General features: G+C 41.7%; 1 protein-coding gene and 1 long non-coding RNA gene across 4 annotated transcripts; one reads left to right on the forward strand and one right to left on the reverse strand.

Annotated features, from left to right (window-relative positions):
* Positions 1–23,267: 23,267 nt before the first annotated feature.
* On the forward strand, positions 23,268–236,934 carry STARD13 (StAR related lipid transfer domain containing 13). Of its 3 annotated transcripts, none has more exons than XM_061628422.1 (14): positions 23,268–23,687; positions 156,288–156,359; positions 159,514–159,595; positions 164,181–164,244; positions 180,762–182,155; positions 182,758–182,931; positions 196,681–196,840; positions 202,779–202,977; positions 209,254–209,461; positions 217,464–217,578; positions 218,875–219,096; positions 220,773–220,990; positions 224,780–224,956; positions 227,538–236,934. In XM_061628422.1, exons 1-14 carry the CDS (start codon positions 23,564–23,566, stop codon positions 227,653–227,655), a joined length of 3,327 nt encoding a protein of 1,108 aa, XP_061484406.1. In that variant the 5' UTR covers positions 23,268–23,563; the 3' UTR covers positions 227,656–236,934. The 3 variants fall into 3 exon arrangements, with proteins under 3 accessions (XP_061484406.1, XP_061484407.1, XP_061484405.1); XM_061628421.1 differs by lacking the exon at positions 23,268–23,687 and adding an exon at positions 71,053–71,341; XM_061628423.1 differs by lacking the exons at positions 23,268–23,687; positions 209,254–209,461; positions 217,464–217,578; ... (2 more) ...; positions 224,780–224,956; positions 227,538–236,934 and adding exons at positions 71,052–71,341; positions 208,989–209,056.
* On the reverse strand, positions 61,980–71,326 carry LOC133385427 (uncharacterized). Its single transcript, XR_009762879.1, has 2 exons — positions 70,760–71,326; positions 61,980–62,345 (listed from the first exon to the last, which is right to left on the reverse strand). It is a non-coding gene; the product is annotated as an uncharacterized LOC133385427 (long non-coding RNA).
* Positions 236,935–254,654: the final 17,720 nt, after the last annotated feature.

A 254,654-nucleotide genomic window follows, 5' to 3' on the forward strand; every position in this document is an offset into this window, starting at 1 on the left:
AGTTCAGTGCTAGAGAAACCTGCTGGTTTAAGATCAGAGTTAAGGCTATCATGTTGGCTCAAGCTTTACAAAGCCTGGAAATGGCAAGCTAAGGCTAATACCTTAACAGACACATCCTGTATTCAGCAATGATGTCGTGCAGCATCACAGGTTGTGCTTGCTTACAACTTACTCTCCATGCAGCTACCCTTTTCCCACTCAAATCCAGATGGGGAGGATGGAGAGTCTGGGACCAGCAAAGATGCCCCATGTTGTCCTGGTCCTGTATTGCCTTATGGAGTATAAGAGCTTTACTGTATTGCTAGAGGAATCCTCCTGTGAGCCAAGATCCTCATGAGTGCCTTCTCCTGGATCTGAGGAACTGAGTGCCTCCCAACCTATTTGGCATATTTGTAGACCTCGTCAGGTAGTTCTTGTGTGCCAAGTTTCAAGTTATTATCTCTGCAGGTGTCATTTGTATAGAGTTTTAAGGCTGCTTTCAGCTCCTACTGGGAGGAAGGGCAGGATATAAATAAATAAACACAGGACCTTTTTTATTTTCGTTTTTAGCAACTTGCCTAACTGGGCTCCTTCTGGGAGGAAGGGCAGGATATAAATTTTATAATAAATAATAATAATAAAATAAATAAATAGAAGGGGGACTTTAATCTGAACTTAAAATGAAGCTAACTAAACAGAGGTATACTTACACTTTTCAGACACACACCTTTTATCCATTCCACTCCCAGTGACCTTAAATATGAGAGCTCAAAACTGCATTATAAGGTTTCAAAACATGTTTTGATATGATCCAATCAGAAACTTGGACTTTGTAAAAAAAGAATTGGCCAATTTTTGACAAAAACGGTGCCTTCACAATTTCTTGAAATTCTCATACTATAATATGTTTAAGATCATATAAGACTTTCTGTTGGCATTAAATGGCATGTGATTTGAACAATTTAGGGCTATATGTGGTACGTTCAATTATGGATATTAACAGATGCAATAATATCTCCCAATGAAATATTTTTCTCTTTTAGATGTATTGTTTCTATCTACAGAGAGAGAGAGAGAGAGATCCCACTAGAAAGTATTATCCTTGAGACTCTAAATACTATGTGCATCTCAGTTTTGCTATGTTTACTTGAAAGTGAGTCCCAATGATTTCAGTAAATTCAAACCTCAGTCACTTTTTGCCTCATGATACCTTCTATTATAAAAAGCCTTTATATCGATAGTGTAATCAGTTTAGTATGTCATTTCTTCCAAGTTGTTCCCTTAGAATTCTACCTGCAGTTTGCACATCAGAAAATGAGCATTTAGCTTTAAATACACAGATAGTGGGAGATGGAAGCTCCTGTCCAGACCCAGAATAAGCACATAGCATCTATAGGCAGCTGCTGAGACCCCAGCACCTGTGCTAATACCTGTCCTGGACCCTCTCTATGCCAAGCAGCTTAGAGCCACCATTTACAATTTCCCAGATGCCCCTGGAATTATATGTGAGTGCCATGGTGAGAAAGTTAAAAATAGCAGCCCCAAGCTGCCTAGCACTGATTATTGTGAGCCTCTGACTTCTGCTGCCAGGTAAGCCTGCCAGAGCCCTCTGGCATAAGAAGAGGCCCACTTGAGGGATGTTTCACAAAGCCCCCCAGATCTGGAGCTGGTTAGAGTTGCCATATTCTAGTGCCACAAATCCAGGCAGGCTAATTTGCATATTATGCACATTGTTTGCTTGTTATGCAGATTAAGCATATTAATGGTTGCATAGTACATTTCTTTTGTTTTGGTGTCTAGTAATTACCACCAAAAACTGGGGGAGGATGTGAGAAATATTTTTTTAAAAAATAACCCTTACATTTTCAGCCTTAAATGCCTAGACTCTAGTTTCCAACACTATGGGATATTTCTTTATTTAAGAGGATTTATATCCTGCTCTTCCAATGTTAAAAACAGAGCGTAAGGGTTGTCAGGTCTCCAGTTTTCACCTGGAGACTCTGAATTTTTGAGGTCCTCTCCAAGTGTCCAGGTGAGTCACCTTAATCTTTAGACTCTCAGCTTTAATTTTTTTAAACAGTAAGTTTCTAGGTGGTCTGGTTCACGAGACATACACCAAAACGAAAGCCACCCCCCCAACTTCTGTTAAATGAGCTCGTATCTGGCTGCTCTAACTCACCCTTGTAGCCAATAAGTGAAATCGGGGTTGTGATTAACAAGGGCTTTATTGACCTCCAGGGAGGCCAGCTAGACCTCATTGCAAGGCCAGAAAACTGTTGTTTTCCCCTGCTTATCTGAAAATCTCATAAATTCAGTAAGTGTATCGCTTTCAGCAGTAGCAAAAGTCTTTTTCTCTCTTGTGTGGAGGAGTCAAAGAAGTTTAAATTTTCCTGGGCTGTTGAAGAGGCCAGTGATTCCTGATATGAAGCTTTAATCCAATACCCACTTTTCTGGGAGTAAAGCTGCAATGCTAATCTCACATACCCAGAGTAAACCTCATTGAATTCAATAGGACTTACTTTTGAGTAGATATGGTTATGATTGTGCTGTAAATGAATTAATGAGACTTTTGAGTGAGCATAGCAAAGGATTGTGTTTGTGTTGTAAATCTTTCTCTCCACCTCCAATCCTATTTTTAAAGCAATTAGGCAGGGCTTACATAGGTATCACTGCTATTATTAGGTAGGAAACTAATACTGATTTTTTAAAAAATGTTCTGCAATGAACAACTGGTTTTGACTATTATATGGGGTATATCTATATTTACATCTCCAGTGTGTGTGTGTGTGTGTGTGTGTGTTGTGTGTGTGTGTGTGTATAGAGTCTTTCCAACAACCCTGTTAGGTAGGGTTGGTGAGTGGAAAGCAAGGAAGCTCACAACAAGAAATAAATCCCTTTAACAATCCAATAACCATAAAAACAAGTATAAACAGTTGCAAAACAGCTTAAAGTGTCATGATTCTGAATCTTGGGTTGGATGAGTGAAGTTTCTTATCACTTGAGGTTGCAGTTCTGTGCTTGCTTCCCAGTTGGAGTAAGCCCCATTGAATATACTGGAACTTGCTTCTGAGTAAACAAACAAAGGATTGCACTATAAATATGTTACAGATTGTGTAAATAATAAACATCTTTGACAGTCATGCTTATATAAATATTTCTTCATACTATGTCCTGATAAGTATCAGATATCACACAATGGTTGTACATTATTATTTCCTCCACATTTTAAGTGTGCCCTCTTCCTTGGGGTGGTCATGGTTCCCCTCTGTTGTTTTCATCCTGAGGGGTAGATTAGGCTGAGAGATGGTGAGTAGCCCATGGTCACTCAATGAATTTTATAGCTCATTTCCATTTTAAAAAAATAATTAAAATGATTTACATGCAGGCAAAGTTTATGAAGTAGATCTATACAATACATTTAAAGCACATCCAACTCACATTTAAAGTGCATGACTTCCCCTAAAGAATCCTGGGAAGTATCGTTTCCCCCTCACTGTTATGGTTCCCACCACCCTTAACAAAATACAATTCCCATGATTCTGTGGTGGAATTCATGTGATCCATATGTGTGTTGAATATGCTTTAAATGAATGGTGTGGATTTACAGTGCATTCATTAGTGAATTGCAAAGAACCATTTAAAAAGATACTTTTGTTAAAACAGGGGAAGGGCTGTAGCTCAGTAGTAGGGCACATGCTTTGCTTGTAAAGTTCCAAAATTCAATTTCTGGAAAAGACTATTGCCTGGAATCCTGGAGAGCCAATGCTAGTCCATGTCATCAGTACTGAGCTAGATGATACCAAATGACCTGAGTTGGTATAAGGCAGATTTCTTTGTTCCTAAAAGTGGAAAGAGACCCAAGGGCCACAGTGACTCCAAAATTTATTTATTTTATTTACAACATTTATATATCACTTTATTGTGTATAGCAGGAAATAAAACAATAGTATTATTGACAAAAACAGTTAAAGACAGGTATTTAAAAACATTCAAAATAATAAAACCAACAATGAGTTAAAAACAGATAAAAATGCAATAGCTTCTATGTGCCTGGGTAGGCTTGCCTAAACAATTTTTTTTTAGCAGATGTTGAAAAGAGTACAATGAAAGTGTCTGCCTAATGTCAATAGGCAGGGAGTTTCAAAGTGTAGGTGCTGCCACAGTAAAGGACTGATTTCTTACTAGAGCAGAACAAGTACAATGTGGCACATGTAACATGGAAAGCACACCTTGAACTTGGCTTGCTAGCAAATCCGCAACCAGTGCAGATTTCAGAGCAGAGGTGTTATGTGCTGACAGGGTCTCACGCATGTCAGCAATCGTGCCACAGCATTCTGCACTAACTGCAGTCCCTGGGTCAGGTTGTGCTGCATGGAGATTTGTGACCTTGGCTGACTGGCTGCAAGGATTTTTTTAGTTTTGGTTTTTGGTTAGGAACCCTGACTGGTTGTGAGATGCTGAGTTTTCTGCGTTACTCATAGGAATCTTGTTGTGGTTGGTATGGTATTGCAGTTAGGAAATCATCACTGTCTTTTTCTTTTTCTATTTGCATTTCATTTACCTCTGACTTCACTCTCTTACATCCATAGAAGCAGCAACAGTGGTTCCATGTGGTCAGCTCAATCCCCTTAAATCCATTGATGATGCATCATGTTGGTTGCATGACGGTTTGTTTCTTGCTCAATAGTGGTAAAAGAAAATTCACATACTAGGAAGTGTGGCTGCAATTGTTGTTCCCAAGCTGCTGCCTATGAAGGTAGACCAAACCATGTGTGTTTTCTCTTTGTCAAGTATTACTCATTAATTGAGTAATAATTAATTAATTGAGTGCTCTCATCTAACATCTCCACAACACTAGGCATTCTTCCTACAATGGCCTTCTAGTGACTGGCCTGGCCTGAGGCACTTAAACCCTTCTTGCCAGAAGCAAGTAGGCTACATTAAATGTTCCCTACCCAGACTCCATCTTTTAGCTATGATTTCTATCTTAATTTCCAATCAGACGAATGTTTTTGTTTGAATTGTATGCTCCAAGCAACTGTGGTTGATGCTGAATGTATAATGTTTAATGACATCACTCGGGGCCCATCCTGTGACATCACTAGGGCCCGCCCCTGAAATCTCAGTGTTTGGGATGCTTCTGACCTGGCAACCCTAAATGTGTGTATGTGTGTGTGTAGGAACACACACACACATCTATTCCTGGGGAGGAAATGAAGTAGGGTGATCTTTGGTGGGAAGGTGCCTGCCAGTCATTCTGAAGAAGGATATGTATCAAATACTTTTTAGCCTTTTCTGAATTGCTGAATAGAGGTTGTGCTAGGCAACAGGATGAGTGAGGCTGCATTCCCAATGCAACTTGACTTGGGGAGTAAGCATGATTTAACAGGGTGGGGGCAGGGCCAAAAAATGCAAATGCTAATACTGTAGCCTTGTCTACAGAGATGCTTGCTTTTATATTTTGTATTTCTTCAGGGGAAGAAGCATTTGGTGGATTCGTACCCCTTTATTCTATCCTCCATGATGGCAAGCAGACCCTCCCACTGCATCCACCACTTAAGACATATACCGTGAGACACAGAAGCAATTGAAATGAAGGCCACTTCTCCTTTCTGACTCAGCCAGAAAGTCTATAGATAAGGGGTGGAGCTGCATGTGTTGATCAAGCAAGCATGTGCACTGTTCTAAACAGCTAGATTCTGCATATACAGCAGGCAGGCAAACTAAAATTCTTGATTTTCCCAGGACAGCTGTGCTGTCCTTCATTGACTAAGAACAATGGAAGGTGGGAATAGGTTGATTTCTCACAAAATCGGCAGAAAACTGCCACCACATTTTGCCTTGTATCTCTGGCTAGCAGCTTAATTTTTTAAAATAATTAACACTGGGAATCCGGGCCACCTAATGGTCAAAGTGAGCGCTGGGTAGCATGGCTAGAATCTGGGTGAAACCCGGCTAACCGGGCAATATGACAACCTTATCCCTGGTCTTGTTGTCCACTTTGCTGGCCCTTTTCTTGTTTGTCTCACCTGATAGTAGTACTAGTGAGCACAACTCTGTTATTTCCTCATTAGGTTGGAGAGGAAGCATACTGTGGACTCATCTCCCCCTTTATCAGCGCCATAACTAGAATGGGGAAGGGGTCCACCCATCCAGGCTAGAACCACAGGTTGCAGTCACCTGGTGTAATTGGATGGATCAATGGTCCACCACTGTCTAGGCCAGCCTTTCCCAACCAGTGTGCCTCCAGATGTTGTTGGGCCACAGTTCCCATCTTTCCTGGCCATTGGCAATGCTGGCTGAGGCTGATGGGAGTTGTGGTCCAACAGCATCTGGAGGCACACTGGTTGGGAAAGGCTGGTCTAGGCTCTCTAGGCCTGTTCAAGAAACACATGGGAGATTGGCACAGTGGGTCTGTGATGTCCTTGCACTGTACTGTCTCTAGCTTTTGCAGACTAGATTGATTTGAGATTTGAGCCTGTTTTGTGATTTTTTGTGGTGTTATTTATTGATACTGCTGATGTTTTTTATGATGATGATGATATGAATTGTTTTTATTATATTGTTGTATTCTTGCTATGGAAGCTGTTTTGAGGTCACCTGGTGATGAAAAGTGGCATATAAATATAAATAAATAAATACATAAAATATATCTATTGCCAGAGACTTCTGGTGCACTGAGGGGTCAGCAGTGTTGCCACACCCATGGTACACTTGAAGCTTTGGAATACTGTATATGAGGTGAGCCCAGTGTGGCCCAGGCATAGGTCACAGGAAGGGAATCTGTGCGTCTTCCAGTTGTTGTTGGTCCACAACTCCCATCATCCCTGGCCATCGGCCATAGGGGCTGTATCCAACAACTTTTGAAGGGGCACATGTTCTCCTGGTGTAGGTATCCATTTTGACTTCCCCTCTGATTTACACCTCCAGCGGCACAGGAAATGTGATCAGCCTTCAGGTATTTACTTGAAAGGGATTAATTTTGATTTATATATCTAGCACATTTTAATCTTACATTGCAGAGAAGGAAAAATGTTTTCTTTTCCATCTCATACTTTTGTGTGGTGTTCCCCCCCCCCCGGTCTTTCTTACTCCCCCAGGAGGCAGCACTAAAACTCGCATTGAGTTGGAAGGTATAGAGAATCAGTCTATTCTTCTCCAGAGATTTACACTGCATGGGTGTTCTCTTTTATAACCAAGATCCCAAGACCCATCTTGAGGTTACTTGGTTTTTTTTTATAAAATGATTCATCTTTTTTGATGATGCTGAGAAATGGCTCCTGTTCGCTGGCAGAAAATAAACATCCACTTGAGATCCCCCCCCCCTCTTCTGAATGTAATACACATTAAAAAGCCAGTTGAGGAAATACATGTTTGGACTAGGAACTGAAGCAACTGATACTTTACAAGTTATTTTTGTTGATTCTTTGGAAGGGATGGAGGGGGAGGATTGGGAGAGAGGGGAGCAGATACTGTCAAGATTTTCGTATCTGTTTTTCCACTAAAGGCTAGTTGAATGCTAGTGTGAGTCCTTCTGCTCTGCTTTTCCCACAGTCGGTAAGACTTATCTGACAATGGAGTTAGTGTCAGCTGCCCAAAACTAACTAGGAGATGCGTTCCTTTCGCCACTGCTATTGCTTATCACTGACACCCTCTAACATGTTTTTCAACTGTTGTTAATTTACAAGCACACAAGACCAGGGTTGGTTTTTTTATTGCTGTTAGGTTTTATGGTTGTTGTTTTCTTGCCTGCTATAACTCCACTAAATTCAGTGGAGATTACACCATGGATGGATTTGGTCCGAGAAACCTGAGAGAAGCAATAATGTGCTCCTTAGAACAGTCAGGATTTGTGCAGGTGCTAAATGAGAAGAGAACTCTAGAGCTTTTGCTGGATTTGCTTTTCAGATATCTGGACAATACTACAGCATCAAAGCATGTATGTTATCCAACCTTTGCTGGGAACAAAACCACATTGCCGCCCTTTAAAAACACAAAAGTGTGAGCATCACAAAAGAGACCCAGGCCTCAAAGTGGCAATGAAAAATTAATACCAAATGAGATTCTTGGGTTGCAGCTTTGAAGGTGCTTTTACAATTTATTTACCATCAATCTATATGGCATGCCACAGGGAAATTAAGCAGAAAAAGGCAGGTCCCTTCCCCGAGACCTTACCATCTAAGGCCCCATCTGCTTCCCCCAAAGAATCCTGGGAACTATAGTTTGTTAAGGGTACTGAGAGGTGTTAGGAGACCCATATTTCTCTTACAGAGCTACAACTTCCAGGGATCCCTGGGAAGAGGGAAATGTAGAATTCAGATGGAGAATATGGACAGAACAGTTAAGTCAAACTGACTGCAAGAACACCTTTGACTTTCCTCTACATCACTAAAGAATATTGTTAATGCAATATGGAAAGTGGAAGAGAAATATTTTCAACCTGAATATACATTCAGTCAATGTCAGTCTTTCACTCAATTAACAGTTACCAACTACAGGGCTTATATTCATGAGCCTGCTAATTCCCCCTCCTCCACTATATATTTTCCTCTGCATAATCATCCAACACAGTCCTGAACAATGCTATAAGTGTAGTAGGAGCCTTTACTGATGCCGAAGAGACATATTTGCATGGCATCTTTGTCATGCTGCAGTGCATACCAGATATGCATTCTAGGGCTGGAGGGGGGAAACATACCTTGACTAGTTTATTTCCTACCCTAAGGGCAAGAAGCCTACAAATGGAATATACACAAAGCTTTCCGTATACCTGGTTGGGAAGGCTGGTGTAGGCAGTACTTAGCTATCAGATGCCAGCTCCACAGCAACGTGGAGCAGGGCTTTCAGTGCAGCTGCCCCTATTCTGTAGAATAGCATCCCTGTCAAGGTATGACAGGCTCCCACTATCTGCATTTTCTGGAAACAATTGAGGACCTTTTTGTTTGGACTGGCTTTCCCAGCTGGGTGAATGGTTCTCTGCTATGGGTGTCTACTTTGTTTTGTGTTATTAAATGAATCAGCAGTTTTCTATGGTGTTTTTATCTGGTGGTGGTTGTTTTTTTAGCTCTTTTTATTATATCTTGTACAGTGCCTGGAGACGCATGTGTGGAAAGTGATGAGTAATTAATTGATTAATTATTGCCGTATGGACCAATAGTCTGACTCAGTATGTTCTTATTGAGATAGGCAGGAATATGAGAAGTAACATCCGTTAACATGTTAGACATCATCCACCACCCAGGCACACATATTCAAGCCAAGAACAATAGGTATGAGATTGAGATGAAAGACCATGAGTTCTTCAGTCACAGATTGTCTTGGACTTGCCACCAGGAGCACCATTTAGGACAGCCCGCCACCCCATATGTCAGACCATGCATGGATATTATTCTGCAGCATGCCTACTTCTAAACCTTGCATTCCCCACTCAAAAATACCCTTGGCCTCATTCACCAGAACCTGGTGTCACTCTGGTATTATGGGTGCATATATGACTTGTGTTCCGATAATTCTGTTCTCTATGCCCCTCCAGAACTTGCTGTTTGTGATGTAAATTATATAGAACTCCATGGTCAGTTTCAATTGCACTTGGAAGTTAAGCAAGCAAGTGAGTCAGAATGAAGTGTTCTCTGCTAACCCTTAAAAACTGAGACTGCATTTGTTATTGCTGACTTGTTAACATAACACAGACATTGACATTTCCTGGTGACTGCAAACAGAGAAATGCTTTTAAAGTTAATGGAATACAGGTGCTGCTGCACTCTGTTAAAATGTTCTCAGAGAAAAGGACTTCTTTAAAAAAATAAAATAGAAAGAACTAGAAGAGCCCTCTATAGTGCATTTAGGTCAGCAGGGTTGGTTTTCTTTTCCTTTTTAACACCTACGCTGGGTCTTGTGATCTCTCACCCACTATTCCTCTTTAGTGTTCTACTTCCATGTGTGGGTGTGTGGGTGCATGCGTGCATGTGAACACAAAACCTTAGTACCCAGTTGTGCGTGTTTTCCAGAAATTTTGAACGGGAAATTTCCTGTATGCAAATTAGGGTAGTTTGCATCAGGAAAGTTTCTGATGCCCTAGAGAGTGACCTAATTTAGCATTTTTATCTTACTTATATTTAATAAGCAAAGCTAAAACTTTGGAACTGCCAAGCTTGGCTAATATCATAGTTGCTGTTGGCATCCATTCATTGTTATTAATGAACTTATGAAATGGAAAATTTTATGCAGAAAAATAAAGGAGTGCAAAATTTCTGCCCCATGTTTCTGTTTATACATCAGAACTGCATGATCCATTCCTTTCTGTCCTAACTGTGCAGGTAGATGTCACTTCAAGTACCTCCAGCCAGTGTAACATGGTGGTTAAGAGTTTTTGGCTTAGACTGGGAACACTGCCACCAGATCCTTCCTCTGCCACGAAAGTCACCCTGGGTCAGTTTTGCATCTGATGATCCACAAGAGCTAATGCCGTAATACATCTGTTAATTCTTTATGGTGCTACAGGATGCTTTCTTGGTCGTAGGCTGATCACTGTATCTTAGTCTAACCTACCTTACAGGCTAATGTGAGGATAAAGGGGGGAGGGCCATACATACCCACCTAAGAAGGGTGGAAGAAGGGTTGGATAAAAATCAGACTGACCGATCTTCTGCTTCTTTGTGAAGTGTATATATAGGCTGTTGACCTTCCCTGTGGCACATTCTCCACTACACTACGCTATTAAGAATTTAGGCACAATCCAAACCCCCTTTGTGTCAGGTAGGGTGGGGGATTTGGATTGGGTAGAGGCATCCTTCTACCCAGCCCTTCTGGCCTGCGCCTGCAGAGTGACAACACTTTCATCAGCATCATCTGAGGACACCTTATTTATAGCACCACACGCTATGGACTATCCATTGGCAATGACTTGGACACAAGGCTGTTCTGTTGCCACCCCTGCACTCAGGAATGCTCTTCTGCTTGCTATATGGGATGTTTCTTAGTATTTGTTTTCTCTTCTTCACCCCGCCCTCCTCACTGAGCTACATTCAGTTGCTTAGTTTTCAAAAAAACATTAAACACATTCACTTTTCAAAATGCCCTTTCAATATGTATGGTGGCAAATGCTTGCAATAATATAATGAAAGCTGCAGCTCAAAATTCTGTCCCAGCCTTGGGGATGTTATTGCAATATCTCCACCACAATGAATTCCAGACAATTGCCTAATCAATGAAGGACATTTTGTCCACACTTTGCTGTCCCCAGGCTTTTAAATACACAGTCTGCAGCATATAAAATAGAACAAAAAAAGCATTTTGTAAAAAAACAAGGGAAGTGAGATCTTTGTTTTCAAATCACAAGAGATTTTAAGTACGTGTTTACTTTATTGGTTTTTCGTCATCCAGTACCTGACTGAGAATGACAAATGTAACCAAATTTCATAGATGACTTTATACCAAGAGGATTTCAGTTTAACCTGTCATATTAGGTTTGTTTCCAATCTAGATCTGAACTCAACTGTGAGAGAGGGAAAAGCATAACTCCTTTGTGGTAAACAGGAAAAAAAATGCTATTGTTTTCTTCTGAAAAAGTATATTTTATTATTTAAAGATCCTGGAAACAAAGCAAGATGGCAGGTGTTTAGCCATTTCCGCCTACTACATCAAATTGAAGACTTCCACTTAAAACGCTACACGTTAGTGATCCAAATCTTGGGCTGCATACACACCATACATTTAAGGAATATGACTTCTCCCATGTGCTTTAAAAGTTGTTTAAATATATGGTGCATATGCAACCTTGCTTTAAGGTCCATAACAGTGCTATTTAATGATGCAGTATAAATTAATTTCATGCCAGTTTCACGTTAAAAAGGAAGACATTACAAGTAAAGCTTGGAGCTTGAAATCAGCAACTTTCTGGTAATCAAAAAGTGGGATGCATCTTTAAATACCCGGCCTGCTGTAACATTCTGTTCATTGGTATACCTCTGAATGGTTAGAAACTTCAGTTGATTCAAAATGCAGCTACTAGAACAGCTTGCTAAGTGGAAAGTATAATTCCAATCTTGTTTCAGTGGTCATTGGCTTCCAATTTGTTTCCAGGTCCGGTTTGAAGTGATGGCTTTGACCTTTAAAGGCCCAAAGGGTCTCTGCTTAGGATATCTGAAGGACTGCCTGTTCCCATGTGTATTCAGTCAATACCTGAGGCTCTGCTTTAGGTTCTCCTGCCATCTGTGGTGGGCATGGAAGACAGAGCCTTTTTGTTTGTGGTCACTGCTGTAGAACATCTTCCCATGCGAGGCCCAGTTGGCTTTGTCACTGCTTTGTCTTCTAGCAAGCAATGAAAACCTGCTTATTTCAGAGGACATTTAGGAAAAGTTCAAGCTGACTCATTTGTACTGCTGTTTCTGCTGTTACAACACAGAGAAGTCATATCAGCATATATATGTGCACGCGCTTTATTTTAGGCTATAAGCTTTGTTAAATCAATTTGTTTTTCTTGTCTATTTTAAATATTTTTTTGCAGTGCAATCATATGCATGTTTATTCAGATGTAGGTTTTACTGTATACTGTGAGGTTTACTATCCAGTAAGTATGTCTATGATTGTAACCTTTATTATTATTTTTAGCCACCATGCAGGATTTTTTTTAACAATGAAAATGCAGCACATATATTCTCAAGAATAGCACATCTTAAGAACTATACTTATGTAAAAGATCTGTTTGAAGGTAGGTTTATTTGAAGGGGGTGGTTCTTGCACTGTAGTCCCTTATGCTACAAGTAATTTTGTTTTAATTAGGCTACCAAAAAAAAAAAAGCCAAACATGACAATTCTGTTGATTAATAATAGCCATATATATGAATGCCCCTGTCCGGAGATCTTTCTCTTATGCAAGAACATTTACTGCTTTAATAATGGTACTTACTGGTGGGTGATTTACACTTCATGACCATTAGCATTAGGCTGAAAGCCACTATGTAGCCAGAGCAAACTATTTCTGTATATGTAAAGTTGTTCCAGTTTATAAGAATATAAGAAGACCCTTGCTGGATCAGACCAAAGGCATGTTTCTAGCAGCAGCAAGGCTTTTATGGTGGTTGAAAGAAAGAAAGAAACCCTTGTCTACTGCATAAGTTAAGTCTAAAAAAAAATCCTCTACTCCCCCCCCCAAGATTAACAGAATCGTCATGGGACATTTTTGCCTTGTTCCACTCCCCTAAACCTATGAAAATTGGGTAGTTTTTTTTACTATAACAGGAACTTTATTTTATCATGACAGAAATGTTATTCTTATAATTATCTATATGCTATTAGTGGATATCTAAATGTTAGTGGGGAGGAGAGCCTGGCTAGGAGTCCAGAGTCTGTGAGTTCAAACTCCTGCTCATGTCTCCTGGGTGTCAAGGGCCAGCTAAAGATCACCCACACAGTGAGTGGCTCAGGGGTTATGTGTCCTGCCACCTGTGCAGCCGTGGGCAAGCTGCATAGTCCCAAGGAGCCCAATTGCCCCCCAGCTGGCAGTTGCAGACAAGGAAGGGTCTGGCTTGTGCAGCTGTGGCAAGGTGAGCAGGTCCTAGCCAGCTGGGGAGGACTAGCCTCAGAGGGAGGCAATGGTAAACCCCCTCTGAATACATCTTACCATGAAAACGCTATTCATAGGGTAGCCATAAGTCGGGATCGACTTGAAGGCAGACCATTTCCATTTTTCCATATGCTAGATATCTATATGATATTAGTCGATATGTTTTCCTTCCATCATGTCCTTCCATCATGAGTATGAGGCCACCAAATTATCGATAACATTGTCATGGTAGAGAAAAACCCCACAGTCCCTTGTACCTTTGACACATGACGTTTCTAGTGAGATTGCTGGCTAGTTAGGTTGATGACTTATTATTTTTTAAGCATTGAGTCAAGGGCTAATCTATAGTAAGATGCTTTAAACACCATACTTACTACAAACTCCTTTTCCACAGTTGTATCGGAAAGCCCTAAAAATATCCTTAGATTTCTCTGCCTTTCTATGGTATGGTGACAGTTACGGCATACCATTGACATACCTCCTCCTGTTTTTATCCAATGAGAAAACTGCCCAATTTATAACTGAAAAGGGTCTTGTAACCAGATCATCTAAACAGCCACCAAGAGAAAATCCCTCAAATTGCTTGAGCATTGAGGAGTATGGGCTCATTCACACAGCAGTTTACTATGAGATTGGTGCTACTTGCATCCCGGTTAAATTTGCATGCTTCACATCATGTTGCAGGCAAGGAGAAGCTATAATGAAGTTTTCCCTTTTAAATCCGTATCAACTCAATTCGCTGATAATGTGAAAAATGAAGAAAAAACTGTCCCTGCTTCACTGCATTCCTTTATGTAGGTGCTCTGCTCCTATGTTTTTTGCTGGGAGTGGATCGTCACTTTCAGATACTCCCCTTTCTCTGCCCTCTAAACTCTCCATGAATTCCATTTTGTTTCTGTTGGCTTAACCAACCACTTCCAACTCCCCTGTTCTCCCACACCGGGAAGAAGTTATTCGTTACTCGTGCTTACTACTACTATCGCTGACCCTGTTCTTTCATTTTTAAAAAAAACTTCGGCATGGTTCGAACTCTTTCCACCCAAACGCCCTCAGGCTTTGCACAAGCGAAGCTGAACTACGCCTGCGACTTTCCCACACAGTGCCGCCGATCTGCAGGAAGAAAATGAATGTTGGGCTGCAAAGTGTGTGGCAGCAGCAATGCCCTGGCGCGATAGAAACGGGGCAGCCCAGAGTGCATAACGAGTTCTGCTGAAATCACTTTTATGACTCAGGCTAACAACTTCGGTAGCTCCACACAAACGTGCACACATGCATAACCCATGCTGATCTCTCTCTTTCTCGCCCCCCATCACCCGTTCTTTTCCCAGAAATCAGCAATAACTGAAAGAGAAGAGGGAAACTTCAGGGTGGGACCCACAGTTAAGACTTCACTTTCCATGGCAAGGCCGAAGGGAAAGAAGAGGGGAGAGAATGGGCAAAACAGGAGGAGGGGAAAAATTCATTGGCCTTACATGGCAAAAGAGAAAGGCAAGCTCTGGCTCCACGTGAAGTGATTGTCCCGAGATAATTAGAAATCTACTCTAAAGATAAAAGGGACCTCAGAGAAATGGGGGGCAGATGACCCCACTTCTTTTCAACTGCCAAACTTCCAGAAGCAGTTGGGGACAGGAGGTAGAGCAACCAGTGGGAGTAAACATGTAAATTGAGGATGGGACCACAAGGAAACAGCGATACTAAACCTTTCCAGAGGAACACCAACTAGTGTGAATGGAAAACAGTGGATTGAAGCGTAGGAAGTGTGAACCTTGCAAATCTATTGCAATGGCAAAAGCTGCATCTTTAATACAAAGTTTAGCTCCAGTGTGAATGAGCCCTATATCTGAATGCCCTGAAGTGATGTCTGGGAGCATCCTACAGCACATCCAGTCATAATTCAAGATCCCTTGCTCTATTAATATCAATAATTATTAGAATAAATTTGAGTAAAATATTACGGCTGCCAACCTTTTTTGGGCTTGTAGCAACATTTGAAAACCGAAGAAACTGCTGTAGGGCACTGCAGCACAACCACCCACAAATGTGAACACACATTGCAACCATAAATGCATGCATAGCAACTATGCACATGTGCACTACAACCACACAAATCCACACACACTCACTTCCCCCACTGCCATCATCAATTAGGCTTGAAAAAAGTGTTTTGTACTTGTGTGTGATCTTCCTAGACAGTGCAGCTCAGGAGGCAAAAGCCAACCTTCCCTCCCCCCCAAACTGCTTCTCCCCTGCTGAATCCTAATTCTTTGAATGGCAGCATGTGGGGAATTTTCAGTGGAGGAGGGTCACAGTTGGGGAAGGATGGATCAACCCTTCTGTCCCCTGCTCTGACCTCCCCTCTGAAAATTGCCTCAGTGCAGCAGCTGGGCTTCAAAGCCTTTTAATTCCTAGAACAGAATTTCAGTGAGGGGGACGGTTGGAACCAGAGCTTGGAAAAGTTACTTGTTTGAACTATAATTCCCATCAACCCCAGCCAGCATGGCCACTGGATTAGGCTGATGGGAGTTGTAGTTCAAAAAAGTAACTTTTCCAAGCTCTGGTTGGAACCCTGCAGAAGCTAGGGAAGACCTCTGCAAGTGCAGGTGCACCCATGGGTTTCACAATGGTGACTTGTGGGTTAAACTAAGCAAATAAAAGTAGCACCAAAATGAAAAAAGAAAGCCCCACCATACAGCTGCCTTCTAGTTAAAATGATATTGTTGCATGAAATTTGCCACACTTCCGGAGGTATTTCCCATTAGATTGAACGGCCATTTTCTTCTTCGAGTGGAAGTAAAACCTCAACTCCATACAAGAAATAACAATGTGAAAAACCAATACATTTTTAAATTGAGACAGGAATATCATCTGGTATCAACTAACCTTGTCATTAATTACTCTTGCGATGAAGGCACTAAAAACATATAATTAGAAGAACATGAAACCTTCAATGGCTCTATTGCGGCAGAACAGGAAGAGGAGTGGCACAAGGAACATTGTTTTCAGTCCCGAATGTATTTCATTAACAGTGAACAAAGCCAATTCACTGAATCACCCAGTCCCTTCCAGGAAAAGTTTGAGGCTTCTGTTCTGCCACATACAGTGTTTTCATGGCATATCCCACAAATGAGAGCTCATACCACTAAACCGTTCAAAGAGTGGTGGCAAAAAAAATGTGTTGTCTCTCACCAGGAGATCCTGTCTACTCAGGCCAAAGAATAATGGGGAAAGGATTTTGGTCATTAATAAAGCAGCATCTATCAGCTGGTACAGACAAGCCTTCACTTGAGCTGTGCGTCCTGTCTGTAATATTGGACAGATGCTTGAGAAAGTGTATTAATAGAATGGGATGGGACAACTGACAACTCCTAGGCATGTTTGCTGCAGCCTGTGTTGTTTTGTCCAGGCCCATAAATGGGTGGCAGCCTCTGTTGGGCCAGCTTTACTGTTTGGCATAGTGAAGTAACCACAGGAGGCAGCAGATGTGGGAAAAGGGAGCAGCAGCGACATATTGTAGGTACCACGTAAACTAGCCTCCTGCTCTCAAGTGTGGTATAAGATTCAGCTACCAGTCTGGTTAGCTTTTGTGCATGGAATTGCAATGAGTGCCATATTGTACTTTGTCTTGAGCCAGCCCTTAGCCTCTGTCGAGCTGCATGTGCACCTGAGGGCTCTTCACATTACCTTGATCATATAGGAGCCACTCCAGTGTATGCTCCTTCTGTGATGCTCCTGTAACATTGATAGCTTTGATGGTATGGAAGCCGCTGCAGTAATGCTCCTCCTATGATGTTCCTGTAACATGGGGAGATCTAGGTCAAGTAGGAAGAGCCAACCTTGAGGCCCCTGCCCTCTAGTTTCTGGGAGGGCGATTCAGGCATGGGAAGGAACTGCAACATTGACTCCTCTGGTGTGGGCCCGATCTTCCAGCATTACAGAGCAATGCAGAAGCAGCACATCCTGCAGAGATTCCCTGACCCTAAAGGTAACATAAGAAGGAAACCTGAGATAGCAACATTTCACACAACCAGGGGGAGAGTAAATCCATACTCAAACAAACGAGCCATTATAAAGGCCACCCGCACTGGATCTCACCGCTCATGTGGTTTCCTGAACCAATGCTAGGCAGGTGGATACAAAACACAAACTCACTTGGATGCTAAGGGCATAATTCACAAAATTAGCATTTGTGTGCATGGGTTTAAAAAAGTAAAGAGACATGGAGGGATTAAATTAATCCAGATGGGGGAGCAAGGGGCTTTAACTCTTCTTCTTTGCCCCCGCTGTGCTTCCAGTTCCAGATGAGGGACTTGCGATTAGCGTTGGGAGGAACACTCCCATTTGCGCCAATCAAAGTTTCTTTCAATGCAACTAGTGGGGGGAGGGGCTTATTCAGATTAGCCCATGACAAAGACAGCCCTAAAGCTTCCTTATGCCCACTACCAGGGTCCCAATCTGGACGTTCCACTAATACAGCGGTTTTGAATTGTAGAAAGGCCCTGCTTTACAGCGCTTGTTCTGCTTTTATGGTGGTTTTTTGCCACCGGGCGCCATTTTGGTCAATGTAAGTCAATGGGATCCGCTTTACAGTGGTTTTCACTTTATAGCGGGGGTCCGGAACGTAACCCGCTGTATGAGCGGGGCCCTACTGTACTCATTTGTCAAGTAAGCATGCTTCCTAGTTTCCTTGGTCTAAGTCAGGGATGGAGAACCAGCAGCCCTCCAGATGTTGTTGGACTCCAACTCCAATCAGCCCCAGCCAGCCTTGGCAATGGTCAGGGCTGATGGGAGCTGTGAGTTTAACAACATTGGAGGGCCACAGGTTCCCCCGCCCCCGATCCTTGGGTATAAGTGGATATGGGGGGTGCTGCAGTATGTAGAGATACAGAGGATGGGGATGTGCTAACAACTCCTGTGATGTTTGGCATTGTCTCTTCCAATATGTTGCTGACAAGCTCCTTTCTCACTTATTGATGGCACATCAATCATGTCTGCAGTTAAAGCCCCTTTGAAGTAAGACTCTTTGATGAAGTTCACCTTATCTCAAATTCACCCTTTCTCTGATCAACAAAAAAACTTCTGAATTGGCCCTCCAAATAGAAAACACAATGCCTTTAGGGTTAAACAGGAGAGAATTTTTGGGAGGGGGATTCTTTTTCTAGGTAAACTCTTTTTGAAGGATGGCTTAATAAATTTGATAATACTTAGTTGTTAGTACTATGTTCAAAGCAACACTGATGCTGTCTTGCACTATCTGTGATGCTCATATGAATGTGTTAAAAGGGAAACATTCTAGCAACACAGGTTTGCTGTTGTCATTACAGATGTTAGAAATGTCAAAAGAACCTTTTATGGTCTGGTGTGAAAACAGAAACCTAAGAAGAACCCTGTTGGATCAGACCAGAGTCTCATCTGGTCTACCATTCTGTTCCCATAATGGCCAAGACAGCCAGTGTGGTGTAGTGGTTAGAGTGTTGGAGTACGACCTGGGAGACCAGGGTTCAAATCCCCACACATTCATGAAACTCACTGGGTGACCCTGGGCCAGTCACTTCCTCTCAGCCTCAGAGGAAGGCAATGGTAAACCACCTCTGAATACCGCTTACCAGGAAAACCCTATTCATAGGGTCACCATAAGTTGGAATTGACTTGAAGGCAGTCCATACCATAGATGCTCATGGAAGCCTACATGTGCACAACATCCCTTTCCAGCTCTCCAGCCACTGGTATTCAGAGGCATAGTGCCTCTAACCCTGGAGATAGAATATAGTCATTATAACAAGTAGTAATTGATAGCCTTAACTCTCATGTTTGTTTAAGCCCCATTTAAAGCCTTCTAAGTTGGTGGTTGTCATCACAGCTTGGATAGTGAATTCCATGTCATGCGCTGTGTGAAGGTGTACTTCTCTTTGACTGCCCTGAATCTTCCATTGTTCAGTTTAAATGAATAGCCCTGGGTTCTAGGAGAAAGAGAAAAAAAAATCTTTATCCACTGCCTCTACACCATGTATAATTCTATAAATCTATATCACCTGTAAATGAAAAAGCCTTGTAATTTGTAACCTTTTCTCATAGGGGAGTTTCTCCAGCGCCCTGGTTATTTTGCTTGACCTTTTCTGCACCTTTTCCTGCTCTGCAATATCCTTTTCGAGGTGAAGTGTAACCAGAACTGTAAACAATATTCCACAGTGCGGTCTCATCAGATTTATATAAAGGGGTTATGGTATTGCTTGCTTTATTTTTTTATCTATTTCCTAACGACCCTTAGCATGAAATTCACCAGAACCAGAAGAACTATGGAATGAAGTCAGAGACGTTATCAGGGAAGAATGCAAAAAGACAATACCTCTAGTTAAAAAGAGAGAAAGACCTCAATGGATGACTGAAGAAACTCTTTAAATGGTTCAAGAGAGAAGGAAAGCAAAAGGAGATAGAAACACAGTCAGTACCCTAAATGCAACAATACAGCGACTAGTACGTAGGGACACAGAGAACTATTACAATAGTTACTGTATAGAAATAGAAGAGGACAACAAAAAGGGTAGAACAAGAGCTCTGCTCCAAAACATTAGAGAAATAAAAGGGAAATTTAAACCAAGAGTAGGGATGTTGAATAATCAACAGGGAACACACTGACAGACTGAGATGAAATAAAAAGAAAATGGAAGCAATACGCTGAAGAACTCTATAAAAGAGATGCCAGGAAGACAGATTCATTCATGGGGGAACTGTATGATGAAGAACCAGAAATTTTAGAATGCAAGGTGAAAGCTGCTCTTAAAATTCTTGGAAGAAACAAATCACCAGGAATAGATGGCATACCAATAGGGTTGCTACAAGCTACTGAGACTGAATCTGTCCAAATTTTGACAAAAATCTGTCAAGAAATATGGAAAACTAAACAATGGCCCACAGACTGGAAGCGTTCCATATACATCCCAATTTCAAAGAAAGGGGATCCCAGGGAATGCAGTAATTATCGAACTATTGCCTTAATATCCCATGCAAGTAAAGTAATGCTCAAGATTCTACAACAAAGGCTCTTTGGAGCGCGAAATGCCAGACGTCCAAGTTGGATTTAGAAAGGGAAGAAGCACCAGAGATCATATTCCAAACATATGTTGGATAATGGAATGGACCAAGGAATTTCAGAAGAAAATCATCCTGTGCTTTATAGATTACAGCAAAGCCTTTGACTGTGTAGATCATGAAAAACTATGGAATGCTTTAAAAGAAATGGGGGTGCCACAGCATCTGATTGTCCTGATGCGCAACCTATACTCTGCACAAGAGGCTACTGTAAGGACAGAATATGGAGAAATCAATTGGTTCCCCATCGGAAAGGGTGTGCGACAGGGGTGTATTTTATCACCCTATTTATTTAATCTATACGCAGAACATATCATACGGAAAGCGGGATTGGACCAAGATGAAGGATGTGTGAAAATTGGAGGAAGAAATATCAATAATTTAAGATATGCAGACAATACCATACTACTAGCAGAAACTGGTAATGATTTGAAATGAATGCTGATGAAAGTTACAGCGGAAAGCACAAAAGCAGGACTACAGCTGAACGTCAAAAAGACTAAAGTGATGACAACAGAAGATTTATGTAACTTTACAGTTGACAATGAGAACTTGTCAAGGATTATCAATACCTTGTCACAGTCATTAACCAAAATGGAGACAGTAGTCAAGAAATCAGAAGGCTAGGACTGGGGAAGGCAGCTGTGAGAGAACTAGAAAAGGTCCTCAAATGCAAAGATGTATCACTGAACACTAAAGTCAGGATCATTCAGACCACGGTATTTCCGATCTCTATGTATGGATGTGAAAGTTGGATAGTGAAAAAAGCAGATACCATGGACTGCGAAAAAGACAAGTAATTGGCTGTTAGAACAAATTAAACCAGAACTATCACTAGAAGCTAAAATGATGAAACTGAGGTTATCATACTTTGGACACATAATGAGAAGACATGTTTCATTAAAAAAGATAATAATGCTGGGAAAAACAGAAGGGAGCAGAAAAAGAGGAAGGCCAAACAAGAGATGGATTGATTCTATAAAGGAAGCCGCAGACCTGAACTGACAAGATCTGAACAGGGTGGTTCATGACAGATGCTCTTGGAGGTCGCTGATTCATAGGGTCGCCATAAGTCATAGTCAACCTGGAGGCACATAACAACAACAAACATCCACATGATCCGAAGATCCCTTTTCTGGTCAGTCATAGCCAGTTCAGATCCATCAGTTTATATACAAGTTAGGATGTGTTGCTCCAATGTGGATCACTTTACAGTTACTTATATTGAACTGCATTTGCCATTTTATTGCCTACTCATCCAGTTTGAGAGAACTCCTGTTGAAAGCCTTGGGTGATCTCACTGGTTTCTTAGGCATGACTTCAGTTTTCTGAATGAAGATTTGTTGCCTTTTAATAACTTCCTGGACTCTTCTTGATAACCACACTGGTGGACTTGGTGATACCTTTTATCACCTGTAGAATATAGTTCTGCATGACTGCTATTATTATGGCTTGAATAACTTCCAAGTGTTCTGGAGAGATTTGATTCTCTTGACTTTCCCTTTCAACTTCCTTTTTATCAGTCTTGGACTGGGCAAACCCAGGTTCAAATCCCCATTCAGCCGTAACTCACTGGGTGGCCTTGGGTCAATCACTATCTCCCAGCTTTGCATATCTGACAGGATTGTTGTGAGGATAAAATTAGGCAAGGGGACCATAGAGATTGCTTTAAGCTCCTTGGAGAAAAGGTGGGATATAAATCTAGTCAATAAATGATTTTTGAGAAATTTCTTTTTTTGGAGTCAAACACAACTGTGTTGGACTTTCCTGCCAATTGTTCACTTCCATATATATTGAACAGGGATGGAAGAATCTGTCAGCTTTGGTTCTCTCAGTTTCTAATTTTTCCAATCTTAAATTCGGTTTTCCATATTTCTGCAGCAATTTATGTTTTTTTTTAAAAAAAAATCCTCATGAAAATTCTCCAGCCTTTTAGTGAGAATTTCTCTTACTAAACACATTTTTGTATGCACCTTTGACTAATGTACAAATTTGCAAGCTGTTTCTCCTAATATACTGCATATAATATACTCATATAATGTACACTCCTGACCGAATCCTTTTTAATCAGTCCCTATCTCTTTCAGACAAGGTGCATCCTTAGATTTCAGTTGTGAGTGTCACAGAGGCATATATTCCACTGCAGTTTCTGTGCATGCCTCTTTCTCTGAATTCTGACCGGGTGCCCCTTGGCATCACTGGGGCTGCCAGGGCCAGCCTACCTGGCTTTCCTCCTGCCCTTGTGTTCAAGTCTATCAGAATCGGGCCTTGAAAAATGGGACAGGTTTGGCCAGCATCTTGAGCTGGCTTTGGCAATCCTACACATACTTCCCGGAGGAGCGGAAGCTCCATTGAACTGAATGGAGGGCTCTGTGTGTGAGTGTTTTTTCCCCCAGGAGACCTGCATAGGGTTGCGCCGTAAGTGCGCATTCATCTCCTGCAGGTGTTCCCCTTGATGCAGCCTTCGCGGGGCTTTTCCCAGGGCCGAGAGGCCGTTGGGGCGGGCGTGCCTCCGCGGGCGGCGAAGGGAGCTCGCGAATGGCCGGGGCCCCGGCGATGACCCTTCATCGGGGGGCGGTTTCCGCGAGGCAAGCTGGAGGGAGGCTACCGGAGAGTTCAGCTCACCCCTCCGGGGGCGGAGGGAGGAGAAGGGCAGCGGGGAAGCCGCCGAGGAGCCGAGCGCCCCGCACAACCGCTGGCTGGGCACGCCAGCGGGACTCCGACGCGCCGGCCAGACCCCGCCACCCCCGCCGGCGGGAAGAAGAGGCGATCCGTCCCCGTGGGAGCCCTCGAGGGGCGGCTGGGGCCAGGACGCGACGAGGCTTTGCTAGCCGCGCGTCGGCGGCTCCCCATGTGGCTGAGCGTCTCTGGGACGAGGTTGCGGCCAGGGTTGAACCCGAGGGGCTGGAGGAATGCGAAGCGGACGCCGCTAGGATGAGCTGCAAGCGCCCCGCCGCCAAGCCTCAGCTGCGGAGATCCTTCAGCGAGCAGCTCCGGGAGTCCACCGCCAAAGCCTGGGATTTACTCTGGAAGAACGTCCGGGAGAGGCGGCTGGCAGGTCAGTCAGCCCCGCATCCGCCGGTTTGTCCTGCTGGCGGTCCCCGGGACGGGGAGCCGAGGTGCCCCTCAAGCCCTCTGGGCAAGCTCCGGCGCTTTCGCCGCTTCCTGAAGGGGCAGGAAGGTGCAATGTGCCCCGACCCCCCCCCTCGCCAGCTCTGCGCTTGTTGCCCCAAGGCCGGGCGGCGATGCCACCTGCGCGTCTTCAGAGCACGCTCCGAGTCTGCTGTGGCCCCGTCTGCGAGTGACACATTGGCTTCTTTTTGCATTTCCCGCCTCTGTGATTCGAAGGATCAGCTCGCTTTGGCCAGATCCTTTCTGCTTTCTATCTGGAGGGGAACCCCCCCCCGAAAAAAAAACCCTGAATGTGATGCAGATAGAAAGCAGAAAGGATCTAGCCCTCACTCCCTCGCCCCAAAGGCAGGCTTTTCATTCCCCTCCCGCAGCCCGCTGATATCCGGAGACTTGTAAACCAAACTTCTGCACTTTATTGCTGGGAGTGTACAGTGATACTAGGATCACTATGTGTTAACGAGGCATTGCCAGGGCTGGGAGGAAGCAGCAGAATTTGGGTGGTGGTGGTACTGTGTTAGAGCAACAAATTGTCCGTGGTTTAGCGTATTCTTAGCTTCTTCCCACCCTGAGACAGGGGGGCATTTGTTATTTTCTGGCTGGGCACTAGGATGTCTTGGACTGATCTCTGTTTCTCTGGGCACTGTGCCGTGCAATGAAGGTCTGTGAGCACTGAACGGCTTCATAATGTGCTTTTAGGATCTTGTTCGTCAAGAGGGCTGCATCAGGACAGAGCTCTATGCAATAAAGTGGATTGATGCTCTGCCCCAGAAGCAGTGTGCTTTTCAAACAGGTCTCTTGGGCAGTACCAGACTGGATGGGCCAAGGCTCCACCTCTGGAGAAGGCAGCTCCTGGAAGGTGCCTGTCCAGTTTGGTGTAGCCATGGGCCATTCTTGCCTGCATTGTTATGGCTCTGAACCATGCGCTAGGATTTGTATGCACCACATGGAGCTCCTTCTGCATCCGGTGCAGCACAACCACTAAGCAGGTTTATTCAGATGTACTCCCCTGCTGAGTCCAATTGAAGCGAACTGCAGCTTAATGGTCCTTGCAATTGGTGTGTGCACTGAAATTAACGGCCATACTTCTTGATAAGTGAGACATAATCTATAATCTGTGGCTTTATGAACTTGTGTGTCTTTGTTGATGTTATGTGCCTTCAAGTGGATTGCGACTTATGGAGTCCCTATGAATCAATGACCTCCAATAGCATCTGTTATAAACCAGATCTTATAAGGTCAGGTCTGTGGCTTCCTTTATGGAATCAATCCATCTCTTGTTTGATCTTCCTCTTTTTCTGCTCCCTTCTGTTTTCCCCAGCATTATTATCTTTTCTAGTGAATCCTGTCTTTTCATTATGTGTCCAAAGTATAATAACCTCAGTTTCATCATTTTAGCTTCTAGGGATAGTTCTGGTTTAATTTGTTTTTGTTGTTGTTATGTGCCTCCAAGTCGACTACGACTTATGGCGACTCTATGAATCAGTGACCTCCAAGAGCATCTATCATGAACCACCCTGTTCAGATCTTGTAAGTTCAGGTCTGTGGCTTCCTTTATGGAATCAATCCATCTCTTGTTTGGCCTTCCTCTTTTTCTACTTCCTTCTGTTTTTCCAAGCATTATTATCTTTTCTAATGAATCATGTCTTCTCATTATGTGTCCAAAGTATGATAACCTCAGTTTCATCATTTTAGCTTCTAGTGATAGTTCTGGTTTAATTTGTTCTAACACCCAATTATTGGTCTTTTTTGCAGTCCATGGTATCCGCAAAGCTCTTCTCCAACACCACATTTCAAATGCGTTGATTTTTCTCTTATCCGCTTTTTTCATTGTCCAACTTTCACATCCATACATAGAGATAGGGAATACCATGGTCTGAATGATCCTGACTTTAGTGTTCAGTGATGTATATTTGCATTTGAGGACCTTTTCTAGTTCTCTCATAGCTACCCTCCCTAGTCCTAGCCTTCTTCTGATTTCTTGACTATAGTCTCCATTTTGGTTAATGACTGTGCCAAGGTATTGATAATCCTTGACAATGTCCTTGTTGTCAACGGTAAAGTTACATAACTCTTCTGTTGTCGTTAATTTAGTCTTCTTGACATTCAGCTGTAGTCCTGCTTTTGTGCTTTCCTCTTTAACTTTTATCATCATTCGTTTCAAATCTTTATTGGCTTCTGCTAGTAGTATGGTATCGTCTGCATATCTGAAATTATTAATATTTCTCCCTCCAATTTTCACACTTCCTCCATCTTGGTCCAGTCCCGCTTTCCTTATGATATGTTCTGCGTATAGCCAATTATAAAGCAGAATGTGTTTGTCTTTCTCACTAATGCAGTTCTGTAAGGGTGTACAACAGGAGTTTCCAACCTTTCTCCAAGTCTCCCTACCACCACCTCCCTTCAGGTTGAGGCTCTGTGTGGTTTTTTTCTCTCCCGCACTCCCATGAGGATATGCAACCACCACTCTCTTGGCATTGCACCCTGACTACACTGCACAGATCTCATTAAGTTTCTCCCCCAGCCCAGCATTCATCTCTATGCTTACACAGAGTTTAAAGCACAGGTTCCCAAACAACGGTTCATGGACCTCTGGTGGTCCACAAGCTTCATACAGGTGGTCCACAGCATGTCTGTATTAAATATTCCAATTGATTTTTAATCGTATTTTTATTGCTTCTTTGATTTCTCATATTCTATTTTATTTTATTACAATTTGCATTCCATGGCATGCAGATTGTAACACAATGAAATGCAATATAGAAAATAAAAGAAGCAATTAAAGCACAGTTCAAACATACAGCACCTAGCACGTCATATTACAATTGCTACAATAGGCAGAAAAATCATGAAGTGGCCCACCAAGACATTTAGCACATTTCAAGTGGTCCATGGGGAAACAAGGTTGGGAACCACTGGTTTCAAGGTGTCTTGACCCTCAGCATCCACTCTGGGAATCCAGCTATATACCCTAAACAGAAATGACGTACACTGAGTATAATATCTGTTGTAGTTACACATGCGTGCTCACACATGGTAGCTGTAGCCCACTGTGGAATGTGCTTGTTTAGGAGCAATCTCTGTGTGGTCACAGTAGCTAGGTGTAATAAGAGCTTCTTTATATATCTTTGAGACGTGCAGCTGGTCTTTTTCAATGTGTTTTCCTGCGCTATTTTTAAATACGTTGCTTCAGTTCACAATCACGCATCCCCAGGGCAGCTTTCTATCTCCCCACCGCACATCCCACCCCTGTCTCCAGCTGAAGTGCTTTTCCCTAGCTTCTTCAATGTTGCGAGTTTCTGTCTTTGCCATCTCCTCAATTATTGATCTCCATTTTATGGCACATTAGCAAACTGGGCAGGAGGAGAAGAAGCAGGTACTGGAAAGCACCTCCTGTCCACAGAGGAGTAAGGAATGTTCCTCCTTCCAAGTTGCAATGTTTGACTGGTTGTGGGGCATCACTGCCAAGATGTTCTCAGCTCACCGTGTTCCTATCTGGAACTTTTGGCAAGTTTACACAGCACTTTCGGCACTAAACCAAAAGGATGTGAACCACACAGGAAGAATACAAATGCCGTCTGTTTCTCAACCACCACCACTGTGGCCCTGCCTTAGGGATTCACCCCTTTGTGCTGCAGAATGCACAAGCAGTTCCAATAGATGACGGATCCCCTTCCGTCATGTGAAAACTCAGGAACAAGGGAGAACAGTGATGGGGTTGGGTAAGAGACCAAAGCTGTACCTGAGTCATAGGGCACGCATGCTGCTTTTGTAATCACTTTCCGGGGGGGGGAAGCCACCCAAACAAAATGTGCCCTTGCCATGATGACCAATTGCTCTAGATCAGGCGCCTGTCTCTTTCCAGACTCCAACTGCAGCAGGCATGGCCAATGGTCTGGGATGATGGCAGTTGTAGTCCCACAACCTCTGGAGGGCCACAGGTTCCCCTTCCCTGTTCTAGAGATGGTAGTAGACAACAGAAGGATTGCCACAGATGTGCAGTGCTGCTCTATTCATGTACCAAAATGAAAGGTTTTGTAAAGTAGATGTTCTTAATGAGGCATAGAAGGTACTTCTTGTCTCTTACTTCCAGGTTTTTTTTAATTGAATGGAATGACTGGGCCTGGGGGGGGGCGGCATTAATAAAACACATCATTCACTGACACCTGTACACAGTGAATGAAAGCAAAACAGGGATGGGGTGTATTCTCTGTATGTAGGCACTGGGGAGAATATGCCAGTAACAAATGAATGGTGAAGATTTTATGTCAGGTACTACAAAGCAGCTCCTGCTTTATATGTGATTGGGACAGACCCAAGTCTGTCCCAGGTCTGCCCCTGTCATGTGTAGTTTCAGCCTCTGAAGGTTTATCTAGGACTCACAGACAATTGCACAGCTGAGCCAGATGGAAGCCAGTCAGGACCTAGGAAACCCTTCAAAGAACAATGGAAGGTTTGTTTGCTTCCCCAAAACCTCCCAAGTTCATAAATGACTGTAGACACTGCCTGTAGCCCGAAAGGATGCTGAGGCAATGGTCTGTGGTGGCCACCAGTAAATACAGAAAACATTTTACAATCTTGATTTCTCTTTGGTTATGCTTAATCAGAACAAGCATCTATTTTTGGTGTACAGTGTAACAATTTTATGTTATTTTGTGTTATGTTATTTAATAAGTTTATATCCCAATTTTCTTCCCGAAGGAGCACAGGGTTGCAAAGATATCAGCAAAACAATTTAACAAATAAAAGAAAAGCATTCTAAAACAGTTAAAAACATTTGAAAACACAGTTACAGTTAAAAACATTCTTTCATCAGTGATCTTTGGGTTGCCAGGAACAGTATACTTCAGCCCTCAAATGCCAGGGTAAAAAGGAATTTATTTATTTATTACATTTATATTCCGCCTTTTTTTCACTCTGCAACCCAAGGCTGCATGCATGTGGTTCCCAAGCGGTCTCCTATCCAGGCACTGACCAGACCCAGACCTGCTTAGCTTCAGCAAGATGGTGGTCTCATGTGCCTTCAGATCATAGCTTGACCATGGTTTTCAAATTCCTCCTGAAAGTCAGTAGTGACAGAGACAGATGCACCTCACTGGGAAGGACATTCCACAAATGGGGAGCCACCTGAATGGGGACCCTGTCATGGGTCAGCACCAACTGGGCAGCTCTTGGTGGCAGCACCACCATAATAGTACGCGCTAGCAGGACTTTGCAGCTGCCATTTTCTGTGAAGCAAATTGCAATTCCTTGACTAAACAAAAAACTGCACTATCTGCTATTAGGCTGCAGGCAAGTCCTTGAAGAAATGTTATATTAATCACAAATAACAGCTTGAAATACGTGTTGACGATTGTTGAAATAGTACTGAAGCCCTAGCCCTTATAAATCCCTGTTTTGTTTTGTTTTGTTTGCTGTCCAGGCCTCCTTTGGGAGGAAGAGTGAGATAAAAATCTAAATTACGATGACAATCAGTACAAAACAAGTAATTTAAACTTTTTTCTATTTTATTGTAATAGGCCGGTGATCTTGTAGGGCCATTATCTGATTAACAGTGTGAAATAAAATTAATCATTTCAGACTGCAATCCTGTACACATTTATCTGGGAATAAGTCTCATTGAATTCAGTGGGACTTATTTCCAGATAAATGTGTACAGGATTGCAGCCTGAAATGATTAATTTGACAAGATAGCGAAATGGTGTACTGAAGCTGGTGAAAGAAAAACTGAAGTGCAAAATATATTTTGTTGTACTGAAATAACTTTACAACTTTTTGCCAAATATTCAATATGTGTGTATTTTAGTCATGGCTTCTACAGACATAGTCAAAAGTCTTGTATCCTCTACGCAACTCTACTTTTCTTAATAAAAAGTATGGTTTAAACATATTATTGTGTACTGGAATGCTTTCAGCTGCTCATTCTTTATACTTGTAAGTTTAACAGTTGCCCAACCTTTTTTAAAAATGTAACTTTTATTCCCACTGGATCCTTCATTGCAGACTTGTGTTTGTAATCCTATACCTACCTACCTACTCTTGGAATGACTGAAAGTATTTGTAATTTTGCATCATTCTTGTCACAGGCTAGTTTGGGCCTCTAGACAGCTTTTACTGCTCTTGCTCGGTATATCCATACTATTGCATCTAGGTATTTGCTCTGAAAAAAAATGTATAGCTGCAAATGTAAGATGAAAATGAAGAGCTTTAAATGAAGAGCTTTAAAATGGCCCCAGTTATGTTTCCTGATAGGAAGATGACATCCAGACAGGATAAATTGCAGACTTATATACCTATACATTAGTATTTGTGTAGTGTTTTGTATGTGCTCAAGCACTTCCAATACATTATCTCAATGATAATCCAGTAAGATAGGTTATCACTGTTATTGTCGTGTTCCAGGTTGGACTGGGGGAGGCTAGAAGGGGCTGAATCAAAGAAAGAGGGCCTGACATGAGCTCTGGAGTTTGACCTCTCCCATTTATAGCAGGCAGAGCAATCCAAACCGTCATTCTGCTGTGCTGGATTGTAAGGTGTCCATCTGACCAGTCCTGCCTAGATCTGACGGAGAACTACACCACCAGCAAGGGAGCCCCGATGGCAAGGAGCACCCCAGTGTGCCTGCTGAAATGCTGGGCAGGTAGAAGTTATAGCTGGTGGTATCTCTGCCACAGATAGCCACTGGAAACACCTGAAATGGGGCATTTCGGGATTGGGAGGGGCAGAGCTGAGCCTGCACAGAATATGCTAGATTCTGAGCCAGCCCTGTTGGTGCCACATTATGGCAATGAACCCAGTCCAGGTTGTTTGCTGCACATTTTTAGTTGTCTCCCACCTCCCACCCTAGCCGGCACAAATGGTGGAGCTGTGGATATGGCAATGGGTATGTTGCTCTCTTAAGCCCTGTTGTTGCTGCCCAGTGGTTTGGATTGCCCCCTTATTGTCTTAGTCCTAGTATTCAGGCTCCTTGGGTTGGATGGATTCCTCCAGGTTCACTAGTTGGGCTATGTTTATCTTGGATTTGGCCCCACTCCTGCCAAAATATTGTTGGGTTGTGTTTCCTAAATGCTCAGGATTAGAATGATAAGAACATAAGAACGTAAGAAGAGCCTGCTGGATCAGGCCAGTGGCCCATCCAGTCCAGCATCCTGTTCTCACAGTGGCCAACCAGGTGCCTGGGAGAAGCCCACAAGCAGGACCCGAGTGCAAGAACACTCTCCCCTCCTGAGGCTTCCGGCAACTGGTTTTCAGAAGCATGCTGCCTCTGGCTAGGGTGGCAGAGCATGATTAATAGGATTAGTGCATTTCAATGCTGGCATCTTATCTATGGAAATATCCAGAGAGCTGGTACTCAGTACTTAAACTTTAACTACAATTTCTCCCTCCTGGATCATTAACTGACAAGTTCTTCATTGGTCTCCACTTCTAACTACTTGTTTCTGCCAACAGAACACTCTCCCTCGCTTGTCTTGCCTTTCACAGAATCATAGAATCACAGAATAGTAGAGTTGGAAGGGGTCTGTAAGGCAGTTGAGTCCTCTTCTCCCAGGCATTTTAGCATATGTTTTAAATTGTTTTTATATTGTTTTAAATTTTAAAATTGTGTTTTAAATTGTTTTTAAAATATGTGTTTTAAATTGTATATTTGTTTTAATGTTTTTGATTGCTGTAAACTGCCTGGAGAGCTTCGGCTATGGGGCGGTATACAATTGCAATAAACAAACAAACAAACAAACAAACAAACAAACAAATAAATAAATAAATCCGCACTCAATGCAGGAATCTAAATTACAGCATACCCAACAGGTGGCTGTCTAGCTACCGAATGCCTCCAGTGTTGGAGAACCCACCACTTCCCTAGGTAATTGGTTCTATTGTTGTACCGCTCTAACAGTTACAAAGTTTTTCCTGATGTTCAGCTGAAATCTGGCTTCCTGCAACTTGAGCCCATTATTCCGCATCCCACATTCTGGGACAATAGAGAAGAGATCCTAGCCCTCCTCTATGTGACAATCTTTCAAGTATTTGAAGAGTGCTATCATATCTCCCATCAGTCTTCCCTTCTAAAGGCTAAGCCTTACACGGCTTGGGACCACAATACCTGATGGAACGCCTCTCCCAATACGAACCCACCCGTACACTACGTTCAAGGTCAAAGGCCCTCCTCCGGGTGCCTACTCCGAGGGAAGAATGGCAACAAGGGAGAGGGCCTTCTCAGTGGTGGCCCCCAAATTATGGAATGATGCTTATGACGAGGTGCGCCTGACGCCAACACTGTTATCTTTTCAGCACCAGGTCAAGACTTTCCTCTTCTCCCAGGCATTTTAGCATGTGTTCTATATTGTTTTAAATTTTTAAATTATGTTTTAAGTTGTTTTTTAAAAGATGTATTTTAAATTGTATTTGTTTTTAGTTATTGTAAACCGCCCAGAGAGCTTCGGCTATAGGGCGGTATACAAGTTTAATAAATAAATAAATAAATAAACAAACAGGCCCAGTGCTTTCAGACTCTCCACATAGGGCTTTGTGTCCTTATTAAAGTGTGGTGTCCACAACTGGACACAGTACTTAAGACGAGGCCTAATCAGTGCCAAATAGAGGGGAACTAGTACTTCCCAGGATTTGAAAACTAAAGTTCTGTTAATGCAGCCTAAAATAGCATTTGCCATTTTTGCAGCCACATCGCACTGTTGGCTCATATTCAGCTTGTGATCAACAATTCCAAGATCCTTCTTGTATGTAGTGCAGAGCTCTCCTGCTTTCCCAGCTCTCTGTCTTCTCTAATGTTCTAGTTTGTTACTCCATCACTTTTTTTTACAAACCCTGTATTCTTTCCAATTCTTTAGTGCCCATTTGCCTCTGCTTCCCTCTTGAAAATGCTTTGTGACTTCAGTTTTAGTTTGCTTCCTGGCATTACACTTTTGTTCTCCTTCCCAAATCCCCATCCAATATCATGTCTTTCTTGAGCTTTGAAATTTGGACTTGAACTCTCTCTGACATTGCCTTTGATTTTTAGTTGTTATAGTTTTGCATCGATCCTGCTTCCAAGGCCTCACTTCTTTCTGCCTACCTGTCTTTTCTCTCTCATTTTCTTTTGAATGTTTTTCTATATATTTTTACTATAAAAGCAATATGGGAAAACCTTTCAGACAAATATACCAATACAGAAACATTAAGGGGAAATCCTGAAGCTGGAGAGATAAGGTGTAACAATCAATATCTATCATTTTAGAGTGATTACTCCTGCTGCCATTTGTGTGCATGGCACTTTAAAGACTATGAAGAGGACAGGTCTAAAATTAAACACAGGAAAAACAACAAAGGAAGGCGAGAGTGGAGTAAATATATGATCGTTTCACTTGCACATGCTTAGGCTTAGTCACAGGCTCACTTACTGTGGGGAAGCATTCCCCAACCTGGTGCCCTCCAGATGTTTTTGACTCCCAGCATCCATCAACCCCAGCCAGCATGGCTGATGGTCAGGGATGGGGGGAGTTGTAATCCAACTAGGGATGGGATCCATTGGCCGGTGTCAGTTCAAAAGCATTCCGTTGACATAACAGACTGGTATTGATTCAAGTTTGTTCTTTCTCTGCTATACTCTGCTTTTACCAATCCGTTTTCCCCTCCCCGCAAATACTGATGTTAATACTGATATTTTGAAAGGAAAAATATCAATATCAATATTTTGAAAGGAAAAATTTCAATATCAATATTTTAGAGGTGTAAAACCCGTTGTCAAAAATAGCCACAAAAAATCACTACATAAAAATCTGATCCACAACCATAGAGAATAAGTGAATTAATGGAAAATTTGGAACCAAATCTGAAATGGGCAAAATTCTAGCACATTCCCAAATCCAGCATCACATGGAGGGCACCAGTTTGGGAAAGGCTGCAGTCGGGCATGGGTACTAAAGGATTGTGCCAAAAGTCTCACAGAAAAGGTGTGTTGCATGGAGGGATTTAAAGGAAGTATGAGATGTAGCATCACACAGGTGTCCTGAGAGGCAGTCTCAAGTTTATAGGACAGCAAGGGAAAAAAGAGGGAGTCTTCTGAGGAACTGAAGACTTTCAGATGGCTGAGGGTGGTGAAGCTGGTGGAACAAAAGTCCCAGGCAGGGATGTATCAGGATATAAGAGTGGAAAAATAAGTGGGGCAAAACCACAGAGGGCTTTGAAGGAAAGATCGAGGAATTTGGGAGGATCTGGGAAGTCAGTGTAGGAAACTAAGAACATAGGAAGAATCCTGCTGGATCAGGACCATGTTCCATCTAGTCCAGAATCCTGTTTTCACAGTGGCCCACTAGATACATATGGGAAGTCTGCAAGAAGGTGCTCAGTGCAACAGCACTCTCCACACTTGTGATTCCCAGGTACTGGTGTTCAGAGTTGCACTGACTGTGACAGTCAAGGTAGAAAATAGTTTTCATAGCTAGTAGCCATTGACAGCCTTATTCTCCAAGAACTTGTCTAATACTTTTCAAAACCTGCCAAGTTTATGGCCATCACTACATCTTTTGGGAGTGAATTGCATAGTTTAACTCAGTGCTGTTGTTTTTTTACAAAAAAAAGTACTTGTTTTTGTTCATCTTGAATCTTCCACCATACAGCTTCATAAGATGGCTCAGAGTTATAGTATTAACATCAAGGTTGTCTCTTCACACTTTCTCCAGGCTCCAGACCATGCATAATCTTAAATGCCTCTGTCATGCTCCCTGGTAGTCACCTTTTTTCCTAAACTAACCCCCTGATGTTTTAACCTTTCCTCAGAGAGGAATTGTTTCAGACCCTTGATCATTTTCTGAAACTTTTCCAGCTCTACATTATCCTTTTTGAGGTGAATTGACCAGAACTGTACGCAGTATTCCAAGTGTGGTCGCACCATAGATTTGTATAATGGTATTAAGATATTGGTAGTTTTATTTTCAGTTCCTTTCTTTGTCATCACTATTTCCCTCAGTTCCTCAATTTCCCCAGTTCAGGCACAGGGATCTGCCCAACACCATCTGCTGTGAAGACAGATGCAAAGAATTCATTCGGCTTCTGTGTAGTTTCCTTTTCTTCCTTTAGCACACCTTTGACTCACTTGTCTTCCAAAGGTCCCATTGCCTCCCTAAGTGATAATATATTTAAAAGTTTTGGTTTTGTATTTATTTTTTTTTAATGCTTCTAAAAAAGTTTTTGTATCCCTTGTTGTCTGCTTGCATTTCTTTTGTTAAAATTTGTGTTCCTTTTTCTTCTCCTCATTTGGACAAGAATTCTATTTTCTGAAAGAGACCTTCTTGCCTCTAATAGCTTAATTGACTGTGCTCATTAACTATGATGGTATCCTATTGTCCCTGGTGGTATCTTTCATGATCTGCGGTATGCATTCTAGCTGAGCTTCTGCTATTATGGTTTTGAACAACTCTGAAGTATTCTGGAGAGATCTGATCGTCTGCACTTTCCCTTTCAACTTTGTTTTTTACCAATCTCTTCATTTTTGGGAAGTTTCCTCTTTTGCAGTCAAATGTGACTGTGTTGGATTTTCTTGGCAATTGTCCACTTACATGTGCACTGAATTTGCTAGCACTTTGGTTACTGATTTCAATTGGTTCAACAACACTTAGTTCTGACACCAGGTCCTGGGCACCACTTAAGATTAAGTTGAGGGTATTTTTTTCATGACCAACTTTTCTAGGGCACAGACAATTATTGTGTCTAGAAAAGTTATCTCTTTGTCATAACTGGAATTTGCCTGTACCCAGTATATGTAAGGGTAATCCCTAAAGGATTTCCTCCTCTGGATGCATCCTTGATTTCATTCATCTCAAGATCACCTTGGACTTTTTGGTCAGGTGGACGATTGTACATTCCCAAGTACTAAATTACTCTTGGGTCCTGGTATCACCACCCATAGTGATTCTGTGAAGAGTCTGCCATTTTGGGGATTTCAAGTATGATGGACTTAATGTCCTCTTTGATGTACAGAGTAATACTACCTCCAGTGCATCCTTTCCTATAGAGTTTGTATCCAAAGATAACCATGCCCCACTGATTTTTACATTCTGTCAGGTTTCCATTATGTCCACTATAGCTGTGCTGTCCTCTAAGAGCAAGCACTGTAGCTCACCCATATTGGCTCGGACACGTCTATACGTAGCATCTCTTTCCAAATGTCATGTGTGTTTCACCTTATGGTGCTTTGGAGGGATGCTGCATGTTCAAAGAAGCAAGAGAGGTTAATGGTTTTGGCAACAGAGTACTGCATAGGTGTGAGGGAACATATTAAGTAAATAAAATGACATAAAAAGCATCAATAAATAAGAAATGAAGAAAGTCTAGCTGGTCTTTGATAACCCTCTTTGGGCATCAGCTACAGTTAAGAATGCAAGCTATTTTTCCAACAAATCACCATACTTTGGATTGGATGTCACTTTTAATTGGAATGTGACATCTATAATTGGGGCCTCCAAAATTTTATTGGGCTGGTTTCTATTAAAGACAAAAACTGGCATTGATAGCAATAGAGCACTGGAACAAAACATGTATTATGAATTGCTGTGACATCAGTGCTCCAGGAAGTCAGTCGGGCTCTATTTGGTATGAGTAGGATTTGGTTCCAAGAGATCTTCTGAATTCCACCCAAACCAGGTTTTTAAACCACCTAATTAGGAATGTGAATATTCTTGTGGAGCACACTTTTTCTATATATTCCAACTTCCAAGATACAAAGAAACCTGTGGATATCTTGATCACATTAGTGAAATGGTATTACACAGTTGATATTTGCACATTTCTTGGTTTCCCCAAGAGTAAATAGCTAGGATATTTAAAAGACAGTGACGAAAAACAATTTCTGATTGGTACAATGGTATATACAATTCATTTCTACTGATTTGACAAGACTGTCACTAAATTGTGAGATAACATTCTTCAAAATAGAGTATTTCTTCAAAATATAATTTAACGAATTATAATAATAATATTCTTAAAGGAGTTATAAAAACCAATAGATTTCTATTGGCATTGCTAGTGAGATGTTGTTCCAATAGGAATGAAAGATTGCTAACTTTAACAGCAAAATCTTACTCAATACATAAAATTAATGTACAAGAAATCATTAATTTGCAAGAAATATAATCAGTAGTTTTGATGTATGCCGTTAGTGCAGTACATTCGTGACAAACTGACTGTGATACATGTATTTGATTTTATTTCCATCTCAGCTTATTGGAATATTATTAGTATGATATCTGTTGTTTTTCTGTTAATTCAGATGAAACAATTTCAGTTAAATAATTGACATATAAGTTGAAAGAACATTTAACAGTAGAGCCCATTTTCAAAAACAGCAAGGAAGCAGTGCACCCAAAACATGCTATTTATCATCATGAACATTGTGTACATATCCTCCTACATACCATACTCAGTTATAGCCACATGTCTCCAGGAAGCAAACCAAGGATATTATGATCTGTTTTCCTCTTGATAGGCTGGGAAGTCAGAAGGCTACTAGTTCTGATTAACTTCAATGGGCTTTTAATGTGCGTATTCCCCGTCACAGCAATGGAAAAAAGAGACTCTGTATGTCAAAGAGAAGTCTTCTGAAAGAGTCTCATTATATAATTGTGGGCGCTTCTGGGAATAAAAAGATTACTTATCATTAGTCCTTTCATGCGGACAGCCAGAGAATTTCTGTGGGAAGTTCAATCCTATCAAAATTGTCCTGATCACCAAAAGGTCAGTGATTAACAACATGCCATAGATACTTCTGTGTATGATGTGAGGAGCTCTTGCTAAAAAAATAAAGAGTATCCACTTCTTGTATCCACATTCTGGTAAAGATGCTGAGAACAGAGGAAGGTTCCCAAGATGTCAAGAAAGATCTTAATGTATTAAAATGAGGGGGTGTATGCCTGTGCATGTGAGTGAAATGGGCAATGTGTATGGTGGTGGTAAGTCACCCTTGTGCAGTTCTACACATCTTCTGACCCACTGTCAAATGCAGGCCTCCACCTATATATGATGGTCCACCAGGTTCCAAGTAACCCAGTTTATACTGCTAGTCTAGACTACCACAACAGCAGGGGTTGCCAAGCACCTGGTAGGCTACAACACACATCAGTTCAGCTGGGTAGAAAACAAATTGAGGAAGCCTTTGTTGGTGGGTTGGAACCAATTGGGTCAGCGAGACAGACTGGGAATATTGTTGGTGTACCGTCCACCCTGCTGCCCAACAGCTTCCCTAACTGAGCTGACAGAGGTGGTCTCGGATTTACTGTTGCGATCCCCTAAACTCTTAGTATTGGGGGATCTCAACATTCATGCCGAGGCCGCTTTGTCTGGAGCGGCTCAGGACTTCATGACCGCCATGACAGCCATGGGGCTGTCTCAATTTGTTACTGGCCCTACGCATATGTCGGGGCACACTCTAGACTTGATTTTTGCCACTGGATTAGGGGATGGTGATCTGGGAGTAAGGAATTTTACATCTATTCCTTTGTCATGGACAGATCACCGCCTATTGAGGTTCAGGCTCACAATGTGTCCTCCCCTCTGCAAGGGTGGAGGACCAATTAAGATGGTCCGTCCCCGGAGACTGATGGATCCTGAGGGTTTTCAAAAGGCTCTGGGGAATTTTCCGGCTGATAAAACTGACGCTCCTGTCGAAACCCTGGTCACTCTGTGGAATACAGAAATGACCCGGGCAGTTGACGCGATCGCCCCGGTGCACCCTCTCCGCTGCAGAACTCAATTGGCTCCTTGGTATACCTCGGAGTTAAGAGTGATGAAGCAAGATAGGAGACGGCTTGAGTGCAAATGGAGACGAACTCCCGACGCCTGTAATCTTGCACTTGTGAAGGCCTCCACCAAACTCTATGTGAAGGCAGTGAGAGCAGCAAAGAAGCAGTACTTTGCTGCCTCCATTCAGTCATCTTCTAAGCGCCCAGCTGAACTTTATAAAGTCGTCCGGGGACTTTTACACTCTGGTCCTCGGGACGCAATGATACCATCAATAGCCCGCTGTAATGAGTTTGCGAGACACTTCCAAGACAAGATTATTAACATCCGTCGGGAACTTGACTCCAATATTGCTGCAGTTGAATCCAATGAGGTGTCCGGAGCACAGTCTTGTCCTGTTTTATTGGATGAGTTTCAGTTGGTACAGCTCGAGGATGTGGACAAAGTGCTTGGACAGGTGCGGGCGACCACTTCTGCTCTGGATCCTTGCCCCTCGTGGCTAATAAAAGCTAGCAGAAATGGAACAGCTGGCTGGGCCAAGGAGGTGATTAATGCCTCTTTACGAAAGGGAGTGGTCCCACTCTGCCTAAAGCAGGCGGTGGTGAGACTGCTCCTAAAAAAACCCTCCTTGGACCCTGATAATCTTGACAACTATAGACCGGTAGCTAATGTTCCTTTTCTGGGCAAGGTCCTAGAGCGCGTGGTCGCTCGCCAGCTCCAGGTTCTTTTGGATGAAACTGATTATCTGGATCCATTTCAATCGGGCTTTCGGCCAGGGTTTGGTACAGAAACGGCCTTGGTCGCCCTGTATGATGACCTCTGTCGGGAGAGGGACAGAGGGAGTGTAACTCTGTTGGTTCTCCTTGATCTCTCAGCGGCTTTTGATACCATCGACCATGGTATCCTTCTGAGGCGACTTGCGGATTTGGGAGTTGGAGGCACTGCTTGGCAGTGGCTGTACTCCTACGTCGAGAACTGTCTTCAGAAGGTGGTGCTTGGGGAGCATTACTCGAGGCCCCGGGTACTCCAATATGGGGTCCCGCAGGGCTCAGTTCTGTCCCCCATGCTCTTTAATATCTATATGAAGCCGCTGGGTGAGGTCATTAGGAGTTTTGGAGTGCGTTTTCAGCAATATGCTGATGATACACAACTCTATTTCTCCTTTTCATCTTCTTCAGGTGAGGCTGTTGATGTACTAGACCGCTGCCTGGTCGCGATAATGGTCTGGATGAGAGCTAATAAACTGAGACTCAATCCTGACAAGACTGAGATGCTGTTGGTGGGGGGGTCCTCTGACCAGATGGTTGATGTCCGACCTACTCTAGATGGGGTTACACTCCCCCTAAAGGAGCAGGTCCGTAGTTTGGGGATCTTATTAGATCCGCTCCTGTCTCTGGAGGCTCAGGTAGCCTCGGTGGCACGGAATGCGTTCTACCAGCTTCGGCTGGTAGCCCAACTACGACCCTATCTGGACAGGGAGAACCTTGCCTCAGTTATCCATGCTCTGGTAACCTCTAGACTGGATTACTGTAATGCACTCTACGTAGGGTTACCTTTGAAGACGGTTCGGAAACTTCAGCTGGTGCAGAATGTCCAGAGTCCTCACTCGGACTAAAAGATCTGATAATATAACACCTGTCCTGGCCCAACTGCACTGGCTACCAATACGTTTCCGGGCCAGATTCAAAGTGTTGGTTCTTACCTATAAAGCCCTTAACAGCACCGGACCGCAATACCTGATGGAGCGCCTCTCCCACTACGAACCTACCCGTTCGCTGCGCTCGACGTCGAAGGCCCTTCTCTGGGTTCCAACTCACAAGGAGGCCCGGTGAGCAACAACGAGATCTAGGGCCTTCTTGGTGGTGGCCCCCGAATTTTGGAATGCCCTCCCTGATGAGATACTCCTGGTGCCTTCTTTGATATCTTTTCGGCGCCAGGTAAAGACCTACCTCTTTGCCCAGGCATTTTAGTTTTAGTTTTAGTTTTAGTTTTGTTTTTTAATTTTAATGTTATAGTTAATTAGTGTAATGTTCTATTTTTGTCTTAATCTGTTTTTAATGTGTTTTTATATTTACATGTTTTATCCACATTTGCTGGTTCTAAATGTGGTTTTATCATATTGTACACTGCCCTGAGAGCCTGTTGCTATAGGGCGGTTTAAAAGTGTAATAAAATAATCATAATAATTGGCAAGGGAGGTTGTGAAACACCAATCTTTTTATTGCTGAACTACAAGGTTAACCCTACTCAATTTTGAATACATGTTACGGATGTGGCTTGAGGTCAGAGTGGCATTAGTAGAACTCTGCAAGGGTAAAACAGCTTTCTTGTCCCATCCTCCCTCTACACCCCATGCCCCCTGAAAAGCTACTCCTAAGTGTTGGATTGCCCTTTGGAATGGCATGGGATGTGGCACAGAGGGCTCTATAGCTTGAAGGAGCATGCTTCTCAATACCAGTTGCTGGAAACTGCAGGGAAGGGAGAGTGCTCTTGTGCTCACATCCTGCTTGTGGGTTTCCTACAGGCATCTGGTTGGCCACTGTGAGAACAGGATGCTGGTCCACTGGCCTGATCCAGCAGGCTCTTCGCATGTTCTTATTTTCTCCAGTGGGAATTGATAGAAAACAGGTGGGAGCACTCTTAGCAAATCATATTTTTTCCTTCCTTTTTTGTTCTTTATCGATAAAAAAATCCATCTCCCTCACCATCTGTACTGTGTCTGGGTTCGAGGGACTGTTTGTGGAGTTGGGCCAGAGAGATAGAGCGGGGATGTTGTTAGTGTACCGTCCACCCCGCTGTAATATAACCTCCCTATTCAGGTTGGCAGAAGTAATATCGGATGTGGTGCTGGAGAACATTTTCATATTCAGTATTTAATATTGCTTCAGTATTCATGCTTGCGCCTGCCTGAAATGGGCCAGCTCTGGACTTCATGGCCTCCATGACAACCATGGGGCTGTCTTAATGTATCAATGGCCCAACACATGTCGCTGGGCATACCCTCAACCAAGTCTTTGCCCTAGAGCAGACTGGTAATTCACCATTGACTGGAGGACTTGCTGTGAGTTTGTTGTCATGGATGGATCATTCCCTGGTAAGGTTTGGGCTGAATGCTGCTACTCCACTCTGCAAGGGTCGGGGACTCATTGAGATGGTCCACCTTCAGAAGCTTATGGAATCTGATGGATTCCCGAATCCTCCTGGGAATTTTCTGGCTGGCATGGATGGTGCTCCTGTTGAGGCTCTTGTCTCACTGTGGAATGGTAAGATCCATAGAGCCACTGACATGATCGCTCTTGAGTGCCCTCGTCATCCCTGTGAAGCATGTAGGTCACCTTGGTACTGCGGTGATCTGTGTGCGATAAAACAGGAGGCTTGGCGACTGGTGGTATAAATCTTGGTCTGAACCTGTCCGAACATGGGTAAGGTTGCACCATCATGCCTACGACATAGCAGTGGTGGTGGTGAAGAAAGCCATCCATCATCTGCAAGGAGCTGTCCAGCAGAGATTTTCCAAATGGTGAATGGGCTTTTGTTATCTGGCCAAAAGAGCATTACTTTTTCAGCCTGGTGAGCCAGATCCTTAGCACCCCCATCCCTGGTGGGCCACTTTAACAGGTGAGTGGGGCTACCCACTTGTCAATCATCTGAAGTTACCATCACACCACATAACCCATTTTTCTTGTGCAGCGTGGCTTGAGTTCAAGCTGTGCTAGAAGGGAAGATCCCAGTGTGGCTTGAAGCCACCACCAATCAGCTGAATGGCAGTAGCTTCAAGCCCTGCTTTCAGGAGGGATCAGCTACACTCCTGACTTCTTGACTAAAAATTGTGCAATGTAGCCAATCCCCATGGGGCTTGAAGTCACCGCCAGTCAGCTGCTTAACGCTGATTCAAGGCCTGGTTTCGCTGTGGATCAGCTCTGGAGCTCCTGAGAACCAATCCCAGCAGAACTTGCATCTGGTGCCAAATTTAAAAGATGCTGAATATAAGCCCAGCTTGATCAGAAGAAAAACAGAAGCCAATGTTAAGGCTCCTGATTGTCCCTCTGAAGCAGCAGCAGGAACTTTACCTCCCTCACACCTCCCTCCCTCATATATGATGTCAGACATGAGGCGGATGGGCATAGCTTGGAGAAAATGACCTGGCAGGCCCCATTAGGACCCCTGATGGGCCTGATTAGACCCGCAGGGCAGAGGTTCTCCACTGCTGACATAATACTATAATGTAGTTCAGCAGCCAATGTGTTGCCTTTTGGGGGATAGAGCACCAATTGACTTCTTTTCTGCTCTCATTCATATGACCACAAAAACTATAAGTACCTGACTCCCTAAGTTCCATCTTGATCACTGAGATCTTCTGATGGGGCACTTTTGGTGGTTCCCCACAACCCTGAGGTTTGATTGGCCTCCACCAAGGATCAAACCTTTAGTGTGGCAAGCCCTGTCCTGTCGAACTCCCTGCCAATAGAGGTTTGACAGGAACCATCCCGTCTTTCTTTCAAATGTCTCCTAAAAGCTGGATTTTTTTAATATGAATTTTCTTTTCCAACCAATGCAGTATTTAAGGATGTTTTTATTATTGTTTTTTAATTTTATCATGTTTTTTTAAATTTTGTAATGCCGTCTTGATATACTTTTATGAAAAGTGCAGCTTATAAATATTTAAATAAACAAATAATGTTAAGAACATCTCCTTCTTACTTTAATGTTTTGAAGTGCATTGCCCCTAGTTCCCATTGAGGCAATCAAGGGACTCAAACATAGAACTCTCATATCCCACTAGGAATTGATGGTTTACTTATACTGCATACCTGAATACATTTACAGGGAAGCCTTATTGATTGTAATGGAAATGACTTCCAAGCAAGTGTACTCAGGATCTCAGATGATTATTTTTAAGGAGGAAAAGAAGAGCATATATAGATTTATTATTTCAGATGTGTTTTCCTTGACATCTGGCAGCTAAATATAAGTTGGTGGGAATGTGTAGTGCAAAGCGAGTTGTGGTTGTCTGGTACTGAACAATTCTCATGATGTTTTTCATACCAAAATGTCTTACTAATATTGAATGTAGCATGTGTTATGATATTTTCGGGAGTCCGGGATACATATACACATGTTCACATTTGTTCTACTATCTCAAATAGACTTTCCTTCTTCAGAATAGTTTTATTTGCTTGCATTTGACTCCTAAACTACAAAACCATTGCTTCTTGCTACATGTTCAGGAGATGTTTATGTACTCAAAAAAAGAAGGTTGTACCTTTAGGTCTAATATTGATGCATAGGAAACTACCTTATACCAGGTCAGATTTGTCTGTTTAGTCCAGTACTGTATACACTGAACAGGCAGCATCTTTCGGGGCTTCATACAGAGATCATTACCATCATTAAAAAGAAACAAAGAACAAAAAAATCTGGAGATCACCGGGATTGAACGTGGAGTCTGTTGCATTCAAATTATTTGCTCTATCACCCAGCTATGACCCATCCCCAATGTCTTTGAGCCTCTTGTCCTAAAGTTTTAGTCTAAATACAATGAAGTTGTGTTTGTGTTTAGGTTAAGTACTCACCCCCTACTCTCACATATTTTAAGTTTCCATTGTTAATTAATTATTGCCCTTTTAGATTATTAAATCCATCCCAATGCATGGTAGGCCACTGAGCAAAGTGAATGGTAGGAGCTTCTTCCAATTGCAGTTTCTGTGAACATGCTTGGATGCAATCCTAAACCATAAACCATGGTTAAGCACAGTAGACTGTGCACGACCTACATGCTGTTGGTGCACACAGTTTGAGTTCTCTTGGTTTGCTCTTTTCTTCTTCCAGCAAGGAATCAAACAATGAAGCAACTGGCTTAATTAGAATTGTGTCCAAATAAATAAGTACTCATGGTTTGTTTTGCTCCAAATGCACCACAGTATGAAGCCACCATTTGTTCATGGTTTCACAATAATGGAAGAAACAAACTACAAGCACTGGGCCAGATGCAACACTAAGTCGACCACTCTTTCCCTACTGGAGTAAGGGAGGAGCACTCAAATTTTGTGCACTAGCAATGCACGCTTGTGCACAAATAGACCAAATTGCTTACCCATAGTTTACAGTTTATCTAAAACTATGTAATACTATCCACCCAAGTGAATGTGGACCCAATAAGAATGAAGACATTTTGGTTGCTCATTTTGTTGTTGTAGAATCACAAGGAGCTAAGAGACCGTCTACAACTTTTCTTCTGATGTCAGCTGAGTAGCTGGGATTATTCAAAACTTCGGGATTATTCAATCTTGGTCCTTGCATTTCTTACATTTTATAGCATGTCTAAATTGCCAGGAGCCATGTGCAAGCAGTAGAAATGGCATAGGCATTTCTCTTATATTACTCTTAAAACATGGTGTCGTGGAATTACGACTGAGTTCTTTTTGAGGAGACTTAATAATGAAGCCAAAGCCTGTTTTAAGGTTGTTTAATTAGCTAAGCGCTTAGCCAGAGTAGAGTACAGGACTCAACTCTCTTCCTCAAAATGGTGGTTAGTTACAGACAGTTATATACCTTTACCTCCGTCACAATCATGGCAACAGTTACATTGCTTTATTCTATGTTACAATGCTACAATGATGCTCTGCCCCCTGTACCATCCATCCTCCCTTCATTCCTGCAATATCAGTGTCCTTGGCACATTTTCACTATAACAGCACTATTCTCTATTGTCTACGTGACCCCCTGTCTAGGGAAAATGGCAGTCAGACTTGTTCAGTATTGATCGAAATCCACCTCAATGATCTGTTTGCCTTTGATGTGGTTAAGCCTTGTCGCCATGCCTTCTCTTTCCTGTTCAAGTCTTCCCATGCTCACAGCGCTGTAGCCAAAACGCCACCACCTATGCACACAAGAGATGTATCAGCAGACACAAGCTAACTGTTAGGCCCCAAACATCTTGGAAGGGACCCCAAAACAGCCCCTTCAGGACTCAGTAGCATGGAATGTTGAGTGATGGCATGGGAAAAAACTGATAACCAGGTGGGAGGAGGAGGAATGGAATGGAATAGCTGGAAAGGGAGGAGGGACAGAAACTAACGCATAGATATAAAAATGGCAGAATTAATTGTCTCATTGTTTGGACATGTCATTTCTTGGGAGTTATTTTGAAATATCCCCAGGGATGGAAACGAGAGCTGTTTGTAGTCAAGTTATTTGTAGTCAACATTTTATTGTAGCTAGGATTGCCCAACCTATTCCCCCCAACCCAAAATGGACTGAAAGCCTAATGAGGACTGTGCATGCTCAGTGGGCATGGAATACTGATTAACTGTTGGAAGCGGGGAAGAAAAACAGGGTGGGGGGGAATGGACGAGAAGTGCTCCACATGGCCACGTTTCATTGCAGCTTAAGTCTGAACTTCACCTAACGTGGTTAAGGACTCGCCACCAACAAGGACATGAAAACATGTTTCTAACAGTGGTTCCAATCCTATCTCAGGTCGCTCTCAGAGAATAGCATTGGGTGACTGTCTTTTGGCCCCCGGGCAGTTGTGCTGTGGGGTGCCGCAGGGTACCATCTTGTCCCCCATGCTGTTTAACATCTATATGAAGCCCATGGCAGCAGTCATCAGGAGATTTGGGGTGAGGTGTCAGCAGTATGCTGACGATAGCCAGCTCTATTTCTCCGTAACATCTGAATCGGGAGAGGCCGTGCAAGCCCTGGACCACTGCCTGGACTTGGTGGTGGGCTGGATGAGGGCCAATAAACTGAGTCTGAATCCTAGCAAGACGGAGGGTTGGTGGTTCCCGAGTTCGGATAATTGGTCAGTTGCCTGCTTTGGATGGGGTTGTACTCCCTCTGAAAGAGCAGGTCAGTAGTCTGGGGGTGCTCCTGGATCCCTCTTTGTCACTAGAGGCCCAGGTGGCCTCTGTGGCTAGGAGTGCCTTTTACCAGCTTTGGCTGGTAAGACAACTGTGGCTGTTTCTGGACTGGGATAGCCTGACCACTGTTGTCCATGCACTGGTAACCTCTAGGCTGGATTACTGTAATGCGCTCTATGTGGGGCTGCCCTTGAGGTTGGTCTGGAAGCTGCAGCTAGTGCATAATGCAGCGGTAAGACTGCTCACTAGGGCAGGGTATCGCCAACATGTCACCCCACTGCTGAAAGAACTGCACTGGCTGCCCATTTGCTACCGGGCCAAGTTCAAGGTTCTAGTTTTGGTGTACAAAGCCTATACAGCTCAGGACCAGGATACCTGAAAGACTGCCTTATCCCTTATATACCCAGCCGATCACTGCACTCTGCAGGTGAGGGCCTCCTGCAGACACCATCTTATCAGGAAGTTCGTTCTGTACAATATAGGAAAGAGACCTTTAGTGTGGCGGCACCTACCCTGTGGAATTCCCTCCCCTTAAATATTAGGCAGGCGCCATCTCTGCTATCTTTTCGGTGCCTTTTGAAGACTTTCCTAGTCTGTGTCTGTGTTAGAATTGCCTTTAATATGTCTTTTAATATGTCTTTAACGCTTTTTAAAAATATATGTTTTTAAAGTTTTTTTAATGTTTTTAACGTTGTTTTGTTTTAATGCATTTTAAGGTCTTTTTATGATGTTTTAAAGTGTTTTTAGTGTTTTGTTTGCCACCCTGGGCTCCTGCTGGATGGAAGTGCGGGGTATAAATAAAATAATAAATAAATAAATAAATAGGCTGTCCATGATTTGTCTTCATCAGGGTTTACTGAGCAAACAATGGCTAAGCCAATGCCTCCCACTTCTCCAGCCACTCTGTTTATATGATGACAAGCAGATCTTGTGTGTGTGTGTGCATGTGCGTGTCTGTGTCTATGTCTATGTTCATACTCTGAGGCAAGCTTAGCTCAGCAAGCTGAACCATGGTTTCATGTCTGGGATTGGAACAAGGCTCAAGGCAACTCATCATTGTCGGTGTTAATCATGGTTAAGTTACTATGTAACTTACCATGTAAGTTAAATCCCTTTGCTAGAGATTTTAGTGGGTATATGAATGGCGGGTTCTATATGTTTTGCCAGCATGTTATCTATTCTTGTTATCATGTTGCAACGTTGCATTTCCAATATCTGGTTTCCTATAGAGTCTTCTTACAATCTTGATTGCTCTGAAGAACTCAGCGTATGAGGTTGTGCTTCATTTAGGGAAGGTGAGTAAACTTTTCTGAGCTATTCTAAAAACAGATTTCTGCCATGCCACATAAATAAACCAATTCTAGAGTTATATGCTTGATAGCAAAGCAAAAGCATCCCCTATTTTGGACATTGGGAGGGTCACAGCTGGGAATGTGCCAGTTAATAGATACAGACAGATGGATTCTGACACATCTGTGAGCTGTTCACAACCTTCTTTAACAAACATCTTGTAGCCCTCATTTCCGAATTGAGTATGCTTTCTTAGTTCACGTTTGGAACTGCCTAAAATCAAAGTGCAAGATGTGAGAATGCAGCCTTAGAAGAACATGCTTTGAATGATGCAAGGTGTGGCTCAAAACACAGGCGGGAATGCCCAGAATGGCCCAGTAATCAGTCCAGCTTTGTACAATCAACATTTTCTTGATATCAAAATAGACTGCAGTAGAGATAAGTCTTTCAGATGTAGTGAAATGAGTCTTTGCAGCAGCTGTTCTCTTTCTTTCCCCTTCTAGCATTTCAAATAATCTCCATCTGTAAAAATCCCTGCCCAAGTGACAGAGAGACAACATGTCCCCAGAATAGCTTCCTTTGTCTGTGCATGGGTGCAGAAACAGAACAAGAAAGTACAAGAAACCGGAGGTGTTAAGGGAGTCTTGGAGAATAGCATAAACAACCAACGACAAGGAAATAGTTTTTTTATAGCAGAATTCATGTCTTGATCCATCCTGCTGGCCATGCAAAAGAAAAAACAAAACCAACAATGCACAAAAAAAACCCTTTCATTCTCTTGAGGTAGGTTTAGCAGCTTCTTTTGGCTATTTATGTTAGTCTATACCAGGAGCAGCCAATGTGGTGCCCTCTATATGTTGTGGACCACATGCGCTTCCCAATGACATGTTTATTGAACATTCATCCTGAATTGTTTGCAGGGAGATTATATGGTGCTGGCTATTTAATGAGCATTTGTTCTGACTTGTATGTGAAGAGGTTAGATGACATTGTGTCAAACCAAGTGTGCCCCCACACTTTCCAGTGCATTTCCCTCTCACTTTCCTTATCACAAAAAGTCCAATCTTTTAAGGAAGCGGGTTTGTTGTGCAAGACCTCCCAATCAACTATAATTGTGCAACCTGAATTTGCCAGTAGATGATTGACCACATTCACACCTTACATTTATTCTGCCGTTATTTCACTTTAACCAGCCATGGCTTCCCCCATAGAATCCTGGGAAGGATAGTTTGTGAAGGGTGCTATTCCCCTATAGAGCTACAATAGTCAGAGTTCTCTGGGAAGAGGAAACTGACTGTTAAACCACTCTCAGAAGTTCTTTTTATCATGGAAGCGTGGGAATAGCTGTATCCCCCCCCCCGTACAATGCCCTTGTTAATGACACAATGTTATCACAGGGCACCTCCCAAAGGAAGTTTGTTACCCCAATTTCAAAGCGTGCATCTGCTTGGCTCTCAGCTGAGTTGCACACTTTGATGTTTAAAGTCTTGTCTTGAAGAAAGAACTTTTTTTTTAATAAAAGAAGTCAGCCCTTGGACCATCTCATAAAAGGAATTAGTAGGTAGGTGCTGATATCCCCACTCAAACATCTACACTCTCCCCCTGAACTTTGGGAAGGTTTTCGCCCCCCGGAAAACCTTCAGATGTTATGCAAAAACATTCACATACAGATATTTTGTACAGTCCTAACTTGCTCATTGCATACAGAGTGCCTTGGCCATGTAGGGTCTAACTAGCAAGTTTCCCCACCTTTTCCTGCTCCAGAGTAGGGATGGGGGGCAGAATTCAATTCAGTTCACATTTAAAGCCTAATTTATCAAAGTCACACTTTCCAAAACAGTATGAGAACCAAAACACAGGCATCCTTCAGAATTTGCACTTATCCGAATTTTGAGATGCAGTTCTCCAACCAAGCAATGTTTACAAAAATGATTATATTGAGGAAAGTGTCCACAAAATGAATATATTCATGAAAATAACATACAAAAATGCACTACATTAGGAGAAATTGCTTGTAAAAATGTGTACATTAGTCAACACTGCATAAAAAATGGGATTATTAGGAGAAATTCACACTAAAATGCTGAAGAATTTTCATGAGGATTTTTTTTTTTAAATTGCTGCTGAAATGTGGAGAATCAAATTTTAGATTAGAAATATTAGAAGCTGAGAGAACCAAAATGGTCAGATCCTTCTGTCCCTACTCCAGGGTGGGGTGGGGTCTTCCTCGGCTGCTGCTTGTTGGTAGCCTTGGCTGAAGCAAGCCAGCTCCCTGCCTATCTTACCTTCTGGAAAGTTTGGGGTAGTTCCTTGGCTGCTGTTGGGCAGAGGTGCATGCCTCCAACCAGAGAGAAGGGGAGAAAAAGTGTGGAAGAGGAAGCCAACCCCAACTTGTAGATCCTTGCATATGCCACAATAAATGTGGTAGTGTGCTTAGTTCTACAAGAGTGCTGCATGATTTTGTTGTCTTTTGTTTCATGTGAGAAGCAACATGCACGTTCGCGCGCACATGCACGCACACGGGTATTAGGAAGCAGTATTGATCTGTTATGTTTTTGAGTGTGTGTGCTTGTTACTTATTAGCCCCCTTATTTCTTTTATCTAGACAATTTATATACCACCTAATTACAAGCGTATCTCTTCAATCACTTACACTTAGAACATATGGAGCCTACAAGTAGAGCATTTTGGAAGTTTGACCAACCTATGTCTAGTAGCTGTTGACTGACAGTGCTGAAGGCCAGTGGACAAGTCCTCTGGATCCTGTCCTGGCTCCCACCAACAGAATCAGATACAGGACTCTTGGATTCCTAAGAGCTTTAATCCACAGGTTAGCACATTACTTGAACAGAGGTCCGGATACAGCTTACAAAATCTAGCATCGCTACAAGGCATGGATTTGCATGGCTACTCATGCAAAGATGTTGTCACAACATTTGACATGCCCCCTGAATCCTCTTAATAAAGGATAAGGTGTGCATAGCTACTTTCACTGGGTTTTTCTCTCGGCTCAGGATTGGGCAAGCAAGTGGACACTCCTACAGGTAGTCTGTCTAACGGGCTCAGTTTGTTCACACCTGTGCCACTGACAGTGCATCCATAGTGATGGGGGTGGGGACAGTTCTGCTAGATCGAACTCTTCCTCTGGCATCCCCTATTGAGCTGTGGGTGGAGCCACTGCAGGAGGTGAGCTCAGCTGTGGATCAGCCACCATGGGTGGTATGTTTCGAGAGGCTGGTGGTTCAACCCCATCACCTACATTGGCATCAGCCTCAGTGGTGTGTCTATCAACGGACAGACTACTTGGCTCCTCCCCAACAGCCTCATCCACCATACCTAAACCACTGGGCCTCTCCCCTGGATCCCAAGCCACCACCGCCTCAGATCAATCCTGCCAAGAGTTCTCCACAGGTTTATGACAGATCCCTCCCTATATAACATTAAAGCACTTTGGCCATGTTACACAGCTTTGACTTTCCCTTTCAATTGGCCTTTTCAGGGACAAAAAAGCAATAGTGTGGAACCTGTGGCCCTCCAGATGTTGTTGGCCTTCCAATTCCAGCATAGCCAGTGGTCAGGGATGATGGGAATTATTATCCAGCTACATCTGCAGGTTCCCTATCCTTGGATTAGAGGATATGCTGTCAGATGAGCTAAGTGAATTTATTTTCTTCGGTTGTGAATTATGGAAACTCAGCATAGTACAGTTTAGAAGTTGGAAAAGTGGTTTTAATAGAAAGCAAATGAAATATTGGATCTGTGATTGGCAAAAGGCTTAAGCAAAGCTCACTCTGGAACAGCAACTTTGTTTTATGCACGTACATAAAGTAAATATCTTCAAACTGCAGAGTGCTGCCGTAGGAGCAGAGCAAATGTTATCAAGCTAAGATGGATACAATAAACCTTATGTTGCAGTGTTTCCTGAAAGTTAACAAATTCAAAGGGATTATTAAATGACTGGAACAAATTCCCCATTAGAATAGACTTGAATGCCTACATTTGGATTCTAGGTCACTACAGTGACTATAATGAAGGGACCCCACTTTTAACAGCTTCTTCTAAAGGCTTAGACCCTAAGAGTAACGTTTTCCTTTGGTAGAAGCCTTAGAGCAGTACTTTCTTTTTGTGAAAAAATAGTTTACAGCAGTTATATGCTGCGATGTTATGGCCTTGGGATAGATCAGCCAGAAAGTGGAGAACAACAAGAGAGTCATCTGACACAGAATAAACCTTTGTCAATGCATTTTATTCTGTCTTTGGAAAATGAAAATATTTAGTTTCTGTAAATGATACAAAGATGTTGCCTGTCAGATGTTCATATATATTCAGTTTTTACAATTTATACTGTACACTTGATGCAACACCATCTTTATTTTATCATGTAGATTATTTATTTGATCTATTTTTGTCATTAGCCATATGTGCATAGCATGTTAAAAAAACAGCCATAGCTGATTATGGCAAACTGTTTTTGGATCTTGAATCATCTTATGTCCTGAAAGCTTGCATGCTATTTGTAAATTCTTACAGAAGGTAGCAAGGTCATAACTTTGCCTGTGGCAAGTAGCTGTTGTCTTCTGATGATCAGATGAATGACAAACTGCCATTGTATTGGCATCCTGACCTGCCCTTCACCTCTGTGCCATCCATTACCCACTCATCTAGTGCTGAAGCATCACGGAGACCCAGATGCCTGTTCAGAGCTTTTGAAGCCAGCACTGGCAGTGTGGATTGTACTGGTCTTAATTTTCCAGCTGACTTTAGAAACTGATAACGTACAGCTCTAAACAGTAGCCTGTGCAAACATAGAATGCCTTGGCTTCCCAATTTGGGCTAAAGTAATGCTAGTTCAACAACTCATCAGTGACTTTGGACTGTCATTTGTAGTTGTACATCCTTCTTCAGGGGCAAACAGATTCCACTTACTGTGTTGATTCAGACAAAATTTGTTTTTGAGACAGTATATTTTGACTAAATCACTGCAATAAGTGGAATGTATATACTCCTGGAGTAGGCTCACACAGAAGTGTTGGCTATTTTGGATCTTCTAAAAATGTTTCCATTTTTGAGCATAACTTTGAGAGTTCATCTCTTGTTTCTTTTTCTTTTTACTTTCCAGTGTTTTTTTGTTGGTGCTGCTCCATTCCCCCCCCCATCTGTACATCCACTTACTCTGCCCTTAATATTTTAAGAACCTAAAGCAAAACATCTGTTTAGCTAGAAATGGTGGGTTGGACAGCAAACCCTCCCACCATGGTTGTGTGACTTCAAAAATGCAGATGCATTTTCCCCAGTCAGTGCAAAGAGGTGTTCACTTTCATTTGCTCCTCAATTCCTGCTATTGCTCTATTATGGAAAAATCAATCACTGTGTCATTACAGAATGTCCAGAAATGCCTTGTGTGCTTCCTCAGAAGAACATGTAAGGATGAGAAAGATTCTGAACAAAATCATGACAGTTAACAACATTAGGGAGAGAGGAACACATTATAGTTTGAAGCTCCACAAGTGAAGCAAGAATGGTAAAAGCCTGTTTTCCAGGTATCCACACTGGACTAAATTTTTGTATAGAAAATCTTGATGCAGCCAAATGCTGCTACTCTTAGGAATGGTCTATGACTAAACACTGGCTGGGCAACTCTGTTGATTCCCAAGTTGCCTTATGGAATGGAAAGCTTGCCCAAGTGCTTGAATCAGTTGCATCTAGATACACTCTGCCTATGGTTTGAACCTAGATATGATGAAGGCCTTCAGACAATGAAGCAGCAGGGGATCATCTGCTGGAGTGACAATGGCAGCATCCAACAAACTTGGGAAGCATCCAACAGATCACAGTTTAGAGCTCACATTAGAGACTTCATTATAGTGATTATAGCAGCAATACATCCATCACTGTTGTATCAGCACAGGATTGTCCAGCAGAGTTACTCCCAATAGCCTGAGGGTTCATTAAATTTGAGCCCCCTGGTAGAAATAATGACTGTTAAGTCTCCAACTGTAACATGTTTGTAAGACATTTTTTCTGAGAAGATCTGAATCTAGTTGGACTAAGATGCTACATATTCATTCATTCCTCCCAGCCCAGCACAGCAAACAAAGGCACTAAAAACATCATAAAAACAGACTTTAAAATACATTAAAACAAAACATCTTTAAAAACATTTGTATAAAAACATAGAGAATATTCTATACCCACCTCGGAATAAATCCCATTGAACTTAATGGAGCTTGTAGATATAGGATTTCACTGCCTGGCTGCGATGCGATGTAAACTTTCCAAATAGTAAAGTCTGTTAAACGCAGTGGGACTTCTGAGTAAACATGCACATGATTGCTGTGTAATTTAATTATATTGCCTTATTATAAGGTCAGTGTTTTCAAAAGCATTGTATTACATATGTACTAGGTAGAGAGAGAAAACTATTACTTGCTCAGATATAATGTTGATCTTTAGGCTGTGTGATAGGGAGCCATTGTGACTGCTGTCATTCCTTCCTGCTGATCCTATGAACAACACTCCTTCATGCCGAATGGATATGTCAGCGTACATCCTCTTTTTACAAAAACTCCTATTCCATGTGTCTTAGTCAGGTCCATTAATGCTTTTAATATCAAAAGAAATATTTTATAGCATCGTTATCCTCTAAATCTGCACTTCTTAAAATGCAGGTAGATAATTCCAGTGTTCAAATTGGAGGGGAACACAGATGCATAATTCTGAAGGCTGCTCTGCTGAGCTGAGGATTTTGTGTGGGTGTTTTTCAGTGTTACTTTTACTTGTAGAAATCCCCTTGCACAGCAGTATCTTTTTTACAAGAAACTGTCAGACAGTTTACACATAGCTGCTGTCTTGCTTCTAAAACACATCAGTATCTCTCTAGCTTTCGAAGTTTGGTTGTTTTTTAAGAGCTTTATTATGCCATTTCTTTCCACCTCTCTCTGTTGGATAGAAATCATTTATGAAGTCTCTCACCCACCATAAAAGTTAGAGTCCGGGAAAATCAAGGAAGAACAATCTTTATTTACAAAAACATCCTTGTGAAAAATAGAAAGCTATATTCCGTTTGCAGCTTTCCCTGATGATTTCCCAAGAGATGTATAGAATCATAAGTTAGATTTGGACAGGATCTTGGAGGTCATCTAGTCCAACTCAGTGCAGGAAGCCTAAAGAACTTCAGCAGCCCCAACAGATGGTTATTCAGACTAACACCTCCATTGAGGAAGATAGCTCGCCACCTCTTGAGGCAGTATACTGTGATAATACTAATAATCTGCACAGAGCTTACACTGCAATGGTTCTTATTTACCAAGGAGAGTGCCTATTTTCTGCAACCTCTTTCTTGTAAATCACTGCCCTTATTTCTGTCACTTGAAAATGCCTTGTTAATATTTTGTTTGTGTTGGTAAATGTGCCTACTCCCAAGGGTCTCCATGAGTGCAAATATCTGAATGGAGGGGAGATGCATCCTGTCTTTAATGCATATGCGTGTCAATGCACATACATGACACACACAGAGTCATTGCAGCTACTGTGTAGTACACATTGGAAAAACATCTCACTCATTCACAGTTTGAGACAGATTAGAGATGCTGCTGGCGTGCTGCCCACGTAGCTGTGCAGCAGCCTGCCTCCACAATTTAGTGGAGGCAGTCTCTGATGTGGTGTGGAAGAACCCAGCTCAGTAATTCTGGGTGACTTCAACATTCATGTGAAGGCCACATCTGGACAACCTTCGGAGTTCATGGCCTCCATGACAACTGTGGGGCTGCCAGAAGTTGTTATCAGCTTGAAGCACAGAGTAGGACATACCCTCAATGTGGTCTTTGCTCCATGTGGCTGTGGTGCAGTAGTGGGGGAGGGGTTTCAGAGTGACCTCAGTGTCATGATTAGACCACTTTTCTTGATGTTTGGCCTTGTAGGTGGCACATTTCCCCTGCAGCAATGGGGAATCCATTTAGACTATGGAACCTGATGTATTTCTGAATGTAGTGATTGATTTTCCAGTGGAGAGACCTGGCAAACCTGCTGAGGTTCTTGTCTCATTGTGGAATGGCAAGATGTAAAGGGCTGTAGACACAGCCACTCCCAAGTGCCCTTTCCAGTGCTGCAGAGCTCATGGAGTTCCCTAGTACTCTGTGGACTTGCAGGCAATGAAGCAGCCCAGATGATGACTAGACTGCAGGTGGTAGAAATCTGAGACTGACTGAACCCTGGTTATTGCATATAATCCCACCTACCACATGGCAGTGAGGACAGCAAAGAAGGCATGCTTTGCTGCCTCCATTGTATCAAGTAGCTGTCCAGCAGATCTCTTCAGGATAGTCTAGAGGTTGTCCTTGGAGGGCACACCACTGGAACCCTTGAAGCCTTGGCTTTTTGGCACCTATTAAGAACCATTTTTCAACAAACCTTTTAAGTGGAGATCTTTATCTCAGTCTGTGTCTGTATTTGATTTGAAATTGTTTTGACGTATGAAATTGTTTTTAATTGTTTTTACATACAGAAGTCTTTTTAATTGCTTTGTAATTGTTATAACTATTTTTATATATTAAACTATGTAATTGTTTTTATTGGGAATTTCTTTCGAGATATTTTATGGGAAATGATTCATAAATAGAACTAAATAAATAAAACTTGGCACAGCACTTTAAAGATAAAGTCACTCACCTTTGGAATGATCTTGATGCCATGGTTATGGCAGTTCCTTTTTATGAGCAGTGGGGACTATCCCTTTGCGTAAAGGTGCATTAAGCACCCCCTGGACCCAACTGGCCATATCTTGCTGACCAGAGAGATGCTCTAAGTAGTGCTGTATGCTCCTGAGGTTTGTCTTTTGTCCACTGAGACCAGGGTCCTTAATGTGGCAGCACCTGCCCTTTGGAATGTGCTTCCAATGATAATCTGGTGGGCACCTACAGTATTGATTGATTGATTGATATCCCACCCTTCCTCCAAGCAGAAGCCCAGTATTGGCATGCATGCATGCATTCATTCGATTTATATCCCGCCCTTTCTCCCAGTAGGAGCCCAGGCTTTCCCTGAGAAGCGATTCAGCTATGCTGATGTATTAAATTGAACTGCTGATTTGTAATGTATTTTGTAACTGTTTTGTGAATGCTTTGGAAGACTTCTAACATGCACCACTCATGGAAATCTCACTTGAACATTCCTCTTGGCCGATGCTAGAACCTGCAAAGGGAATGCTGCTCAGCCAAAAACACTCAGAAACCTCTTGAAAGGCCCTCACCAACATGATATCTGTGGGTCTTTGCGCTACCCACAGGATGTTGTAGTTATAAATATAATTTTAATTTCCTCTAATAGGAAACTCGTGATTAGTGCCTATTCGTTTGGAAACAAAATGGGCTTAGTCAAAATAAGATTGTACACACTCGGGGGAGTCCCTAGGCATGAAAAGCTATGAAATGCCATAAAATCTGAATTCATTTAATAATATGGGGGTGGCAAACCTCAGGTCTGGGAGCTGAATGTAGGTCTCTCTATTTGGCCCTTGGGACTCCTCCTGGGCTACAATCCCCATTGGCCCCCTTCGCACCCTTCTTGGGTGTGCCTTTAAACTGAACATGCTTCTTGCTTGCCTGGATGGAGACTAGAGAGGGGTGTGAGGGTGTGTATAGAAACTAGCCTACTGTACAAAAGTCAAAATTACATTCTCTGCCCACTTTTGCTTCTGGCCCTTACTACCACTGACAAGTGCGCACCCCTCACCGACCCCAGAAGGCTTCCCAGGCTGAAGGCTGAAAACATTTTCCCACCCCTGTTATAAGAGGTACAGGAAGCATAACAGAGAAGTAGTATTAAGAGAGTTACAGTGTGAGTTCCATAAATTAAGTTCTAAAATGGTCCCATATAAAACACACACACACACATACAACTTCAGGATTATCTGTTGCATTGCTTTGAATATGAGACTTTTCCTTTTAGCGCCAGCCTAAATATAGACTATAAGAATTCCTTTAGAGGTTTTGTCATGACCCCCGAATCTAGCAGTGATTCAGAAACAGAATTGGAGGTTGTAAGAGCTCCAGATAGGGAGCCAGGTCAGGTTCAGGGCTCAGAAATGCATTCTGAAGACAGGAAGACCATTGTGGCTGAGGCTGTTGGACAGAAGGCCCCAGAGGAACGTCCTAGACCACCAAGACCCATAGGGCCACAGCCTAGACCCTCATGGGCACCTTTACATGAGCCTGAAGAACCAGATGCCTTCCACCACATGTTGCCAGTTAGGCAGAGCCAGGAGCACAGCAGGAGGGGGCTATGGAATGGAGGAGTTCCTGTCTTCAGGCCAGAGGATTAGCTCTTCAAGTTTTATACAGGGGTGTGTAGCCTGGAAAAGGTAGTCTGGAGACAGACTTAACAGGTCTCAGTCTATTCCCAACTTTAGTTGTAGGAAGTTGCTCCTCTGGAGCTATCCATGGTCCGTCAGCCTTGTTGCTTTCTCCGTGGGATCTGGCATCCGTCCAGAACACAACAGTTTTAATGCTACAACATACTGTTATGAGCATGGGGGTTGGAATGGATGATCCCTGGGGGTCCAACCTCTGATTTGGAATCCTGTGCCTTGGAATTAGGAACTCGCTCTGCTGGTCAGATGAGTCTTTTGTTAAGCTAATAGAGTGGCTAGGTAGGATAATGGGTCTATCAGTTGCCCAGCAACTGGTGAATGGGCCAGGAAGACCCTTTTGTCATTGAAACTCTTCAGGAGAGCCTCCCCTGCCGCCGCCCGGCTGCTAGGAGAGGTTTGTGCTTTGAGTGTTTTTAGAATTGTCTATAGAATTGCTGGGAACTGAAAGCAGGCAGAGAGGCTGGCTCTCTGCACCATGGCATTTGGGGTGCCTGCTGTAACACTGATGGGAAAGCTGGATATTGGACTGCTGATGCCTTGAACCTCTCCATCCTAAACTCAGGTTGGAATGTGTGTAAATAAACAAACCATATTTCATAAAAACACCGCAGTCTCCACTGACCTTCTTCCCAAAGGAAACCAAACCCTGGAGGAGCGCAGGGACCCTGGAAATCTCACCGCTCAGAGATTGGGGAGGCACACAACAATACTTTAATGTTGCTGGTTGTAATTTACTATGTTGGTGAGACTGAAACGAGACTTATAGTTGAATTCCCACTTTCCCTCAAAGAAGTTTGTTGTGGCTTCTTTAGAAGAGCTATTTCATTTCACACCCTATGAATGAACATTATAAGGAGAAATTTTGATGCAATAAATTCTGAAATGATTCCATCTGTGGTACAATCATACGGTTAAAAAATGAACAGAGGTATGTCAGCTTTCATTGGACTCAGGAGCCTTCTTAAATTTGTACATTAAATAGATGAAAAGTAATTTTAGCAGTTCATTGAAGACTTTGATCATATCAGTGTTTTTAGAAAAATTAAGCGAAAGCAGAAATTTAACTACATAAAACTTTGAATATGCTCTGGGACATTAATAAACTAATATAATATAATATTCTTCCATGTAATAGATCAGTGGCCCAAGGGGCTTTGTAGAAACAGGTAGATTCCAGTAAATTTAAAAAAAACTGTAATGAGGTGGTAGTCACAAGGAATTATGCACATCAAACAATTACTGTCTCCTCTATCTATTCATATTGTTTGGTGTTATGTTTTACAGTGATTGCTTGATCAAGCTGCTAGTTTTATAACAAGGGTACAATCCAATCCAATGTGTGGACTGTATTGATGTAATGTAGTCAATTACATTTTGACCTGAACACTAATTTAAGTTACAATCTTATATCCATTTATCTGGGTTTTTAAAAAATTATTATTGCATTTATATACCCTGCCTTTCCACCAAGAAACTCAAGATGATGTATGTGGTTCTCCCTGTCCCCATTTTATTCTTACAACAACATTGTGAGGTAGGTTAGGCTGAGAGATGGTGACTGGTCCAAGGGCACCCACTGAGCTTCAGAGCTCTGTAGGCCTCCCAGGTTCTAGTCCAATACTAACCTTATAGCAATTGGTCTGCTGCTTAATGGGACTTGCACCTGAGTGAACATGTATACTATGGTGCTGTTAAACACTTACTTGAGCAATGACGGTCTTTGTGTGGTGTAGGAGTCATTGCATGCCTCTCTCCTCCACCACACACATAACATAACCTATGATGCAGGCACTCTACATTTCCATACACAAAACTTTCTAAATCTCATAATTCCTCCCTCTCAGAAATGGTAGTGGTTATGGATAGATCATGTGAATCAGGCTTTTGCACATACTGTCTTCTGCCCAGAGTGCTCATGCTGCACTGTTCTTTATTGTGCAGGGGAGGGGAGGGGAATAGATCTATTAATCCATCCATCACAGAAAGACATCCACTTTTCAAATGTTTGAAACTGGCTATAGTCCCACAGCTCAGAAAGGAATCAGGTAACTCCATAGTAATTGTTGCCTATCATTTTGGTTGATTTCCATAAAAGATTGTTTTTCTTTATATCTCTGTTTCAGAGTGTATTTGAACTCTCAGTTGTGGGTTGTGAACATAGGCACATATAGGGAACCAATTGGTTCCAGCTGGATTTTCATAAAACCATAGGGCTAAAGTCACCTGAAGATCACCCACTCTAATCTTCTGAACAGAAGTAGGATCATCCCTACACAAACACTTCTGATAATACAAGATGTTAGTCCACATAACAAAGAACATCGCCTTATCTTTAAGAAAGTGGGAAGATGCTTAATAATTTTAATAAAAAGCAACACACAGTAGCTATCTCCTTTCAAGCAAACTAGCGTGCTTGTTGGCAGGCTTACCTCCCAGTCCTAAACACATGGGATCCATCAAAAACAAACTTCTGAGAGAGTACCTTGCCAGCTTTCACTGCTTAAGCTGCTCTGTGTGTGACAAGTTTGTGGGTTGGTACTCACACCATAATGGCTGAGAGACTGAACCAGAAGTCCCCGGTTCAAATCTCGACTTACCTTTGCTGTAGCCTGTGAGATTTAAACAAGGAATGGTTATTGCTAATTGGAATCTTTTCCTTTCCCAGTCTTGCCTCTCCCATGAGCTTACCAGATGGCCTTAGGCAAGCCATGCCATTGCCTCTCATCCCCAGTCCTTCATATGCAATACAGGGGAAATAATACACATCTTTTGGAGTGGTTGTAAGGATTATATCAAGACAAATAATGCATGTGAAGTGTTTTGAGTGCTTGAAAGAGCTATATGAATGCTAAGGATTATTATAATAATTTGCTTTTAAGGATGAACTAAAAGCTCTCTTAAGAAAACTTTTGGCTCAAAATCTGGGGGCTGCAGGGATGAGGTTAAAGGCTTCCTGGCTCTTCCGCTCATCTTCTTTCACTGCCCCTCCCACCAGTTTCATGGTCCTGATGGCGGTGGTGCAACTGGCAGCTGGTCTCTTCTTTTTTTCTTGTAGGAACTTCCAGACTGAGGAGCTCCTAGAACTACATATCAGAATTCTGAAACCAATTAAGAATGAGAGCAATGTTTCCTGCACCTTTCTTTAAATAGGGAACACATAGAAGTGTCTACTCTCACACACATATACCAGGAAGGTGTAACTCTGACTTGGAAAATAAGGATAATATTCGTCTGTCTCATATGAGTCATGGCCATGTGTAAGTACCAGCCATGGTACAAAAGAATATAAGCATTGTAGACTCTACAAGGCAGAGGCTTGGGCAGGTGTTTTCTTGATTACAAAGTAGGGGTGGGGAACCTAAGGCCCTCCACATACTGTTGGACTCCAACTTTCCTCTTTCAACAAGCCTTTTAAGTTGAGACCTATCCCAGTCCGCATCTGTGTCAGAATTGTTTAATATGTTTTTAATAATGTTTTAACCCTTTTTTAAAGTTGTTTTTTTTTAAAAAAATGTTTTTAATGTATTTTAAGGCCTGTTTTTATGATGTTTTAAATTGTTTTAGTGCTTTGTGTGCCGCCCTGGGCTCCTGCTGGGGGGAAGGGTGGGATACAAAATAAATAAATAAATAAATAAACTTGCAACAGCCTAATGGATAATGGTCAGGAACGATGGGTGAAACAGACCAGCAATTTCTGGAGGGCATACATTTCCGACTCCTGTTCCAGGGACTCCCAGGGTGAAAAAAATGGCAGCTGCTACCTACCAGGAGGACTCATATAAGAACATAAGCTCACAAACAGCTTCATCTCCATTCTCATTCACCTGAAAATTCCTGAAATGACCTCCCAACTTTGGACCTTATAAATGGGGTGGAGAGATGAATGAACTGTGAACAACCAAAGCAATGAGTCAGCCAGTTATCTTGCATTTTGAGAAGCTGGAGCAAGGAAGTTTGAGTTAGGATGTGCAGTACATGTGTTTGCACTTACTATTTTTATTAGTAGTAGTATACTGCTTACATGCCAAAATGGCTTCTCAACGCTTTGCAAATGTAAAATCAATTATAAAAATATATCCATCATTAAAATACACAATAAAACAATTTCATCAAAACATTAAAAACATCCTCAGTTAAAATGTACAATAAAATAAGCCTATTAAAACAGCAATTAAAACTATTAGATCAGGAGGTTCAGGTCAGGAGCGCAGGGGAATGCTTGTCTAAGCAGGTGCATCTCAAGAGCCAGTGGAGCACCGATGGGGCTTTTCAGATGAAATATGCACGTCGTTGTTGCTTTTATGGTAAACTGCCTTGGAAACTGTTATGTCTGAAAAGTGACCTATAAACATAGTGAATAAAATAAATAAATAAATAAATAATGACTTTGCCCTGACCTTGTGCCCCACATCTACTGCAAGGTTGCAAGTAAAGAGCTGCACCATAACAACATCCTTTCCCAAAGAAAGTGTTTTGCCTCAGTGGCTACATGAACATCACAGGCTTAAAAAGCAGCAAGGCTGTTTTTCTCGCTGTGTTCCAATTCAGTTTTGCAACTACCATTGTCTCCAGCCACCCAGTGTCTGTACCCAGTTTGCTCACTCCTCCGCCCACCCCAACTCCTATTGGTGGAGCTTTCATCCATCCAATATCATCCTCACCCCTGGAAATCATCTTCTAGTTGTTTATTCTGGTGTTGTCACTTTAAATAATCAAAGTGAGTGAGATAATACAGATCCCGCCTTCTTATTTACATAGACTGATGGGCAGAGAACATGGATCTCCCTCCTCCCCTTCTCCTGTGTTAAAATGTACAAGACTTGCAATCCTAACTCACTTTTCAGGTAGTAAGCCCTGTTTAATTCAATGCCAATGCGGCTTACTTCTGAGTAGACATGGATGGGAAGGTGGGTGGGAAATGGGATGCTCCTTCACGATACAAGCACACCCCATTGGTGTCAGGCATGTGGGACCACCCCCAAGAAATATTTCTATTGTATACACCTGGAATTCACCGCTCAAACAGTTTTAAAGTTGGACTGAAGCTGGTTTGGGGATACTGCATCAAAACACAATGTTTCAGAAGAAACTAGTGGACTGTGGATAATTGTGGGTAATGCCATGCATTCCTGGTTTCAAAGAACAGGGGTGGCTGCAGAGCTTGGAAGATTACTTTTAAAAAAGAATAAATTACAGTTAGAATTACACGGCCCCAAAAGTAGTAATTACCGTTACGATTACAATTGCTCTGAAAGTAACTGATTACTTTACTTTTACTCAAAAGTAATCACTACAATTACATTTCAGTTACTTTTTTAAGAAACCGCCTACAAGGTGCTGGCCTTGGCTGCTGCACATCTAAGTAGCCTAAAACAACATTAAAAATGAACACACACTTACAGAGGTAGTAGAATAATTCTTTTTATCCATAAGATAGCAATGGTGGTCTCTCCGCTGGTAAGGGAGGTGGGGAGGGAGGCAGAGGCCACTACTCAGATCTTTGCACATCAAACCAAGTGCAACCCCCCCCCTCAGCCAGCAAGCATAATCTCTCTCACTTAACCACCTCCCGGACCCTGCCCTCCCATGCCACCAACTAAGGGACACTCACCCAAGCAAACATTTTCCCCTGAGATGCAAAAAAGTTAAAATACTGCAAATGCAGCACAGTAGCCAGAGAGGGTGGTGGAGGCCACTTTGTGTGCCAAGTGCAAACACAGTATTCCCCCTCTCCCTCCCCCTCTCCCTCCCCCCCCCCCCTCTCTCTCTCTCTCACACACACACACACATGTTGTCATCTTTCACCTCCACTGTTCTTTATCTCCATTCTACTGCTGCCTCCTCCTCCATTCATGTTCTTGCTCTCTGGCTCCTTTTTCCCTCCACACCATTCTTCACCACCACTATCCTTTTTTTAAACAATTGTTTTCTCCACTCCACCCCATCTCACTCTCCAGCTCCTCCCTCGTCACCTCCTACCCACCCAGAACATGAGGGAAGAGCGACCCTGCACAGAAGCCCAGTTTCAGGCACATGATTTTCATCCACAAATCAGAGAAGACTTCCCCTGCTCCCCCCCCCCAAGTAATGCCCAAAAGTAATGCTGGAAACATTACAATTACTCCACAAAAGTAATAAAATTACTCCTAGTTCTATTACAATCAAAATATAAAGGTATTACCCACTCGTTCCTCAAAAAAGTATGAATTACAAGTAATTTGTTACTTGTAATGAATTACTTCCAAGCTCTGGGTGACTGCATCATAAGCCAGTAATGTGTCCCTGCCCAGTGCCTATCAAAATCTCTTAACATCCTCCATCCCAGAATTCCAATGTTGCCACAAACTTGAACCACCACTAGAGGGACAGAACTTTCCTAGTACCTGATAAAGGAGAAGGGGCTGTTCTTCACATTGGGTGCAGACACACATGCAGTTATACTGGCTTCATTTCTTCTCCGCCTCTGTTTTTTGCATCCAGATGCACACAACATTTGTCATGCTCTGGTCCTTTTTATTCCAAATCTAGGATTTTTGAGATTGGATGCATTTTCCTTCAAGCCAGCTTTACACCAACTTGAAAACTGTTTGGTCTATCAACCTATTGCAGTTCCGAGGCGTGTCCAATGAAAATGGTGGTCAGTCCTAAAAGCTCTGACATCAGCAGTGTATTCCATCAAACAATAAAGATGTGTACATCTGGGTGCAGCTTCGTTTCAAATTGCACCCAGATGAAACGATCTCATTGCTTTTTAAGCAACTACTGCACGTAGCTTGTCTCCTCTCCAGACAATGCAGGAATTTTCACTAAAGTTGCAGCATTTAGGGCTTTTTCATTTAGAGAAAAGGCGAGTAAGAGATGACATGATAGAACTGTATAAATTATGCATGGCATGGAGAACACAGATAGAGAAATGTTTTTCTTCCTCACTCAGAACTGGAACTCGTGGACATCCAGTGAAGCTGAATGCTGGAAGATTTAGGATCGACAAAAGAAAATACTTCTTCACACTGTGCATAGTTACTATGGAATTCGCTCCCACAGGAGGCAGTGATGGCCACCAACTTGGATGGCTTTAAAAAGACAATTAGACAAATACATGCAGGATAAGGCTATCAATGGCTGCTAAACATGATGGCTATGCTCCGACCCCATGGTTGGAGGCAGCATGAATACCAGTTGCTGGAAACTGCAGGAGGGGAGAGTGCAACTGCACTCAGGTCCTGCTAGTGGGCTTCCCATAGGCATCTGGATGGCCACTGTGAGAACAGGATACTGGAGTAGATGGACCACTGGCAGTGGAGAAATGTAGCATGGGATTACAATGCTATTTGGAAGAAACAGTACTGAAATCAGTGGAAATTAACATGTTCAGAATTGGGTGGCACCAGTGGGAGGAAGATGTTGGTATGGAGATTGATTCTGTAAAATGGGAACATTTATAGGATAAATTCCCATGTCATTCAATATCAGCAAAACTGCGAGAAAACTCACATAAGTTTATTCATAAGTGATATTTAACTCCATTAGTTTTGTATAGAATCAATAATACTGCCAGACGGAGGTGTTGGAGGGGGTGTGGAGAGCTTGGATGTTATTTTCATAATTAATTAAGGTGGACATGTGCTGCTGTTCAGGCATTTTGGAAAAAAGTGTTTCATGAAATTGGGATGATTACAGGGCAGAACATCAAGTCTGATCCTGTTATGGCTCTCTTGTCGATTTTCCAAGGAGATAATGTATCACTGCACTCTAAGGATCCAATAGTAACCTTACTAGTGGCAGCATGAATTATAATTGCTCATCATTGGAAAAAGATTGATTACAATTTAATAGAATTTTGGTACTCTTCAGGTATGGAACATAGCTTTAATGGAAAAATTAACGCAACAAAGATTGGCGAGGTGGGATCCAAATAAAAAAGACAACTTTCATATTAAATGGTTTATGTTTATAAGCTATGTAGTAGTGGGGAAATAATATCTATCAGCCATCAATTCATGCCTCATTATGGAGTGATGACTTCGGGTAGTCTATGGAGTGTATTGCACTAACTCTGTCTAACAGTGAATTTCTAGATCGCTGTGGCGTTCTGTGTATTAAATAGTATGCTTTTTAAAGCTTACATTAATCTCAGTAACTCTCTTCTCCACCTCTTTTTTTATTGATTGATTTTCTATTTTTATTATTATAATTTTGAAACATTTTTTATTTTACTTTTTTCTTCTCCCTTTTTAAATGTATCTATGTATATATGTTTTCATTGTCTCTAAGCTATATGTCAGTACCTTGTAACAGGCATTTAAATTGCTATGAAGATTTTGATTGGTACACTTAAGAAGCTGATTAAAAAAGAAAAAAGAAAGAATTCAAGAAATGCAGTAGACTAATTTTGAGCATCTTGGTTAAGTTTTATTGCATATAGGGTTGTGTGAGTGTGTGTGCGTGCGTGTGTACGTATATGGACCACTTTAAAAAGACTGTATAGGAAAACTCAGAGTGGAAAAGAGAACTAGTAAAAAAGGGCAATTAACACAAAATTGACTTCTTTATATGCAACAATATCATTAATGCTCCTTCCCCCCTTTCTTTTGTTGTGTGTTATGTATTGTTTTATACTGTTCCGATATTTGCATGGCAAAGAAGAAATAAAATGTAAAACAAAAAAGAACTGGGTGGCACCCCTACTTTAGGGCAAGTAATTGTTTTTTTAAAATATTGCCTCTCTGAGGTTTACAAATACCTTTTCCATTGCTAAAAAAAAGACTGGCAGAGGTTCTCCTCTCCACCTCTCTATTCTGAAAACTGGGGCACACAACACTACTCAAATCCCACCCCTTTTTACTTTAGAAGCTGGTGGGAGCAGCTTGAATGTGTTTTTTTTAAAAAATTCAGCTTCAATGAGATTTCGCAAATGATTGGCAGATCAACCCATTCCCCCCTCTGGGTGTGGAGTGGAACGCTAATGGAAACATTTTGATCTGGCGACTAGTGTGGTTACAGCCTGAGTGCAGCCCTAATCCACTGAGTTCTAGACAGGGAACAGAGATTTTATTCCCAAACCTTAAAATCTCATGTTAAGAATTTCTGTGGATATAGGAAGAAGATCCTGGTCATGGCAATGAACTAGTATCACTCAGTATCTAAATCAGAACACATAAAAACTTGAAATACTTTGCAGCTTCATTAAACCAAGAACTCTATCATGAAGAAGCCAAAAATATGGTGTAAATATTGGAGTGTGGACTCTATATTAATTTCATTTAATGATATAATAATAATGTCAATAAATTAATGAATTTATTAGTCCAGAGGCAGCCAACATGGTGCCCTCCAGATAATGTTGGACTCCAACTCCTATCTGCCCCAGCTACCATAACCAATGGTCAGAGATGATGGGACTTGTAGTTTAACCACATCTGGAGGGCACCATGTTAGCTATTCCTGATTGATTAAAATGTTCTAATTGGTTAAAAAGAAGCCCCTATTAATCAGGCAATATATTACAAATTCCTTATAAAAACTGCAGATGGTGAGCACCATCTGAAAAGAGCCTAGAGGCATTCCCTATTTTCTCTTCCCAGGAGGATGGAATGTCTTTTCTAAGATAATGCGAGTGACAATGACACACACATGCATCATTGAAAAACAAAGTATACTTCTTGGTTCACAGGTATTCATTTTTCATCCTGTCTAAATTTATGTAAACTTAATTGGTTAATTAATTGTCTAGGATTTCTTCAACTGGGAGCCAACCCTAGCAAAAACAGATTCAGAATTCTGCAACATGCTTTATTGATATGACATTCACTATCCAAATAGTTTTCCAGGACTGCCAACCCACAGAAGTCCTTTGAAGGTATCCCCCTGATGCTGTTGTAATTGCATGGAGAAGAGTGGAGCTGTGCCTCCTGGCCTCACTTCCGCATTCCTTGCTGGTCCTGTCCCACTCAGCCATCCTCATATTATTAGTAATGTTGGTAAATGCAAATGTTCTGCATTTGCATAGGCTATCCCTGCGATTGCAAACCTTGACTGCACACAGCAAACTTGTCTTTTCCAGTGGGTGGATGATGATGTGGGCGTGTCTATGTGTAGCTCAGGATATAGCAGCAGGGATGTGGCTAGTCAGCATGTCCCTGCTGTTTCTGCCCACATGATAATAATTTTGGGAGATGTCTGCAAAGGGCTATAGCCTGTCTAAATACCAACATTATATTTACCTTTCATACATAGGAATGGGAGGAAGGGTGGGATATAAATCTAATAAATAAACAAATAGTATTACTATTCATTTTAAAGTTGTCTGCAGCACTACAGCTCTACTGCTCTGTGATAAATAAGTAGGTTCAGTGTAAGCAGCAATAATCTTTATGTGTATTTTGTTTTTTTAAGAATAGTTCTAAGAAATAGCTTCCTAGGAATTAAGTAAGCCACACACTGAAAACTCTGATAATTCTCCAAATCCTGCACAATTATTTTGACTTTCAGAGGCAAGATAGAATGCAAATAAATAAATAGGGCAGGCAATAGATCAAATCATAATTATTATATTAACCAGAGTATAGGCTAATGGTCTGATGTTATGAACTGCTGTGTGAGCATAGCAGCTCACATGAGTTAAGCATAAGGGTACTTATGCTCCATCATTTCCTTAATTAGGGCACCATGATAGAAATAGTCATGTCTCAGGTCACCACACTCCTGTCATGCAGTTATATACAGCACTGTATTTAGAATAAATTTTCTGTAATATATTTAACTGATGTTCTTATTAATGTGCTATTTAATAAATTCACTTTTTGTTTTTTATAGCCTGTTAAGTCCAGCAGAAATGAGTTTACCTCAGTGAAATTTTTTTCCTGTGTCAGATTTTTCACAGATTACAAAGCATGAGTCCTTTTGCAAACTATTTAGACTTATCATATAAATGACATCACATCAGTCCTCTGCAGCATAAAGTAAATATTGTATATTGCAAAACTGAATGGATGATTGCTTCAACTGATGGGTCATCAGTTGAAGCCTGATCTAAGATGGGTCATGACAGCAACTCTATGACTATACAAATATATGGTAAAAAATTAAGAAATGAGTCCCCAAATGTAACTTTATGTTAAAAGGGTGTCTCCAGACTGTCAGTATTTTGCAGGAGGAATTCAAGCACATACTGGAAAATGTAGATTTGTGAAATTAAAGTGTATTAAAATCCACTGTTGCCCTACTGCATTGGTTCCCAAATCTTTCTTATCAAGGACCACTTGAAAATTGCTGAAGGTCTTAATGATTTTTAATAGTCTTTTTACAGACATGCCGTGAACCACAGTTTGGGAATCCCTGCCCTAGTGCCACAAATCAACTTTAAAACAGAAACAGACTTTTTGAGGTTAGGAAAATGACAGCAAAATAGCATTGAAAATATGAAATGAACAAATTATTTAAAAAATACCATCTCCTTCCATATAGACCCTCTCTGACATTAAGATCAGCAGAGGGGGCCTTCTTGTTAGTTCCATTACCATCAGAAGCTCGGGGTGGTGGTGACCTGGGAGAAGGTATTATCTGCTGGCAGCCCCTAAATTGTGAAACTTCCTCCCCACAGAAGTGCATCTGGCAACTTTACCATACAGTTTTCAGTGAATGCTGAAGACGCATCTCTTTACCTTGGCCTCTGATACCTGAAATGTATGTTTTTGGGATCCACCCTATTTTGTGATGTTTGTGATCGTTAAGTTGTTTTAAATTGTTTTTGAGGTTGTATTTTAAATTCTTGTTACCTGCCCTGCTACTTCAGGATGAAGGCTGGGTAATAAATTAAATTAACAATAACAATAATAATAATAAAAAAACAGGAAAACATATAAACACCCCACAAGCCAATCAGGCTGAATGTAGGATAAATACTCACTGTCGTAAAACTTCCTTGCCAACAAATCAGAACAATTAAAAGCAGATATAATCTAACCTCTATGTAAGCTGTGTGCAAGCAGGACAAATGCTCAATAAACGTGTCATCTGGAGGAGCCCAGGGACTCCTAGCTTAGATAGTATGAAACGACAGTAGACAAAACCAAAAACAGGAATACACATTTTTGGGATGGTAAGAAATTACAGGTTCTTGATAACTCTCTAGGATTAATTCATGCATCCATTTAAATATTGTGGTTTGATTTTAGGGGAGGAGGTTATCACCCAGAACTGAAAATTATTTTCTTTTCTTTTAAAAAAAGACGCCAATGTGTGATTGGTTCCTGGGCTACTTATACTAAATTGGATGACAAGACCAAATTGTTGATGGCTTTTTCCCCCATTGTAGCTGGAGCTAACCATACATTTAAAGAGCATTCTGCCCCCCTCCCCGTCCCAAGAATCCTGGGTCCTCACAGAGCTACAGTTCCCAGCACCCTTAAACTACAGTTCCCAGGGTTCTTTGTATGGTGTATACACAGCCTAAATGCTTGTAAAGCTTCCTGGCAAGAAGACTGTGCCCCACATGGGTCATTATAGGAACAATGGGGGGAATCACGAGAGAGCACTCATATAATATATCCTTTGTTAGCATGGGTTAAGGGGCTACTTCAGTTTTTCTTCCTTTGCAATTCGTGCTGCTAAAAAGTGTCGTTTGCTCTGCTTCTAGAGAGTTTAAAAACAGCAACAACCAGGTTTGAAACTCCGTATTCAGCAGTTTAAAACAAGGAGGAAGAGATTCTCGTAATACGTATCCTCAGTCTAAAGACCGAAGAGAGCATCCTATACCTGAGCCTCCGGGGCAGAGAAAAATGCCAGGCTTCTGCTCGCTTAAGATTGTTGCAGCATGAAATATGTACGTCTCTCGCTCTCTTTTCTTCCTTCAGACTTTCGTACCAGGCTCACCACCACTGCTTAATCAGCTCCGAGGCATGACATTTGTATTTGCTCTCAGAGTTCATGAGAGGCTGCTGTAAATGCTTGAACAGCATTCACTTTCCTCGGCAGCGAGGCACGCTGTGTACTTTCACATTCTTTGCTTTAACTGATTGGCCCTTTCCGATCACGTGAGGGGAGTTGGAATCCTGAATTGTAGGCTTTTAGCACTCCTCTTCCTTGCTTGCTTTCAAAACGCTCGCGCTTTTCTGTTTCTTGCGTCTCTTCTTTCTGATTAAGAGTTGATTTTTTTTTAAAGGGCAAAGATGTTAAGGCAGGTGCCCGGCACTTCAGGCTCAGGGTGCTACTGTGTGAATACTGTGTCAACAGAAGGCCAAGAGATGTACTTGCGATTTGATCAGACTGCAAGACGCTCTCCTTACAGGATAAGTAGGATTCTAGCACGCCATCAGCTTCTGACTAAAATTCAACAAGGTGAGTCACTTGGGCTGCCTTAGGCTGTTAACTATAGCTCCTCGCTGAAAGAACGGCTTCAGGTTAGTTTTCTGCACCTTTAAATCATTTGCTGAGTAGCACAGATTGCGGTGTTTACCCAATATTACTCCTAGGGGTGGGGGACCCTGAATGACAGCAGTTAGCTGCAGTATATTTACCCATTTGCAGTCACCCAGCCGTGCAGGTGGTGTGAAAAAGTACTTAGCTGCACAGTCAATCATAAACCTCACCATTCCATAAGGCTATACCCATCTTCTTAGCTGCTAAGAGAGGTAAAGCATGTGTGATCAAATGTCTCCTACAAGGCCATGAAATACTGCTGATATTTGTCTTTTATATTTATTCTCATTCCCTTCCCCATTTCAATACTTTAGGGTAAGTAACAAAAATAGATGGACCCTTGTCCCCAAAGGGCTCACAAGTAGATCACATAGGATATTCATTATCAGAAAGTTTATAGGCCTATGGAAGCAGTCTCCATGGGCATCTGCATTTCTTCCTCTTCCATGTCTAAAGTATGAGGGGCTAAATGGATACAGGACCACTCTCCAAATGTATTGTTTGGTTCATGTGTGTGCACTTTTATTTGAAGCGATGTTTAGAACCTCCACACAGAAAGCTCATACACCTAAAAGAACAACAGCTTGCACAATACTGTCAAAAGCTACGGGGAAGGTCAACAGAGAGAATACTACCGAGTGCCATATATTTCCAGCTTGTATTTAGGAAACTGAGGAACAATGTTTCTTAATGGCATTCTGTCCCATTTCAGTTCATTCATATTACCTGCACTGCACTGAGAAAACTAACCAAATAGCAATGACTTCCACTCATGAGAATAGATGTAGTGCCAAAGTGAATTTCTGCTTTCCTAGATAGGTCCTATCCCCAACTTACTTCCATCTGTTGTATGTACTGCTCAATCCCTTTGCTTCATGTATACTCAGAAGTTAGTACCACTGAGTTCACTGGTGTTTTCACCCATATGCAGATCATAGGATTGCAGGTTTCAATTATTATCTCTTCTGGTTACTGTTGAGCTTTGAGTAAAGGATATGGTGATGGAAATCTTACCACATTTATAAAGGAACAATGCATATTTCCACAACAGGCATTTGATGAATGAGATTATTTCCTTGGTAATTAGGCAAACTCTGTTGTTTGCAATATGGTTTCAGGAACCGGTGATGTTTAGAGGATACTGGTCCTAGCTGTGGCTCTGATTTCAGGAAGGATATTATGTCATGCCATATTACCTTGTGTACAATCTTGATTGAAAGCAAAAGAGTAACATTTTCCTTTGGGTTTATTTAAAACAAAATATAAGAAGTATTTAATTAAATACGCATTTCCAGGTGATGATGTGTGCAGGAAAAAAAGACTTTAAACACGTTACTATCTGAGGCCTATGAGTTAGATTTTTTTTTAAGTATCTGCCTATAATTTTAGGAGCTGTGTGTATGAATGCTCAGGTTAAAGTGCTGAAAAATGAGGGCTTCATTCTTATCCTTCAAAAATCTGTTGGGCAGTATCCAGTAAAACAGTTCCATTAGCGCAAGGGTTTCTGACTGTGCAACAGAACTTCCCTCCCTCTTCTCTCTCCGCATCTGTTCTGGGGCTTTCCCCAACTCTCCAGTTTGGGGAGGGTGCAGGGTGCATGAGGAGAGGGATGGGAAGTTCCACCCATTACTTTCTGAAACAATTCAGCAATCAAATATGTAATGTCATGCCTATGGTGTTAGAGAAGATCAAAAAGTTGTGAGTTTGATGAAGATCTTTGCTCAGTTTCTGAGGCCCTCCTTATTGTTCGTCTACCAGCTGGTACAACTGGTGAGAAACTTGGTGGGGGCTGGTCCATTAGGGTGAATGGGGCACTGCCCCATCAATCTTTGTCTGTCCTCAACCAGCTGCTACCTGTCTGCCTTCTTAATTACAACCAGTCCAGGAGGTGGCACAGCATGTCAGCTGCCTCCTCCTTAGTGTTGCCCTTGCCGAGCTCAGCAGGGAAGAGGATGGGAACAAAACTAGAATTAGTTGCCTCTGCCTGTCATTGGCTCTGGCTTCACCTGCTGTTGGTCTCCCTGCCTTCCACCTTTTCAGCACCAATTGGCACTAGCCAACACTCAAAAAGAGAGAGGGCCTTCTTGGTGGTTGTGCTTAAATTGCAGAACTGTCCCACAGGTGAAGTTCATTTGGCCCCCTCTTTGTCTGCTTTGTCTGTTTTTGGACTCCATAAACTACTTTACTTCATTTGGCATTTTAGTTAATTGGTGTGTTTTTATTCACCATTTTCAGTGTGCTGTGGTTGTTTACTGCTGCTGTGGGCTTCCTGCTGTTGGGTAATTTAGATTGTTTTATTATATATATGTACCCAAAAAAAGATTCATAGGGTCGCCATAAGTTGTAATCGACTTGAAGGCATATAACTACAACAGCAATGTCCTTCCTGTATGTTGCCTTGGGAAATCAAAGTGGGATATAAACAAATAAATAATTTGTTCTGTCCAAATTGCCTACAAGTCTGCCCGATAATATATTGTGCAAATCAATTAGAAATAAGTAAATTTGCTTATTTTGCATAAAATTGCTCAATCTGGAAAACATTGCTATGAATTTGGTATATTTTGAAGATGGATATTTTGTTTTACTGTGAAACATATTTCAGCTAAGTGTCCTAGGGCTGTGATTCTACACATACATGTGGAAATGAATGTTGTTTATGTTACTGCACTGGGGGATGAGGGCCAGTGTAGATGAAGCAACCACCTGGTAGCCCACTTTAAATTGTCTCCCATGACAGTTGCCTCTGACATGACAAGCAATGTGTGTTAATGGCTTACTGCCCAAATCAGGGAATTTTCTCTATGGTCTACAAACCTTATGTGAGTGAGGTACATATGGTGGTATAGAGACAATCCCCTGGTCCACATGGTGAGCCATTGCATACAACTTGCTTTGTAGAAACAGGTCTCAACTAGGGATGGAATCATCTCTTCGTTTCTCATTTTTCTAATCTTAAACACAGTTCTCCCCATTTCTGCAGCAATTTGTGGATTTTTTAAATCCTCATGAACATTCTTAAGCATTTTAGTGAAAATTTCTCCTAATAAGTACATTTTTGTATATATTTTTGCAAGCAATTTCTCATCATATAATGGATTTGTGTGTGTTAGTTTTACAAATATATTCCTTTTGTGCACATTTCCCCCTAATACATGCATTTTTGTAAACATTGCTTGGTTGGAGAACTGCATCGCAAAATTCGGATAAGTGCAAATTTCAAAGGATGGCTGTGTTTCGGTTCTCATATTGTTTTGGAAAGTGCAAATGTGATAGATCCAGCTTTAAATGTGAACCACACTGAATTTCTCCCTCATCGGTAGTGTCAACAGGACCAATTGAAATGGGTGTCCTTGTGGCAGTTGTTCCTCGTATACCAGCAAAGCTTTTGAGTCTGAAAAACTGTAATGTGTTGTGAAAAAGTGATATAGGATTAGAATGTGCCACCATAACTCTCATTATGAGACCTAAAATGCTATATGCTGCTATGTCAGTGTGCATACATAAAAGAGTTTGTTTGTTCATATTTTATCTTGTGTAGGTTATAAAGTTGCCTATAGCTTCACCTCACCAGAAGTTCTATTGTATAGATGGAGAGAAGGTTTTGTGTTTCCTCTGCCAGGCAAACTGTGAGGGCGATAGTAGAGCAGTGCTTTTGTATCAGTAAGAACTGTAGGAAGCATAGGAGTGGACACATCTTGAAACACCAGTTCTTAAAAGCTTTTGGCTCAAGTGCCTTGTTTCTGTTTTAGTACCTCTAAACCTGTGACAGATTCAGCTTTTAAGGGGGGGGGGGCTTGGACAAGATGCCCGTGGTGGGTAAAGTGTCACATCCTTGAGTGGGCTTACCACGTTCTAATTGCTGTTGCTATGATTCTATACCTGACAGATTGTTGTCTAACTGCCTCTTTAATGGCTCCAGCTCTGGGGAGCCCACCATCTCCCTAGGTAATTGGTTCCATTGTCATACCGCTCTAACCGTTAGGAAGTTTTTCCTGATGTTCAGCCAAATGCTAATGCTAGTCGGGCGGTATATAAATCTAATAAAATAAATAAATAAAATAAAATAAATAAAAATCTGGCTTCCTGTAACTTGAGCCCATTATTCCATGTCCTGCAATCTGGGATGATTGAAAAGAGATCCTGGGCCTCTATGTGACAAACTTTCAAGGACTTGAAGAGTGCTATCATATCTCCTCTCAGTCTTCTCTTATGAAGACTAAACATGCCCAGTTCTTTCAATCTCTCCTCACAGGGCTTTGTTTCCAGACCCCTCATCCTCCTTGTTGTCCTACTCAGAACCAGTTTGTCCGCACCCTTCCTAAAGTGTGATGTTCAGAACTGGACTGCTCAAGATGAGGCCTAACCAGTGCCAAATAGGAACTAGTTCTTTGTGCCATTTAGAAACTATACTTCTGTTAATGCAGCCTAAAATAGCATATGCCTTTTTTGCAGCCATATCGCACTGTTGGCTCATATTCAGCTTGTGATCAACAATTCCAATATCCTTCTCGCATGAAGTATTGCTGAGCCAAACATCCCCACCTTATAACTGTGCACTTGGTTTTTTCCCCTAAGTGTAGAACTTTGCACTTATTTGCCTGTTAAATTTCATTCTGTTGTTTTCAGCCCAATTGCCATCTTCCTTCCTCTTGATCCAATCTGCACAATCGCCTAGAAGAAGAGGAAGCTGCTGCTCCTCCTTGTCACTCATCTCACTGTTTGCTCACTTGGAGAGGGAAATATCTGCAAAGTGAACAGGCAATATCTGCAAAGAAGAGGAGCAGCAGGGTCTGAGGGCTCCAGGGATTGCCTGTGGACCTTAGCATGTGCCCCAAAATGCCAGCCTCTGAGGCCCTGGCCTAAACATTTGCTTTGAAATGGGTAGAGGGACTCAGTTGTTGTTTTCAGCCTACATAATTGTACTAAAGCATTTATAGCATGTATCCCTCAAACTCAATTTTTCTCTGGACTTACTTTGCTCTTATCTGTCTCTGTGTAAATTATATAGTGAAGATGTGAGATGGGTTATTTCACAATGAACGTGCAAGAATCAGTGTCTGTCAGCTTTTACTTCTATATATCTAAGTTTCTGAACATTCCCCAAATTAATTTGGGGTTGTCCACATTCACCATGTTGACATTTGCCAAATTTTAGACATTGACAGATACACAAGATACTTTGTCCAACCCAGTAATGAGGTATTTACCCTGACTAGTGACTGCTCTCTAGAGCTTCACGACAAGCATTTCCCAACCTTATTACCAGGGATGTAGTTGTCCAGAGTCCCACGGGGTCTTAGACCAGAGTGGTTTTTCAGTGGGGTGCAAGAAGCTGTGGGGAGGTGGAGGTGATGGGAAACTTTCTTTCATAAACTTCCATCATTTTAACTCAGGAATGGGGAAACTTTGGCTCTCCACATGTTGCTGAACTACAACTCCCATCAGCCCCAGCAAGCATGGCCAATGGCCAGAGATGATGGTAGTTGTAGTTCAGCGACGTCTGGAGCCCAAAGATTCCTATCTTAGGATAGTGCTGAACTTCAGCCACTTTGTCAGGTTAAGGCCCATATGCCACTTGTATGTTGCTGAAGCATACCATTTGAAATGTTAAATTGGCTCTTTCAATTATTTGTTTAGTTATGACATTTGTGTAATACTTTTCTTAAGCCCAAAGCAGTTAAAAATAAGGTTTTATGTACACCGCCCAGAGAGCCCTCGGGCTTAGGGCGGTATATAAATAAAATAAAATAAATAAATAAATAAATAAATTTTAAAATTGCATATAAACTGAAAACACTGTGACTTGGATCCAAAGACATACTGCATGAGCAGAAAGACATTTTTGCCTGCCTAAGGCAGCCCCACCAATTTTTTGCAAATTTTCTTGTCCCTCTGTTCCTGTCTTGCACAATCTCAAGCTGTTCTGCAGAAACAGCTACTGAGAAAGTGCAGAGGGTTGTACGGGGGTGGGGAGCCAGGAAAGTCCCACTGCATGTCTGGAGTTCTGCTCTTTCTTCTCTAGATCCAACCACCCAATCAATAGCACAAAACATTCCACAGCCTACCAAGAAAAACTATAGCTCATGACCAACATACTAATCTTGACTTCCAAAGTTCTTTGGAGAAGAGCTGAGTTTTGTACCCTCTGGAATGTCATTGGCGAGAGACACACTTTTTGGCTACATTCAAGAAGGTCATTCCAGAGCCTCAGGGCAATTGCGTTAAAAGTGAATTTTATCCACCAGTTCTAAGAAACTTAACATACCACAGCAATCATTTTTTAAAAAATTAGTATTTTATCATGAAGCTCTTGACGTAAAAAAGGAAGGCACAGTGTATTTGCTGTGGCTTTAATTCAGCAAAGCACTAAGCATGTTCTTTAATTCAAGGGTTCTCATATTTTGCAATAGCAAACCTGCCCAAGTTAAGTCAATAGTTTTTCAAGCCTCTCATAATATATCTTAGTTAAAAGAAAGACAGCTGTTTGGCTGGTTTAGGCCTTGGGAGCCAGTAGATCAATGGAAAAAGTGAGGGTGTGAGCTATGCAAGCCTATGATGATATTTTTTTCACATCTCTATGAGAGGTGCTCCAGAAAAGCAAACATCTCTGGAGTTTTCCCCATGGACCCTTAGGGGTTTTTTCTAAGTTCTATCTGAGTTTGGGAGACTGATTATTTTTGTGCCATCTGCAATAAACAGTCTGCCATAATCTGCCATGTTTGTCCTGGAGAGTAGAATATATGTAAGGTGGAACCTCCAGTTATATATCACTCCTTACCTACAGACCCTCTTGCTAGTTCCACTGTCCTCAGAAGCTTGGAGTGGGATGGCCCAGGAGGTGGAGACGGCATTGTCCCTTAGTTATTGAACTCCATCCCTACAGAGGTGCTTCTGGTAATGTCACTGTACACTTTTTGTCAAATGCTGAAGATGCAGCTCTTTATCCTGGCCTTGAGGTGCATAGTTTTAGGACCTACCCTATTCTTGTAATTGTAATTTGTTTTAAACCGTTTTTAATGTTGTATTTTAAACTGTTTTGACCCACTCTGGGATCTTAGGGTGAAATGAATACTAACACCAAAAATTGTACCTCTATGTCAAGTTCCTTCCCCCTCTCCATATAATACTACTTAACCTGTGTCATAACATCATTATGTTTACCCTTTACCATTCCGTGCTCCTACCAGCAGTAGCCAATTTTATGAAGGGAGGCAACTGTGGGGGAGGGAATGAAATCACAGGTTGTTGTATAATGTATAGTTTCACCTTTACTTGAGACACAACCACTGGTGCTCAAGAAAATAGCCGTTTCTAGTTAATATGAATTTACTTAGACGTTTATTGGAAGGTGAAAAAGAAAAGTAGTCTGTGGAACTCTGATGTCGCAAAGCATTTTGAATTTGGGAGGATTTGTCTGATTATTCATAGCTTTTATTTCTGTAACGTTTGGAGACCCAACAGTCACAAAGTTAGTAAATCCACAATTTATATGAGGAAACAATTCTTCACTTCTCCTGGTCTGAAAGAAAAGAGGAAGAATCAAATACTGATAGATTTTCCTGCCTTCTGTCTGTTGGTCACACGCTGTCCCAGTGTGGTGTGTCCTCTTGACCTGATGGGGTTATTCACCCACAAGTGGCCAAAAATGGGGGATGTGGGGATTATAAATCATGATGGTGTTTTGAATAACTCTTTGAATGCCTCTCAAACATTCAAAGGGGTCAGCTGTGGCTGGAGCAGCTCAGATGATCCCATAGCCAGCAAGAGCTTATTTCGTGAGCCTTCTTCCAAAGCTAAAGCATCTCTTTCTCAACATCATGTGCTAGCTTGGAATCTGGTCTGTGACTATGAGGAGAAAAAGTTGCTGCCATAGAATGAGTCCCATCTAGGAGGAAGCAACACTGCTCCTAGACATAGTTTTATCAGTTGCTACAACTGCTTTAGGCAAAGGTACAGCAGGGGCTTCCTTGGCAAAGCTGATAGGGAGCTATAAAGGGATAGAGGGTATTGCCTCTGCCCTTGTGAACTCATTGTCAGATGTGATGCTGTGGTGCACTCGCCCTTTGCCCTTTCTAGGTATGTATAATTTACTTTACGTTTTGCATTTATTTTCAATCAAACGTTTAGTATTAAATAGCAAACATGAAGATGAAGAAAAATAAAATCCTAGGCTAAGGTTTTCATAGAACCATACTCATTGTAAATAATTTGGTTTGCTTTAAAATCTGTTTCTTTACTATGAATACTAAGGGATTTATCTAATAGTAAATGTTATCTTTTTCCATTTAAAATGAATATTGCATTTATTATAGCCCTCCTTTCCTCCTAAGTCATTCCATTTTTATATATATATTCTGATGGGGTTTGCACATCCTGAACAAATTGCAATTTGTGTGATCTGGGCTATTTGTTCAAATGGTGTGTGTGTGTGCGCGTGCGAGAACTGTGGGGATTCATTAATGATTGCTCATATTCTCTCAAAAGTAAATAAGGTGGTGGCTGTCAAGAATTCATATTGGGTGAGTCAGAAAATTATGATGCCTTTCAGAGTTCGTAGAAATAGACTGTGACTCACTGTGTCATTCAGATCTGTGTAGTGCCATTGGCTCAAAGTAATGAATAGCTCAATTCACACACTGCAGACCCAAACTCCATTGCTGCTGAACAATTCTGGTTATTATGCAGACAAATTATAATTAGCACCCCTTCTTACATTTTTGGAATTTAGCCCTTCTCTGAGCTTTAAAGCATTGGCACAAAATTGCTCCAACATGGGACCAATCTTGTGGTGTCTGCATTTCTGGAACTCCTGGTGGGGAAGAAGTGACAGTAGGCAACCTGTTCTTGATATTTCGTATGGTATTTATGGAGAAGGCTCATCCATTGCTCTTCCAATGTTGCCACCTATGTGTAGCTTATGTACTTGGTGCAAAACGGCTCCTAATTTTTATAACGTAGATTTAGCCACCCTGTTGTGCTTTGCTTTCTCGTTTTATAAGCCATGGTATTTCCCCTGAGAGGCTGTTTATTTAATAGCTTGGCCACAGTGATTTACACTTTGGTAACTTCCAGGCTGGACTATTGTGATGCATTCTGTGTGGGGCTGCCCTTGAAAACACTTAGCTGCAGCTAGTGCAGAATGCAGCAGCAAAGCTGCTGGTGGGTGTTTCTTGCTAGACATTATGCCAGTCTTGAAAGATCTGCGCTGGTTGCCAATTCAGTAATAAGCCCAATTTAAGATGTTAACACTGACATAAAAAGCCCCCCCAAAAAACCTTGAGGCCTCAAATATTTGAAGGAGCACCCCCTTTCACACTGACTTTCCCGGGTGTTAAGATCAATAGGGGAGGACCTGTAGACATTGCCACCATCTTTGTGGTTCGAAGGGTGGTGGCATATGAGAAGCCTTCACTGTGGTGGCCCCCAAGTTGTTGGAATGACCTCTCTTCTGGGGTGCATCTTCCATCATTGTGTGCTTTTTGATGATTGCTCAGGATGCACCTCTTTACCCAGATCTTTGGTTGTGTGGATGACTTCCTCCTGCATTGCTGTTCTGTGCTGCTGTTTTGCTATCTTTGTTATTGGCTAGTTTTGTGGTTTTATCATAGGCTGTTAATATAATTTGTATCGGTTTTAACTGACATATTTTGTAACCTACCCTGGGACCATGTGGTGAAGGGTGGAGTACAAATAATAAATGTACACTTACAGAAAAATAATGGCCAGTTCCTCTATGCTTGAAGGCCATCCTACTCTCAGTAGTCTGAGATCTAGAAGCTTATCTGATGCCATTAGCAGTTAGGACTTTATAGAATATATACTGAGCCAAAGTTAAGGCAAATAGAGGTGTTATGGTAATATGTGGGCTATCTCTACTTCCTACAGTCTGAAAATATTTCCTTTCTGTTACCAATCTATACTGCAGTTTCTTTGTCTACCATGAACCTGCATGAAAGGCTAGATCTAGCCTATGGGCTGCTCTGCTTATAAAATATTATTCCTGAATTTCACAGTTTCTATCAAGCCACACCTATGCAGAATAATCACTCATTCCACAAGTAATCCCAATAATTCCACTGATTTAGAGTCAAAGTAGATGTGATGATAGCAGATTGACGTATTTAAATATGGGTTTGCCCCACACAGGAGAAAGCAGTGATGGAGGTTGGATTTTAAAAACAAATGGGGCATGCAATTGAAGGGCACTAGACACATTTCCCAACAGTGGCATATGTCTCCTCAAGCTCCAATACCAGAAATGTGTGTGAGAGAAAAATGCACCAGAAGGGAGACTACACTGGCCACAGGAAAGTTCAGTTCCCCTCACAGAGAGGGCTCAGTCACATATAGTAGGAGAAGATCTTGCATAAAGTAGTTACAAGAATTCTGCCTAAGATTTAGCTTGGGGGTATCAATATAGTTCTTTTTGAGCTGTGATTGTCATTTGAATAATTAAAACAAGACCCAATACTCCCAAAACGTTTTGTGCAATTTGTTTAGATGTTCATCAAACAATTCTCTTGTCATCAAACATGCAAATGTCCTAAAATGAATGGGGAGTCTACACATGTAGAGCAGTCTCTCTGCTTCAGAAGTTATGCCCCAACACAGTGGGGGTGGGAGGATCCATGTGACTTTGGGGGCAAGGTCAAACACATAACCCCTTAGCCTCTGTCACCATGCTTGCCATCACCACGAAAGTAACAACTGAAGAAGGCTTATGTGTTCTAATAGTCATGCTATTTTAGTTAGCTGGTTGTTCCTGTTTAGAATTTCTACTTTGAATTGTATATTCCTTCTGAGCTTATTTTTACTGGAGATGTAATTCAACAGATTCTGTGCTATTTTCTTTATTCTCTCTTTATTCTTTTTAAAAGGAAGACCTTTATGTAACTCATTGCTTTTTTTTAATGCTGCCCTTTAGCCATGCATTCAGTTTGACATATGTTCTGCTTGAAGCTCTACTATTCGTGTTTTTGAAGAATTTCCATGCTTCTCAAGTGGTTTGATCTTCAACCTTGTAATTTTTAAACATCCAGATGCTATACACATTTACTGAGTTCAGTGGGGTTTTCCTCTTGAGTATGTGTATAGGATTGCAGGGTCCTCCAGATACTGCTGGGCTATAGCTCCCATCGTTCCTGTCTGTTAGCCATATTGACTAGGGCTGATGGGAGTTGGAGTCCAACATCTGGAGGGCCAGATGTTAAACACTCTTGCTTGGAAATAGGTTCCACTGGAATTAACAAGTCTTGTTGCGGTAAATTGGATTTTTAGAGGGCAGTTCAGCTTCCATGTATGTTGAATCTAATAGTGATATGATCATGGCTACTCTGTGGCAGAACTTACCCATTGCAGCAGATAGATAGGATTATATCAAAAGTTGCCTCCCCCTTTATTGGTGTTGGAAGTTGCTTCTCAAAAGACACAATCATTAATCATAGTTAGACATATTTACAACAGAATACAATTAGTCAGGATAACGGTCAGATGGCCTAATTCAGACTTACAATATTCATACTGTTATTTTTTTCCCCTTCAGAATAACTTTTCCACCAACAATGTTTTGAAATTACTAAAGAGAAAAAGAATATGACTTCAGAGATAAGCATTATCACACACTTGAAAAGAATGTGCATGACGTCCAACTGTATGTGATAGTTTTTCAGTTGGGATTGGTTTACAGAATTGGTCTATTTCAATTCAGGATTCTGGAGAAAGTACAAAATGACCTTTTAGAACTATATAAATAGTTCAGACAAGTGAATCTTTATCCTAATGGAGAGTATCACCTTGGGTTCCATGATGAAAGAAAGGTGGTGTAAATAGCCTCCATATTTTGGAGGGGCAGGACCAGGAAGAAAAACTACTTCAGGAGAAAGGGCAGGATAGAAATCCAATAAATTAATAAATAAATATAGGATGGAGGTGAGAGAATGTCACCCAAAAGAAATGTAGTAATATGAAGGAAGAAACCATTTGGGGTGGGGTGGGGGCACTGCAAATTCATCTTCCAATCTCATTTCAAGTTAGAACAACTTAACACAATTATAGTTGAATTACCAGTGAATATTCACACTTCCAAGCAGAGTTGCTTGCTACTGCAAACAAATGCAAGCAGGGCCAGCCCTAGAATAAATAGCGCTCTGGGCGAGGAGTGCTTTGCAGGGCCACCTAGAGGGTTTATGGGGCCTGGTGCAGGTGTGATGTTCGGGGTCCTGCTGCTCCCTCTATAAGGATCCATGCATATGCATACAAAGCTGGAAGCCACATGCCAGAATTACTGCATGCACGAATTACATGTGAGAATTTTTGCCTGCCGCTCCTCCTTGCCCTTCTTATATGGGGATCAGGGAATAAGGATCAGGTTGTGCTTCTCCTGAGTACCTTCGCCAAATTCCAAACCCTTTGTGGCAGAGTTTCTTTCTTCTTCCTGGGGCTGAGTCTCACAAGTCTTCTGGTTATGGCCTGCTGCTGGCCTTCTCTGCTCAAAAGCAAGGAAGGAAAAAATCTTGTCATCATGTGATTCCCTCTGCAACCAGCTCCCCCTTCCTCCCCAAGAAGGGACATCAATGGGAAAAACAAAATTAATTGGTTAGCGTAATATAACCTTGCCAACCTGGTGCCCCCCAGATGTTGTTGGACTACAACGTCCATCAGCCCCAGCCAGCATGGTCAGTAGACAGAGACAATTGGGGTTGTAGTCCAAAACATCTGGAGGGCACCAGGCTGGGAAATGTGAGCATAGCGTGGGTCACAGTGCACTGTCATTGCATTTTTATTTGTCATCAGGGTAGGTCAACCCATTCAGAACAGCGCAGTTCTCCCTGCTTCTTTCTACAGAAAATAATTCTGGAGGATGTTGTGTGTTAGAAATTCATCCCTAAGAATAAAAACAAGTGGTTAGGCCTCAGTGTGTGGGAGCCCCATCCTGAGCTCAAAAGGAACAATTTTTTAGAAGCGGGCCTGCTTTTTATGAAGTTGTTTTGGAAGAGGGAGAGGTTGTTAAAGGGAAGATTAACTAGTAGCCATTCAGCAACTACTCATTTGCAACTTCAAAGACTTTTGTTTTTCACTTCCTGCAAACATGTCTAGAAGGTAATTGAAGAAAATTGAAAAGTCAGAGCTTAGCAACAGGTGAGAAACACTGTCTCCTTTTGAGCTTTTACTTATGAACCCTGCCCTGAGGTCATGACTGGCTTTAGAAAACATCTGAGGATGTGACTCTCTTAGGCTTGTTCATACCAAAAGCATTCATAGTGCTATAGAAGTGACCAATATTTCCTACAAACATTAGTGGACTACATATATAGCATCTAAGGATACGCTTCAATAATAGACCAGATAGACCATGTCAAAGAAAACTAGATTTAAGGGTATGCCTAAATTTCAAAGCCATTATGGTGGAGTGGTGAAATTGTTGGATTTCGCTGTGAGAAATGGTTGAGTTTTGCTGTGTGTGTGTGTAGGACTACAACTTCAAGTGCACTTCTCTCTGTGTTAGATTTTAACCATTGAAGTGAAGACAGCATCACAATTTTGTGGGATCTGTTGAGGTGGGGAGAGGTTCCTCAGATTTCTTTTTAGGACTGGAACTTGGAGATACTTTGAACCATGTAGTGCCATGCCAAAATGTATCCTCTGATTGCTCAAAGTTTTTTTTTCCTCTGCAAAAGATACTTCTGTACTTCTGCCTCATTCTTGGGGTATGTTGATAATTTCTTTACAGTTTTGGTAGGGGAGGGGTTTTGAGCTTATGTTGGTCTTGTAAGGAAGGCAAAGCTGGTATGAATTTTCTTTCCATTAAATATTTCTCTAGTAATCTGCAGTCTCCCTGGCTGCCCATGCTTCCTAATCTGAAAAACACCCCTTGGGAGGAGTTACCTTATGATGCCCTCCCTGAAGTGCAGGCACCTAGGAAGGCTGCAGAGTGCAGACCATTGGTGAGATGATTTGTAGAATGAAAGAAATGATATTCAAATATTCCTCAATCACCTCGAACATAAAGTAAGCACAACAAAAACCCTGCACCCACTCATGAGAATTTCACAGAAATTTGATAATCTTTTGAATTCAATTTCTTTTTTCATGAATTGATGGAGAATAGGTTTCTTTGTTTGTAAAGGAGACACTTTTGGCACAGCATTACAACTAGAATAGTATATCTAGGGAATAAGTATATCCACATGTTTGTTTCTTGAGTCTTGAAAGCAGCATAGTTATCCAAACTGTCCCTGTGAGCTTTCTACCAATGTAACAGTTTCAAGTTATTCCTAAAATAGCAGCAGCTCAAACGTTCCTCGATATCCCTTCCTTTCTTTTTCTTTTTCTATCATATGGATTATTGTAGTACAAGTGGGATTGTGGGTGTTATCTTAACACGCTTTCTGTTTGTGTTGCATCTGAATACTTTTTTTAAAACCTCAAAAGTTATTATTGAAATGGATGTGCGAATTGCCACTACGTCTGCACCAGTGGGAAAATGTCATGGGCTCACAAACAGTGGCTCACAAATGTCTTTCACTTGGGTCTCCCTTCTATGCTTTGGGCCTTCTCCAAATTTAAGAATTTCAGTTTTTTACCAACTAATAATTAAGCACAAGTTACTTACGGTGGTGTAATAAAGGAATGCACATCTGAGCAAGCGTAGAATGCCTTTCCCTAACTAACCTATCCACATGGGAACAGAGAAGGGAGGAGAAATACAGGGGAGAAGGCATGGTTGCCTTAAGGCAGAATCAATTATTTTTAAGCATGTCGCCTAAGCCTTTGCCTGCATTCTATACAAAGTCACATAACCCATTCCCTGTTCCACAAAAATCTACTCCAGTTTTTCTACCTCATCTCTCTTCCAGCATTTTTTCAATGCATGAGGATAGTTTTCCCACAACTTCTATCTACCTGCCATCACCAGTACCACAGACAAACTTCCTAAAGAACATGAATGAATGAGAAACTTCCTCAGCAGATATGGCAGAATCCCAGAGACTTTAGTAGAGACAGAGCTAAATTGCTTTAGTATTGGGCAACTGTGTCCAGAAATATGTTCATTGTTCCAGCAGGCTACCTATGTGTTTGAAGTGGGCAGATCTGTCTCCTTCCATTCATGTGCATGTATGTCTACCTTTGCAAAGCCAATCAGGCTACTGACTAAATGGGTGAAGGTGGAGAAAATGTTGGCTTATTACAGCTGGGTCCTATGCAGAGTTAGACGCTCCTAAATTCAACAGTTTTTACCTTGATCTATGTAGTAAGTTACACCCCAAGCCAAAATCAGAAGTGGTGTCTCAGAAGCTTAAAATATGAATTGGTAATAAAGAAGAGAGTCTTTCTGAAAGTGTGCAGGAGCACCTTTTCACCCCCGTTGAGTAATGGCAACCAGCCACCCTATGACTATGATTAGGAGGAGAAATTTCCAAGTCAGAAGATATGACTTCCTTCTTCTAGAAATTCTTGCTGCAGAAATCAATCACTGATGAGGGGGTAAAACCATACAAATTACAATTTACCATATGTTCTGTCACACATTTCCACTTGAGATGTGAGAAGATCTTCCTTGCCACTAGAAAAGTTTATACAGGCAGCCAAGCTGCACTGGGATGAGAGACCTCATCCTTGGATATTTTGGATATCTTGGATATTTATCTCTTCATTGGCTGCTGCCATTTTCCAAGTCAGATGCCTGATAAATCCAACTCAGTATCATCTATACCAGGGGTAACCTTTTTTTCTATTGAGAGCCCATTCTGTCAGAGGTAATCTGTTGGGGGGGCACATGTCAGTGATAAGTGGAACCAAAGTTAAATGTGGACAGAGACATAGCCAAGTATTAGTGCTAGTCTATTCTCTGTCTCTTTCTGCTACTCCCTTTCCTTCTGTTTTTCTCCCTGTTGGCCATGAACCTCATGAAGCAAGGCCAATATCTGTGTGACATTGCGTCAAGGGCTACATGCAACCCTTGGACTACAGATTCCTCCTCCCCCCCCCCGCAATATTGACGAAAGGGTTTCAGGCAGGAATCTTTCCCAGTTTTGCCTGGAGATGCCAGGAATTGAGCCAGGAACCTTCTGCTTGCAAAGGAGATGATCTACCACTGAGCTGCAGCCTTTCCATACTGTTGTCAAATAAAGGCTTCATCGTCCAAGTGATGAACTTGGCCCGACTTCGCTCGGTAACAAAATTCCAAGTGCCAAGCACATGGAGAAGGAGGGAGAGAATCAAGCCCCCTTTGCACTTGTACCTCATGCAACAGTGTTCCATCTGTTAAAGAAATAATGAAGTATTCATAAGAGTTCCTATTCTGAAGCAAAGAAATTTCCTGTGACATTTTAAACCCCTTTTGTATGCAACCATTTTTAGATATTTGTGCTTCCAGTCATCTTGCGTGCCATGTGGTGTTTGTTTTTTAGTTTTTTGGCTGAATTGAGTATTATGAGCTCAGCTCACAGTCCAATAATGGCAGAGTTATTTGCTGAAAGTCTTTTTTATTTCAGATTGTTTAATAGCTTGATGCTCAGGTCATCAGTGTAATCCTCTGAGGGGAAGAGAGAAATTATTTCAGACACTGAAATCCTATATAAAATTGTGCTGCTTTTAAAATGAAAATTATAGCCAGTGGTATTTATTTTGTTTGCGAAATGATCTTCCTTTTCCAGGAACAATAACAAGGCAGTATTCTCCTTTCTGAGATAAGCAGCTGAATTGTTTATCATAGTGAAGGAACAGGAGTATTGCTGAATAAAACTGCGAGCCAGTTCTTTTAGGGTAGGGATGGACTTGTGACCCTCCAAGTTGTAGTCCAAGTTGTTGGACTACAACTCCTATCATCCCTGACTATTGGACGTGCTAGCTGAGTCTTATGAGAGTTGGAGTCCAACATCCGTGTTTTAGTAGTAGATCATGACATTTCCTGTTTGTTCAGTGAGGCCTGTCAGCTGCTTAAGATTTTCACATATATTGAGTCAAACCTTTGGTTCACAGCTCAGTATCTCTACATAGACAAGCAGTGGTTCTTCAGGGCCTCTGACAGGACTGAACATGGAGCCTTTGCATTCAAAGATGTGCTCTACCACTGACCTACACAGCTTTTCCCCTGAAAGTCTTGTCGTACAGAGATAACGCCTGTTTAATATAAATAAAATATAGAGGAATGGTGACAGTGACCATATCATGTAAGGTGGGGTAAGCAGGCATCACAAATCAGAGAGGATACTTGCTTGAATCAGAGCTGTCACTGTCCCATTAGCCTGCACCAGTTATGTAATGAGTGGTGGATGTCAGATCCCTACTCAGGGTCTGGTCTTGTAATGGATTCCTCACACTGGCCCCTCACGATCCCACTACTAGGCACCACCGCCTGGCACTCTGTAATGCAATACTGCCCTGAGACTGTGCCTTAGTCTCCTCCTCAGATTGCTACGTAGTCTCTGGGTGCACTTACAGGCCACAACCCCCCTGTATCTTTCTGTCTTTAAAGAATAAAGCCCTGGGGTGCTTTTGGATACCTGCTGCTGTTGCACTATCCCTTCACTGCTGTGACCATTGATACTGTTCCCAGCTTTGGTATTTGTTCTGCCCACCCTTCTGGTCTGTAATATCCCAGCCAAAGAGCAGGCGTGTTGTTAAACCCAAACTATTTATTTATTAACACAAGGAATGCACAAGATTACTTTAAGTTCAGTCAACATGCGTGTGGTTACATATAATAATTTTCTCTTTATAACTTAGTCCTAAAACCTGCCTCACTACCCACTTAAACACAAATCCACCCCTCCAAAACCCAGAACCAACAACAACCAACCGTCATTCTCTCATTTATACCTTCAATCACCCAGACGCTCAGCCAATCACAACTCAGCATTCCTCAACATTCCAACCCATGTACTCTCCCCCTCTCACCCACTCTACCACATTTACCCTACAAAATCAACACTTACCATAAATACTGTACAACATTTACAGGGGCATCACACGGGTACACCAGGTGAATGAAGGGGGGTGAAGCCAGTCACTAAGGTCACATCCACACCATAAATTTATTTATTATTTATTAATTTATTAAATTTATATGCCACCCTTCCTGCCAGTAGGAGCACAGACTTTAAAAAAAATTTAAGATATTAAAATATATTAAAATGAAACATCTTTAAAAACATGTTAAAACAAAACATTTAAAACACATGGTTTCCCCAAAAGAATCCTGAGATGTGTAGTTTAAGGTGCTAGGAACTGTAACTGTTTGTGGGATAAACTACAGTTCTCAGGATTCAGCCATGACAGTTAAATATGCTTTAAATGTATGGTGTGGATGTGACCTAAATGGTGACTTGGAGCAGATCCAGTTAACAAAGAATCTAAGAGACGTGATGGATCAGACCAAAAGTCTATATAGTCTAGCATCCTATTACCCACAGTGTACAACCAGATGCCTATGGGAAACACACACACAGAATGTGAAGGCAACACTACTCTCTTGCTGTTGGTCCCCAGTAATGGGAGACATGCTTCCTCTGATCCTGAAGATAACATATAAACATATAACTAGTAGCCATTCATAGTCTTGTCCTCCACAAATTTGTCTAATATCTTTTCAAAAGTCATCTAAGTTTGTGACCATTGCCACATCGGTTTGCTCCTAAAGTGTCCTGCTTATGTATTTGTTATTAGATTTCATAAATCTCCTTGACTGTTTCATCCAATTGAACCTTTTGGACCTCCCCTGGGCTTCTCAATGGGAAGGTGGTACAGGGAAGTGCCTAACTATGCTAATTTTCTTAAACATGTATTAGAATGTTAGTGGCAAAATAGGTTCATTTGGTTATGAATGCAAATTGCATGTTCCTTGTATCTGTATTATGTTCTGTGTATCTATTTGCCGCCCTGGGCTCCTACTGGGAGGAAGGGCGAGATAAAAGTCAAATAAATAAATATTTATTAACCAATTGAGTAAAATGTTCCTAACATAAATGTTGTCACTGGGACTGTAGTCCATTGAAACCTATCATTCAGCAGCCTTCTCAAACACAGTTTTGTTTTTATTTTAAAAAGAACTATGTTAAACAAGTGAACATAAGCCTTTTAAATTAAGTCAACAAACACTGCATGCTGAAAAAGTATTTCTTAGTGTCTAAGGAGCAGCTGGAAATTTTCAATACGTTTGAATTATCTTCAGAAAACAAAGTCCTTTGCCACTATATATGCACTGGTTAATATCAAACAGCTGTTGTGTGCTGACATCTACTTTGAGTTCATATGTAGCTGAGCTGTTTTAAACATTTACTGGAAAATATATCATATATTTAAAATATTATTTTCTTGTTAGATGCTGAAGTGGTGATGTAATGTGTGCTAAACTTTGACTTTTTTTTTGCATTTGTGGAACGTGCAAAAACTGAAAAAGCACCTGTAATGAATTCCCAAAAAGTTGTGAGTAATATTCCCACAAGGCTACATAACAGTCTTATAGTGCAGTGGCTGCTTTTGGAGAATTTTCCTAAAAGTTTCAGTAGCTGGTCTTCAAAATATCAAAACTGCCTTTGGCCATATTTTAACATTTGTCTATATCAGTGGTTGTCAGACTGTCATCTTAGCAGGATTTTCTCATTCAGAAGATTAGTAATGAAAGACAAGGTTTTCAAAACCTATGCATCATTGGTGATCTTCCCTGCAAAGAATGCTGATTAAGGTTGCCAAGTCTCCGTTTTTTGCCCAGAGACACTAGATTTTTTGGGTCCTCTCCAGGTGAGTCATCCCAATCTCCACACTCTCAGCTTTCATTAAAAAATATTAAGTTGCTAGGTGGTCTGGTTCAAGAAATATACACCAAAATGTCAGCCGGCCCCTGCAGCTTTTGTTAAATTGAGCTAGTAGCTGGCTGCTCTAACCCCGCCCTTTCAGGTTTGTAGCCAATAAGTGAAGTCAGGCTTGTGATTGACAAGGAGTTTGTTGACCTGCAGGCAATAGCTAGAACACATTGCAAGGCCAGAAAACTATTATCTTTTCCTGGTTTATAGCTTTCGTTCTGTGTGCAGGTCAGGTGATGTAGAACAAAAAAAATCACAGCAGGGGCTTGGTAGGTAATTGTTTACTGAAAACAATATAAGTTATAATAAAAGTGCACATGCAGCATTTTTTAAATTACTTGCAAAAATAGCATATTATAAATTTTATCTTTCAAATAATTTTTGAACAGAAATTTAAAGGAAGTGTACATGCAACTTGTTTAAATTTTCCTGGACTGTTGAAGTTTGTTTGTCTGGTTCATAGAGTGTTTTGAAAACCTTCCCAATATGAAGCTTTAATCTTGTTTTATACTTGTTTTTCTGGGAGTAAATCTGCAATGCAAATCCCACATACTGGGAGTAAACCCCACTGAATTCAATGGGACTTACTTCTGAGTAGACATGGTTAGGATTGTGCTGTAAATCAAAGGGACTTGAGTGACCATAGCAAATTGTGTTTGTGTTGTAAATCTTTCTCTTTTCCTCCAATCTTATTTTTCAAAGCAGTTAGGCAGGGCTTACCTAGGATTGGGTGAGTGAAGTTCCTTACCAGTTGAGGTTGCAGGTCTGTGCAGACTTCCCTGTTTGAGTAAGCCCCATTGAATACATTGGGACTTGCTTCTGAGTAAACATGCATAGGATTGCACTATAAATATCTTTACAGGTTGTGTAAATAATAACTTCTTTGACAGTCATACTTATATAAATATTTCTTCATACTATGTCCGGAAAAGTATCTGATTTCACACTAGGGTTGTACATTATTACTTTCTCTACATTTTAAGTGCGCCCTTCTTGCTTGGGGTGGTCATGGTCCCCCTCTGTTGTTTTCACCCTGAGGGGCAGATTAGGCTGAGAGATTATGAGTAGCCCATGGTTACACAGTAAACTTTGTAGCTGATTTCCATTTTTAAAAAATAATTAAAATGATTTACGTGCAGGCAAAGTTTATTAAATAGATCCACACAATAAATTTAAAAGCACGTTCAACTTGTATTTAAAGTGCATGACGTCCCCCAAAGAGTCCTGGGAAGTGTAGTTTCCCCTTCACAGTTATAGTTCCCACCACCCCTAACAAACCACAGTTCCCATGGTGGGGTCCATGTACTTCAAATGTGTGTTGAATGTGCTTTAAATGAATGGTGTGGATTTACTGTGCATTCATTAGTGAATTGAAAAGAAAAACTATACTTTTTTAAAACAGGGGAAGGGCCACATGCTTTGTATGCAAATGTCGAAAATCCAATCACTGGAAAAGACTATTGCCTGGAATCCTGGAGAGCCAATGCTAGTCCATGTCACCAGTACTGAGCTAGATGATACCAAATGGCCTGAGTCGGTATAAGGCAGATTCCTTTGTTCCTAAAGGAGGAAAGAGACCCAAGGCCCACAGTGACTCCAAAATTTATTTATGTATTATAAATGTAAGCCACTTTGAGATTTTTCAAAATATAAAGTGGTATACAAGTAAAATAAATAATACATAAATACTTTATTGGCAACATTTATATACCACTTTATTGTCAAAAACCTCAAAGTGTTTACAGAAATTTATTTGCAAAAACAGTTAAAGACCGGTATTTAAAAATATTCAAAATAATAAAACCAACAATGAGTGAAAAACAGATAAAAAACACAATAACTTCTACCTGTCTGGGTACGCTTGCCTAAACAAAAATGTTTTTAGCAGGTACTGAAAAGAGTACAATGAAAGCATCTGCCTAATGTCAATAGGCAGTGAATTCCAAAGGATAGGTGCCGCCACACTAAAGGATCAATTTCTTACAAGAGCAGAACAAGTACTATGTGGAACCCGTAACATGGAAAGCACACCTTGGACTTGGCCTGATAGCAAATTGGCAACCAGTGCAGATTTCAGGGCAGACGTATTACGTGCTGATAAGGTCTCATTCATGTCAGCCATTGTGCCACAGCATTCTGCACTAACTGAAGCTCCCGGTTGTGCTCCATGGGGATTTCTGTGACCTTGGCTGACTGGCTGGTAGGATTTTTTTAGTTTTGGTTATAAATTTTGACTGGTTGTGGGATGCTGAGTTTTCTGCCTTACTCATAGGAATCTTGTTGTGGTTGGTATGGTATTGCATTTAGGCAACCATCACTGTGTTTACTTTTTCTTTTTCTGTTTGCATATCATTTACCTCTGACTTCACTCCCTTATAGAAGCAACAACAGTGGTTATATGCACTCAGCTCAACCCCCTTAACCCCACTGATGAAGCACCTTGTTGGTTGCATGATAGTTTGTTTCTTGCCCTATAGTAATAAAGGAGAATTCACATACTGGAAAGTGTGGTTTCAATTGCTGTTGTTCCCAAAGTACTGCCCATGAAGGTAGACCAAATCATGTGTCTTTTCTCTGTGTCAATTATTACTCAGTGGAATTGGGTTGGCTGTCAAAGTGAGTTTATAGATCCACAGGGTAGGCAGAAAAGAGCAGAGAATCTTCTTAACTCTTCCTCATTTATCAAACTTCTCTCTGCAGTGAAGGGCCAAGTCTTAAAGGAACTTTGGAGCAGCCACGTTAAAAGGAAGGCAGGGCATTCCAGACTAGGGGTTGAAAACCCTGCTTTGATATGGAAATATTTGCAGAGATCCCTAATCAAGTCTTACCAACAGCACAAACATAACAATATCTACTCAGACATGTCCTATTGAATTCTATGGGGCTTAGACCCTTAATAAGTGTGCTTAGAATTGCAGCCTTCAAGAGCATCCATCTTTACTCCTGAGTGCTCCCATCTAACATTTGCAGAACACTAAGCTCCCTTTTTTCTACAGTGTAGAAGTGCCATGAAGCTCACTGGTTGTCCTTGGGCCAGTCACTGCCTCTCAGCCAAAGGGGAAGGCAATGGTAACCCCCCTCTGAATACTGCTTTCCATGAAAACCCTATTCATAGGGTCGCCATAAGTCAGAATCAACTTGAAGGCAGTCCATTTCCGTTTTTCACCCAGGCTGCCTAAGCAGGTGAGAAGGAATTATCTCTGTCATGGCCCCATCAGAGGACTCCTCAGATGAGGACGACTCGGAAGTAACAGCAGCAGACCCAGGAGCAGCAGGAGACACGGAGGAGCCTCCTGAGAATCCAGCTCCTTCTGCCCCTCAGCTGCAGAGCACCCCAGGGACAGCAGAGGCCCTGCAGCCAGACACAGACAGTGAACAGGATACTCCCCCCTCACGTGCAGAACGTAGACAGCAGAAGGTCAGGCAGAAGAGAGGCAGGCCTGTCTCCTTAAGGCCCAAACGCTGAGGGCTCACACCTGCTGTCAACCTTGCTCTTTATAAGGCACACCTTGGCTGCAGCTTGTTGCTGACTGCAATGTCAGGCGTGGCTTTGTGTAGACCTAGTTTCCCTGCAGCATCTCTTTGACTGACCTCCTTGGCAATTGATCCCGGACCTCCACTGACCTCGCTTCTGGACTTCTGACTCGGCAAGTACGCTTCGGATAGGCCTGGCAGATTTACAACCCGACTGCTGGCTAAGGACTTTCCTTCCCTGCCAAAGACCCAGGAATTTCCAGGCCCCCCTGGCACTGCTGATGCAGTGTAGAGCTGACAATCTCATCACTTCAACTAGACCTGGGAACATCATATTCTAGCTAAGATTTCTATCTTAATTTCCAATCAAAGTTTTTTTGTTTGTTTCAGTAGTATGCTCCAAGCAACTGTGGTTGATGCTTAATGTATCATGCTTAATGACATCACTAGGTCCCACCCCTGAACTCTCAGGATTTGGACCGCTTCTGAGCTGACAACCCTAATGCTCATGGGTGAATGTTATGTGCTGTCTCCGTCATTCAGACAGTGCAATGGAGAGGAACAAGATGCCTGGTCATAATCCTGTTGGGGAAAAACAGAAGAGTCAAACCTCAAAATTATAATAATTTTGAGAAAGAGCTCCTGATTATGCCAGAGCTTTAAAGGTCACCTTTCTGTGGCGCAGAGTGGTAAGCGGCGGTAACGCAGCCTAACCTCTGCTCACGGCCGGAGTTCGATTCCAGCGGAAGGAGGAAGTTGAATCTCCGGTAAAAGGGGTTGAGGTCGACTCAGCCTTCCATCCATCCGTGGTCGGTAAAATGAGTACCCGGCATATGCTAGAGGGTAAAGAAAGGCCGGGGAAGGAACTGGCAATCCCACCCCATATATACGGTCTGCCTAGTAAACGTCGCAAGACGTCACCCTAAGAGTTGGAAACGTCTTGCACTATAAGTGCGGGGACACCTTTACATATGAATTAAAAAGGTAAAGGTAAACACATCCAAGATTGAAATAAGTTCAGGAGTTGCATCTCGAGATAGTTGATCAAGAAAATGAATCCTGGTTGGTCATCTAACCAGCAACTGCTTTCTTAAGCTTTGCTTTAACTTTTCACCACAATCAGCCATTTTTCTACTGCAGCAGACTGAATGTCATAAACATCCCCAGAGCAACACATCTGTGCTGCTGTATCCAGTTTACTTTCCCCCAAATTAGGCGTATAGATTGTCCAGTGATGTTTCTCTTTAAGGTGATGTTTTGTAAAGGGAAGGGCTTCACCAGAAAAAGGTGTGCCATAAAGACAATTCTGCAGCATCTCTTGGTATGTCAGTCATGGATTGCACCTGTGCTGGCATGATGATACTTACTCCTTGGACTGTGAGGAGCATAAGCACAGAAATGGATATGGACAGGGCATAAGCTACAGTGTGTGTGTCTCTGCATAAACCAGATGTTGCTGGATTACAGCTCTCTTCATCCTGGACCATAGGCATTGGGAGTTAGAGCGCAACAGTATCTGGAAGGCTATAAGTTAAGTTCTCATCCCTGGTATAACCAGTTACACTATTCCTGTTTTATACTCTGATGTTTTCATGTGTCCCAAGCTCAACCAGTTCCCCTTGGCCTGTGAGAACCACACTTGCTTTTTCTCTTGACATGAGAAACTTGAACCCCAGGCTTCCGAAACTAGTCTTCTTATAGTGACCTGTTTAGGCAGGATAGCAGGAATGAATACAGAGTCCTGGATCTTCAGGGGTCCATGAGATAAATTAGTTGTGAAACATTATTCTGCCCCAAGGTTAGGTTGGTGTCAGCACTGGCTAACTTTCCACGCCAGGTGTAAACATTTCATATAGATAAATAGATCAGTTTTATGTAGCTTTTGGATTTTGTGACCTGTTCTGAGATTTTACAATGAAGAGCAGGATATAAACGTTATAATAATAAAAAAGTTAATTAGAACACCACCAACCATCAACCAAAAAAGAAGCCTAGCAGTAGTAAAACAAGCAAGGATGTTTGTGGAAGTTGGTATAAGTTATTGGCAGAACCAAGCAAAAAGAGTTGTAACTTAAAACAAACATAAAAGGTTGTTTTTAGTTCAAAGACAACCTTTCCCTATATATTTTTCTCTCTCCAAAAAATCTGAAAAGCGCCAAAACAAGATCCCTTGTCTATTACTGCACCTCCCTCACTTTTGAACCCTGAACCCTGCTGATTCTTCTCCGAGTAATGCCCTTGCCTTTGCCTGGACATTATTATACACTTTCCACAGAAAATCTCCAATCTGAGATCTTTCTCAGACTCTTTCTCTTGACATGAGAGAAAGACCTCATAACCCATTCTAATCAGCCATAAGTTAGCACCTTCCATACTAAGCAGGGTTTTGATAAGGAGGGGTGGGGATCTCTGTTCCAGGGTTCTGTCCCAGATTTGTCTTTGAGCCTCAATTGACAGTGCAACGGGAGAGTGGGCATCTGATTTGCTATGCTCTTCCAGAAGGATGAGAAACCTCACCAGATATTAGTACAGCTCATTCTTTATAACAAAGGGTTTAACACAAGTGCAATGCATATCATGCATGGCTCACAGGTCAGGAACTTCATAAAATTCTTTAGCAGTGATGAGGAATCTGTTTTGTTTTCAATTTTCTAACCAGCTGGAGAATCTGAGCATATCATGATGCCACAACAATGCTTATAAAAAAAAACAGGAACTAGTAAAATCATATGCAGCATACTTACTTAGCTTGATCTGAAGCATAGCTTGATAGAAGAACACACAATAAAATGTGTTGTAGAAGCATTCTGTGTCCACTGTGTATGTGGCGAGTATGGCAGAGGAGACACATGCCAAACAATCAAGACAATAATAGGGCTTGAACTAGATCAAGAAAATTTTGAGCAGATGGCTAGCAATCTGATGAAGCATACCGATGAAAATCCCTTTATGTCTAATCTGCATTGCTTTCCACTGACAGCATGCTGCTGAAGTGAATTTCAGCTTGCCTGTCACTATTCTTTCTGTGCAATATTTTTCTTTGAGCTAGGAGCAGAGGAAGCTGCCTTAAACTGAGTCAGACCCTTGGTCCATCTAGCTCAGTATTGTCCACACTGACTGGCAGCAGCTCTCCAGGATTGCAGACAGGGAGTCGTATCCCAGCCCTACCTAGAGATACCAAGGGTTGAATCTGGGACCTTCTGCATGCAAGGCAGATGCTCTGCTGCTGAGCTACAGCCCTTTCCAGTAGGATATTGGGAAACCTGGCAGTGTAAGGTACATGGCTAATTTCTAAATCATCAGTATCAGCTGGGTTTGATCCAGGGTAATCTTTACCCAGAACAAAGATGGACATTAATTTGTTCTGAAGTGTGTGTGTTTATTTTGTTTTGTTTTGTTTTGGTATATTTAGTATACTGTCCTGGGATCTGAAAGGATGAAGGGCAGTTTTAAAATGTATAAAACGATAAATAAAACAATGCAGTGGCCTGTAAATTTCTCCTGATTTTTTAAAAAGGCTTTGAAGGTTTAGGGCCACACATGTTATGTTAAGCACACAGTTTTAAAAATTGGCCATTCTCTTCTAGAAAAAGTAGTCACCGAGGCCCCCAATCCAGAGGAAGGCTGTAATGCAAGAGAACAAAGGCGTAACTGTTTTCCCCTGTGCTATTTCTCACCAAAAAATTGCCTCCCAAAGCTGCTTTTTTGCTTCATATAACAGCTTCAGGAGAAGTTAACCCCTTCATGCCGCAGCTCCAACTTGAATTGGGGCACCACATGATGACTTTTTCAGAATAAAGAAGACATCCTGTTCTAAGCACACTTTCAAAAATGCAAGTTTAACATAACATGTGATTTGACTCTAAGGGTAGAAACACGCTCACTGTTCTGCCAGTTCCAGTGCATCTTCACCTCTCTTTTCTGAAAACGGGTCCATAACGCTAGTCAAAGCCTGCCCTTTTTTTACTGTAAAACCTAGTGGTGCATTTTTTAAAATTCAGCTTCAAAGAGATTTTGCAACTGATTGGCAGATCAACCCATTCCGCCTCCAGGTATGGCTAATGGAAACGCTTCGCTCTGGCGACTAGTGTGTTTATAGCCTAAATCTTAGAGTGTAAGTGGAGCAATGACAGAAAAGTTACTTAACCATTTTCCCTCTCTTGATGCTTTTCTGTTCCATGTACACTTTTCCTCTCCCTGCACTACTTTTTGTCCCATACTTGAGCACAAATTTGAGTTGAAAAACAGTTGGGGGGAAAGGGTTAAGGGTCTCTTTTTCTGACATTTGTTCATTGAAACACCTGTGGCTGCCTTTGGGTTAAAAAAAATTGGCAGGAGAAAGTGTGTGCGTGTGCTTGCGTGTGCTATCCTAGCAAAAAGGGGGGTGCTCAGAAGCCCTATGGCAGGGATGGGAAACCTTTTTGTGCTGCAACCCCTTTTGGGCAATCTTCCAAGGGCCACATCCAAGTGGGCAGAGGCAAAAGTGGGAGGAACAATTAAAGTAAATGTTATCTTTGTACAGTAGGCTTATCACACATCTGTCTCTTTCTTCTATACAGACATGGAACTTCTGTCCAGAATGTGTGCAACCCACCATGTTCCCCTTGGATTATACCTACCATGTGTGGGTGTTGATTTAAGGATGATAAAATGTCATGGTGACCCTTTAAGGGCAAATAATTGGCAATGATACTTGTTATGGTTAGCAATGATGCTTTTTATGGTTATACAAGAGAAATCCTGATAGTGTTTGGATTTTATTTTGAAGAAGGGACTATATGAATTAGGAAGATCAGATGATGCAGTGGGCCAACAGGTCCATTCAGTTTAAAGAAAATAAAGGCATGAGATGTGGTCAAACCTAGACAGAGATAGGACAAAAAATTGTAGGGGAAGTAATTTAATTTAATTTATTGGATTTCTTAGTCGCCCATCTGGCTGGCCATCCACCACTCTGGGCGACGTACAAAATGAACAAAATAACACAAAACGACACACCAATACAATAACATTAAAATCTAAAAGCGATCATGATAAAATCTAACCCACCCCAAAGGCCTGCCTGAAGAGCCAGGTCTTCATGGCCCAGCGGAAACTCATTGTAGAGGGGGCCTGGCGGAGATCATTTGGAAGGGAGTTCCATAGGGTGGGGGCCACAATCTTTGGGTTGTGTGTGTTACCCAACATAGAGACTGAAATCAGATGCTGACTATGCAGCAAAGCACACTACAGAAAAACCTGGGGTGAACTAGGTTTAGCCAAGTGCACTGTTCACACACTGCAGTTGGATATAGGAAATTGACCCAGTGCTGCCCCATATCAAATAGACTGAAACTGCTTCTAGCTATGTCAAAATGCAATTTCATCAAGCTTTTCCTAAAGCCCAATTCCCTCCACCTCTGTTAGAGCCCTTATCTTTCTCTCCCAGCAGAGAAAAACAACACTGATTTTGTGATTGGAATTTCCATTTGTCTAGGAAGATAAACTTGCTATAAATGCCACTTTGATGGGATGAGATGTTTAAGCCTTTTCTTATCATGTTACGCTCATGCTAGCATAAATAAATAAATAAATCACAAAGCCATAAACCTGATAAAAATGATCATACAATTTGAACTTTCAATGTTATGAAATACATTTGGATAGTACTGTCCCAATAACCGAGGAGTGTGTGTGTATGTATATGTATATGTATATTCACTAATATGCAAACAAACCCTTGCAGTTTAAGAACATACCTATAGCCAACAGATATTTCTATCAAACTTTAAAAAGCAGGGAAATTGGGTAGCTATAGTGAATGTACCAGGGGAGCAGGAGACCTGACATTCCCTCTGAGATATTGTACTGCCCTACAAATTTGTAAAAATGCAAACACAGTTTGGGTTTGTCTTTCACAGTCCAATCCACTTCCTGTGTAGCTTGGAAGAACTTGGTAACATGTGCACATACAGAGAGAGAGAGAGAGATTTATCAGGGTAAGCAAGCTATTTTGGTGGTGGTATTTTGCTGTAAAATATGTGGAATGTTGTAGTAAAGCAATGGGGGTCTGCCCTAGTGCATGTTTTTCCCCTCACTGCATGGTTTGTGAATATGACATGATATTGTTGCGTCTCCCCCAATCTCCGAACGGTGAGATTTCTGGGGTCCCTGCGCTCATCCAGGGTTTGGTTTCCTTTGGGAAGAAGGTCAGCGGAGACTGCTGTGTCTTTATGAAATATGGTTTATTTATTTACACACATTCCAACCTGAGCTCAAGAATGGAGGGGTTGAAGGCATCAGCAATCTAATATCCAGCTTTCCCATTGAGGTTACAGGAGGCACCCAAAATGCCATGGTGCAGAGAGCTAGTCTCTCTGCCCCCCTGCTGCCCCAGCCATTCTCTAGTCTAGACACACTCAAAAACTACAAGCACAAAAACTCTCCTGGGCTCCAGGAGGAGGGGAAGGCTCTCCTGAAGAGTTTCAATGACAAAAGGGATCTCCCTGGCCCATTCACCGTTGCTAGGCAACTGATCGGCCCATTATCTTACTTGGCCAATCTATTTGGTTAACGAAAGACTTATTTGACCAGCAGAGAGGTCCTCATTCCAAGGCACAGGATTCCAAACTAGAGGCTGGAAAGGTGACTCACAGAAATCATCCATCCCAACCCCCCATGCTCATAACAATATATTTGCACCTCAATTTTCTTCCTGGGTCCTCTCCCCCCCCTTTTATCTTTGCAACAGCCTTGTGAGGTAGGTTATGCTGTGGAATTGGTTCAGTCAAGCTACACACTTTTTTTAATTGTTACTTTAATGTTTAAATGTTATTTAATAATTGTATGATTATGGTTTTTGAACTGTATATAACTGTTGTAGAGTGCGTTGTGAGGGCAGGAACTCTGAAAGGCAGGTTAAAAAAAAGCTTTTAATAAATACATCTTAAAGCAAGACTGTGGATTCAAAATAACCGTTCATAATATACGTACATAAGTAGTAGTTCTTGCCCATAGATTGCCAAGAGGTAGGGACTGGGTAGAAATACAATGTACCAGGCCCAAGAAATCCCATCCCCCCCCAAGTTAAGTTTAATGTTGTAACCACAGGTCATAACCAAGGATAGGACCTGTTGGCTGCTGCTGGTACAAAAGCATTCCGTTAACCTAGCAGGCAGGTTTTAATCTGAGTTCATTCTTTGTCCACTAGCCACTGCTTTTACCCATCATGAAAAATATTGGTATCTTGAAAGGAAACACTGTTACTTTGAAAGAAAATGTCAAGAAAAGTATTGTCGTTAATATCAATATTTTAGAGGCAGATTTTTTTAAAAATCCATTTTCACAAATAGCCATGGAAAATTACTACATAAAAATCTGATCCGCAACTGCAGAGAATAAGCAAATTTATGGAAAATTCAGTACAAGATCCGAATTGGGTGGAATTCTAGCACATTGCTAGTCCTGACCCAGTTTAAGACCAATGGTACACTGGCAGCCCAACCTAAGTTAGTCATGTCTATTAACTTTAATAGGTCTACTCTGAATAGAACTAACATTGAATACCACCCACAGAGTGCTTTCCCCGCTCTGTTTTAGAGATTAATGTAAGCCCTACTACCACCCATTTCCTTTTTGTTTCATGAAACTCAGGTAGGGGGGACTCCAGTAGCAAGTTGCTTTTGGGTTTATACTGATATTGCCAGTAAGAGAATTTACTCTGGGGAATCAATTCTAGACAGATTAATGTACTGACTTGACTTGGGTATAATAAGCAAATTGGATCAGCGCATAATTTTCTGGTAAAATCTAAATTCTGTTATGTTGGCTGGACTTCAGAATCAATCATTTGTGCATCAGTGCTGCCCCCTTTCATAGGCAGAAAGCACAAACTATTTGTGTGCTACAATTAAATTATCCTAGAAAATCTATAGCTTGAAGGCACTGGTTTATTACTGGTATCCAGCTCTATTTTCATTTACTAAATGACGTTCTGAGAGCTTCTGTTCTGAACATAATCACCTAAGGGTATCTGCTGAGTACAGCCCTGCATGATTCAATTATTGCAGAATGTCATTCCCTTCCCAGAACACAGCGCTGAGAACATTAGCAAGGACTTTTAATGTATCCCAGTGGTTTTCTCTTCACACATCAGTTTTCCCATGAATGGTAAAAGAAAAGAACAACCCACAAAACAAATAAGAGTTTCAGCTACATAGTTCAGTTACTCTGCCTATTGCCCTTTTTGCTAGTAGCCCATCATTCCCTGTATGTGATCTCAAACTTATTACTATTTATTTTTATATATGTATGTTATCCCACTGGCTGGCCCAAGGGGATCTCACAGTGACTAATACTGCATTAAAAAGATGAAGTACCTCAATATACAGAACATAAAAGCTAAACATAAAAATGTTTTTTAAAAAGCTGTTTGCTGAAACCTTGCTAACTCCTAGAGTGGTTTATGAGAACTTTTGAAGGTTGACTTGTTCAAATTTCCCAAAAAATTAACAGACCAAGGGTTGCCTCCTAGTGGTATCCTTTTGCTAATGGAAAAATGGAAATGGACTGCCTTCAAGTCGATCCCGACTTATGGCAACCATGTATGAATAGGGTTTTCATGGTAAGCGGTATTCAGAGGAGGTTTACCATTGCCTTCCTCTGAGGCTGAGGCAGTGACTGGCCCAAGATCACCCAGTGAGCTTCATGACTGTGTGGGGAAACTCTTTAGAACAATGTGGGAGTGGGCACTGCTTTTAATCCCTTTTATGATTTTGAAATGTGATTATAAGGGCATTGATAAGCCCTTAAATGTCATGGGACATAGCATATGCACATATGTGTCATTCGCCTAATTTAGATATATATAAATTTTAGGCCAACTGTCAGAGGGAAAGCCACAGTGTATGCAACATTTTTTAAAGTATTTTTTTAAAAGGAGTTACGTAACAGGGACCCAGTGAAAAAGACCAACAGCACCCCTGTTATTTTCATCATTAAGTAGTCACAAGTCTTGAAATTGTGCATTGCAGTATTGCAAATACTTATAAGTTGTTTTATATCAAAAGATTTGTAAGTGGTGTACCAAAAACACACACATCTGTTTAATGACAGGAGAGTAGAATTCAAATGACTGTGTGAACTGATGTTGGACAGAAAATGGTGGGGTTCAGATGAGTAATTTTGTGTTCTGGAGCTCAGAGGCTCTTGTATTCAATTTCATGGACAATTATCACCTTGATTCCAAGTACCGCGTTTGCAATTTAACAGCTGAGGGTTACTGATGAAGGTGGAAGCTGAAACCTTAAATAAAATAATTGTAATCTTATCTCTGTTTTGTCAGGCATTTTTCAATCTGTAATTTCTGTGACTGACTGTATCCTGCTAAGGATCCAGAGCTCAACTGAATGCAGCAGTGCTTAAGTGTTTTTCACAGTCATTTAGTACAGCAACATCATCAGCATTTCACAAAGATCTACATGGTTTAAAACAAAAAAAAATCAATTTTTGGTAAATAAATTACCAATCAATTATATTATTTAAATTTTATCCTTTTATGAGACTAATTAACGTCAGTGCCACTGCCAGTTAGAACAAATGAAGAAATGCCTTTATTGGACTACGTTTCATTTTCCATGGGAACAAAATTGGTACTTTACACTTACATAACCAGGCACTTAAGTATGATGCAACTTGGAATCTACTTCAACAATTCTTCCAGGCAGGCTCTATTTGGTTATATTTAACAAAAACGAGAACCTTTTTATTGTAGAACAAGAATACAGGGCAGCTCAACAACTGTAGTTAGTTAAGAAAATACTTCATCTGGCCCACTTTCAGTTATATTCTTTGCCTCCCTTCACCCCTTAGTCACTTCTTGGGTTTTGATCATAAAGCTACCTCTCACTTTTGACAGTCCTGAGAGATGCATACAGCACTATTGAAAATTCCTGTTATAGGAAGCTACATTCTTTTAAACAGATTCCATTTAATTTTTGCAATGGTTTAAAAAAGCCAACATCCATCATTAAATGAACACGAGGAAGAGGAAGAGATAGGAAAAGAAAACGGGTATCACCTTATCTTACCTCCCACCTTTTTATCCAGCACACACACTACTTACAATAATAACAGAGATTAAGGCCAGTCTACCTGTGGCAAAAACACCTTAAAAATTAAAGAATACAGTTGCACGAGCTTTCCTGGGCCAGAGCCCAAGTGAAAGGGCATCTAGATTTTAGGTGCATGAAATCCACATTCCTGCCAAATTAGAGGTTGGATTGCAGCTGTTCTAGGGAGCACTAGTCTGAGGCAGAGGGTGTTCAGAAAGCATTGCTTCTAAAGGAAGAGGACTACAGGTGTTTACAGTCCCCAGAGGGTTTCCTAAAGCCTGTTGGGACCATAGATAGCAGGACATTTCTCAAACCAATATTCCTAATTACTAGGGTACTCCCCCAACAGTTAGAGCTTTGGCGTGTGTGTGTACGCGCACACACACACACATATATCCCAAGACACCTTGATTACTAAAAAAGACTGGACATGTTTTCTCTTATGATCAAAACACACAACGTGAAGTGTTTTTCATAACAGTAGACAACACTCAATAGAACTGCAGCCAAGACATACTTCAGTAACACAATTTCTGCCTTTACTTACTTCAGTGGAATGCTAGCTGTGTTTGCGGAGCCTCATGGGGAGAATGTCAAAATTGTTATGCTTCTTTAACAGATACAGAGCTGAAATCTAAGAACATAAGAAGAGCCCTGCTGGATCAGACCTGCCTAGTCCAGCATTCTGTTCCTGCAGTGGCCAACCAGATACCTATGGGAAGCCCACAAGCAGAACTTGAGTGTAACAGCATTCTCTCTCTTATGATACCCAGCAACTAATATTCAGAGACATACTGCCTCTTATACTGGAGGTAGTACATGGCCATCATGACTAGCAGCCGTAAATAGCTTTGCCTTCTATGGATTTGTCTGATTCCCTTTTAAGAATCATTTGAAGTAGTGAATTCCATAGTTTTATTATGCACTGTGTACTTTAATGCACTGGGCACTTATGCACTTCTCTGTGTCCTGAATCTTCCAACATGCAGCTTCATTGGATGGCTCCAAGCACTGGTATTCTTTCTGTACACCATGCATAGTTTGATGTGTCCCTTACTGCCTTTCCCCCCTAAGCTAACCTTTCCCTATAAGCGAGTTGCTCCATCCATTTCCTAATGAACCCCAACACTCAATTCACCTTTTCATAGCAGCCACACACTGGGTTGATGTTTTAATCAAGCTATTCATCACAACTCCAGGATACCTTACCTGGTCAGTCACTGCCAACTCAGCCCCCATCAGTGTATATGTGAAGCTGGGGTTTTTGTGCATCAGTTGCATTGTACTGCATTTGCCATTTTAATGCCCATTCCCCAATATATACATATGTATATACTGGAGTTCTTATACATATGTAGTTGAAAACACCCTAATTACTAGAAAAATCTGAAAATGGAAAGTTTTTATGTCTTTCATGGTACAATTTGTACCTCATACTTCATAGCAGCAGCCAATAGTATAGGATATGTGAGCCATATTGCATGCTTTGTGGAACAGAGAGCTTTGCAGCTCATCCTTGAGAGCCAGTATGGTATAATGATAAGAGCAGTGAACTAAGACCTGGGAGATCAGGGTTCAAATCCCCACTCAGCCATGAAGCTCACTTGGGTGACCTTGGGCCAGTCACTGTCTCTTAGCCTAACCTACCTCACGTGGTTGTTGTGAGGGAGAGAACCATGTTTATACACCACCTTGAACTCCTTGGGGGAAAGAAGGGGTATATATCTAAGAAATAAATGAATCCTTCCTGAAGGATTGGTGGTGAATGGGTTTGCAGTGCCATTCATAAATTTAAGATTATATATGGGTTAAGCCTCCTGTGATTCCCAGAGAATGGAGGAGAATGAGAGTTCTCCCTTCAGAAAGATTGGTGATCCTCAGACTGGGAGATGGAGGTTTCTAGTGCCAGTTTGAAACATGATACAAGCTGTGTTCAGTTGTTCTACCTTAGGGCGCTGAACCTTCAACAGTTTTGGTGATGAAAGCTGTTAATCCACTGCAGCATTGTGACATTGCAAGATCCTAGTGCTCTCATAGAGATAAGGATGAGGAACTTGTGACTCTCCAGATGTTGTTGGATTGGGATTTATGGTAGTTTAAGTCCTACAACATCTGGAGGGCAACAGGTTCCCCATCCATGCTCTACTACAAGTAATGAATCCATTTCATGTCTAGAAAGGATCTGAGTAGGTTCCTATGATTTACTGCATGTACAGTATATCAGTCCTTCCATCCAAGAGATTGGGATAGGGTATATGTTATCATGCAATTCAGCCACACAACAGTTCTGACCAGGTTTGAGAACTTTTGGGCTTGCAAGCGTTGCTGAACTACAACTCCCATCATCCCTGGCCATTTGCCGTACTTGCTGGGACTGATGGGAGTTGTAGTTCAGCAACATCTGAACGGTCAAATATTCCCCACACCTGGTTTAGACAGAGATAGTAACAGTGACTTGGGAGGGTCAACAAAATGAAGCTTAATCCAGACAAGATAGGTGGTGTGCAGCCAACCTTTTCAGGATGGGTCTGCCTAAAGGATCAGGTTCACAGGTTGAAAGTATTTCTACACCTAGCCTTGCTGCTGGAGTTCCAGGTAGCTTCTATGGCATGAAGACCCTTTCACCACTTAAGCTGTAGCCCCTCTTAAACAATGGATAATCTGGCCACAGTTATGCATGCACTGGTAACATGTTGTCTAGCTTCTAGTAACAACTGTAATGTGTCGTGGGGATGCCTTTGAAGAGAGGCATTGCTAAGACTATGGAAGATGGAGATACTGATCAACTGAAGAGCTGAATTAAAAAACAGCAAACTGAAACTCAGTAGTATGCATGAAGAACTCAGTAGCAATTCTTGTAGTTTTAAGGTGAGTTTTCTGCCTCACAAGCAGCAATGTAAATAACCATTTTGATCACGGGACTGATTTAAATAAGCAATGAAATGGTAAAACCTCAGATGGGTAAGAAGTACCAAAAACATATTTACAAAATTCGACTTAATGGCATTGGCTATGTACCAGAAGAGCTCCATAAAAAAATCTGATTGCCTTGAAAGAGCCCCAGCCAGTATCATATTCAAAACCCTGTATATACAATGCTGAATTGTGTTGCAATGGCATAAGACTCAGGGATACAGTAATAAAATTGTTGTGTGATCACAAGAATTCTGGTGAAACTCAGTTCCAGGAAAGGATAAGGAAAGCTGGTTTGATGTAGTAAGAAATGTCGGCAGCTGTAACAGTACAATGTTTCAACATGCTAAGTGAATGCATGTGGAAAATCGCACCACTGTGAAGAATCTTGGATCAAGTGAGGCCACCCTAATATTGTTTAGAAACTCTAAAAGGGCTAGTTCTGAGTTGTTCAGCCAAAATACCATTTCCTTAATAACACTGTGGTTGGTTTTTTGCAGAACTCAGGAAGTATTATGTTATTTCCAGCCCTTAGTGTTAAAAGGGAGAGAATTAGTGAGTAATGGTTTCTAACTTGCATAAACTTCTTTACTTTCTTCTCCTTCTTGGATGGTGATATGGAATTTTATTGAAGTTACTTAGCAGAGTTAGCACATTACTTGGAAGGTGGATGTATGTTGAATGCTGTATGAGCAGACTTACCTTTGGTTCCAGTCACACAGAGACTTTGGGTATGGAAAATAAGAAAGCTGAGTTTATTATAGGACATGCATACCTGGATAGAAAAGAGTTTCTAGTTTTAGCTAAGTTGGAGATGCAAGGGAGCCATGCTTGCTCCTTTCATCTGAGCAGACAGAGAGACCAAGGAAAGATGTCTCCTCTCTCTGAAGGTGGGAAGAAGAGAAGAGTCAGGAAGTGAAGTCAGCAACCCTAAAAGCATCAGTATAGCACTGACCCAGCACAAGTTAGGTCAGAATAGAGTGTAGGGAGTACAGAGGTTCCCCTCTCTATCTACCCTTTCCCGTACAAACCCATCAGCAAATTGAATTGTTTCCCAACACTTTGAACAGATAAAAGCCTTTTTACCCATTTCTTGTATTCTGTAGTGTGGTCAACATTTTTTGGCATTACTAGCTAGGCAATTGCAAAATACTATTTTGATTGGGCTGCAATCCTCGAACCACTTACTCTTGGGACAGAATCAGTGATTTGAACATTGTGGCCCTGGGAATTGAAATGACCTCTGGAGTGTGAGTTTAAAGGAACACATTATTGTGTAAAGTAATATTATTTAATACATTTATGTTCCACCCTTCCTCCAAGTTGCCCAGAGCAGCTTACATGGTGTTTTATCCTCCCAATAACCCTCTGAAGTAAAGGCTAAGAAAAAATAATTGCCCAAAATGACACAGTGAGCTTTGTGGCAATTAACCTGGGACACCCTAGTCCAAGCCCTGTTCTTTATCTAACACACTGAACTCTAAACTGCAAAAAAAGGACCTTGAGGGATTCCATAATTCAGATCTCTTGCATAATCAACCATTATCACTGATTGATTCCACTCAGCGTAGACATCAATGAAACCACTGGCAACTGGCCATCTTGGGAGGATCTGTGCTCAACTGATGTTTCCATTGAACTGTGGGCATGGATGATACCTGTGTCATAACAATCTTTCTATTCCCAAAAAAGCCAGGTCTATAAGTTGTAGCATCCATCCAGAATGATGGAATTACTTAGAAATATATCTGAGAAACATGATTAACCTACACCAATGAGAATAAATTCTGATTTATTTTTATAATGCCTGCTATGGATTCAGTGAATATAAATTCCTTCTTTGTATATACAGTAGGGCCCCGTTTCCCAGCGCTTCGCTTCTCGGCGTTCCGCTAATGCGGTGGCTTTCGTTTTCTATTTTAAAGCCAATTTTTGCTCTTTTGCGATGTTTTACGACGTTTTCGCGTCATTTTTGTGTGACGGCCCCATTATAGTCTATGGGTTCTGCTTTACGGAGATTTCCGCTATACGGCGGGGGTCCGGAACGGAACCCGCCGTATAAATGTGGCCCTACTGTATCATGTAAACACAATACACTCCAAAGTATACAAAGCAAACAATTGTGCCCATGTCTCCATTTGGACAGAGAATCACACAAGCAAATGTCTGATTTCCCTGCTTGATCCAGTAGTGGGGATTCCACATTTGTAGCCCCTGTTAGATATTGTCAATACTGATAATCAGCTATAAAGAACAGGGCATGGAGACGGGATTTATCCTTCCCCCTTCCTTTGTATCTCCCCATCAAACAGCTGATTGGTGGTATTCGGAGTATCTAATTGAGGTTGTGCATGTATACATTTTAATCTAACCACAGAATGTTAGTGTGTCTTTCGTTGTGTTATCATTGTCCATAGTCTTCAGTGAATGGTTAAGACTCATTTACCATGTGGATTAACCATCTGCTTTCAATAACTGAAAATTCATGCCCAGTACTAACGAACACTTTCTGTGTGTTTGCATGCCTCTGAAATGCCCGAGGCAACTGCTTTTCCTCTCAAATGGAAAGAGTCACAACAGCTGCAGGACACAGAAGGACAGCAGTGCTTGTCTCTCGTTATATTTCTGGCAGCAAACTTCTAAGTGCAAAGCAACTTTCCAAGCTGTCTAATTACTATAAGCCTGTTAAGTGTAACTTCTGTGGCAACAGATAAAGAACTTATTTTAAACATTTTTAATTGGATTACATAGTACCTGAACACCTGTGTTCATTCTCAGGCCCCCAAATCATATGGTTGAGATATGTTACAAAGTAATAAAAGATAATGCATTAGATCTAGGGAAAAAACAAGTTTAACTACTTTGCAACTCATTCCCACACATGTTGACTCTAAAGCAAGCCCCACTGAGTTCAGCCAAACTTACTCCTAAGTAAGGATTCATAGGATTGCAGCTTTAGTCCATATACTATATATTTGGTGGTTCATATCAGCTGAGAAAGAACTTCAGTCTTCAAATATGCCTTTCGTATATAAGACTATCAAAGACGTTTTAGCCACGAGTAGAAATCGGACTTCTATACAAAATATATGCAGTATTTCAGAGTTAAAAGTATCATAGTTCATTGTTCATTTCCTCAAACCTGGTATTTTTCAAGAGCTCTTAAAGCATCTTGCCTCATGCTGAATGCCATCTTGGAAATGTACCATGGTTATCTGGGTGGCATACAATTTGTGTGAACAAAGGAGAGGTGATGCCATAGCTGGTAAATAAGTTGCACCCCTTCTGTGATGCCTTTTGAGAAACATATCCTTTTGCGTTGCATGGTATTTTATTTTTGGCACAGTGGGAGGATGTGATAAGTCTTCTCACACCAGTGAAGCATTCCATCTGGCATGAGAAAAATCTCTGGAGTCATTAACATACATTCAGATTGATAGGATGAGCTCAAAAGCATGAGATGAATTAAGAAACAATGAGTTTTATAAGCTTGATTAGTTTGTCTATTGATTTTGAGTGCCATTTAGATATTTATATATACCAGATTTACTTTGAAACCATGAAAGCAAGAATGCTTCTTTAAAGTTTTGCCACAATTGCATCCTTCCCTTCCTTCTAAGATGGAAATTGAGTAGCAGTAAAATTATATTTTATTGGTATACGTATTGAGAAAATAAGCTCCCGTTTTAAGAATTTTGTTAGATATCAACTGCTTATCCTTGTGTATTTTGCTGCATTTCATTTACCTTTTGTATTAAATTTTTAGGTTAAGATGAGTTAGTTAGATGATGTTAAGAGCGTATGAAGAGAGTAAGAACAGCCTGCTGAATCAGGCCAATTGCCATCTAGTCCAGCATCCTGTTCTCACAGTGGCCAGTAATAAAGTCCACAAGAAGGACATGAGTGCAAGAGCGCTTTCCCCTTCATGCATTTTCCAGCAGATGGCATTCAGAAATACACTGCCTGTGACAGTGGAGGTAGAACATAGCCATCCTAGTTAGTAGCCATTAATAGCCATATCCCAGTCTGTGTCTGTGTTAGAATTGCTTTTAATATGTTTTCTTTAATAATATGTTTTTAACCCTTTTTTTAAAAGATGTTTTTAAAGCTTTTTTTAAAAAAATGTTTTTAACATTGTTTTGTTTTAATGTATTTTAAGGTCTGTTTATGATGCGTTTTTAGCATTTCTGTTTGCCGCCCTGGGCTCCTGCTGGGAGGAAGGGCGGGATATAAATCAAATAATAAATAAAATAAATAAATATCACTACAGCCAGCAGCAGCCCCAGACCAGCCAGGACTCTTGGGCACAAACCTGCCCTGGGCCCCAGAGCTCCCCTTCTGTGATTCGTGGCAGGATCGCTGCCTTGGATTGCATGGCAAGAGCTTAGAGCCCCCGCCATTCCCTTGCTTAACCTACCTGTCTTAGCTGTTGTGCAGTTGCGCGCACAGCGCTGCCCTTAACCAAGATGGCAACCGAGGTTTCCCTAAGGGTCTGAAGCCTCTGCCACCATCTTGGATCATGGCAAGGATGTGCGCACATAGCACGCATGTATGCCATCTGCCAAGATGGCGACAGAGGCTTCAGCCCCTTAGAGAAACCTCGGCCACCATGTTGGTTAAGGGCAGTGCTGCACGCAACCGCACAACAGCCAAGAAAGGTAGGTTAAACAAGGGAATGGCAGGGGCTCCGAAGCTCTCAGTGTGCAATCCGCAGCAGTAATCCTGCCACGAATCATGGAGGCAGGACCGGCATAACATGGTAAGCAAGGTAAGCATGGCAGGAGGGTGCAACTCTTGAGGGGTGCCAAAGGTGCCTAAGCCCGGAAAACAAATTTTAAACGCCTGGGGAAACGCCCTCCCCCATTAAAACTAACCAGAGAGAAGAGGGGGGGAATGGAGGGAAGAGCGAATAGCCTTTTAAAGAGATATCTCAGGCTCCATAATTCAGACTCCTAAGTCCAGCCATGGCCTGTAGAATGCGCGTCTCGAATTTCTGTTCCATTCACTATGAAGGGGTTGTGTGTGTTTGTTTGTCTTGCCATCTTCTTCCTGAACACGAGACTGCATAAAAGAGGAAGCAGGAAAAGGACGAGGTGGGATCGGACGTAGGTACTCTTGCTGCTTGCTGGATGGAAGGCTGCAGTTAGGGCAAGCAAAATAAGCTGTCTCTCGTTGACGCCCCATGCAACTCAGCTGTAGAATTCGTGTGTGTATGTGCGTGAAGTTTTTTGGATGGTGCTGGGTCATGGGCCAGTCACCTTTTCTCAGCCTATTCTTTCTTTTTTTATTATTTAAAAGCATTTATATACAGCTTACTATTTTTTTAAAAAAAAATCAGTGGAGTACCGTCTAAAAAAGCATATTTCATTTAAAAAAAACACAACCAAAAACCAGTAAAACAGCAATATAAAAACATAAATGTGAATAAAACAAATTCAGAAGATTCAAACATGCAGCAATGACACCAGAAAAAAAAATTGGGGGGGGGACAGATGGGGCAAAGTATATTTCTAGGTGAGTGAAAAATACTAGGTGGGGGGTGAACTCATTGTTTGAGGAGGTTGCTTGCCCCCCTGCAAACATTTCTCTTATGGGTCAGAGAAAGTCTGGGTAAAAACAGAAGTCTTTGCAAGATATTTGAAGCAACTGATGGTTACATATCAATTCTGATGACAACCAATTATTCTGATTGTAAGATATTTTAATGGATTTTAGTCTTTTATTTTTATATTGTTGCAGTCTGACTTAGGACATTATGGTGAAGGGTGGATAAGAAATCCAAGAAATAATAATAACTATTACTTACTTACTCAGATTTATTCCCTCCACCCTAAGGTCCCAAGGCGGATTCCCAAGCAATACAATTTAAAACCAAATAAAAACAGCAAAAATCAGCCTACCTCACAAGGTCATTCTGAGGATAAATCTGGTGGGAGAATCATGTACATTGTTCCTTGGGCTCATTGGAGGAAAAGCAAGATTACAAATGTAGTAAATAAAATTATTAATAAATAGAGGGTGTTATTCAACACTTGCCCTACTCAAAGAAGACTCATTGAAGTTAATGATCATGATTAACTTAGGTTCATTTCATTTCAATGGGTCTACTCTGAGTAGGACTTAGTTGACTGCAACCCAGAATCTCCAAAGGCAGGAGCAGTATACTTCTCTGAATACCATCTGGTAGGAGATAAACCTGGGGGAGGGTTATTGCCTTCATGCCCTCCTTGTGGTCTTTTCAGAAGCATACAACTGACCACTGTTGGAAGCAATGGGACGGGACTGGATGGATCTTTGGTCTGATCCGCAAAGGCACTTCTTAGATTCATGGCTCTATAGTGGTGCCTTTATTTCAAAGTAACCTCTATTGAACTCAGTGCGCCTTACTTCTGAGTAAGGATGCATTGGCTCAGTCGGTAAAGTTAGTTACTCAGCACGGGAGTAAGATATTGACCTCAGTAAGGATAGAAGTAATCCTTACTTATTGATCTTTTTGCTAAATAAAGGCAAAACAAAAAGGTTGTTTTCTTTTTACTTTATTTATTTTACTATTCACACAAACATTTTCCTACTCCATAATGATTTTCTTATTTGTCCTTATTTGCCTTGTTACATTTTTTATAACATTTGAATTGAGAAATGAACAAAAAAAATTATAAAAGGTAAGGGCGCCAATTTATAATTTGCAGGGGGTGCTGAACACACCAGTGCTGGCCCTGCACGGAGGGGCCCCTCGGCCAGGGCCCCACCTGGCCACCCTTTGGAGCCAGCCCTAACTATGGCCATACTACCCTGATCTTGTCTGATCTCAGAAGCTAAGCAGGATCAGGCCTGGTTAGTACTTGGATGGGAGACCGCCTGGGAATACCAGGTGCAGAAGGCTTAGAGGAAGGCAGTGGTAAACCACCTCTGAATACCTCTTATCATGAAAACCCTATGAATAGATATATATAAAAAAGATTCATAGGGTCGCCATAAATCGTAATTGACTTGAAGGTATATAACAACAACAAAAATAGCCATACCCTCCATGAATTTGTCTAAACCTCTTTTAAAATCATCCACGTTGGTAGCCGTCATTGCTTCTTATGAGAATGAATCCATAGTTTAACCTGTGCGAAGAAGTACTTTCTTTTGTCTGTTCTGCTTCTTTTGCTCCTTTCTCTTGAGAAAGGACTCTGGATGCACTCGGTCAAACCCCCTCGGCAAGCTTTAATAAGCCAAGAAGGGCAAGGGTCAAGAGGACAAGTTGCTGGCCGCATCAGTTGCTGGCCACATCATCGCAAGCACCTTGTCTACATCTTCAGGCTGCATCAACTGAAACCATTCCCAAGAAGTTGCAGCAGTAATAGTTCTGTGAAGGGAATAAGGGTCTTCTAACAACTCTCAGCACCCTTAAGCACCTATTATTATTATTATTTCATTTATTTATGTCGCTATTATTTTATTTATTATTATTTTATTTATTATTTTATTTATTTCATTATTGCATATTTTATTTATTTCATTTCATTCAATCAACTATTATTATTTTATTTATTTCATTTTATTTATTTCCTGAGTTGCCTCATACCCAGTGGTCTCTAGGTGACTTACAGCAGATACAAAAACATACAGTATAAAACAGATTTAAAAACATGCAATATAACACAAATTTAAAAACATATACATTTAAATTATAAATTTAATTCTAATTATCATTTACTCACACCTAGACATATAATATACATACAGCCTTTTCTGTCTGGTCTGTTTGTGAGATGGCCTTGTGAGAACATTCTGTGACAACAGAGCATCTCAGCCAATGTCTGTAAAGGAGGGTCTCTGCTTCTCATGTCAGGGACTCCAGAGCTTGACCCAGGAGCCTTGTAGTCTAGGGCTGGGCTGTTGCCTAGTGAGCTACCAGAGATTTCAGAGCCACATTCAGACATAGAAAAAAATAGGGCTATGCATCACTCCCTGAGATTGGCTGACATTATAGATTGGCTATAATATATAATGACATTAGAGATTGGCTGACATTATAGAAGTAATCCTTACTTATTGATCTTTTTGCTAAATAATACCTGCTGATTGGTGTGCAAATTGTGTTCTTCTGTCTTTGCCTAGGCAATGGAACTGTGAGGAATGGCTCCTGTAATTCCAGTTTCTTGTTCCTTCATGTTCCTGTTTAAAATATGAGTTACATAATATATGAAAAAGGAATATAATACATGGTATTTGGAGGTTCCGTTGTGTAAGTTCAGAATGACAACACTTTCTTCCTTTGTCCTTCCTTATTTAAAAGAAGAGAGTTTGCTACAGTATAGATGCCCATTAACCAATAGATGGGGTATTTCTGTCTCTTTGTATTAGAAGTCTGTTTTAATTTGGAAGACAATTGTTTTGTTATGCTTTTGGTTCTGAAAATGCTGGTTGAGAAAGAACACAAGCTCTATGTGGCCTCTAGTGGACGACCTGTGGAACTGTAGGCATTTTTGTTTCACCAGCAGTCATTTTTCAAACTGCTGTTCAGGTGTGGATGCACAGATACTTAGCGTAGGTTTCAGCTAATATAATATTTCTTGAGTCAAACTTTGCTAATTTTTATTGCTGAATGATAGAGAGTCTTAGGCATTAACCTTTATTTCTCATGGATTGCTAAGGAAGATGGAAGTCTGTAGCCTAGTTTAGCTAAATACCACAAAACAGCTCTTCCTCCTTTACAACAGCACAGAAGGGAAGGCAACCATCACTGCCAGCAACTGCCATCTGGAACAGGCGTGCCCCCCTTTCTAGGACTGAGAAGGAGGTTGCTTATAGACACGATTTTAAAAGTAATGTGATGATCTTCCTAAGAAACCATTAGCTTAACGGTTTAAGTCAGGAGTGGGAAAACTATGGCTGAGCTATAACTCCTATAATTCCTAATTGTTGACCATGCTGGCTGGGACTGCTGGGAATTGACTCCAACAACATTAGGAGGACCACAGGTTCCCCACTACTGGGTTATGTTGTTTCCAAGGGGTAGGTGCAAGGTAGGTTAGAATCTATGGGCAGATCTCTGGATGATTTCAAATAAATAGGCAAGACTTTCCGGCTCCGAGTTCATTAATAATGGCAACAACAAAATGACTCTTCTGAAGAAAAGTATATGTCTTTTGCACCAGGCTCCAGTTGGTTCTATTAAAAAAAAATCTTGGGGTTCTAGTAAAAAAGATTTCCCGCAAACCTGAAGTCTGCCGGCACTCCAACTGTCAGCAGTTTACTTTCTGCCCTGCTTCTCAATTATCAGGCAGGATATGGAGAGGAATCAGTTAGGAATAGAAATTGAAAAAATTGTCCATTTTGGTTGTCTCTGCTTCTCATTTTTCCAATCTTAAATTCAGTTCCCCATATTTTTGCAGCAATTAATGATTTTTTTAAAAAAAATCCTCATGAAAATTCTCCATTATTTTAGTGCAAATTTCTCCTAATAAACACATTTTTATAGGCAGTTTCTCTTATTTAATGCGTTTTTATATTTTCACTCATATATTCATTTTTATGCACACTTTCCCCTAACATATGCATTCGTGTAAACATTGGTTGGCTAGCAAACTGGATTGCAAAATTTGGATAAGTGCTAAATGTGAAGGATGGCTGTGTTTCGGTTCTCATATTGTTTTGGAAAGTGTGAATTTGATAATTTGGCTTGAAATGCCAGCTGAATCAAATTTCTAACCCATCCCTAGTTATGAACATATACCAAGTCAGACCATTGGTCCATCTAGCTCAGTGTTGTCTACACTGACTGGCAGGAACTGTCCAAGGTTTCAGACGGGTCTCTCCCAGTCTTAGCAGAAGATGCTGGGGACTGAACTTGAGACCTTTAAAATGCAAAGCAGTTGCTCCAGTGCTGAGCTATGGCCCTATCTCCTTGGTGTCCAGACAAAATGGAAGGGAATGGGGCCTGGGTTTGTTTACACACACAGTGCAGTGCCCCCTTGCTTACTACTTCAGATTATTAATACTGACAACAACAATAATAATTTTGTGGCACCTGCATGGTGGACTCTACCACATGAAGAATAGTTCTGTTCAATCTCAAGTTTACACAATATCTTTATACTACTGATTGGCCTACTCATGCTTCTGTTTGAGGTGAGAGAGAGTGTGTGTGTGTATTGGAGACTGACACTGTTTTCAAAATATTTGGTTGATTTGCACATAGAGCGTATGTGGAAGCAGGCAGCATATGCAATCCTACCAGGTAGCATATCTGCTATCTCACTTCAGATTCCCAAAGAGAAAGATCTGTGGGTCAGTGGTGCCATCAGAGCAGGGATTTAGGGCAGAAGCCTAGCATCCTGGCTCCTGCTCCAAAGTGACAACAGGTACACTTTCTCTTAAGTAAAGAAGTGAACATTTATTATTGCAAACTAACAGTACCAGCATGAGAGCCAGTGTGGCGTAGTGGTTAAGGTGCTGGACTATGACCTTGGAGACCAGGGTTCAAATCCCCACACAGCCATGAAGCTCACTGGGTGACCTTGGGCCAGTCGCTGCCTCTCAGCCTCAGAGGAAGGCAATGGTAAACCACCTCTGAATACCGTTTACCATGAAAACCCTATTTGTAGGGTCGCCATAAGTCGGAATCAACTTGAAGGCAGTCCATTTCCATTTTTCAACTTTACCAGCTCAGTGTCATGGAAAGAAGGGAATATAATCCAGATGCTCTTATGAATCAAAGAGGTGGTGACAATAAGGCTGTAAACACACCAGTCATCAGAACAAAGCATTTCCGTTAGCCACACCTGGAGGTGGAACATTTGATCTGCTGATCAGTTGTGAAATCTCTGTGAAACTGATTTTTTAAAAGAAAAAAACCATCCACACGATTCACACCAGGTTTTATGGTAAAAAGAGGCAGGGTTTGATTAGCATTGTGTGCCCCTGTTTTCAGAAGAGAGAGGTGGAGATGCACTGGAACTGTCAGAACAGTGATTGCGTTTCTACCTTAAGTTTCAAGACTTCATGGGAAGTTGTTCCAACGAGTTTCCCTGCCTCCTTGTTAAGCTTTTTAGCAGAGGTGGGGAAAGCCAGCTACTCAAGAGAATCTCTTTCCCTGTGGGAATTCCAGCCCTGAAGGCAGGCACAGCACCTAGAGAGACAAGTCTCCTCTTTTATCTTGACGCGTTGCCTCTCCCTGGGAGACATTGACAGTCCCACCTCCTCATCCCTCAGCAGGGAAGCAGCCTCCACAATCTCTTAACAGCCCACTCTCCTCCGTAGGTGTGAGAGAGGCAATCTCTGGGACTGCTGCCTCATTAGTAGATCTGGACGCATCTGGAGGTGGAGGAGTTGTCAGTGGCATTCTGCTCCATTGCCTGATTCCCCTACCCCTCATGGTCTGAATCAGAGTGTTCATCCAGGTTTGAATAGGGCTCCATCTGCACTATGCATTTAAAGCAGTATCATACCACTTTAAACAGTCATGACTTCCCACAAAGAAGAGTGTGTAAAGAATGCTGAGAGTTGTTCTTAGAAGTCCCCTATTCCCCTTATAGAACTGCAATTCCCAGAGTAGTTTAACAATCAATCCCTCTTCCCAGGGAACTCTGAAAACTGTAGCTCTGTGAGGGGAAGAGGGGACTTCTAACAACTCTCAACACCCTTCGCAAACTATCCTCCCAGGATTCTTTGCAGGAAGCCATGACTCTTTAAAGTGTATGATACTGCTTCAAATGTATAGTGCATATGGGGCCTCTACCTACTCAGAGGGGATCATGACACCTAGAAATCCACTCAGCAGACTGAGCAAGAGGACCACCAAATGCAGCAGGGCTGGCTTACCACATTCTTCTACACAAGAATATGCCTTTCTCTGGTAGTCCCTCAGAAACATGCCTGAAACTCTACCAGCCACGTGCACAAAAATAAAATGAGAAGGATATAGAACAAGGGTGGCATTCACCCTTAGCCAGTGCTCTAGGGGTCATGTGCCAGCAGTGGGTGTGATCACCCTACACTTTCACACACTCACTCAGAGACATGCACACAACCTCACTACCACCCTTCAGGAGATCTGGGTGGATCAGCTCAGGATGAAGGTTATCACTCCCTCTCCACTCTTCAGATGATCTATCTGGGCTCCACCCGTCCCGTCCCGTCCCATCCTCTCTCTCTCTCTCTCTCTCTCTCCCCCCCCCAACTTTTTGGGGTCTTGAGGGAGTCATAGAACAAAGAAAAAGCCACTGAGCATGTGCATCTAATGTAAGGGTGTTTCTTCCTCTTCTCTAAACTTGAAGGGCCATACTGTAGGCTTACCTATTACATGTGCAGCAGTGTGCTAATGTAAGCTGTGGTAGTGATGGCTCACACATTGCTTTTGGGAATGCTTGATGGAAGCAGATGGCATAGGCAGAGCAGATGATATGCAGTCTTTTCCTATGCCAGCATGGCCCCAACCTTGATCTGGCAACACTGGTATGGGAAGTAATCACTTTCCTGACTTTCACCCCCTTTCCATGAAATACTTCATCGAGGGAAAAATGGAAAGTCACTGAAGAAGGAATACAAATCAGCAGATCATTGTGTGTAGCATGTGTACCTTTATTTGATGAAGTAGTGCTTCTCAGGTAATAACATGAACCGTGAAAGAAAAGCAAATATTAATTCCCTGGGCCGGTAAAAGATCAAAGAGAGACCTAATTCCGCAAAAGCACAGTGACCTTCGTTTTTCTATAATAAAGCACACTGTGGCCTTATGCACAATGAAACACATTCTGAAGTTGTAAAATAAATATTCTCCAAATTTATTTTCCTATGTTTGTATGGGCTTTGAAATCACATTTAAAGCACATGACTTCCACCAAAAAAATCCTGGAAACCGTAGTTTACTTCTCAAAGAGCTTCAGTTTCCAGCACCCTGGATTCTTTGGAGGGAAGCCATGTGATTTAAATGTGTTTTAAATGTATGATATGGGTGTGACAGTTATCATTAGCCTTTCCATGGTTGTTTTAAGGAAAATTGATCATGTAATCATTTACAAACAGTCACTTTACACATAAACATACTGCAAGCATTTTTATGTATTGTTTCTACAGATGTATTTCAGAACTGAGGTCTTTGCCTTATTCCAACACCTCCAAGTATAAGTGCACGTAGAGCTTGCTTACAGAATCTACATGCCCTTGGAAATCATGGCTGGCGCAATAGCGTAGAGAGTTCTAAATCATATGGGGAATCTGCACAGATTGAGGAGGCTCCCTGCTTCACCCTTTAGACCAGAGGGGATGAGGTTTGGCAATGTGCCCTTGCTCCCACTTGTGAGTTTACACACATGTAAACTGAACATCGAAAATAGGCCTTGTCATACCCTAAAATTAGCTCCTTTTTTTAAAAAAAATGAGGTGCCTACAAGTTTATTTGGAACTTCAATAAAGTCTTTCTGTATTCAGCATCTTAGCACAAACAGAGCTGGGAAAGTATATAAAATATATTTACTATGGTTCTAAAACTGGGAATAGGCCTGGAATTGTTCCGCCCTTTATAGGTATTGTGCAGTTATTTCTCTATCATGAAGCTACTGCTGTGGATTAGTCATTGCATCCCCTTGGAGAACTATTATAGCTGTTGCACTTAAAACCTGAAGCGTGGACTGCATGGATGTGGGCCTCAGCAGGAGAGCTATGACTTGCAATGGATGGAGCATTAATTTCACAGAATCACACTGCTCTCTCTACATAAAACTGCAGGCTGTATAATACACATTATTATACAGGCCTCCTGGAAGCCTTTTGGTTGCTTTACTTGCTTGTTGGCTCATAGAAAGACAACTAGTCCTGTGGTGCTGGCTTTTCTCTGTTTTCAGCTGCTAAATCATATTAAGAGAAGCAAAAAATGGAATGGGATCCTTAACGACTCCATTAAAGTGCAGTTACTTCTGCCTTGAGAAGAAGTTGAAATTTTTCTACTGCAGCAGAGGCTTGAAACATAAGAAGGAGGCTAAATTAAAGACACAGCCCTAACAAAGTCTATCATTTATTCTTGAATGTGAATATTTAAAGCATGTTGCCATTGGCCTCAGTTCTCTTTTGGACTACTGTACAGTGTGAATAGTTAGCTATGTATGAATATTGTGAAGACAAGCGAGACAAGCATTGGCTGTCTTTCTGAGGCCCAGTTCACGGAAATCCAGTTCCACATGTCCATAAAAGTCTGCACATGGAAAAATGACTGCCTCATATTCACAGCGAGAAGTGTTTCTCTTAAATAGCATCTGTAACGAAACCTCCTCTCCCCTTATAACAAAGAGTAGAGACACACTTGTGGTTATGCTGTGTGAGTCTCCAGCTGAAGTTGGAGACATGCACCACTAGTCAAACTCTGCCCCTTTTTACTCCAATACCTTTTTTAAAAAAAAAATGATCTCCAATGCATTTCTCCGTGAAATCAGCTACATACAGAAATCAAAACTGGTAGATCAACTTGTTGCCACTCTGGTATGTCCAATAAAAGCGCTTTGCCATAGGTTAGCAGAGACAGTGGTCCAACGCTTTGCTGTGGGCGGTCCTAAAAGGTCTGAAATCAGCAGCGGGGAAGGATTATGCGTCCAGCCACGGGCAAACATTTTAAAATGAAGCCAGAGAAAATGTCCTGGTTGGGTTTGAAGCAACTAGTGCGTCTGCAGCCAAAGTTATTATATCCTATGGATTGTCAACCAAGAATCTTCCACATTCAGGTCCTGTCCAGGTTCTGGAATTTTAGATTTCATGAGCTGGCAACCACTAACAATTTTAGAGAAAGCAGTTTGAAAATAGCTGAGTTTACCACCACAAAAAGAAGGTGGTTTGCAAGCTGAAGAATATGTGACTGGAGGCTAGCAAGCTGTTCGTACAGCTCCATGCTGTAGTAATTACCACTTGGCTATCTTCTGATTGGTCACACCAGCTGCAGACCATCTTTAGACAAGAAATCTACAGTTTGAAAGAAACAGCATCACACTCTCGTGCTTATAAAGCACTAAAAGCAATTCATAAATGATTTAATCCTTCAAGCCGTATCAAAACTAGGCAAAGCTCTCTCTGGAACCCCCCAGTTCATTCTTAACAGTGATGAATCAAACTATTTTAATTTCATACTCTTAGCTTTAAAAGTTTAATTCCATTTGCCCATACAGGTTACCTTGGTTACCCTGGACCTGGTGCCCTCCCGTTCTTTTGCACTGCAGTTTCTGTTAGGATTTGGAGGCTACCAAATTGTCCCGTGACTGCAGTTCAGACTTGTTTTAGTATTTGGCTTGTTGCCTCTTATTTATTAAATTTATATCCCACTCTTCCTTCCAAAGGACCCCAAGGCAGCAATCTTAGCAATTGTCAAAATGGTGGCCACAGGTTCACTTGTGCATCAGAATAATGTTGTTATGCAACAAGCCTTACTGAATAAAATGCTGGCCTGGATACTACCTCCTTGCTTAGGGCTGTTTTCCATGTTACTTTTCCGTATGCATATACTTAAAAGGCATGTAAAAAGACTTCCAGAAAATGGGCATGCTTGCTTTTAAAGAGAGAATAATCCAAGTCTGGAAATATGTGTTTGGCCTATGAAACTGCCTTATACAAATATCATCTGCTCTGAGAGGCAGCACACTTTCATCTTCCCAAACCTGCTACTGAGATATTTTTACTGGAGACAGAACTCAGGATTGAACTCTTAGATGCAAAGCTTTGCTGTGACACTTCTCCAATATGTTATACACTTGTGTCTGATTCTGCACAAGATAGGTTTCTTCACAGAAGAGGCCATAGCTCAGTGCTATCAAATTGCCTTGCATGTATAGGCCCCTCCAAGCGGGCTCACGTACCCTGCTTTGCAGAAGACAGTCTCGGCCTTGGGTCTCCAGATGTCGTCGGACTACAACTCCCATCAACCCAAGCTAGCTTTGCCAATGGCCAAGAATGATGGGAGTTGTAGTACAACAACATCTGGAGAACCAGGATACATCTTGAAGAACAGTGTACTACAAGATAGTTCTCTATTTGAAGAGCTGTGTGGTTCAATTCCAGTTTAAAGATAAATACACATAAGAAACAGGGGCCTCGAGATTGTCCATCAGTAGTGTCAGTATGCTGTAATGGTTAGAGTGTTGGACTATGACCAGGGAGATCAGGTTTGAATCCCGACTCAGCCATGAAGTCCACTGGGTGACCTTGGGCGAGTCACTGTTTGTCAGCCTAACCTACCTCACAGGACTGTTGTGAGGATAAAATGAAGAGGGAATAGCCACGTGCACCATGTTTAGCTCTTTGGAAGAAAGGTGGAATATAAATGTAAGAAATAGATAAATCGATAAATAATTAAATAGTTAGCACCAGACTGAGCAAAGATCATCTGGTCACAGTTTTCCCCATATTGTTCTGTTTTTCTATTTTAGTAATTATTTATAAATTTGCATTTATACATGTAAACAAGCATATGCAATTGTTATGCCAATCTGTTCTCTTTTACCCTTTTTTGTGATGTGTAAGTGACCACATCCCTCTCCATTTAATCTCTAACATCCTCCATGATCAGGTTCTTGAGCAGCAAGTCTAGGACGGACCAAGGCTTGATCTGTCACCAGTCATGGTAGAAAGTACTGAGCTAGATGGACCAATGCTGTCACAAGCTTCTACATATTTCATGGATATACTACTCATCAGGATGATTTGCAGAGCAGTTTGGAAAATAAACACTGTAAAACAGCTTATTCTGCTATTTCCTGTAGCTCCTACAGATGTTGTACAAATGCAAGTAAAGGGAAGTACAAAGGAAGTGATCCTCAAACTCAGATAAAGTAGATGCCAGTAATTACTCTTACTATTATTATTTTCAAATATGCTGCCTTTTTAACAAACATTCAAAGTGGTTTACAATCACAAGAGTTAAAATACAAACTATTCCAACTCTAGTATTCTGTGATTCTAATAAAAAGAACAAAAATGTCAGTAAAATTACTGTACAGAGCGATCTAAAAAGGAGTTTAAAAACACTAAAAAGCAGTAGCAGTGTAAATGGCAGATTATATCTTGGCAGTAGTTTACTGGAATAAACTTCCTTCGCTGCACCTCTAAAATCAAGTAGCAATGGAATGCCTCTCTTGAATGGCTGTTCCAGTTCTTTGGCACCACATCTGAAAAGGCTGTGTCTTGAATAATCATCCATCATATTTTAAACAGCAGGAGAAACCGAAAAAGGGCCTCAGAAAATGAACAAAGTTGCCAGGTATTTCTTCAGATATTCTGGTTCCAGGCCATTTTGGGTTTTAAAGGTCAAAACCAGCACCTTGAATTGAATCCAAAAACAATTAGCAACTGGGGAAGCTATACAAGATCGCTGTACTATGATTTATTTTATGATTTATTTATTAGATTTATATCCCACCCTTTCTCCCAGTAGAAGCCAAGGGCGGCAATTGGCTCCATTCAGAACTCTGGCAGCCATGTTTTGAACAGATTAATGTTTCCAGACTGTCTTCAAGGGTAGTCCCACATATTACATTTGTCAAATCTAGTTGCGACTGAATGGCTGAGGCCAAGTCTGATTTCTCACACACAAAAAAGGTTTTGTTGGCAAATAATATGAAAATGGTGAAAAGCACTTATAGCAACCACTACAACTAGGCCATCCAGATGCAAGCCTCGATCCAGTATTCCCAAACTGAGAAACAGCTGCTCAGAGGAATGCAACGCTGCCCCAAAGAGGTTGTGCACCTATTTCTGACTTACCAGAACTCCTGACTAAGGCCATATTCAAACTACATTTTTGTTGTTATGTGCCTCGAAGTCGTCTACGACTTATGGTGACCCTATGAATCAGTGACCTCCAAGAGCATCTGTCATGAACCACCCTGTTCAGATCTTGTAAGTTCAGGTCTGTGGCTTCATTTATGGAATCAATCCATCTCTTGTTTGGCCTTCCTCTTTTTCTACTCCTGTTTTTCCCAGCATTATTATCTTTTCTAATGAATCCTGTCTTCTCATGATGTGTCCAAAGTATGATAACCTCAGTTTCATCATTTTAGCTTCTAGTGATAGTTCTGGTTTAATTTGTTCTAACACCCAATTATTGGTCTTTTTTGCAGTCCATGGTATCCGCAAAGCTCTTCTCCAACACCACATTTCAAATGAGTTGATTTTTCTCTTATCTGCTTTTTTCACTGTCCAACTTTCACATCCATACATAGAGATCGGAAATACCATGGTCTGAATGATCCTGACTTTAGTGTTCGGTGATACATCTTTACATTTGAGGACCTTTTCTAGTTCTCTCACAGCTGCCCTCCCCAGTCCTAGCCTTCTATTCCACTATTATTCCATTTTAAACAGTCATGGTTTCCCCCAAAGAATTCTAGGAAGTGTAGTTTGTGAGGGATACTGAGAGTTGTTAGGAAAGCCATAGTCCCCTTACAGGCTGGCAATTCCCAGAGTTCCCTGGGAAAAAGGACTGACTGTTAAACTGCTCGGGGAATTGTAGCTGTGTGAGGAGAATAATGGTCTCCTAGCAACTCTCAGCACCCTTCACAAACTACACTTCCCAGGATTCTTTGGGGGAAACCATGACTGTTTAAAGTGGAATAATAGAATAAATGTACAGTGTGAATGTGGCCTAACAGTACTTCCATCTTGTCTGGACTAAGTTTCAGTTTGTTCACCTTCATGACCTCTAATAAAAAAATGCAACCAGACTTCCATAGCTTCCCGAGGATTAGAAGATGGAAATGAGATATAGAGCTGAGTGTCATTTTCATATTGACACTTACCAGTGACAGTATGCATTTATCTTAGGACAGCTTGATACAAACTGTATACCGTGTTGTGCTGCATAACGCGCATTAGGATAGGGAAGTGCTATATTACACTGGCACAGTTCTTCAGGCTTGAAGGTCATGGCTCTCTTGTCATTACTTCTCAGCATTATTGATTTGACTACATGACTTTCATGTGCACCTCATTAAGATGAGTAATAGTTTTCTGAGTTTCAAGTGGAGTAGCAGGTTTTTTCATGGTATAATTGCATGATTTACCCTCTACAGCTAGTGGTAAGAGAAATGGTTTACAGAAGATCCAGCTGTGAGTTTTCATTTCTTCAAGAACAGGAGGCGGGACTAGAAACCAACCTAAAGCCAGGCAGGGCATTGATCAGACCAGAAATGATGTAGAGAGCACAGCCCTGCAGACAGCATTGTGGAAATATTAGCTGGCAGAGATAACCAAGAGGAAATGCTCAGTGGCAGAGTGAAACCATCTGTCAAATTCTGAACAGTTCTCAATAAGCAGAAAATGAAGTCAAGAAGAGATTTTGTTTCAGAGAACAGCGGAGCCTTAGGATATTTGTACACAAAGTAAGTTTTCATCCTCCAGTAATTATCTGTTTCATTAGTACGATAACTAATGCCATATGGAGTGTTTCTCAGTTTGGAGAGAAAGAAAGTCTGAGCTTATCTTCTTTGTATCTTTTTCCTTTCAAGGTTTTTAATAAATGTTAGATATGCGACTAAGCTTATCATGGAGTTCTCATTCAAACAATTTGGAAGCAACCTTTTGAATTGCTCATTCTCTGTTTTGCAGAGTTGTTTTGATTAGCTTATTTGAGACCCACCTTCTCAGTGGTAAATACTTATTTTATAATTGATCATACTGGCATTACTGATTAGAAACACGTAAAGGGAGAAGAGAACATAATTTGTGTTTGTGTCGTTGAGGGAAATTGTATTATCCTGTATTTATCCTGGGATAAAAAAGAAAAAAAACCCTATTCTTTCTGAGACTACTCATAACATGATCATTAAGAACAATGTTTTGGAAAGAATAAATATATTTGGTCCTAAAGTATTTTCAAAGTTTATGTGCCTCCAGACTTCTAAAGACCTGATGTTATATTTTGATTTGTTTGAAATGGTTTATTCTGTATTTTAACAAGGTTTTCAAAGTGATGGACTGTATGGAAACTATGACATGTGAATTGCATGAACTATGTGCCAATTTATTCAGTAGGACTTGGTGGCTTCAAGCTACTTAATTTCTAATGGCTAGGGATGGAGGTGATAATGAGAAGGAGAAGGTGCTTGCTGTTGCTCTACATAAGACCCGAGGAACTGGGTTTATTTGGCATCAGATAATTCTACTACAATTTTGTACAGCAATGACATTTTTGTTGCAGTAGGTTTAATGTGGCTGTCTGTTCTCGGCCAGAAGTGGAAGCTTTAGCTGTAAACTCTTTTTTAAAAACAACACACACACACTCAACTTTATGGCCCAATATGGATGACAAAACATTGTAGCATGTGTGGGAAAATGGCTGCAGTCCAATGTCTGGAATCATTTATCTTCTGGTAGAGTTTGGAAGATGACTGTTTTATGCATTTTACAGAACTCCCCGCTGATTGATGTCATTTACTTAGGGGGATGGTGCTCTGTTGTTGAGAAGAGGGATAAAAGGGGAAGGGGGAAGCATCACGCCATTGGTACTATTTAACTATCAAATAGTAATAGTAGAAACTGACGGGGTTAGATCCTGCCCAGCGTCCCTGATGCAGTTCTTCTCAAGCTTTTGGCACATTTATGTGTTATTCTTGACAGTTCACATAGATCTATATGATTTTCTTTACCATAAAACTCTTCTCTTTTTCAGCTTTGGGAACTGGTGAGCCAAAGGTCCTGGGTAGCCCCCTCCCCCACACTTGCTAGCTGTTTCACCTAAAGTGTTTCCCTAGAATTACTGATAATTTTATTACCAAGATGGGTGGGAAAAGGAAATAATTGTGTGTTAGTGCACTGTGTAGAATGTCCAACTGTGTCTTGGCATGAAGCAACTTGGGACATGTCCTTTTCCCTAAGATATTGACATTCATTTTGCCAGGATTTAGGAAAGAGGTTGCATCATAATACAGTTGCCACACATTTAAATCCTGTGACCGTTGTGTGCTACATGTCGTCCTTCAAATTGCTAGAGTTTGTGTAATTGGCTACTTTTTTAATGGTTTGGTAGGGGCTTTAAGACTGGTTTTAATCTAGAGGAGTCAAAAGAAGGAGTCTAATGCCATTTTCTTCATCTTCTTGTCAGCATGTGTTTGATAGTATGCATGCTTTGAAACCATTTGTTCTATTAGGCCGCTCACATCACAGCTTCCCTGTCATATGTTGAAACTGATGTATACTACCTATTTCTTCAGTCTTGACTTTGACGTCATTGGAATCAGATTGCAGCATTCTTCAGTGGTGAATGAATAGGCACATATGTTTGCTAATTATATGGGTTGTTTCTATATTCAGAGCCCCCTTCCCCCCAAGACAAACGGTTGAATGTATTTATTTTTCATTTTTAACTGAAAGTCTCTTCACGGGAAAGCTACTAAAACAAGAGAGGCTACAGGGCACTTTGCACAGACAAGTTAGCAAGACAGAAATGTAGGGGAAAAGTAGAAGAATTCATTGCTTCTTCCTTGATAGTCGTTAATGGGTCTTTCAAATGAAAAAGAATCTCTTTCTTTCTTTCTTTCTTTTCTCTCACTCTCTCACTCTCTCACTCTCTCACTCTCTCACTCTCTCACTCTCTCTCACTCTCTCTCTCTCTCTCTCTCTCTCTCTCTCTCACTCTCTCACTCTCTCACTCTCTCTCTCTCTCTCTCTCTCTCTCTCTCTCTCTCTCTCTCTCTCTCTCTCTCTCTCTCACTCTCTCTCTCTCTCTCTCTCTCTCTCTCTCACTCTCTCACTCTCTCACTCTCTCACTCTCTCACTCTCTCACTCTCTCTCTCACACACACACACACACACACACACACACACACCCCTGTTTGTTCCTTCATGAAAATTCCCCTAACTACAATGTTTTGTTCCCCATTGCCATATTAGTGCTGCTTTGGAAAGAGAAGCTGTAACTATGGCTCTGTACACACTGTGCGTTTAAAGTGCATTCAAAGCACATCCTTCCAAAGCATCCTGGGAATTGTAGTTTGTTAAGGGTGTTGGGAATTGTGGCTCTGTGAGGGGTAAATTAAAGTTCCAGCGATTCTTTGACTGTGCTTTGAAGGTATGCTGTGTATGCAGCCTTCTACAGGTAGAAGTAGCTCATAATTCGCTAGAACTAGCCTGCAAATGTGTTAGTGGTTTTTTTTACTCCTAGGTTGCTACCTGGAGGAGGACTGACTTCATGTTCTCCTAGTCATTGTGTTTAATATTCTAATTTTCAAGTAAAGGTTGGAGAGCGGAGGAAGAATACTTGTTCAAATATGCAATTCATTATATTTTGTAATACTTTATGCCAAGCTGCACACAAGCAGCATAATCATACACTGCTGTTTGTAGACTGTACCATATCACTCACACTACAGATGGGGGAAAGCATGTCAAGGAAAAGGTTAACTTAGAACCCTTCTCCCTTTTGTATATGCAGAAAAGTTTTAAGTGAAGGAGCACATTCAAGAAATGGGGTTGTAGTCAGCTAAATCCTACTCAGAGTAGATACATTGAAATTAATGAACCTAATGTCTCTTAACTTCAATGGGTCTACTCAGAGTAGAGACAAGAGAAAAATTCAGTTCACATTTAAAGGCAAAACTACTTAATTCTCACTTTCCAAAACAATATGAGAATCAAAACACAGCCATCCTTTGAAATTTGCACTTCTCCGAATTTTGCAATGCAATTTGCCAACCAAACATTGTTTACAAAAACTGTGCATAAAAATGAATTTATTCATGAAAATATCATGCAAAAATGCATTACAATATTCCTTGCAACGTTGTTTGTAAAAATATGTACATTAGTCAAAATTTCCTACAAAAATATGTGTATTAGGAAAACTTTGCACTAAAATACTGATGAACTTTCATGAGTATTTCATGAGAACTGAATTTAAGACTGGAAAAATGAGAAATTGAGAGAACCGAAATTGACAGATCCACCCATCCCTCACTCTGAGTAGGACTAGCATTGAATGGAAAATGGAAATGGACTGCCTTCAAGTCGATCCCGACTTATGGCGACCCTATGGATAGGGTTTTCATGGTAAGCTGTATTCAGAGGGGCTTTACCATTGCCTTCCTCTGAGGCTGAGAGGCAGTGACTGCCCCAAGGTCACCCAGTGAGCTTCATGGCTGTGTGGGAATTCAAACCCTGGTCTCCCAAGTCGTAGTCCAGCACCTTAACCACTACACCACACTGGCTCTCTAGCGTTGAATACCACCCATGATCTCTTCCCCTCTCCCCAACTCCTCCAATAGTGTAAATGGTTCAGGGGAAACTATACATATGATCCTCCCACAACAATAGCTATAAGTAGAAGTATCATGCAGGGAACTGGGTATTTATTCATTATTTAATAAATGAAGAAAGATGTCAGAGCCTAACTGCTAAGATTCCCACTCAAAATGACTTATTTCAAAGCAGCTTTCTTTAAGCAGAATCTATTTTGGCTACATTTACGCACCTGAAGATTGTAGTGATTATTTCATCTTACTTGGCTATCTTTTTGTGCTTTTCATTATTATGTATATTTTAGAATTTAATACATTTCTAAGCCACCCTATTCCATGGGCATATTTAAGACAAAATTATAAGATATAATTTAAGTGCTTGCAGAACAAAAACAAAACCCAACTGAAAGAGCCATGGGGATATACTACATCAGCCTTCCCCAACGTGTTGCCCTCCAGAAGTGTTGGACTACAACTCTCATCAGCCCCAGTCAGTACAGTCATGCTGGCTGGAGCTGTAGTCCAAAACATCTGAAGGGCACCAGGTTGGGGAAGGTTGCACTACACAATAAGAACAGCAACCTCCTCTGTCTTTCTTATCAGGCAGACAATGGTAAAGCAAAAAGCTTGAATAGGTCTTTTAAAATAATGTAAGTTAGAACTTCATGTAAACTTTTTAGTCATATGTAATCTTCCTTCTAATCACTTCCGGTATGAAATACAGAGCTCTAGCAAAGACATCTCATAAAGTTTGCTTCTACATGTGTTAGGGCTATACATTTTTTGATTGTACTTTTATGATTCACTTTAAATTGTAAATTTAAAAAGAGATGATCCCTTTTGACCCTATGAAATATCAGGTAAAGTTGCCACAGCTCCCTGTGTTTGTTGTATAATAACTAACCTTTTGTAGTTTGTTATAAGCCTACCAATAGTGAAAAATATGCAGTGGATCATATTGTTACACCAACCCCAACCAGTGAAAAGTTCCAGCGTCAGTGTTTACCTGGGTCTGCCTTCTTTTTTTAAAGGAAAGACTCACGGTGCTTTGCAATATTAGAATGCATTTTCTAAAGTAAAAGCTAAACATGGATGGAGATACACAACTTAAGCTCTCTTCAAGCAGAAGATCCCCCAGAAAAGCAGCTCAGCACACCCAAAGGGGTTTTCCCTCTTCCCCTTCAGCCCTCTCTGGCTCTGGGTGTGTCTGCCTTAGGGATGGAATCTGCAGATTCACTGACACTCCCCTACCAGCACAGAGAGGTAGGAGGCAGGAGAGGAGGGCCCCTCAGGCCCAATAATACAGTAGAGGCCTCGGCAACAGCCTCTCCAGCAGGGCTAGACTTCAGAGGAAGAGGAGGCATCACACCAGGGGGAAAGCTACAGGCTGCAGGCTGCAATGGGAGAATATCCGCTTAATCTCCCCCCCCCCATGTTTGGAATTAAGCAGATATTTGCCCATCCCAGCCTGCAGCCTGTTGCTTTCCCCACGGTGTGACACCTCATCTTCCTGTTCTTCTGCTGCAGCCAGTCCCTGCTCAGGGAGGCTGTTGCCAAGGCCTCTGCTGTATCATTCAGCCTGGGGGTGCTCCTCTCTGGCCTTCCCCTTCTCCTTGTTGGTAGGGGGCTGGTGGAGAATTCCCAGTGGGCGTATCCCAAACCTAGTCTGCTTGTCTTATTCTAACTCCCTTCTAACAATATCCAGTTTGGGTCTAGTCAGGCACCTCAAAGTAATGACAGTGAAGTGCGTGCAGAAGCTGGTTTTCACCCAGATTTCTCCTACCAGGACCCAAGAGGGTGCTGTGCTTAGGTTAATGGAATCTTGAGTATCTGGGATAGCTATCTGGAAGTATCAGTGCCCTCTGGATAACACTAAAGCCCGGTTGGGGTCATGGACAGACAAACCTGAAGTTGGGTCTGATTTATTTCCTACTCTCCAGCATTTCACAGATGAGGATGGGCACCCCTGTGTAATAGCAATGCATATTTTCACACCAAGGATCACTACCTGATCACACTATCAGATCAACCATCACACATTGCTAAAATCTCTTCTCCACCTGCAGCAGGCTGTGCAATAACCTGCCTTGCACCAGGTTCTGAAGCTTCTAATGAACTGGAATTAACCATTTCCTAAGATTGCTTAACAAAGAATATTTAATTTCACAATGGAGCCGATTGTTCCTAACAGGGCTGGTTCTAAAGGGCGGTCAGGTGGGGCACTGGCCCGAGGGCCCCTGGAGCTACAGGAGGCCCTCTGCTCTCCTTCCGTGATTCGCGGAAGCATCCGCGGACTGCCAACCCCCTGCTATCCCCCTGCTTTACCTACCTTTCTGTTGTTTTTTGCGGTGCGCAGATTTGCCATCAATTAAGATGGCGGTTGAGGTTTCCTTAAGGGGCTGAAGCCTCTGCCTCCATCTTTGCTGATAGCACACATGCGTGCTACATGCGCATGTTGCTGCCATCAACAAAGATGGCGGCAGAGGCTTCAGCCCCTTAGGGAAACCTTGGCCGCCATCTTGATTGATGGCAAACCTGCGTGCGCTGCAAAAAACAACAGAAAGGTAGGTGAAGCATGGGGCTGGGGATGGCGGGCGGCACAGAAGCTCCTCCTGTCTTGCGATCTGCAGATGCTTAAGTTCCGTGGATCATGGAGGGGGAGCAGAAGGGCCCAGGGCAGGCTGGTACCCAAGGGCCCTGGCATGCCTGGGGCCGGCCCATGGAATAGCTTCATCTCATTCACACTATACCACTATCCTTGGACCTGCAGTTTGTTAAGGTCATAGGAATTGTAATTTGGTGAGTTCCCAGGATTCTTTGAGGGAAGCCATGTGCTTTAAATGTGATTTAAAGGTATGGTGTGGATGTGACCTCAAATATAACTAACAGTGCTTAGTTTCAAGGGGATGTTGGTGGAAGGTCAGCTATAAACAAGCATTTTATGTTCATTCGCATGCAGTTATATGCATTTGCACTTGATTATGGATGCATCTGCTCCTCCCCAAAAGTGGAAATAAAGGTAACATCATAACAAGTTTTCCTAGGAACAAGTACCAGTGAAAGGGACTATTGGAGCACACAGTGTGTGTTTTCCAGCCAAGAATACCTGTGCTCAGTTCCTAGACTGGGGCTTTGGGCACAAGTCAGGAATGCAGGAGGCTGAAGGTACTTGACTATTGACCAGGCAAGAGCAGAGGTGCAGATGCTTACAAAGCTTGGTCAATATGCCAGTCACAGAGGCCAGTAGAAGCTTTCCACCCAGGGCAAATAGCTTTGGCGGTGAGGAAGGGTTTTTTATTGGAATCAGGGCATGGAGGAAAGGGGTAGGGAACTCTGCATTCCCAATCCTGGTTGTTGGTGGGGCACACCTGCATGCTTTCTATTTAAACACTGGACACCTTAATTGCAATCACTTAATGTCATTTCTAGTTTGGCCCTGAAGTGGTCGGCCCCTTCATCTAGCCTGATATGGTTTACTCTGAATGGTGACACCTGTCAAATGTCCTTAAGCAGAGAAATTTTCCCAGCTCTGTGACTTGAGAGCTTTTCACTAAAGATGCCAGAGATTGAAGCTGGGGCCTTCTACATGCATTTGCTCTCCTCCAGAGTTGTGGCCTGCGCCCTTCCCTGAGTGATGCTCAAAGATGTATACATATGATAATGTATGGTCCAGATGGGTGACAAATACAGTAGATTATTTATTTAGCTGACTGTGGATCCCTGAATATATGCAGTTCTATCAGCAAATTGCATGAATTATTCATTTTGACAAACAGATGTTTTAATGAGTAGGGTGTCTTGGGAATCACACCTCTTTATATGAAATATTATAACTAGCCCTTGTGGGAAAAGGAAAAGGGCATGAGCTTGGAGGCCAAAGAAACTTTCCAATGCTGGAAGCAATTTTTTCATGCCTGGTGTAGAGAACACTTGTTTGGAACATAGTCTTCTATAGCCTTCATCCCATTTGCTTCTTGGAACAAGAATAGTGAAGCCAGGCCACTACCTTTTTATATGATTTAAAAATTTCTATAAAAGACTGGTTGGCAGCCCCACCAACCTTTTAGTGGATTCAGCCAACAGGTGTTCATTGTGCTTCTTTAAGCTTGCTGGCCACATTGTTCTGCAGAACCTTAGGTTTTGTCGGTTCATAATTGATATGGATAAGATCAGTGAGTCTGTCTCTATAAAATTCTGAGCAAGCCTCCTCCTCACAATAGCTGTAATCTATGAGCCACTTATACTAGAGTAATTTCATTGGAATATTTGATATTGCTCATCCTTCAAAGATCACAGCCTTATGATTGCAATTTTACTTATTCCTTGCGCATATTACTTGCACATAAGTTTTTTTGTGTGACGATTTCAGCTGCCCTCATAGCAAAATTCTAAGCACATTCACTTAGAAGCAATTCCTGCTATGTTCAGTGGGTGTACTTACTATTAAGTGTGTTTAGGACTGCAGCCTCTCTGCTTAAGCCCATGTATTCACAAGCTGCTTCTTTGTGTATCAGACAGAGTGGAATAGGGAGATCACCGGGGCGATAGACCGGGTGGCTCCGAAACGTCCTCTCCCCCTGAATAGAACTCAAACCGCACCTTGGTATACACCACGTCTGCGGGGTCTGAGGCAGGAGGTGAGACGACTAGAACGCCGGTGGCGGAAATCTCGCTCCGAAGACGATCGGACACTGGTTAGAGCAGCAATAGTGGCCTACCAAGTGGCAACAAAGACAGCAAAGAGAGGTTTCTTTGCTGCCTCTATTGCATCCGCAGAATGTTGTCCCAGGAGGTTGTTCCAAGTGGTCCGTAGCCTGGTCGGTCCAGTTGCGCAGGAACCCATGGAGCACTCTAAAGCCTCCTGTGATGCATTTGCAAAACATTTTGCTGATAAAATCAATTGCCTGAAGAGCTCGATTCCGTACGCCGTGGATACAGGAAGCAGGCCAGAGACGGCCAGTTGCTATCCGGTCTGGTGGGATCGGTTTCAGCCTCTTCCCTCTGAGGAAGTGGACAAGGTGCTCTCTACTGTGAGACCGACCACTTGTTTGTTTGACCCTTGCCCCACGTGGCTCATTGTGGGCTGCAAAGAGAGACTGAGTGAAGGGATCAAGGCGGTGGTAAATGCTTCCTTGGAAGAGGTTGCATTGCCATCTGCCCTCAAGGAGGTGGTAATAAAGCCCATTTTGAAAAAGCCCTCCTTGGATCCCCAAGATCTGAACAACTTTTGCCCAGTCTCTAATCTACCATTCTTGGGCAAGGTGATCGAACGCGTGGTGGCCAAACAGCTACAGACACACTTGGAGGAAGCAGATTATTTAGATCTATTCCAATCGGGCTTCAGGACTGGTCATGGAACTGAAACAGCCTTGGTCGCTCTGGTGGATGATTTGAGGAGGGCGTTGGATAGGGGAGAACACTCATTCCTCGTCCTCCTGGATCTCTTAGCGGCTTTTGATACCGTTGACCATGGTATCCTCTTGGATCGCCTGGAGGGAATGGGAATTGGAGGCACTGTTCTACGGTGGTTCCATTCCTATCTCTCTGACAGGCACCAACGGGTAGCATTGGGAGAGGAGGTTTCAGACCCTTGGCCTCTTAATTGTGGTGTGCCACAGGGTTCTATCCTCTCTCCCACGCTATTTAACATCTATGTAAAGCTGCTGGGGGCCATCATCAGGAGATTTGGGTTGCAGTGCCACCAATATGCGGATGACACTCAGCTCTATCTCTCATTTAAGTCCTCACCGGAGTTGGCTGTGGATACTATTTCCAAGTGCCTGGAGTCCGTAAGTGAATGGATGGGAAGAAACAGGCTGAAACTGAACCCCGACAAGACCGAGGTACTGCTTGTGGGAGACAAGAGAAGATTAGGAGACATTGACCTGGTGTTGAATGGGGTAAGATTGCCCCTAAAGGACCAGGTTCGCAGCCTCGGGGTCATTCTTGACTCCCAGCTGTCCATGGAGGCTCAGGTTTTGGCAGTGAGCCGGGCAGCTTGGTATCAATTACATCTGATACAGAGGCTACGACCCTACCTTCCGGTCCATCTGCTCCCGCGGGTGGTGCATGCCCTGGTCTCCTCTCGCTTAGACTAGTGTAATGCGCTCTATGCTGGGCTACCCTTGAAGACGGTTCGGAAATTACAACTGGTACAGAATGCGGCGGCACGGTTGATCAAGAACGGCCGCCGCCGGGATCATATCACTCCAGTGCTAGAAGATCTACACTGGCTACCAGTTGTCTACCGAGCCCAATTCAAGGTGTTGGTGTTAACCTTTAAAGCCCTATACGGTTTCGGTCCAGTTTATCTAAAGGAGCGCCTCCAGCATCACCAAATATGCCGCCTGACGAGATCAGCCTCACAAGACCTTCTCTCGGTCCCACCAGTGAAAACAGCTAGGCTGGTGCGGACCAGAGAGAGGGCATTCTCAATTGTGGCCCCCACCCTCTGGAACTCTCTCCCATATGACTTTCGCCATGCCCCCTCCCTGGTAGGTTTTCGCCAAGGATTAAAAACGTGGCTGTTTCAGCGGGCATACAGGATTCCTAGGTAATTTTAGTTTTATAACGTACAGATGTGGGTGGGCTGATTAACTGAAGACTGATGTTATAATTGTATTTATATGTTGTATCTTATTTTAATCTATGTACGCTGCCTAGAGTGGCCGTTCATTCGGCCAGATAGGCGGCCTAAAAATAAAATTTTATTATTATTATTATTATTATTATTATTATCAGATTTCAAGTTATTTCTCAAATTCACAGTACAAGAAAACTTGACTGTTTCATTGTGTAACCATTTCCAGTTGTTGATCTTGATTAGCGATGTACAAACATGCCTCAGTCCATTCAGATATTAATTCACACTTTCACCTGGTATTTTCTGTTCCACTGCAGTTGGTTACATGATGGCTAGGTTCTGCGTCCACTGTTGGAGGCAGTATGTCTCTGAATTCCACTTGCTAGGAACAAGCTCAGGTCTTGCTATGGGGCTTTCTATAGGCATCTGATTGGCCACTGTGAGAACAGCCCCCTGCTGTCTGACTGGCTGTCAGTTGTCTGCTCCTGTTGTAGCATTCCAGCGTGGCTTTCCAGGGCAGATGCCATGATAGCACCATGCTGGTGATGCCAAGGTTGATTACAGACCAAGGTTGACTCTCCCATTTCAGATGAGAAAGACTGCAGATTTTAGGACTGATACGCCCTTCCTCTTGCTTCGAATTCCAATATCCATTTGTCTTTGTTCTTCTCAGTCCCACCTTCATTTTGTTTCTTAAACAATGTTGTTTACAATTCATGTGATCCAGAGCTGGTTAGGGTAGCAAAATGATTTGCTTTGATCTACCAACACGAAAGCTGTATTCGCAAGATCAAAGTCAACTACTTAGCTACACCACTCAAGTTCTCTGAAGCCCAAAACAGCTAAATATATCATAATAAAGTCTTTTAACATGTACAGAGTCCCTTACTCCTTCACCACATCTGAGATTCAGGTTAAAGAAACAACATCCATGTAGGCTTGAATTCTGGCCACTCTCTTTGTGCATTCCAAACAATGTCAAAATCATTCTTAGGAATTTGAAACATTTATACACTATTGTAGTGATTAACAAATCCTTCAGGAGTTCCTGTCATGAGACACCAGCTGTGCACCTTGAACCTTCCCCTGCTCACCTGGGTAGCAATAGCCCCCTAGCAAACAGCCAAGGAGTAACAACCTGCCCTTCCCCTCTCCCAATACCATCTGGGCGAGAGAGGAACAGGAAATGTTTAAAGCAATCTGGAATATCTTTCCTGGCTTTCCAGGGCAGGTACCAAGATAGCACCATGCTGGTGATGCCAAGGTAGAGAAATTTATAATAAGTAGAGAATGTTAAGTTATAATATATGGAATAAAAAGCAAAACAAAAAGGTAAGAACACAGGCAGGAAGAGTGGATTGTGTGGGAAAGTAGCCACTAGAGACCACAAGACCTAGAATCCCTAGACCTATATATTTTCCTGGAAATTAAGTGTAATAGTGTTTTTAAGATCATTTAACTGAATTACAAGAACTTCTGTTGGAACAAAACCCACATTTGTTCTGTTATATGCCTTGGAATTGTGTGTCCCTTATGAGAAATGTTTGGTATTTGGCATTTTGTTTTTGTGGATGGCATCAGGGGAAAAGATCCTCTAAAAAACTATTGAGGGGATGGCAAGTAGGGACAAAGACACCATTATGGAGACTGTGGTTTTGGCAAATTGTTTATCATGCCAATTTAGAGATCATAGACTGAAATCATGCTGCACATAATTTGGATGAAAACAAGTCAACAACTGCTTTTCCTAGCAAGAAAGTTTTGTGCAACATTATTTATTTCTAAAACTATTTTTATTCCACCATATCATTTTTTAAAAATTCAAAGTGGTTTACAACAGCCTATATACAGTGTGGTGTAGTGGTTAGAGTGTTGGACTACAACCTGGGAGACCAGGGTTCAAATCCCCACACAGCCATGATGCTCACTGGGTGACATTGAGCCAGTCACTGCCTCTCAGCCTCATAGGAAGGCAATGGTAAACCACCTCTGAATACGGCTTACCATGAAAACCCTTTTCATAGGGTCGCCATAAGTCGGAATCAGCTTGAAGGCAGTCCATTTCCATTTCATATACAGCCCACACACACACACACATGATAAGAACCATGCAAACATTTAAAATCAGAGATCATCAACTATTGCAGAAAGATATTTTAATTGCCCACATAAACCTGTCAGCATAGAAATGTTTTCAGCAGATGTTTAAAGGTTAAAACGGAACATTCCTGCCTTTACCCTTTACTTCCATGCAAGGCAAATCCTTCTGGATTTTATTTAGACAAACATAGTGTCAGACACCATCCTGGCCTTTAAAACATGCTTCATTTCTACATCCTCCTGAAAAGTCACTCATGGGGTCTAATAAATAGTAGATGACTGGGTAGCATCATAACTTTCAACAGGGGCCCTGGGGATGTGTGGATGCAATGGTGTCCTTTCAGCAGTGACACCAGGGTGCTCATAGGGGTTACCACCTCTTTGATCCAGCCTATCCTAGGGACGGGTGAGAATTTTGATTCAGTTCACATTGCAAGCCAAATTTGTCAAATTCCCGCTTTCCAAAACCATATGAGAACCAAAACACAGCCATTCTTGGAAATGCACACTTGTTTGAATTTTGCAATGCAGTTTGCCAACAAAACAATGTTTTCAAAAATACATGTTATGAAAGGGTGCATAAAAATGAATATATGAGTGAAAATAACACTCAAAAATGAATCATGATGAGAAATTGCTTGCAAAAATGTGTTCCTTAGTCAAAACTGCCTACAAAAATAGGTTTATTAGGAGAAATTTGCACTAAAATGCTGGAGAATGTTTGTGGTTTTTTAAAAACATAATTCACAAATTGCTGCAGAAATATGGAGAACTGAATTTAAGATTGGAAAAATGAGAAACTGAGAGAACAGAAACTGACAGATCCACCCATCCCTAAATCTTGAGTAGGGCTAGCGTTGAATACCACTCATGATCTCTTCCCCTCTCCCCGACTCCTCCAGCAGTGTAAGTGGTTCAGGGAAAACTACACATACGATCCTCCCACAACAATAGCTATAAGTAGAAGTATAATGCAGGGGAACAGGGTATTTATTCATTATATAATACATGAAGAAAGGTGTCAGAGCCTAACTATTAAGATTCTCACTCAAAATGATCTATTTCAAAGCAGCTTTCTTTGAATAGAATCTATTTTGGCTATATTTGCGCACCTACAAATCATACAGATCTGTCCAACCCTACCCTGTCCCAGCAAGTACAGCACCACTACCACCACCACTAGGACGATGCCACTGCCTCTACCCCTACATGAACCACTGGTGATTACTGCTCTTCAAGCTTCTGTGTTCCTTACTCCCAGCTGCCACTACTGCTTCCACTTGTTCTTTTAGGCTGATCTGTATCGCTCCCTTCTCTGTCCAGTCGTGTGTGTTTAAGTACTCAGATTGTGCAGATAAAGGCCCTTAATGTAATCTACAAGTCTCTCCCCACCCCCAGCATGCCCCACTTGTAGGTGTTATATTGTGTCATGTCATGTTATGGTCTGGTCTGGTGCCAAAATCAGGGGACAAGTTAGGTCATGAGTTGTAGGACCATACATAGTTCAGAGTGAACAATTCTTGCCGATAAAGATTGAGACCAGACTGAGCCTTTTTAAACTTCTGCCCCCAGACTACATCTCTCAGGCTCTGCCCCCTTATGGATAACTTTAGGATTCTAGGGACAAACCTTCTGGCTTGAAGATGGGCACTCCTCCTCCATTCCATAGCCTCTTGACTGATATGCTCCCTGAACCTCTGGACTAGTGAGGTACTGTGGGAGGTCTTTGGTTTCTCACATTCAGTCAGGGGAAAGTGCCTGTGAGCGTCCTGGCTCTGACCCTATAGGCCCTAATGTTATGGGAAGGTGTTCTGGGGGCTGCTATCTGTCTGCTTCAGTGGATCTCCAGCAGGAGGTTCTGAGTCCTGAACCTGCTGGCTGCTTAGCTCAAGATAATGCAGCCTCTAATTGATTGCTGCTGGAATCTGGCATCATGACAGTAGCCTTCTAAAAACAGTAGCTACAGGGCTGTCAAAAAGGTAACAGGGTCAGACCCCCTCTAGACACTCACCCTTAATTCACTATAGGCAACTTTGAGTCATTTGAGCAGGACAGATATTTTAAACAGTCCTGACTGCCTGATGTTTGATATTCTTATGTAAGTGTAATATTGTATTATTAGTCTAGAACTACTCTGCCAAGTATATATTGTTGTTCACAGTGGGGTGCATTTTTCTGTCAGTTGCATACAATGAGGCTTAGCAAATCCTGATTCTGCAGAAAATGTTACCCTCCATCAGGTAAGCAGTGCCAAAGGAAATGCCAATCATCGAACATGCAGCAATTTCCATAAGGGTAAATATAGTGGTTTGTTAAGTATACCTTTATAAAATTAATGGAAGATTCATGGAAGAGGGGAGAAAATAATTTTATCAAACTCAAAGAAAAAGAAATCAGACAGTTATAAATATCCACACCTTGGAAAAGTACACAGCTTCATTCCAGCATGTGATATAAGCAAAAGTATTTAAAAACAAATTTGGTGCCAAACACTAATGCCAGTTGATTTGCTGCCTCGCTTGTTTTAAGATTAAATACCAATTCACAGCTCTGGCCAAGTAGCAAATTCAGCATGCAACAAAGTTGTCATTTGCTCATTCACACAAGTCAGATCCATTTTTAGCCTGTGATAAATCTGACTTCTGTCAGCCTCCTTGATAGTACTAGCTTTCATTTTCATTTCATTTTGGCAACCAGAAAAACAAGGCAGTTTTTGCAGTTCATGTATTTGGAACCATCTCAGACACTTTGAAATCATCTGAATGAGGACTTCTGAAAACTGCAAACTAAGACTGCAATCCTTAGCCTCTGTACCTGGGAGGAAGCCCCAGAGAACTCAGTGGAACTTACTCCTGAATAGACAAAATGTTATGTATCTTGCAGGTGAAGGTACAAATATAGAATGTTGGTTAAAAGTTCAAGGTGCTGGTTTTGATGTATAAAGCCATGTACAGCCTGGGACCAGGATACCCAAAAGATCATCTTACCCCTTGTATACCCAGTCAATCACCGCACTCTACAGGTGAGGGCCTCCTGCAGATAGCATCTCATCAGGAGATCCGTTCTGCACAACATAGGAAGTGGACCTTTAGTGTTGTGGCACCGACTCTCTGAAATTCCCTTCCCTTAAATATTAGACAGGTGCCATCTCTGTTGTCATTTCAGCGCATGCAGAAGACCTGCCTCTTTCATCACACCTGTTAAGTAGAGACCTTTATCCCAGTCTGCATCAGTACTGGAATTGTTTTAAAGATGTTTTAAAGATGTTTTGTTTTTGAAGATGTTTCAATGATGTTATAGTTTTATTATTTGTTGTTTGCTGCCCTTGGCTCCTTTGGAGAGTTAGGGTTGGATACAAATTTAATAAATAAATAAAACCTTTGCTTAGCTTCAGATCTCTCAGAAATCCACAATGAAGTGTGCAACTGTGTGGGTGTGGGTGTGATATAATCAACAAGGTACCTTTTAGATGTGGAGGGGAGAGGTTTCCTTTTGTGTGAATGGAAAGGCAAGTCAGTCCTGGAAGCACAGCATTCCCTTAGATCAGCGTTTCCCAACTAGTAGGCCACCAGATGTTGTTGGACCACAATTCCCATCTTTCCTGACCATTGGCAATGCTGGCTGAGGCTGATGGGAGTTGTGGTCCAACAACATCTGGTGGCCCACTAGTTGGGAAAGGCTGCCTTAGATCAAGAGCAGTCACTGTGGTGTCCTCCAGCTGTTGTTGAACATCAAGGCTAGCATAACCACAGGAAAAGATGAGAGAGTGGTAATCCAGCAACAAATGGAAAGCACCTGTTGACCAGTCTTAGCTATTCTAGCTGCTCCTCCTTCAGTGGTCTCTTGGGAGACAGAGGAAATCAAGCTAAATTATGGCTTTGGGGATGCAATGGGCTCCTTTAAGTATGTATAAGGATGCTCCATTAGATGACCTCCACAGTGTATAATCACCCCTGGGTTACCAATATCCTTGTTCTTTTTAGCTGCTAGTGCTCTTTGTATCTCTCTCCCTCTCTCTCTGTTATATATATATATACATGCACACATTGGAGACATGTTACTTCTCTTATTAAAGACAGTAAGAGAAGTAACATGTCCCCAATGTGTTTCAATGCCTGCCCTGTCAGAACTTGCCAGGATAATACAAAACTCAACATCTGTCTGTAATGAGAAATTACCCTTTCTCTATAGCCTTTGTGCACATTTTTTGTTTTTACTCTGAAATATATCAAATGTCATTTTGCCCCTAATGTTTTCTCTCAATACTTCTATTGGATGTACTAAAGTTTGCAGTTTTAAACTGCCTGATAGAAGAAGCAGAGTCCCGCCATTGCCATTGGTGGTAGGTTTAATTCATTTTAACTGATGTTACACAGCTGTCCATTATAACAATGCACTGAGGAAGATGAATGTACTGTTCTTGGGCGAATGCCAAGCCCTTAATTTAGATACCCTTTATGAGAAATTTCAACGTCTTGTTTTGGAAAATTATTCCAGGAACCCTGCTGAATAGTATGGACAGGATTTTACTCTGAAATATACCAAATGTCATTTTGCCCCTAGTGTTTTCTCTCTGTACTTCTACTGGATGTACCCTGCTGAATAGTATGGACAGGAGTTTTGTAGAAAGAGGTTCCATATACTTACTTGAAGAAAATGTCATACACATTGCTTGTATATCCTCCCATGACCACTTCCTCTACACCTCTTATAATAAATGCAGTATCCTTGCCACAGATCATTTCCTGGTGATCAACAGCCATTTGTAGCTGCTTAATGGCCCAAGGCTGTACCTCAGGCTGTCATGCTCCCGAGTTGCTAATTAATTCTTTGATACACTCTCTGCTACAGACAGAATTCTTTTCATCTTCAGAATGTTCTGCTAGCCATATTCCATTTCATGGCATCATAGCTCTGGACAGATTCATTGGAGTCAGTACACTCCTTTCCCCCATACTATTTCTTGTACTTGGACCCAAGCTGTTTAGGGCTTTAAAGGTAAGCACCAGCACTTTTAATTAGGCCCAGAAGTGGATAGGCAGCCATTGAATCCAAAAAGTCAATTTGTGTTTGCTCTGTCTATTTTGTAGGTCATGGGTGGATACCTCAGGTCTGAGGACCAAATGTGATCTTCCAGGCCTCAGAATTCACCTCAGGCCATTATGCCCTCTCCTCCAACCGCACATCTGTCTCCTCAGGCTTAACCCCTTTCCAGTCCTGTTCCATGTCCCTCTTAAATGCTTTTGAACAAAGAAAATATTCTTGAATTGTGATATTTCTTGCTACCTGGTTGGAGATGGAGAGAAGTGTGTTATAGAAAGTTCTGACTTTTGTTTGCTTGGAATGTAGCTTGGAGTGTATTGTTCAAAGGTAAGAGTCACACCTGTTGCTCTGCCCACTTTTTGCCTTTGGCTCCAGAAATTGCCAATGAGGGTTTTTTGCTGCTGTTGTAGAACTAGCCATGTAAGAACACATTGAATATTCACTAATCGGCAAAAAACCTTGCGGTTTAAGAACATACCTATAGCACACAGCTATTCTATCAAACTTTAAAAAGCAGGGAAATTGGGCAGCTATAGTGAATGCACCAGGGGAGCAGGAGACCTGAACTCCTCTCTGAGATATTGTACTGCCCTACACATTGGTCAAAATGCAAACACCATTTGGGTTGGTCTTTCACAGTCCAATCCACTTCCTGTGTAGCTTGGAAGAATTTGGTAACATGTGCCTCTGAGCATATGGTGAGTGGTGGCAACACTTGCCATCTCCAAAGAAAGAGAATTATATTTTTGTATGTTTGCTGGTGTTCTTACTTTGCTTCTTTCCTGTGTTATTAATGTTTCTACCTGTACAGAGAATCTACACTAGAAAATTTTATTTCCCTCATTATTCATCCCAGAAATCTGTGTCAAATTTGTTTTTATTAATTTCAAAGCCTTTTTATTGGTCAGTGTCATATGATGGTGAAGACAGCCTTTTGTGTTTCATGTTGGAGGTTATGTTCTATTTCTATTTTGGGTGCATTAACAGTGGAATTTGGACCTGCAGTTTGATGAAAAATCAGACTGATTCCAATATGTTGCTACTTCAGCAATGACTCTAGCTGTTGGAAAAAAGAGGATGGATATTTTCAGCCTGCTATTTTTAAACCACTTCATTTAAGGCAAGGTGGGCACAGTCAATTAAAAACATAGAGCACACCTAGAATTTTGCTAGAATATATTTCACCTCCCACTGTTTCATCTTGTGCAAATTGAGACACTTCTGAGGTCCACTGGAGACTATTCTGCAGAAGTCAGTGCCATTATTCCACAATTATGTTTGGAGTTTTTTTAGTATAAATTTTGCAAAGAGTTGCTGTACTTCACATATTCACAGAAATAGAAACAAAAGAAAATGATTTCCTATAGGAAACGTCACTAAAGTTGCAAAGGAAATCAAACATATTCAAAGTGACCATCTGAACTATATCAACTGTCTTAATAATGTTGCTTCCTCCCTGCTAAAACAAGATCAGCATAGCACATGTCTTCATTCGATTATTTGGGCTGATTGCAGGTGTTGCCACCACTCACCATATGCTCAGAGGCACATGTTACCAAATTCTTCCAAGCTACACAGGAAGTGGATTGGACTGTGAAAGACCAACCCAAATGGTGTTTGCATTTTGACCAATTTGTAGAGCAGTACAATATCTCAGAGAGGAGTTCAGGTCTCCTGCTCCCCTGGTGCATTCACTATAGCTGCCCAATTTCCCTGCTTTTTAAAGTTTGATAGAATAGCTGTGGGCTATAGGTATGTTCTTAAACTGTAAGGTTTTTTGCCTATTAGTGATTTCCCTGCTTTTTAATCCGGGAGGTAAGAAATGGGATCCTGTCCAAGTTTGCTGAGAATGGATGGATCATTTGCATGCTTATTGAGTTCAGTGGGATTTACTCCCCTGCAATCATGCTTAGGATAGGTGAAACTGACCACAGAGGATGGGGAGGGGAGGGGGAGGAGGAGGGAGGAGAGGAAATGCAGAGGGGAGGACTGGGAGGGGAGGAGGCAGGATGGAGAGGGGAGGAGAAGGACAGGTTTGATCATTTGCATGTTTATTAAATTCAGTGCGATTTACTCCCTTGCAATCATGCTTAGGATAGGTAAAACTGACCCAGGGAGGGAGGGAGGGAGGGCTGGAGTGGGCAGGGGAGGAGGAAGGGAGAGGAGAGGAGAGGGGAAAAGCAGGTCTGATCATTTGCATACTTATTTTCAATGGGATTTACTCCTATGCAGTCTTGGTTAGGATAGGAAACACTGACCATGGGGGAGGAGGAGGGGGAGTGGGAAGGAGTGTATTGGAGGGGGGCAAAGGAAGGTGGAGGGGAGGACAGGTTTGATCATTTGCATGCTTATAGAGTTCAATGGTATTTACTTCTGTGCAATCATGTTTAAGATAGGTAAAACTGACCATGGGGAGGAGGAAGGGGAGGAAGGGGAAGGGGAAAGAGGGGATTGGAAAGGGATGGGGAGTGAGGGGCAAAGGAAGGGGGAGGGGAGGGTCAAGAGGAGGGGATAGGAGGAAAGAGAAGGGAGGGTGGGTTTGATCATTTGCATATTTTTTGAGTTCAGTGGGATTTATTTCTATGCAATCATGTTTGAAAATGAAAATGGACTGCCTTCAAGTCAATCCCCACCTATTGCGACCCTTTGAATAGGGTTTTCATGGTAAACGGTATTCAGAGGTGATTTCATCATTGCCTTCCTCTGAGGCTAAGAGGCAGTGACTGGCCCAAGGTCACCCAGTCAGCTTCATGGCTGTGTGGGGATTCAAACCCTGGTCTCCCAGGTTGTAGTCCAACACTGACCCAGGGAAGGGCCAGGGAGGGGGAGGGGAGGAGATTGGGTGGGTGGGCACTGGGCAGAAGGGAAGCCCCTTTCCTTTCCAAAAGGAAAACATTGTAAACAGAATCATTCTTTTTCAGGTTTCCCCCCACCTTTTTATTCTACAGCAGACACATGTAGCCTCCCACCCAAATTTAAACCAAAGCTTTTCCTGGCCACATCCACACCAGGCCTTTATTTCACTTTGGACAGTCATGGCTTCTCTCAAAGAATCCTGGGAAGTGTAGTTAGTGAAGGGTGCTGAGAGTTGCTAGGAGACGCCCTGTTCCCCTCACAGACCTTCAATCAGAGTGGCTGACTGTTAAACCATTCTCTCAGAGGAATAGGAGTCTCTTAGCACCCTTCACAAACTACACTTCCCAGGATTCTTTGAGGGAAGCCATGACTGTCTCACATGAAATCAAAGTCTGGTGTGGGTGTGGCCCTCTGATTAGGCAAGCCCAGCAGCTGTGAGGCTTTTAGAACTCTGACAGTTGGTTCTTACTGAGCATGCTCCGCGCTATCATTGGGTCGCAGCCAAAATTTATTAAATTAATTAAAAATCAGCCAGGCATTTTTTAAACTTTTAAACTGCAGCAGATGAAGGTCAGAGTATGGGGCAACGTCAGTATTAGGATTACAGGTACTCTGTGAACAGGGCTGATTTTTAATGAATTTCAACAGATTATGAGAACAGAGAAAAAAGTCCAAAAGGGCTCTGAGGTTTTTCTCTCTCTTTTTACACTTTGAACTGTCTATTCTCTCTGACTGTTTTGTGTATCACCATGAAAATTGACAGGGTTGTTAAGCAAGCGTTTCTGAGTTCAGGACTATAAGTTATGTAAGGTTTTGTTTTGAAATGAGCTTATGGGAAGCATCAGAATGGCATGGGGGTATTTTCAATTTAACATTGCGGAATGTGAAAAATCCCCGCTGGCTATAGTATACAGCCACTCTCGTGGCTGTATAATGTAATTCTTCAGCACACAATATAGATGGAAGAATTATTTCATATCTACTTAAACTGACTCTGGTGATTTATTTTGCTGATTTAATGGCCACAAGGGGTGGGAATGATTTAATAATGTATAATGCTGAGCCTCTGTACAAAGTCAGCACTGTGTCATCAAGATCCCTCGTTTCCAATAAACTTGATCACATAATTTAGGAAATATTCTGAGCTCCTATGGGATTGAAAAATTGTGGTCTGAAATAGGAAATGTGAAGACAAAGAAAGCCAAAATTAATAGCAATGTATCGCTAAGTACATTTCTTTGATCTGAAGAGCAACATCTTGCATACATTTTGGTACCCAAAGTTCATCCAATACAATAGGAAAGTGTCTTCAACTATTAGGTACTGTGCAAACCTTAAAAAACCAACAATGTTGCCTTTCCGTAGGCCAAGAGAGGCTGGTCCATTAGGGGAAATGGGACACTGCTCCATGTACTTAGACTGCCCTTAGCCTGTTCCCACCTGCCTGTCTTCTTCCTTCCAAATAGTCGGGTTGACTCTGCCTGTCATTGACTCTGGCTTCACCTACTGTTGGCCTCCCTGTCTTCTGCCCTACCAGTCCCACTGGATACCAGCCACCACTGCTATAGCTTACCTTATGAAGATTGCTGGAACTAGGATTTTCTGGAACAGCTGTTGTAACTAACGTCTACATAAAACAAATGTAGGAAAAGGACCCTTTAACTATCTTGCTGCTTTTGCAAATACAGTATTTTATTGCATTTTATTTTTTAAAACATTACTGTTTAATAGAACCCCAGACAGGAATATGTATATTTGCTTTTAATGATGAAGCTCGTAAATTTGTAGTCTCAGAACCGTGGTCTTAGCCAGGAAATCTGCATAATCAGGATGTATCCAAGGGAACCAATTTAAGCTTAAGGATGCTCTTAGGAGAAATGGTTGCGGCTTGATTAGAATGGTAGCTCTTCTCAGTTGGGAAGCCTTCATTTGATTTACTGTTGCTTGAAGTGTTTGAGTCTCAGTCCCATTCAGATTTTTCTCTTTATTATTGCATTAACAATTTTTGCATTATCGGTCTAGAGTTTATTCAGATATTGGGTTAGCATACAGTATATGCTTGAAAGAGTATTGAGGTAGAAGGGGTACAGAGTGGATTGTATACCACAGCCTTCTTCAACCTGGTGCCCTCCAGAAGTGCACTCCACCTCCCATCAACCCCAGGCAATAGGGCCAATGGTTCGAGATTATGGGCTTGGAGTCCAGCAGCATTTGGAAGGCACCAGATTGGTGAGGGCTGGCATGTATTTTTTTTCATTATGTTTATATTCTAAGGACCAGAAGGTAAAAGGGAATTACTACACTTTTCCTCTTTCCCCATGCACACACGCTCACTTGTTTTTCCATTCATAAATCACCTCTATTGAGACAAAGGATTGTGTGAATAACTTCCAAATTCCTCTATAAATGACTAGTGCATAGTCATCCAGTGACAGCTATAATGGAGGACTGGGCTACCCATGAGTCACAAATAAAGAAGCGTTCCCTCTTGCTTTTATGAAACCAAATTGCTACATTTATTGGACTCATACTGGTACCATTACAGTCTGCAAAGGGTCCAAGAACAAATAAAAATGTTGATTTGAAAGTTTAATTTCTTTTAATCATTGTTTTACTAATTGCATAGCAGGATGTGAAATCATCTTAATGCTTTTTGTATTTGAAAATCTCATTACCAGGCTTCAATAGAGTGTACACGATACAACATGCATATTCATTTAAATTTAAACTTTGAGATGTTTATGTGTGATTTTTTTTAAAATAGTGATACAAATTATCTTCTTAGAAATAATTGTTCTTATACTTACGCATTGTTTCTGGGACACTCAGGGAAAAGTTCCAATGAAATGGAATCTCATCCCTTACTTACCCTATCTCTCCACTGTATCTGCATTGGAGCAAGCAAACATTTATTTATAAGCAAAAACATAACCCTATAGCAAGGTAAATGGTGCAGAGACATTTGGCTCAATCACATTTCCTTGTTAAAAGCTTTTCCTGCCTCCTTTTGCAAGAGCAGTATTGCACTGGTGCAAAGGAGGCAAGGCTGACTCCATGCATCTTAAGTGTGTGGTATACCAATAGAGCTCTCTCTCCACTCCTTGCATGAAAATTTGCTTACACAGCAGAGTGGAAGCACTCGAGGATCTTTTACCCAGTGTAGATTCTTCATCAGTCCAGGGAAAAGGCTTACTAACACAATTTATTGATCCACTGATTCCTAGCTGTGTACCTTAAAATAGGCCCATGCTCACGCACCCCCCTATGTGTTCACCTACTAGCATAGTCACGTGGGTTGCACTGGTTGGGAGGAGTTATGAGAGTACCTTGGTAGTAAGAACTTTAGTCTGGATGAAGTTTGACAAGCATTTTTACCTCCCCTAGCAACTCATCATCATCATCATTTATTACTTATATCTAAATTGCCTTTCTCTATACTGAGTGTCATACAAAAGTTATAAGAGACATGACTTTACCTGCATGCCTACAGTCTAACAGTTTTAACTATGCAGCAAGTGTTCATCTGGGAGAGTATCCAGCTCTACTTGTGAGCTGTACACGAGTTAAACAGTTTGGAGATTTCTCTTCCCATATCAGAAGAGTGCTTTGCAGGTGCATTTATGTGACAAAAATTGGAACTTGAAATATAATCCATTCTGGATGCAGCTGTTAGAATTGGTAAAGTTCATTTGTTGTGTAAGCCTGGATTGAATGAGAGATGTAGCACATTTTATATTTACCAAATATATAATGAAAACATTGGCCCATGGTGGAGCCATTATCCTTTTACCACTTAGGTGTGTGGCAGTTAAGAGCAAGATGTTTGTTAAGACTATCATATAGGCTGCTTTCAAATGCCATGATAAACTGAGAACAAGCGGCAGCAAGCTCCTCACAAGCTCCTCCCTCACCTCTCAGTGCCTATTGTTTCATATGAATTTGACAAACTGTGGTTTATTTTAACTAGGGTTGCCAGGTGAGAAGCATCCCAAACCCTGAGATTTCAGGGGCAGGCCCTAGTGATGTCATGAGGTGGGTCCTAGTAATGTCATAGGGGCATGCCCTAGTGATGTCATTAAGCATGATACATTAAGCATCAGCCACAGTTGCTTGGAACATACTACTTAAACAAAAAAGAATCTCTGGTTGGAAATTAAGATAGCAATCTTAGATAAATGAGGGTGTTTCCAGATCCAGCTGAAGTGACAGGATCCATCCTTCTCACCTCCTTAGAGAGCCTGGGTAAGGAACACTTAATCTAGCCTACTTGTTTCTGGCAAGAAGGGTTTAAGTTTATGGCTAGGCTAGTCACCAGAAGGCTGTTGTATGAAGAAAGCCTAGTGTTGTGGAGATGTTAGATGGGAGCACTCAGGAGTAAAGATGGATGTCCCTGAAGGCTGCAATTCTAAACACATTTGCTAAGAGACTAAGCCCCATAGACCTCAACAGGACTTACTTCTGAGTAGATATTGTTAGGATTGTGCTGTTGGTAAGGCTTGACTAGGGGTCCTCTGCAGTGATATCCATATCAAAACAAGGTTGGCAACCCCCTGCCTGGAATGCTCTGCCTGCCTTTTAATGTGGCTGCTCCAAACGTCTTTACAGACTTGACCCTCCACTGCAAAGAGAGGTTTGAGAAGTGAGAAGAGTTAAGAAGATTCTCTACTCTTTCCTGCCTCCTCTGTGGGCTGCTATCACTTTGACAGACAACCCAATTCCAGTGAGTAATTGTTGACAGAGAGAAAACACACATGGTTGGGTCTGCCTTCACAGGCAGTAAACTGGGAACAACAGCAATTGAAGCCACACTTCCCAGTATGTGAATTCTCTTTTACCACTATTGGGCAACATACCAACCATCATGCAAATAACAAGGTGCATCGTCAGTGGGTTTAATGGGGTTGAGCTGAGATGGAACTACTATTATTGCTTCTATGGATAAGGTATGGTAAGGGAGTAAGTTCAGAGGTAAATGAAGTGCAAATAGAAAAAGAAAAACAAGACAGTGATGATTTCCTAAATGCAATACCATACCAACCACAACAAGATTCCTATGAGTAAGACAGAAAACTCAGCATCCCACAACCAGTCAGGGTTCCTAGTCAAAACTAAAAAAATCCTTGCAGCCAGTCAACCAACGTCACAGAAATCCCCATGCACCACAACCTGACCTGGGGGCTGCAGTTAATGCAGAATGCTGCAGTGCAATTGCAGACATGAGTGCGACTCTATCAGCACATAATACCTCTACTGTGAAATCTGCACTAGTTGCTGATTTGCTACCAGCCCAGGTTCAAGGTGTGCCTTCCATGTTAATGGTTCCACATAGTACTTGTTCTGGCCTTGTAGGAAATCAGTCTTTTAGTATGGCAGTACATACGCTTTAGAACTCCCTGCCTATTTACATTAGGCAGGCATTTCATTGTACTCATTTTGGCACCTGCTAAAAACATTTTTGTTTAGGCAAGCCTACCCAGGCAGGGAGAAGCTATTATGTTTTTTATCTGTTTTTAACTCATTGTTGGTTTTATTATTTTGAATGATTTTGAATACCTGTCTTTAACTGGTTTTGCCAATAATTTTATTGTTTTAATTCCCTCTATAAATCACTTTGAGGTTTTTTTACAACAAAGCAATAAATAAAACACATAAATAGCATTCGGAGTCACTGTGGCCCTTGGGTCTCTTTCCTCTTTTCGGCACAAAGATAACAAATCAGGCCATTTGATACCATCTAGCTCAGCACTGATTACATGGGCTAGCATTGGCTCTCTGGGATTCCAGGCAATAGTCTCTTCCAGAGATTGAATTTTGGACCTTTGCATGCAAAGTATGTGCCCTACCACTGTTTTAAAAAAGTATCTTTTAAAATTGTGCTTTTCAATTCACTAATGAATGCAGAGCATACTAGGGCAGATCCACACCATGCATTTAAAGCACATTCAACATACATTTGAAGCACATGAATCCCAGCACAGAATCCTGGGAACTGTAGTTTGTTAAGGGTGGGTGGGAACTATAACTGTGAGGGGGAAACTACACTTCCCAGGATTCTTTAGGGGAAGTCATGCACTTTAAATGTGAATTGGATGTGCTTTAAATGTATTAAAAGTATCTGCATTACTTCAGAAAATTTGCCTGAATATAAATCATTTTAATTAAATTTTAAAATGGAAATAAGCTACAAAGTTTACTGGGTGACCATGGGCTACGCACCATCTCTTAGCCTAATCTTCCCAACAGGATGAAAACAACAGAGGGGGACCATAACCACCCCAAGGAAAAAGGGCACACTTAAAATGTAGAGGAAATCATAATTTGTAAATAATAATTTACAATCATACTGTGAAATCAGATACATATGAAGACATAATATGAAGAAATATTTATATAAGTATGAATGGCAAAGATGTTTATTATTTACACAACCTGTAATGTTATTTATAGTGCAATCCTATGCATGCTTACTCAGAAGCAAGTCCCAATGTATTCAATGGGACATACTCAGACAGGGAAACATGCACAGGACTGCAATTCAGTGATAAGGAACTTCACTCACCCAATCCAAAATACAGATTAATTCCACTTTAAGCTGTTTTGCAACTGTTTATACTCGTTTTTATGGCTATTGGATTTTAAATGGCTTCATTTCTTCTTGTGAGCTGCCTTGGTTTCCAATCCTACCTCACAGGGTTGTTGGAAATACTCCATATACACACACACTGGAGATGTAAAAATACATACACCCCATATAATAGTTTATTGTCAAAACCAGTTGGCCATTGCAGAACATTTTTTAAAGTATTAGTTTCCTGCCAAATAAAAGCAGTGACACCTAAGTAAGCCCTGCCTAACTGCTTTAAAAAAAAAAGGATCAGAGGGGGAGAGAAAGGTTTACAACACAATCCTTTTCTATGTTCATGCAAAAGTCCCATTGATTTTCAGCACAATCCTAACCATGTCTACTCAAAAGTAAGTCCTACTGAATTCAGTGGGGTTAACTCCCATGTAGGTGGAATTAGCATTGCAGCTTTACTCCCAGAAAACCTTCATATTGGGAAGGTTTTCAAAACAGGTTATGAATAACACAGTTAAACTGCCCTCTTCGACAGTCCAGTAAAATTTAATCTTGTTTGACTCCTTAATTTAAAAAAGTGTAACTCTGCAGCATGTATACTTTTTTAAACTTCTGTTCAAAAATTATTTGAAAGATAAAATGTATATGCCATTTTTGCAAGTAATTAAAAAACTGCATGTACACTTTTATTATAACTAAAATTGTTTACTGTGTATGCCCACCAAGATCCTGCTGTGATCTTCTGTTGTAGTGTAATTGCAGTCGAGGGGCGAAATAAAACACAGACACATCAGCTTGGGTTGAACAAGGGCCACTTTATTAAAATTATAGCAAACAACCCCATTTTAAAGTGGCCTGCAGAGGGGAAACCTAGGTGCAGGAACTGTCTATAAGCAAGCAGCTTGCCATACAGCTCTCGTGCGACCAGCCCCTGCTGGGGCAAGGGCAAGCCCATTTGCTTACCCCGGCCACACCCTGTAGGTGAGATGGGGGGCCTTCCCACATCACCCTCCCGGGGCCATACAACCCTCGGGTGGATGAGGTAAGTTGGCCCCAGAAGCAGCCCATATCCTGCCCTCGAGCCGTAAAGCCCTGACAGACAGGCCTCCGGAACCGCCAATCACCTCCAAAGGTGCCTAAGGGGGCCACCTAGCTGTCCTTACCTATTTCCCTTCCCACACCTTCCTGCACCAGTGCCATAATAAACTGCCCTTTCGGGCTTTAACATTTTGAATATGTCAAATTAGCCAAAACCACCTATTAGTCACAATGCCCCCTAACCCGATTCCCTCCCACTCTCATAGTGTGGAGCAGGCAAAAAACCTGCCTGCCAACCAGGGTGGGCGGGATAAAAATTCCTACTCAGTCCCGAAGCGACCCATAGACACACCATAAAAGAGGGAGGGCGAGGTGGGCGTCGCACTGGCAAAGAGGGAATAAGAGGGGAGGCTTGGACTTAAATAAGGCAAGAGGCTCCGCCCCTCCATGCTGCATGTCGCCCTCGCCTAATGGCTGCGACGTGAGACGTTGCCCCATCTAAAGGTGGAGGTGGCAGCTTCGCCCTCATCTGCAATTATGCCCCACATGTCCAGGCTGCGTGGGCGAGCAGGGCGTTATTTCTATGTGTGTTTACTTAGAAGCAAGTCCCAATCCTGTACAGAGAAAGTACTCTTTATGCTGCTGAAAGCTATATATTTACTGAATTCCTGATGTGAAACAAGCAGGAAAAGGAAACTGTTCTCAGAACTTGAAATGGGGTTTAGGTATCGCCTGAGGGTCAACAAATCATGTCAATCACAACCCTGACTTCACTTATTGGCTAAAAACCTGAAAGGGCAGGGATTAGAGCAGCTGGTATTAACAGAAGTTGCAGGGGAGTGGCTGACATTTTGGTTTATGGCTTTTATACCAGACCACCTAGAAACTTTTTTTTTAATAAAAGCTAAGAGTCCGGAGATTAAGGTGACTCACACGGAGAGGGCCCCCCAAATCCGGAGTCTCTGGGAGAAAACCAGAGACCTGACAACCTTAATTTTAACTATGGCTTATTTGAAAAAGCCAACTTCAAACCATGGAGTATGAAGCTGGTTTGTTTCAACCAACCATTGTTCAGATTAACCATAGTTCAGGGTTCAGAGTCTGTGAGCTATATTTTTCTTACCTTTTGTATTTTTAGTCAGCTGCTGTCAGATTCAATATTGACGCATTCCACCTTTTCTTCCCCAGAAATTGAAGCAAAGGAGGCCTGTGACTGGTTACGAGCTGCTGGGTTCCCACAGTATGCACAACTGTATGAAGGTATGTTTGGGGGAATAGTTCAATAGCTGCCACACTTTCCATGAGTTGTGGGAGTAGTCTTGTTGGTGGGGAGGGCAACGTGTTCAGTGCCTCAGCAATCTTCCAAAGACTTAACCCAGGCCATATTCTCACCATACATTTCAAGCACTATGATAAAGCTTTAAAGTGTTGTGATAGAAGATTTCCCTGGGAAGAGGTATTCATTGTTAAACCATTCTGGAAATTGTAGCTCTGTGAGGGAAATAGGGGTCTCTTAAAAACTCTCAACACCCTTAACAAACCACATTCCCCATGATTCTTTGGGAGCAGCCATGACTCTTTAAGTGGTATCATAGTGCTTTAAATGTGTGCTGCAGATGTGTCCCCAGATAAAGCAGAGGTACTGTTAGTCAATAGGACAGCCAATTCAGGGTTAGGTGTAAAACCTATTGTACCTTCTTAACGGGCCATGTTCTCAGTTTGGGATGCTTGTGGACCCAGCTTTGCTCCTATACAACAGGACAGGAGATAGCTGCCATGGCTTTGGGGTGCCTTTGCACAACTTCAGCAAGTGTGCCAGCTGCAGCCTTTCAATTACCATTGCCGCATATGCCTTGGTCACATTCAGATTAGATTATTCCAATATGCTCTGTGTGGGGCTCCCTCTTTGGAGTGTTCACAAACTTCAGCTGGTGAAAAATGTGGCAGCCAGAGTTGTCCGAGGCCTGCTTTTTTGGAGCGTTTAACAACCATATTGTTTAATCGCAGGCTGCCAGTTAATTTCCAAGCACAATTCAAAGGGGTGGGTATTACTTACAAATCCCTAAATGCTTTGGAGCCATGATATTTGAAGGATCTCTTTATCCCACATGATTCATCAGGAGCCACGCTTTGCATCCCATTACCACTGGAAGTCTGGTTGGCTGGGATGCAGTACCGGGTGTTTTCAGCTGTGGCACCAAGGTTGTGGATCTTCTGAAACTGGGAAGCCCAATTGGCCCCTTCTCCATTGCCATCTTAGCAAGCTGCCCAGCCCTTTTTGTCATTTTGGTTTAGTTCCTCACCCACCCCTTCTGTAGTTGTAATACTAGGATTCTGGCTTTTAGCTGTTTATTTTATAAATTGTATACTGTTATTTTATTTAATTTTCTGAGTCACCAGCAAGGGCTAAAAGATGGGATATAGTTCAGAAATGAATGAATGAATGACTGAGGGGAGCAAAAAGTTCATGATATTGTGTGTTCACTGTTTTTTCTTGGTTTTCAGAGCTACTTGGTAAAGCAAGGAATGCATTCTGCTTTTAAAGACTTTTTAAAAAATATGACATTAAACTTTTTAAAAACACGCACGCAATATGGCACAGCCGAGAGGAGGTGGAGCATTGTGTCACTCATTACTAATAATGTCACACATTCTGACACTTGTGCAATCATATTCCAGGTCATTCATTTTTGCAATTCGCATACTGGGGTGGGAAGGGAAGAGGAAGACATCTGGAAGACATCTGGATCTTCAACAAATGAGGACCAAACTAAATGATATGCCATTCACATGATTAGCAATTGCATGAATGTGTCTTTTAAAGTAAAGAGCAGGTGCTGGGGACGGAGGATCTGGATGGGAACCTTAGTATGGTTGATAGAAGGACTTAAATCCTTTACAGAGAGAGAGAGCGCTGCAGTCCTGGTCTGGATCAGAGGCCCCACCTTACACAAATGGATTTTTTATTCAAATGCAAATAGAAGATGGGTTGATCAGGATTGGACCTCATTGGGGGATAAAAGGTTAAAGGTCCCTCCCTACTGAGGATGTCTAGCAACCTCACTGTACAACTTTAGGCAAATGTTGAAGATGCCCCTCTTTACCCTGGCCTTTGACACTTGAGAGGTATATTTTTAGGACCCACACTATTTTGGGGGTTCTAGTTGTTTTTAATTGTTTTTAACACTGTATTTTAAGGTCGTGGTAACCTGCCCTAGGACCTCTGGGTGAAGGGCGGGCACTATATGCTGCTTCAAATAATAATAATGTTGTCCCAAACCTGGGTCCCAATCCAGAATGCCCCCAACACACACACACAAACACAAAACAGTTTAAACCAAATTATAATCACAATAACAGTGTGGGTCCTAAAATATACATATGTCTAAAGAGGGGTGTCTTCAGCATATGACGGAAAGTGTATAATGAAGGTGCCAGATGAAATTCTACAACTTAGGGGCTGCCACAGAGATTGCCCTCTCTTGGGCCACCATCACCTTCAGCTTCTGAGGGTGGTGGCACTACCAATATTTTGGCACTTCCTACAAGAGCAACACAAAACTACCAACCGCCTCTGCTAATCTTAACATCCAAGGGGGTCTTGAGGGAAGGAGATGGTCTTTCAGATATTCGGGTCCTATGTCATTTAGGACTTTCAACTATAGCTTGGGCACCTTGAATTGAGCTCAGAAAGGAACTGGCAACTATTGAAGCTGTTTTATAATGGGTAATATTCATTCTAAATGGAACCCCAGGCAGCAATCTTACCACTACATTTTGGGCCTGAGTCACAAGTTGCAATTCTGCATTCATAATGCTATTAAGTAATTTGTCTACAGAACCACTTAGGATCCTACAGTTCTGTGGAAAAGTTAACACATGTTATATTTCTGTTTTTAAAAATTATTGTATTTATTTATTTATTAAATCTATATCCTGTCCTTCCTCCCAGAAGGAGCCCAACATTCAGATTGTTTGTACTGTTAGCTGCTTTGGATTCCTTAATGAAGAGCAAAAAGCAGGGTATCAGTGCAACAAATAAAAAATGATAAATCAATAACCTATGTATTCCTGTAATGCTTTGCCCCTCTTTTACAAACGAATGGTTGGTGTAGCATAATTGTGCAACTTGCTTGTGTCTGATATTGAAATATGAACCATCTGATGTCATACTATATTCAGAATATGGCATGTTAGTTTATTAATTTTTTTATTTATACAGAATTTGTGTACTTTAGTTGTCAACAGCTCCATCTGATTTAAAGAAAGAAGTAATGTTATCAGAAATCAGGTTTTTTTGGGGGGGGGTCTAATTTCCCCTTGTGTTTACAGTTTAGTCTGAAATTGTATTCAGTGTCCCTTGGAAGCAAAATAGTGTTTCCCACTCTAGTAACAAGTACTTCTTCTCTTATAGATTCCCAGTTTCCAATTGACATTGCTGCCGTAAAGAAAGATCATGATTTTCTTGACAAGGATCTTGTAGAACCTCTTTGTAGGTAAAGTGTATTTTATTACTTGTTATGATGGTGTTGGGGTTTTTAGCACTGCAGAGCATACAGACAACTTTGTTTCATTTAGTATCTCTTTCTCCCTACAACATTTGAGGAAGGGTCTTAGCTGTGTGGTAGAGCATCTACTTGCATGCAGAAGGTCACAGGTTCAATCACCTCCAGGTAGGGCTGGGAATGTCCCCTGTCTGAGAGCCATTGCCAGTCATCGTAGACAATACTGAGCTAGATGAACCAATCAATCTGACTCGGTATAAAGCAGCTTCCCACGTTCCGAACATCTCTTTCAAGTAGATGATACAGCTAAAGCCACATCGTGGTAATCCTGATTCGTGAACCAGGGTATACACCAAATAACTGCAAAGCAGGAGGGAAGGTTTGGTGTGGAGAAGTGGTGAGCAGGAAGAGGATACTTAATTCTTCCTCCACCCACCAGTTTTTATATGCAGTCCTTCCAACTTCCCTTCTCTTTCTCCATCCAAGATTCCAGATGTTGTTGTTGTTGTTATTACATTTGTATACCGCCCCATAGCCGAAGCTCTCCAGGCGGTTTACAACAATTAAAAACATAAAAAACAAATATACAAATTTAAAAACACTTTTTAAAAAAAACAATTTAAAATACGTTTCCTGCATTGTGGATTTAAAACATCTCTCTTTCTCTCTCTCTTTCTCTGTGTGTGTGTGCGTGTGTGTGCCTGCGTGTAATTGCTGAGACAAAGTAGTAGCTAGAAGTAGAATTAAGCACCCCTCCTGACTATCAGTTCTCTGCTGAAAAATATTCTCTTCCACCATTAGAGTAGTTCAGCCCAGTGCTTGGAAAAAACTAATTCAGATTAACCAATTCATTGAATGAATTACACCTGAAAGTGGTTCCTATAATTTCCAGGTAAACTGTACAAGAATTAAGTTCCTTTTGCAGTTGAAATTTGGGCAATGTTTAATTTAATTTAATTTTCATTTGGGTTCCATCACATTTAACTCTGTGTTTGATTGTGGCATTGCATTTACCATTTTTACCAACCTGAAAAGTGATCCGGCTGTTTCAGTTTGAAGATCATACTTGTTGGGAAAAATAAATTTTAAAATGTTCACATTATACTCTGTGTGTGTGTGTGTACTGCATGTTTTGATGTTTCCTTAGTGTCCTTAAGTATATCTTATTCTTTAGCAATGCAGCTTGTAAAGTTCTGAATAAAATGAAGGCTGAAGAAAAAAATGCTGGGGACGACATGAATGAATTGTGAATTGAACTGGAATTGATTTAGTTCCTTTTTTCTCAGTTTGGGGATGAACTGAAACTGGAACTAATTCCTTTTTCAAGGAGATGAACTGAAACGAATTCATTTTTAAAATGAATTTTCCAAGCACTGGTTCAGCCAGAACCCAAGTTCCCAGTCCTCAGCTAATGTGTAGTTTTGGCCTAGTATAAGCTTCATGGATAGACAGGAATTTGAACATGTGTCACCTACATCCAAATACAAAGCACTATCTATTGTATGGGATCTCTCTTCTTATGTGAAGGTGATATTATCTACACTGAACCTTTAAAGATCAAGGAGGCCGAACATCCTTTTAAAAAGAGTTTAAAATCTGCAGCACCTGAAGAATCCTTATCCTTGCTTGCCCTCTTTGGCTGGAGCCACACAACTGTAGGCAAGAAAATACTTTCTTTTAATGGGATCAGTCATCATTCTGTGGTAGGAGGGGTATAGGTGATCAAGTGGACATGAATGCTTGAGATTCTAGTCTTCTTATCTGTTCCTCTGCCCCTCTGTCTTTCTTATTTTTCTTTTTCACTTTTTAGTTGAGGCTAAAGTAAGGTGTTGTAACAGAGGCATGGGCTGGTACATAGGTCACATCCATACCATACATTTAAAGCACATGGCTTCCTCCAAAGAATCTTGGGAGCTGTAGTTTCTTAAGGGTGCTGGGAATTGCAGCTCTGGGAGGGGTAAACTACAAATCCCAGGATTTGTTTAGAGGAAGCCATGACTGTTAACGTGCTATAAATGTACTTTAAATGTATAGTATGGATGTGACCTTCAACTCTTCCCCCATTTAAACAAACTCTTATTGAGTGTGGAATGGGGACTTTTCTCTCAGGATCCTCCAATAGAGAGTTAACGCTTAGGTTAATTCTGACATGCTTCTTTAGCACATGACAAGTTGTGGATTCAGAAGGCAACTAAGTGCATAATAGACCTGTCAGCTTATAGTTTCATCCCATGGGTGAAGATCAATACAGACCAGAGTCCTGCTGGGTTGCATGAATCAGTCCCATCAAAGGGCTGCATTTTTGTACACTTGATGGTAAACTGAACCATTGCAATTTAAATGGCCAAGAGAACTCCCCAAAAGCCATATTGTCTTAAAGGAAACTTAATTGTAGTGTTGAACTGATGCAGAAGACCTCCAGTATTGCTGCAGCTTACTCTGGACATGTTGCTACATTTACTGCCACTAACCCTGGTATGCCCTTGACTGGATTCCTTTACAGCTGTTCTATAACAGCTGCAGACTAGAGTCACAGGAAGTTAGGATTCTGACCAATTTTAAAGTTGTTAGAAAATAACAGCAATCTGGGCAAAAGGCCACCCACAAGGCAGCCCAGTTTTAGAAGGTTTTACTCTACAGTGTTGTTATATTTAGTATGTGTCCTGTAGCTTTACATAGTCGACAAACTGTTCCAGACGCTGTGCTCTCAAATCTGACACTTGGCCATTTCCAAGGCTTTTCTACAGCTAGCACTGAACTCCACATAGAACACAGTCTAGGTCTTTATGCTGTTACATGGTCCCACACAAAAATTAATGCAAGTCAAAAGCATTATTTACGAGTTGTATGTGGCAAAACTGTGGCAAAATAGGAGAAAACAACAACCTGTCTCAGGCCTCCTACTTGTTGCACTTTGCACAATGGTAGGCTTTAAATATATAATGAATGCCGCTATTTGTGCATATTTTTGTACTTAGGGGAAACGGCTTCCGGAGTTCAAAATACACATAAAAGCAACTCTTCCTCATTGAACATAATGCCATTGACTATTGTGTCTGGTCTCAGAATTATTCTTGCTGAGAGTTTGACTCTTATTCCAATGACAGATGTAAGCAGATGGAGAAGTCTGCTTTTGCTATTGGCACGTCAAGAGGGTGCGAGAAATCCAGGCAGGCTGTATTTAATTGCATGCTCTGGAGACATAAAGACAACCATTAATCCTTTCATTTCATTGGCACAGTCTGTTTCAAAATGTTGGAAGGACCCCGGAAGATATGTCATCATCTTTCTTGTTTAAAATGTGGGTAGCTAAATCAGTAAGCTGGAGTTTGATCACAGACTTCATGAAAATGTTACCCTGAGTCTTGAGGAAAGGATTATCTTCCAATGAAGATATCGGAGCAAAATGTAAATGGGAAACTATTGTTTTAAGTTTCTGAACTTTACAAGATTAGTTCACTGGTAACAGGGACACTGTTGATTGGGTCTATAGAAAACAGATTATTTGATTAAAAACTCTGCAGACCCTAGATATAGACATGGTACTCTTGCAAGAGCAATTGGTTCTTCTGCTTGAGGTTTGCAGAATGGAAGTCAGAGGTAGATGTATGTGAGTGCTTAAAGTGGCTTGAGAGAGACCTAATTACCTGTGGGATGCATGCTTATCCTATTATCACCTCTAATAATTGGGGGTTCTTCTCCCCGCAAGGTTTGTAGTATTTCCAAAGCCTGTAAAACATTTTGACTAGGAACACAAAAGAAACGTGTATGCACTAAAGGCAACTGTGGTTCTATTAGACCACTTTCACTTTCTCCCAAAATAAATGCCTGCCTCCAAACTTTAGTTTAAGGTTTCTACAGACATTATGGGTGGTTTTTAAGAAGTTCTTATTCTTAAAAATAAGTCCAACTGAAATGTATGTACCTTCATTCACATTTATTGCTTTTTATAGTGAGAAATTAGAGGTACAGGCATTTATTTAATTATTAAGATCAACCAATGCTTTTTTTTTTTTTGTAAAAAAAAATGAGGTCCCAGAACTCAAGGTAAAAGTGCAGTGGGTGCCAGGACAAAATGATTGCCATGGGCAGCAAAAAAGAGGTGGTGGAACTCTATCGATTAGTACCTTCCCCAAAAAACCACTGAGATAGACATAGATGAATAATATTTGTTGCTGTTATTTTTTATTACCTATTGTAGCTCAGTGTTTATTTCATTTTCTTTCTAGTATCTAATAAGCTCTTCAGGTTATTGTAATCTGTAAAGTTCAGTGTGTAGAGTAACAAAGGAAAAAGGATTTGCCTCAAAATTCTATTTCTGGTTATGATAATAGCCATCTGTCTCTCAAGCCACCAAACTAATTGCTGGATTATCTAGGTTGCAGAAAGAAATGGATTCTTCCACTCAGTCTTTGCATAGGAATTAGCACTGTGTATTTCACTACCAATCTCACTTTACAGGAGGTTGTTTGAAGTTCTGTCCATACAAATGAAAGCAGGGAAATGTCCAAGATCATAAAGAGCCAATTCAGTTAATTTATGAGATGTTGATCTTTGGATCTTGCTTTGCTTTTAGACGTTTGAATACACTGAACAAGTGCGCCTCAATGAAACTCGATGTGAACTTCCAAAGGAAAAAGGCAAGTAATTATGGATTTGGAAATGTCTGAATAGTCCAGGGCTTTTAAAATGTCCTAAAATTACAGCTAGTATGGATCTCATGCTTAACCATTTAAGTTCTAATATTGTGATTCATTGCATATTTGGCACTAGCTGATAGTGTTCTGTTGTACTGTAATGATGCTGGATTGTGAGAAGAAATGATAGTAACTTGTGCTTGATGCTGGATTGTGTTTGATGCTGGATGATGAGAGGAAATGATAGTAACTAACCATCATCTTGAATCAATTTGCAAATGAAAGTTTACCCGATGCAGCACAGATTTTGCACACATAACACAATAGCACTGTGGCAAAAGGAAATACTTGCCTTGAGATGAAGGTCCAATATGAAGATTGTGAACCACCATCATTGTGCGGCTGATGTACATCTAAAATCCACTGGGAAGCATCCATCAAACAAACCACCAAAAAGAGGGACCGCATCACAAGATGCTGAAGAATAGTTATTAGTAGTCTAATGTGTTTCAGCCAAAAGCTTTTTTTTTTAGGGGGGACAGTAAGAGACAGTCAACCAACACATGCATAATACTTATGTAATAATAGGAGAATATCCCAAAACAATGGTACTAATATCAATATACAGTATACTAATATCCTTAAAACACCCCAAAACTTTAAAAACGTTAAACATGCCATAACATGTTATAAAAATGATTATTATTATAAACTTTATATACATGCATATCTGCATATATGTAAAATAGTAACTCAAAAATAATACTTAGCTTATTCATAAAATACTTAAAATACCTTATTATAAACTTCAATTTCTGCAGCTGTTTAAAAACATATTACTCACATATGCTTTAACAACTCAAATGCAGTAACGTAAGTATTTCACAATCCCCACCCCAGCAAATATATGGTCTGCTTGTAAAGAACATGTTGGTTACAAATGTTTTTGAGAGGCAGGGATCATTACCAAATGTCCACCTTAAGAGGCATCCTCAGGGAGTGTCAAGAAAAAGCAAACATATATTTCTGATAGAGAACATAGCTGTTGCCAATGTCTTTTAAAGCTGGAGATTATTACCAATGTTACTGCATTTGAGTGATTGAAGAAGATATTGTCCAGATATTCATGCATGTATATGTGAGTAATATGTTTTTAAATAGCTGCTGATATGCATATATCTAAAGTGTTTTAGAATAATTATTATTAAACACATTTGTGTAGCTTATATTTTAGCATGCAGTGTTTTTAAGGATATTAGTATGTATTAATATCAACACAATTGCTTTGAGTTGTTCCTTTGATTTTTTTATCAGTAGCAAATAGCATGGTGGGTTGCTGCTGCTCACCTGACTAGTTGGTCGTGTCACCTCTGCTTACCAGGAGCAGAGCTTGGAAAAGTTACTTTTTTGAACTACAACTCCCATCAGCCTAATCCAGTGGCCATGCTGGCTGGGGCTGATGGGAATTGTAGTTTTAAAAAGTAACTTTTCCAAGCTCTGACCAGGAGGTAGAGGGGAGGGGTGGCAAGATCAATATTGTGCAAACACACTAGCAGAGCCAATCAGGTGCTTCTGCAAGGTGCATCTGCACCACACCAACCCCCCTGCCGCCTCCCCCTCTACCACCAGGTAAGCAGCAGCGATGCAACAAATCAGAGGTAAGGTGAGCTGTGGCCCTCCACCATGCCATCCACTACTGAGTATTGCAGATATGGTTGTTTTTTGTCTTTTAGAGAGAGCCCGTGAATAAGGCCTTTTGGATGAAATACATTGGGCTACTAATAAGTATTTATAAGCATCTTGAGATGTGGTCTCTCTTCTTGCTGTCTTTCCAGCCACTTGTTCCTGCCTTCTATTGTCTTCTGCTCAGAAACATTCTGGAGTCTTGAATGCACTCACATAGCAGAAACTATGAGAGAGGGAGTCTTTGATAAAAGAACAAATCCCAACAGACTTCTCAAAATACAAGGGCAAAATACATGTTTCCTAGTTAACATGGTACTTGCTTCACAGTATTGTCCGATGCCATGGACAATAGGACATGATCAGCTGCCAGATTAAAAAGCCAATAACATTTTTTTCATTTTTGTTTGTGTGCTGACTTATTAAAATAAAGCTTGCCATGTTTACAACCTCCTTGTGTAACACAGGCATTATTCAAGGCTTAAGGGGTTTCAGCAAGGAATGCAGAAAATGCCGTTTGATATGGAGAATTTTGTAACAGAGCCAACAGCATTTTATTTACAAGGCACTCCTCTCCCAGGGGCACTTTCTAATCAGGCGTTTGCATAGTGCAGTTCATTGCCTTAAGAAACATGTGCACATCTGATTGTCAAAATGCTTGATTCATTCTTCCAGTGGTGTTACAGACTTCTAAGTGCTTGAAGTGGGTTAGGAAAACATGGGGTGGGAAGGAATGGAATGGGGAGCCACCCCACTTCTCAGGTGGACCTAAAATGGACATGGTTAAGTCTGGCCTAAATTGAGATGAAATGCTTTCTTTCTCTCCTCACTCTCTGTTTCAAGATTGTTAGTTTAGGACCACAATCCTAAACACACTTTTTTTGTATTTAATCTGCCTTCAGACAGTGTGTTCACAATGCTGCAAACCCATCTTCATAACTGAACTGTCAGATGAGCATGTCAGTAGATCAGATGTTGCCATCTGCCTTAGCCCTCTCTGCCTGCTCACTCCTCCATTTGCCTACAGCTGTCTCCTCCTTCTCCACCTCCTCTTCCAGTTGGGGAAAATTAACAAAGTGCCCTCCACCTAGGTGCCTAAGAGTGGATGAGACTGTGCTGCTTCCATTTCAGATACCCCAACCGGGAGTGGTTTGTTAACTTTCTCCATCTGGAGGAACAGCAAGAGTGAGCAGGCAGGGAGAGGAAATACTGATGAACTCAAGCAGACTTTGATTCTCTTGAATAACAGTTTAGTTGTGGTTACAGAAAGTACTGTGAACCTCTTTTTGTTTCTCATCTATCTTTATCCTAAGAAGTAAATAATAAATGGACTTGATGGGACTTACTTCTCAGTAAACACATCTTAGCTTTCCTCCCTTCCCTGTGTTGCCTCCCCATGACAAATTTTAGATTTAGATTTTTAAAACTCCAGGGCAGCCTTCTGTGTTTAGTTTTTAATGTGCAAATGGCTTCTTTCTCCTTTTGGGATTAGTGATATGGGTAATCATAGCTAATCAAGGATCACTTACTAGATAGGGTGATGCCTTAATGAAGTAATCCTACTGTAGAGCCTGTTCCAAGGTAAGTGTTCATAGAATTTCAGCCTTAGCCAATCAGTGTTGACATAACTGAGAACAAGCGAAGGCAACTTAAAGTGAGAACAAGTAAAGGCAATGTAAATGAAAACGTGGACATTTAGTAAGGAGCACTAAAACATCATAATGGAAGGGATGCATTTTTCAACACTATCAAAATAATCATTAAAAAAAACCTTTGAGTAGCTTTGGCTCGCTTTTATGTGAATGGATTTTTCTTCTATGTTCTATTGTATACAAAACTATTTAGAAAACAATGTTTCCAAATTTCTTTGCCTTCTGCTGATCTCTAATTTTTACATGGATCATAACAAAACAATATGCATCTTCTGATGCAGATATTCAAAACACATTAAGAAATTTTAAAAACCTGTCCTCCAATAAATCATTTTCTTGTATCAGTTGGCTTTGCCCCTTTTTGTTCTTTTTCTTCTAATGTTTAACCAAAACCTGCACTGCTGTTTCACCTGGCTCAGGATGAGCAGGCTTGTATTTTGTGCCACAACTGCTGAAGTAGCATCCTGCACAAGGCCTTCATGTATACCTAAAGCCTCTCTACCCGTGTTAGCATTTTGCCAACATAAAAATGCACTGTAACTAGGAGAATGTTTATGGGGGTCTGATGACGTTTAGGAATTGGCACAAGGAACACTAGGGCTGCAATCCAATACACTCACCTGGGAGTAACTCCCATTGAACCCAATGAAGCTTACTTCTGAATAGACATGAATTGGATTGCAGCCTAAGAGACTCTGTCTCTACTCCCATCCACAAGCAGTCCTTTATGGGGATTTATGGTTCCAGAGCGAGGGGGCACTTTGGCCCCTCTCTTATCCTTGGGACCTCAATTTAGTTGTTGTAAACCTCCCAGAGAGCTTCGGCTATGGGGCAGTATATAAATACAATAAATAAATAAATAAATTGTTATGCTCCAACATATAGCAGAATTTAAAATATGGTTATCATATGATGCATCATATGATTCCCCTTTAGTTTTTGATCTGTCAAGTTTCTTAGAAAGATTTATTAATTTTATTTATTTATTTATTTATTTAAATGTATATCCCACCCTTCCTCCCAGTAGGAACCCAGGGTGGCAATTTCTTTGCAAATTGATTTGCCTTCAAATACAAAAAAAGATAAAATCAAAGCCCAGAAAAGTCCAGTTTTGCTTCAAGCTTACAGTGCAGACAAGGAGGCAAATCTGAATTGAAAAGACGGCTAGAATATAAATGTATGTTGGTGACATAGGGCACTTCCAGATGGAAAGGTTTGCAAGTGGTGTGTACCCCAAATAAGCACTCCTAAAAATTGCAATCCACAATGTGAGATGCAGGTGATATAATGTGAATCCACTATGTGTAGTAGTGTTACCCACCACATGCTATTTTGTGCCTCTTCCTCAAGATACCATTCTCCCCAATTCCTGTTTAGTCCTACCGTGAAGCTGCCAACTGGTGCCTAAGATGTCTATCTGCAGACAAAAATTATGGTAGGCAAGTGACTCACAATTATTGTGTAGTTCTACAGTAGAACTACATTGTGTAATTCTACACTGCATAACTGTAGGACTGGACTGGAAAATGTCACTTCATGTAATGGCTGCTGCTATTTGCCATTTATTAGGTCTGGAACCTAAAACCAAGCAAATACTGATGGTCAGAAATCTTGGCACAGCTGTATTCCACATTGTCTTGAATTCCTCAGGAGCTGGCCACTGTGAGGCAATCTGGGAGAGAATATAAGGAAAAAATGTAATCCAGTTGAAATCAAGGGCAAAAGTAACACTTCTGCATCTACATAAGAAACTCTTAGCCCTTGCCATTAAACTTCAGGTAAAATGTACAGCTGCATTTTGAAATTCCCTTGAAGAAAATTTGCCCTTAAATTATTTGCATAGACACAAAGATGCTGTTGGAAAAACTGCCTTCCCCAGCTGTAGGATCATTGCCCTTGTGAAGAAAAAAAATGTGGGGAAGATCCACTCAGTGAACTACACTTGTATACTTTATTGGCATCTACATCCACCTGAGGAACCAATGTTTTAAAATCAAGTTTTCTTTTATCTATAACTAGCTCTAAAGATGTGAAATATAGAATGTTCTTTCCAAGTCTTTCAGTTTAGCAGACATCAGCCTTTCTGAGTTAAGGCGTCTGCTCATTCATAACAGAGGTCTGTAGATACATTTTTGTTACTCATCTTCACGTGTTTCATCCTAAAAGAGACAAAAATGGGAAAATGGATATAGAAGCTGAGTGAGGAGACAAAGCTGAACTGTCCTTATTACTGCTTACATTTTTATCCCACCCTATCTCCAAAGATCTCAAGGTGGGATGTTCTGCTGTTTTCCCTTCCCCTTTGTCCTCACAACAATCCTGTAAGGTAGGTTAGCTCACCCATTAAGTTTTTGGCTGAGCAGGGATTGGAGACTGGTTTTCTTAGTCTAAATCCAACATTCTAACCACTATGCCTCACTAGTTATTAGAAGCAGTACACAGAGGACTGATGGATTTTTTTAATGTTCACCGCCCAGAGAGCTGTTGCTAGTCGGGCGGTATATAAGCTTAATTAAATAAATAAAATAAATAAATAAAATTTAAGGCGGCAGTGTACAAATCCAACCATTCTGAAGCAGTAGCGGACACAGGGCCAGATTAAGCTGAGGAGGGCCCCTAGGGTGATTGGTGTTTGGGCCTCCCTTCTCCTCTTAGGCAATATCAGGAGGGATCGCAGCACAGCAGCTTCTGAGCAGCCTGCCGTCCCATCCCGTCCCATCCCATCCCATCCCCCCGCTTCACCTATCTTGCTGCTTTTTTTGCAACTGCGTGCACAAGTTTGCCATCAATCAAGATGGCGGCCGAGGTCCCTAAGGGGCTGAAGCCTTTGCTGCCATCTTGGTTGATGGCAGCAATGCGCACGTGTAGCACGCATGCATGCCATCAACCATGATGGCGGCAGAGGCTTCGGCCCCTTAGGGAAACCTTGGCCGCCATCTTGATTGATGGCAAACCGCAAAAAACAGGAGAGAAAAAGGTAAGTGAAGCGATGGCGGGCGGTATTATAATTTTTTTTAGCTTATGCACGGGCCCCCAAGAGCTCCGGTCCCCTAGGCTTCAGCCTACTAAGCCTAATGGATAATCTGGCCCTGAGCAGACAGTGTGGTAGGGCACTGCTACTCACCTGACCTCCAGTCACCTGCATTGCTGCTGCTTACCAGGAGGTAAAGGGGAAGGGATGAGGCAGTAGGGAGGAAGCACATTACAGACACACCTGTGGAACCAATCTGATGTTTCTGCCGATGCGTTTATGCCGTGCTGCCTCTTCGCCTGCCTTGTCTCTCCCCCTTAACTTCTGGTAAGCAGCAACGACACGACTGACTTGAGTTCAAGTGAGCAATGGCGCCCTACCATACCGCCAGTTACTGTTCTGAAGGCAGTATAACAGAGAGGCCTGGGTTCCACTTGGCTTCAACACTGCTACTTTACCTGGCTACTATATAGTATTCAGACATAATGGGAGTGTGAGCAATCAATCAGACAAATTCAATCAGATATGAACGCACTTTGCCTGTGGCCAATATGATGTGTGGGCCTGATTCAAATGGTTCAAATTCATCACAGAAAAATTACCCTGAAAATATTTCACAGATGGTATGTAACCCCAGTTCAACGTTTGCATATATCCTCCATGGCACCTACACTTTGCTGATGGGCTTATGCTTGCAAAGACACGTATTTCCACCTGTGGTGGACATGCCAAAGGTCACTCCTTTTTGTGGACTAATACATACAGAGCTCAACAATATTACTAAAGAAAACATACAAATTAGACCTGAATTGTTTTTACTTTATTTAAAGATGGGTTGAAATCCAAGAGTTTGATCTCCAAATTATTACCAGCAGCACAAATAACAGTACTGCAGCAATGAAAATCTTTAGATGAACTAGATCAGTCTGCTTGGTACAGGAACATCTGGAAAATCACAATTCTGGCTAAACTTACTTTACATCTTCATTTCTTACAAGGTAGAGCAAAGCCAGAGGTGTGGTGGCCATTTATTGATTATATTTCCCATCATTATTTATATGGACATCTCCCAAACTCAGCCAGGACTATTTGGTTCTCATAAATATTCTTTTGGATTCCCTGCATTTTACATACTGATTAATATCTCATCTCCAACATTTGTTGTAACCTTCCATATTGCCATACATTTTTTCTCAAACAACTATCCTTAGCTCCGGGATGGAGGGAGGGGTTTGTTCTTTCTGTTTTCTTTTTCTGTAAAATTAATCAATAAAAGTTAATTAAAAATCGCTCAAAGGGATCAGGTACACTATTTCAGCACTTTTGAGAGCTACACTGCAAATATGCAGAGTGCTTTAATCTGTGCTGGCATTCCCTGATTATGGGGACCAATAGGGGCTATGCAGTCCATAGAGCCAAGTTTCCCTGCATTGAGCATTGGCTGTCAAATATTTCTCTTTCCCAGGATAATCCCCACAAGTGCTGTACTGGGGAGCATGGGATGGCATCATTTGGATGAGCCCTTTATCACACATTAAGATCAAACTGGAAGGCTCCAGTTCATATATACTAATAGCGATCAGAATTCTCTGAGTGCCAATCCTTATGTAGCCAAAACAGTACCATTCATGCACAAGAGGGAGATATCAGCAGATCTGGGAGATACCCAAAGTTTTCAGGAATACCAAAAAACTTTATTTTAAAAAAATATAAGTAGTGTGTGGAGAGGGACAAAAACATCCCAGTGATGACTGAGCATGTTCAGTAGCCACGGAATGCTCTTGAGAGGGGGGCAAACTGAAAACTGCAAGAGAAGGGGAAGGAATGAAGTGGCTAGAAACCTGAACAGGAGCACTCCACGCTGCAGCATTTTGCATTTGTATATAAACTAATACTGATCAAAACCTATAATTGCATCCCATGAGGCATCCCGAAGCAATTTACAATATCATAACATTTACTTATTTATTTAATAATTTATATCCCGCCCTTCCTCCAAAAAGGAGCAAAGGGCAACATGTACATAAAACCATTACATATCTAAAAACTGTTGAAATAATTGCATATATTAAAACATTTTTTTTAAAACAATTATAAATATAAAACAGTTCAACTCATCAACAACACATACATAAAATCAATTCCAAACCAAGATAGATACCAACTGGGATAACAATTTTAGAGAGAAGGAGCCTGTCTTCTGTGCAATGGGAGGAAGTTCCAAAGGGTAGCACCATGTAGTGTCATGTGTCCAAGCATCATGCAATTTGGCATCTGTGATGAATGTTCTAGAAATCCGAGCGCTTGGGGGGGGGTTGGTTTTTTTTTAAGGTAGATGTGTTTTGTTTTCAGCTTGGATAACTTATTCTGAAACAGAAATTTATTACCTTGGTGTAGAAGATGGATCTTTTATCTTAGAGAACACTTTGTTCCACCACTGTATGTCCACTGCATGGCTGGTCCACTGGAAGACCAAGTGGCAGTGCCATGTCACAGGGACAGGTGATTATACATGTTGTTCTTTCAGCAAAAAAAGAAGAAAAAGATTGTAATTTCAGATCAGCTTTCAAAGGGTGAGCCTTCATATTGTCTCCATACTAAATAATATTGGGTTGTCTCCAGTGTTAGTCATACTCAGAGACCCATTGAAATTGATGGACATAGCTACCTTAGGTCCATTAATTTCAGTGACTCTACTCTTAGAATCATAGAATTATAAAATAGTAGAGTTGGAAGGGGCATATAAGGCCATCGAGTCCAACCCCCTGCTCAATGCAGGAATCCAAATCAAAGTATTCCTGACAGATGGATGTCCAGCTGCCTCTTGAATGCCTCTAGAGTCGGAGGGCCCACTACCTCTCTAGGTAATTGGTTCCATTGTCGTATGGCTCTAACAGTTAGGAAGTTTTTCCTGATCTTCAGTAGAAATCTGGCTTCCTGTAACTTGAGCCTATTATTCCATGTCCTGCAGGAACGACTGAGAAGAGATCCTGGCCCTCCTCTGTGTGACAACCTTTCAAGTACTTGAAGAGTGCTATCATATCTCTTCTCAGTCTTCTCTTCTCAAGGCTAAACATGCCTAGTTCTTTCAGTCTCTCCTCATAGGGCTTTGTTTCCAGTCCCCTGATCATGTTTGTTGCCCTCCTCTGAACCCGTTCCAATTTGTCTGCATCCTTCTTGAAGTGCAGAGACCAGAACTAGATGCAGTATTCAAGATGAGGCCTAACCTGTGCTGAATAGAGGGGAACTAGTACTTCACTCGATTTGGAAACTATACTTCTGTTAATGCAGCCTAATGTAGCATTTGCCTTTTTTGCAACCACATCGCACTGTTGGCTCATATTCAGCTTGTGATCAACAACAATTCCAAGATCCTTCTCACATGTCGTACTGCTGACCCAAGTATCCCACATCTTTTAACTGTGCATTTGGTTTCTTTTTCCAAAGTGCATTTATCCCTGTTGAATTTCATTCTGTTGTTTTCAGCCCAATGCTCCAGCCTATCAAGGTCCCTTTGAATTTTGTTTCTGTCTTCCACGGTATTAGCTATGCCCCCCAACTTTGTATCATCTGCAAATTTGATAAGCATTCTTTGTACCTCCTCATCCAAGTCATTAATAAAAATGTTAAAGAGCACTGGGCCCAGGGCCAAGTCCTGTGGTACCCCACTCGTTACTTCCACCCAGTTTGAGAAGGAACCATTGATAAGCACTCTTTGGGTACGTTTTCTGGAGCCAACTGTGGATCCATCTGATAGTTGTTTCATCTAGCCCACATTTAGCTAGCTTGCTAATCAGAATGTCATGGGGCACTTTGTCAAAAGCTTTGCTGAAGTCGAGATATATTATGTCCACAGCATTCCCACAGTCTACAAGGGAGGTTACCCGATCAAAAAATGAGATGAGATTAGTTTGGCAGGATTTGTTCTTCATAAATCCGTGTTGGCTCCTAGTAATCACTGCATTGCTTTCAAGGTGCCTACAGATTGACTGCTTTGTAATCTGCTCCAGAATTTTTCCAGGGATTGATGTTAGGCTGACTGGTCCATAGTTCCCCGGTTCCTCCTTCTTTCCCTTTTTGAAGATAGGGACAACATTAGCTCTCCTGCAATCATCCGGCACCTCACCAGTCCTTCATGATTTTGCAAAGATAATAGACAGCGGTTCTGAGAGTTCTTCAGCCAGTTCCTTCAATACTCTGGGATGCAGTTTATCGGGTCCTGGAGATTTGAACTCGTTCAAAGTGATTAGGTATCCCTTGACCATTTGTCTATCAATCTCAAGCTCCAATCCTGCCCCTTCTACTTCATGTTTCCCGGGAGGGTCATAGACCCTTTTTTGGGAGAAGACTGAACCAAAGTAGGAATTCAGCACTTCTGCCTTTTCTTTGTCATCTGTTATCATTTTGCCATCCTCATTGAGTAGCTGTGCCACCATTTCTTGTCTCTGTCTTTTACTATGGACATACCTGAAGAAAGCTTTTTTGTTGCTTTTAGCATCCCTCGCTAGCCTCAGCTCATTCTCAGCTTTAGCCTTCCTGACACCATCCCGGAAATTCCGTGACACCTGCCTGTACTCTTCCTTTGTGGCCTGGCCTTCTTTCCACTTCCTGTATGTGTCCTTTTTTGTTTTCAGGTCATCTCTAAGCTTTTTGTGAAGCCACATTGGCTTCTTCTGCTGTTTTCTCCCTTTTTTCCTTGTTGGAATTGCTTGCCATTGCGCTTTTAGAATGTCCTTTTTTAGAAACTTCCACCCATCTTCGACTCCTTTTCTCATTAGGGTGGCTTGCCATGGAACTGTACTTACAATTGTTCTGAGTTTATTAAAATCAGCTTTCCTGAAGTCCAGGGTGCGCGTATGGCTATTCTCAGCTTTCACTTCTGTTAAAATGAAGAATTCAAGTATGGTGTGGTCACTTTCTCCCAGAGTTCCTGTAACTGCCACTTCATCCACCAAATCATCTCTATTGGTTAGAATCAAGTCCTGGATAGCTGATCCTCTGGTTGCTTCCTCCACTTTCTGTAGGAGGAAGTTATCTCCAACACAAGTCAGGAATTTCTTGGAGGGGCCGTGTTTGGCAGAATTTGTCTCCCAACAGATATCGAGATAATTGAAATCCCCCATTACTACTACATCATGCCTCCTCGAAACTTTGGCAATTTGCTTTTCAAAAGTTACATTCTCATCTTCTCCTTGATTGGGTGGTTGGTAGTAGACTCCAAGCACCACATTCCTTTTGTTACTTGCCCCATTAATTTTAATCCAGATACTCTCGGTGGAGCTACCCAGCTCATCTTCCTGTATTTCTGTGCAGGGATATATATTTTTAGCATATAGTGCAACTCCACCTCCCTTTTTATTCCTTCTTCTTGAACAAGTTGTATCCTTCAATTGCTGTATTCCAGTCATGGGAGTCATCCCACCAAGTTTCAGGTATACCTATCAAGTCGTAATTGCCCTCCTGTATTAATAGTTCAAGTTCGTCCTGCTTGTTTCCCATGCTCTGCGCATTAGTATACAGACATCAAAGACCATGTGATTTATGGCTTGGCTTCGTTACCACATTTTTCTGAGGACTGTCATTGGTCCCTATTACAGCCGATCTCTCTGTTCCCATTACTGTGCACAAGCCTTCATCAGTCATTACCATCAAGTTTACATCTTCCTCCCCCTTAAGATTCAGTTTAAAGCCCTCCTGATGAACTTCTCCATGCTGTGGCCAAACACATTCTTCCCAGTCCTTGTGAGATGCAACCCATCACTTGCCAGCAATCCATCTTCCAGGAAGCATAGCCCATGGTCCCAGAATCCAAATCTCTCACGTCTGCACCACCTTCGTAGCCACACGGAGTATTTTTCTAAGTACTGGAAGGTTGGATGAAAAAACTATTTGGGCCCCAAAGTCCTTGAGTTTCCTTCCCAGAGCTTCAAAGTCTGATGTGATTTCTTCATAGCTCCATTTGGCAGTATCATTTCTTCCTACATGGATGAGGAGAAAGGGATACCTGTCGGTGGGCTTGATGAGTGATGGCAACCTTTCCGTCACATCTCTAATCCGTCCTCCTGGTAGACAGCATACCTGGCGAGTCCATGGATCTTCTCGGCATACTTGGGTTTCTATCCCACACAGTAGGGAGTCTCCCACTACTAGTACTCTTCTCATTTTGTTGTGGGGCATGGTTTCATTGTCCCTGCTTGATTGAGCTTCAGCCTCTTGCTTGTTGTCTTGAGTACAGCTTACTTGGATGCAGCCTATTATTTTCTCAGAACTTTATATGTTGAGTTTTTCCCTAAGAATGTCATGAGTAAGTCTGTGCCAGCAGTGTGAAATCCCATTTGGTTTAACACAGGGACGCTTCATGACTAGATGAAGCCCAGTTGTAAAATTATCACTGTAAGATACAAACCATTGCCTAGCATGAAAAGAAATGGTTATCTCAGTAGTGTTGTTAGTATTTGAATAAAGTCAAATATATCATCATGCTTGGTGGCAATTAGTATCATTTTTGGCAGTGTTTTCAACTAAAAGAGACAACTGATTACACATAGAAACTGGCTTATGCTCTTTGTTGTTAGATGTGATTTTCCAAATAGAGACAAATTACATTGCCAGCAAGCTTATTTAACTGAAGATTATGTTTAATTCTGCCAGGACAATCTATTGTCAGCCACAGTGGCTGCATTCGGATGATCACATCTTTGCTTAATAAGCCGAGATATGAATGAACCATTTCCCCATGCATGCAACCCATTTGCTTTTCCCTTCATGCAAGCCATGATTAAGCAAGGAACCATAGTTTCCTGTTTTGTCTCAACTGGGACCCTACTGTTACCCACTTTGGAACAAGCCAGGATATTAAACCAACTTCAATAATATTCTGGATTGTTCTGAAACTGGCAACCATAGTTTTTCAGTTTAGACAAAACAGGAAAACTGTGATTAATTGAACACATCCAGGTTTGTTTGCTTGTGTCATGAAAGAAGGGCCTGCAGATGCAAGAAAAAGCATTGCTTATTAAACTGAGGGGTGATTGAGCATGGCTTGACTTTCTGAGAATCCCTTAATCCCTTTAGGAATATTCAAAACAGCATTGTTTCCGTATCCCAAAAGTACTTTTGGGGGGAACTGTGAGACAGAGCTTCCTAAAGGTGCATATCATCTAATGGAATGTTTATATTTTTGTGCGACATGAAGTGTCTGGTTTGTAGATAGTCAGCTGTTGGTCCAAAGACCTGATCCAGCTCGTAGAGAAATTTTATCTGATCCCTGGTGTCCTCATCAAATTTGAATAAAGATAAGATAATAATGTGGATGCTTAATACTTCATCAATCACATTTAACAGGGACACCATAAGACTGTGGACCATTTATAATTTAAACACTTCTAAATTGTTGTGTTGAACAAAAAAGCTGCAGATTTTCTGCATATTGGGTGGAGTTCCTCAGCTGTTCAAAGTTGTTGGTTGAAACATTTAAGTATATTTTTGAAATTACTAGGTTTCATTTGCCTTTGGATGGTAATTTTCTTGGGAATTTGAGTAAATACTTTAATAATCCTAGTCTGATATTAGTCGATAAGTTATTATTTGCAATCAGGACATTAATTGCTGCCTAATGGAAGATCAATAAACAAACTTAGAAATGAGAATGACTAAATATATATGGATGTCAACCCAGCACGCAGCAGCTGTGAAAAAGGCAAATTCCATGCCAGAGATCATTAAGAAAGGAACCGAAAATAAAACTGCCAGTATCATAAAGCCATTATACCAATCTATGGTGCTGTCGCATTTGGAATACTGTGTACAGTTCTGGCCGCCTCATCTCAAAAAGGATATTGTAGAGCTGGAAAAGGTTCAGAAAAGGACAACCAGAATTATTAAGGGGATGGAGCAATTCCTACGAGGAAAGGTTGCAACATTTGGGCTTTTTAGTTGAGAGAACAGGCGAGCAAGAGATGACACGATAGAAGTGTATAAAAGTATGCATAGCATGGAGAAAGTGGATAGGAAAAAGTTCTCCCTCTCTTATAAACACATTTGACTAATGTACACGTTTTTGCAAGCAATTTCCCCAAATATAATGCCTTTTGTATGTTATTTTCACTAACAAAGTATGTTATGTTAGAACAAATCCCAGGAACAAATTTTATTTGTAGACTCTGGAAGTAATATGTTCATTTTAATGCACACTGTCTCCTAATATATGCATTTTTGTAAACATTGTTGGTTGGAGAACTGCACTACAAAGTTCAGGTAAGAGTCAAATTTTGAAGAATGGTTGTGTCAGTTCTCATATTGCTTCAGAAAGTGTGAATTTGACAAATTTGGCTTTAAATGCGAACCCGATTTAATTTCTCCCCCTTCCCTTCTTTTATGTAATATGCAAAGTGCAGAGTCACAATTTTATTTAGATCTGTAATTTCCAGCTCCAGATGTTAGGCATGTGGGCATAATAGTCAGCTATGATACATAACGTGCAGTATTCATAGGTGGTTAGTTTATTAAAGCTTTGTTTATAACTCTCTTTGAGTTTAAAGCCCATGTATTCTTGTTCAACAAACTATCCTACATAGTTTCTGAAAGCTCATGGAATGTGAAACTATTTTCCCACCCACTTTTGTCCATTTTAAACAATATAATAAATATTCCTATTCCAAAACATGTTGTCTACAGGTTTGGTATTAGCTGTATATATCCCCACCACTACCATTGCTCATATTCTCTGTGTATTATTTTCCATCTTACATTGTTAGCTTGATATTGTGCAGCAGAGTCTTATGTATGTTTACTTGGAATTAAGCTGTGCTGTGTTGGATGGACCTTATTCCCTAGTAAGTTTGCTTAGGATCATAGCCTAAGAGTGGTATTTGTATTTGCTTATATGTTTCAGATGTGATATTTTTAAGCATCTCTCTCAGGGCTACTTGATAGAGGAATTCCAGATTTATACCCAGTTATGTATTGTTTAATTCTGAAATGGCTTCAGAATTACACAACCACATGCAGTTGTCCCAATCAGCAAGTGAGATCTGCATGTAGAAATAGCCTTCCGCTTGTATTGCTGATTTGTATCTGAATGCACATCTGTTTCTACATTGAACTATAGTTTAGTGTTATGCACATGAGCTAGAATGAACTCAAGTAAAGCTTTGGGTTTGCACACTCTCCCCCCCCCCCGTTCTCCCACACAGTCAGGAGAAGGACTCTGCTAGAGTTTCTTATTCAAAGAATCCTAGTTTACCATTATGTATGAATCAGAGATTGTGGTTTAAAACAAACTCTGGTCAGTTTCTAAACAAGCCAACTTCAAACCATGGCTAACTAGAGTTTGTTTTAAACCACAATTGCTGGTTCACACACAATATAAACCAAGAGTCTTTGGAAGTGAAAGTAATCAACAGTGAAGTCCTTTTCTTGCCCTGTGCAGGAGGAGAGAGGAATGCAGACTCATTTATTCAGGTTCAGTGTCACTTGCGCACATAGCACTAAGCCATGCTTTAGCATTATATGCAAACCAATCCATTGTGATGCTCAGCTTATTTAATTAAAGAGGGATGTGCATCTGCATCTGGGACCACCAACTGTTACACATGATGAGGTGCCCACAGTTACATCTGGTTTGGGATTGCAGATATCAACAAGATGTTACATACATGATAGTCTCAGACTAGGCCTTCTTTGTGCCTTCTGTTTGGAGTTACTAGTAATAGTAATGTTTTTAGTTCTCAAATAACATTTGACTTTTAAAAACTATTATTAGTTAGTCTTACTGTTAGAGCAAGAACAGAAAAATCATATCACTTGGCAACATGGGATGGTGTCATCCAATTAGAATTTGTATAGTGATGCATTATAGTCTATCGCTCCATCTGTTTTATTTTCTTACCCCTGTGATTTAATTTGGTAAATGTCCATGAATTTTTTGCTTGGCTAACCTCCCAGGCAAGAGAGAGTACAGAGATGGATCTGTTGAATTAGCTAATGTTGAAGGATATTGACTTCACAGTGAATCAGCTCTATTTGTGCATTTCAGAGCCTGTATTGGAATTTTAGAAAGTGAGGAAAAGAGAGCTGTAATCTATTATCTTTGAAAAAAAGAACATTATCATCCAGCCTGTTTAACTTTTGCTGCATCACCATTTTTTAAAAAGTCTATAATGCTAGGAGGTGAAAGATATTTTATTTATCCAGTGCTGTGCACTGTTTTTCAGAGTGAAGACTCTGATGAAGAAGATCTTTGTGCCATCAGTAACAAATGGACTTTCCAAAGGACAAGTCGAAGATGGTCTCGTGTGGACGACATTGGCACTTTACTTCATCAGTCAGAGAAGCATGGGTCCTTGGGGGATATTAAAATGAAAATCACCACCAGCAGTGAAAGTGTGCTTACTGATCTGAGTGAACCTGACATCTCATCCATTCACAGTGAGAGTAGCGGCGGAAGTGACCACAGAAGTCAGTCTGGAGCCAGTAACCTTCTCAGGGAGACATTTGACCGTTCAGGACAATACTGTACAGAAAACACTGTTACGCATGACTCCGCCTCAGTTGGTGCTACCCCTTCCCAGCCTCCAGAAGACTCTATTAACCTTGGGAATGAGAAACCAACACGAGCCAGAGCTAAAACCTTTCTAAAGCGCATGGAGACACTAAAAGCCAAAGGTGCACATGGAAAATTTAAAAGCTCTGGAAGGACTAGTGGCTTAGTAATAAGTAAGCCTGTTTTTCAGCATGAACCAAAAACCTTAAAGGACATGCAAAGTGTCCAAATTGGGAATGGAGACCTCCAGAACATAGCATCCCAAGACCCAGTCAAACAAGGGTTTTCCTTCTCTGCTAAATCCAGCAGTGAGAGTAGCCAATCAGAGATTAGCAGTAGTGGTATAAGCACACCCTCCTTAAAGGAACGCAAATATCATGAAGCAAATAAACGAGGTGGCATGTACCTGGAGGACATGGATGTTCTTGCAGGAGCAGCGCTGAGGCAAGTGATAGATCAAAATCATAGAAATGACTTTCATTCCCAAGAGAACCTAGTTGTTCATATTCCTAAAGACCACAAACCTGGGACATTTCCTAAGGCACTTTCAATTGAAAGCCTCTCCCCTACAGATAATAGCAACAATGTGAACTGGAGGACAGACAGCATTTCATTAAGCAATAATAAGTGCTCAACACCTAAAGAGGCCATGCCACTTGCTTCCTGTCCAAAGGAGAGTCGAGTTAGCATTTATGACAATGTTCCAGGTTCTCACTTGTATGCCAGCACTGGAGACCTTCTAGATTTGGAAAGAGAAAACTTTTTTCCTCATCTGGATGATATTTTGCAGCATGTCAATGGTCTTCAAGAATCTGTAGACGACTGGTCAAAAAATATATTGCCAGAACTGAAAAACAGTGATTTTTCAATCGGTGAATGTGGGTCTTTATCATTCCAGTCACCAGTTAAAATTGCATTAGACTTTGAACAGAATTCTGTATCTGATGGCCGGACGACGCCTAGTGATATGGACAGAGATGGGACATCTCTCAATGAATCAGAAGCTACTGGTGTCGGGGACAGAAGAGACTCTGGTGTCGGAGCGTCTCTCACCAGACCAAACAGGTTTGTAATTGTCAGAATAGTTGAAAATCCTGCTACATGGAGTTCCAAAGTTTTTTTAAGTATTAGAAGTATACAGCTGTCATACACTTCTCGTATTGTTACTGTTGGCTCTTTCAAGAGTAGCCCTGATGCATAGCTAAAGCACTGTTTCACAGTTGTCAATCTTTGCAATATCCCACTGCACAGGTATGCTGGGCTTTTCTGGGGCTTGACTGCTGGGCTGATGCTGGAGGAGTTCATATCAGCACTGCAGGATTATGGATTGTACCCTGTGGCCATGATAATGTACCTTCTTACTCATGCATAGGTGCCATAGAAGTGAATGGGATTTACTGGAGCAAATATAGATGGCAGTTTTGTACTTTACAAACTTTAATTATAGCTGTAACATTTCTCTGACATGTTACACTTTTTAAAGAGATAATTTTTATGTTAGTTAAATGTTGAGGGCAATCTCTAGTTACAACCTGGATTTGTACTAGTATAGATGGACAGCAGAAGGAAATCTTGTACACATGTAAGTGTAAAATGTTCAGAGTCGTCTAATGTAGCACCATAATCAGGCCTCTTATTCAGTTGCATTTTATTTTGTTTGTCTAAAGGCGATTACGTTGGCATAGTTTCCAAATCTCTCACCAACTGAGCCATGCCATAGGATCACTACAGATCAGTAGTCAGTCAGCTGCTCAGTTAAATCTGCTGCAAAAATTTTCTCTGCTTCGTCTTACTGCCATCATGGAAAAATACTCCACGTCAAACAAGCATGGCTGGACATGGTGAGTACTAATATAGTATAAGACATTTACACTTTTTTAGCATTCTCTCATGATAAAGCCTGGAAATTCTATGCATTGTAAAATCAAGGTGACTTTTTCTGTCAATATGAAATGTGGCACGGATAATCTTCTACGTGAAGGGCTTAATCCAGCCAATCTTTAGAAGGATCTGATAAGTAACGGTTGTGGCAGCAGTTTATTTTTTATTTTTTGCATTGAGTCTGAAGGTCATCCTGGCGACCATATTTTTCCACTCACAAGACATACCTTAATATCTCTTTCAGGCATTTTGGATTACAGACAGGGACAGGTGGGGTGGGGTGGGGAGTAGGACCTCAAGCTCAAAGGTGGCCTCAAATTTAATTTTTTGGCATTTGGTAAGTTTTGCAATTTGTTTTTACCAAATCACATCTCTTGTTTGCTTAAATCTCCAGCTCTAAGCTGAGAGCGTGCTACATTTTGGTTCAACGCACATAAAACTACTTGTTGTTAATGGATATAGAATAGATAAGAAAACAAAAACTGATAACAGATTTTGTCATATTAAAGTATGTAAAATGTTCATAAATATTAATATAAATAATAGGATATGATAGCACTAGATAGGCTTCTTCCTTGTCTTCTAGTTAATAATAATAATAATAATAAATTAAATTTATATCCACTCTTTCTCCCAGAAGGAGCCCAAGACAGCAAACAAAACACTCTAAAATATATTAAAACAAAACATCTTTAAAAACATATTTTAAAAAATGAATATGATGGACATGACCTCTTAGTTCAGCCAATTATATAAACGAACCACTCACTCTTTTTTTGGTGCCTTATTTTGTTTTTGTGTGTTGTCATTTTACTTTTATTTTTTATGGCTAGGGGCCTCAAAAGCTGGAAGTAGCACAGGTCTCTTTATCTGGACCTCTGAGAGGGTCTGGTTTCAAAAGCCTGCTTTTGCATGGTGAAAACCTATTCTGTATTTCTAAAATTACAAAGTTTTAAATTTCAGTCAATGGGAAGTGAACATATAGTCCAAGTGCCCATGCCAATATACTTACTTCATCAGGAATAGAGCTTTTAGCTATTTAAACATTATACAAATGTTCCAGTACCTTAACTGTGAGTGGTTGCTGAGGCATTTAAGGACTGGCAGCCCCAGTGCATTCCCCATTTGAGACCAAATATTTACTTTCTTTTTACTTCCTAAAAATGTACAATACTATATTTACTTTACAAGAAATATTGATGAAGCTGGTGCCTATTTGTTTGTTTGTTTGTTTGTATGTTTATTATTTGATATATATCCCACCCTTCCTCCAGCAGGAGCCCAGGGCGGCAAACGGAAGCGCTAAAAACACATCAAAACATCATAAAAACAGACCCTAAAATACACCAAAACAAAACAATTATAAAAACATTTTTTTTAAAAAAAGTTTTTAAAACATCTTTTAAAAAGGGTTAAAAAGCGTATTGTTTTTAAAAAAACATATTAAAAAGCAAAAATTTGTAGAGGTTCCCTACATGGGTCTAACCCCAAATCAATCTAAACAGTAATCTGTGGTACAAAGCAGTAGCACATCAGCTGTGATGGCCAGTAGCTCTATGTCAGTGGGGCAGTGGAATCCTTTCCAGGTTTTAGTCTGAACTTTTAAGGAGCTGTTCAGCACCTTGGACAGCTCCTTGAAGGTTCAGACTAAAACCCAGAGAAGGTTCCACTACCCACTGACATGGAGCCACCAGCCACCACGGCACAGCAGTTACTTTGCCGGTTTATAGAAGGTTCTGTTCAGTGTACAAAATTATGTAGTAGATATTTGGCATTCATATTACAGAAACTGCATTTTGTACTTCTACTCCCAAAAGGTAAAGGGTGTCTTCCTTCTGAAACTAATTTAGGTTTAGGCAGGGGAAAGTGGCATTCCTCCTCCTATCCTACTGTGAGATCCTAAAATGTGTGGCAAGTGAAGAAAGGGGTGTGGAAAACTGGGGAGAAAGGAATAGGATAAAAGCTTTTTTCAAAAAAAAAGATTGTTGCTGCTGTTGAAATACAAACATCATATATGAAAATCATCCTACCTTTAACTTTAAAAAAATACAACAGCAACATTACTGGTCAGACTTATATCAATGAAAAAATATGTTTGACGTTTCATATTCCAGTGATTTATAAACCATCTCCACTTTTCAATAAACTTGACTGGAGCTGAGAATCCTTCTTTACATCCTTTGTAACATGTAATTTTTGTTAGACGTGCCACAGTCCAAACTCACTCAGAGGCCCGACACCAGCAGGTGGCCAGGTCAGGCATGGGCCTGAGGGCACTTGCAGCTCAGAAGGGTCTCTCCTACCCATGTCTGCCTTAGGGTCAGTCATATACTCCACAGACAAAGTTTCAGGCACTGCTGCATGCAGATCCAGTTGTGGGGTTTGCACAGCTGACCCTAGTGAGGGAAGGGAGGAATCCTCCTGAATCTCACGAGAGTGCTAGGCTCTTGTGGCATCTTGTGGAGGAGTGGCACCCTTGCCTATAAAATGTATAGGCTGAGGTATTGCATTGTGGGTAAATTAAGATGGTGGGAGGCCGGGGGCATGGCTGTCTGCCCCCTGCTAAAACGCAGCCCAGTGAGGAGGATGATAGGTGGTGTTGGTGACCCCCAGTAAGGCAGCAGAAAAAAATGTGTAGCTGGCTACATTGGGGAAGTGTTGGAGGGCATCAACAACCCTGTGACACAGGTGCCCTGAAGCCTGGTGCCGGCTATGGCCAATAGGCCCATTCATGCCTGGTGCCGACCCTGCTTGCACATATCAGGATGATATTGAAAGGGTTCTCCAGAATTTCCAAGATACTACTATTACTGCCTTGCTACTATAAGTAAACTGTCAATTTAGGGTATAATCGTAGCATGGATATTCACAAAACAAAAGATGGCTCTCCCCTAAGCATGATCAAAGAAGCACAATGGGTATACTATGCAGCCAATGAAATCTGTCACCCAGCATACAGTGGGCAAATGTTGTTTGTGGAATCTGGAACTGGCACAGACTACAGCACAAATTATTAATCTTCTTCCTTGTTATAGGATGTATCGTTTCCATCATCCACTTGAAAGTTTTCTTCTGCAATATCACCTTCATGGAAAGGCAATTAAATCTCTTCCTCTGCATATGTTGTGGCTTCCAGAGATGGGAGCACATGATCCCTGTCAAACCACTTGAACATGCACTTGTGAGTTTCAGTTTTCCAGCCAGAGTCTTGTAGATTGCCCAGTAGAGGCTCACTTAAAGTAGCTCAGTTCCAGAGTCGACAAATAGAATTCGTCCACAGGATTTGTTCTAACATAACATATTCTGGCTGAGTATTTTATAGCATTAGCTGGCATCTAAGTAGCCCATAGGAGAGTGCTAAGGATTATTACTCTCATTTTACAGCCAAAGGCAGTCAAAGCAAAGTTGTTACTTTTTGGTCTATAGTCACCCAGCAGGAAATGTAATTCAAGAAGACTGACTCAATGCACTCCCAGGAGATTCCATGCCTGCAGTAGCAGTAAAACTCCATTAAAAAATAATCAAGAGGAATAAATACAGACACAGATTTTAAGCAAACTTTCCTTAAATTAATGTAATGGCTTTGCAGTTTGTAAGTTGTACCATGTACTTGCACTTGTTCAGCTGCAAAGTAATATCTAGAGATTTGTGCTAGATATTAGTCATTCAGAAAATATACAATGTCGAAAGAATTATCCATCAAGTTAAATAAAGAGGAAGAGAAGAGGGTGAAAACAAAGCACTGAAGACAGTAGTAAGACCAATGGTGGTGGTGACTTATGTAGTAACATCTATGTGGGGGTTCCGGTTTATTAATTTTCTATACTCTTCCCTCCACGCATGCTCATCTCCCAAGCCATACTGTGGGTATGGGAGAGTCTCTCTCTGACTCTCAGCACCTTCTCTACTCCCGTTTCCAGGCTGATGGAGCCATACAACTCACAAAGTCCAAATGTGATTACCCTTCTGGTCCTCATTGCAGGGGTGTCAATTGGATCTCAGTGTGGAGGATGGGTATGGGGGAACAAGAGGTTCAAAGGGCTGCACAGAGTAAATTGCATGAAGCCAGGCATCAGAAGGGCATTTGCTGTAGTTATTTTGTAATACTCAGCACATCAATGAGGCACACCTTTACAAGAAACAAAAAAAGCAAAGAGATCTGTGACTTTGGCACACATGTCTTGTACATAAGCCTATTAAATTGTTTATAGCAATGATCACTCTGAAAACATAAGAAGAGCCTCCTGGATCAGGCCAATGGCCTATCTAGTCTAGCATCCTGTTTTCGGAGTGGCCAACCAATTGCCCATAGGAAGCCCACAAGCAGGACCTGGATGCAAAGAGCACTCTCCCCTCCTGTGGTTTCCAGGAACTGGTATTTGGAAGCACACTGCCCCTGCCTAGGAGGCAGAGAATAGCCATCATGGCTAGTAGCCACTGATAGCCTTATCCTCCATGAATTTGTCTAATCCTCTTTTAAATCCATCCAAATAAGTGGCCATCACTGCCTCTTGTGGGAGCAAATTCCATTACTGAACTATTGGGCTGTGTGAAGAACTACTTTCTTTTGTCTGCCCTGAATCTTCCAACATTCAGCTTCACTGGATGTCTGTGAGTTTTAGTGTTATGAGAGAGAAAAAAATTTCTCTATCCACTTTCTTCATGCCATGCCTAGGTTTATACACTTCTAACCATGTCACTTCTTCTCTAAACTAAAAAGCCCCAAATGCTGCTACCTTTCCTCATATCCCCTTGATCATTTTGATTGCCTTTTTCTGAACATTTTCCAGCTCTACAATATCCTTTTTAGAGGATACTCTAGTGATCAGCCTGAGAGAGATAGGTTGCACCTGATTAATGGGATCTGACAATCCCTAAATCATGTCATTTCTTTTTCACCTATACTTTTCCACTTAAAAGTCAGAATGGAATCTGGAAATTGTCACTGAATGCAGAACAGCATGCATCAGTCTCCTGCCTGCTGACAGGGCTGGCCTAAGGCATTTTGCTGCCTGAGGCGAAGGATAAGATGACATATTCCCTCCCAAACTGAGGCCAACAGGCTAGCTTACAGGGTACAGGGCAGGTTGCATGGCATGCATAACTCCTCCCAACACCTCACTAGCACTCACTAATCACTCTGCCTGGTGCCACCAATCGCCTGCTCAAAACAAACGCTGCAATGCAGCAACGACATTGCTGTTTGTCATGTGAGAGCAATGTATGTGGGATGCCTGCTGGAGTGAGTGGCCTGGGATGTCTGCTTGCTGGCTTGGTCCCAGCGATGGTAACTGTAAAAGCATTGGGAGAAGGTAGCTAGGCAAGATTGACAGCCAGGAACAAGCAAGCATGTCTGCCTCTGGATCACCAGTTCAGAGGAATGGGAAGAGTCAGGGGTAAGAGCCACCACCTCCCAGCTTCCACCACCAGAGGCAGCTGCCTCACTCTGCCTGATGGTAGGGGCAGTAAAGCTTTCTGGTATCAGATAATATCAGAGTATTTGCCCAGAATTGTTTACTACACCATCGTAGCCTCAGACAGAGGACTTTCTCAACATCTCCTCTGTGCTCCTTTTTAAAGTGAAGATTCTGGGAATTAAATCTGGGATCTTCTGCATCCAAAGCATGTGCTCTACTACTGAACGGTAGTTCCCCAAAGAAGCAGGAGCTGTCCACTGAGGAGTTGAACCTCATTTTCATGTATGAGAGGAGAAGGTAACTGATGACTAACAGAGGAATCCAAACCCCAGCCAAGGCAGCAGAAGGGGATGATAGAGTGGCTTAGCCACCCCTGTATCCATGGTCCCATTGCTCATGCTGGCCAGGGTGGGGGGGGAGGCAAAAGTTGGTTCCAGACTATCCCAGCCTCAAGCTGGCACAGAGATGTGGCCTGATCCTGTCAAGTGATAGCTATGGGGCCAGCTCGGGATACAGGAGACCCCAGGCTGGCTCAGCCTGCCCTGCCACTGAGAGGCACTTTCATCAGTTGGGTTGGAGAGACCAGCAGAGTGATTATGTGCTAGAGGAGGGAGACCTCCACTCCTAGCAACCTCTTCACCTCTGCATGTGCATGGCAGATTAGGGGGTCAGATTGTACCCTAACTTCCGACCTGAGCAGTCGCAGAGCCTAACCAGTGCCTTAGGTTGCCCTGTGGCTGTTAAGTATCTCTACCACTCTTGCACTCATATCACACAGTTTATTTTGATCCTATTTGCCTTCCCACCTCATACAAGTAAAATTTGCTTGAGTGCCACTTAAATGCTGCTTCTCACAAAAGTACATCTGTAGCACTTCCTTTGTTATGGAAATATATATATGCAGAGATCCTCAGCGGTCTGAGCTGTGTGTGTGCCAGCATGTGTATTTACCTAAGTAGCAGGCTTTTACCCTGCATTTAGATAACTGAGACTTAAGACTTGGTAAAATAAGAAAAGCTACTTTATTTATAGAAATACAAAGTAGATAGGAAAGGCATATCTAGTTCTAACTAAGTTGGAGGCGCAATGCCCAGACTTGGGTGTTGCCCTCATGGCGCAGGAGAGAGAGAGAGAGCAAAGACAAAGATCTCTCCTCTCTCCTTGAGTCAAAGAAGAAGACAAAGGAAGGAGGGGCAGGTCAGCTTCCCTGAGCATATCAGTTTACAATGGAAGGAAGTTTAAGTAGAGAACAGCACAAGTAGAGGTAGGCAAGCCTAGCCAGCTGGAGGACCCTAACTCTATCTTTCTTCTGGAATACAGACAAAAGAACCCAAACAGGAGTTGCTCTTGCCCCACTTCCAACACCCTTTCTCAACAAGTGTTTAATTCAGTCCACGAGGTTCATCTTGTCTCACAGCTTGCAGTATCTGACTCCCAACACCTTTGTCAGAGCACCTGCAGTCATGTCTTCCGTTGGACAACACACCATATTGAGAAGTCCTCTGCAGTAGGTATCTCTAATGAAATGGTGCTTCTCATCTATGTGCTTGGTTCGTGAACTCATCCCTTCTGACTCCATGAGTCTGATGCATCCTTGGTTGTCTTCATGCATCATGCCAGGCCCAGGTATCTGTCTGTTAGCTTCAGAAGCTGAAACATACTCTGCTTCTATGGAAGAGAGTGCTACAGTTTCTTGTTTCTTACTTGCCTAGCTGATCACTGGTTCTCCATAGCAGAAGATGTTTCCACTGGTGGATTTTCGATCTGTAGTGTCTTCAGCCCAATCAGCATCTGCATATCCAACTAGTTTGGGACCTCGGATAGCTGCTAACTTCAGTTTCATGGTAGCAGTGCCCTTCAGATATCTCACCTCTCTCCTAATCTCCCTGTACGGTTTCGGCCCAGTTTACCTGAAAGAGCGCCTCCACCGCCACCAATTATGCCGCCCGACCAGATCAGCCACGCAAGGCTTTCTCTCAATCCCACCAACCAAAACAGCTAGGTTGGTGGGCACTAGGGAGAGGGCTTTTTCTGTGGTGGCCCCCACTCTCTGGAACTCCCTCCCGTTTGATCTTCGACATGCCCCTTCCCTGGATGTATTCCGCAAGGCCCTGAAGACGTGGCTATTTCAACAGGCCTTTGAGATCCTTGGGATGGGTTAATCTCCATGAATTGTCATCTATTATATACTGTAAATGTAAATGTTTTATGAAGGTATTGATGACTGTCCAATATTTCATTGTAACTAATATGACTGCTTTGATATTACTGTATTTTATTCCATTTTAATGTACGTCGCATAGAGTGGCTATTTGCCAGATAGGCGACACACAAATTAAATATTATTATTATTTATTATTAATTGCTTCCCAGTCCTTCTTGGTTGGTGAGCTGATTTTTCTGCACAAGTATCCTTCTGCTCCTGCCACATCTGGCCTGGTAACAGTGCTGACATACAGAAGTTTCCCAATGGCTTTTCTTGTATCTTTCAACTTTTCCTTCAGCATCTGACTTTTTCTTGAATATCTGCTTGCAGCCTACAGCTTTTCTTCCTTGAGGAAGCTTGGTCAGTGTCCAAGTTTTATTCTTGTGTAGAGCTTCCAGTTCTTCCTTGGCTGCCTGCCTCCACCTCTCAGCTTCAGCTTTGGGTAAGGCTTCAATCACTTTGCAGGTCTCTGGCTCTGGAAGTTCATCTTTCACGAGGTAAGCAAGTCTTTCTGCTGGTACACCTTTGTTGGTGCGATCGGAGCATCTGGGTGCTGGCACTTCAGTTGTTCCTTCTAGCTCTGATACCTCTTCTGGCTCAGATTCCTAATCTTCCTCTGCTGGTGCATTATTGTGATCCCTTCTGTTATGGAAGAATAGCTCAGTTTCGTCTTCCATTTTGCTGTCATCTGTTTGGTGTGGCGCCCGTTCTGGTTGGTGTGCACACTTTCCTTCCTCAAAGTGGACAGCTCTGTATACTTCACCTTCACCAGTTTTGGGATCTATGATTTGGTATCCCTTCTGCGTTGAAGAATATCCAATGAATAATCCTTCCTTGGCAGTGTTGTCAAATTTTGACCTCTTTTTATCAGGATGCGTATAAAGGCCTTGCAGCCAAATACACGAAGGTGAGACATGCTTGGTGTCTGATCATGCCATAGCTCGAAAGGTGTTTTGTTGGTTGCAGCTGTCGGAAGTCGGTTCTGCAGATAGGTGGCAGTAACTGCTGCTTCCCCCCAGTACTTCTGTGGTAACTGTGCATCTTCCAACAAGGAACAAATCATCTGTCCAAGAGTCCAGTTCATGCATTCCGCAACCCCATTTTGTTCTGGAGTATAAACACCAGTAGTCTGGTGCTCTATGCCTTCCTCATGTAGAAAGTCTTGCATAGCCCTAGACACAAATTCTCCTTCATAGTCAGATCTTATAGTTTGTGGCTTTCTGCCAAATTTGTTGGATACAATTCTGATATAGTCCTTCAATTTTTGAAGTACTTGACTTTTCTCTCTCAGTAGGTACATTGTAGTATACCTTGAGTAATCATCTATGAAATTAAGCATGTATAAATCTCTGCCCTGTGATGGCATTCTAATGGGTCCACAAAGGTCTGTGTGAATTAATTCTAGTGGTTTTGTAGTTTTCCTTTCACTTTTCTTAGGAAATTTTGGTTTTACACTTTTTGTCTTTATACAACATTCACATTTTTCTGTGGGTTTTCATTGTCCAATTTTAATGCCTCTAACCAAATATTCCTTCTCTACAGCACTGATTCAGGCTAAGCTGGCATGTCCCATTCTTCGATGCCAAACATGTAAACATCCAGAATCTCAGGTTTCTTTGGCTGTATTTGCATGCATAGTTTCAAAATATTCCAAATGCAAAAGTCCATTTTTCAATTTTGCAGTACAACATACTTCTCCATCTAAAACGTGGCAAATTTGGTAATATAAACGCAGTTCACCTCCAAGCTCCATTATTTTAGTGGCACTTATTAAATTATCTTTAAATGCTGGAACAAATAGGCAGTTTTTCAGTTCAAGCTGTCTGTCACCTTCTGGCATTTAGCAAAGTAGCTCCACCATGCCTATTCCTTGAGAACAGAAAACATCTCCTGATGCTGTAATTACATTCTCTGTATAGGGGCTAAAGTTCTTAAACAATTTTTTATCATTTATTAAATATACAGTAGCCCTACTCTCGATTAAAAATCTGGTTTTATAATCATCATTCTTTCCATCAGGTACATAGTGACAGGAATGCTTCACTTTAGTTTAGCTATGTGTTTTTCTTTCAGCTTGCTTCTGTTTAAAATCAACTCTTTCTCCGGTCTCCCTTCTAGGACAAATCTTTGAAGGTGATTAGGAGATCTGCGTTTGAAGCAGTCCTTTCTTTTTTTGTCTGTACTCTGCTGTGGCTTCGGAATAAGACTCATCTCTCTATCCTGCCTTTGGTTGCTGTTTCTGCCCACAGTAAAATTTGCTTTTTCAGACAAGGCTTGTTCCTGTCTCTCTCTATAGTCCTTATCTTTCAGATATGGCATAATCTGATCCAAGTTCTGATCTGTCTGTTGAAGTATGCAAGCCATTATATAATGATGTTGATTTAAAGAGGCCATGAGTATGACCTTTTTACAATCTTCATCCAGCGATCTTCCACATATTTCTAATTCTCGGGGCAGACTTGTAAATCGCTCCAGATGTGGATTCAGATTTGTGCTAGACTGTTTTTGCATGTACAGCGACTTATAGAGAAACTTCATATTATTTTTAGATTTTCTCTGATACACATTTTCAAGCTTTTCCCATAATTCTTTAGCATTCCTATAGCCCATGCAAACATTTAGTGCCTCATCTGATCAAGCAGAAATAAGAAGAGACTTCACTTTGGCATGCTTACTCTTCCAGGAGGCAGTGGCTGCTTCATCCGCTGCTGAGGCTTCAGGATCAGTCAGGACTCTATGCAGATCTTCCCCTTCCCAAAGTGCCATCATTTGGAGACTCCAGATCATATAATTGGCCTTCTCCAGCCTTGGGATGCTTGTCTTAAGTGTTGATTCTTCAGCCATGGTTTCCTATCTTTTGTTCTGCTTTTCTTTCTCTAACCTAAAGTCTCCTTTTGATCTCTTTTGTAAATCACACACAGTACTTAGCCTTTTTAGCTTTCAGGCACAACTCGCAATTCAATTTTGCTTACTGGGTGCATTAACCCTGTGTTATGGAAATATATGTGCAAAGATACTCAGCAGTCTGAGCTGCGTGTGTGCCAGCATGTGTATTTACCTAAGTAGCAGGCTTTTACCCTGCATTTAGATCACTGAGACTTAAGACTTGAGAAAAGCTACTTTGTTTATAGAAATACATAGGAAAGGCATAACTAACTAAGTTGGAGGCGCAATGCCCAGACTTGGGTATCGCCCTCATGGCTCAGAAGAGAGAACAACGACAGAGATGTCTCCTCTCTCCTCGGTCAAAGAAGAAAAAGGCAAAAGGAAGAAGGGGCAGGTCAGCTTCCTTGAGCATATCAGTTTACAATGGAAGGAAGTTAGGCAGAGAAGAGCACAGGTAAAGGTAGGCAAGCCTAGCCAGCTGGAGGACCCTAACTCTGTCTTTCTCCTGAAATACAAACAAAAGAACCCAAACAGGAGTTGCTCTTGCCCTACTTCTAACACTTTGCTCACATGTATTTGCTTCAGAAATTAAAATGACTGAATTGGAGCAAGAACCCCCAAAAAATCCCTATAATCTATCATTTGAGCTTCATCCAGAACGAAGTTGGCATGTAATGTTCCCTCACTGTGATTCTAAAATTGAACAGTAATGATAAATCATGCAATTTGAGATTACAGACATAATGAGCCACATTGAGAAAATTAACTCTACATGCTTTCAAGTTTAATCTTCTGTCATTATTCATTGCACTTCAAGTTGTCAAGCATTTTTCTAAGAAAGTGTCTTGGACTCACCTAGTTAAAAGCTATGCTGTGGATGATGGTCTCTTGCAGAACAAATACATTTGATTGCCAGCAGCAATCTACTGGTTGGAGCATAAAATATGCAAAATGTAAAGTCTCTATACATTCTGCTTTAGCAATGAAACCTATTTGCTTCCAATTAATCATTTGCTTTTTCCATCTTTGGTGGTCCTTTATCAAAACCAATCTTCTACTTGACTTTAATCCTTATGACCCACCAAACCAAATGCAGTACACCAGCCATTTAGGATAACCCATCACTGCTTTGATTAAAAACCACCTGGTTTTGCTGCCTACCTGGGACTGCAGAAACAAGGAAGCTACAATGTATGGCTGGTAAGGTGCATTCAGCTTGGTGATTTACAAGTGCAGGCCTGACTTAGATAGTATTATTATTGTTGTTGTTGTTGTTGTTGGTAATAATAATAATAATAATAATTTATTTATTTATTTATTTGTTTGTTTGTTTAATTTATATCCCGCCCTTCCTGCCAGCAGGAGCCCAGGGCGGATAGTAAACCTTCATATAACTTCTGTGATATGTAGAACACGCTGGGCTCCTGTGCTAAATAAAAGCCAAATTACATGTAACATATGATTGCATTTCATTTACCTGCTTTTTAAAAAAGCTATGCGATTGCTTTTTTAAAAGGCTATTGTCAATCAATCCCTCTTCCCAGGGACCTCTGGGAATTGTAACTCGGTGAGTGGAATGGGGGTCCTTGCTGTTGCTCCCTATTCACCTACCTTCAGGAAGAGGGACTGATTATTAAACCACTCTAGGAATTGTAGTTAGCAAAGGGAATAGGTGTCTCTTAACAACCCTCAGTACCCTTAACAAACTGTCGTTCCCAGGGTTCTTTTGGGGAAGCCATGACTATTTAAAGTGGTATAATAGTGCTTTAAATGTATAGTGTAGGTTCATTTTCCATAAGGAGCACATGCCATTGAAAGTAAAGGGAACACCAAAAACAAAACATGTATGGCAGATGTGAGGAACCTGTGGCCCTCCAGATGTTGCTGAACTACAACTCCCATCAACTGCAGCAAGCATGGCCAATGGCCAGGGATGATGAGAGTTGTAGTTTAGCAATACCTTATATACGGGGAAAAGGCAGGTCATTAAATTTATTTATTTATTATTTTATTTATATCCTGTCCTTCCTCCTGGCAGGAGCCAGGAATGTGGTGTGAATCTTTGGGGTTAAAAGTTTTAGGTGTGATATTATATGGAAAGCAGCCCAAATAAAAAAGGGTTATTTTTTGCCTCTACTAAGAGGCCATAATGGCTATGCACTGCTTTGGGTTTCAGAGGCAGTACAAATATTAGTTGCTGAGATTTGCAAGTGAGAGAGTGCTGTTGCACTCAGGTTCTGCTTGTGGGCTTTTCATCGGCATCTGGTTCCCCATTGTGAGAATAGGGCTGTAGACACACTTGTGGTTATAGTGGCTTCGTTGTTTCTCCACATCTGTTTTTTGAATCTGGGCACACATGCCTTTTGTCATGATCCACCCCTTTTTACTCCAAAATCTGGGATTTTTGAGATCGGATGCATTTTTCCTTCAAGCCAGCTTCACAGTAAATTGAAAACTGTTTGGTCTACAACCCCTTCCAGTGGGCAGTCCTAAAAGCTCTGACATCAACAGTGGGGCTGGGTGCATTCCATCAAACAATAAAGATGTGTGCAGCTGGGTGCAGGTACATTTCAAGCCTCACCCAGACAAAATGGTCTTGCTGCTTTTTAAGCAACTAGCATGCACATAGCCTGAGATGCTGACATCACCTTTGATTTGATCCAGGAGGGCTTTTCTGATATTCTTGTTTTTTTCTTCCTTTGGTTCCCGTTCAGTCCTCATTAGAAACCCAGTGGCTGCATGGGGAATGGTGGGTGTGGGCTAATAATTGATTGGCTAGGGTGTTATTTCTCTGCATGATTTCTGAATTTTCAAACAGCACAGGGGCTGAAATGGAAATGGACTGCCTTCAAGTCGATCCTGACTTATGGCGACCCTATGAATAGGGTTTTCATGGTAAGCAGTATTCAGAGGTGGTTTAGCCTTCCTCTGAGGCTAAGAGGCAGTGACTAGCACAAGGTCACCCATTGAGCTTCATGGCTGTGTGGGGATTCGAACCCTGATTTCCCAGGTCATAGTCCAACACTCTAAAAATTGTTATGTACCTCAAAACACCATCCACATGCTGTGTGATCAGACAGGAATGATGTATGTGCTCAGTATGTACAAACATACATTTATAGAAAGCCATATAGATACAAATCTGCATTATTATTGTTGTTGTTGTTGTTATTCTTATTGTTATTGTTACTATTTATTAGGTCTGTACCAAAGTTCATGAAGAGGATGAAAGTTCCAGACTACAAGGATAAGAACATATTTGGTGTGCCTTTAATAGTCCATGTTCAAAGAACAGGGCAGCCCCTTCCACAAAGCATACAACAAGCGCTACGCTATTTACGCAACAATTGTCTGGATCAGGTAGGGTCCTCTTTTTTGTAAATGTATAAGTATACAAAACTCTTTTGGCAACTTTATTTCTAGCTAAAATTCTAAGGAATAGGTTTTTATGACTTTGGAGTTTTATTGTTTTGTTTTTGCTTCTGTTTTGCAATCTCTAGCATAGCATAAAGTGTAACAAGCATGCTGAAAGGGATTCCATTTTGCCAACCCACAATGCTAAGAAGTATATCATGGTCAAACACTTTAATGCAAGCCCTGTGCAATGGACTAGCACAGTGTCACTATTAGCATGACTAGACAGTTTTAAGGATGTAAAATTTAGTATGTGTTAACCTTATTGCTGCAATTGCAAACTATCATTTATATAGCACATTTTACTTGCAGAACACTTTACGGTCTTCATTGTAGTTGCCCTCTCAACAACCTTAGAAAGTATGGAACTATCGGTCCTATTATACAAGTAAAGAATTAAGGCTCAGAGCAAGACACACAATGACCTTAGAGCAGAAGTGAGTCTTAAATCTGGATTCTTTGATCTGGCTTTAACTCTATATCCATTGAGGAGGACACTTTGGGCAGGTCTAGCACCTGCAGGTGGCCAGTTTGGGCCCTGGCTGAGGGCCTCTGCGGCCCACAAGGGCCCCTCCTCAGGATGAGAGGATGAAGCTCCTGCTCAGCAATCCACAGTGGTGTCTGGTTGTGGGACTCAGTGACCCAATGCTTCCGCAGATCGCAAAACAGGAGCTTGCAAGCACCCCCAGGCATCTCCCCCTGATGCAGGTGGCACAAGGCTTGAATAAACCTGTTCGCCCCACCTACCTGTCATGTCAGCACAAGTTGCACACCCCACTTACTGTGTGCATATACCTGCCATCGCCCAAGATGGTGGTGGGGATGTCCCTAAGGGATTGACACCCCCACTGCCATATTGGTTAATGGCAGGTATGTGGAGGAGGAGGTAGTAGTGGGTAGTAGCTTGATACCTGAAGGTCCCCAAGCGACTTACACAATGTTAAAAACAAACAAATAAAACACACTATAAAAACATAACAATAAACAGCAAAGCAATAGCAGTACCACCCCCACAAAGCCACAGGAAGGTTTGGCAGCATATTAAAAACAAACATCATTTCAATCTACCTCATATCTGTAGTGTACAGAAGTGTAGAACTACAACTTCATCTGTTCTAGCATACACGTATACTGTATAACGTTGGTCTTATTGCTCCTATTCATGTATATTTGGTTGTGGACACACTCAGAAATTAATTTTTCTGTTCCACCTGCCCAAATCTGAAGCTTCCCACTTAAAAGTGGAAGACACCAGAAAAGGTAGGCAGAGCTAACTCAATCTCTTTATGGGTAGGGGCTGTCTGTCTTCTGAGAATCTTGAAAGACAGTGAACCCATCTCCTAATTCTGGTTATTAGAGATGTGTACGCTCTTGACTAAAAAGGAGTTAACTGCACCGGCTGTATATTATTGACTCAATTAACACCTCTGACCTGATCAAAGTGCTTGCAGTAATAATTACCATCAGTGTGTTTACAATACCAAGAAAAATACATATTTAATTCCTGCTATATTTTTAGTAGCATATCTGGGACTGTAGTTCAGCATTTTTGAAGAACAAAAAGATAAGGTCAGGCAAAAATCACTAAACAACCGCAGAGATCAGCAGTATGTAAGATGTAATGCAGCAAGAGATTTAATTCTGTTTTCATGGAATCCGATCTTTGCTTCTGATTCAAGTGAATTTTTTTTTTAGTAAGCATCAAGTGCCATGTTGTGCTCTGACCTTTTGGCCAGCACACCAGAGCATTGATAAGCCATGAAGCTAATGCTTTTCCTCTGTAATGTGCGATGAGAAAAGCATTTAAACAAAAAAGAGAAACGTGAGAGAAAAGAGCCAACGTGTATAGAAATACTGGCCACAAGCCTGGGATGTGCTGCTTACCAGCATTACCAAATGGCAGCTCCACCACCCTCATGCCATCTTGTGAGCAACTGTATAAACACTCCAAAGGGTGATGGTTTGGAAAAGAGAGTTAAAAGCCCAGCTATGCATAAGCATGAGGCAGTGCATACACATAAAAAAGGCTCTGGATCTGGGGTCCAGGCATAATTTTCAAGGTGCTGGCTAAATATAAACTTATTAATAGGCTATGCATATATGTGTTGGAAGCAGAAGGACAGATACATTTCAGTATTGTCCCCAGTAAACAAGGTAAAACCTAGAGATTTCCATTTACTGTTTGTTTGTTTGTTTATTTACTTATTGTATTTATATACCGCCCCATAGCCAAAGCTCTCTGGGCGGTTTACAATAACTGAAAACATTAAAAACAAATATACAAATTTAAAAACGCATCTTTTAAAAACAATTTAAAACACAATTTAAAACAATTCGTGAGTAAAAAAGAGACAGATGGTTTTTGTGCCATATATTTGTTTTCTATTAATAGTTTGAAGAATTAAAATACAACAGTAGGCAACATGAAGGCCTACCGGTTGCCTCCAGTGTTCCAAGGCTTTTATTCCCCCCTTGAAAAGCTTCTCTTCCCTCTCCCCACCTCTAGCTTTTCTCCTGGAACAGCAAGGTTGTAAGGGAATCATATCACAGCAGCAGGAGCAGTTTGAAGGGATCTCTCAAGCATAACAACAGCAACAGCAGGATTTCTGTCCTGCCTTTCTGTCAATAAGATGCCCAAGACATTTAACAAAACAATAAAATATACCAAGTGAGATACGTCATGAAATTAGCAATAAATCTCAAGCACGAAAGAACAGCAGAACGGTTTCAAACAATGAGTAGGAGCAAATGGGTTACATGCAAGCAGCAGCAAGTAAGCAGCAACTAAAATACCATATTGCTAAATGCCATTCTGGATTTTTTTTTAAAAAAGTCTTTACCATCTCCTGGAAAATCAAATCAACAAACCTGAGGAAGATTCCCAAAGCCTTAGGGAAATTACTGAGAAGAACCTCTTCCACATGGCCACACCACAGGGAGCAGGGCCTCTAGTGATAATCCAAGGGATCAGACAGTCTCCTATTGAAGGAGAGGTTCCTTCAAAATTCCTGGGCACAAAACCTGCAGGGAATTAAAAGACAACACCAACTTCCAGTGGGGCAGGCCCGGAAGCAAACTTGAATCCAAGTGAGATGCTAAAGCACTAGAGTCACACACTTTGTACAATATATCCCAGCATTTTTATTTCCTGCCTTTTTTCCATCATGGAACCGAAGGTGGTGTACATGTGGCTTCCAGGCAGTCATTCAGGCACTGACCAGACCCAGACCAGCTTTGCTTCAGCAAAGAGGTAGCCTTCTGTGCCTTCATACCATACCCGAGGACTTTTGCTGTTGCATTCAACTTTTCTGACTTGCCTCTTTTCAGACTTGTTGCTTTTATGTTCAGAGCTTAAGATGGTTTTCAACTAACTTTTTTGCATTAGAGTTAGCACAATAGGGTTCCCTTCCTCTCTTCCCCCCATGTTATCCCCAAATCTGCTCTGGACAATTGAGGAACCCCTAAAACAGATTTGGAGAGTATGCGGGGGGGGGAGGGGAAGATTACAGTATTCTGTCATGCCACAATAAATACCTGTGGTGATGGAAAGATTGTCTTAGTGCTCTTTTGCCTTAGGCTTTTTTTTTAATTGAAAAGCATTTTATCTGTTTGGCACAAAAGCTTTCATAATGTAGACCACAACTGAATTTTCCTCTGATGAAGAGATTAGTGCAGCTTGAAATGAATTTAATCTTTTAGTATTATTTTCCAGAACAAATTTTATGTTGCAATCAGTTAATGTTGGTTTTCTGCTCTGCGTTGCCTCCATGCAACCTTCAAATTAGACTCAAAAATTATTTACCGTGCTTTTTTGGGGGGTTGACTTTTGGTCTATGAGGCTTTTGTGTATGGAAAGATAGCATTTTAAAATTTACTTTTAAAGTCAGATTTCAAATCATTTAAACATTTGTTTCCACTAGAGAGCTAAGATTCTGTAATTTTTTTAATAAGCTTTACAAAATGCAAGCCTGCCAGTTCTAAAAAACATCAGTCCTGAGTCTAGTGGCCTTATGATAAATTAAACAAGACAAACATATACAGGAGGCAGTGAAAAGCTTAAGTGCTGTAATTTGAAAAAGGAAACATGCCCACTCTTCCCCCCCCCTCATAGATTTGTTTTTCTCACTATATCATCCCTTTCTTTGTGAAATGAGGAAAAATAACCTTGATAGATCCCAAGTGGTCTAGCACAACTTCATATGGGAATGAAAATGTGGTTTGTACACAGGAATTTGTCCCAGGGGTATTCCATTTATGAGAACTGCTGTAAAAGGACAGTGTTGTGCAAAAATACTAGACGGCTCATTTGAAAAATTATCAGTTTCTTGCAGGGAAAAAAACACATGACAAGATGTATCACAGAAGCCCTAGATAACTAATTCCTGCCACATCTTCTCCCCAGCTAACGGCAATAAGATAGGAAAGGAGTGGGGGTGGAGAGGGATTCCTCCTACCGGGAGGAAGGGCGGGATATAAATCAAATAATAAATAAATAAATAATAAAATTAATCTGAAAATCATATCCTTCAAATCCAGCTAAGATATTTTTGGCAAAGAATCTACAATGTAGGTAGAAATAATATTTCTTGAAATGTATGTGAGATTAACTTATTTCATTGGGATGACTTTGCTCTTTTATGATTGTTATATGTTTTATTTCTTAATAAAGTCTGTGGTGGGTTTTTTCCCCCAAAAGGAAATAAATAATATTTTCTTGCTGCCTGCCACAATATTACATATATATTAATATGAGCTATTTTATTTATTTATTTAAAAGATGTATAGACTGCCTTTCATTGATACTGATAGCAGAGCAGAGTGCAACATAAAATGAAATATAAATTACAACTTTTTACAAGCCATCTGGAAACACTGGCAAACAAAGACAGCTAAATAGAATCAGAGTACTTTCATTTGCCTGTAAAAAGCAGAGAGACAAGACTTTGGGCAGATCCTTAACACTATCTGACAATGCCTGCATTTAGTCTCTCTTATTTAGAGAAAGGGATGTCTTCTTTGATGTACAAGGGCTTGATATCAGAAATATTTGGGAGCACAACTGGGGCTGGCCATCTCTATGGCAGACTGAGAGAAAATCTGGATCTAGCAGCCACTACACACAACCTCTACAAGATTTAGGGAATCTACTTTTTATGTTCAGGTTGGATGCCAGATCCCATGGAGAAAGCGCAAGGCTGGTCACAGGTTGCTGGACCATAGATCGCTCCAAGTAAGCAACTTGCTCCAGCAAAGGTTGGAACCAGACAAAGTCCTTTCATGCCTCTGTTTTCAGACTACCTCTTCCAGGCTTTAATGTGTTACAACAGAAGTGTGAATTTATAGAGGGAGGAAGGCTATGGGGACATTAGGAGGAAGATGGTTAGTATGCCAAGAACATCAGTGCCCCAATGTTTGTTAGAAGTTGTTATAGTTTATTGTTATAACAGAAAATAATATATATAATAAAAATGGACTTGGATTAAGAGTAGCCCTTTTGCAAACAGCAAGACCCTTATGTTCACTGAAGGAGCTGCAATCCAGTGGAGGAGTCCATTCACAGAAGTAATGGAGGAGATTTTTTCCAATTCCCTCTTTTCTCCTGTAGCCCCCCATGCAGCTCCAGATGTTATCTCAACCATCCAAAGTAGATTTTTAGAGTATAGAGAGGGGAGGAAATCAGCAAACATGGCCTCTTCCCTTCCATGAGCAAAGCTCAACTTTCATATCTTTGGATCCAACCCATCGACTGGTATATGCTCTGATCTTTAATTAAGGCTGTTATGATTTCAATTTTTAAAAAAATACTTGACTATAATGTCTATTTTCCTCTCTGACAATGATGTCAAATGTCTGCATAGTTAATTTAGTGTGGCTTATGTTCTAGGTGGGTCTTTTCCGAAAGTCAGGTGTGAAATCTCGAATACAGGCCCTACGTCACATGAATGAAAGCTCTCCTGAAAATGTCAGCTATGAAGACCAATCGGCGTATGATGTAGCAGATATGGTAAAGCAGTTTTTCAGGGACCTCCCTGAGCCTCTGCTCACTAGCAAGTTAGGAGAAACTTTCCTTCACATATATCAGTGTAAGTACTGAGATTGTGTTCTATTAGCAATAAATAAGACTGTGGAGTATTGGGCCTTTAAACTCAATGGCTTCTGGCTCTGAATTAAGTGTCATGTGCTTGCTGGACTAGCAGCAGCAGCAGCAGCAACAAAAATATCTCCATTCCCCATGCTGTTTTGTTTACTGGCAAACACATAAGAACACCTGGCCCCAATTTAAGAGGAGGAAATGACTCACCAACAGGAGCAGGGAGCTGCATTTCTCTCTATTGAAAACCAAGCCGGGGCTATAGTCAAATCTTCTTAATTAGCACCAATTATTGAAGGATGTGCATGATTTTTGATGTGTAAAAAATCTTGGATTTTTTTTATAGAGCCATCAACCAGACGCTTGATAACTGTGTTTCCAGTTGCTTCCTCATTTTGCACATCATAAAAGTGACCCTGTGCACCCAAAGGAGCTCACAGGCTTTATATAGTGGGCTTCAGTTTTGTTTCAGTGCAAGACAGTCTGTAGTTTAAAAAGAAGGGGGTTGTCATTTTCTTGCTAAGATCCCAAATTGTTTCATGACACACTACGTTCTTCCATATTTCTCATGCTTTAGAACCAACATCTCAAGATGGCAAATGTTGTTTATACCTAGAGCTGTGTGATGTTTTGCATAGGATGAAATCTTAGCATCTCTGATGTTCTGATGCACAGATGGGCAGAGCATCGAGCAAAACTCCAATCACCCTGGTTTCCTTGGTCCTCTGTACATGCTAAGGGAAAGGGGGGGATGAGAAAAAAAGTTGGGTGTGAAGGAAAAAATCAGAGCACTGTAAGAAGTAAAGGTGGAAGAGTGGCAAACCTAGTCACCAATCCCAACCAACCCTGCCAGCTCTGACAGGTTTTCCTCCAAAGAAAAGAGAGGAAGAGGAATTGAGGGACAAGAGTGAATCGGTTGACAGTTGGGCACCATTTAAGTACATGGGCTGAGGAGAGGCATGTGTAATCGGCATCAATTTTACACTCTATGCAGGATGTAAAGATGTGGCTGAAGGCAAGGACTTGCAGTGTGGTTTTGAGATGTTGGCTGCTGTGAGGGTTCAAGGAAGACATTCTTTAAGTGGCTAAAGAGATTGATAGGGAAAAGCTATGGTGGAAGCACTTTGGCCATTTAGACTAAAGGGACTGTTTCAATTGGGTTGTTGCTTCCCTGAACTGAAGGAGGGGTGGAGGTCCTTTTTGCCTTTTGGGGCTTCTTTCATCTCTGTGTGTTTGAATGGAGCCCTGCTCATACATACTTTTTAAACTCTCATGTTGCAATCATGCTTTCTTATTTTTGACTTGAGGATCTCAGTCAGTCCCCCCTAACCTCACACTCCAGTTGCAAACATTTATGAAAGTCTTTTCAGGGATATATGCCCTGCAGAAATGAAGTAGAGTTTTATCATTCCTCCCTCCCTTTACAGCTTCTGGAAAACTTTCAAGCCAGAGATGAAAGTAACAACTCTTTCCTGTTATTTGCCCCTCGCATCACAAGCATATGGCCTCTGAACAGTGATGCTCCCATTTAGTCTCCATGAATCTGTCTACATGTTTTTTTAAAAAGGCCACTTTGTTAGAGATATGCATCATTGCAATCCTTTTATTTAATTAAGTATACTCGATGCTAGCCCTACGCAGAGTAGACCCATTAAGTTAATAGATATGACTAACTTAGGTCCATTAATATCAATGGCTCCAGTCTCTGAGTAGGATTTAGTTGAATACAACCCCTGGAGTGGAAGAGGTCTCCTTCCTTCAATACAAAGTTACAAAAAAACCCTATTATAAGAGAGAAACATGATCAAGAAACAACAGAAAGAGTAACCACAAAAATGCCGTTATATATATAGCCGCTGCTTTTACCTATCCTTGTTTTTTTCACTCAGAATAAATATTGATATTTTGAAAGAAATATCTATCCTTCTTAAAATCAATGTTTTAGAGGTGGATTTTTTAAATTAAAAAGTCCATTTTCAAAAATAGCCGCAGAAATTCATTACATTAAAACTCCAACCCTCAGCAATTGAGAATAAGCAGATTAATGGGAAATTCATCTTTGCAGCCCCACGTCCCCTTCCCATATATGTGCTTTTGTGTTTTAGGGGACCCTACGGGAAATATGGAGGACTGCAGTAGGTAAGGTGGCTAGTGACAATGAAGTGCCTTGCCTTGCATGAGCAAAAGCATTTTCCACTAACGTAGAACCACCAATGGATACAGCCCGTTGCAATGTGGTTTAGCAACCAAATTATATAATTTTGTAAAAACAAAGCAAAGCCATTTTGCTAACAAGTAAACCAAGAATAGGGGAAAGGTGTATTTTATTAATAAAGTCCAATGAAGTAAGTGGGGGATCAATGTTGAGTAAACATGCAGCAATCATATACACTGAATTAGTTCATTTGCTAGGAATTAGCTCAGGCCTTCACTGGAATGATAGTGCTTATATTGTTAATACTGCAAATGCAAAAAAGAGGGTAATGAAATTTAAATAACAAAAAAGGTTTTGAATGCCATCTGGTAATATTAATCAATATACTAATTGTTAATATTGAACGCAAGTTACCAGATCTTTGTGCAGCTCTTCTAAACACAGTATGTTTTTTAAAAATATTCATTTCAGAATTACTGCTCTTGAGTAACTAACAGAGGAATCCTAACTATGGGAAGCCGGTGTAAGTTAGCTCCTCTCCCAAACTCTGTTCAGGAGCCTCGGGGGGGGGGCTAGTACCTCCTTAGCTGGCAGGTGAATGTGGGCCCAAGTTTTGAGGATTGGCCCTAGGTCACATGACTGAGCTGAACAGCGTTTTCAATAGATGTACTTCCCTCTTTGTCCCATCCTATCCCTACCATGCCCCTTTTCGGGGGACTGACTTGTAAATTCCACCAACTGAGCTAAGAGACTTACACTGGCACAGGTCCAGCCAAGCCCCAGCAAGCCCAACAGCCAAAACCCCAGCAGCCCAAGTCCATCAAATCCAAACTCACTCAGCCCAGTAGATCTTGGGTTTGGATTGCACTGTTAGGCAGAGTGTTTATCTCCCAGGGTAAGGCATCTGGGATGCAGCAAATGATGTTTGTTTGAAATTATCCATTTTGGCACAATGAGACAAAAAGCTATCTTTTTTTTTACTGATTCTGGCTGGTAGACTCAAGGGCGATGGGGTGTTTTTAAAGGGGGGCAGGGAGATCCCATAAGCCTAAAGAAGTCTCCATTCTCTCTAAAACCTTGAACTGCCCTCAGCTTAGGAACTCAGAACTGTAATTAAGGATGGTGGAGAAATTTGATGAATTTCACTTTTAAAGCCAAATTTTTCAAATTCACGCTTTCCAAAACAATATGCGAAGCAAAATATAGCCGTCCTTCATAATTTGCACTTATCCGAATTTTGCAGTGCAGTTCGCCAACTAAGCAATGATTACAAAAATGCATATCTTAGGGGAAAGTGTGCATAACAATGAATATATTAATAAAAATTACATAAAATTCATTATATTAGGAGAAATTGCTTGACAAAGAATGTTCATTAGTGAAAACTGCATGCAGAAATGTGTTTACTAGGGGAAATTCACACTAAAATGCTGACAAATTTTCATGAGGATATTTTTTTAAAAAAATCAGAAATTGTTGCAGAACTGAATTTAAGATTGGAAAAATTAGAAACTAAGAGAACTGAAATTGACAGATCCTTCCATCCTGAGTAGGAATATATTCATTTCATCCTCTTTTTCCTTAAAAAAAGAAAAGTTCAAATAAAATGCTCAACTAACGGCACATCTGCAGTCCTAGATATGTCTACTCAGAAGTTAATCCCACTGAGTTCAATCAAGCTTACTCCATGGAAACTGGGTATAGAATTGCAGCCTGAATCTTCCAATAGAGAGAAGGTAAAGGCTTACTGAAACATGTGCTGTAAAGCTCTTTTTCCTATTTTTTTTCATTTGTTTTGTGTCTGATTTATGCTGGGGAACTTCAAATACAAAGCTGAGTGTACTGAGTGATAGCTTGGGAAGTTATTTTTATCAAGTGTAATATTTAAGGTTTCCCATTAGTGCATTAATTGAACTTTTCCTTGACCCCGTGCAGAAGGACAAGCATTTCCCAAGCTTCCCTAACCCTTTGTTGCTGTGCCATCAACAACGGTACAGGAACATCATTGGAAAGAGCATGTAAGGTCATGGCATTGCCCTCTGAAAAGGAAATGAGGTCCCTATTCACTGCACACCCTCTCCCCTTCCCAGACATTTAACTGTAGTAGTAGAACTCTCCCAATGAACTCTGCAGGGACAGAAAGGGCTTATAAAAACTTTGGTATACTGCCAGGCTTTAAGGGCTGGTATGGTGGTTTAATTTTGGATCTCTGCTACTGACTGTGCTTAAACTGTATTTGTACTACTGACTGTATTTTTATTGGGTTTTATTGTGCTTTATGGGTGAAATCCAGCAATGTCCATCTGCCAGTGGAATGGACACCCATTGGCAGAATGTATTTTTCCCTCCCCCTCCAGCCCTCTGCCTATCCCCAGAATTAGCTCCATTAGGTTGGAGGATCTTCCAGAACAAAAATGGAAGAGATGCAGGTGGCTGCAAGGAGTTGGAGATGAAGGGAAGCCACATGAACAGAAGTCTGCTTGCACAGTGTTGAATGTTGCCATACGTGTATATTTTATTGCTGTTCTATGAGACTGCTTTTTTATGGTGTGAATCACCTTGATGTCCCTAGTGGGCAGTAAAGTGGGTTACAAATGTAAATATTACTGCTACAACTAATAGGCTGCATACATACAATACATTTAATTAATTTTACTTGTCCCAAAGAATACTGGGATCTGTAGTTTGTTAAGGGTGCTGTGAATTGTAGCTCAGTGAGTGGAAAACTACAGTACCCAGGATTTTTTGGGGGAAGCAACGTGCTTTAAATGTATGTATGGTATTACTACACAGCCACAGTAGTAGTGCTACACTGTTACACAGCAGCAGCTGCTGCCATAATAATGGCGGTGGTGGTGGTAGTAGTGATGGTGGTGATGTTAGGGCCAAACCAGAGCTATTGGTGGCCCTACACAAATCTTGGAGGCTGCATTTCTAGCCAGTGTCTCTGAGGTCATTGGCTTGAGCTAGATGCTGGAGCCTGAGGTTCAGCATGTGAAAGATACCCTGTTGAGCAGGCAAAGGCAAGAGCCGTGCATCTGGTATATGTGAAACAGTTCTTGAGAGTCCAGAGGCTTTATAGCGTCTGCCAATATTGCACAGCTTGTGAAGATGGCATACTGCTCAGCACAGACACAACACATGGTCACTCACTAGGTTAGGTGGGCCTCAAGCTTGTGCAGTGATATGCAGGTACCCTTTCCTAATTTCTAAACCACACAGAGTGAGCAGCAGTAGTGCCTTCAGGGCAGGACTTTGGGGCAAAAATCCAGGGCCCTACTCAGCATTGGCCCCCAATGCAGCAGGGCTTGCTTATGTTTTGAAGTAAGGCTGCAATACTAGACGCTCTTCTCTGGGAGTAAGTCCCGTGTGACTCAGTGGGAGTTACTTCTGAGAAGCGGTGGAAAGATCTGTCAGTTTTGGTTCTCTCAGTTACTCATTTTTTCAACCTTAGATTTGGTTATCCACATTTCTGCAGCATTTGCAATTCTTTGCTTTAAAAAATTATCATGAAGATTGTCCACCATTTTAGTGTAAAAGTCTCCTGATAAACACATTTCTGTAGGCAGTTTTGAGTAATGGACAGACTTTTGCAATCAATTTTTCATCGATAATGCATTTTTTACATTATTTTCACTCAGATATTCATTTTTATGCACACTTTCCTCAAATATATGCATCTTTGTAAACATTGGTTGGTGAACTGCATTGCAAAAAAAGTAACAAGTGAGAATTTCTAAGGATGGCTGTGTTTTGGTTCTCATATTGTTTCGGAAAGTGCAGATTTGATCGATTCAATTGAAATGTCAACTGAATTGAAATTCTTGCCCATCCCTACTTCTGAACAGACATGCAAAAGATTACCCTGTAAGTGAAGGAATACAGATTCCCATCTGAAGGTCCCATAAGAGTCTAAAATAACCTAACTACACCACCGGTGAAGAGCAATGCACAAAAGCTCACAAGATGCGAGCAAGAAAAAGGTATGACCGTTGTGCATGAACGATATCATCCTCTCCCAGAAGTAATCTCGAGCTTGGAGGTGAGATCACACAACACACTTCTTTAAATTTACATTCACGTGTTTATGATGTGGCACCTTTTATTCTTCAGATGTTCCAAAAGAACAACGGCTTCAGGCAGTTCAGGCTGCCATTATGTTGATGTCAGACGAAAACAGGGAGGTTTTGCAGACGCTGCTGTGTTTCCTAAATGATGTCACCTCTGTGGAAGAGAATCAAATGACTCCCATGAATATAGCTGTGTGCTTGGCCCCGTCACTTTTTCACCTCAATATAGTAAAGAAAGAAAGCTCTCCACGGTAAGGATTTGCTCACTTGTCAACTTTTCTTATCATGTTGCATTTGCTGATTTATATGTATAGATGCAAGTTGCAGTCTCTGGGTGGCACTGTGCTTTACAACATGCCCAGCAACCCTGTAAACAGTGGTGGCTAGTGCCATAGGGACTGGTGGGGCAGAAGGAAGGATTACCAACAGTAGGTGCAACCAGAACCAATGATAGGTGGAGCCAGAGCAAATGACAAGCTGAGCCAACTACTTCTAGTTTTGTCTCCACCCTCCTCCCTGCTGATTTCTACAAGAGGCCAAGGAAGAGGAAGCAGTGCCACCCCTTGAGCTGGTTGTAAGTAAGAAGGCAGGCAGGTGGGGGCAGACTTGAGTTAGTGGGGCAGTGTCCCATTTGCCCAAATGGAGTAGCCTCCACTGCTTGTAAGCAAAGTCTTTCAGAAAGAACAGGAGCTCAACACAAAAGCCCTGGGGCTTCGACCCCATGGGCCCCCACCTAGCAATGTCTCTAATTGAAAGCAACATGGTAATTGTCTAACTGAACTCTTAAATGGTCTTTGTGTCCATTTTCACATTCTTCTAACTCAGCAAACAAACTGCCTTGTTTTCCTGCTACCTCAAAATGTGAAGTTTCAAGTTTAGTAAAGGCTATAAGAGCAGTTCATAAAAGGAGGAGGAAGCACTCTTCCCGAGCTGCCCTGAGCAACACTTGCACCTGCAAGTAATTGGGAACTGGGTGGTACACAGCTACAACTAGTAGCAATTTTCACTGTTGTAACAGCACTTTTTTCTGTCTGCCACAATCATGGGAATTGCTCGTATACTGTTAGATTGTGTATGTAGGCACACATGCGCCGCACACACGCACACACACATTTGCCTGTCTGAGGATAGACAGAAGGGCTCCTGTTGAGAAGAAATGTCAGCCATCTGCTTGCCCTTTTAGTAACACAAACCACAACCTTTGGATGTGGTGGAATATGATGTATTACTCCTGATACTGTTGCTTAGTTGTCATACTAGTTATAAAGATCCATGGAATTTCAAAGGCAGGGTGAGACAGAGCTTGGAAAAGTTACTTTTTTGAATTATAACTCCCATCAGCCCAATCCAGTGGCCTTGCTGGCTGGGGCTGATGGGAGTTGTAGTTCAAAAAAGTAACTTTTCCAAGCTCTGGGTGAGGAGGATGGGTTTTTTGGAGGCGGAGCCAGAAGACCTCCAGCATGTCCTCAATCCAGCCCCCCTTGATTCAGCCCCTACTCCACTAAGAATTCCCAGACTATAAGTTCATCTGTTCAGCATTCTCACTCCTCAACTGGTATCCTTCCTTACCACCCTAGAATTGATCTCTACCCCCATTCCACTAGCCTTCAGATTTTTTCCTATATGATGAACATAGAGAAAGGCCAAGTCTACAGAAGCAGATCAGACCCACCACTCCTTGATCCCTCAGCAGTCTGTCATGAAATCTGGGAAGGGGATGAGATGGGGGAATGGCAGCTAAGGAGGACTATACACTGGTGGATTACCACAAAGTTAAAGTTATGGTGCTGTGTCTCCTTACTAAAAGGTTTGAGGGCCACTGCAATGTATCAAACATCATTTAAAGTTTGTTCAAAGACACACAAGAGCAATCTCTATGAGTCAATAATGGCTGAGCTCAGTTGTGCCATCAGAGCTGCTGTAATATAGTTCCAGCACTGGACGTGGACCAGGGAGATCCAGGTTTAAATCCTTGATCAGCAATGAAACTCACTGGGTTACCTTGGCCCAGTCACTATCTTTTACCTTAACCTATTTCATGAGACTATTGTGAGTAAATCAGAGCAGAAACATGTATGCCTCCTTGAACTCCCTGTGGGTAGGGTAGCATCAAAATGTAATAAATAAAATAAAATGTTATATGGTGGTCCTATTTAATCTCAGGCTTGAATTCATTCACTGCCACATTAATGGCCATTTATTGTGAATGCTGCCTGATTGCTCCTGGTTCAGTCTTCCCCTGGCACAAGCAGGAGAAACAAACTAGGAAGCGACAGCTAAGCTTGGCTTCTTGTTACATCTGAACTCGAGATCATGGTTTATTGCTCCTGAACAAAAAACCACAATCCCAAATTCAGACGTAATGGGAAGCCAAGCTTAATTGTGACTTTCTGGATTGTTTCTCACATCAGGGAGGAGCAATTGGATAGTTTGTACTAGCATGCTGCTCATGTTCAATAAACTTACTGTAACAACAAGGACTGGAAAGTTAAAATCTACCTTAACAAGAAATACACAATGCTCAAAGAGGAGTTAAGGTGCACATATGAAACACAAAATAAAATATAAACATTTAATGCACGTATATTGTTAACCAACATAAAATCACTGTTAGAATTCTGCATGTGGTATTGAATCAATGCCCATATAAGGTAAAATACAAAAAAACAAAATACAGCCATAAAGTTCTGCAGATGTAACAAATCAATGCTTATGCAAGCCAATACAAAAGCAAAGTGCAGTCAAATGCATTTTGACAGAGAGTTTTCTTCAGTGGTCTTGTGACTTATTAAGCTGGAAGAGTAAATTCCACAGCTGTGCCACATCTTTAGGCCCAGTAGTGATATTTATAATAACTTGGCTGAATAGGTGTTGAAATCATAGCGGGATGGACGCATAATGTTGGTGAAACCTTGTTACTATTTTTAGAAATATATAAACAGGAGAAAATGGTATGTACCTATGGTGAAATCTGAGCTTTATTAATTTTTATTAATTATTTATATTTATTTTATTTATTATTTATTTATTTATTTATTGTACTTTTAGACCGCCCTTTAGCGACAAGCTCTCAGGACGGTGTACAACAGAATAAAACCACATTAAAATACAGGTGAATGTGGGTACAATACAACTATAAAAACATTTTAAAAACAAGGTGAAGACAAAGATTAAAATAAGATTACAATTACAATTAAAATTAAGATTAAAATGCCTGGGCAAAGAGGTAGGTCTTTACCTGGCGCCGAAAAGATAACAAAGAAGGCGCCAGGCGTATCTCGTCAGGGAGGGTGTTCCATAATTCGGGGGCCACCACTGAGAAGGCCCTAGATCTAGTTATTGCTCTCCGGGCCTCCCTATGAGTTGGAACCCGGAGAAGGGCCTTCGACGTTGAGCGTAGCGAACGGGTAGGTACATAGCGGGAGAGGCGTTCCACCAGGTATTGCGGTCCGATGCCGTTAAGGGCTTTATAGGTAAGAACCAACACTCTGAATATGGCCCGGAAACATATTGGTAGCCAGTGCAGTTGGGCCAAGACAGGTGTTATATGGTCAGATTTTTTAGTCCAAGTAAGAACTCTGGCCGCAGCATTCTGCACCAGCTGAAGTTTCCGAACCGTCTTCAAAGGTAACCCAACATAGAGTGCATTACAGTAGTCCAATCTAGAGGTTACCAGGGCATGGATAACTGTGGCGAGGTTCTCCCTGTCCAGATAGGGTCGTAGTTGGGCTACCAGCCGAAGCTGGTAGAACGCATTCCGTGCCACCGAGGCTACCTGAGCCTCCAGTGACAGGAGCGGATCTAATAAGACCCCCAGACTACGGACCTGCTCCTTTAGGGGGAGTGTAACCCCATCTAGGGTAGGTCGGACATCAACCATCTGGGCAGAGAGCCCCCCCACCAACAGCATCTCAGTCTTGTCAGGATTGAGTCTCAGTTTATTAGCTCTCATCCAGTCCATTATCGTGGCCAGGCAGCGGTTTAGTACATTAACAGCCTCACCTGAAGAAGATGAAAAGGAGAAGTAGAGTTGCGTATCATCAGCATATTGCTGGAAACGCACTCCAAATCTCCTAATGACCTCACCCAGCGGATTCATATAGATATTAAAGAGCATGGGGGACAGAACTGAACCCTGCGGGACCCCATATTGGAGTACCCAGGGACTCGAGTAATGCTCCCCAAGCACCACCTTCTGGAGACGATTCTCGAGGTAGGAGCACAGCCACTGCCAAGCAGTGCCTCCAACTCCTAAGTCCGCAAGTCGCCCCAGAAGGATACCATGGTCGATGGTATCAAAAGCCGCTGAGAGATCAAGGAGAACCAACAGAGTTACACTCCCTCTGTCTTTCTCCCGACAGAGGTCATCATACAGGGCGACCAAGGCTGTTTCTGTACCAAACCCCGGCCGAAGGCCCGATTGAAATGGATCCAGATAATCAGTTTCATCCAAGAGAGCCTGGAGCTGGCGAGTGACCACACGCTCTAGGACCTTGCCCAGGAATGGAACATTTGCTACCGGTCTATAGTTGTCAAGGTTATCAGGGTCCAAGGAGGGTTTTCTTAGGAGCGGTCTCACCACCGCCTGCTTCAGGCAGGGTGGTACCACTCCCTCTCGTAAAGAGGCATTAATCACCTCCTTGGCCCAGCCGGCTGTTCCATTCCTGCTAGCTTTTATTAGCTACGAGGGGCAAGGATCCAGAGCAGAAGTGGTCACCCGCACCTGTCCAAGCACCTTGTCCACACCCTCGAGCTGTACCAACTGAAATTCATCCAATAAAACAGGACAGGACTGTGCTCCTGACACCTCATTAGGTTCAACTGCTACAATATTGGAGTCAAGGTCCTGACGGATGTTCGTGATCTTATCTTGGAAGTGTCTCGCAAACTCATTACAGCGGGCTGTTGATGGTATTATTGCGTTCTGAGGACCAGAGTGTAAAAGTCCCCAAACAACTTTATAAAGTTCCGCTGGGCGGTTAGAAGATGACTGAATGGAGGCAGCAAAGTACTGCTTCTTTGCTGCCCTCACCGCCTTCACATAGAGCTTGTTAGAGACCTTCACAAGTGCATGGTTACAGCCGTCGGGAGTTCATCTCCATTTGCACTCAAGCCGTCTCCTTTCTTGCTTCATTCATCACTCTTAGCTCCGGGGTATACCAAGGAGCCAATTGAGCTCTTCAAAGGAGAGGGCGCACCTGGGCGATCACGTCAGCTGCCCGGGTCATTTCCGTATTCCACAGAGTGACCAGGGTTTCGACAGGAGCGTCAGTTTTATCAGCCAGAAAACTCCCTAGAGCCTTCTGAAAACCCTCAGGATTAGTCTCCGGGGACGGACCATCTTAATTGGTCCTCCACCCTTGCAGAGGGGAGAAAACATTGTGAGTCAATAGGCGGTGATCTGTCCATGACAAAGGAATAGATGTAAAATCCCTCACTCCCAGATCACCATCCCCTAATCCAGTGGCAAAAATTAAGTCTAGAGTGTGCCCTGAGATATGCGTAGGGCCAGTAACAAATTGAGACAGCCCCATGGCTGTCATGGAGGTCATGAAGTCCTGAGCCGCCCCAGACAAAGCGGTCTCGGCATGAATGTTGAGATCCCCCAATACCAAGAGCTTGGGGGATCGCAACAATAAATCCGCGACCACCTCTGTCAGCTCAGTTAGGGAGGCTGTTGGGCAGCAGGGTGGACGGTACACCAACAGTATTCCCAGTCTGTCTCGCTGACCCAACGCAATGTGGAGACACTCCAGACCATTAGCCACCTGGATAGGGTGCCTAACAAGAGGGATGGAACTTCTATAGACCACAGCGATTCCCCCTCCCCGACCCTCGGATCTACCCAGATGCTGAACCGAGTACCCAGGTGGGCACAGCTGGGAGAGATTGATGCCTCCCAGATCGCTCACCCAGGTCTCGGTAATAAACGCCAGATCGGCCGTCTCATCCACAATTAAATCATGGATGAGGGAGGTTTTATTATTTACCGATCTGGCATTAAGAAGCAGCATCCGGAGATCCGAGAATTGGCTGATAGAACTACCAGCAATCCTGTGGATTTATAATCATTATTAATTATTATTATTATTGCATTTTATTAAATTCTAATTTTTAAATTAATTTTATGTGGAGATTTTGACTTTTTGTAGTGCCAATGTATCAGCCCTTATCAGTGAGAGTAATATATAAGGGTATATGGGTTTACACTATCCTCTTCCAACAATCATGTTTGGTTTTTTTTAAAAAATCCAGAGACACTCACCATTAGTAATTAATGTCTTAACTTACTTTTATCTTTTGCCCTTTATAATGTATGCCTAATAAGTCACAAGGCCACTGAAGAAGACTCTCTGTTGAAACGTATTTGGCTGCACTTTGCTTTTGTATGGCTGTATTTTTTGTGTGTATTTTACCTTATATGGGCATTGATTCAATACCACATGCAGAATTCTAGCAGTGGTTTTATGTTGATTTAACAATATATGTGCATTAAATGTTTATATTTTATTTTGTACACCTTAACTCCTCTTTGAGCAATAAACTTACTGTGACATGCAAATGTGACCACTCACTCATATGTTCTTGAATCCACAAGTTCCCTAATCACCTTCTTCAGGAATGACGTATTCTTCATTTTAGCCTGTTTTAGTTTTAGTCTTGTTTTAGATGTGGGTCACTTGGAATGTAAGCCATTACATGGAGGAATTTCAGTAGCCATTATCCTTCATTTTATTTATCTCTGTATACTGTATTGTTGTAAGCCCTTAACCCATCACGTTGCAGTTTGCTTGACCACAGACAGGTGGTGCTGCAAACTGCAGCATGACTGAGCCACACTGGGCTCAAGGCTGGGGGAGGGGAGAGGGAGAAAGAAAGGTGGGTGAGAGGCTGATAAGTGGCCCAGGCAGGGCGGTGGTGGCAGCAGCAGCCTCAACACCCAGGAGGGCAGGAAGCTGGTAAGCAGCCCAGGCAGCGTGGCAACGGCCCATGTGGGAGTGGCGGCATTTGAAAAGGGAGATGGCTGCAGCAGTGGGGGCCAGCAGCAGCACAGAAACAGGTGAAACAAGAGGGCCCATAGCAGCCAACGTGCACCAAACCCTGGAGGCACTGAGGGGTATTGCAAGTTGAATTGGCAGGGGTGCCTTGAGGGTGTGGGGTGCCTGGAGAGTGGAAGTGCCTATGGTATGTGAAACATGCAAGGATGAAGCCCCTATTATTTATAAAAGGATTTATATACCATCCCCTTGCAAAACATCAGGGCCATGTAAACAAACATAAAAAAAACTTTAAAAGTAATACAGAACAATCGTTAAAATGACTGGCAACTCAGTAAAATTTTAAACCACTGCATAAGCCTGTCAGCATAAAAAGTATTCAAGAGAAGCCTGAAAGTCAAAAGTGAGGATGCCTGCTGAATCTCTGCTGAGAAGAGTGTTTCACAGCATGGGACCAGTGACACTAAATGCCTGAGATCTGATTGGGGGCATTTGGAAACAACTAACAGCACTCCTCCAGATGATTTAAGTGGTCAAGCTGGGAGATAAGGGCTAAGGGAGTCCTTAAAGTATCCTGGACCCAAGTTGTTCAGGGCTTTGTATATCAAACCAAGAGCCTTGAATCTGACCTGGAAGGATATGGGCAGCCAGTATAGCTGTAGAATTGTTACATGTTCTTAGCCATCTGCTCCCATCAGCAGACTAGCTACTGCATTCTGCACCAGCTGGAGCTTCTGGATCAGGCCCAAGGGCAGCCCCACATATAGCGCATTGCAGTAATCCAGTCTCAAGGTTACCATGAAGAAGGCCTTGTTTGTAGCACATTATACATGAGCATGATATGTAGGAGAAGGGTTGTAAGTCAATGGTCAATCACTTTCTTTGCATGCAGAATGTCCCAGGTTCAATCCCTGCCACCTCAGAGTAGGGCTGGAAGAGATCCCTATCTGAAACCCTGGAGTGTCGCTGCCTGTCAATGTAGACAGTACTGAGCTAGATGAACCAACAGTCTGTCTCAGCATAAGGCAACTTCCTGTTTCCACTCTTAAACTTAGACATTTTTGTTTCTTTACCTTGACAACATTTAAGGCATGCCCTTTCTCCTCAACAAAAAGGGGTCTTTCCTCAAATGATAAGATCAGAGTATAAAGGACTCTTTCTTGGTCCTGAAAAGTTAAAAGTGTCTACTTTTACGTCTACTTTCATCTGAAAAAAACCTCTGTTCCTTACTTGAGACACTGAATTTCATTTACAGAGTAATACAGAAGAAATACGCAACAGGGAAGCCTGATCAGAAAGATCTCAGTGAAAACCTGGCAGCAACTCAGGGACTTGCACACATGATAACAGAATGTGATAAGCTTTTTGAGGTGAGTGAAAGATTCAAAAAGCATAATTCATGAAGGCAATATTCATAAGGGACCGTGGTTTGAAGTATTTAGCCTGTGCAGTTTTTCTCATGTTAGCCTTGGAATAATAGTTTTCACACTCATATTTTGTTCTTCTGGAAGCATCTGTACGCCGTTTCCTCTCTGCCTTTCTTCATCATTGTTTATTTTATTCATATATTTATGTTGACATATAGCTCAATATATTCCAAGGACTCTAGTTGGATAAGAATTTTCTCCAGTGAGCACTAGGACACCCCCAAGTTGATATTGTCTTCCTCTCCTATTGCTGGGAAAGGAAGACAATACCCAGTTGGCATGTCCTAGTGCCCCCAGAGAAACACCCTTCCAGTGAGTAAAATGATTTCATTGTGCTTAATTATGATCGACCTTTTCCATCAAAAAAAGATTACAATCGCTTTAAAACATCTCCATATTTCAGTATGATTTTTTAGTCCTGCTGGATCAGAACAAAGTTCCTTTAGTACAGAATAAAATAAAAAAACTAGCTCTTCTTTGAGAAACCCAGTTGGTAAGACATAACATTGAACCTATATACAAGTTGGATGATAACTTTGGGGCAGGCTTGTAGCTCAGTGGTAGAGCATCTGCCTTGCACATAGAAGGGCCCGGGTTCAGTCCCTGGGAACTCTAGGTAAGGCTGGGAGAGAACCCTGCCCGAAACCTTGGAAAGTCACTGCCAGTCAGCGTAGACAGTACTGAGTTAGATGGACCCGATGATTTGACTCAGTATAAGGTAACTTACTATGTTCCTCTCTTCTGCTTGAGTAGACCAGATTCCCCAAAAGTGGTGGACAGAGATGGATGCAGTTGGGGGGGAGCAGGTAGTGTTCCCCAGCTCTTTCCCATACCTGATGATAATGGAAGGGTGGGAGAACAATACCTGAACAGAACTCTAGTAGCAGGGCATTCTAACACTTTTGGTATTCCATTTTAGAATTTAGATATTATTAATATTATGATTAGTACCAGAGAGATTGTGTTTCCAGATAGAATTTCTATGGAATAATTTTTGGAATTGAAACCTAGCTAGAATTTTTTGAGATAGAAGAGAAGCCCAGTTGGCAAGACATAACATTTGAACCTATATACAAGTTGGAATGATAATTTCTGAAATTGGGAAGTCTTTAGGGAAGGGTCATAGCTAAGCGGTAGGACATCTCTCTTGAACACAGAAAGTCCCAGGTTCAATCCCCTCAGATGAAATTAATTCTTTCATCTGAGCCTCTTCCCCCACCCTCTTACTCTTTTGAACAGATCCCACATGAGATGGTAACACAGTCTCGGAATTCCTATGTTGAGGCTGAAGTGCATTCTCCAACTCTGGAGGACCTGGGCAAGCAAATGGATGAAGAAGGTGGAAATTATCAGACCTACTTGGAAAGTCTTATGCAGAACCTTTGTAAAGACGCTAAGGAGAAATTCAAAGGATGGGTTGCTCGTTCTAGCATAGAAAATACAGACCTGTGCTACAAAAAGGTAGTTTCTGCAACCAAAAATCATCTGTCCAATTCTGTGTGATATCCTCTGGAGACCCCAAGTTTAACCTCTACCTTCCCAGAAAAAAAAACATTGGCCAGGATCCAAAGACCTATGCCTGCACTGTAGTTTTAATTAATTTGTTTATATAATCATAAAATGTAAGAGAGAGAGAGAGAGAGGTTTTCTTAATGGAAAACTGTCAAAACACATTCAAATCATGCCTATAAAAGAGACTGATTTACATTAGAGCCAGCATTTCATGTCTAGCATTTTCAGAAAGAAAAATGTGTTAAGTTTAGCATTCCAAAAATTCCGATATCTGATTAAGGGCTTATCCACATGGGAGAATTTTTACCTCCATTTTCTATTTGCATCATCCACAGTTAGGGCTCAATACTAGCTGCAACACAGTGTTTTCTATTCACACTGAGGGGAAGGATCAATCACACAGTTTCCTAATGACCACACGCTCTAATTTAACATTTCCACTTCCTCTGGTTACTTGGCACCAAGCATGCTCAGTTTGTTCTACCAGTAAGTTTCATTTAAAAACAACAACAACCTGGAAGTGTGATTATTTGTATTTTTACTGGTACAATACAGCTGAAATACAAATCTTTGTTTGAGTAGTGTTAAGCTTTTGCGCACAAGTTAGGGGGGAAAGAAAAGTAAGGAATTGTTTGCAGCAACATAAAAAAGGCTAGCAGAATGGGGGAGAGCAGCCAGAAGTGGCCTTTCAGCCTACAGGAAATAAAATGAATGAGAGGAGGAGGAGGGAGTGGGCGTGAAGAGGGGGATTGACACATCCACCTAAAAGCATTGGAGCAAAGTGTCTGCGAGCACTAGGGATACGGAGTGAAGATGTTTTTTCCTTCCCTTTTTATATTATCAGAGGATTGGGTTAGTACAGATTTAAAGGTGGAAAACTAATAGCTTCTGTTTGCCAGTAACATCATGTCAACCATGCGAATTAAAAGGAGATGTGAGTAGCACCAAACACACACTAAACCACCATGTAGATGAGCCCTTATAGTCTCCATTGTTGTTGAAGAGTATCCTTTGAGTTGATCTTCCCATCCCTTAGTTCAAGGGTAACTATAGCCCTTCAGATGTTATTGAACTACAACTCCCATCATCCCTGTCCATTGGCAATGCTGCCTGGGGAATCCAACAACATCTGACTGGCCACAGATTCCATATCCTTGACTTAGATATTTAAAATATGTCAGCTTATACTTACTGATGGTTTTTACATATCCATTGTTGGTAGTGGATCCAGTGTTCTCCCACTAGTATTCTGACCATATTTAATAATTTTGCTACATAGTTACATTTAACATGGGGTTTCACATAGCTCAACAATACAGTTTACAGGCATATATTGGATTTCAATTCATAATCAACATGCACTGCCATTTTGAGGGGCCTTCTGCTCCATCGATCCTTTGTACACCCCAAAATCAGCTTGTGGAGGGACCTTCCAGAGCGGCACCCAAAATAGTACAGGTTGCTGACTGCAGGGGGCATTGACATAAATATCCTGGAGACAAGCAGAAGTACCTGAGGCACACAGACAGAGTTCTTTGGATTCTTTCCTTTATCTTGTTCTGTACAGGTAACATAGCATCTCCTCCTCTTCCCCTCCTCCATCCCACCCTGCTCCCTTAATTAAGGTTGGAGATGGAAATCCATTAAGGCTATGGAAGGCATCTGTAGAAGTCGAGGCCCCTCCGTCTGTTGTGCTGAACCGTGTGCTAAGAGAACGGCATCTTTGGGATGATGATTTCTTGCAATGGAAAATCATTGAAACGTTGGATAAGCAGACTGAGATCTACCAATATGTTTTGAACAGCATGGCTCCCCATCCTCCTAGAGACTTTTTAGTCCTCAGGTAAATTAATTTAGTGGTGGAAGCAGCACCCTTACTGCCAAGGCATATTTCTTATTTATATATTTGCACATTTATACATTTGCCTTTGGGGCTTTATTCTTCAATTAATATGTTTTGCCCCAAATGACTTTCTAATGTATTTGTTTTTTAAACTATGCACCTTCTAGCCTGAGCATTATCTATTACATGTATCCATAAAACCATAAATATCAGCTTACTTACTCAAACAAGGTCTGTTTAATTTATGTAGCTGTGTATAGTATAAATGCCTCTGAAGCAGTTGTTCTGGTTTTGCTTTCCTTCTTATGTGTTACTTCAGCTTCTCCCTCCCCAGCCCCCAGTACTGTGTAAGAAGTGCTTACAAGTGGAGACATCTTCCTCTGCTGGGGTTGGGGGACGAGGACTAGAGGACCACAAAATTGAGGAAATGTTGGATTAGATTTCAGCCCATCTTTATTTTCCTTGTTCTGCACAGTCTATCCCCTGACCCCATCTTTCCAGAGCAGTTTTTAAAATCTGACACAGCCTTATTCTCCCCCCACCCCCCCAAGACAGACCTAAATCCATCAGGACTGAGACAGGTAGACAATCTGGCTTGAGATCCAGTTTAAAAGCACTTTGCGGATAAAATCGATCGTCTAAAGAGTACGATTCCGCACACTGTGGATACAGTGAGTGAGCCAGAGTCAGCCAGTGGTTTTCCGGTGATGTGGGGTCGGTTCCAGCTTCTCCTTCTGATGAAGTGGACAAGGTGCTTGCAACCTTAAGGCCAACCACCTGCTTACTCGATCCCTGCCCATCGTGGTTCATCATGAACTGCAAGAATAGACTGGGCGAGGGGGTCAAGGCGATGGTAAATGCGTCTTTGGAAGAGGGCGTGATGCCATCAGCTCTCAAGGAGGCAGTAATAAAACCAATTTTAAAGAAGCCGTCCTTGGATCCCCAAGATTTAAACAACTTTCGCTCAATCTCAAACTTACCATTCTTGGGCAAGGCGGTTGAGCGGGTGGTGGCAAAGCAGTTGCAAGCGCGCTTGGAGGAAGCGGATTATCTGGATCCATTTCAGTCAGGCTTCAGGCCTGGACATGGGACTGAAACAGCCTTGGTCACCTTGGTGGATGATATGAGGAGAGCGTTGGATAGGGGTGAAGGCACCTTCCTCATCCTCCTGGATCTCTCAGCGGCTTTTGACAGCGTTGACCACGGTATCTTTTTGTACAGATTGGAGGGGTTAGGCATAGGGGGCACTGTTCTGCTGTGGTTCTGTTCCTTCCTCTCTGATAGGTACCAGAGAGTGGCATTGGGGGATGAGGTTTCGGATCCTTGGCCTCTCACTTGTGGGGTGCCGCAGGGCTCCATCCTCTCCCCGATGCTATTTAACATCTATATAAAGCCGCTGGGGGCTATCATCAGGAGATTTGGGCTATGATGTCACCAATATGCGGATGACACACAGCTCTATCTCTCATTTAAATCTTCACCGAGGTTGGCTGTAGAAACCATGTCCAAGTGCCTGGAGTTGGTGAGTGCCTGGATGGGAAGGAATAAGCTGAAACTGAACCCTGACAAAACCGAGGTACTGTTTGTGGGAGACAAGGGAAGGTTAGGGGATTTGGACCTGGTGCTCAATGGGGTACAACTGCCCCTAAAAGACCAGGTCTGCAGCCTCGGGGTCATTCTTGACTCCAAACTGTCCATGGAAGCTCAGGTTTTGGCTGTGAGCCGGGCAGCACTGTATCAACTCCATCTGTATCCCAGTCATCTGCTCCCATCGGTGGTACATGCCCTGGTCTCCTCTCGCCTTGACTAGTGTAATGCGCTCTACTTGGGGTTACCCTTGAAAACGGTCTGGAAGCGGCAACTGGTTCAGAACGCAACGGTGTGCCTGATTAAAGGCAGCTGCCGGCGAGATCACATAACTCCAGTGCTCAGAGAGTTGCACTGGCTACCAGTTGCTTGCCGGGCCCAATTCAAGGTGTTGGTTTTGACCTTTAAATCCCTACACGGTTTTGGCCCAGTCTGTCTGAAGGAGCGCCTCCAGCATCATCAGCTATGCCGCCTAACAAGATCGGCCTCAAAAGACCTTTTCTCTATCCCACCAGTCAAAACAGCTAGACTGGTGAGGACCAGAGAGAGGGCTTTTTCAATTGTGGCCCCCTTCCAAATGATCTCCACCAGGCCCCCTCTACAATGAGTTTCCGCCGGGCCGTGAAGACCTGGCTCTTCAGGCAGGCCTTTGGGGTGGGTTAGATTTTATCATTATTGCTTTTAGATTTTAATGTTATTGTATTGGTGTGTCATTTTGTGTTATTTTGTTCATTTTGTACATCGCCCAGAGTGGCTGGATGGGCGACTAAGAAATCCAATAAATTAAATTAAATTAAAAACAAAATCCTGAGAAATCCATCTCTTTCTCTTAAAATTGGATTCAAGGATTGCCAGTGCAGTACAAGCAGCGCCAGCACAAGAGTGCAGCGGGCCCTCAAAGACGGCGGCAATGCACGGCACTATGGCTGCCACCATCAGGGGCTTAAATAGACCTAGCTGTGTTAGCTCATTGCATGCACTTGCCTTCCATCAACCAATATGGTGGCAGGGGCATGTTGACAACAGTGCCGCCATCTGGGGCGATGGTAAGCACACATCAGCATTAATGCAGCTCAGCCTATTTAAGCCCCCGGCAGCACTCCAACACGGGATGTACTACAGCCAGCCGCGTCATCGGCAGGGGAGGCTCCCACTCTGCAAACTGATGCTAGCACAGATCACAGAGAAGGAGCTACACCCCCACAGACCTAGCAGCAGGGGCCTCTCTCAGCCGATGGGACTCTCTGCCAGTGCCCAACCTGGCTGCCTGCTGGCACCGGGCCTGCAGCAGTGTACCCATCAGTAACTCCTAAGGGACCCACAGAAGTAAATATTCCCTCAAAAATCTATCATGCGTGAGAGACTTGCTCTTGCTGCTCAGTTCCTCTTTGCACTGGTTCAGCTCCTGCTACACTGAACACATCCCCTCAAACATGCCCATATTTTATTGGATACCAGGATTAGACACCCACCCTCTCTTCCATTCTGAACAGAGGAGAAGGGCAAAGGGCCTCTCTCTGTGAATGAGCATGGTGGTGGCTGATGTAGGTGTCATTGTCCCATTAATGAGGGGTATGCCTATACATTTTGTGTTTCTGTCTCTTTTTCTGCTCTTTTATGTGTGGCAGCCATTTTGTGTTAGGCCACAGAAAGAGAGAGAGAGAGAGAGCAGCCATTTTGTGACTGGCACTCACAGCAGTTTCTTAAAATTTCAGATGTGCCCACTGGCTCAAAAAGTGCTGCTCCAGATTTTTGTCTATAGCTCATCTCAGGCTGATGGGGCTTGTAGTCAGAAACATCCGAAGGGTACCTGGTTGGCAGAGGTGGGTGTATGGCACTTGAAGATGTGCCAACAGTAAAGATGGACTGGACATCCATCCTTGTGTCCATTCTCAAGAACAGGTATAAAGAGCTCTCTGTGAGTGCCTTTTTTCCATTGATGGTGGGAGAGGTTGCTTACAGCAGTTTGTGGCCTCTTTTTCTGCTCTTGTGGATGTGACAGCTATTTTGTAACATACCAGGCTCCCACAGGAGCCATATTTGCTCTTCTCTCTTTCCTCAAACCAGTCTTCTACATCACTGTGGGCAAATACTGTACTGGAGCAAGTACACAACTGAAAACAGAGGTGCAAGGCTAGATATTATTTTTAATAGTTCTTCCCCTCCAATTAACATTTTCCTTTTAAAACCCTGTTTTAACAGGACATGGAGAATGGATTTGCCGAAGGGGATGTGCATATTAGTGGCTGTCTCTGTAGAACATGAAGAAGCACCTCTGATGGGAGGTGTGCGAGCAGTTGTTATGGATTCCCAGTACTTAATAGAGCCTTGTGGCTCTGGAAAATCCCGCCTGACACACATTTGCAGGATTGACCTCAAGTAAGTATGATCGGTGCCAAGCCACTGGTCAGCAGTGTTCATGCACAGAACTAGCATTTCTGAGCATTGCTTGGCAGCAAAGTTAGGGGAGTGCAGTTAAGATAAATAACTTCTGCCCTTTTGGTTAATACAAAAGCCAGTACAAGAAGTGCTGACTCAGCATTGTACTACCTTCAGTCCAGTGGCATTTATTCTCAGGCAACTGTGCACCTCCCAAAGTATTGTCAGTTAAGCTCAGTTTCTGAACAGTTGGTCAACCATGTGCAAGTGGTGTGGTTGGTCAACTGGCACATACCATTTCCTCATATCAGTCAGTCAAATTTATTTGATAAAAACCTTTGTTTATCACAAAAAATGATGTGGCTGGAAAGTTTCACTTAGTAGCAGCCTGCAGGGCAGAGCATGGTGGAGACGTGTGGCTCATCTGGCTTCCCAACACAGAGGTCACTGCTTGTAACCGAGAGGGGGAGGAGGGAGGCAGTGGGGAGGTTAGTGCAGGCACAGCAGATCCAACACTCCCGCCACTGTGCCTGCAATGCACCAACCTCCTGCCACCTCACCCCTTTCCGTCTCCATTACCAGCAGTGACCTCTGTATTGGGAAGCCAAGTGGGCTATGACACTCCACCCTGCTGTGCACTGCCAGCTGCTACTGGCATGACAATTTTTTAGTTTGGTTTTATAATCTGTATAACAACCTTACAAGGTCCCCCTCTCCCTGATTCCAGCAGTTGATACCTGACCACTATTTTGTAACTTACAAACGATAGAGAATTCTTGAGTCCATAAATGATAGACTCTGTGAGACTACTCTGAAGTAAGGATTTTGACTGAGCAGCCAAGCGATATGTACAGCAGTGGCAATACAAAGTGTGTCTTCTTGCATAAACATTGCCACAACAGCATCCTGTATTTTACACACAGGGGTTTCTTCTGTTATGCTGTCTGCCAATTTCAAGCACAATATAAAAAGTAACTACACAACATTAGGGCTTTGTTTGCACTTAATGCTCAGTCATAGTTTAACATTGTGTGCTCAAGGTTTCGGCTTGAACACTCCCCCATCCTCTCTACCATGGCTGCAAGGGAGAGATTATAAATTTTCACTTCTACTTTTAACTAACCTGTTTCTTGTTTTTTCCAAACCACAACAAACTGGGGTTAGTGTTTATTGAACCAAGCCAGGATCATTAGCTGAGGTTCCCTTCTTTCAGTAACTGTAGTGTAGTAACAGAGGAGAGAGAAGTGCATGAGCCCAAGAATTGTGCAAAGCATGGTATATAATTAACACTATGGTTTATCCTAGATGAGCAGAACTCTAGAGGTAGGGTGATTTGTAGAGTCTTATGTACTTGCAGCCATGTGTGCTGCAAAGGAGCCATCATTGTCCAATGCAACCATGTTCTAATCGAGGGATGGGGACCTGTGGCCCTCCAGATTTTGCTGGACTACAGTTCCCATCATCCCGCATCATTGGCCATGCTGGCTGGGGCTGATGGGAGCTGGGAGTCCAGCAACATATGGTGGACCACAGGTTCCCCATCCCTGATCTTATCTGTCCTTCAGTACTTTTGCCATTGGTGCATTCTTTTGTACTTAAAGAATCTGATTTGTATTTTGAATACCAGGAGGATTATAAAAGAAGTAGCAGTTGTGGGGGGATTTCTTCTCTGTGATTTAAATACATTTCTAGAAATCAGTAGATAACTATATAATCACACTTTTCTGGATAGAACTATACTTAAGCACTCAGATGTGTTATCTTGAAGCTCCCTTCATTCTGTGTTATTCAATCTAAGTGTTTATTTCCTAAGAGCTGTAAATTAATAATGTATCACTTCCTCACTGAGCTGATCTTTCCACTCAGTGCAGTAAAGTTGACAAGTATTATTATCTTTAAACATTTTGTATTGTAGTTTTAGCCTGCAGCCCTGCACCCAGTTATGAAAACAGAATTCAAGTGAACTAGTCATGTTTATGCATTTGTGACCAGGCACAGGATTGTAATCTGTGTGAGGGTCCCAAGCTTGTTTTTCTTGTTTGTCCTCATAACAACACTGCCATCATTCCCATTTTATAGATGAGAAAATTGTCCAGATAACCACCCAAGAAGTCTGAAGAACACTTCACTTGCTACACAAGATGTGCCTCTGTTTTCCCACTGTGGGTTAATCACATTTTTTTGTGCATTTGAAGAGCACCTGTGTGTCTGAAAACTTGCATTAAATAAATGCCCAGGAGTTACTGTCCTGGGTCTACTTTCTTTCAGACATGAGGATGCTCTCCAAATAGTACAGAAAAGCACAGCAGAAATACAGAGGGCCCCACCCTTTGAATTATGCTTGAGAGGGGGGATTTGAACCCAGGTTTTTTAGATTCAAGCCCAACAGTCTAAATATTGGGTCTATATTGGGGGAAATTTAAATTTTATTCTGTGTAGTGGAGTTTTTAGTCCATGACCATAGGTGGATAGTGTGCATGAGATTTCCATCTCTGTTTTGTTAGCATTTATGTTCTACTGTTCGGATGAAGCTGAGGAGGAGGAACATTTTTACAGTAATTTTTCCTCTACTTCTCTTCAGAGGTCATTCATTAGAGTGGTACAACAAAGGCTTTGGACATATCTGTGCAGCTGAAGTTGCTAATATCAAGAATTCATTTCAACCGCTGATTGCTGAGGGACCAGAAACAAAAATCTGAGTGATGGAGACCCTGCAAGTATGGAATTCCACAAACTAGAGCCACTGGATTATTTCATTTGTGCAATAACCAAGCATGGATTGCTTGGAAGGCTCTGCCATGGTCTGGTAATTTCACTCAGTTTCCCCCATGTCCTGTATCTGCTCCTTCATTGAAGAACATTTGCCCAAGAAATTTCTTCAGGCTTTATAATCTGACTTGTTGACATTTCGTTTGCATTGCATAATTTTAATATTTAAAAGCTTCCGAGAAGCTTATTTTAAAGTGTAAATAAGAGATGTAAATATTGTATAGACTTCGCTATGTATAATATCTTCCTACACAGACACACACACATATATATAATATTATGTATATATAATAAGTTTTGTATATAAGATAGGGCTTTCTAGAAGAATTTTTCTGCATCTGTTTGGAATTATTTTCACTCTGCTAGATCTCAAGATCTCCCAGCTTTTGTAAACAGCATTTGCTATTATTGTTAACACTATGACATCATCAGTGTGATGGCTAGCAACAACTGGAGTACTTAAGCCGACCCCATGTTTGTACAGGTTATAAGGAGATGGGCATGCTGGGTTGAGAAGGGGCCATTAAGAGTTGAGAGAAGTGTAATGAACATTAGAATAGCAGTCTGGTCAGATAGAAAGTTATCTCATTATCATTTGGCAAACAATCATCTACAATGGCCTGCAGAAGATAGCAGCTGAAAATATATGCCAATTGCCTTTAACAAAAGGAACAGAGAAGTTACAGGATCAGCTGAAAGCTTACTATTTGGAATATTCAGATATTTACTACGACTATTGGGCTAATTCTTAGACACCATGGTAACAAAGAAGTGCGTAGAACAGTTGATGAACCAAGTGTTGAGCTTTTGTGCCACCACAAAATGTGACATTAAGATCTTGCTTACCAAAACCAATAACCATTGCTTAGAATTGCAGTGTAAGGGTGGGCCTTCAAACCAGAACAGTCTTGCCATCCATAGGGATATTCTAGAGCAAACAGTATGTAGTTTAAGGCTTTGTGGCTTGAAATCCTAGAGATTTAGCTTTCAATTCAGAGAAAATTACTCATTTAAGTTTCATTGAAACAGATGGAACTGGAAGTGAGCCTTTACTGGCCTATGCGTAATGAAAATTAGTAATAACAACAAAATAATTTCCAGACTCATAATGCTCACCTTCTATATGTGAAAAGCATTGTAGCCCCATAGTTTTTCTCTGGCTAGAATTATAATCCAAGCTTGACAAGAACTCCTAACACACTCACTTCCAGCTGTTCCAGTGGCAGCAGAAGCAGGGGTGTATGTCTGTCTACCTCCCTCCCTGGCACCTGGCACAATCCTGCGGAAGCATTTCAGGTACTACAAGCCTTTCAAAGAGCCATTTTATGGGACAGTGGCAGTCAAGATGCTGCTGTGGCAGCATTCCAAGAGCCATGACAGGAAGGAGAAAGAAGCACTAGCCAGTAAAGTGGAGAAATGAGATACCTTTCACAGCAACAGCAACAGGCAGAGCAATCCAACTCAGGGGAAGCTGGCATACGTGGTGCCTGTGAAAGAGAAGCCAGCATAAAGATCCACCGCATCCAATTTCCGTTCAGGAGCTTCTGGGATGGCTGAACGCCAGCTCTGCTGTAAGCTGCATGCAGGGACCAGCAAATAAAAGCCTGCTCTCCCAAATACCCTGACCAGGGAATAAGCCTTCTCCATTAACTTATATTGTATTTATTTTCTTAGACTGATTTTTTTCCTGGTGAAACTTTTGCCTGAATTGGGACCTGTAGGAGTGCTCCAGACCCAAATTGAATGTGGCCCAAGTCCCCTCACCTCGGCCCCTCCCCTAACACACCCCAACACGCCCCTTTTTCAGGACTTACACCAACTTACACTGGCTTCACTTATGCCAGTTTTGGCTGAGCCCTGGCTGAGCCGAGCTTCTGCCACTTCCATCTCCCCTCAGCCCGGTGTAAATGCTAATTGGATTGCGCCCTAGGTAAGGGAGTTCAATGTAGTGGCGACAAGGGAGGAGGATTTGTACTCTCTGCATTGTGGTCCCAGTGCTGGGGGATGTGATGGAAACTTACCTATTTTCCAACATTGTAAAAATTTGCACAGTTGGCCAAGCCCATGCAAACTGAGCACAGAGAAGTTTGTCCATTACTTGTGTTGTCTAAGTCGTCTCATTGATTTTAATGAGGCTTAACAATGACTGTCTCTGAGCTGGAGCTTTACCTTGGGATATAGCAACAGCCGTACCAACACATTAGTAAGCATGATGTTGTACTAGCATTGCAGCAATTAGTTAGCACAAAATGGGCTACTGGTCTAAAGAAATTGTTACACAATCATTGCCAGCCAACATTCCTCCTAGCAATATTGGGCAGCTTAGAAATGAGAACAACTTTATAGCTGTTGTTGTTAACAGTAGTCTTAAAGTATTAAATTTGGAAGTCCTGCCTATATAAACACAAACTAATATCCCCATTGTGTCAAAAACTATGTTGAGCTGTGTTTCTATCTGCACAATAGGAACTAGATCTTCTACCTGGCAACTCTATGCATGCCTACTCAGAAATAAGCCCCACTGAGTTTAATGGAGCTTACTCCTAGGAAGTGTGCATAGGATTACAACCTTAACAAGTTTTTCACTAAACACATAAAAACATTTTTTATAATGTGTCGTAAAAGGTGTAATAGCACTCTCTGGGAAGAGGTGGTAAATCTGGAGAACCTTTAAGAACATAAGAGCTGGGTGGATCAGGCCAAAAGCCCATCTTGTCCAGCATCCTGTTTTCACAGTGGCCAGCCAGATGCCAATGGAAGCCCACAAGTAAGACAAGAGTGCAGCAGTACTTTCCACATCTGCAATTGCCAGTAACAGTGAAGGTACAACATAGTCATCATTTGCTAGTAGCCACTGATAGCCTTATCATCCATGAATCTGTCTAATCCACTTCTAAAGCCATTCAATTCAGTGGCCACCATTACCTCTTGCGGGAGCAAATCCCATAGTTTAACTATGCATTGTGTGAAGAAGTACTTGTCTATCTCGAATCTTCCAACGTTCAGCTTTTAATTGAATGGCCCCTTTTCATACAATGGCCTTATGCCTGGATCCTAAATGCTTGACTTGCAAGTAAATCGCTCCCATTTCAATGGGACAGAAGTAAGCACACTAGAACAGCAACCTTTTTCAGGATGTCATTTTGTTTCTCCTGAATGAAAACAGGATCAGATGTTGATGTTCTAGGACTGTAAGGGTCCATTGGCAATATTTATTCAAGGACTACTTATTTCTAATTCTGAAAACGGGAAAATGCTTTAAAAACAATCATGATTTTTGAAGTAATTTATGGAGACAGAGTTTTTAAAAAAAGAAAGGACAAAAGCTAGCATACAACAAAAATGCAGTTTTATTCCTAATTTAGTTTAAAATATGCAGTTATTTTCATACAAATCAAAGTCAGATTCACCCTGACTTTCTATGCATTGTGATACAAGTTTGTTTATTGAGACTGCAAGTTTATACGCACCTAGGAGTAGACCCTATTGAACTCAGTGGGGCATACTTCTGAGCAGACATGCACAGGATGGTGCTGTCAATGCTTTTATTCATTATTTTTAGTCAATCAAAATGTGCCATTGAATTTGATTCAGTAGAGTACTGTGAATTTTCCTGCAAGAAGAGGATTGCCTATTTCTTTTTTTTTCTGACAGATGTCTTTACCTTTAACAGCACCATTAGCAAGCATAAATTAATTCAACAGAACTTTTTCCAGCATGTCAAGATGCAGTAATGCAGGCATAGGGAGCCTCTGGCCCTCCAGATATTGCTGAAGTACAACTCACCCCAGCAAGCATGGCAATGGCCAGGGATGATGGGAGCTGTAGATAACAATATCTGGAGAGCCAAAGGTTCCTCACACCTGCAAAAAGTTTCACTTTCTGCATGTCACACAGCTGTTGAAGCACAGGTGGTCTGCTAGCAAAATGATGGTGATATTATACATGAAGCATGAGTATTTTTTATCATAGTGCAGAAATAGCTTTATATGGGAGGCTGTGGTTACTATAGTCTGCAAATATTACATTTGATCTTTGTGATCTCAGTACTATAGGATATGCCTGACCCTGTACAGATTTCTAAAAATTTCTAGATGATGCCCATACCATGACCATTAGGCCGTGCACCTTGGTGTCTGCTCCCAATACTTCATTTCTTAAAAAAGATGTCCAGATACCTAGTCTGTCCAAAAATACCACCCACTTATCTGGAAGCCTTTCCCCTTATCTTGAAGAAAAACCAGAATTACTCAATGGGAAAAGAAATGCACTTTGAGCTGTTCAGGATCACATTTATCTGGACTTCCTTCATATATTCTAGAGCTGAGTCGTCACATTGATATGCCTATTGCATGGTTGGCCCCGGCACAAATTAAACCCAGTCCTCCTCAGGTGATCTTGATTGGGTTTTTTTCATCTGTCCACATTATATGCACACAGAGTGAACTAGTCCCATGTCACATCTTTCAGCAATCTGGTTAATGTTAAACCATACTTTCATAGTCAACCTAGGTCAGTAAGAGCTGGTGGGGAGGGGTCAGTGCACACCTGGCCTCCCATCACCAGCATCACTGCTGCTTACTGGGAGAGAGAAGGGGAAGGTGGCAGGGAGGTTGATGCTGTGCCAACCTTAACAGCTCTTGCCAGTGCACTCACATAGCACTGACCCAGTAAGCGACAGTGACTCCACTGTTGAGAAGCTAGGTATATGGTGCCACCTCTCCCCATTCCCCACTATTGACCCAGGCTAAATACAATCCTAGACCAGAATTCTTCCTATTCTGTTGTTGTTGGCCTCAATCTGCATCCAACACCTGTAAGAAGTCTGGAAACTAAAAAGCCAAAATATGTGATGTGTCATTTTCTTTCTATGGTGTATCTACAGCCACTTCATTGACACAATCACACCAATATTGGAGCATGGCACTACAAAGGGAACGAGACTAGTGCCAAGTCTAGCAGGAGACATAAGTGATTCCCAGCAGGAAAATGTTGGTTGACATAAAGAGGGAGGGGGGATGTTCTCTAACTTCGGTGTACAGCCACCATAATAGCTGAATACGTATGAAGCCATTCTGAAGAGTCATAGCCAAAACGCAGAAATTACCATTCAAAGCCAGAGGATAAGCCATATTTAATTATTGGAGGTGCTTCCTGTCAGTAATATAGCAATATCTATTGTAAATGTATATTTCAAAGGGAAGCAACTTGTTAAAGCTTTGCAGGGAAACTACTTGTATTTTCAGTGCTCAAAATTAACTGTATTTATACCAAGAAGTTGTTTGTGATGGTGGTGTATACATGCTTGTCAAAAATCCCTTCTTTGACAGGATTGTACAGAAATAACTTCTGTTAGAGCTGAGGTTTACCCCAGGGATTGGTATAAATAAAATATATAATGTAGACCGTCCGTCCCCCACCTGGTGTCCGCTAGATATTTTGTTCTATATATCCCATCATCACTGGCCATTGACCATGTTTTCTTGGATGTATGGGAGTTGTAGTTCAACAACTTATGGAGGGCACCAGGTTGGAGAAGGCTGATTTAGACAGCCATTTACAACGCAGAAACTTGGCTTCATAAATTTGTACCAACCTTTCTACAAGCAGTTATTATTTTCCTATATGAAAATGGCAGAGCCACCATACTCCAAGAGCATCAAAAATCCCTTGACATAAATTCAGTTCAAACCCCTTGCCCAGCCTTTTTTACCTGTAAAATAAATGGGGATTAAAACTAATTTTGGGGAAATGGGGCAAGGGAGTCAGAAATGAACCCTGCCACCTCAGAAATTCCCAAGTAATTCTGAGTTAAGCCACCCTTCCATACACCCCTTGGTGTTTTGTCTCAGCTCATGATAGTTCAGCACCATGCCTGCCATCCATCAGTTTCCTTCCTCTGCACTTTCACAACCTTACCAAGTTGTAGGAGGAGTGAGTGAGGAGTGGAAACAGCTGATGTAAACTCTGGAAAATGTAGGGTTTTCTCCTGATTCATTGCCCAGGAGGACTTTGGGGGGGGGAACCTACACTACCCAAAATTAAATCAAGAGTGTTCAATAAAGATGTGTAGGGTCAGCAGTGCTCACTTTAGGCAGTGTAGTTTTTTATTGTTTTATTTTATTTGTCCTGATGCATTAATCTAGACCAGCCTTTCCCAACCAGTGTGCCTCCAGATGTTGTTGAACCACAACTCCCATCAGCCTCAGCCAGCATTGCCAATGGTCAGGAAAGATGGGAGTTGTGGTCCAACAACATCTGGAGGCACACCGGTTGGGAAAGGCTGATCTAGACAAATAAAAAAAACTACAGTCCCCAGAGTTCCAATCAACAATGGAAATGAGGCCAGCTCTACCATTAGGCAGAGTGAGGCACTCGCCTGAGGCAGCATATGCTGGGGATTGTGAAGTGGAAGCAAGGTGTTAGAGGACATAGCTGTGCGTGCCATGTGGCTTAGCCCTGAGCCCCCTAAGCTAGCTTGCTGTCCTCAGTTGAGGTGGAGGATGTTGTCCCATCACCAGGGTTTAAGTATGATTCAAATGCTGGACTGGTGGCTTCTGTATGTGAGATGTGGGATGCCATTTTATCCTTAACCTCAGGCAGCAAAATGTCTTGGGCCAGCCCTGAATGGGAAGTTTGAATATGTCCAGAAGCCTCCACTGCTGAGAGATGGAATTTCAGGATAAACAGATTGCTTTAACAAGCAAATGGCTACATTTGCCTTCCCTCACCACAATTTGTGCATTTGGGGGGATGTTGGGAAAGACAGAGGAGGGCTGGGTGAGAATCCTGCCTGAAACCATGGAGAGCCACTGCCAGTCAATGTAGACAATACTGAGCTAGATGGACCAGTGGTCTGACTCAGTAGAAGCTGGCTTCCTGTGTTCCTATGTAATTCTAATTTCAAAAATTGAAAACTTTCCTGAGATTGTTCAAAGAAGGTTCAAAAGGATACATCCTATTCCAAATTGGGATGTGCAGATTTTGTCCATCACTAAAATATCATGCTAATTCACAATATTTTAGGGGGAAAATCTAATTCTGTTGATCCCAAATAGGTGTCCAGCATCACACTGCAAGCTTGAGGAAATAACAATGAGGCTCCGTCTGCACTATACTTTTAAAACAGTATTATACCACTTTAAACTGTCATTCCCTATAAAATCCTGGGAGCTGTAGTTTGTTATGGGTCCAGGCCGGCACCAAGTATGACTGGCCCTTGGGCACAAGGTTGCCCTGGGCCTGTGTTGTCATGGTTCCCAACACCCCACCCCACCTACCTCCCACCCCGTCATGTCAGTGAGCTGTGCACACACACCTACCATCACCCGAGGTAAGTATATGCATGCAGGAGGTAGGTGGGCTAAGCAGGCCTATTTAAGCCCTTGCCAGCTGCATGGGGGGAGGTGTTTCATAGGATGATGGCACTCTTGCTCCACAGCAGTGTCGGGTTGCTGGGCTCAGTGACCCGACACTGGCACAGATTACAAAGCGGGAGCTCCATCCTCTTGGCCTAAGCAAGGGTGTCTCAAGGGCCCTCACAGAGTGCCCGACCTGGCCGCCCACTTGCATCAGGTCTGTTAAGTATGCTGAGAGTTGTTAGGAAAACCCTATCACTAGAAGCTAAAATGATGAAACTGAGGTTATCATACTTTGGACACATAATGAGAAGACATGATTCACTAGAAAAGACAATAATGCTGGGAAAAACAGAAGGGAGTAGAAAAAGAGGATGACCAAATGAGATGGATTGATTCCATAAAGGAAGCCACAGACCTGAACTTACAAGATCTGAACAGGGTGGTTCTGTTATGCTATTGGAAGTCGCTGGTTCATAGGGTTGCCATAAGTCGTAATTGATTTGAAGGTACATAACACACACATTCCCTTCACAGTGTGACAATTCCTATGGAAGAAGGATTGATTGTTCAGCCACTGTGGAAATTGCAGTTCTGTGAAGGGAATAGGGATCTTTCACCAACTCTCAGCAGCCTTCACAAACTACAGTTCCCAGGATTCTTTGGGGAAGGCATGACTGTTTAAAGTGGTATGTTACTGCTTTAAATGCATAGTGCAGATGGAGCCTTATTTGCAACCAAATAATATGAAGAAAATTGTTCTTCTAAGCTACAAATAAAATTTTATAGCAGATGACATCTGTATATATAATCGACCAGTGCCAGTCATGAATGACTGACCTTCCTTGGAGGTCACTATAGAATGATAGTTTGGTGCTATCTTTCTAGCCCTGATTTGTCTAAGAAATATCTTTTCAACAGGTTATTAGACTCTGGACCTAGACAGGGCCTAGTTGAAGAGATAGTGGACAGGGATCATCATGACATCTTTGGGGCAAAGATATTCCCTTATATTGTGAGTTTATTATTTATATGCAATTTTCTTGATAAAAAATCCCTCCAAAAAGTTGAAAACAAATAAAGATATTATACTCAATAAAAACCACAACATCTTTAAACCAAGTCACAAAGTATAATTCCAACAAATAATAGATCACATATTTAAAAACTGACTGGAATAAATATATCTTTAAACATCATATTGAGATAGACAAAGAGGAAGCCTGGTAGATGACCACTAGGAGATGCTTCCAGAATCTCAGCATCACCTCCAAGAAGGCCCTCTCCCTCTCTCTCTTCCTACCTGTCCTCTCACCCTCTGTCTCTTATGGTAGACTAGGTTCTGACTGAAACAGAATTTGGACTTTAAACATTGCAATTTAAATGTGGCATTCAGTAGAGAAAAGGTTTGGCTAGGGTTAGAATGACTTGGGTTTGGAGAGACATGGATCATCGCCCTTTGCCTCAGACCAGGCAACATGGTGCCATCCATCCACTGGGGACTACAACTCCTATCAGCCCCAGCCAGCGTGGTCAATAGCCAGGGGCGATGGGAGGTGTCGTCCACCTTGACCTCAGACTGTTGCTACAATTCCATTTGACTCCCCACATTTAGAGATAGAAGTCAAGTAAATGTGCTTGTGTCATCTAGCAACCATGTATCTGTGAAATAGTATGTTTTCTTTTTTAAAATGAGTATTAAGCTTATCTATCAGAACACTATCATGATTTTGTTAAGTGTTATATTGTTGAGTCAATATGGACATTGTGTTTTTAATGTACTCATATTACCTCATTGTTTTTACCTCATGTCTTGTTATCAGTCAAAAAAAAAGCCTGTAAATATATAACTGGGAGCTGAATAAAAGTGGCATATGCTGAAGGGTTAGATTTACTTTCAGTATTACTTTTTATTAATATGCTGTTGTATAATAATATTTGTTAAGATGTTATATGTTTGGTCTATCCCTTTCTTCCCCAACTATGTAAAGAAAGAATAGCTGTTTATTTTATGCATCTTTATATTACTTTTACATCTTCCCTGTCTGACCAGTGTTCACAAATTTTAGATGGGGGGGGGGAGAGATAGAGGCAAAACAATAACGTAAAATCACTTAAAGATTACCGAAAGTTGCTTAAAATTAAATAAAAATCCATTAAAAGCAATCTTGATCACAGAGATCCTCAAACACTGTTTTGAATTGCCTCCTAAAATCAAGGAAACTGACTTGACTGTAGGGATATAAATGCATGTATTGAAATTAACATACAAAAATGCATTATATTAGGGGAAATTGCTTTGCAAAAAGGTGTATTATAAGTAACATACCATTAAAAAGTGTGTATTAGGAGAAATTTGCACTAAAACACTTTTGAATTTTCATGAGGACTTTTTTTTAAAAAAAATCACACACTGATGAAGAAATGTGGAGAATTGAACCTAAGACTGGAAAAAATGAGAAGCTCAGGGAAGCGGACATTGACATTGACAGATTGGTCCATCCTTCCTTGACTGATCAACATAAACTACAGAGTCCTGCTCTATTTCCCAAGTGATTTCAGTAAGACTTTTATAAACTGCTTACAGTTTTTAAGTTTTACCAGTTTATTCCAAATGTCCTAGAAACATCACTGAAAAAAATGCAGATAGCTTACTTTAATTTTTAAAAAATCTTTTTTTCCTTTTAACTTATGTTTTTACTCCTCTCAGCAGGCTCATTCTGCAGGGGACTGTTCCACAACTACTGACAAATCCTGCTGCCTTCAGAATCTTAGGATTCTTGTGAAGCTATGCAGTGTTTCATCTTACTAGTTGCATCACTTTTCACATGAAATGCCTTGCCATCAATGGATCCAAAGTTCTGCTGGGATATGTAAGATATGGTTATACCACTGCCTGCTTTTGCATTTGTTTTTTATATAGGGTTGGGTCCAGACTTCTTCCATTTGCAAATGGAACTCCAATCCAGCTGTTGCTCCTGCTGGAGGAAGGGAAAGGAGGCAGCCCCACTTCACATGCTGCTCTGGAGTGTCCCATGCCCTCCAGAGAAGATTTTCAAGGCAGTACAAGAGGAAGGAGAAATCATCCTCTCCCCTTAACCTCTAGACTGCTTGAGCGTAACTCAGCTTATCATAAATCTGGATCCAATCCATGGTTTCGAGTCATTTTGATGTCTAAGGCAAAGGACAAGATGGCACCCTACCCCCTCTATGCACAGAAGCAAAATGGACTAACAGTTGGATCTTATTTCAGCATTTCTGATGGGACAGCAACTGCCACAACACAGCAAGCCAGGTGCAGTTATAGGGGGTTCCAGACAGGCTATGTGCCACAAAGCTGTATTCTCCAGCACATTGCTACCATAGCCCCCTCATATCAACATTTATAAACCACTTGATTGTGATAGAACCTCTAACTTGTTTTTTTTAATTAAATAAAAGACACTTTAAAAACCAGGTATTTTAAAAAATTCAAAATTAAAAGCAACAGTAACTGAAAAGATATTAAAACATATATCAACTTCTACATGTCTGCATAGACTTGCCTAAACAAATTTTTTTAAGTGGACACTGAAAAGAGTACAGTGAGGATGCCCAGTTGACGTCAATAGGCAGGAAGTTGCAAAGTGTAGGTGCTGCCACACTAAAAGAATTATTTCTTAGAAGTGCTGAATGAGTATTATGTGGCACCTATAACAGTGCCAGTTCCACAGATTAAAGCAGTTGAGTGGGCACATAAGGGGTAAAGCGATCCCACAGGTAGACCGGTCTCAAGTTGTTAAAGGCTTTATATACTAATAGTACCTCCTTGAACTTGACCCAGTAGCAGATCAGCAACCAGTGCCGTTCTCTGAGCAGAGGTGTTAAAACATTGACAGGGTCTCATTCCTCTCAGCAACTGTGCTGCAGCATTTTGCACTAACCGCAGTTTCTCAGTCAAGCACAGGAATAGCCCCGCACAGAGTGCATTGCAGTACTCCAGTCTTGAAGTTACTAATGCTTGTTACCTGAAGCAGCCACCTTATCCTAATGACAGGGCCAACACTCCCTCCCTCATTTGTCTCCCCCTCACACACATGGAGCTGCTATTAGCCCAATAAGGAAGCCTCCATTAGTGCCAATGAACAACCCCAGCCCTCGTGATTTCTTTGGACCCCAAGAAACAGCCACTAGAAAAGGAATTTCATACCTGTCTTTTTTGACAAGTCTGACTCAAAGAAATGCTGGGAGTTAAGCATACAGCTGGGATGTAGCCTATGAACAATGACAAGCCAAGAACCAGAGTACAATGGCAAAGCCCATTTGAAAATAATGTAACATAAAATGGTATAGCACAGTAGGGAGGAGAGCCTGGCTGGGAATCCAGAGTCTGTGAGTTCAAACCCCCGCTTGTGTCTCCTGGGTGTCAAGGGCCAGCTAAAGATCACCCCACAGTGAGTGGCTCAGGGGTTACGTGCCCTGCCACCTATGCAGCTATGGGCAAGCTGCGTAGTCCCAAGGAGCCCAGTTGCCCCCCCCAGCTGGCAGTTGCAGACAAGGAAGGGTCTGGCTTGTGCAGCTGCGGCAAAATGAGCAGGCCTTAACCAGCTGGGGAGGACTAGCCTCAGAGGAAGGCAATGGTAAACCCCCTCTGAATACCACTTACCATGAAAACCCTATTCATAGGGTAGCTATAAGTTGGGACCAACGAAGGCAGTCCATTTCCATTTCAAAATGGAAAACAGGCTGCGGTACTACAGATTTACAGAGTTAGATTTTAGTTCTATCTCTATGCAGAGGTAGCATTTCTCTCAGCCTGTGGAGTGTGGAACACGTAATTTATACATGCTTCTTGATTAAAAGTATGGCAACTGCAAAGCTCTGAGCTACTTATCTACAGAATTATGCAGAAATTCCTTCTTTCATTAGTAACCAAAGGCTACAAAGGCTTATTAGATGCACTGTTTACTCAGTGGGTGAGGATGCTTGTGAAAGCAGCCCAAGAGAAAGTAGCTGGAGGAGCAAAAAAGTGTAGGGCTCCTCCTGTGTCTTCTCCATGCATGCACACTCACAAAATGTGTATACCCTTCAGAGAACAATGGTTTCAGGCCAAAACTCTTACTAAGACATTAAACTTCTACCAGTCAAAATAGAAAATAAAATTTACACTGATGCTTGACATTTCTATTAAACAAAAGGGACCTGAAACAAAACGGTCCAGTGTGGCATGCTCCTCTTCAGTCAGCTGTGCCCTTTTCCAGGATACTCCATTCCACACACCCCCAACTGTCCATCAGCATTCCATGGCTAATGAGCATCTTAGTCCACACTGGGCTGCATTTGCACACACACACCCTTAAGGTTTCCCCCCCCAAAAGGTTTTTTTATTATTATTTAATCCAAATCATGTGGATTCCATGAGCCTGCTGATTCCTCTTTGTGCTAATGGTGATGTTTTGGCTAAATAAAGATCAGCACTCACCTCTGAACTTTGGAAATAGAGAGAACTAGATTTTGCACAGTGACACCAAAGCCAGCCCCGTTGTTGTTGTTGTTGTTTTGGAGAAATGCTTTGATAGGAGAGAACAAAAAATGCTGGCAAGCCTATTGTTATAGGTTTGTGGAGTTGGTTTGGGTGATGTCTTTGGGTCTCCTCCAAGCCTGTAATTCTGTATCTGTAAAGCTGGGATCTGTAGCAGAGGGAACCACTGGTCTGGTCAAACCAGTCTCTGTGTTAAGGTAATGGCCCTAGCCAAGTCTGTTAAGCATCCTATCTGTTGCCATATGAACAAGTGGCTAGTGGAGCTGTTTCAGAAGGGGGTAGACCTCTCCCCCCTCACCTGGCTGAAGGCCACATGTATGTGTAGGTAGGAGAACACTAGCCCAGGAGCTAGCCTTGGATAATCTTATCTGGAGTTGTAAGCTGGAAAGAAACAGAGGCTTGACTTGCTCTCTGTGCTGAATCCAAAGCTATCATTTTGGCTCCCTAGAAATCTAATAGGGAAGTAAGATCTGTTGGAGTGTTAATGCTGGGAAACCTTCCATCCTCTACTCAGTTTGTAAATATGTGTAAAAAAAACCCCATATATCCTAAAGACACCACAGTCTCCAGTGTCCTTCTTCCCAAGGAAACCAAACCCTGGGTAAGTACTGGAACCCCTGCAGTCTCTCACCACTTGGAGTTTGGGGTGCATGTAACACTATTATTAAGATACCCTTTTCTATCCCAATGTTTGCTCTTGTTGTGGCAATGCATATGTAAAAGCTTTGTCAGATATTCAGTCTTTCTTACCCATAGATAACAAACTGCAGAATGTCTTACCATGGAACAAAAAATGTCTCACCAAGAGGGCCGTATCCAGCACTGTAGCTCTGCAACACAATGGACTTCTGTGCACAAAATGGAACTTCCTCTCCTGTCCCCTCCAGCAACCCCCATGGACCCTCAAAATCAGCATTGGGAGGTTGGGGGACCCTCTGGAGCAGATTTGTGGGGCACACAGAAGAAGGGGAGAAAACAGAAGTCTGATTGTGCCAGTGGATTCCTGCTGGTGAAACATTCAGTACAATCCAGTGAATGCAATTCCTTTTGTGATTCTTCGATATGATGTATTTTAGGCTCAGAATTTCAGCTGGTAGCTTTAGCGATCCAGGTGGGCTGCCAGCAGAACAGAACAGAGACAGAACTGTCCTAGGGCAAACCATGTAATGTTCTCAATGCTCTCATGTGTCACACCCATACTCCTTAAAAACGTACACTTAATATACCACAGTGTGTCTAACTACAGATCTCTTCCATCTGCTGGGAGCACATTAACAGTGCCATATTTCCAGTGAGTTAGGATATTAAGCTAATGTAACTAAGGCTGTGTTCAGACAGCAGTTTATTCCATTTTCCTGATGTTTCCATTCCTGGTAATTTCTGCATTTTATTTGATCTTTCACACAACGTAAAAGTCACTTCTGGAAATCTAGCGGAATATAAAAGTTTAGTGCTCATTTCCATATTAATTGCTCCCAGAAAAAATCCATTTGCAACCGCTTTAACCAGAAAATTACAGAAGTAAAGTGACAAATTTCGGAGCAGTTCTTTCATACAGTTCTTCCCCACCATTTTCATAGGGGAATCATAGAGCAACAGAAGTGTGCATGTGCGGAAAGGGTATGGGGGTAGCAACATGTCCAATGATGTTCATTGTTGTGGCATACCATGCCCACTGCTGTAAATGAAATTTAGCGCAACATGGAGGTTGATTGGTCAGAAAGCCACAGTGCCATAATGCAACAGGTACTGCAATGTGAAAGGAACGTTAGAAATCGGGACGGAAATGCCAAAATTAGAATCAATCAAAGTAACCCAATAAACTCCATGTGTGACTGCAGCCTCTGCATTCTCAGGACCTGCTCAACTGTGAAATGCCCTTAACCTTTATTTGGAAGCTCACGAAAGGCATAGGAATACCATAGGAGGCTGCCTTATACTGAGGTAGACCATTGGTCGATCAAGTTCAGTACTGTCTACACTGACTGGAAGCAGCTCTCTAGGATTTCAGCCAGGGGTCTTTCCCATCCTTAACTGGAGATGCTGGGGACTGAACCTGGGACCTTTTGCATGCAAAGCAGACGCTCTATCATGAAGCTACAGCCCTTTGGAACTACTTACTGCCCCCCCCTTTAAAAGTAGCACCTTTTTCTAGCAGCACTTAATGTGGGGTTTACATTTGTCATGTTTTACCTTTTTCATTTATTTTAACAGGATCATTTTATATATTGTTACTTACCCAGAGTCTTTGAAATCTAAAGCCATGCACAATATTTAAAAATGATGTTGAAACAAGCAACTGGATGAGATGTTGAGTGAAAATATAAAAACTGATTTTGAAAATTGAACACCCACTAAATATGGCAAACTTTTGCCAACCTAGTGCTTTGCACATACTAGATGGGGCAGATGGGAGTTGTAGTCCAAAACATCTGCAGGGCACTAGTTGGCAAAGGCTGAAATATGGGGTATAACATTTGCTGTCATGTTTGCTTCAGGCATAGCCTTTCCATGCCTCCACTAACTTAGACAGGGTACACAATCAGATACAAGCACAAACATGATGCTATACTGAACATGGGCTCAGACTGGGAAGACTCAAATTAAATTCGCCACTTATGCATGAAGCTCAGTGGGTGGCCTTGTGTTAATCTCTATCCCTCTGCCTTGCCTACGTCACAGGATTGGTGCAAAGATAAAATAAGGAAAGGAACAATGTATACCACCCTGTACTCGTTGAAAAAGGACAGGATAAATATATATATTTAAGTGTTAAATTGTTCATGGATCGTTATTTCTGAAATGTAAAAGAAGGAATGAACAGAAAGTAAGGATGGATATGTCTGTCGACTTTGGCTTCTCTCTGTTTTTCATTTTTCAAGTTTTAAAGCTCAGTTTGCCACATTTCCTTTTTTAAAAAAACAATCCTCATGAGGATTCATCAGTTTTTTCATGCACGGTACTCATAGTAAAAACACTTTGGTGTGCAATTTCCCTAATATACAGATTTTTGCAATCTATTTTCCACAAGTAATGCATTTTTGTGTTGTTTTCATTAATATATGCACTTTTAAACTATTTTCGTCTTATACACACTTTCCATACGTTTTTGTTTGCAGATCTAAATTGCAAAACTTGGAGAAGTTCAAATGTTGAAGGATAGCTGTGTTTCAGTTTTGGGAAATGTGAAATAGGTAGGCTTGCTTTAGAATGCAAATGGGCTCAAATTTCAGAAGTATCCCTTGTGTATTTGTTAGTGTTAGAACAGTAGCCATGAATGGTTATAGGCCTGGAATCCTTTTTAAGCCAGATCTGCAACATGAGAACAACTTTAAATCATTACATCTTCACCTTTCTCTTAATTTCTCACTTTGCTCTGATTTCTCCTTCCCCATTCCAGTGTTTCTACACTTAAAAAGAAACCCTGAACAAATGAACACAAGAAATTTATGGTAGTTCCACTGCTATAGCCCACCATAAATTGGGGCATGGTACCACCACTAAAAAACAATGGCTTAGCTAGGCATTGCTATGGCCAACAGATGTATAGACAAATTAGTAAAAATGGAGACTGCATCTTATTCATATCAATAGCCAAAAGTTACATGCATCTCAACGGAGGCAATTTTATATATGCCATTCCATGCAAGAGTCATGGTTCTCAAGCGTGAAAGGTGATATCCGGTCACATACCCTGCAGAAATGTCACTGATTAACACTTTAAAACTTGTGCACACCCCTCAGGGCCCTCTATTAAGATGGAAGAGTTAGCTGGCACATTGCAGAGGTTTCGGATGGATAACTACAACACAGAGAACTTACGTTCCATGAACATTTGCTTCTTTTATCTCCATGGAATGAGGGTGATTGTTTCTGATGGACAAAGACATGATGTGGCTAAGGAGGAGCAACAGCATTTCAAGAGTATGTTTTTAAAAATAAATTAAAAAGAAGCTATTGTGGATAGTTCTTCATCCTCAAAGTAACAAATCCTCTTGACATTCTAGTTAACTATTAATCCCAGTTATTTATTCATAGGAAAGCTGAAGACAAAACTACAGGCAACAGGGGGGTAGTCTGTGCTGAAGTTCGTGTTCCAGAATGTATTCCTCATAGCCATTCCCTGCATTCATCTATCTGCAGGATGCAAACTGAGAACTGGTTTGCATGTTACAGAGAAGTGGGGAAATAAAAGTTATTCTGTGTGGGGTGGGGCTCAAATATCTCACCCACAGGGTGTCCCAGATAGGGATATCCAAAGACATTTTGCTGCTTAGGGAAAGGAACAGATGACATACCACCACCACCACTTACACACAGAAGGTGACCAGACAGAGCTGAATGATGAGCCAACACTTCAACAGTGAAGCCACTTCAATACTGATGATGGGCCAAATCTTTCAACTTACCTGAGGCCAGCATTCTCCAGTACATCTGAAGCCAGGAGGCGAGCTTAGGGAAAGCAAGGCAGGCCGTGTGCCACACAAAGCTCTGTCCTCCAACACTTGCTGTCACTTCCTGCGTCCCAGCATCAGCCACCTGAAGTGACATCCTCACTCTGCATAATGGTAGGGCTAATCCTCCAGATCTCACTGTGGCGGTGAGTGCAAGTCCTCGCTTTCCACATTGCAGAGAAGTAAGGAAAATAGGTGTACAAGTGATTCATGCTTCTGCTTTCTCACTTCACTTTACATCAGGGGTGTGGAACCTGTGGCCTTCCAGATGTTGCTGAATTCCCATCATCCCTGAGCATTACTATGCTAAGAACATAAGAACATAAGAACATAAGAAGAGCCTGCTGGATCAGGCCAGTGGCCCATCTAGTCCAGCATCCTGTTCTCACAGTGGCCAACCAGGTGCCTGGGGGAAGCCCGCAAGCAGGACCCGAGTGCAAGAATACTCTCCCCTCCTGAGGCTTCCGGCAACTGGTTTTCAGAAGCATGCTGCCTCTGACTAAGGTGGCAGAGCACAGCCATCATGGCTAGTAGCCATTGATAGCCCTGTCCTCCATGAATTGGTCTAATCTTCTTTTAAAGCCATCCAAGCTGGTGGCCATTACTGCATCTTGTGGGAGCAAATTCCATAGTTTAACTATGCGCTGAGTAAAGAAGTACTTCCTTTTGTCTGTCCTGAATCTTCCAACATTCAGCTTCTTTGAATGTCCACGAGTTCTAGTATTATGAGAGAGGGAGAAGAACTTTTCTCTATCCACTTTCTCAATGCCATGCATAATTTTATAAACTTCTATCATGTCTCCTCTGACCCGCCTTTTCTCTAAACTAAAAAGCCCCAAATGCTGCAACCTTTCCTCGTAAGGGAGTCGCTCCATCCCCTTGATCATTCTGGTTGCCCTCTTCTGAACCTTTTCCAACTCTAGAATATCCTTTTTGAGATGAGGCGACCAGAACTGTACACAGTATTCCAAATGCGGCCGCACCATAGATTTATACAATGGCATTATGATATCGGCTGTTTTATTTTCAATACCTTTCCTAATTATCGCTAGCATGGAATTTGCCTTTTTCACAGCTGCCGCACACTGGGTCGACATTTTCATCGTGCTGTCCACTACAACCCCGAGGTCTCTCTCCTGGTCGGTCACCGCCAGTTCAGACCCCATGAGCGTATATGTGAAATTCAGATTTTTTGCTCCAATATGCATAATTTTACACTTGTTTATATTGAATTGCATTTGCCATTTTTCTGCCCAATCACTCAGTTTGGAGAGGTCTTTTTGGAGCTCTTCGCAATCCCTTTTTGTTTTAACAACCCTGAACAATTTAGTGTCGTCAGCAAACTTGGCCACTTCACTGCTCACTCCTAATTCTAGGTCATTAATGAACAAGTTGAAAAGTACAGGTCCCAATACCGATCCTTGAGGGACTCCACTTTCTACAGCCCTCCATTGGGAGAACTGTCCGTTTATTCCTACTCTCTGCTTTCTGCTTCTTAACCAATTTCTTATCCACAAGAGGACCTCTCCTCTTATTCCATGACTGCTAAGCTTCCTCAGAAGTCTTTGGTGAGGTACCTTGTCAAATGCTTTTTGAAAGTCTAAGTACACTATGTCCACTGGATCACCTCTATCTATATGCTTGTTGACACTCTCAAAGAATTCTAATAGGTTACTGAGACAGGACTTTCCCTTGCAGAAGCCATGCTGGCTCTGCTTCAGCAAGGCTTGTTCTTCTATGTGCTTAGTTAATCTAGCTTTAATCATACTTTCTACCAGTTTTCCAGGGACAGAAGTTAAGCTAACTGGCCTGTAATTTCCGGGATCCCCTCTGGATCCCTTTTTGAAGATTGGCGTTACATTTGCCACTTTCCAGTCCTCAGGCACGGAGGAGGACCCAAGGGACAAGTTACATATTTTAGTTAGCAGATCAGCAATTTCACATTTGAATTCTTTGAGAACTCTTGGGTGGATGCCATCCGGGCCCGGTGATTTGTCAGTTTTTATATTGTCCATTAAGCTTAGAACTTCCTCTCTTGTTACCACCATTTGTCTCAGTTCCTCAGAATCCCTTCCTGCAAATGTTAGTTCAGGTTCAGGGATCTGCCCTATATCTTCCACTGTGAAGACAGATGCAAAGAATTCATTTAGCTTCTCTGCAATCTCCTTATCGTTCTTTAGTACACCTTTGACTCCCTTATCATCCAAGGGTCCAATTGTCTCCCTAGATGGTCTCCTGCTTTGAATGTATTTATAGAATTTTTTGTTGTTGGTTTTTATATTCTTAGCAATGTGCTCCTCAAATTCTTTTTTAGCATCCCTTATTGTCTTCTTGCATTTCTTTTGCCAGAGTTTGTGTTCTTTTTCATTTTCTTCATTTGGACAAGACTTCCATTTTCTGAAGGAAGACTTTTTGCCTCTAAGAGCTCCCTTGACTTTGCTCGTTAACCATGCTGGCATCTTCTTGGCCCTGGCGGTACCTTTTCTGATCTGCGGTATGCACTCCAGTTGAGCTTCTAATATAGTGTTTTTAAACAACTTCCAAGCATTTTCGAGTGATGTGACCCTCTGGACTTTGTTTTTCAGCTTTCTTTTTACCAATCCCCTCATTTTTGTGAAGTTTCCTCTTTTGAAGTCAAATGTGACCGTGTTGGATTTTCTTGGCAATTGGCCAGTTACATGTATGTTTAATTTAATAGCACTGTGGTCACTGCTCCCAATCGGTTCAACAACACTTACATCTCGCACCAGGTCCCGGTCCCCACTGAGGATTAAGTCCAGGGTTGCCGTCCCTCTGGTCGGTTCCATGACCAACTGGTCTAGGGAATAGTCATTTAGAATATCTAGAAACTTTGCTTCTTTGTCATGACTGGAACACATATGCAGCCAGTCTATGTCCGGGTAGTTGAAGTCACCCATTACTACCACATTTCCTAGTTTGGATGCTTCCTCAATTTTAATATCTCATCTCAAGGTCTCCCTGAGCATTTTGATCAGGGGGACGATAGATCGTTCCCAGTATTAAGTCCCTCCTGGGGCATGGTATCACCACCCACAACGATTCTGTGGAGGAGTCTGCCTCTTTGGGGGTTTCGAGCTTGCTGGATTCAATGCCGCCTTTCACGTATGGAGAGACTCCGCCACCAATACGTCCTTCCCTGTCCTTCCGATATAGTTTATATCCAGGGATAACCGTATCCCACTGGTTTTCTCCATTCCACCAGGTCTCTGTTATGCTCACTATATCAATGCTCTCCTCTAAGACCAAGCACTCCAGTTCTCCCATCTTGGTTCGCAGGCTCCTAGCATTGGCGTACAGGCACTTGTAAGCAGTGTCTCTCTTCAAGTATCTTTGGCACTTGTGGTTAGGCCTGTGGTAATTTTGCTCTTCTGAATTTATATCCTGTGCCCCTGCTCTCACAATGCCTACTTCTAGGCCTACCCCTTTTAAAATTTCATCATTTCTTTGGTTTTTATCCCAGGGGGGAGGTTTATTCCGAACCGGACCTTTCTCAGCTCCTGTCGGGTTTTCCCCCTCAGTCAGTTTAAAAGCTGCTCTGCCACCTTTTTAATTTTAAGTGCCAGCAGTCTGGTTCCATTCTGGTTCAAGTGGAGCCCGTCCCTTTTGTACAGGCCCGGCTTGTCCCAAAATGTTCCCCAGTGCCTAACAAATCCAAACCCTTCCACCCGACACCATCGTCTCATCCACGCATTGAGACTGCGAAGCTGGGCCTGTCTGGCTGGTCCTGCGCGTGGAACCGGTAGCATTTCAGAGAAAGCCACCTTGGAGGTCCTGGCTTTCAGCATCCTACCTAGCAACCTAAATTTTGCTTCCAGGACCTCACAGCTGCATTTCCCCATGGCGTTGGTGCCAACGTGCACCACGACCACTGACTCCTTCCCAGCACTGTCTACCAAACTATCTAAACGACGGGCGATATCCGCAACCTTTGCACCAGGCAGGCAAAACACCTTGCGGTCTACATGCCCATCACACACCCCACTGTCTATGTTCCTAATGATTGAATCACCCACTACAAGGATCCCTCCACCCCCTGGAGATATATCCTCGGCACGAGAGGATAGCTGCTCATCCCCCAAGGAATGGGTCCCTTCTAAGGGATCGTTTCCCTCTTCCTCAGCTGGATGCTCTCCTTCCCCGAGACCATCGTTGTCCATGATAGCAGGAGAGCTATCATCGTTGGAGTGGGACACAGCTATAACATCCCTGAAGGCCTCCTCCACACACCTCTCTGCCTCTCTCAGCTTTTCCAGGTCCGCCACCTTGGCCTCAAGGAAATGAAGTCGTTCCCGGAGAGCCAGGAGCTCATTGCACCGAGAGCATACCCACGACTTCTGTCCAACAGGCAGATAGTCGTACATGCTGCAGGCGGTGCAAAACACTGGAAAGCCCCCACACCCCTGCTGGCTTCTTACCTGCATAGTTTTGTTTAAGGTTTATTACGTCAATGGGTTGGAGACTGCGGTTTAGTTGAGGTCAGGGAACAGATGGGCAGAGTGGGGGGCCCTGGCCTCCTCACCCTGCTGCCAAACTCGCTCTGCTGCTTAACTCGCCTTGACGCTTCGTCAGCTGGGGCTCCCTCTAGCTCGTGGAGCAGGCTCCCTCGCTAGGGTGCTCTGACTTTATATGTGTGGCTGGTTCCTCCCAGCTACTGCTGCCAGCCAATGATGTGTTACTTGAGGCTGATGGCTATCAGCTGGGGCTTAACTCTTTAGTATTCTCTCAGGCTTCCTTCCTGAGCGAGGGGCGGGGCTGTTTAAGCTTTTGGCTGCTTTTAATCTCAGCAAGGGGCTGTGCCTTCCAGGCAAGTCTTTTGTGTTTGTTGTTTTCCCACCTAGAACAGCCTGACCTTTCTTTAACCTAGGGAAACAGAGCTTGTGGTTGTGTTTCAGGAAGGCTGAAGCTGCCCTTTTTAGCAAGGACTGAGCTGACTCTCTCCCTGTATGTATCGGTGGAGTTTCCTTTTCCCCCTTCTCTGGGGCTGGCTGGAGCTGAAGGGCGTTGGGAGTCCAACAACATCTGGAGGGCATTCTTAGCCATAAGGTCATCCATAAATACACAGAGCTTGCCAGCAAATGTTCATAGGGACACACAGCTAATCATGGCTCATTCTGATGAATGAACCTGTATGACTGAGGCTCAGGAAAGCCTTATAGCACTTTCTTTTCTGCACTTTCTTTTAGACTTAAAACAGTAACCATTGTTTATTCTGACAACTGAATACAGATTTCCATTTGTGAAATGGCCTGGAGTTTTCTTGATGGTGACAAGTGTTACTTTGATTATTCAGCCACATCTGGCTCACCATTGAATGTGCAGCAATTCATGACTCCCCTGATGAGTGTACCGCAATGTTACACATATTTATAAACACATTTTCCATGTTCACAGATGTAAATTTTATGTATATACCTAAAAAAGCTTCGGTATACCTAAGGTGTATCAGTACATTTTTGGCTTGGGGCCAGTTTACTTAAAGGATCTCCTTACCCAATATGTGCCAACTTGATCACTATGATCTGTACAACTTGCAGCTGTACAAGTGCCATGCAATTCTTTTAGACATCTGCTGAAAACATTTCTGTTTTGATGCCTCTATTCAGATGCATGATTGGTTACATGCTTTATGGCCTTTCATTGTTTTTTAGATTTGTTTCATCATTTTTAAATGTTGAAGTATGTTTTTATTTTTAGTTGTATTTTTATTACAGATGTGTCAGCCGCCCTGGGCACATTTTGGTGGAAGAAGAGTATATAAATGTAATAAAATAAATAAAATAAATGTCAATTGTGAAATGGTCCTTAATATTCAAAATTGGATAGGAGGGAAAGCAGTTACCTAAGTTCTTATAGTTCCAAATGAAATTCTGATGAAATAAACCTCTCAAACCCAGTTTGGCCAATAAAACTTTGGAGATCAGTATAATATTCATATTATCCAAACTCAAGACAACATGGAAGCCCTCGTGGCACAGAATTGGATGTTGGTTTTCAGAAATATGTTGGCTTACAGTAATGTGTCATTTCTGGCTGGGGCTGATGGGAAGTGGAGCCCAACAATGTCTGGAAGGGCACGGTTCCCCCAGCCCTGGTGTAATCCTATAATGGAGTAGATCAAGAGTTGTACTAAATAGCACCATAGTGTTGTTCTCAACAAATCCCAACTAATGGCTCTGTGGGAAAAACAAGAGAGAAAGACAAACTGATTACTATGACACCTGCCTATGTTGGAAGCCTTAAGCTGCAATCCTGAGGCTGGTGAGAGTCGGAGAAAGAACCAAAGGTAGCTGAACTGGCCATCCAAAGCCCTACAGGATGGAAGGGAGGGCAGAGGTGCACCCATGAAATGCTCCATCCTTTTTCAGTTTTTTAATCCAGTTTCCCTCCTACCGACATCAGTAGGAATGAAATAAACTATGCCAAGTCCAGGGCTAGTATGATTCCCTGGTATGTTCCGAAAGTGCCCATCACACATACCTTTTTCGGCCTTACCAGTATTGGAGCTTAATATTGGTAGGGCACAATCCATGGAAGTTTTCAGGGTGGCAGGCAAAGTGAATCCAGTATTGGATCTCCAAGATCAGAGATCTCTCTTTGTTTTAAGAAAAGGAGATCTCATGCTTCCTATGACACCTGGGAACCTTCCAAGGGACCACAGAATTCCAAAATTGTTTTTAAGCACCCTGATACTTGGGAATATATATGATTATAAATCTAAACATACAACCTGGATAAACCAGAGAAGATAAATAGACAAATTGCAACAATGTAAAAATGGACTGTGTAAAATAGGCAATTAGCAAAGCATAGTAAATTTACCTATATACAAAGTAATTAACGCAACATACAACTATTCACTTGCAAATTCCACAAAAATATTCTGGATAAAAATATACTCTTAAGTGTTAGATTAATAGTTTTCTGGAAACTGGAAATATATATTTTATTGACACAATACCAAGACATAAATAACAAAGTATTTCCAAGGCACAGAATGAACTACATTGTGTGCAGATTTGCAATTTCAGAGGAATAAATTAGATAATGTTTACAGATCACACTTCTTTTATAATACATTCCATGGTGTTTAAAAAGAAATCCCTTTGCACCTTCCATCCATCTAGTGCATTTCAGTAGGGTTCTCTTCACAGAAAAGTGCAAAATCATCATCTACAAATACATACTGGGGAAAATAGAGTGCTATTCACAACTTGTGGGGAACTGGGTTGCATGAACATTCATAAGTCTCAATGCAGAGTTGTCCATTCAGAAGCCTGGAAGTCTTTTCATTCAAAAGTCATTTTGACCATTTGAAAAAGGCATAGACATTTTTGCCCATTAATGCACAATTTAAAATGGCAGTTTCCAAATTTGTTGTGTTGGTTGATTCATGCAGACATTGTTGAATGAGCTGAAATGAAGCTACCTTAGGCTATGTGCATACCATACATTTAAAGCACATTATTTCCCCCAAAGAATCCTGGGGACTGTAGTATATCACTCACAGAACTACAATTCCCAGCACCCTTAACAAACTTCAACCCACCCACTTCATAAGCATAACTCACTTTAAAATCCCGTCACATGTTACAATCAGGACTTTGTATACATTAAAGTTCTGTGGTCAGGCAATACAAATTCTGCTCTAGCAACAGTGCATTTATGTTGCCTGTACAAATTAAAAATGCACAGTTTATTCTCATTTTACTAGTTATGGGTGGGAGAAAGATGCCAGAGCTCCACATTTAAATGGCTCCTACCTAAATGTGCTATTCTATATGTTTCCCTTTCCCCACCAACTTGATCTAAAAGGTAAGCTGACCATCCAAACTTCAAATAAATGCTGATACATTACAATTACACTGAGAACACTAATTCTTATTCTGAACATACATGAAAATTCCACACCACATCATATGGAGGCCAAATAATCAATGAAACTATACACACAATTAAAAAAAAAATCTCTGCAAGTGACAGATAGCTAACAGATCTTTTAATTAAGTCAGTATTCAAGTTAATACATATGAAATTGCTGAAGGGTTGGGAATGAAATGTATTCTTAATTCTGTAAATATGATAATTCTTTTATATACCTCTCCATGTTCTAGATCAGGGGTGGGGAAACCTGTGGTTCTCCAGATGCTGTTGGACTACAAATCCCATCATTCCTGACCATGCTGGCTAGGACATAGAGGGATTGGAATCCAACAAAATCTGGAGGGTCACACAAAAGAAACACACTCTTACTTTCAAATGAAATCAACCTATTTCACACATAAATTTCATGTAAGGTACCCAAAAGTTCATATACTGAATATAACAACACAGATGGCTGTTATTTTAGGGTGCTGTTTGCTAGGAATTTGTCCATATGTTAATTTTTTTTAAGTTGTGCAGAGATCAATCACTGGACAGGACATCTCCGCAGAATGGAGCCCAACTATATTTGATTTCATAGTGCTCTGCATGAGTAGCCAAATCCACTGTACAAGTCCCTTGGAAATTTGCACAGTATCAGTCCCATTGCTAGTTCCTTCCCCTCTTGGAAAATCCTAAACACAAAGAGATGCTGAAAATATAGATGGCATTGTTTGACCTAGATACAATCCTGTCACACCAACTCAGAAGCCAAGGTAACCTTTGCTCATTTTTGGTTAATAATCACATTGCTCAAAATGGTTGCTTTTCTTTCCCTGTCTGACCACAGGTTGCCTTCTCAAGATGTGTAGGCTGTCTTATCTCTTTTGTCATAAGTATAAGATTAAATTCTGCAAACCTCCACCTCTCTCTATATTCAGAAAGTTTGTAACGGCATGCAAAATTCCCTTCTTATGGTGATGATGAGAAAATACCAAGTGGTTGCTAGGCTAAGTCAGCAGCAATCTGAATATGCACCTTAAAGTGCTTTCCTCTTGCTTTCTTTTCCTATTATGCCATGCTTGAGAGTGTCAGGGGGTAGAGGGTATTATCTTCCAGCCAGGACCACATGTTGAGCCCTAAAATGTTAGCCAAACTCTACCATTCTGAATGCTGAAACTATCTACGTTACCAATCAATCAAGATTTTACTGTACAGTAAATGTGTTGCTTCACAATGTATCAAATACAAGATCTAGGCTCTGAGATAAATTGTAGCTATGGCATGCAAAATACAGTTCAACTATGTAGCACTGAATCCGATATGCTGCTGTTCCACTCACAGAACAGAATTCTGCTTGCACAATGAAACTTCCCTCCGCCTCCTCTTCCCTTGCACACCTTCTGGAGCAGATTTTGGGGGTGCTCTCTCATGCAAGCTGATGTATAGCAAAGGTGTTATGAACACTTATGGCCAAATTTTAGGCATGTTCCCTTGGAAGTAAATCCCACTGTGTTTGGTGGGCTTTGTTTCTAGTAAATGTGCTTACAGGATTTCAGTCATAAATTAGGTTTTTCAAGCTAGATGAAAAAGAGGCCTAAGTGCATGAAGGGCCGTAGCTCAGTGTAGAACATCTGTGTTGCATGCAGAAGGTCTCGGGTTCAATCTCCAGCATCTCCAGGCAGGGCTGCCTGAAACCCTGGAGAGCTGCTGCC

This window comes from Rhineura floridana, chromosome 5 (assembly GCF_030035675.1).
Source record: "Rhineura floridana isolate rRhiFlo1 chromosome 5, rRhiFlo1.hap2, whole genome shotgun sequence".
Taxonomy (NCBI): Eukaryota; Metazoa; Chordata; class Lepidosauria; order Squamata; family Rhineuridae; genus Rhineura; species Rhineura floridana.

Bases quoted from the DNA above. Each gene is read 5' to 3' on its own strand.
- STARD13 (XM_061628421.1), top strand. From the start codon at position 71,173: ATGTTAAGGCAGGTGCCCGGCACTTCAGGCTCAGGGTGCTACTGTGTG. The intron at 159,596-164,180 runs GTAAAGTGTATT...CTTTGCTTTTAG, and splicing joins CTTGTAGAACCTCTTTGTAG to ACGTTTGAATACACTGAACA. The intron at 220,991-224,779 runs GTAAATTAATTT...CTGTTTTAACAG, and splicing joins AGAGACTTTTTAGTCCTCAG to GACATGGAGAATGGATTTGC.